The sequence below is a fragment of the Sinohyriopsis cumingii genome, chromosome 11 (genome assembly GCF_028554795.1).
Source record: "Sinohyriopsis cumingii isolate HCF-2022 chromosome 11, ASM2855479v2, whole genome shotgun sequence".
Lineage (NCBI taxonomy): Eukaryota > Metazoa > Mollusca > Bivalvia > Unionida > Unionidae > Sinohyriopsis > Sinohyriopsis cumingii.
The window spans coordinates 2,156,085-2,444,442 of NC_142971.1; the positions used below are offsets into that span (position 1 = coordinate 2,156,085).

At 37.4% G+C, this 288,358-nt stretch overlaps 4 protein-coding genes and 1 long non-coding RNA gene across 5 annotated transcripts; 2 read left to right on the forward strand and 3 right to left on the reverse strand.

Moving 5' to 3' along the window:
• Positions 1-8,392: 8,392 nt before the first annotated feature.
• Positions 8,393-64,947, reverse strand: LOC149787519 (uncharacterized). The gene is made up of 5 exons (XM_089973646.1): positions 64,220-64,947; positions 40,443-40,628; positions 10,067-10,566; positions 9,303-9,335; positions 8,393-8,771 (listed from the first exon to the last, which is right to left on the reverse strand). Exons 1-4 carry the CDS (start codon positions 64,542-64,544, stop codon positions 9,303-9,305), a joined length of 1,044 nt encoding a protein of 347 aa, XP_089829772.1. The 5' UTR covers positions 64,545-64,947; the 3' UTR covers positions 8,393-8,771.
• A 47,069-nt stretch (positions 64,948-112,016) lies between these two features.
• Positions 112,017-220,990, forward strand: LOC149787520 (uncharacterized). The gene is made up of 6 exons (XM_089973647.1): positions 112,017-112,943; positions 119,941-122,220; positions 181,582-181,750; positions 207,411-207,540; positions 214,361-214,573; positions 220,750-220,990. Exons 1-6 carry the CDS (start codon positions 112,037-112,039, stop codon positions 220,888-220,890), a joined length of 3,840 nt encoding a protein of 1,279 aa, XP_089829773.1. The 5' UTR covers positions 112,017-112,036; the 3' UTR covers positions 220,891-220,990.
• Positions 146,343-167,717, forward strand: LOC149787521 (uncharacterized). The gene is made up of 4 exons (XR_016424367.1): positions 146,343-146,751; positions 147,273-147,394; positions 158,131-158,245; positions 167,611-167,717. It is a non-coding gene; the product is annotated as an uncharacterized LOC149787521 (long non-coding RNA).
• A 28,307-nt stretch (positions 220,991-249,297) lies between the features above and the next one.
• Positions 249,298-253,857, reverse strand: LOC149787522 (uncharacterized). Its single transcript, XM_089973649.1, has 2 exons — positions 252,999-253,857; positions 249,298-251,230 (listed from the first exon to the last, which is right to left on the reverse strand). The coding sequence occupies exons 1-2, from the start codon at positions 253,387-253,389 to the stop codon at positions 250,197-250,199; spliced, it is 1,425 nt and encodes a 474-aa protein (XP_089829775.1). The 5' UTR covers positions 253,390-253,857; the 3' UTR covers positions 249,298-250,196.
• A 21,448-nt stretch (positions 253,858-275,305) lies between these two features.
• On the reverse strand, positions 275,306-286,288 carry LOC149787523 (uncharacterized). Its single transcript, XM_089973650.1, has 3 exons — positions 285,805-286,288; positions 280,992-281,176; positions 275,306-276,690 (listed from the first exon to the last, which is right to left on the reverse strand). The coding sequence occupies exons 1-3, from the start codon at positions 286,041-286,043 to the stop codon at positions 275,777-275,779; spliced, it is 1,338 nt and encodes a 445-aa protein (XP_089829776.1). The 5' UTR covers positions 286,044-286,288; the 3' UTR covers positions 275,306-275,776.
• Positions 286,289-288,358: the final 2,070 nt, after the last annotated feature.

Sequence of the window (288,358 nt, forward strand, 5' to 3'; positions counted from 1 at the left end):
AAATAATCCCCCCATGAATACCCTCTATAAAATTTACTTCAATGCCGTTTATATCTGCTCTATTAACATCATAACCATCTTCTTCTTTGCGAGAAATATGTACGACATATATTCTGAAATATTCTGATTATCATTTAAACTCACTTTCTTGGTTTCTCAACTAAGGCTGTCCCTTGGAAAACGGATTTTAAATGAATCTAGTATAAATGATCTCTTCATAATGTCTCGTACATCATTCACTTTAGTGTTCACATTATCCTTATTAGCATCTGTATTTGTAACATTATCATTAATCCTAGTGATCTCTTTTTGAAGTTCTCAAACTGATTTTAATATTTCTAGGATCGACGGTATACTCGTTTTGATTGAGATTTTAACTTTGACTATATCATTGAGCTGTGTGCGAATGTAAGCGAGCTTAGTGCTGATGACTATTGGGTTTCCAAACAATCATGTGCAACCTGAAGAAGAATCTGATATTTTCTGAGATGTATCGTAAACTTGGTTGCATAAAAATCATACCCAGGCCGTAATGTGGTTAACCTATCTCTTGTTGTTGTTAATGAAGTCCTTCTGGAAACATTACCGTCGTCCACGTGCTTCTTCGTTACAGCGTCATCGGTTAATTTCGGTTCTCCCAAGCTAGCAATTGTATTTCCAGTCATGCAAGTGAACCGAATCTTGAGCCACCTGATATAGGAACATATCTAACAATCTCTGCAATTGATATATTCGAGATTTTTATTTTTCCGTCGCCGGTAAATACCACAATATTATTGTTGATTGCACCTAAAACACGCAGGATATTATCACCCTACTTAATATTGCTTGTCTTTAATCGTCCTTGCTAACTTGAAAAATAACAACCTCCTCCGGATCAACCCCGGTGAGAGGAATAAGATTAGCAAGTTCATCTCACGTCACGTACGCGTATAGATTAGCTTCACCTGGGCTCTTACGTATAGCAGATCTCCCGTACATATCTATTAATATAAACAATTAACCTGTTTGAAACGACGTGCGGTATATTCATGCACGACTTTATGTGGCGGCAGACCATCGTCGATGGTCCATGATGACCTTGATACGGCATTACATATCGCAAGCAATTCTGGACCGCATATTGGTTAATCCGTTGTTGCATGTGTTGGTAATGTTGAATACTAGATTGGAGTGCTTCGCAAAATTCTCTCGATGGAACCAATCCATACAAATCAAAATAAACAATTCCACGTGGATCAACCGCGAATTAACCCAATGAGTACCCGGACCAGAACGTCCATCGATATTAACGATACCGGTTTAAGCACGATTTGGTTTTACCGGTAATTGATCACGTACGAAAACACCTTTGAAGTTTTGTCTGTTTAATCGCCGAGTAGCATGATGCAAATTACAATTGGACACGGGGAGTTTTAGCGAAACTCACTCAGAAATCTCAGACCATGACCATACCGCGTTCCTGATAATCTTAGACCGCGTCCCTTTTTTGGTGTTCATGCCGTATCCTGTTGATTTTTTTCAGTGCAATACCGGTAGCTTTTCCAATAGTACCAAGTGCAACTGCTTTTGCAACAGCTGGAGAATCTGATAAACTATCGCTGGTAACGCCGCTAGAAACAGAAATATGACACGGTTTTTGTTGTGTCACTGATCGCATTCGCAGAAAGATCAAGTTTCACGCCTGTTCTTGATTTCTAGGCGTCATTGTTTCGTTTGAGTTGACGTTCGGTCAACTATATTTTATTTGGGCCCTGCAACACCGCTGATTTCAGAGTTGATTTTGCCCCAGAGTTTTTCGCTGATGCCAATTGCAGCTTTTTAATCTGACCAGTTGTCATAGTAACATAGACGTGATGATATGACATTATGACATCGTGAATGTTCTAATTAACATTACATATTTTCTACGGGCACATCAATGACTCTTGTTCGTTCACCAACACCTTCAAGCGACGTTGTTTTATCTGACAATATAACAGCGATTGCTCTGCAATTAGCAATAGCACCTGGTGTAACACTAGTCCGAAAATGTAGATCAACGAAGGATTGCCTGAGTAAATATTGGTGTTCGAGCAAGAAATACTAGATCGGATACAACATTATGATCACGACAGATGAATGACATCAAGTGATGTTATACATGTGCAACTTGATTATTCTCAAAATTCAACAGCGCTTCTTCAGATGGTTCTTGGTGACTATTTATCCTCAGAGAGACTTCAGAAACTCCAAGCAGGTCAAACACCATAGGGTTTCACATCTGTGTGCCTGCTCTGGTGTTATCATGAAACGCTATAAATATGTGTCGTGGCGCTGATACACCCTGCTGTAATGCTATCTGCCATTTAAATAACCAAGCAGTGATACCGGGGACACTCTCTGTGGGCATCGTCAACCATGACAACGTTGGCTTGATGCCGTTGTCCATGAAAGAGATCAGCCGTTGTTCTTCAACGAGTGATGGCGTCATTGTTGGCATCCACGACAAAAGTTTCGTCAGTATTACTTTACCAGCATCATCAACGGGGAGCCAGATTGCATCTTCGTCGGTGGCCTTTCTGGCAATCATAATTGTGTGTTTAGCACCGAAAATAACCTTTGTTAAATTTCTGCAGAATCCAAATTTTTGAGATAGTGGAACTGGACATGAAAATTGCCTGTTATTACCCTTTAACATTGATCGCCGTGCTGAAAATCTCAGGTTGAATTCTGGATTGACGCTATGCGGTGTCGCAAAATCAGCGGCAGTTCGTGATATCGTTTAAGCTGCAGAACTAGCCTGTGCTAATTGTACCATGAGATTGTTTTGTCGGTGATGGCACTCCAGTTAATTCTTTCAACCACTCATTTGCAGGTTGATTTATTATTTTACTGACACTTTGTGGCATCAATTTGGTGCTGAGCAGTTTTACTGGAATGCTTACTTCGGTGCCAAGCAGTTTTACTGGCTGTGGTCGGACTGCTTGCGGTCTACAAACTAATCGTGCGAGTCTTTCTTTGACCGCAGAGAATGCTTTACCAGCAAGATTACCAGTGCCAATAGCACGAGCAACATAGATGGCTTACATACCTATTTGTTTTGCAATCGTAATAGCTTTTGTGGCTATCCTTCTGAATAAACATTGAACAACATCTCCGAATCCATCTTCTTAGATCATTTTATAAACCGGTAATCGTGCAGTTATCACCCTGACTCTTTCAGGTCTACGTCGGGCATTGTGTGTAATCATGTTATTTTGTTATAGCCGATCTAACTGATCACTCACTGTAATACTCGTCGGTAATTTCATCGATCAGTTTCCGATAGACGCCATTGTCCATGACGCCAACGGTAAATAAACGCTGACAAATATCGGCTGCTTCATTGATGATTTCGTGGGAATTGTTGCCTGCTTGTCTTCCACTAATCAAAATTTCTAGTCGGCGAGCGAGGATGTTCATGGGACAAAGTTTATCTTTAATCGCCGGTGATTCAGCGATCACATTACCACAGCGTTTCCTGCGAAGTCTGTTGCGAATGGCAATGCCACTTCCGGTTGCTCCTTCAGGTGGTTCATCATATGGACTTGGCTCAGCTTCTTGTTCCTTTACGCTGCTTTTTCTGTTCCTTCGTTGTTTTAGGCTTTGTTTTTAGTCTTCTTCCTCAAATTTTTCAAGGCGACGGATCTATTCTGTTTGCCCTGTTTCCCTTCTCAATTCTATTCTTCTTGCAACAGGTTCTTGTACTGCTTTTTCAATAGTTCAAAATCATTAACGTCCTTTTGATTTGCTGAATATTAGAAACGACGCGACATACATCTCTGACCCAATCGGCAGCTTTTAAAACTATGAACATATTCAGGTTTTACGAATAGTTCTCTACTGTCGTATCCAAATGCAGCAATGTAAAGTACTTGGTTTGGATCCCTGGTAGTGTCAATACCTTTCTTAGTTAATTATATAGTATCTTGATTTTAACTTTAGGTGGTGGTGGCTGAAATGGTGGTGAAGGCTGAAGACGGCCAGCAATATCAGCAGGTAATGTCTCAAGAGCTTTTTGTGTTTCCTCAGTTTCGGCAGCAATTTGTTTGGTTGGTTCTACAATTGGTTTAATTAACTGTTCTGCCCGCTCTGTAAATTACACATGAGCATACTGGCATTGTTTCAGCTGCTGTTTTACAGAATCATGGACTGGAAGATACTTCTTAATCACATCCAGTCATTGTCGAGCTAATTTCGCCGTAGGAGATTCCATAGTAAGCGCAGAGACAACTCATTATTATTGTTACAACAACGATTTAATTACAGATCACTAAGTCAGAAGATATGCAAGGGTTTACTGTTTATCCAGTAACGTAACGTATTTTTCCAAATACAATAAATTATCGGGATCTCAATCATACACTTTAGACATTGCCTTGATCACGTGGCTGTTCTAATAATAACTCGAAATTCCCACAACATAATAACGTGGTTAAATATATGAATATCTTCCTGTTCACAAATACCACCTATTTTGCCGCACCTATTTAGGAGCATTCTCTAGTATAGTGATGACAGACCTGTTTCGCTTGCCTAACTCTACCTGTTGACAACATATACGAGTACGAATTTATATATATTATTTATTTTTCGTTAGTAAAAGTATTTTTACTGATATATTCTCTGTGAAAACTGCCTGCAGGTTGTCTACTATTGTGTATAACAAGCCAGACTTGTTTCGCCTGAATAATTATACATGTGGACTACATATACTGATTATTTCTCCCCACTCGGCAATGTACGTTGTACGAATTTAGATATATTATTTATATTTTGTAAATAACACTAGTTATGTATTTTATTTCAGCTGAATATTCTACACCACGGGATAATTATAAAGTTTCTGATTGATTGTCAGCGGCAGGTATTCATGTTAGGTTTTAACAGATGTCTTTTGAGCTTGCGATAGTGTAGTGGTATTATTGTTGGAATTCCAAACCATTACTGGTATACTTCGTTGGTTCGAGCCCCGGCATCAGCATGTTGCTACGGGGTTTAACTGAAGTTATTATGAAGGGAGGCCGTAGGCAAGGCGTTCAAAAGTCAACCGTAAAACGTACTGATAGCTGACAATTTTCGCATACCCATCACCAGTCGAAACTTGTGGTAGTACGGTTTTGCACCACCTCCGGTTCGCCCGATGGTGGGTATGGAAAAAATTGTCAGAAATCAGTGTGTATCCTGTTGACCGTAGAAACGTAGCCTGCACGAAACTTATGGACAACCTTCTGAATTTTTTCCTATTTCGTTTCTTATCTAGGAATTCACCAGGTGGATGTCCATGTGACCATAAAGGGGAAACACTTCTCCCCCACCCCTTTATGGTAAAAATAGACCATAGAGGTAAAGAGCCCAAAAATAGCCAGGTATAAATATAGCCAGAAATACATTAAAGATATAGCCAGAAATGCACATGGAAAATCCAAAAGCAAAATAGGCTCCATGAAGGCAGAAATTGAAAAAGTGAGAAAACCTCATTGAAGGGCACCCTATGAAGGGATCCCATGAATGGATATAAACTAGTACAAACAAAACTATCTGGCAATGAATTGGCAACTAAACTGGCACAGACAAAAAGCTCAGCCTCTGCAGTCTGTTTTTGATTGTTTGCTAAAAATAATATAATAATTAACTATATACAATGATTAGTTACTGAAATAAAGCCTTTGCATTAATTTTACCCTCTTGCTATGTTTGCTCTTATCAAATAAAAGTATTCACAGTTTATAACACATAAAAAAGCATCACAATATGTTACATATTGTCTATGTTAATCTTCGTTGGTCATTCCAACGGCTCCATGTATTTATTTTTTGCGTCATTTTTTTCCCCATCCATATCTGGCTACCATTTGGTCGGATCACCCCCTCCTGCTGCTTTACCACATACTGTAAATTTGTATAACAGAGTCGAGTTTTTGGTAAAACAATAAGTAGCGTATTGCTAATGGTCAATTCCACTAATGACACGCTGATTCATTGATGTCTGCAATTAAAGAAAATACCAACACACCGCTAAGTCGCTTTCATTTAGTTAATGAATGCGAATAATTTGAATGAAAAGAAATCAAACGAACCTCACACTGTAAATTTGTCTAAAATAGACGAAACATTTTTTTAATACAATAAATAGCACATTGTTAATGATCAGTTCCACTAATCAAATCATGATTCATTGATGCCTACAGCACTGAGGTCTTTAAATTATATGTTATTACGTTGGATAATCGTAATCACAACAAACAGTTAAGTCTCGGAAAAAAGATGTCAGCAGGTAATGAAAAGAAAACGGTAAGCAAATCAGAAGTACCACACACTGTGCATTGGTATAAAAGAGACGAACATTTTCATTCAAGGCGCGGCACTAGGATGTGCGAGGCTCAAGGCAGCAAGCGACGAGAGGGGCCCCAAGGAAACAAATCTATTCAAACTCACCACAGTAAAAAACAAAACATTATAGCCAGCAGCACGTGGCCCAGGGCGGTAGCCTCGTTCGCCTAGCTACGATGTCGTAGCCTCAACTTGATTTGTTGTGCTTGAGGCTACCAACTGATCCCATATCATGTAATGGAGCAAAAAAATCATCACTAAAGTCAGAAAAACAAACAGTGTAGAAATCAGCTAAATAAGTATAATCATGTTGTGAAAGAAGTTTGGCTTATTTTGAATTTATTAAGCCCTTACACGATAAAAAAAATTGGCATGGTTACTCTAACCTCATCCTGTCCGCCATGACAGATAACGCGAGACTCTCGCCGTGACCCCTTTTCTACGTAAGGCTTGCCAGACCATATTTGGATATTCTACGCTATATTATTATCAATCAAGTGGCGAATAATCACTTCTTGGTGGAATTTCAAAGTTGCTGATAAACCATATTTACTTCTAATGCGCAGAAGTTCTGACCCAAACGGCGCCAAATTTTTACTACGATTTGTTTACGTTTCCAAATAAGGCGTCAATGTCCTTATATGGCACACAAACAAACGAGGCTGAGAACGGAAGTAATCATTATTTGAAATAATATGGCTGACGATCTAAACGAAAATATCGGCCAAAAAAATGTAAACGAGATTTTACAACTATTTCTACAATGATTTTCGATACTTCCGGTATTAAATAAGAGGACTACTCAATTTATTGGATTAAATGCAAGGAATATGTTTAAAGTGTTATTATTAGGCTAAAAGAGCGCCGGGCGTGAATCACACCTGGCTTGCTTCATTAACATGTATATGCTCATGTTAGTACCCTGTCCACGAGGTAGGAGTAAGGGTACTAATATTAGTACTATCTTTCGCCTTGCCATCCATTCATTCCATAGCAATTTTTATTCCAAGCTTTAATATAGGTGTTTTGTGACATTTAGATCGGATATATAATGGATAGTTAGTATAGCCTACCAAGCAACAGTCTGTTTCTCTAATCTAATGGACTTAAAATCTGCAAAGTCACCTATAGTATATATTGCACTAAATTATGGCAGTACGTAGAATAATGTATATATGACCGTTATCATCTATGTGTATTATGATCCTTTGACTTATATAACTAATTATACATTTACTACTAACATCTCTATGCCTTTTAGTCAATTCAGCTTCCAAATGTTGCCATTGAAGTTCAAAACAAGCAAAAACACCTTTCTTAAGAGGTGAACAAAATAATAATGCAATGCTTCTCTTCAGGCATTTGATCTCGATACAAGTAATTCTCTCTCTCTCTCTCTCTCTCTCTCTCTCTCTCGCATAACTGTGCATATAATAATAGTTTCAAGGGCAGGCTATTGATTTTATACTCTCTAGAATACTGAGTATGATGAATTTCCACTTATTATCTATTAATAAAATAAGAATATAAGGAGAAGCAAGTACTGTTTCGTAACGAATCAAACATGTTTCACAATTTCATCGAAGTCCGCCATCCCCCCCATCTATGATAGTAATGTTTGAATTGAATATAATTCAAAGTTAATATATATATATATATATATATATATATATATATATATATATATATATATATATATATATATATATATATATATATATATATATATATATACTAGTATTAAGCCTACTATGACTTTAGAGATTTAGAAATTGCATTTAGTTGACGACCAAGAGGAATTCTGAGGAGGGAGCAGGGGTGCTGTGAGAACGATTGGGAACGGCGTTTCCTTTCTTTTTTGCTCGTCATCGTCACACCACTCCCTGCATTTGAATAAACTTTAGAACTACACAAGTACACCAGAGTGAGGGAGAAGAGAAAATTGAAGTTCAAAGCTGCATCTTGACCTAACAGATAAGCCGTGTTTAAGAAAGTAATTATTCAAGTCTGGATACAACAAAATTAGTTCAACAAGTACGTTTCATACGAATGCGATATTATTTATTACAACAAAGATGACATAATTAGGCGTCGTTTCAATCCTATTTTAGATTCGTGGTGTATGACAGACTTTCATCAATTGATGTACGTGATTTATTCATTAAAAGTCACATACGTGCACGATACGCATACCCCCAGTGTATATATATATATATATATATATATATATATATATATATATATATATATATATATATATATATATATATATATATGGGTGGGTGGGTGGGTGTGCTCTGCACTTTATTAAAATTACAACTGGCACAGCATCACAGTGCGCATCTTAGGACAAAAAAAGGTTGTCTCCATCAATCGCTTCTTATCACGGCTGACGGCTGATGAGTCATTAATGGAGTGCTGAAATCAATAACAAGAAAGAAGAATAAACAACCAAAGTTTTTTTTCTCTCTCTCTGTCTCTCTCTCTGTCTCTCTCTCTCTCTCTCTCTCTGTTTGTTTCCATTGATACAAGAATCAGTAATGATTTTAGATATGTGCATGGCTTTAATGCAAGGTTTGAAGTTTTATGACTAGTTTATTTGTGATTTTCTCAGCTGTATGAATGAATTAAGTAAAAGCCCGTCAGAATGAATACTCTACTCCTTGCATACACAGAAAGAAATTACAGAAGTCGAACAGTTTACATTACTCCTGCTTGTTTATTTGTATCTTTATTTTCTTTTTGCTTGATTTTCTCTTGTAAGGGTATATTTACTTATAAAATACAAAATTAATTTCAAGGCATTGTGTTCTTTAATATTAGCGCTATACCAACATCAGAAATTCATTGATAATGGCTAATTAAATGCTTCGCACACACATGAGTGCATTTTATATTGGATTCTTAAACATGTGTTCATCTTCAAAATCATATTACAAAAACACCAACCTATGTTTCCTCCGATATGGTGTCATTCACCACCTGAAATAATAATAATAATAATAATAATAATAATCACAAAATCATCAACATAATAGTAATTATGTTGATGACTTTAGTGATGGTGGTATTATCCGAATTTGGTAACACCGCGCATGAACGTTTCGTACATAAAAGTTGTTATATCATCATTTCGTGAACATTGCACACACACACAAATTTAAACGCATTTATATATATATATATATATATATATATATATATATATATATATATATATATATATATATATATATATATATATGGATAGATAGATAGAAATGCTTTTTCATCATTAACTGACAAAGAAAATAAATGATATCTACGACAATCCAAAACGAAATTAATCCCGTAATGCTGTTGAAAAGCTGAGATATTTCCAAACAAATCTAAATTATTTCTAAATAAAATAAGTTATATCGCGAAATTCACAACATAATATGTTTATAATATAATATTAAATTTAAAATCAAATCAAATATCATAGTAAAACTTACCTGTCAGTGATATCAATAATCATGATAACATGTCATTTAGTCTCATAGAACCTGCATCGGTTTGGAAATGTAAAACCGATGTTCATACATTCGCATTGTGTGCCACATACTTTTCAATGCAGCACTAGAGAATATATTTTAGAAAGGTAGAACGAAATTTTCAGAATAATTGGGATATTGTGCTTCAAATAAATAACATGCAGTTTATGTTTCACATGCAGTCGAGAAAGAACTTACGTTTGATCTATACACGGGCTGAATAGTTGGTCGTAATCCATTCTGAGAATCAACCCGAGAAGCCGTGGAACTCCTCCGTCCACTGTTCATATTTAACTGAGAATTAATCCTCTCTTGGCCTACTACAATCTCAGAACTCATTTGCTGCGTTCCTGTTATTTCAGAACGTGTTTGTCGTTCTGGTATTCCAGATGCATATGACGGAGGAACCGTGGGATATCCAAGAGAAGAGTAAGATGGAGGGGGTGTTGAGTATCTCATATTAGATGGTTCTCTAAGAGGATAAATTAAGTTTGAAGAAGTCAAAGAAATTCGCGAAAGTGGTCTTCCTCTCCTAGTGCGAGTCCTTTGGGGTAAGTCGGAATAATGAATTCCTGGATACGGTTGGTTTACTACAATTTCTGGTGCAGGGAGTGGACTATGACCCCTAGCACGCCGACGACTGCGTTCCCATGGTGTTTCAGTAGTTTGGGTGTCTTCATCTTCATCAAAACGATTGGCTGAAAGATACAAATGTATAAAAGAAAATAAATTAAGTGGCATTTGTCATTTTCCGAATTGTGGTTCGAAGTGATGCATTTGCAAATAAGGCTGTAATCGTGAGTTAACCTCGATGTACCCGTTGCCGATTACCAATTGACGTACCAGCTGTAAAAGAAGTGATTTAAGATCTTGTGATAAGTCTTATTATTCCGTAAATAACCAGCTAATGGAGTTTCATGGGCCAGACTAAAAATGTCATGTCTGTATGATTTGGGAACTACATTTTGATAGTTCACTGACAACTCATCACCAGCAGGTACCGGGGGCACCGAGTGGCCGAGTGGTCTAAAGCGCTGTCCGTTACGGATCACTGCCATCTCACCTCTGTCTGCGTGGGTTCGAGTCTCGGATTCCGCCAATGTGGGTATGTGAGAAAGCTTGCCAGTAGCTTCTCGTGGGTCGGTGGTTCTTTCCGGGGTTTTCCCGGGTTCTTTCTCCACCATTAATACTGGCCGCCATGTATAGCCTATCGTGTGCTGAAAAATGGCGTTAAACCCTACAACAACAACAACAACCAGCAGGTACCTCAGGAGGTCTCCATTTTCTCATAACAATCCCATTTTTCAATGAAATAACAAACTGTTACCTCTGTGGCTTCAATGTCACTAATGGCCCTTTAAAAACAATTATGAGATCTCAGGATCTTTTTCCTGTTCGACAACAAGTGATTGTCGTTTGTCACCCTGATTAAAATAAAGGGAATGCCTAGTAAAGAAAGAGGATCACTGTGATCAATACTCTTTTATTGATCCAAACAAGAACTGAGAGTGACCTCATCAAACATATGACCAATACAAGTGTCAGCTAAATGAATACTTTCCTGATTAACATGATTCTCGTGAGCTTTCTTTGCCATAGCTCTAGTAACTGCACAAGCTGGTATAAATCAGGGAATTCTTTTTCAATATGATCGACGTTCTGATCCAAACAAGGCTTGTCAGATACAAGTGGATTAGCCACAACCTTATCTCGAGCTAGGTCATTTCCAAAATAAGAAATGAATGCCTTCGACGGGTAAAGCAGACACTATTCCGGCTGTCTGATAACAAATTTACACAATGTAGAGGAACATTAGCAAAGCTGCACTCTACTCCCTCAATAAGAACACTCTCATTAGAAGAAGACGTATCAGAAAAAGGCAAAGTATCTGATAATAAAAGACTCGGAGAAGCTCCTGTGTCCCTTAAAATTGTAATGGGGGAAGGGATTGGCCGAATCACTCATTAGTGATATAGAACCCTTCGACATGAATGGTTCATAATTCTCCATAATAAAATCAGACAAGAGTTTATTAGAACCAACAAATGTATTGCTTTAAATACAAGAATGTGACCTTGACCACTTAGAAATAAGAGCATTTGGAATAAGTCTGCCTTGATTCTGATGCTTATTTTTTAATTTGTAACAATCAGAAATAACGTGTCCTTTCTTCTTTCAATAGGTACACGTAGGAAGAGATAATGATTTTTGTTAAATCTTATCAGAAACTTGATTTCTAAAATTTGTGCCAGACTGAAATTTAGAAGGGCTCGTATTAGGCTGAAACAAAAAATTTTACCAGAAGACTGCAAAGTGGAAGACTTACTTACAAAAGAAACTTTATGAGCTAAAGAATATTCGCTAGCAATTTCTAAAGTTTCGACCTTATGCTCATCAAAATAAGTCTTAATGTCACTATGGTCGCAATCCTTGAACTGTTTAAGTAATACGAGTTGTCGTAGATTCTCGTAATCTTGATCAACTTTCTAAATTGACATTCCATTTTCTTCCTGCTCTCTTTATCTCTGCAATTCTCTGTCTTCGTTTTGCTTTTGCATTAGAATTTTGCACTTGCATTTGTTTTTCTTATTTCTGTAACTGCGTTTCTCTCTCTCTCTCTCTCTCTCTCCAATAGCATTTTCGTCTCTCTTTCCTCCCTATCTAATTGCATTGCATTTGTTTTTTCCTCTTTTTCTATCTGAAGTTGAAGCTTTCTTAACTCTAATTCCATCTTGTATTTCTATTGTAATTTCTTTACTTTTAAGTTAGAGTCTGATCCAGACCTACTAATCAAAACAAAAGCACTTTTATCCAAAACATTCTTTTCCACCAAATATTGGACCAAAATATCTTTTATTTCTTGCTTTGTTACGGAATATTTTGCCTCAGAAAGATCATATATTCTGGCAAGCTGAATCAGTTCATTTTTTCCCAAAGATTCTAACTGCTCCTAGGTAGGATTTGAAATAAAGATCTCCACTTTTAATGACAGTGTAAAAAGCCTGTTGATTTCACTAAAGATTTCTAAAATGTAAAATAATATTTTGGATTTAAAAATTCCGAACCTATGGGGAATTTAAATTTCAAAAACAAAGTTTTCTTAAATATTTTAGCAAAATTCGTATCCTTGACGAGCCCTCAATTTTCTGTTACGAGTATATGCTCTTAAAATAAGTAACAGAACAAAGTGAAGACAACAAGCTTTGTAAAATTTAATAACTAATTTATTTCCCGAGAATACAAAGTGAAAAATGAGAAAAAGGAACTGAACGTGTTGTGAATTAAATCCAAAAATAATCCAAGAACTCAAGACATAAGTGTATGTAAAGTCCTGAATGAAACTCAGTTCAAGTCCTGAAGATATCCAAAATTGAAGGCGATGACATATCTGTTACAGCCTACGAAGTACTAATGTGTCAACAGTCTCTTGTTGAATCACATAAATATTATTCCAGGTTTGAATTCAGTATAAATTCCAATGAATGTCTTTATCCAAGAATTTTGTCAGGGCACTTTTGTATTTCCAGAGAAAAAAAACACTTGAATTCAACAATTTGAAGAAAATAAAATTCAACCCAAACTGATCAAAACATAATAAAACTTAAATTTTAGATGTTAAAGCACGACTAGTAAAATCCTCACAGTCACAATATAATATAGTTCTCTGCTTGACCCCAGGTCACAAACAAGCATTCTCTAAAAACAATCATTACCTAATGGCAAATAACCTTCTATAATGATCTAATGAGCCGTGTTTACATACAACACAATAGCCTATACAATTCACTTTGTAATCTCCAAAACCCTGAACCAAATCAACATGATTACCTGAATAATAATTCGATTAATAAACTAATACATAGAGACTAATGAATCTATTATTAGTTGTTTATATAAATGAAATAAAAAATTAAACCAATTGAATCAGGTCAAGCAGAAACGAGCTCAATGCTGGACAAGGTCGAGTCCATCAAACAATGTTACATTACAATAACTTGTAATGAAATAATAATTTTAAAACTAACAGGCAAACAATTAAATAATACATATAAAACACTTCCCCTCATAAAGAAAAATAACGATTTATAGAATAAAACGTTCATTTTACTATAAGTCAAACACACTTGTGGTAATATATATAGTCTAGTTGTGTGGGAAAATTTGCTTATTTCATAATAATTCACACTACTTGCTTAAAAATGTGTTCTGGTGGAATTCGTAATTTAAAGTACTTTGGATAATGTCAAAACATGTTATATAATATTACAACTTTCCACCAATGTTGAAACAAAGAAACTACATGTCCGTGAATTTGCCATTGCGTTATGGTCAAATTATGGGTTACTTCAAAAGATAGCCTTGCCACGGTGGTGAGAAACTCTGTTTTTTGTGTATGCAATCATCAGTGATGTCACCGGTCGGCTTAGGCTTAGAGACCGAAAACCCGACATTATAATATATGAGTGATACTACCCCAAACAGTTTTCAAAGCGACCACCGGGCTACAATCAGAAGTAAGATAGTCAAATTTGGGGCGGGTTCGTCACGCAGACGGACATTATTATGTTACATTCATTGTGAACGGATCATTGCATGTCTGGACAATGGCGAGAGCAGGTCATTGGAAAGTTGGAAACACTAGACTGCGCTCCGAGTGCCTACCTTGTGCGCTCGTTACAAGAGCGGGAAGGAAGTTCTAGGAACTTCGGACGAGATTTGGAGCAAAAGCTTCTTCTGAGGTAAAATATCTTCGTTCGAATCTGTCTCACTTTCATGACTAGATGTCATAAGATTTATACATTATTATGTGCATTTAATTTAGTAGCAGTTTAATCTTATATGTACTGCTGAATTATCAAATGTCGTAAGGTAGCGTATAGCAAATTAGTAATATTCAAGATTAATGTATGTAGTTTTTAGGATAAAATCGAAGTGGATGGTGTAATCTGCCACGATGTTACATCGTGGTGTAGAACTTAATTTAATAGAATTTAATAGTGAGTGGTGTTAGGACTTGTACTTGTTTGTATTTGAATATATAGTGTGGATTATTCCAGAGTTATGTATTGTTGGCCTTGTGCACGTATAATTAGGCATTTTTATATTTGAATATATATTGTGGATTATGCAGAGTTAGGTATTGTTGGCCTTGTGCACGTATCGTTAGGAATTTTTATATCTGAATATATAGTGTGGATTATGCAGAGTTAGGTATTGTTGGTCGTGTGCACCTATCATTAGGCATTTTATATTTGTATGTATCTTTTATACTTTGTAAGATAGGAAATGCGTAGGAATATTGCTGATGCTGATAGTTTACTATATAGAGAATTAGGGTTATGCGTGTATGGACCAGAAGTCGTGATAATATTGTTGTTGTTATCGACTTTATTACCTTTATTATAAAACAAACGTGTATGAAATATTTAGAAGTCGGTTGTACGAGTTGACCTAATGATTTAATTGCCATGATGTTAATGAAAGTTCTGTGTTAATTATCCTGTGTTTGAACAAGGAGGCAAAATCGTACGTCCCTTTTAATCAGCAGGAAGCTTTCCGGGTGTGATAGGACGCCACCCGAAGGTTAGAGAGAAGGAGACGAGTAGAGCAAGTGGAATTAGGCATTTGTGTGAAGGCGCAGGGCCGGGAGATAGACAAGAGTACTGGAAGTACCGACAAGGTGGCAGGGAGACGGAAACAAGGATACCGGAAGTACCGACAAGGAGAGCCGGTAGAACGGAAACAAGAATACCGGAAGTACCCACAAAGGAATATAAAGCGGAAGTTACAGATGAGTAACTTAGAAGGGACAAGGGAAGGAAACACTCTCACCTGTAACTTCGCGTGATGAAATAACTAGCAATTTGGATAGGTCTTGCATTGGTTGGAAGCAATTCCACTGAAAAAGTATCCTGTAATTGTTGAATACCGTGATATAGTTTATTAAATTGTTATACCTGTAACCTTATTATTTTATACCGTCGGCCTTGCCGACTGGGGGCTCGGATCTATTTAACCGTTTAATTGTATATATGCGTCATTTTTATCGTAACATGCTTTATATTTTTGTCCGTAAAGTGTTTACTATACGTAATTATTACGCTTAAATGCCCCGATGTTCATTTACAAATAAGTATAATTGTTTTAGTGCAGATTTTAACTGGTCAATAATTCTTTATTGCCCGCTGATTGCAGACACTATATTCTAAAAGGTTATTAACAATGGCATAAATTGAGGTCTTATACTCTTCTCATAAGATCCCTTTTGGGTTAAGAACACTATCATTTACCTAAACTGACTGGTAATAAGTGTGATAAATATAAACTCTGTGATTTTGCCAACAAGAAACTGATTAAAACAAGAGAAACAAAAAAAAAGGCGACTTATGCCTAACGATTGGCATATCCCTTTCCTTTGAAATATATGTACGTCGTTCGGTACAGACATTAAAGTCTACTTTAATAGGAAAATTCAGCAACCAAGCACAACACGATCAATGACGACTTGTGCTTGAAATAAATAAGGATAGCTCGAAAATAGGTAACTTGGCAAAATATTATACAACACAGTGGAACAATGAGAGAGTAAAATTTTACCATGGGGTTTCAATTCGACCCCGAAAACCCTATTCAGGTGGAAACATTGGCCCTGAAAAAACCCTAATTGGCTGAACAGACTACTGATATTGAGAAACATGAATTGAGATCACTAAATGTATCAACTACTTTAAGCCAACATAATTGCTGCATACAAGTACGCATACTATAGTGTTGCGAATCTATAGTCTTAAAACAAATAACAGAAAAGAGTGAAAATCAACAAGTTTATTAAAATTCAACAAATGAATTATTTTTCACTAGGATAAAAAATTAAAATTTAAAAGGTACTTACAATATTGTGAATTAAATCCCAAATAATCATTACAATATTGTGAATTAAATCCCAAATAATCATAAAAGTTCTATCACGATTTTAACAGATTAGAGTGTTCTAAATGAATTCAAGTGTCGATCCGAATGAATTCCAATCTTGAATGTTCTGATGTACCTATAGTCTTGATGTATTACAATGGTATAGTCCAGAATATCTTCGAATGAATTCACACTAACCCCCAAATAGTGATTTAGTCCAAAATGTCAATGAGCAATTTGTAATTTCAATGCATAATATTTGTTTAAAAATTTCTCTCAAATTATATATGAGCACAACTAAACGTGATACCATAAAGACTGATATTAAAATAGGAATGAATAATCTTGGTGATCTCAAACTTATATACAAGCTGTCATCTGACTTTTGACACAACCAAATGATCTGGACTTAGATCCATGGAAATGTTCATAAAATTTGTAAACAAGTTCAGGTCTCTTCACTTAAATGTGACCGAAAGTAGTATATGGGGGCGATTCCGGGTCTATGGGACTTACCATTAAAAACATGGTCCCGGCACTATAGGGTCTATGTAAATTTAACATGGGGAAAACTAGCCCGGTACTATAGGGTCTATGTAATTTAACATGGGGAATACAGGACCGGCACTATAGGGTCTATGTACATTTAACATGGGAAAACTAGCCCGGCACTATAGGGTCAAGGGGAATTTAACATGGGGAATACAGGACCGGCACTATAGGGTCTATGTAAATTTAACATGGAGAATACAGGACCGGTACTATAGCGTCAAGGGGAATTGAACCATATTAAAATAGGGTCCCGACCTTATGGGTCTATGGAAATTGAACATGGGAAAATTTAAACAGGGAGGGTCTCTATTTTTTTTTAAAATAAAGGGGTAGCCATGAAAGTCAAGGCCTTTTCGAGGCATATGAAGGGGCCCTGAAAAGGGCCTCTGAGTTTCTTCTTCTGCTTCTATTTCCTCCATTTTTTCCACCATCCCCTTATCTTTTCCAAAATTCCTTTCTTCTTCCTCTTTTCAATTTCCGGTATCCAGTCAGGGTGGCCCATCGCTCTAAACTTCTGTTGGATTTTTATCCAGTTATTGTTCAGTCTCTCATATTCTTTCTTTTTCGTTCTATTCTCTTGTTCTCTCCTATCTTTTGCCCACCTTTCCTTGATTATCTTCACTTCTTCATCTATTATCTTTTTCATCTGTTCCTCCGCTTTCTTTAATTGTTCACTGCCCCTTTTCACAAACTTCCACTCTGACCATTTCTCTAGCTCTTCCAAATAGTATCTCACTACTTTTACCTTCTCCATAGACTCTTTCATTGTCCCCACTCTGACATACTCTGGTTGAATCAATCCTCTCAATCTCTTAACTTCTTCCTTTATCATCTCCTCTATCATCTTCCTTGCTAATTTTAGTTCATTCACATAGTCAAGACTTTTTTTTTAACTTCCATTCTCTTTCTATCCTTTCAATAGCATATTCTCCATCCATCATCCAAAAGTAAACATTTCTTAAATCATTAAACAGGCTGACACTTCCATCTTGTATCGGTTATTCCGTAGAATGGTGCGAATGACGAACTTTGTGGGTTCTTATATAAAAAGTGCGGACGTGAAGGAAAAATCCCTCTAAAGCCCAAAACTTATATTACCTAGATCATCAATTAAAACGCGCGGACGTGAAGGAAAACATCCCCTACTTTTCTCATCTCATATTATCTACTATCCACATAAGCGAAGCAGCAATAAACAATGCCAAAATATACCATCCACACACGCCAATGAGCAAAAATCAAACCCAATAATCTACTATCCACACAAAAGTACGTTAGCGCTTACAAAACCCAAACTGTACTATCCACACACGCAAGCATTAAAATCAAAGCCAAATCTACTATCCACAAAACCTACGTGAGTGATTACAAAACCCAATAATCTACTATCCACACAAACCTACTTGAGCGCTTACAAACACACAATCATATAAATAAACACATACAATCTTAACAGGAAAAGAGTGAGTGTTTATAAATACACTACTTCACATACACACATTGGCAAATGGATTACTATCTCTTTTCAAGTTTTTTGGCTAGCCCTGAAAAGGGCTGTTTGTTTTGAACTCCAGGACACCTGGCTAATGGTTGCACCTCCCCGGCCTGGCACTGCAGACACATCTAAACCTCCAATCTTTCTCCCAGTTTACTCTTTTGACTGGGAGCGCAGAGGGAGGATAATTGGCTTCAGCACCCCAATCCTCTGTCTCTGGAATATTGTAAGCCATTCTCTCTCCTATTTTCTTTTCCTCCTCTTCTTTTTTCCTTTTTTGCTCCTCTTCCTCTTTTATTCTCCCTTCTTCAACAATGGCCTCCGCGGCCAGTTCATTCAGAAGGCGCCTGGCATATTCCAGGTGCATCCGGAGTTCTAACAGTTTAGCTAGTCTTGTGTTCATTATCTTCCTGTTAACAGGTCAACTATGGGTAGCCCGACTGCGGACTAGTTTTGTATTTATACGAAAAGCGCGGACGTGAAGGAAAACATCCCCCAAGACCCAAAACTTATATTACCTAGATCATGACCAAACAACGCGCGGACCTAAAAGAAATACTCACTCACTTTTTTATACTACCCATCGCTATTCTAAAACATGTTGACAAGCCACTTAAAGAAAATACTTATACACACATTTTTTAACTAAGACAAATAATTCATGTGCTAATACACGCACTTCTATTTTTTAACTTATTATAGGCAATCGATTGTTATTTCTTTTCTAGAGGTTGGGGTAGCCCTGAAAAGGGTGTTTTTTTCGTGTGAACTTGAAGCTATGGCCATCTTTTAGGTTGCGGCCTCCTCTGACGATAGGCTTTCCCCCATGATAAGGTCTGCTTCTTCGGAAAGAGAAGAAGAACACTTTGGTGTCGATACGACAGTCGACAAAGCCTCTGTCAGGTTCAGGTTGCTGCTGCTGCTGCTGCTGCTGCTGTTGCTGCTGCTGCTGCTCTCTCTGCTTTTCTGAAGTCTGTACTTCTCTGTCCATTCTTCTTTCTCCCTGTTAATTTCTTCTCTGAAGAGCTCTTCTGTTAGGTCTTCAGTGACTTTTAACATTCTCATATTCTCTATCTCTTCTGGCTTCGGTATCAGACAGTGTGTGACCCTATGCAAATTCACGTAGGCTTCGTTTAGCTTAGCTAGTCTGGAGCACATCTTCGTAGGAGGATGAGTCGATAATGGATGGTTAGACTGGAGACTACCCCGGTTTTATTGTCAAAGCGCGGACATGAAGGAAAACATCCCTACACGGTTTTCGAGTCGGCACGTTCAATGAGTATCATGGGAGGGATAGCAAGAATTCAAAGAGCATGAATCAGGAAACCTATAGCAAAAGAAATCACAAAGAAATTTTTTTTCAAAACACATTTTATATTCAAAATCACTTAACACCAACAAGTAACTATAACATTTTAACAATAACCAAACAACATAACATCAAACATTTTTTTTCAAATCACAAACATTTTTTGTTTCAACTAACACATTATTTTGGACAGGGTTGACAACGTTGTGAATGAAATTGTGATTTCCACTGTTGGAAGTCATTAGGCCATTGATGGACACTACGTTTCCTAGCTTGAGACAAAAGATAAGCATACTGGTCACAAAACCATCGATCTACTTTCACATCGTTTCTAGAAGAAGAACTAGGATCAAAATGAGTCACTAAATGTTCTAAGGAATAGCCCAGGCTGCGATGATGCAGAAAATACACACAATATTGTCCACACACCATGGAATCTGTGCCTTGTAATTTCACATTATTGAATCGGGTGGTCTGAGCATTTCTTCTCATAAAGTCAATCATATCTTCTTCCAAAGGAGGCAATCCATACGAATCGAAATATTCCACACATCCTTCTTGAGGAAAGTAGACGGCTACCCAGTGAGTTCCTGGGAGATGACTGTCGTCCGTGTTGATCACATAAGCTTGATGGTCTTGAGGTTTGCGATGAGGGAGTTCATCTTTAGCACATACGACAGGATTCCAAGAAGCAGTGTTCAAACTGTGGTTCAAAAGGTAATAAAGTTCCCAGGTATCCATTTATTTGTGTGTTTTTTTCTTCTTCACAGGTAATGATAAGTGATCAATTCGATCCTGACCTTTTGCTTGAAAATGTCTGACAAGTAAAACGCGTTTAGCTCCGACTTCTTACTCTGGTCAAAGAGAGATTCGATGCGACGGCACTCCAGAGATGTTAATGGAGGAGGAGAATGTTTATCCAAGCCTTCATCCCACTCACTCAACACAAATTCTATCTCGATGAGACCCCAAGCTTTGTCCAGCTATTCGTCCAATTTATCTTCTTGACTTAACATCAGACATTTGTCATGTTGAATTTGACTGGGATGATCGTTGTGACATCCATAGCACTCTTCCTTGATCAATTCTTTCATTTTATCTGCCAGGACTGTAGCAAAACAGGAGACTAAATGGGCTTCTTGTTCTGGCCATCTCGACTTCATCATTATAACTTCTTCGTCTTTGTCTTGGGATTCTTCTTCCACGGTCTCCTCACATTCCATGTCTAAAGTTTCTCCACTAGGTAAAGAGGGATAACAGTCTTCCATAGCTTCTAATAGTCTAGAATGACTTCTCTTAAACTGTTGATTTCTATGGTATTGTCAAATTCTGCATACAGGAGGACGTTCACTGTGTCAGATAGAGGATTAGTAAACTGAAGTTCCACACGAATCTGGCCGGATTTTATAGGGTGGAAATGTCCCTCGTCGCTGCCTTGGCCTGGAGTGAAATCAAACGCCCACAAACCGTAGCCTCCTGTATAATCCTCGTACGATATGCCGTGACTGGTGTTGGTTCCTAACTGTCCGGTGGCTTCGTACAGGGACAAGGACGACCTCAAGTAATTCCTGTCACCAAACTTAGGCTTAAACGGTCGGGTACATAGTGTCTTGCCATCGCGACTGACTTCGATCTTGGCTACGTTGTAATGATGAAACAGGAAAGGATTTTCGTTGTGGACTCCGTTGAAGGCTGAATTCTTGACGATACCAATGATCAAACGCTTGGGCAACTGCCCTTGGAACAGATGATCTTCGATCATGGATCGCTGTCCAGCAGGAATAGTGAACGTTTATACTTTCACGCGTCGTATCGGATACTTGGCGGTCATTCTGCTCAACGTTTGACTGATGTCGTTTCCCACTTTGGGTAACACTTCCACGCGTCGCACGTAGAGCCTGGCTTCTTGGATGATGGTTTTGTACTCGTTAGCATGGGCCATCAAATGGAAAGCGGTACTGCTACGATTCAGTCTCAGGCGAATATCCACCCCGTTCAGTAAAGACTTTTCTTGTAACCACATGTCCAAATGCAAACGATCCATCCGTTCTAAACTACGTCCTTGCAGAATTTTATTTCTACGTGTGTTAAACCTCACATTGTGAGGATCGTCATCTGCTGTGAGGGCTGTATCGTTAAACGTGTTATCACTCGCTGTGTCAGGTTTCCATACCACGCAAGCATCCAGATGAGTATTCTTGGCTTCTTTTCCGTACGTCAAGAGATTTTCCAGGTAGGCAGGATACGGGTAAGTATCCATGCTGCTGCTGACCAGTTTGTTATTAGTACAAGTCCACATCGCTGAACAAGGAATGCATGAAATTTTTGACAGTAACTACTCTAGCATCGCCTCCTGGATTGGTGTTGTCCGTTTTGATTACTTTGACTTTCAAATACAGGTAACTGCTATTCAGATCGATGTAATCTTCGGGCTGACCTAAGATATCAAACTCGATGGGAGCTGAATCGGTCAAAGAGGAGACGGGATGAAATTCCACCCATTGGGATTCTTGCATGGTCATCATGGTGGGTGGCATGGCAAACAGATCCAGTTCCGATTTGGAACAAGCGCAAGACTCTCGGTGCATCATTTTTTTTATCTTTCTCAATAATCGAAAACGTCTAAGTCTCGAACGGTTTTTCTTTTCTTTGTCTTTCTAGCTTTAGACGTGTGAAGTCTGGTGAATGGGTGTTTTCTTCGTCGTCTTTTTCTGCCTTGTCCTTGCTGTGGCTTCAGGGAAGTAGTAATGCCTGACTAGGTAGCGTGTAGGGCATTTATAGGTGTTTCTCGTCGGCCTAAAAGGTCTTTACCTGTTTGCAGCAAGACATTTTTGCCTGCCCTCAAGAAAGCTTCTTTGGGGTTTTGTTTGTCGATGATGACATTTTGGAGAAATTCTTTGCCGTGTGTCAATGCCGCATCTTTCAAGGCGTGCAATCCGCGTGTCACCATTGGTTTCAACACCGAAGCAACCGAACGAAAAGCCGATTTTAACATATCTCCTAAACCGTGTCCTCGTTGTCGAGCAACCCCTCGGTACACTGGATACATGACTTACAGCTCGTTAGAGAACCGTTTTCGAAAATGGAGTTTCACCGTGACTTTACCTTTGGTGAATGAAATATTTTGTCCCAGATCTCCTTTTATAGCAATGTTGACCGTGTCCAAATACGACTTGCTGACAGGCAAATAGGATGTACAAATTCGCGGTGGACGTGATAAGTGTTTCCACCTTCCTCGTCAGCGACCGTGGCAGAATCCACTTTGAAAGGAATGACACGCAGTAACGGTACAGAGGTGTGTCCCACCACGTTATACTCCAAAAACATCGGAGTACACAAAGATCAAATTCAGTCCTTGGTTCAGTTCTACCAGGGAACGAAATAACTTGGGAAAAGAATAGTTGTCGGAAATGACTGGTAATTCGTTTTTCTTGATCATGGCCATTCTCATGTCCATGTCCCCGCCCAACATGTCAAACAATTCAGGACAAAATAAAATAGACATGATTTTACCCCCGTCAAATTTCATCAGGAAGCGACGAGCTGCTTTATGGTACTCCATGGTGACACTTATTCGGACACTTTCCAAAGCTTTCAGAAACACGACATTAAATCTGGAGGTAATGGTGCTGACCAAATGTTGACCACTAAAATAATAGCCTGAAGGAACCAACAAGTGATAGGACCACTTCTGAGTTTTGTTATCATAGGTTTTGTGATCATATTTGACGTGGGTATTCAAGTACTTTTGTATTTGCTCGTCATGAACTTCCACTGAAAAATAATTTTTATTGGGAAGGACATTGAGGACTTGGATCGGGTGAATGATTTCTACCAAAGCCACTTCCCAAAGGGCTTCGTGATCTAATTGGATGGTCTGAGGTAATTTGACCGTGTAACAGCACAACGTGTTCTTGGGAAACACCTCCATGGAACTGTCACTGGGTAAGGTTAAGTAAAATTGCTTGTTATTGCTCATAATTCCGGAGTTCTGTGGCTGTCCGAGGGGTTAATGGACATCAGAGGCGTGTCTCCGCCCAAAATGGGACTGTTGTTATTGGAGTGGTGACTGACACTGGTACTGGACACAAGGTTCCCGTTGTTCCCGTTCGAGGAGAATTTCAGGGAGGGATTGGGAAGCAGGTAACCGATGCAACTGCTTAATAAAATGGTCCACAATTGTTTGTCTTCTTGTTGCAAACTCAAATTGGCAATGGCTGCCCCGATGACACAATACACCGCAAAGATTTGGCAGAAAAAGACGATTTGCGTTTTAGGCACACGTTCTCCACACCACACCCACAAAGGTTGTTTTTGTAAATCTTGCAGAGAAGAACTGGGTGAAGGAGCGGTCGTCGTAGCTACGTCTGTGTGAAAGGGCATGATGGTCACTTCTTTTTATAGTCGATGACGTGCGAAGCGTCGATCCAAGAATCAAAACTGGGTGGATATCCTTTCCAACGTACGTTGACTTCTTTGACACGTCGTTTGACCACTTTACGGATTCTGCGTTCGAGAATGCTTTCGATGTCGTACACGTCGTCTTCTTTTCTGGTGACACGTTGTAACTCGGGTAAGTAAAACGTTCCTTTGAGCACTTCTCCGTTCATGTCTTCCAATTTATAGACGGCAGGATCACGGCCATGCACTCGTTCAGTGACACGAAACAATTCGGTGGTCCAGTTAGGTAAGTAACCTTTGTCGAAAGTGCGTTTGGTTTTGCCAATGCGTACCCAATCTCCTACGGCCAACACTCAATTTTCTCGGGGACAGCGATCAGACACCAGCACTTCGTTCTCGGGAGTCACCTCTTGCGGAGCACGTCCAATGGTTCGATGGTAAAATTGGTTGTACGCTTGCACCAGGTGCGGTAAGATGTCGATGTACTTCAGAGTGTGGTGATGCGTAAAATATTTCCACATGCGTTCTTTCAAAGTGCGTTGAAAACGTTCCGCGATGCTAGCTTTGGTTTCGGGATTCTCGGTGGTAAAAAATGAATGTTACGTTTATTTAATTCTTTTTGGAAAGCTTGGTTCAAAAATTCGGTACCTTTGTCCGTTTGCCATCGAAGAGGGTGACGACCGCTTTGTTTCAGCACCCGTTGGAGGGCTCGCACTAACTCACTGCTCGATTTGGAAGTCAAGAGCGCGACCCAGGCAAATTTGGAAAAGACGTCGATGACACAAAACAAATATTTGTAGCCACGATTGTAGCTGGCCAAATGAGAGACATCGGCTAAATCGGCTTGCCATCGATGATCGATGCCTTCCACTCGGGTGCGACTTCTGGAAAACTTGCGTCGAATGGGTTTGTGTAAAGTGTAGGTAGCTTGTTCTTGTAACCATTGTTGCACTTGCGGTAAACGGAGACTTTTCATTCGCGTTTTGGCAGCACGATACAATTTGTGAACTCCTGCGTAACCTGCAGGATGGGACGGATCGTAGTAAATGCTGACTAACACTTTTTCCATTTTTTGTTTGTTAATAAGGCACCCACTCTTGGAGGATGCTACTCTTTTTCTCTTGGGGTATTTTCTTGGATTGTAATGCTTTACGTGTGCGACCAGCGATAGGTGTCGAAGAGGACGATGTCTGAACAGGGGATATCTTTTCTTGTTTCACTTCTGTCTTCACCTTCTTTTTCTCTTCTGATGAAGAAGGGGTGCTCATCATCTTTTTAATCCATCTAATCCTGGAGGTAGGTGGTGTTGTTAACTTGCGTCCTTTTTCTGGTGGAGTTTGAAACCCTTCTTCTTCTTCTTCTCCTTTTTCTGTCTTGGTCACTGGTAGTGGTGGTGGTAGTGGTCATGGTGCTGGACTTTTCATCAAGGTCTTAAAATCTTTCAGAGTGGGAAGAGCTGTTTCGTCTAAAGCTTTCTGGTGAAAAAGTTGCAGTCGTTGCAAGAGTTGACCGTACTTTTGCGATTTTTCTGTTTCGGACAAATCTTGGCGATCCATCGAGGACTGCAATTCGTGTTGTAACTGGGACATCTCGCTCAAATGGGGATTGGGAGGTAAATGCGGGGTGCGTTGTTCTTGCCAACGATGGTATTCCATCCATCGTTTGTAAGGCACTAAAGCTAGTTTTTGTCCTTCCATGGGATGTCAGGGGTCAATTCTGAGATCTTGGGACTTCAGAGGGCCTTTTTATCTTGCTCCCACCAGTCCTCCCAACATGGTTCCCAAGACTCCTTTCAGCAATGGGGCTAGCAAGAGGGGTAAAATTCCTCCACGTTGGACCAACATCTTCTTCTTTTGTCCGGTGGGAATTTTCTTTGAACCATTTGGCGAAGAACGTGACGATGTTTGCCTAAGCATTGTTTCTGGTGTTTGGACAAAGGGATCGTGCCTTTCAACACGTTCAAACAACATTCGCACACGGTATCGATGACCTCTTTGGAGACCGTTTGAATGAGTTTTTTTCGCAGAGGTGCAGAAGCTTTGGACAGGATAGATAACATATCCCCATGTTTGACTAAACGAGGAGGCAGTCCTTTCCTTCTCTTTCCTTGGGTTTTAGAAGAGGGATTTTTTCTGAAGGGTGACATCTTTGAGTCTTCAGGAGCACCAAAAACACTGAAACCCCTACTTGGTCACAGACCTTTTTTATACTGGAACGCGTCGCCACTGATTTCTTTACGTCGTATTAGCTTGAGGACAGGCATGACACGTCGTGCAGGGGTACGCAACGGACTAAATCGAGCCAGTTCTTGCTTGGACAAATCCAGTAAACTTTGTAATATGCCCGATCTTTCTTGAACTTTTTTTTGGGAGCAGGTACTTTGTGAGCAGAGGCCACTGTCACTAAACTGGAGAGTCTTGCAACTGGGGAAGTTCTTGGTGTCATCAACGGAGAAGTTCTTGGTGTGATCAACGTCTCCAAGTACTTTTCAGTTATTGGTGTCATCAACGGAGAAGTGAATGAACCTGAGGCTACCGGAGACGCGGTCACGCGGTTTGCGAGTGTAAGGTTGCGTCATGGCCGAAGTGCCTCTCTTGCGATTAAATTTCTGTGGGCTTTTCTTTTTCTGGGGACTTTTTCTCTGCTTCTTTTTCTGGGGGCTTTTCTTTTTCCGGGGTTGTGACTGGAAAGAGGAGGGTCCCGCCACTGGAGAAGTTCTTGGAGACACGGGTCTCCTTGGGGACCTGGTCTTGCCACCGTGGCTGTTTTTCTTCTTCTTGGAGCTTCGTTTGGCTTTTTCTCTTGGGGAGAACTTTGGGAACATTAGGATCCCATCTTAAGAAAGAGCGAATGATGACCCCTCCTAGAGTACCGCTCCCTCCAGGTTTCAGAATGATTTGTTTTTTGGTTTGAGTGTCGATGCGGGGATCGGCCAGTTGGGTCAAAGCGACTTTGTTTCGATCAAAAAAGCGTTTGGTTTGATGAGGAATCTGAATGATCCCTTGGAGTAATTGACGTGCTGTCACCGTAAACCATCGTAAGACTTCTCTGAGACTAGCTTCTAAGACACGAGCCCGTATTTGTGGATTTTGTTCTCGACTGATGCCATACAAGGCACGAATGAATTTGACGGGAAGATGCGACTGAAGGGACGTCGTGTTCAAACTGTGTGAGACAGACGAAAAGTGTCTGAGGTTTTTATAGATTTTTTTGTAGGGGTTATGTCGAGGACGGAGACGTGTACAGGACAGGCCCTCCGTCTTGGCACCGATGGTGAAACAATTGGGTACGAAATCGCAAATCCTCGGGGGTAGTAGGTTTCAAATCGACGAGCAAATAAGCGTGTGGAGTTTGAGTGGCATCGTCGTACGCCTGAGTCAGCCAAGGCGTTCCTAACTGTTTCGCTAAGACTTGCACTTGCGATTTGTCTCGAGGGCTTTTAAACAAGACCACGTAATGCGCATTGAGACTGATGGTACGATGGGCTTTACTTTGTTGAAACAAATTTTGAGTGATGTAAACGACACTGGCATTACGATGATGCCCTTTGCGTGTAAAGCAAAGTTTAATTTCTTCTTCGTCTTCTCCTAACATGTCGTCGAAAATGACCAAATGGGTTTGACGGGAGTCAGAGACGATTCCGTCGTCTTCTTTAGGAATGCCTTCCACAAACACGATGGAATCGCCTTGACTTTCTCGCAAGAGGCTGTACGCCGATTGCCACTCTTTGTAACACCACACGGTGCGTTGAGGTGGTCGATCGATCAAATGATGTTTATCTTCGATCAAACGTTTGACAAATTCGGTTTTGCCTGAACCGCTAGGTCCAGCAATGAGCATGTTAAAGGGATGGCGAAGATACAAAGCCTCCCAACTGGTACGATCTAAGTGTTCGTCAATGACTTTGACAGTGGAGGAAGAGGGAGCAGAGACAGCAGAGGTAGTCATAGTGTTAGGAATGTCACTTGTGACACGAAAACAGACAAGACAAGAGTTTATATACTTTTTTCAGGACACGTTTATTGAATGTTTTAAACATGAACACGAAAGACCAAAATACAAAAAAGCCAAAGGCTTAAGTACAACGATAAAAGGCACATGAAAACCATCAACGTGGAATAGAAACAGGTTTCTGTACAACATGTTTTGGGTAATGTTCTGATCAGTTCTATAGGGGGTAAGGTCACACAAGTGTCCTCCCGAAAGGGTCTTCTCAGGAATGTCCACGACAGTTCTGTCCTGAGTGACGAGTTCTTCTTTTGGTACTGTCACTAACACAGGTTGAAAAGTGACTTTTTTCTTTGGACGTTGAAAGGAAGGATCAAAACTCTCGAGCATACTGGGCCACTTCTTGGGTCCAAGCCTCAAAACCCCTTTTTTCCAGGCACGTACATCTGTCCAATGGGGGTGTAAGTCACAAGCTACACACACATCGTCATATACGTCTTCGGTAGCTAAAAGTTGACGAATCTTTTTTTCCCGTAGAGGTCGAGAAGTATCCAGATGAAAACGCAAGGCTTTAAGCAAAAGGAGTCTTTCGTGAACATTTAAGGCTATTTGGGTGGTAAGTACTGTTCGTAAAGAGTCCACAAGGAATCGGCTGGTAAACGAAATCCCAGAAAACAAGTCACTAAAACACATACCCCTTGTCAACCCAAATTGAACGGAAACAGTTCTTGTAATAATTGATGGTAATGATCCACGGTTTGAATATGGTCATTGAGTTCCTTCCACGGAATCTGTTCAATCACATGTGATAAAAGTCGTGGCATGAATTCCTGTTTTTATACTCTCTTTGTTTCGGAAGCAATACACGTACTTTCTAGCCAGAGATCTTCGTTCTCCAGTTGGAAATTTAAATGCTCCAAATTGTAACCTACACATCAGAGTTCGATTAGAAGATTCCACGTAATAGACCTTTGTAATCCTTTAACTCGTCTTCCTCAATGCGTTGCTCTAGGTGAATCTCGAAGTAACCAAAATGATGAACATTTCGATCATTCACTAATTCAAAGTGTTGAACAAGGTCTGACGACTGGAACAATTTCTGACGAATCAGTTCTTTTATACCAATTAGGTACCAATGGTTAAACATCTGGTGACGTAACGGATGCAATTGTTCTTTACTTCTGACTTGTATTTTGACCAGTTCTCGGTAAATGCGTTCTCTCAACTCCACAGGCATGTCATGAATGTTCTCTAGCAAAGTATCCATGAATAGGTCAGTCAGTACAATTTACAATCTTTTCCTAGAGCAAAGGGAATCCACATAGTAAGTAATTTCTGACCACTGCCACTCAGGGTAACGTCCAAGAATCTCATTGAAATCTTTTGATGTAAACGGTCTAAAGCGATATAATAGGATGAATGCACACTAGACCCAGAGAAATCTAACACACTGGTTGAGCTTTTTCACTTTCCTCTTGTGAATTTCTCGACACAAAAGTTCTACAGTTACCCATTGAGATTTCACTCTGGCAAGCCCCTGCCAAACTTCCTTGTAAATCTTCTCTTGCAGTTCTTTAAGTAATGATTGAATATCATTTTTTAAATGAAGTTTAAATACTGGTCTCGGTGATGTCCAACATTTGACTCCTAGCCAGATTGGTTTCTTCTTCTTCAACGACATGGTAAGTTACTTCAATGTCTCGGCCCCACTAAGGGTAAGTAATGACAATTCGATGACCATCGAGCATGTTCTAGGTAGGCCGAATCTTGTGGTTCCCAGTGGTGAAGTGACACACCGCAACTGAAGCACTTGACTTTATCCACTTCGCCCAAGTAGAAAAATCCGGCTCTGGCTAATTCTTCGGGGGTCGTTCCTCCCAGATACTTAGGCAATTTTCCTTTGAACGATTGAAGACGATTTTCAAAGTCGCAGTATTCCGACAAACGCACAGGGAACAAATATTCGTCTTTCACAGGTTCGTTTCGATGAGGGAAGGGTGACATGGACAGGAGTTTGCTCAGGGATGGATGGCATCCGTAGGGTGGTAGACGTGAAGGTTGACATAAACATTGGCCATGAAACCCAATAAAGTGTCCACGATGACCAGGGACATCGATTTTGCATCCCTCAGGTTTGACACGCACAGCATCACTTTCCATGATAGGGGCAGTGAGAACAAAGTTCCCATGATGCTTTACGGCATCGCTAAGGTCACAACGTACAGCATCGTTCCCATCGCAAGGCTCACAATCGACTCGTCTGCAAACTCCGTTACGCAATTACAATGGTAACCGCATCGACGCTTGCAATTTCCTTCCGGACATTTTCCGTCGCAATACATGAGTCTTATCCATCCAATATTAGTCACACAAGGGGATGATAAAACTTTTTTACAATCCCCAAACTGGAACGATGTCTCTTTCAAAAGATTCATCTTGTTCGCTTAGTCTTGGTAGTCACAATGAACTATTGATCTTGCCTATGGTTCTTTTTTATACTAGTCACAATGAAGTCTCAAGCTTGCACATCGTTCCTTTTTTATGTCTTGTTTTGGAAGGTACCGTCTCTAAGGTGCCGTCATAATTGTACCGTAGTGTAATGGGTGGAAAGGCCATAGAAAGGTAAGGACAGTGCGGAGACCATCGAGCATGTTCCAGAATAGCTGAATCTTTATAGATACATAGATCCATTCGTAACTTCAGGCCACAACTGAAACACTGTACTTCGTATCCCAATCCAGTCTCAGGTCCCAAGTAGACAAATCCTGTTCTAGCTAAAACATGCGAAGTAGGTTATCCTTCCCTATCCGTGGTCCATTTTTGAAACGTTTCCAATCGATGGGCACAATCACAATAGTCAGGCAAGAAGACCGGAAAATGGTGGGGTTTGAACTTGGAGTTCTCATCGGGTTTCTCACTCGATTCTTGCTGTGGCGAAGTCATCCTTCTGGTGAGTGGCTCTCTTCTTACAACCAATGTTTTATACCAACATGTCCATACGGCAACGTAAAGTGATTGGGAAGTCGCGCTCGCTTAGGTACACGATTTGATAGACTTTCTCCAAGGGTCGACTGACGATGTGGTGAGTGGGTAAACGTTCAATCTTGTTGAGCTGATAGGTGGTCACTTTAAAGTGGTCATCTTTTCCAGAGTGTAAGGCTTCTTTCATATCGCCAAAGTTCACCACTCGAGTGGTACGATAATTCAGAGTCAATCCTTTCACTTTACACTTCGTGTGCACTTCTCCTTGTTTGTCCCCGTATTCGTAGCCGTAATTTTTAGGACCGCCACTTGCGAAACTTAGAATCTTGTCGTCGGTGTGCTCGTCTGTTCAGGCTCCTAAACGGTCTCCTTCGATGTCAGGGTGCTGTTGACTCGGGTGATCGATGTAAATGCAACTATCCGTGTCAAAGTACAGGACGCGTTCCCCTAACAGTTCTAAAGCTTCGTACAATTTTAAGCGAGCATGAGCTGTCACGTACGCCGCAATGATGACATTTCCAAAGGGATCGGCTTCTACAAAGTCCAGATCTTCTTCGTAATTGACTAAGATCAAATCCTCGCGAACGACGTCCACGTGTTTCATAAATTTGGTTTTGTCCTGAATCATCTGAAAGTAGCGGGAAGGTTCTGTCAAATACTCCGTCTTGGGTAAACACGGTCGTTGTACCATTTTTCCACACAAGCAATTTAACATCACTTTGGCAAACGATCGCCTGCCTTCGTTTTCTCGATGTGATCTAAAGTAATGCCTTCTTGTGCCCAGTATTTCTCTTTGAATTTAATTTGGTCTTCGGGAGTGTGACACCAGGAAGGATAGCCAATGGCTTCTTGCTTCAGTTTCAAAAAGGCATCCACGTGGTCTGCGAAAATGCCTTTCTGCGTGGGGTCACCCTTGTGGTATTGTTGTGTCTTGGGAAAGTGGCAAATTTCGTACACTTCTAACAGTTGGTATCCCATGTCCAGATCTTTGAACAATTCTACGCTAACCCACGTTCCCGTCAAGGCACATTCGTCCTGGGTGTGCTGACAAGGTTGATCTTGGTTGCAAGTACGGCACAAAGGAAACATCAGTTTGCCTTGACAATGGTGAGGTAAGACGGGATGGTACAAGTCGGTGGGAGACAAAACTTTGCACTTGATCAAGCCTTCGTATTGTCGAATGTTTTTCAGGTCGATGTGTTCGGTGAACAATTGTGGGTGCCCTGAAGGAAAGCGACAATATTTGCACACGTAGGGATACAGCGAAGACACGTCCAAGTATTTAATTTCTTCTCCTTTCTCTTCGTCGGCTTGGTACAGCAAACAGGTGGCATTGGTCCTTCCTCCGTACAAACTATCCCTCGGATTCAGGGGGTCCATGAACTGGTAACTTTCCACGGTGCGTTTAAATTCGGGATCGGTTTTCATCGTACTCGTGTTCCCACATTTCCACCACTTGGTATCCTTCCTGTTCTAACTTTAGGCGTCGCTGACAAGTGTCCTGGTACAAGTCTTCCATGGTTCGGTGTAAAGACTGATTTTTAGTGCCACGATCAGGATAGTAGACAGGACACCCGTGAAATAAGCAACCTTTAAACTCGTACACGATCTTGGGGTTTTCTAAGTCCCAACTATCGACCGAATACGTTCCGATGGTCTTTTCGCCCCCCCCCCGCCCCCCCGCCCCCCGTTGCGGGCATGCTGAATCCATTTGTCTTCCTTGTCGCACAAGTAATGTAACCAACGTAGGGCTTTGATCGAGTACTGACGTTTGACATATTTGGTCGTTTGAGAACTGATGACAGCCACGGTGTTTTCAGGCATGAATCGTTGTCGGTAGACTAAGGAACATGATTTGGCAATGGTGCAAACTTCTTTCAAAGGATCGACCGCTCCGTGTTCCATGAACAGTTCTCGAAATTTTCCACAGCAACTCCGTAAAATGTCCACGTCGGAACGACAATACTTTAGCATTTCTTCCTGAAAGTCGAAAGGGTCCGAGACATGGGCCCGGTACCAAGCGTAGAAAGCTTCTCGTTGTTCGGTACGCATGTTGTCAGGGTCGTAATAGTGAGCCTCAGACAAATGGGGTATAACGGCGTGCTGATTGGCTTCCGTATTGAAAAAGTGTGGGAAATAACCTTTAGCCATTTCTGTCATTCCAAACCTTTTAGGCATTCGGCTCAAAGGCATGGCCAAATAGCTCATGGAATCTTTAAACTGCACCTGTCCCACTTGCATGAAAATGATTTTGGCTCCGTTCAAAGTCACTTTAGGACGCTCCGTACCATGTTCCGTATAGTATCTGAGAAGAAACTGTCCATCGTATCCGGAGAAATTGTGAGCCATCACTGTGGCATGACGATGACAATCTCCGTAACGTTCGATGTCCTCTTGGCTCCACGTCTTGTTGATGGGGTCTAAGACCCATTGTGCGAAATCGGCTAGCGTGTTCGGTCCCCGAAAGATTTTTTCACGCCCTCCAGAAATCTTACTGCAGTGAGGGCAATGACTGAAGATTGGTTCTTGAATGCACTTTTCGCAAGCTCGATGAGCCACGCAGAAATTAGGAATGTGAATGCCAGTCTTTTGCATGCATTCAAAATAGAAAAAGATGAAATTGCCTCTCTTTTTGTGACCATCCTCTTTCTCTGGTTGGGTTTGGTATTTCTGCATGTAGCATTGATGTTCCAAGTCCACGATTTGGTGACAAATGTGACATTTTTTCTTTCCTCGACATGCATGTGTCTTGGCAGTATTGGTACGTAAGCTTTGTCCACACGAAGGGCACAATCTTAGGAGTTAACAAGCACATTTCTGCTCTGAACCTTGCGTCTTCAAATGTTGTTGGTAACAGGTAGGGCTGACAAACGTGCGCAGACAAGCATGACAATGCACTCGCTCTTGTCCTTCGTCCAGACAGGGTTGAGAGGCCAAACATCCTGAGCATTTCGATCCACAATGTTTGTGTTGTTCTCGATTTTTATAGCCATGGTCACATTTCTCACAGTAATAACTGTATCCCAGGAATGCGGTGATACTAGTAATGGTATCGAAATGTTCATCGTGATGATAAAGGTGAATGTATTTTCCATCCTTAAAATCTTGGCCTCGAAACAACAGAGGCCCGCGCACTTCTTGAGGGTGCACTTTCAAGGTGTAGCGTGGAGCTAGGATATCTTGCAATTTTTGCATCTCAGGAATGCCGCAGGATGTGTTTTTGGACAGGCCGACTTGTTGCAACAGGAGTTCTGCTTCACTTCGTTGTTTGGCTCGGTCGGATTGTCGAATGTTCTCCCAGGCTCTTTTCCATTCTGCCGTGTCGTTTTTGTCGGCATAGGTTCGTCCCACCACGATAGCCCTGGCTAAACATATCTGGTCTTGAGAATTGTGAATTTGGACGAGGCTCTTTTTGGTGCTACGAAGACCGTTCACCAATAATACCTTTTTGCGCTGTCCGGTCCCTTGAGGAGGAGAAACGTGGGTCATGTCCAGTGTGGCTTTTCCATCGTTGATGTCAAACTGGTCATTGGATTGTTGTACGTGTTGAATCTTGTCCATGACTTTGGAAGCTGTCAATTCTGCAGGGCTGCTAAACTCGATCCAAACAGGGGATTTTAAGCCGTCGTGTTGTATGGAAAGTCTCAAGCGATCGTCTTCTTTGGCTCCACATTGTCGTTTCATTGTGGTGAGCAAAGAATCCCACACTTCGGTGATGAACCCTTCTGCTTTCTCTAACGGTACTTCGGACTTGAAATCTTTAAACTTCACCGTGTATTTGTAAGCCGTGGTTCTAAATTTTCTAGAGGGACGCTTTTCGGTCTCTTGAATGGAATAGTACTTTTCAGGGTTGACTAAGGGTGGTGAACTTTGTTTAGAGGAAAACTCTATTGGTTTGGTTTCTGGTTCACTCATGTCCTCTTCAAAATCACTGGCATGAATTTGTGCCAAGACTTCAGCTCTGGTACGAGGCGATAGATCACGTTTCTGCCTCTTAATTTCTTCTTCTTTCTTCTTGAATGAATTTAATCGTTTCATCTTTATAGCAAAACGTCAAATGACTAAAATTTAAACACCATGGGTTACTTTATAGTCATGACAGACCAGCGTATATAACGGGTGTGTGTCTTGTCCTTCCACTATTCATTTCACTCTCAAACCGAGCACAACGATGGACGAGACTACACAAATCGAACTTTTCATCCGAGCTTTGCGAGGGGTCATCCGAAAATTTTCTTCAGACCAGCCGACGGACTACTCACCCTCCTATCGAGATAAAAGTCAAGATACTTGCTATATCTGTCAGAAGAAAGGGCATTGGTCTTCAGAGTGTCCAGACCGTCAAAAAAGCAAAACAGGGGCTAGAAGAGACAAAAGTCAAGATACCTGTTATTATTGTCAAGAAAAAGGACATTGGTCTCCAGATTGCCCTAAGAAACAAGAGGAGCCAGAAGAAGAGAGGGATTCTGGAGAGGAAGAAGAAGATGAAGAAAGCAGACAGGTGAAGAAAAAGAAACAGGAGAAGAAAAGAAGAAAGGAAGAAAGTGAGGACGAAGAGGAGGAAAAGACTGTGACTGTGAAGAAATTCAAAAAACAGAGAGAGTGAACAAAGAGACAGAAGAAGTTGTGAACTTTTTAAAGTGCTATGTTATGAATTGTGAATTGGATTGTAAATATTTATAAAAGAATAAATTATGTATAAAAGGTAAGTGTCTTTGGGTTTTGATTTTAAAATAAGAACCTACACTCACGCACTCATACACAGACACGTACTATAGGGGTAAAATGTTGTTTTCTTTTAGTTTGAATGGATGTTGGCAATTGAAAGACTATCTCTTTTCGAGAGATATGAGTGGCCCTGAAAAGGTCCTTTTTGGTGTATGGGTGAGTTTAAACAATCAACTTTATCTGCCTTAAGCCTTTGCCACGGCCAAGGCCTACTTCTGGACTGCGTAATGTTGATGATGATGATGATTTGGTTGAAATCACTAAGGGTGGTACGGTAGGCTTAGTCACAGGGTTGGAGTGTTTAGCTCGGGAAGGATGTATTCTCTTCGGTCGTAATAAAGAAGTCTGATACATTTGTTTCAGACTTCTTAACTCTGCTAAAATGTCTAACAGTACCGTGACCGTGTGACTTTCACACCCTTATTTCTTTGCTGCTGATGATTCTTCTTCTTCTTGCTGCTGTTGCTGTAGGAGAAAAGCTTGTTCCCCTTCCTTTTGCTGTTGTATAAATTTCTCCAATTCTTCTTTCTGTCTCTGTCTAAAATTCTCCACGTGTGGTAATGAAGGAGAAGGTGACGAAGGTTCCGGAACAAATTCTTGCGAGGTAAGAAAATCCACAAAATCCCAATTCACCTCTTCTGAAAGTAAGTCCGGGTTCCCTTGGGTTCACCCCAATTGATCGTTTTCTGAGTTTCCGTCATGTTGAAAAACTGTCGCATGGATTGACTGCGCACAGGCGCTAGCGAACCTATATAGGGAATGTGACGTCACAGACTGCTCTCTTCGGATTGGACGTCGGATGACTAAATTTTGTAACGCGTGTTTGGATTGGTCAATGAACTCAATCTGTTTCAATCCTTCCTCTCCCTATAGATAAGCGCAGTTCACTGCATTCCTTCACCTGTTCTCGACATCCCAACATGTGGACCACAGTGGAATCATCAACTCTTGTCTCTTCCATGATGTTCCGGACGGACATACCGATGTATGTCCGATCAAGTGGACTATTGTCCATAGGACAGAAACAAGCCTATGGATACGAAGGATTTACGTGGAGAGGCAAGAATGCCTAAAGAGGGTTCTCATTTACGGCCCTGAAATCAGACGTAGTTTGAGGAAAAGAAGAACATCTCAAAGATAACCTCTATGTTAACAGTTAACATAAAACCAAAGGCCCTTTTCAGGGCCCCTTCATATGCCTCGAAAAGATCTTGACTTTCATGCCTACCCCCCCTTTTTTTTAAAAAAAAAAAAAATAGAGACCCAACCCCCCCCCCCGTTTAAATTTTCCTATGTTCAATTTCCATAGACCCATAAGGTCGGGACCGTATTAAAATAGGGTCCCGACCCTGTTCAATTCCCCTTGACGCTATAGTGCCGGTCCTGTATTCTCCATGTTAAATTCCCCTTGACCCTATAGTGCCGGTGCTGTATTCCCCATGTTAAATTCCCCTTGACCCTATAGTGCCGGGCTAGTTTTCCCACGTTAAATTTACATAGACCCAATAGTGCCGGTCCTGTATTCCCCATGTTAAATTACATAGACCCTATAGTGCCGGGCTAGTTTTCCCCATGTTAAATTTACATAGACCCTATAGTGCCGGGACCATGTTTTAATGGTAAGTCCCATAGACCCGGAATCGCCCCCATATACTACTACCGAACAACCTGAAAACAAATCAGGTAGACCATAGAATTTTATTGGGAAAACCAAGGTCTTGAACTCAATCCAAGTAAATATGTTGTTGACAAATGATTAATATCTTAAAGTGTAATCTGCAGCCATTTACAAAAGTTAGCTATGCAATATGTTGTTTACAAATGACTGTTGAAATCTACAATCATGGACAAAAGTTAAACACACTATATCGATATACATCACATCACTGGGGGAAAAAAAACCGAAGAAGCTAAATGGCAGGAAAATTCACAAAACAGAAATGTTTGAATCGGATATTATGTTACTCTCGCATCTTTTGTCGTTAGGGTAGGGACAGACTCACTGAAATAGAAACACGGCATAAATTTACAGATAATATCATAAGGTAATAGCTAGAAGGCAGGAGAAGATGGAAAGAGGACTGGATGGGTGAACGCAGTGCTCCTGCTTTCCGTGGCTTTCCTGTGTAGCATTTTTAACGAGCTGTTCATTGCACAATTTTATTAATTCGCAAACGAAAACGCGCACAAAGTAGCAGGTGGCACATGCCAACGTAGACGATAAACAACTAGAATTCAAAACATTATCATCAACGGCCTTTGTCACTCTCCAATCTTTGTCAAAGGCGCGCAGTACGAATTGTACCCAGTAGATACGCTATGGCTCAACCATCATCGAAGTTAGATATGGCAATGGTAAAAATGCTATAACGCTAACAGGGTTGTTATTTCATCGAAGTTCGATATGGCAATTTTAAAATTGCTATAACGCTAACAGGGTTGTTATTTCATGGAAGTTAGATATGGCAATGGTAAAAATGTTATAACACTAACAGTGTTGTTATTTTATTAGCTTTGTAAAGATACTTGCCTTGGATTCCTTTCTTTTGGGAATTTCAACAAAATTTGGATAACCTACATCTGCATCTTGCAACTCTATTTATACTCAGTGCGTCTATAATTTATCAAACAAAATTCACTAAGATTGATCATTTATTGCTTTTATGCATTCACATTTGCGTGAAATTCATATAATAGAACTTTGTACTCTGCTTGGGAGAAAGCAGTATCAACAAAATGGGTAAATCGTAGAAGCAGTAAACAGGCATATTTGCTGCAGCCTTACCCAAATCAAAAAACTTTGTGAATTTGAAATCTTATGACCAAATGCTATAGTGCATCTGCACCCAAACCAGAAACTTTGTGAGCAAAAACCTTAAGCAGCAAAGACTATGGCGTACCAGCAATAAATAAAAACTTGAACCCAGACTGGGTTCCTTTCACCCACCCCCTTGTATAAATGAGAAGAAAAAAAATAAAGAAAAACATATTCTAAACACCCATAACTTGCGTGTCTCAATACTAACGTATTAACTCGGCATATAAGAAATAAGATGAGTGTTTTAGACTTTAATGCTTGTTGGTTGCTTGACACACACTGCATCTTCATGCTTCAGCTATGTATATCTGTATTAAATATTTAGAAGTATTTTTCACTTAGAACAGCATATGCAATTCTTTTCTGCTTGCTGTTGGACATGGCTTTTTGCTACCAACCTTTATGACCTAAACTTTGTGCTACCAAGCTTTATGGCCAAAGCCTTGTTTGTACTAAATGACGCCGCTTGTACGACCAATGTTTTCGATCATAATGTAGTCCATACATTAGCACGCTACCATTTTACAACCATTTTATGTAAGTGACTTGTTTGACTCAAATGTTTTGTTATTAATTACAGTTGCCTTAATTTAATGCCTCCATTCATTAATTGCACCCTTAGATACGATATTATCTTCACACACACACACACACACACGCGCGCACACGCACACGCACGCACGCGCGCACGTGCGCGTATTTGATGTAAATAGTAAGGTAGATGATGGGAATAGTCTCAGCTTCTTCATCATTCCTTGTAAACCAAAGTATTGAATTCATTAACTCTGTTTGCAGCTTTCATTGGAATTCAAACACTCTTGAAGACACATTGATAATGGTATGAGAATGTAGGGGTAGGTGGTTGTATGTTAAAGATATGTAGACGTTTTCATACACTTTGACGTAATTTGGAAATTTGCGAATATTGTACAGTCTAAACTTTGCTTTATTTCTCCTAAATGTTTGCAATCACGAACAATGAAATTGAATTGACTACCAAAGGTCCACGATTAATTGTTCCTCAGACACGATTATAAGATGGAGGAAGTAGCATCAAGGTAATCATACACGGTTTAGTAAGTTTGACACGAAGGAAGAGTTTTAGTTTCGCCCTTAGAATGAAAAGAGTTCTCAAGTATTTGTTATTATTGTATCATCTATGACAAAATGGATTAATTATTTACGAACAACTTACAAAATATTTATATAAAACAACAATAATACTAACTATGAACAGTAAATAAAATAAAAACTAATCAACAGCTCGTGCGATTCTATTGTTTAAATGTAGATAACAGAACCGCACGTTTCAAACCGACTGGAACTAAATGGTTTGATCATGTATGAATTTGATAAAATAAATAAATAAATAAATAAATCTGTTGTACTGTAACTGGTGCAAAGTAAGCATCTTTTCGTTTTTACTTACAAGACATTCCGATGAAAGTGACGCCCCAAATACAACTCCAAATCCAGCCAATCAAAAAGCAGACTGTCAAAAGAAGTTGAAGAAAACCAATACCGATCACTGTGAGGCACGATCCGCACTTCTCTTGAGACGTCATATCATCTGTACGGGCACAGCATAAAACACTGAATCCAGCTACGATTGTTCCTGCAAAATTATATAACTGGAGCGCTGATTCTATGTTTTGATAAAAGGCAGTAGCTACCCTCATTAATATAATAAAGTAACTAACGACTTTCACTTCCATGTAAATTACTGTTATCCTTCAGACTAAAATAGTATTACATCTCCTTCTTTCTACAGTTTAAAGAATTATTATTAATAATTACTGCTAGTAAACAATTCAGACGTCAATTTTGTTATCGAAAGTTTAAAAATGTAACATTTTATCTTATTCACAAAAGAGAAAATATTGCGACGGATAAAACGATTTAAATCAAATGCTCGTCAATTTTCTTCATATGGTCAAATTTTTGTTCCCCCAAATAAATGGGATAGTCATCCTTATGTGGACAAAATGTACATAATTGGAGTTTTAGAATATTCCAATTTATTCTTTTTAAAACACTTTTTTCTAGTTAGGACATTTATGGTAATTCAAATATCGGCATTTTTCGGTTAATTCGTTGACCTAAGCACTTCGGTTAAACTAAGCCTTGGTTGAAACTTATCCTTCAGTCGACTTAAAAAGGTATATTGTATGTAATAGCCATCCAGATAACAGCAATTCATATAACATGTCATCCTGCTAGGACAGAAAAGAGCTATGATGTTACTGGGTCATTTTACGGCGGTTATACATTATATGTAATAAAAAGTATGGGAGCTACAATGTGGGTTAACTTGTTTATAATTGTTCCCAGTTTACACCTTAATATGTGTATATGCTTGTCATATCTTTGAACCTTGGCATCTATGTAAAAACTACAAGTATGTTTGATGTTTTATACGCCAATCTTGTGTTTTTCTTATATGTCGACAAAAAATTGTTATTTTGTTATCCATAAGGCTATTGTCACGCGTAAGTTTCAGTCAATGTTTCAACAATACTACATGTACCTAAGGACTTTACTGTTGTTGTTGTTGTTGTATGATTTAACGCCATGTTTTTAGCAAACGATAGCTATACATGGCGGCCAGTATTACTGATGGATGAAGAACCCAGGAAAACCCTTGAAAGAACCACTGACCCACGAGGAACTACTCGCAAGCTTTCTCACATACCCACATTGGCTGAATCCGAAACTCGAACCCACGCAGACAGAGGTGAGATGACAGTCATCCGTAACGGAGAGCGCTTTAGACCACTCGGCTACTCCGGGCCGCGACTTTACTGTTTAACATTTTGTTCTTCTTCGGGCAAAGAAAGAAAGAAAGAAAGAAAGAAAAAAAAAGAAAGAGCGCTTTAGACCACTCGGCAACTCCGGGCCGCGACTTTATTGTTTACCATTTTGTTTTTCTTTGGGCAAAGAAAGAAAGAAAGAAAGAAAGAAAGAAAGAAAGAAAGAAAGAATGAATGAAAGAAAGAAACGTAGTGATAGTTTTTGTCATATCGTCATATGTCTAGTTGTACATTACAAGCATGACAAGTTTTATATTGCTAACAGTTATCAAATACTTTTTCAATTCTTATATTGAACACATTTATACAAATAATAGCGAATCTCAAGAAATAATAACAGAGGTATACTTTAACCATTATTTACAAATATTGTATAAAAACTCATGAATACATTACCTAATCAAAGCCAATGAATAATACATAAGTAAGACGTCTAGTCTTTATATACCTCAACGTTTGTTTGTTTAAAAAAAGCCATCGCTTTAAAAAACGAAAAGTACAAACGAGATAAAAGATGCACAGAACTTAGTTCATTCATTATTTTATAATTTCAAAACCTGATTATGCCCGGGGGAAGGGGCTAACACCTTTATCATCTGCGTGTTTGATTCTCAATGGAAGTTTTCAGTGTAAAAGACGTCCCTGCTCCTCAGTCATTTCCAGTTCCTGAACAAGTCCATTTTCAGCGAAGGGGTGAATGCACGACTACACATAAATGTACATAGAAGGAAAAACTACGTCGTCTGCTTCCGATATTTAGAATATCGAATCAAGCAAAGGAAAAGAATGACAACCACAAATTTGCCTTTCATGTGGATTTAGCAAGCGGTGTAATTTGAATTTCATGTGTGCAAAGGGGTATAACTCTAAAGTCTGAACATTATGTCAATTTACGGAATTATATGGAGTTACTGAACAGGATGAACTACGTCACTCTGTTTTTGAGGAAAATAGACTCGACCATAGTGTAGACAATAAGGCGCCGTGTTAGTATGGAAAGTCCGTTAATGCTTGTTAATTAGGGTCAGTCAAATGTGTTATTATATATTTATGAATAAAGAGGGACACTTCAGCAGCAGGGGGGGGGGCGAATCGGACATTTTGTCCAAACGTCATTTGGCTTAATTAATACTTTCTGCACTCAGCGGATCCGGTGTCGTCAGCGCCCGGTAAAAAAAAAACGACGTCGTCGTCGTTGTCATCGTCGAGGGGGCCAAATCGACAATTGTCCGGACGTCATTTGGTTTAATTAATACCTTCTGCGCGCCGATCCCAGCGTCGTCAGCGTCCGGTAAAAAAACGCGACGACCGCGTCGATGTCATCGCCCCCCCCCCCTGCTGCTATGATCTTACAAACAGAGTGATCACTAACTCCTCCTCTTGTAGATCAATTAGGTTATTTGACTGATCGGTAAGTTTAAAATTAATTCTCGTTAAAAACCGATTATGGCATCGCATATAGACCGGATTAATCGGATTCTCAACGATTAAAAATCCCGGAGGGGCTGTTGGTGAAAATGAATAAAGGATATATCCCTGTTGAGCTTGATTTGATTGATTGGTATCTACCTGGTAACTCCCTTCAATAGCATCACACACTAGATTAATTGCTATCACCGATGCGATATTTACGTTGTACGGGGCAATATGCCTACCATCATCTCCGTTATCGTGTTTGAGGATATAAGTTGATGGACTGAGAAAATCATTAAGAGACTTTCTTAGTTCTGGCGCGTTGTATCCTGGAAACCTGAAATCGGGTAAATCGGCTTCTGCGATATTATACTCGGTTAGGAATCGTTGTTTATTATCATCGCTGCTATCGGATATTGTTTTAACGATTCGTTTATTGATATATTCCATGTCTGATATAAGTTGATTTAACACCTCAACGTGTTTTCGTGTTTTTGTTTCCCGTAGCTGTTCTAGTTGTGATTGGTAAATACGATTAATCTCGGCAAACGCATCAGTGATATCATTTAAACCAACTGTGGTCGACGCGAACAATTTAGGAGTTTCCTTATACGGAAACTCCCATTGCATGGTATTCCTGTCTCGAAATATAAACTTGCTGGGTAATAACGCGCCTTTTATAATAGACCAATCAGGTCGATACCGGGGGGTAATCTCATGATACATTGCTCATTCGTGTGCAAGTCCTCGGGGATTTCATGAGGTGGATTCTCAGGCCATCCTAGTATGGTTCTTATTGAACTGTTATAAATATCAACCATGTACCCCGGTGTGCTTATTTCAATCGTCGACGATAACGTCGGTTCATGAACCGTAATAGCGATTTTTGATTCTTTTCCTGTGATCGATTTTATCCTGCGTTGAAATTCTTTATTGATTTGTTCTATTTGGTATGACCCAGTTGGTATTGTAACCTCCTTCCAGTCTGAGGTCCCATCGGGTTTATTTGTCCATGCAAAAACCAGCGAGTTATTAGGTTGTTGTCCGTTAAATGCGTCCGCTCGGATATTAGGCCAACTGTGATATATTCGCAATTTTGCCAGCGCTATTTCCTTCACTGGAACCGGTGATGGGAAGTTCACACTGAATTCGGGTTTTGTTGACGTTATCGATATCATATTTGTTTGTACCGGAGTGGTGTTCTCCGCGATCCGCTGAAGTAATTGAAACCCTTCGGGGTTCAGCGACATTATTATTATTCGTTGTTTTTAGTGTCTAATTTCAACAACCAGAGCCCATTGAAGTGGTTCCGGCTTCCAGTTGAAAATCCTCGATTTTTGACATCGCGGAGCTATACAACTGGACCATCGTGGAGAATTCAACATCGGATATGAACAAATTATCAATCGACAACGAGATCAACCCGGATAATTTCGAGTACGCGTTGGATACTATTTGATGTTTTACTGTATACTCGTCGAGTTTTTTCTGAAAACACGATGACATCTTTTTAGTGATTGCGTTGGCGACTCCAGCAATTGTTGTCATCGCGGAGATAGCGTATGGAACAGCGATCGGGGCTATCGTGGTCACCGTGGATAAAATAACACCGGTACCGGCTACTATACCCGACACCGAGTACACGACCGCGTCGATGGCGGTTATTTTTCGGCGGTATTTTTTTATTTTTGCGCGGTATTGTTCGGAAAGCGTTTTCAAGTTCGCGGAGAATTCTTTTGCGGTATCGAATCGATATTGATGTGACGTCGGTGATACCTCTGATTCAATTACCCTGGTGGTCATTTTTATTTTAAAAGAGCTAGTGTTTTTAATTAATTAGATTCGCTACAAATTCCACATACCATGTGATGTTTGCCCCGGCTAAATTTCCATCAACGGCATAAATTGTAAACTGTTCAGTTGCGTTCTTGTCTATAATTGTTGATATTGTATTGTTAAACCCGGATGAACTCGACGATAATATATTAAACTGCATCATTGAAACCAGTGTCAATCGATAAATGCCCTTAACAGTTGCGGTAATATTTACTGTATTCTGTGTAGGAGTCCAATTGAATGATCCATGCCGAATTGTGTATACTGTGTTGATGATGTTTTCATGAGGGGTTTTTATTTTTTCGAATTGCTCTGCTACTCTCGGTAGTCCGTCTTTAATCGCTTCAACATCAGTTCTGATTATTTCTATTCTCCGCAAATTCGCGTCTATATTATTCTTGTTCGCTGCAACATTAGTTTTGATTGTTTCTATTTCCCGTGTATTCTCGGTTATACCTTTTTTGTTCGCTGCAACATCAAGTTTGATTGTTCCTATTTCATATGTATGCACGTCTATACCTTTTTTGTTCGCTGCAACATCAGTTTTGATTAATCCTATTCCCCGCCAATACGCGTCTATATTTTTTTTGTTCGCTTCAATATCAGTTTTGATTGTTATTATGTCCTGTGTATGCGCGTCTACATTATTTATGATCGTTGTAACATCAGTTTTGATTGTTTCTATTTTCCGTCCATGCGAGTCTACATTATTTATGATCGTTGCAACATTAGCGCCGATTATTCCTATTTCTCGTTCATGCACGTCTACATTCCCTTTGCTCGTTGCAACATTAGTTTTGATTGTTTCTATTTCCTGTCTATACGCAGTGATATCATTTATAGTTGTTGTAATCTCATCCAGCTTGGTATTTTTTTTACCAAAGAATTTATCAAAGTTGTCATCGATCCTGTTAACATTTTTTCGTAACGTGTAAAATTGGCCCGACAGCGTTGTAAACTCCGAAATAGTAGTTTTTATCCCCGCAAGATTCGGTTCGGTTACCGTCGGGGTCCCAAAAAAACTAGCGGTAGTGAGTTGTATGTCGGCGACAGATTTTTTCACCTCGGTGACAGATTTTTTCTCCTGCGTGTCGAGTTCGATCACAAATCCATTCAACCCTATAAAACTGTCTCGGACGAATGTTATCCTATTCATCACCGCCGATATATGTTCACCCGGTTTGAGTCGTCCGTCGCTGGTATACAGCGCGATAGTGCCCTCGGCGGCATCACGCTGTCGTATTAAAACGTCATCCAGCGACACATTACTGGATTTCAATTTACCCTGGCGGTCTTGAAATACAACTATTTCACCTGGGTCAACACTGGTTAAGTTTAACGTATCAGCGATTTCATCCTCGATTAGTTTTTTTATGTCATTGGTGGCGGGCGTTTCCGTGGATCCTTTCAGCGCCGAAATAGGTCGTCCCCAAATATCAATCATCGTTATTGTAAAAAAAACAGCGTTTCTAATTAACCCGCCGGGCCTCTACGACCCCACTAGTGTATTCGTTTACAACCACATGAGGTGGTTTCCGCGATGATGAAATCGCCGCGAGTACGTTCAATACCTCACGGCCGCATATCGGTGGGTCGCTTAATCGCTGTGTTGGCAGCGTGGAATAAAAAACCCGAGCTGAACACGCCCGGATATACCGCATAAACTCTTTCGGCGGAGCTAACCCGTATGAATCAAAATAGACGATCGCACGCGGATCAATCGCGTATGCAACCCAATGAGTTCCCGCTCCGGAGGACCCATCGAGGTTAATTATGCCGGTTTCAATATTCCTTGGTGCCGCCGGTAATTGATCCCTCATAAAAACACCTCTGAAGTTTTTTATCGCTAGCGCGTTTGCGGCGTCTATTAAATCAAAATTAGACATAGGAGTTAATAAACGGTTCCCGGTAGTCTTAGACCCTTTCCCGAGTACCATGAATACGGGGTTCCCGGTAGTCTTAGACCCTTTCCGGCCACGGATAGTTTTTTTTTATAGCCTTTCCCGGTTGCCTTCTTCAATGCCATCCCCGCCGCGGTACCAACGGCTCCTAACGCCGCCGCCTTCGCCACTGCTGGTGCGGCCGCGGCAATCAATGCCGGAATCGCAGCTAACAGCGGAAATATCCCACCGGTCTTTTCCATGTTTTTAATCGCTGCGGCTGAAAAATCTATTTGAACACCCTTTTTATCCTTCATCGCCTTATTGAAATGTTTTATTTGACGCGCCGTCAACGATATCTTATGATTACCACCTGCCATCTGTGACGGCTTCAGCGTTATTGTGGTCCCGCATTGTTTAGCCGACTTTGATCGTAATTTCTTGACTTGACCATCAGTCAACTCTACACTGACGACACTATACGACATTTATTGTAAACGCGTTTGTGCTTTCAATTACATGTTTTCCACTGGTGCATCAATGATTCTCATTCGTCCACCAACACCTTCCAACAGCATTGATTTATCGCTGAGAATGACAGCAACCGCTCTGTAATTAACACCACCCGGGGCTATACGAGCTCGGAAGTGTATATCAACGACGGATTGTCTCGTTAAATCAAGATGTTCCAACGAAAAATAATAAATCGGATACAGCTTTTTAAAATCAAGTTGTGATATTTGCAAACCAGTGTCGACGTTTTGATCACGACCCATATATGACAGCAATCGATGGTACACACGTGCGATATGGTTGTCGCCGTAATTAAGCTGTATATCCTCGGATGGTTCCTGTTGTCCGTTTATTCTCAGCGAAACATCCCTGACTCCTAATTGATCAAATATCATATGGCTGCGTTCTTGATTACCCAATCGTTCCCTATTCTGTAGCGCTATGAATATATGACGCGGGGCTGAAACACCCTGTTTTGATGCCAAGTGCCATGTAAACGTATCGGCGACGTTATCCTCTTTAGCATCAGTTGTTACCGCTAGCCAACTCAACAACGATTTTCCTCCCTGTTCCATAAATGATAACAATCGTGCTTCCGTGGTAACTGATGGAGTCAGCACCGGCATCCACAATGCCATTTTAGTTAAAACGACTTTACCGGCAGCGACGCCAGCAGCACGCCATATTGCATTGTTATCATCGCCCCTTCGCGTTAGCGCGATTGTATGCTTAGCCCCATAGATAACTTTTCTGACATTTCTGCAGAATCCAAATATGTGATGGAGTGGAATCGCGCATGAAAACTGTCGGCGTGGTCTTTGCAACATCTCTACTCGTACTGCGAATCCTAGATTGTAATCATTGTTGATACTCTTTATAATATTGAAATTAGCGCCTGGTCTTGCTCTGCGGTCTGGGTTATTTGCTTCAGCCTGTGGGTCAACTGCGGTATCTCTTTCCGCCAGCACGTTAACGTACTGAAGATGATCAGCGTTATTAGTGGTGTCCTTCGCAAACATCATAGATGGGCCCGCCGATCTTGTATAATCATCCGAGTATCTCGCTAACCCAATTATCGTCGTTGCAACATCAACCTCGCGTTCTATTGATTCAATTTCTCGCCCGTCAATAAGATATCTGGTGCTCTCAAATAACGCCATGATACCGTTGTTGACGAAGCCAATTCGAACACGATCGTCATCTGCGTATGGTGCATTATCGGCAGCATTTGTCACGAGTTCTCCCTCAATTTCGATAAACGCTTCACACGGCAAAAAATATTTACTGGTATCTTGGACTTGAAGTTCAATTCGCGATCGTAGGTCAGGTTGCGCTGCATAATAAGAATAAAATTGATAATCACGGACAGAATCATCCCTGCGCACTGGGGCATCCATATCAAACGCGGGATCAGCGGTTCGCGCAAACATTTTATTATTATTCATGTCGGTGTTTTCAATTGAAATCCATCAACGTCGTTTTCGTCGTAGACCACTCCCCGCTATCGCGTTCATGAGCGCGTTGGTTGCCGCATCGGCGGATGACTGAGCCGCCAACGAGGGAGTCGTCGCCGCCAACGACTCTAGTTTTTCTTCCACGGCGTTATTTATTACTTTACTGACATTTGCAGGCATCACTGTCGTTGATGGCATCTGTTTTCTTTTTGAAAATCCCCTGGATTTCACCAACGACATTAGTTTGTCCCGCGCGGCTGAAAGCGCCTTTCCGGCAACATCTCCAATAGCGCTGATTCCCTTATCACGAATAACATCAATAGCCTTCATTCCTAATTGTTTGGCTAACGGCGCTACTTTTGGAGCCATTCTTGTAAATAACCCCGCAATGGTGCTACCGAGACCATCTCCATAGTACGCGCGGTAAACAGGCAATCGCGAGTTTACCACGTAGACGAGTACTGGTTTATCGTGGTTGTAATGTATAATCATCTTTATTATAAAAACACCGGTTTTCCAATTAGTGATTGATCCCCCCCCCCTTTCCCACCGCCGTGTGGAAAACCGGAATAAATTTTGTCAAAATTTCCTTGGGTTTTTGCCCTCGATAAAAATCCGGTTTTTTTCTGGTTTTTTCTTGATTTTTGGTCGTTTTTTGTTGCCTATAGTCGTTTTTTTTTTCGATTTTTCAGCAAAAACATCGATTTTCTCTAAATGATTTCCTGGGGTTTTTGCCCTCAAAAAATTGCCAAAAACGACCAAAAACGACAATTTTATAATTTTTTAATCATCCACTAACTCGTCTATGAGCGTTCGATACGCACTAATGTCCATGATACCGCCCGTAAATAACCGCTTGCAAATATCAGCGGCCTCATTGATTATTTCCGGAGAGTTATTTCCGGCTCGTTTTCCTCCAATTAGTACCTCTAGCCGTGATATATCACTGAGAACACTGTTAGGACAGGTAACGCCGTAGGATTCTTTACCAACAGAGTATCCTTTTCCTTTTTTTAGTTTTACCCTTTTTTCAACTTCTTTGTGGAATGCGTCGTAATCGGGATTACCACGATGTGGTAATGCATTCTCGTGTTTACTCGCTAAATACACTATTCTTGTCCAATCCTTTAACGTCTTCATATTTTTCTCGTAACCGCTATTGATATGCTCCTTATCTCGTATGCTCTTAGCAAAATTAGAGGCAGTAAAATCAACTAATTCTTCCCTGCTGCTGAAGCCTCTAATTTGATCTATTGTGCTCTTCTTGAGTACATTACGGGGTATATTCCCCCTTTTCTCTTTTTCTTCCGGTATTTCTTCCGGTATTTCTTCCGGTATTTCTTCTTCTGGTTCTCTTGCGGTAGCACCTAGTTCTTCTTAGTCGGCCATTGTAACATAAGGTTCTTGTGGGTCCATTATAGCGAGTGGTGGTGGCCTCAAAGACCTCTTCGTTTGTTCGGTCTGAGCCGCTATCTTTTCAAGTACGCCAAGCAGTGACGCCTTTTTCTTTCTTTCTTCGTCGGGAATATCCCCGTATATCGCTGTTTTTACGTCTTTGGTTGCACTCGTTATCGGAGCAAAGAGTTGTTCGCTTCCAACAGTAAAATCGGTTTGTAGTTGCTGCCGCGTTTGAAGTTGTTCTCGGACCCTGTCTCGTAACGGTATGAACTTTTTAAGCGCCGCTAGCCGCTCTCTGGCTAGCCGAGTAGTAAGTGATTTGCCTACCATTATTGCAATTGCTCCGCAATTTCTAATTTCCCGCCGAGTGTACCATCGGGGGCTACGTCTATAATCCTTCTAATGTTTTTGATCTTGCTAGAAATCTCCCGGCGTCGTTCATAAACACGTCCAAGTTTTTTCGTATTATTTCAACGGCAGTGAATAGTCCAATGAATGCATTTGCGTCATTGTGGTACAAGTTTTCATTAATCGTATGTTGTAATCGTTTTATAAAAAAGTACTCGCGGGCCAGGGTAAAACGCCCCCGTTTCGATTGTTCGTTAATAATCTCATAATCGGATAATATTTTTTCGCTGTCGAGACCATCAGATAATTCAATTCCTTGATTTTTTAATTTTGAAATCTCGGCTAATATATTATTGATGTCTTCGATATTCATTATTCTTATAAAACATCTTGTTTTTAAATATAAAAAAATTGAAAGCCCGCGCAGTGTGCTAATTCGTCAGCGCCATAGGCGCCGGTGGCCTTATTTCTGTTATATATGAAAATCGAATTCTGTGCCCAGTCTTTTTTGAGATCGCTGAATTCTGTATTCCTTTTGCAACAAATCGTACTGAGGTTATACAAATGTCGAAATATTTTCCTGCCGCATTCATGGAGTGAAATGTTTTTTCTTCGTGCGTTGATGTATCAAACGATTTTACACCCCTTGCTTGCTTTGAGCACTTACCAGTTTGGCCTTTTTTACTGTTTTCACTCTGAGAGATGGCTTGCAGATTACACAGTCTGTTATTTTGAGGGCATCCATCAATATGATCAATAACGAGACCGTCCTCGATTGGTCCGTTAAACGCTTCATATACCACCCTGTGAACAAGATAAATTTTCCCTCCAGCATTAAATATCAAATACCCCTGATTATTTTTCCATCCAACCGGCTTCTTCAGTCTACAATTTCTAACAACACCGTCGCGAGATGCCTCGTAATTAACGAGCACAGGATGCGGCTGAAATTCTTGGTCCATTTGTATAATAATACTACTTGTCTAATTCATTATTTGGTTTAATTATAAATCTTTCAACGTAGTCCTGAGGAGTTTTGATGACGAAGTCGGCGGTGGGGTCAATGACGGCGTTTTTAATTCGCTTGTCATAATAGCGTTTTAACTCTCTGTATCGCTTTCCGCCACAATTGATACACAACTGCGATTTTCCTCTTACACCGACGTGGCAAACCAAGCACGGGAGGGGGCCAAGAGAACCATTACGAACGCTTTGTAAATGATACCCGCAGAATTCACCTCTACATGATTTATTGCACGGGGTTGTCGACCCAATCATCAACCATTTGCATTTATTCATTATACTATATTCTTTCATTTAAATACTTGTTTTAATTATATGGATGAGTTCGAGAGATTAGCAGCAATTAAGCCCTGGAAAAATATTAAGTTCAATCTCGATAGAGTCCTCAAGGACGCACCAAAAGAGTTAATAAACGATAGAACCCTGTTGAGTAAAATACGCGATTGTATCAATGAATTCAAGCGTGATGGTGCATCTCATAGTTGGTCAACATTTCGAATTGATGGCGTTGTTGATGCTACCATGAACGACAACCGCGCAGCAACGATAATATCACAACTTGGCTCCAGCGAGTATTTCTTCAGAGTAAAATTCATTGTCCGGGTGGAATCAGGTAACTGGATCATACGTGATAAATTTGAACCAGTTCTCAGCGACAAGAAAACAGTCATTGTTAGCCGCGACTCCAAGCCGGGGTTGTTAACCGGAATTGACAGACCATACTATGAACGAGCGTATCCTGAAACAGCAGTTGTTTATGGAATATACCCGTTAAATAAGAAACCTGATATCGGAAAACTAGCGCCGATGAAACAGTCAAGGGGGATAAATTGTGTAGCAGAACGAATAATAGAGCATTTTACAAAGGCATGTCGAGGAAACAAACTGACTGATTTACGACGTAGCAAAATCAACCAGTGGGAGGAGACAGTGCGCGAGCGAGGAGCAACCATCAGCGACATAGCGAGATTAGAAACGTCGTTAAGATTTCCAATAACCGTTACAACGATAACCGGTGAAGTATTACACGAATCAAAGTATAAATCAAAGGGAACCCCAATTAAAATTATTGATCATAACGAACACGCGTGGACGCCCGCGATCACAGTGTTTCCACGGGATAGAACAGTAAAGTATATACCCGAAGAATTTATACAGGATAGTTTTCTCTCGGAGAGGAAACTATTTGATGCTATTGCTTGTTTGTGTAAAAACGACCCTGTATCAGTGTGGTTACTTCGCAGCGCTGAAAACGATGCGTATACCTTTGATCAGTTTGTAAGACCAAACGGTGAATTATATCGCACTGAAGCGTTTCACAATAAGATGAAAAAAACCGCCATGGAATTTGAAGAGCATGATGAACAACTGCTAACAAATTGTTTTACGATTCCATCGGTTGCGGCTCATGTTGCAGCAAAGAAAAATGCGTGGAGTCCAACGCGCAAGGAATTTCTACCGGATGTACAATCCAGTTGTTTGGAATACTATTACGGTGGACTATGGAACACTGAATACAGCCGCGACGCTATGATTTCCGTTGATATGGTTGCCTGTTATCCAGCGAGTTTTCTCGGGTATGGATCCGCCGCTGAGTATTTCAAACGATTTGGACACCCCAGACATGAAATGACTCGTGTTGCTATTAATGGACCACTGCCTGATTTTGATTTAACCGGATTCGCTCGCGTAGTATCATTTGAGTTCGCGGCAGGACTTCATCGCTGTTGCTATATTTGGATCGGTAGACACATGGCTGAAAAGAAGTGGCTGCCAATAGCGCTGCTACGGTATATGATTGATTGTAAAATGCTAGTTTCGTTGATTGTCAGTGACGCGATTATATCATACCGAGCGCAGACTGAAGTCTGGTTACCAGAACCGGAGCGTCTAGATAGCATAATTGACGAGTCCAGAAAACACATCGATGCCGACGAGGAATATATCGTCGAATGGTCCAGGAGGATATTCAACCAACGAAACCGCGAGGCAAAAGATCTCGGTAGAAGAATAATCGGTAAGTTCACACAAGGTGGAAAAAACTGCGACTACAAACGATATTGCTCACGGCTGATTATAGATGACGCAGAATATGATTTCGCAATCAAGGACGCAGTGGCGAAAAATAGATACGTGAACTGCGAAACAGCTTTCTTGTCCAATGGAACAAGGTTGGGTACAGTTGTTACCTACAGCGATGGAGACAGCCCGGCATACCCGCATTTGAGGGCGTCTATGCTGGGTTATGCTTGCATAAATTTATTCTCGATGATAAATAGATTTCCCGACACCGCGGTTAGAGTAGCCGTTGATTCATTTTATATAGACGTAAAGTATAAGGGAAACATAGCCGAGTTTACTAGTCCGGACGAGAGTTGGGGTACATGGAGAATTAAAAATGAAATACGACGCGATTATTCCCCGTCAGCAGATGTCACCGTTGAAAACAATTACCTACGCGGTGATAAATTGTCAGAATGGTCTAATGCACCACCGTGTTCTGATCTAATTTGTAGACACAAAACAGTTTATTTAAGCGGCTGTGGCGGGTCAGGAAAGACGACTCGGGCAATTGAATTATTTCGAACGCGGGCAAGTATAATCGTGCTTACACCGACCCATAGACTAGCGCGAGAGATAAAACACCGAAATGTTGACGCCGTTACTTATCACAGCTTTTTTCGATACAGCGGCGGTGAGTGGACTCCTGATCGAATGGGCGAAAAATTTATTCCTGAGGTTATCATCTGGGATGAAATATGTACTGTTTCGTTAGATGTTTTACAAATGTTTCTTGATTGGTTGTTGCTCGCGAATACAGCGGTGATCATGTGTGGCGACCATGGTCAACCACCACCATTTGTCGGCGAGGGCCCACATGATTGGTTAAAGGGTTTTGTGGACTATTATGAAGAAACCGATACTGATTACCGAGCACTTGATGAACAACTGCGCGAGGTTAAAAAATTAATCAGATTACAGCCGGATAGAATTCAGTGTGAAATAATCCGCGAGGTGATTCCGGAAACGCCGTTAAATGAATTCTGGGAAACATGGAGACCAAACGATTTGATTGTAGCGAGTAGAAAGATAGTCAGAGACACACTTCAGCGGAAGTTGTTTACGTTGCATAAGGAAAAGTTTCCAACGCGTCCAGTGCCGTTATGTTATAGACCCGCGGATACACGGCGGCAGAACATTGAAGTTGAAATTCCAGGCCGGACAGAAAAACAAATTCTCGTGCTGAATGATATTGTGCTCGTTGATATCAGCGTCGTCGAGGACGCGCTACGTGCTGATAAATCCCCGTGGACGCTAGGATACGCAACAACAATACATTCCTCGCAGGGACTAACCATCACGGACACAATTGTTTGGATGGTTGATAATCGCATCGAATGGTCGAATCTAGTCTATCTTGCAGTGTCCCGAGTACGGAGGATAAATCAGCTTCGAAGAATTGTTATTGACGGAGTCAGTGACGGAGTCATCGATGCAAGCGTCATTGATAGAAAACTCTCGGGTTACCGCCAACAGGATAAAAAAAAACAGCGGCGTTTTGATATTGATGCCGAATTAATAATTGCGTTAGGACAACAACAGAATAATCACTGCGCGAGTTGTAATTGTATAATGAGTTGGCGCTATTCGGATAAAGACGCTCGCCAATTTACCGTGGACAGGATCGATAACAGTCTCGGTCATGTCAAAAACAATGTGAGATTGACCTGTCTTGAGTGCAATAGACGCAACGGCGCTAGTTAAGACCACGCGGGGGTAATTGAGTATCGTCAGGTATCACTTGTAGTTGCTCGCGTGTAAACCCCCGCTGTGGGGCAGTTGGATCCAGTCTATAGATCGGTGGTCTACCAGTTGATCGTGTTATCGTTGATATGTTATGTGTGGTAACACTCCAGATAGGATCAGTAGCTCTTTTTTTACCGCCTTCAAGCTCTCCTGGTTCATACAGATATCTAACAGTGACATCGCCGAGAATCGGCTTGGAAACGCTATCTATTTTTGATCTTCCGGGTATATACTCGTATTTAATCGCGTCGCTGGGCTTCATGTTGATTGCTCGGGTAATCTCGTTATTTAACGCTGCAATTACGCCTGGCAACCTTTTGACCCATTCACGAGATCGTTTTTCTTGGATGAATTCCTTCGCGTATTGATATCCAAATAACCGTTCAGCAAGAGTCCGATTGAATCGTTCAACAATTGCCTGATCACGATGTAGCGCAGTATGACCTCGTCGTACCGCGACGCTATGATGTTTCAGCGTTGATAAAACAGCGCCGCGAAATTCACTACCAGGATCAACTTGTAATAGATTTGGCCAGCGCAGAGGACCTCTTCGATAAATTCTTTCAAACGCACCGGCTACTTCAGTTGCTGACTTTGTTTTTAACGGCTCCGCTTGTTTGTATCGACTCGCAACATCAACTACGGTTAGCGCGTATTTGTAACCGTTGTCATGCGGCAGAAATAGTATATCAGCCTGATGAACTTCATTAGGTACGCTGACATCAAAGCGCGAGAAGTTGATTTGTTTAGGCGGTGGTAGATAAATTTGCCATATAGCCTGTTTGGATAACCAATTAGCCGCAGTGGCCCTCGTTACTTTTGCAGCGCTTGCAAGCTTACCAATTGCGGCCTTCCCCTTCCAGTATCCTCTCGGAGAATAATAGATGGATTCCATGTTGTTATTATAAACGCTAGCGTTTTCAATTACCAGCGCGAGAAGCTCCGCTTCCAATCATTAATTTACCTTTCATAGCCGATTTTACCAACCATGAGGCCAATTTTTCTTTGAAGGATTTATCAGGAATAGCATTTAGCGCGTGAATTAATTTTACGTCCGCGATATGACGCTGTTGCAGATCGCTACTTTTGTAAGCAACATCATGAGCATGACACGCCTTATCGATAGCGTTTATTGGATACTCACCGGGTTTGGGCTGATTTTGATCATCGAGTCTGATATCTAATCGCGTTCCGGGGCCACAGTAGCTATATCCTGGGAGGTGTTTTTCTCCTGGATACTTTGCCCACGGGGTTCCGGGGAGTTTTGATAACTTGGCTGCAATATCACCTCCTCGCTTTTTTTTAAAACATCTCCGGGTCTAATAGAAATAAATCTAAATTTATTTATACCGCATTGTACACACTTACCAGTAAGCGCCGATCTGTTATTTCTTGTTGTAACGGTTGTCATATCATTTGTGCCAGTACGCACTCTACACTTTACACAATATAGATCCATAATTTATGTATAGAGACATGAATATAATTGACTTTTCAGCGACTAAAACAAGAGAACCAGTTAAGCATGTTGCAGCGTTACCAAACTCGATCCGGATGATTATCATCGGACCATCTGGATCCGGCAAGACGCAATTGTTACTCAATTTAATAATAAGATGGATGAAGTGGGATAAGTTGTATTTGGTTGCTCCTAGCGTAGATGATCAACGATGCTACGAGGTGTTGAAAGATTTCAACGAGAATGCATCAGCGATCGCTAAAAAAAATGTCATCGAGTTTATTACAGATATCAATGATGCACCAGGTATTGATGATATTGATGGCGACGTTAACAATCTAGTCGTGTACGATGATGTTATGTTAGACAATCAAAAAAACCCAGCTAGGATATTTTCCAGAGGCAGGCATAAAAACACTGACGTGATATATGTCACTCAACGATACACTCAGATTCCAAAAGTAATCAGAGACAACTGTAATATTCTTGCTGTATTCAACGGCGTTGATACACACACGCTACGAAATATTTGGCAGACATGGTGCGGCGGTGACATGGACTTTAATGGTTTTCGAAACTTTTTTAGTCATGCTCAGTCGACCCCACATGGATTTGTAACGATAAATTTACATGATCCTCGGACACGATATCGTATCGGACTTGACCAAATATTCGGTTAAATTGTAAATAGCTACTTAGCAGCAGGGGGGACGATGACATCGACGCGGTCGTCGCGCTTTTTTACCGGACGCTGACGACGCTGGGATCGGCGCGCAGAAGGTATTAATTAAACCAAATGACGTCCGGACAATTGTCGATTTGGCCCCCTCGACGATGACAACGACGACGACGTCGTTTTTTTTTACCGGGCGCTGACGACACCGGATCCGCTGAGTGCAGAAAGTATTAATTAAGCCAAATGACGTTTGGACAAAATGTCCGATTCGCCCCCCCCCCCCTGCTGCTACTTCAGGCACAATGTGTAACACCTTTTAGCATGCTATGCAGATTAAGAGTTCGTGTATATTCCTTTGTGATAAATTACAACATTAGTATCTCTTGTTCCAGCAACAATAGCTGGAATAGCTCAGTTTGCAGATATCGGACTCGTACTCCAAGGGTCGCAGGTCTGATATTAAACTAGACCAGCCCAGGCCGGCTACCATGGTGTGTCCTTGGGAGATAGTCATAGCTGCCATTTTCCAAGACATGATATAGCTAAATAATGTATTAAAACTTTCGTTAACAAACCATTTGACTATTTGTTCTATGAATTCCGCTGACACACATACGTCTTTAAGTTCTGATTTCAATCGATTGATCTATCAGAAACTGTCAATTACTAGCACGGTTTATCAGTGAAGCAATGGAGCGACGACCAATCAGACTACGAGTCAACAGACAAGAGTTACGTACTTACCCTTGTACGGTTTGTTTGCCAGAGTCCTCGCTGACTGAACTCAGAAACCTGACATTTTTGCTCATATGACCTGTATAAATTCATCATGCTATACCTTTCCTTTTTACGCAAATTTTAATGAATGTTATGTAATGAACCAACAATGCTACTAAACAGTGTATGCGAATTTTCGAACCTCTTTTTCTTTCAGTTTTAAGAAGTTCGTTTACTAAAGAGAACGCGGAGCAATTTAAGTAGCTCATTATCTTTTACCCCATCAAAAGCTAATTCTCTGGACATCGTACAGTGTCTACGCAGTAGTCACGAGAATGTGTACATTATTTGCTACTCATCAGATAATGCCGCAGATTTGAATTTAGCTTCTATGTACACAGCAAGAACTAAATTGTAATACTTTGATGAGTTGTAGATAAGCATAAGCAGTTTAATTCACGAAATTATTTGATGATTTTTAATACATGAAAGCATAACAAGTGTTAAGAAAAGACGCAATTAGATACGTTATTCCAGAGTATATTGGCAAATCAACTTTTCTAATAAGCATTGTGAACTACCTGTATATTGATATTTACATTTGAACAATATTTATTTTTTATTCTTTAATAAATATTGTAGTTACACAACCTAACAAACTATGTGAATAGTTTACACAATTCTTGGATCAGCGTCACTATTGTAGAAAATTAGCTTACCTCAGGACGTAGCAACATATTTAGGCGTACACTGAAGACGCTAACAACATATTTAGGTGTACACTGAAGACGCTAACAACATATTTAGGTCTACACCTACTACACTAATATTATGTTTAAGCGTACACTTTTTCGTGGAGTGATATACGTCGTTATCTGAATAATTGTTTAAAGGCCTAATTCTACGTGGTTGCAGCATAATAAAGTTGTCAGACGATATGTTTCCAGATGCAAATATTCATTTTACGTTCCGCCATCCGTAAGAAATTGCCTCAGATTTGATACCTAAAGCTGTCTAATGGGTTTGTCATAACTGTTTACAGATCACTGAAGCATTGTTTTTCATTATGAAAGTAAAAACCGAACTAGTAATCACTGTTTGACCTTTACGATCTTTAATTATCTCTTCTACTTGCCTAATTAGTCATGAATGACTTAACATAAATAAGAATTTTCATTGACTCTTGTGCGTCTGTATTATGATCCTGACATTTTCAAGTCTTGCTCTTACGTCCTTAATTTCATTGTGCGACATAAAATTAAACAATCAATTGTTTTGTATTGCAAACAGTGAAGAAAGCTACTCATTAAACTTGGCAATGTTACAAGAGTAACGAGATAGTCCTATATATTTAGACACTAGCAGGGCATGCTCGACTCTTAATATTATTGACTAACGTGGTTCAAATTCCAGGACAGTTGGGCAAACTAAACTTACTATGCAAAACTATAACTTTCGTATTAAGACTTACTGTGACCATGATCTCAAACCATTCGACTCCGGAACCTAAAGGTTGCGTTATTACGTTAATTGTAAGCCACACACAAAACAACGTTATTCTGCAAGACCCATTTTCTCTGAGCCACAGTGACTTTGGCCTTTGATCTGTTGATCCAATTCTTTGAGCCACATTGACTTTGGCCTTTGATCTGTTGATCCAAAAATTCAAAAGCCTCATTCATTCCTTAAGTGGAAGCCTTCTTTATCCTTTGGTCAAAGTACCTTGGTTAGAACTATAGTTATAATGCAAACAACGTTGTTCTTCATTCTTTGGTCAAAGTACCTTGGTTAGAACTATAGTCATAATGCAAACAACGTTGTTCTTCATTCTTTGGTCAAAGTACCTTGGTTAGAACTATAGTTATAATGCAAACAACGTTGTTCTTCATTCTTTGGTCAAAGTACCTTGGTTAGAACTATAGTTATAATGCAAACAACGTTGTTCTTCATTCTTTGGTCAAAGTACCTTGGTTAGAACTATAGTTATAATGCAAACAACGTTGTTCTTCATTCTTTGGTCACAGTACCTTGGTTAGAACTATAGTTATAATGCAAACAACTTTGTTCTTCATTCAGCAACAATTACATTTTTAAATAAAAACAAAACAAATCTTGCCCAACGCATAAGTCATATACATACATTTACTGAATGTAGTTGTTCGAAAACTCAAAAATAATTCTGCTTAAACCGTTTTGTTTCTTACTGTAACAGTTATCTGACCTTTTGAATTGTTTATCTTAATTTTTATAGGTTTCTTCCTTATCCCAAGAGCAAGCCACACACAACGTTTGGTCATGATATATGATGCAGAACTAATGTCACTGTGTTGATCTTTCTCAAAAACAGCGACCTTGTCATTTGATCTTTTGAACCTAAGATACGCATATTCCTTTTTATCTTAAACTCAACAAGTTTGGTTTAGATATATGATCTATTTTTAATGTTAGAATACGAAAACAATTTGTCTTCTTTCAGTCACCTTTAATTAGTTGCCCCAAATTTTATAGACTTTTTTTCTTGCCAAATGCAAGTGGGCACCATATTTAGGTTCAATCATGTGATGGATAACTAATGTTAGTGCGCGGAAGCCACTTTCTTATTCTTTTAACCACAATGACATTGATCTTTGACCCCCCCCCCCCTGCAGGCACACACACACACACACACACACATTGGTAGACTTCTTCCTTATCATAAGTTCAAGAAATCCATAGAGTTTGGTGACTGTAGAGTGTCGTGAACTCTAGTTATTGTCCTGAAACGAAATTGTAACAGACGTACGGATGGACGGAAACATCGTAAAATGATATGCATAGAAAAACACAAAAGGGTTAGCTTAAGATAAAAACTAATTCCATTTACAAGTTTCTTTCGAAGCATGAACAAAAGTCAAGACATCTACAAAAAGTATCGGGTACAATATTATAGAACACTACTTCCATTAAAATTTGAAACTAACTTTTTACAGTAAATTTAGATCCTGTATCATGAATTGATCACATTGTTAAATGAATGATATAACCATCTACTGTTTTACCCGTCATCTTAATATGATCTTGAAGTTGGATTACGAGTTTTAATTAATGTATATACAAATAGAGTGTGTATAAATGTTTATAAGGACCATATGGAAGATTAGTTGTTAATGTTAAATATGTTATCCCCATGAAATAAAGATATTATTATTATTAATGTTATTTTTAGTATTGGGGGCCCCGAGTGGCCGAGTGGTCTAAAGCGCTCTCCGTCACGGATCACTGCCATCTCACCTCTGTCTGCGTGGGTTCGAGTCTCGGGCTCGGCCAATGTGGATATGTGAGAAAGCTTGCCGGTAGCTTCTCGCGGGTCGGTGGTTCTTTCCGGGGTTTTCCCGGGTTCTTCCTCCACCATTAATACTGGCCGCCATGTATAGCCTATCTTGTGCTGAAAAATGGCGTTAAACCCTATAACAACAATATAACAACATTTTTAGTATTATTGTTATTAGTGTTGCTGTTGTTAAAACTCGCTTAAAAGTTAATAAATTAGAAGGGCAGATCTGTAGTACAATTCGAATAGGTATAGCCTGCATGGAACCTCTCTGCTAATTGTTCAAACATACGCTCCTAATATTAATCTGATTCACCCAAAGTAGCCTCGATAAAATAATTTTTTTTTATTTTCAATTTGTTGACAAAGGCTTTAACAGTGATTTGAATTTGTGAACTTGAAACGTAAATAGACTTCAGAATGAATTCCTTCTAAACTGGCTCATGTTCTAAGGAATAAATAATAATGTGTGACTGTCCAATGCAATTAATTATAAGGTACAGATCTGACAGAAGTCATTTTCAAATAAGATGTCAGTGTGTCGTGTCAATTAAACGCAAACCAGATTGTTCACTAACCATAGTGGATATTCGACAGTATAAAAAGGTGACAGAAACAGCATAGATTTCTTTATATCTTTGAAGTTAATAAAGGGACAGGTTTACAAAAGGATTCAGTTAAATTCCCACCAAGAACTAGATTTTGACGCTAATATTTTACAGGAGTCTATTCGGCTGTACGTCATCCCAAGTTTTTATTTAAGGCCGTCACTTTTTCAACATGGATGGGTTTCCCCAAACATGTTATGTATGAATCTAAAACGGTCATCTGTCTATGGTCATTGGTTGCTGTGTTTTCTTTGCTTATTGTTTGTTTGTTTGCTTTTTTATTCTCATATGTGTTTATGCGCACGTTTTTTTTCTTTTCTTTCTTCTTCTCTTCATTACATTAAGGAAGACCATATGTGATAAATCCGTGCAATCAAAATAATTCAACATATGATCTGCACACATTAGTGTTATATTACGAAAGTAATATAAAAGGCAAGGCTTTTGTGAAATGTATTCCCCTCATCTTAAATAAAGTTACCCTGGGAAAGTTCATGCAGTATGTAGAGATTAGGCCTATGGTAAAACGAGTTTTAGTGAGCAGCTCTCTCGATAATCTCACTTTTTGGGGATAATACATCGCTTTTAAAGGCTTAATTCCGAAACGGAATGGTAGGCATGAAAGTAATACCTTTTCTTACACAAAATCCACGATTGCTTAAATGGATTGACCCTTATTATACACTCGTGTCAAGCAAGGCTTGAAAATATATTACATATAGGCTGATCTCGTGAGATATGTGTTGGAGGCTAATATGTCCACACTCAGGCACGTCAATTCCGTTACGGAGTAACCATCCCCATCGGGAGCCAAGTTCGGACTGATCTGTGTTTAAGTATTCCTCCTATAATGGTGGAGTCTTAGTCTAGGTCTTAAAATTAGTCATTCGATAGTATGAAAAAGGTGACCAAACTTTGTTGAGCGAAAATTGCTTATCTCAAAAATATATACACGTTACAACTTTGGTGTTATAACATTATTTTTTGTGTTGTTTTTCTTGGTTTCAACGGCACGTTATTGGTGAGATCATGCGCAAGGAAATGAGAGCTAAGTTCCTTTCACACGGACAAACCAAGACAGTCGACTCAGTCTGACCTAGGCAGGTATCGAACCCGTGACGCCTAGATTACGATTCCGACGCTCTTCCAACTGAGATACAGTGGCTCCCCCCATAACAATGCGAGAAAGAGTGTTTAACATAGAGCCTGGTCACAGCCTGTACTAAAAGTAATGTTGTTGTTGTTGTGGGGTTTAACGCCATTTTTCAGCACAAGATAGGCTATACATGGCGGCCAGTATTAATGGTGGAGGAAAAACCCGGAAAGAACCACCGACCCACAAGAAGCTACTGGCAAGCATTCTCACATACCCACATTGGCTGAATCTGAGACTCGAACCCACGCAGACAGAGGTGAGATGGCAGTGATCCGTAACGGAGAGCGCTTTAGACCACTCGGCCACTCGGGGCCCCCCAAAAATGTAATATTGAACAAACCGTACAAGGGAGGTAACAGTAACTATGTGTATGTGTGAGACACCTTTATGCTATGATTAATATGCATATAAAGTTCGGTCTGAAAAGGTGTTTGTGTATTGAAATGAGAGTTATTGACTGTGCAGAAAGAAAGTATCGATAGACAAAGGCACAAATAGGAAAGTGGAAATACACACTTGTACTTATATCGCTCGTGTCTGGCAATGGAGACTTAGTTAAAAAGTAACACACCGAAGGGAGATCTTTCAAAAATAAAACTGATGTAAAGCATCAAGAATATAAATAATATTGCTGCTATTATTACGAGTGTATTAGCGCCACATGCAGATGCTAGAATCAGAAAATGTATCATAGGAAGCATTGAAATAAGATTAAAGCAATGCAAGCATCAGTAGAATAAATGTTCTTAAATTATTATGAAGGTATATAATTCCACAATTAAATTTATACCTACTCACCAAATCCTGGGATCAAAAAATTTAGTATGCAACATATGACGGCAAGTGGCATCGGTAAAGCCGGAACTACATATCGTTCATCTTTAGGATCGTCACTTGACGTCTGCTGTATATGCCCATTGCGTTCATGTTGGCGTCGCTGCTGTTGCTGCTGCTGCTGGTTCAGTGACCTTGGCCTAATTGAATGATGATGGTTGCCTCCACTGCCATCGTCGCGACCATGATGACGTTGCTGTTCGTGATTTCGCGACCTGTTACTTTGAAGTCTTGGATCATGGCTTTGATCTCTAGATCTATGACCGCTCGATCCTTCCGTGGATGACATGTCTTTAACGACACGGTTCCAACGTGTCTATGCCCCCTAGTAACGTATGCCTTATATTGATAACGACAATATACCCATTTTACATATTGGAGTAGGAGCGGGGAGGACTGTTCAAAACTCAAAACCCGGCAGTATTTGCAGCACGTAGATTGGAAATATCCCCCCAAAACCTAGCCTTCCATTTGGTTACAAGTAAGTTAGACACAAAGTAATCTGCCATATATGAATACCAATGGCTAAATTCATTTCCAAACAATTCATGAACTAATGAGTTGTTCCTCTCCACGACGTGGAAGCTAATTTATCCTAATATGGCGTACAACTTGTTCTAAACTTTAGCTTGCATATGAACAAACGTGAGTTGTCAGGTAAGTTAAAAGACTACCAGTGCAAAGGTGTTATCCGTAAGCGTTAAAGCCTGAAGATGAATTAGCGACATTGAAAAGAATGTCAATGCAGTTCGAACAAACATCTGTTTAAATGGTTGGTGGTTTTCTATTCATGTCGCCAAGTTTACCTGCATATCTATTTCTCTTATATATATATATATATATATATATATATAAAGCCAAGTTCGTGCATTCATTCGGAATGGAGACCAATATAGACAGGGTGTATTATTGACACGAGTCGCAGTAAAAGGAAAAAGGATGAGAAGGAGTTTCTCTCATATTAGATTAGAATGAAGACTTGTGTATAGCTCTATCTTACTGAGGGGAAGGGAAGACTCACGTTTGCGACATAAACGCAGTTTATATCGCTTTTCTTTTTCTTTTTCCTTTAAAACCCAGTCCACCACAACACTTATTTATTCTACTAATTTAGTAAATTGATCACATCGTTATTACATATGGAAGATTTGAACTCACAGTACTCTGATAAAGATTAATTTCTTTGTTTTTTAATTAGAAATATAGGTTGAATAGCACGTGATAGGACAATAAACCCAATGCATTAAATTTGGTCATGTCATAATCTCGCAAACTGTTTGCTTTAACTCGCTTTTGAGCATGTACATTGTTATCGTGCTTATTTTATATTTGATCTACAGGGGCATATGCTTGAAGAATATGTCCGTTGACATTTTCTCACATTTGGGTCATATGCTTGAAGAATATGTCCGTTGACATTTTCTCACATTTGGGCATGAGACACTGCTCTTTTTCTTACCTCCCCTCCTTTCCAATTATGCAAAAATTAACATAATAATCGAATATATGTCACGTGCTAATGAGTGAATCCAATAATATACACTTCGAGTTATGGGTCCCAATTATGAGATAAAATTAATGCTTCTGGATCATTGATTCCAAGGAAATACCTATATGACATACTTGCGTAAATACGCACATGTATATAATTCTTGTTCATATGCATTTATACAGATTTATAAATGATTGTTTTTTATTCATCTGTGCATTTCCAAATATCGTATTGATATTTATAATACTCTGATTGTCTCGTGTATAAGATTGTTTAGTCCCTTTTACTGTACAGTAATTCACGTTAACCTTTTGATATTTTTAAATTGTTTTATTTCATTAATCTCTTCTTTTATATTGTTTGTCATGAATATGTAAATAACGAACGAACACAAATGAATGAATGAATGAACGAGTCTATCACATTTGACCTTTATAAGGTACTGATTAATCGTATAGGGTATTTCATTTACGGTGTAGACAAATGCACATTTCTCTCCCAAACAGAACCAAGGCTTTACAAACAGAACGCGTCGATTTAGATTGAGAGTAACAATTTTTCTAAACCTACTGCTCCATAGGTAAGACATTTTTAGCGATTACCTGCAATATACACCTCGTTTTACTTCAGACTGTTCTTCCCCTATTTAGAAATTATAATAAAACAGAAACGTAATTTGTTTTTAAAATTATGGTTATGTATTTCTTGCATGAACTTTCTTTCTGTGTGCATCCATGTCACAAAGATACTGTCCTAAATGACTGTAAATCTAGTCTTACTTTATAAGGTTGTAAATCTTGTAATTATGTTAATGTTTTATATATATTATTTGTGCATGAATAAAAAGGGACAAGCCCTACCCTCCCTCCCCATTCATCTTAAGTGAGCAAAGCTTACTTAAAAATATTGAATTGGGGTAAAATGGTGCTAACTTCTTTCTCGAATAATCCGATAAATTCTCTGTAAGTGTTTCACACACATACAATCACATTCACAAAAAACAAATATACATCTCTATTTTTAAATTTTACACTCAGGGACGTTGTTTGGGGGAGGAGCAAGGGGTCCGGGGAGGGGATTTGTTCCCTTCCCGAATTTGCATGTGCTGTAGCCTATATACGAAAAGTAACAAGACCTTCATGTTTTGCCACCCCACCCACCCCCAATTAGGTTTTGCCCCCTTGAATCAAGTTTTGCCACCCACCCCCTGAAAAAAGTTGAAATGACGTCCCTGCTTACACTGTGTGCATGGCATGGTAGTTTTCTCCAAAAAAGGAAGGTGTGGAAGTGTAAGGATATTATCGATAGAGTGAAGAGGTGTTTACTTTATAAGATGAACCATAACGTGGTAAGCGAAGATAAAGGAATTAGTTTTGTTGACAAGGGATTTAAATTCTATTTTAAACCCCTTCTTTTACATCTCTCTGTACTTGGTCAGCGGATGAGTGGGTGATGATAACTGAAAACGCATGTAGGGTCGTTATAAGAGTTTGCTTCATTTACAAGGGAGCTTATGAAAGTGGTAAGAGTCCCTTGTCTGTAAATAACTGTGCTAGATATTAAAACTGTGCGTGCTGGATGGTATATAACTGGTCGTTCGTAGTAGATATTCGATTGGTCTATGGTAAATCACTGTGCTTGATAGGAAATAACTGATTTATGGATAATAGATAAGTGGGCTATAGATAATAGATCACTAAGTGTCGTATAGTTGATAAATGGCTGGTGTGTAGCAGAAAACTGGGTGTTTATAGTAAATAATTGGTTATTGGATAGTGTATAAATGGGTGCTGGATCGTAGATAACTGGTTTTTGGGTAGTAGATAAATGGATATTGATTTGCAAAGTTGATGAAGCTCGTAGTTTTGTTTCTAGTTAACAGGGTATGGTAGTAATGGGGATGTTATCAAGTGGGATAGAGATTTTTAACTTTATGAGGGGGATCATAGAGTGGTTAAGGAATATAAGATAATTAGTTTTGTTATCAAGCAAAGAAAAATATATCATTTCATTCAGATTGCAGGCAAACTCCCTTCCCATTTTCCCGGTCGACAAGCTCTAATTAAATTTGCCCCCAAAATAGAGCAAACATGTTACAGTCAGATCGACTCCTCAAAGCAAACGTATCTCGTAATATGGCAATTCATCTAGAGTACATTCAAAATAGAACCAATATGTTACAAAACAAGCTGATTCGGGGCTAGACTGAGTTCCCCATTACGTATAACCAACAGACCAACCCCAAAGCTCAAGATATGACGTAATAATGTATTTGCATTGAGTGCAAACCGTAGCCGTAGGCTAGACTGTTACAAAATATACCTTTCAACATGGCGGACTTATGTTCATTTCCCGATTGTCCCCATAAATTGTTGACCCTATTTAATACATGACTCCCATTTAGGGCTTAATTGACCCGCTCGACTACTGATCGGTATTGACTTTGAGGATTCTTATAATTTTTTTCTTCTAATAATCTGCTATTTATTGATGAAAAGTAATAGTTGTGGCCTATTCGCTTTCTAAACAGTTGGCAGGCTATTTCAGTTGAATAGCGAGTTCCAGATTTTGGGGAAATTCGCTAGATGAGGTCTTGTTTCATCGTATTGCCTTGTATTGCAAGACCTCGACAGTGAAGACAGGAATGGTACCTTGCGAGTTATGGAGTTTATGACAGGGGGATGGGTAATTGCAGTGGTGAAGATAATAGATCAATAATTACAGCGCGAGTTTACAACTATAATTCAATGTCAAGTGCACCAAGGAGAGCTTAAACCACGAATTCTCTATAGTTTGTCGTAAATATCATACTGCTACTTCATATGTTGGTGTGTCATTTTCATATAGTTTATACAGATTCGCTTCTGTTTTCCCTGTCGATGCAAACCTTTCAGAAACTATGATTAATATTCAGTAATTGCAAAACGTATCGATTATTTTTTTCAATCTTTTTGTTAACCAAACACTCTTTGAATTTTATGCTGGTTCCCGAAAAATAATCTTCATTTCCCGACTTGAGTAGTTTTTACAAGTTAAGTAAATCATGCATCTAGTGTGCAATCCCATAATGCCTCAATGGAAAGATCGACTTTGAAATAACGCCGGAACTTGTGAAGTTTTTACTCGTACATGCTCGTCGTATTACTTTGGTGTCTGGCACTTACAAGACTACTCAAGTTCCAATAGCATACAAGAGTATGAAGTCTCTACTGCTACAAGAACTATCATATGCTTTATTCATCATTCAAGGGTATGAAGTCTCTACTGCTACAAGAACTATCATATGCTTTATTCATCATTCAAGGGTATGAAGTCTCTACTGCTACAAGAACTATCATATGCTTCATTCATCATACAAGGGTATGAAGTCTCTACTGCTACAAGAACTATCATATGCTTTATTCATCATTCAAGGGTATGAAGTCTCTACTGCTACAAGAACTATCATATGCTTCATTCATCATACAAGGGTATGAAGTCTCTACTGCTACAAGAAATATCATATGCTTCATTCATCATACAAGGGTATGAAGTCTCTACTGCTAAAAGAACTATCATATGCTTCATTCATCATACAAGGGTATGAAGTCTCTACTGCTAAAAGAACTATCATATGCTTCATTCATGTGGTTGAAAATAGTTCTGTTATATCCGTAACAGTATTATATTCAGTCTATTCTACTACTAGCAGAAAGGCCCGTGATGAAGTAATTCCTGGAGGCCGAGTCTCTCAAAAGCATACAAAATGAGTACAGTCTAGTTTCATATAACAGGCACCCCTTTAACTTTGATCTCTTACTGCAAGCCAGCAGTATACTTTCCATCGGTTTTTTCCTGTCCTCTTACGTACCACTTCATGCAAAGGCCAACTTTTAAAATTCTGTCGTTTCTTGATTCCGAGAAGTTCCACTGAAGGGAGGCTTCGTCCAGCTAAACGTGAAATAGATCTAATTTATCGAAAACCATTCAGGATACTGTTTGTTATGATGACATATTTTTCAGACTATCTCTCCGAATTCGGCAGCACAGGTGTCTATGGTAGAAAGTATTACTCACGTGACTGCTATTGTAGCTCTTCATATAAGTATTCAGGCTCGTATCCAGGAAACGTATTGAATAAGGTCAACATCCATTCTTTCCTTATTATTCTCCTTCAACTATATCTAATTCCCGTAATCAAGCCATATTGGATAGGATAACCAAGTGAGACAGTGCAACACTGTAAGGGATTTAGCAAACGCAGGGAATGAATAGGATCATTTTGGCAGGGCCGCTTGGATTTACGCGCGGGCCCCCTTGTGAGTACGGCATTTGGAAATGAACATTTAACCATGTTTTATATCATATAGAACTTAACATTTTCCTTCCATAACTTTAAAATGACTTTCTCTCTGAAGATATATATATTTTTTTTATAGAAATTACCAACGCGCGGGGCCCCTGTGAGCGCGGAAAATCGATCCAATCGGTCTAGGCCGACCATGGCCAGGCAACCGATCCATTGGATCAGAGTTTCGACTGATGTACGTGGCTTTGTATAATTTCTGCCAGCAATATTCTAAACTCTAGGGTAAGAATTGTTTATCTCACCCTAGTGCATTAGACTGCTTATTTGTCTGTCATTTCTGTGCCGACCAGAGTGGCATTATTCATCACAAGTGGTTTGGACATCCTCTAGATTAACGGCATGATCATGTAAATTTAAATTCATTTGGCTCAGTCGTGTAGGCTTACAACCTACCCACAGGAGTGCACAGGAAGACATGAGACTGATATGATATGGCCTTTCATCATAAGAACGAATTTTAGAATCGCTGCACACTTTGGGGGCAAAACAAATATACTTTGGGCAAAATACGCCAAATGAATTGCACAGGACATTTTCTTGACCTATCATTACCTTTTCGGCTAAATTAGTGATTAGCTCACCCGTCCCAAGGAACAACCCCCGTACGCAGACTAATACTTAAAATTATGTCATTTGACGTACATAACGTAACTGTAACGTATTAATTAAGAGTTCAGAACGTTAAAACATTAATGAAAAATTAAATTTTCATCCTGGCATCGATGTTTTACAATCTTTATAACCTGGTCAATTGTTGAAAAACTTCAACCAACATGTCCTGTCTATTGAAGAGGCAGGTATAGAGGCGTGTTCTCATTGTACACGGTTAATATGACTAAAATAATTTTGAAATACGATGCACGCATGCAATATACACAAAAACAACAATAACAACAACAACAACAATCGGGGTTAGATAGTCCTTATGAATATTCCGTCGAAGGGCACAAAGGGACAGGTCATTCTGGTCGACCTATACATTTGGCCTTTGGCGATATCATTCAGTCAGTCCAATACATATAGAAGCGCTATTGATTATCTAAAGCAATTGCATCTGTGTCCTCATTATCTTCTGCACCAGCAAATGTAAAAACATATAGATTTGTAGAGTCTCGTTGCATTTCCACCATTCCTTCTTCCTAGTTTCTAGGCAGCTGTTCTAAGAATGTTTGCAAACACCTGCCCCATAGGTCTAACGTTGTACATTGACCTACATTAGTTGTACATTTTTGGTTGCGTTTTTGCGTATAGTTCAGGTAGTACTTACCCTGTATACTGTACATACTGTTTTAGCTAAATCATTAAACTTGGCGCGGTCATGCATATTGATGCGTGTTACAGCCTCATTACAAAAGTAGGTCACTATGACCGACGTGTCACATTTACCGACCTTGGTTAAATTTGGTGGTTTAAATTTATTTCTAAAGCTCTTTTCGTTCTGAATCTTGATCAAATGTAGCTGTGATGATACCACGTCTGTATAATAAAAGAAGGTCACTGTTACTTCATTTCAAATTTCACTAGCATTGCTGGTTATGTGTTTGCGTTTGACCAAATAGACTTTATGCATCCTGTCTGTATAATGTTACGCGCAGAAATTATGAAACTTGATGAAAGAATGAGTCTACATTCTAATACCAAAAAGTAGGTCAATGCGACCTATATTTCATGCTTCTTCGCTGACTCTATTTGGGCTAGAATAATTCAGTTAGATGACTGTGACATCTATATTAGTAAAAACGTTTGCAAAAACAACGGATTAATGTGATATATATTTAGCATATTACAGGGTCAAACTGCATTTTGCGTTAACTCGTGATCATATAGATTTTGTGCAGTCTGTATACATTCTCTTAAACAATAATTGATAAACCCAGGCGACGGGAGTCACGGGATGCATCCTGATAAGTACTATAATCTCACTGTTCAAGCAGTTCAGCATGGCCCGTATTTTACGCAAGATCCATTTGGCATGTTGTATGCATACTATCATACAAAAAAGGGGAAACTTCATGAGTGGGGTCATCTTTATAAGTATTACACCCTAAATGAAAAAGAGGTAATTGTGACCAATATTTCATTCTTCCGTAACTTTGTTTACCTGAGTGTTTAAGTGTCTATTTAATTGGGGTTTGTTTATATTTAAATCACGAACCTTGACAGTTGGACACATCTCTGTTAGTACTACAGATTTATTGACAAGAAGGTCACTCTGACCCATATTTTATTTCTTACTAACATATGTTAAGTATATATCCTATGCTTAGCACATTGCCACATAGAACATAGATTTGACCATGTTATCTACTTTTCTTTTATATATATATATATATATATATATATATATATATATATATATATATATATATATATATATATTCATTCATTCAGTGAAATTTTTATATAGTATTGACTTTACATTGTGTATTGTGATATATTACCTTCAAAAGGGTGGCCGTTTATTCGAGATATTAGACGAATGTACTGCATGAATTTCTTTTGAGGCTTCGTCTCTACTGGCAATTCAAGTAACTTGCTGATGCGTGAACTATGTTCCTAACAGTGGCTAGATTGGGTGTCACTCCATGGTTACTCAAAGCCTTTGACTTTCATTCTATAAAATCTGGTTCAATTAGTGGACATTGATAATAGCTTCTATAGCAGATTTTAAGAACAATTTTATAAAAAGTGTTATTCCTGTTTTTGTTTATGTTAAGCAGATTTAAGTCAAAGTAGGTAAACCAGCGGAGTAAAGCGAAACAAATTTTTTTCCCCTTTTTGTAAATAAAATAACTCAGGATATGAATATCAAAACATTGAATCAAACAAAAGGATCCAACGAAAGTAGGTACAGTTGTTGTTCTTCCTGAAAACAAGTTAACAAACATTGACGAATATTCTCGGAATATTCCTGTTTCAAATCACAAAAAGATAGTAAATTTACGAACTGTGACGGAAATCTCTTAGCCTTAAGATGAGAGTCACTTATAGAAAGAAAAGCGAGAATTTATCAGGGATTTATCAGGGACACCGCCAATATATACAACTGTTTGTAAATTGTACGCAGTGCGAAAAATGGATCAAATACAGGATTTACCAGGATTGTATTGGCAGTTCTCTAATGTGGAACACGCTTAACTTTGTTTTCTATTAGGTAGTATAGGCGACCATAGTTGAGGTCGGTGTCATGAGGACGTTCCAACCGCAGTATGTCAAGGATTGTTCCAGCCGCAGTATATCAAGGTTTGTTCCAACCGCAGAATATCAAGGTTTGTTCCAACCGCAGAATATCAAGGTTTGTTCCAACCGCAGAATATCAAAGTTCATATTCAGTTCGATAAAATCAAGATAACGAATGTGTACGAAAACAACACGGTGGTCAGGAGGTCGACATTTTTGTTTTTGAGACTGTTTTCATCTGTGAACAGTGATGATGCTTCTGATGGACCATTTCTCTTAGGATCGGACACAGTTTTGTCAGACACACCATTGATAGGGTCTGTCTTAATGTTGTCATGAACTGCACACATAGACTACAAATAGGATCGGACACAGTTTTGTCAGACACACCATTGATAGGGTCTGTCTTAATGTTGTCATGAACTGCACACATAGACTACAAATAGGATCGGACACAGTTTGTCAGACACACCATTGATAGGGTCTGTCTTAATGTTGTCATGAACTGCACACATAGACTACAAATAGGATCGGACACAGTTTTGTCAGACACACCATTGATAGGGTCTGTCTTAATGTTGTCATGAACTGCACACATAGACTACAAATAGGATCGGACACAGTTTGTCAGACACACCATTGATAGGGTCTGTCTTAATGTTGTCATGAACTGCACACATAGACTACAAATAGGATCGGACACAGTTTTGTCAGACACACCATTGATAGGGTCTGTCTTAATGTTGTCATGAACTGCACACATAGACTACAAATAGGATCGGACACAGTTTTGTCAGACACACCATTGATAGGGTCTGTCTTAATGTTGTCATGAACTGCACACATAGACTACAAATAGGATCGGACACAGTTTGTCAGACACACCACTGATAGGGTCTGTCTTAATGTTGTCATGAACTGCACACATAGACTACAAATAGGATCGGACACAGTTTTGTCAGACACACCATTGATAGGGTCTGTCTTAATGTTGTCATGAACTGCACACATAGACTACAAATAGGATCGGACACAGTTTTGTCAGACACACCATTGATAGGGTCTGTCTTAATGTTGTCATGAACTGCACACATAGACTACAAAACGTGAACTTATTTTACTCTTCAACAGGACAGTACTCGATGTGCATATATAATCACAAGATGGTGCGACAAATAACTCTAGATTGACCAGTGAAGCGAGTTTTGTATTAAAATACTTAATAAATCCCTGCATGGGAACCGTATTGAAAAGTATCATAACAGTATTGAAAAGTATCAAAACAATATTGAAAAGTATCACATCAATAAAAAAAGTAAAGCTCTGGTTGTTGAAATATTTAATAAAAAGATAAAAAAATGTAATAGTGGAATTGCTTTCCGGCAAAAAATGCCAATCAGTATTTAGATAGATTGAAAAATAAAAATAATTAAAACATAAAACAGAACCATGCACAGGAGCAATAAAATGACTCATGTTGACGCTAGTCAAAAAAGTAAAAGAAACCTTTATTTATATGAATCTATGATACGATTTCTTCTTTTTTTTTCTTTTTTTTTTGCGCGCGCGGTTTTGATATACTCCTGAACTTCCAGGGATTCCTTAACGAGAAGGTCGGGATACCGGGTCTTCAAGCACCAGGTCAACTATTAAATCAGCTCTGTAATTTGTCTAATTGACAAATCAATGACAATTAGCACATCATTTCTTTCAGAATCAACGACATCATTTCAAAATTTGAAAATTTTATTACATGTCATCTTTGGGTGTTACAAACTGTGCAAGATACGTTAAAGCAACTCAAATTTGTAGATGCAGTACAGTAAAACTGATCAAGCTGAGGACAGTCGGTTAACCTGGTTGCATTATAGTTAGACAAACTCAACATCCTATACAAAGTATATAATAAATCAAACAGAGCCCTGTTTAAGAGTGGGTAGTGGTCCATTGGAGGTTTGAATTAACAATGCTTGATTGATACCTGATTCAATGTAGGTGGGGCTTTTGTATCAATGTGTTTGAAGAAAGGGGAGTAAAAATAAAATATTTTCATTACAACGTAATAATAACAAAGCATATTGGATCAGCTGCCATACATACTCAGGATACGCAGTTACTGTTATCGGCGGGAAGAAATTGCACTTCAAAGAGCACCTTCCTCCGGAATAGTATCGTTAGATTGTTAGGTGTACACTATGTACCATGAAAAGTAGTTCGATTAACGCCAGATGAAAATCCTGATTGGTGAATAATAATAATAATAATAATAAGAAGAAGAAGAAGAAGAAGAAGAAGAAACCGACGTAGTAGCAGTATTTTGTTAATACCCTCAGAATTATTCTTTTTCTTTTGAGGGGTATTCTTCTTGCAGCAGTTCAGTTATTGTAACCGTTCAAGAAATTGTAACTTCTGGCCATTGTAGAGGCTGTCGTGTACAGGTAGTGTCAGTCTTTGACTCTCTAAATTACACTGTTTGGAGTTCGCATCAAGAATGAATCATTGTAAAAAAAAATTTCTTCTCTACCCCTACATCAGTTTTTATACGTGAGATGTGTTAGGGTTTTCGTTTTACTTTTCGTCAAATTAAAGCATGAGATAAGGCATACAATATGTGGAGGCACGTAGTGAACCGAGTTATATCACAGGGTCTTTTTCGTGTCAATACAAATCTACTTCAAAAAGCAAAATGCACTACCAAGTTTAGGATTTCCCATTTTTCTTTTGACTTTTTCTACAAGAAAAGTATGTGCATCAACGATAAGTATGCGATAGCAATTATTTTTTATTATATTGGTTTCAATGATAAAGCTTTATCGGATATGATATTTTTGTAATTTTTTTTTTAATTGCATTGTGCGTCGATTTTTTTTTCTTTCTATGCTCATTTTTATTCTCCGTTAGCCTTCATTGTCAGAATTGCTATTGAACACCTTTACACTGCATGACATCTGTGTCTAAAAATTGTATAATGTATTAGGAACTACTTAAACAAACCATGTACACTCATGAACTTGACGTGTAGATGTTAGTTTATTAGATTTGTTTGTGGATGAATTAAAGAAGTTGTTTCGCCTGTTTAAAAGTAGAGATGATAAAGTGAACTATGTGAACGAGTTTACTGAGTCACAAATTAAACTTTGAGTCATAAATTAAACTTTCAAACAAGCAAACGAATGAACGTGATATTCGCAATGTTCACAACACAAGTGAGCGAAGCAGTATTAAAAGTACCATTCTGATCATTGAAACGGTTATTTAGGAGAAATGTTCGTAACGTTTGGTAAATGGAATGGTTCAGACTATGACCAGTGCTCCCCGGGGTATATGCAACAAGCATATAAAAGCATATTGAGGCAAAGGGCATGTCTGTCAGAGACGTACGATTCTACTAGGCCTGGTCAGTAAAAACACTAAATTCGAGAATAAAATGCAACTGAAGGTTTTGGTAGGAAACTAACAGCCTCAGAGCCAATAAGCCAAGACGACGAAAATCAGGGTCGCGAGAACGTTTTGGAGGATCGCAGAGTGTCACCAGGATTTTCTTTTTGAGAGTGGGAATATTTATCAAAATGTTGAAATGGGGTCGTGGGGTTCAGAAAAACTGATTTTTATGGTCGCGGCCAGAAAAGGTTGGGAACCACTGAACTAAATAATGAAGAGGAGAATGTAGCTTTTAAGTAGTATTCGTCATATATTATTACGTTCATTTAGTCCTCTATAAATATAATTTCCCAGATTTCTAACACATGAAGTTTTAATGGAATTGAGTAATTTAATAAATTTCATCCTACTCGGACATCTCCAAAAATACGAGTTTATATACTTCTTTCTTAGCTGCAAATAACATAGGCATATCCCCATTTCATTTCAAATAATGCATTTGGAGCTTGTTAACTTAAAGTTTGTTGGGCAAGTGTGAATGAACCCCCTGTTGTAAAACAATTCCAAAAAATACAAATTTGTCAATAAATTCTAACTGTAATCTTTTATAGAAGAATAAAGAATCATCTGACATTCTTCCTCAATTGCAGAAAATCATTTTTTTTATAATTATTTTTAAGGCGCCACTTATCGCAATTATAATTATAATTATTGTTTCAAAAAACCAAATAATGGAAGAAAATTGTTAACTATATGAACTATTTGTTGTTTACAAATTTCATCAAGTAAGAATGCCAGTTAACTACACAAGATAAACTCCTAACAATAAATAAGGAAATAATTAAATGGACAAGTTACTTCATAATCAAGAAAGGGATTGAATATTTTGTAATGATGAGCAAATATTTTAATCTCACCTCCCAACCTAATTAAAATTCTAAATATCAAAATTCTTTCAGCTAAGAAGAAAACAACTTAGAACTAAGCAAAAATTGCTTTGTTTCTGTACCTTTCTGCAGCACTACTTACCAAAGTTCTTCATCTCTTTTGTTCTCACTTCAGTATAAATCTCTGTGATTCTGCATTGACCCGGTTGCTTAAATACATTAAGGTTGGCTGCCACTGATGACAAGGATCAATCTAACTGGTCAACATCGTTAATTTTGCTGGATGAATTCACTGAGACTGGCATTTGCTTTAAGGTACCCATGTTTATAATCATCAGATGACATTAGAAAAAAAAAAAAAAAAAACATTAACCCTGTGCATTTAACAGTGAACCGGCGGCTACCGCTAAAATATAATCCGATTGGTTCTGGTATAAAGGCTGCTGGCATACGTTATCCATACTTCCCAAAGATAAGAACAAGTTTTCTCTTAAATTTTCCTGCAGGCATTTGATATCAAAACAAATAACTCTCTCTCTCTCTCTCTCTCTCTCTCTCTCAGATATGAATTGTAAAATTAAATAGTCATATTTCCATGTGTAACATTTTAAATTGGAAACGAATCGAATGTAAACTCAATGATCAATAAGTTTATTAGTGCACTGTTCTTTCCTTGCAAGCTTTGTAGTGAACTATTAGATCGAACTGAAGGAAAGATTAGAATGACACAAGACGAAGTATTCTTATTATGAATGTCGAGTTATTTGCCATATCATGGAACATTAAGTGTTGATCATCATTGTGTGTTGGTTTATCAGAAAATTTTCCAGTGAAATATATAAATAGAACTAGCTCTATAAACATAAAACGTTTAACTTTCAAAATCACTAGACTTGGAGGTGATGGGACCAAATATGTTAGTCGCTTTATGGAATCGACCAGTAAAGAAAAAGGTTTGAAAATATTAGAAAAGACCATTCTAATGTGTCAAAATACAGAGTGCAGCTGTTTAGGTTAGTCGTGGTTTCGTGTTTAGACTATGTCAAATTATTCGTTAAAAACCTTTACACCTAGTTGTCGCAAGTACGAGTAATGGAAGCTGAATTAACCATATTCTCTCTCTCTCTCTCTCTCTCTCTCTCTCTCTCTCAAATCACACCGAGCTCGAGGACTAGGCTAGAACATGCACAAAATAATGCAGTGAAATTGCGACGAGTCTTACACGAAGTATTGTGTTCGCATGACTCGATATCTCTTTAATGAGCTTATTTGAACAATCTTTCTTCAAACACTGGGCGTCAGCTATGATCTGATATAATAATCTTTGCAGTGTCATTGTTTCCTGTACATACTAGTAATCAATCTTCCCTAGATAATTCATGACAATTTAAACATCCTTGTGATCCTCGTTTTATATGTTTGAATCACTTAATCCATTTTTTTAAATATTTATTTTGGTGATTCAAAAATAGCTATGCATTCATATTCGACATTGCCCTACTGTTAAAATGTTTAATTGTTTATGTTTTCACATACATTTTTAACTGACTTTTTATTGATTCTCTGGTAAGTCTAAAGCAATCTAAAACGTAGGTGGTCCTTTCACCTGTTACTTATTTTTTTTAATATTAATTTATCAACGGTGAAGTAACTACTAAATGAGACTTTTTTCTCGTCGATTTGCAATGACTTTTACTTCTTCATCTGGATGATTTGTAGCAATGTTTTGTTGAACAGATGACTGTTATAAATAGATAAGTTATGAATGATATTGTTGGATATTTATGATTCAAACTGCATTCTTTTTTGGATACAATTTGTCTTCTTCTGTGAATAATATTGGTTTAGCAAATTTTACCTCAATTCTTTATTCACCAGTTTTGCAATTTTATGGCGGGCTATGAAAACCTTTATTGTAGTTTATTCCTCTATCGGCTATTTTGTCAGAAGATTGTTTCAACGCACAAACAAAAGCTTGATGGAATGAATTCGGCTGTAGTGATTACCCAAAGTAGTGCTTAAGCGTGGGTCCGTGACACAAAGATGCTTTCAAAATCAAAATAAATAACACACTTAATTTAAACATTTGTTGTTGGTATTGTTTCATACTTTTACAGCTGAACAATTTAAAGTGTGATATATATATATATATATATATATATATATATATATATATATATATATATATATATATATATATATGAACATTTGTATTGTGCCTTGGGTTATTTCCTATCCAAATGTTGGAAATGATATTTCAAGCAGTTTTACCATCATAATTTAAATCTCTTTTGGTAATATTAAGGATACGGTTCATTGGTAAATGTTTTAGAATCCCCGCCACGAAAGAAACCTAAACTTGATTGCGAAACAACTGGAACGTTTCCTATAGTACGTTTTCTTTACAGTTAGATAGTTACAATTAAGTCCTTGAAATGCTAACAATGCAGGAGCTTCTGGGAGCATCGCTCCCTGAGCACCAACCGGAGGTTCCGTGGCGCAGACCCCTGGACTACTTGTCTCCCTCCTGCCGTGCCCACGATATTTCTGGATCAGCCGCTGTTTTTGACTTGTTCTCTTCGTGAGCCTAATTATTAAGGCTAGCTGTGCTTCCACAAAACATAATTGTCGAATTTTTCTACGTATGGCCTTTCTCAGATGTAATCAACACCGTTAAAACAGCCACATAAATAATCCGTTGTTACCACTGTTAAATATGTATTCACTCATGTTCCCTTAAAGATTGAACGAATCTCATAACTTTCTAGTCACCATTCTAGTTTAGTTCTGCCTTTGCATCCTCTCACTTTTCTCCTAATGTTAGGACTCTATGGCCATAAACAGAAAGAAGCAAAACCTACAAATTTTAACAAACTTAACAAGCAATTTAATTCTTAATGTTATAAAATGAAAATTTAAAGGCACTTACAGCAATTGGAATTGAATCCAAATTAATCCTGATAAAGCTCTATTGAAATCCTAAGAATGAAATGTTGAATACAAATTACAAAAATTATAGATATGCAAAACAGTAACTGCACAACGGATAACTGGAGTATGAAATGTTCTGATTTATCTATGCATTGGATCACCAATTATCGAAGTATTTCTCTATATATTTGTCATAGTATATTTAACAGAAAATATTTCATTAAAGCTGGATGTTATTTTACACGTATATGTATGTGACTTTCATTCGTTAACTGTTCTTCCATTTTTCGTCGCTTCCTTCTATCAATGAATTGGGGAGGGGGATGCTGCCATATCAGTCGGAATGTTGATTGCTTCAATTAATCGGTTGACTTCAACTCCCTTGATGTTCCTAGGTGGAAACCAAATGCTAGAAGCTCCACAAGTAGTGTCCTGCAGTCATTGCGAAACCCTCTCCAGAAATTAGAGGTTCGACCTAGTTTAACATGACCTGCAAATTGAAATAGTGTCACTAGGTACCAATGGCACTGATTTGATGGCAAACTCAGTTCGACTCAACCAGTCAACCCAATTATTCTGGTATACTTGACGATGAGTCGAAGAAAGTGAGCGGGAAGATTGTTCAATAATATAGACCCCCCACCAAAAAAAAAAAAAGTAGATTACTCATACCCTGCGGGTTCCCGAGACAGAATCTGGCTCTAACATATAAACATTCGGTGTAGGAAGGTTTGGTTGCTCTCGTATTCGGTGGCTCTATGTACTTGCCATGTGCAAATAGTTATGCATTTTTTTCTTCTTTTCATTTACCTGTTCCAATGTCTGTTTGTCTTTCTGCATTACTTTAACGTGTATGTGTCTATTAACAAAGACAGGAGAGTTGAAATATAAGCATTCTGTCCTCTTGTTTCAACTAATGTGTGCTTGCTTCTTATTTATATGCTTCGGTTTTATGTTTTATGTTTGGTCTCCTAGTTTTCTTTTTTTTTCTTCTTCATTTTGAATGGTTTCCTAAATGTAAGAGAAACTTTGGAAAATTATGTATGCCTCTTCTCTCCGCTTATATGAACGTTTCCTATGATTTGGTAAATTTATAATTTTACAGAGGCGCGTGCCAAAATGGAACTGCCTCACATGGGTCCCGCATTGCACGTTTCTCTGGAGAGAAAAGTACATGTATGTCTGATCGCTCTGTTTCTAAAATGTTACACAGCAAATATCCTTCCGGCTAAATCAAATCAAAATTCCCAAATGTTGCGTCTGCAGTTTGGTCATATGCTAACTATCAAAGAATCTTGTGATGTTTCATTACCAACATAGCAAATAACGACCTTGGAATATATAAAAAATATCAGCTATACAATGATTTTTTAAAAAGTGTTTTTATCTGTTCCATGCGACATTCACAGTTACATACGCAGTAACTGTTTGTTTTCTTGGTAGTATAATGGTGTGTGTGTGTGTGTGTGTGTGTGTGTGTTTTCGAAATCGAAGGTAGATATTAACCAGTTGTATTGATCATTTCGTCCTATATACCAGTAACCCATGGGTCGCGACTAAAATATGGATTGCAATGCTGTTTTCAATGGGTCGCCGATGTCAACCTTAATAATTTAACATTTCCAGCTCAAGCATTTTTTTTTTAAAGTGTTGTTGTTGTTGTTGTTGATGTTTTTAAGCATTTGATTGGTCACGATGCTAACACCGCAGAACTAATCTCGATTGCCACCAAATGAGGTTAAGAACCGTTGATATAAATGGACAAAGAAAGATAACCTTATATTTCTGTGCGAGAGTGAAAGAGAGTTCAGGGAATTTCAAAATCGATGCAGAGAATACAATGAAATGACGATCATTTACAATTGATTGTTGTTATTGTGCCGTTATATAAATGAACAACGAAGAAAAAGAAAGAAAGAAAATAACCTCACCAGCCTTTCTTACACAACGAATTTGAATCCAGAAATGTTAGTATTGTTTTCTGTATATCATCTTGATGACATTTGCAGGTATTACAATTCCAATTTTATCAATTCTGTCAAAATATGAATATCTTCCAGAAAATAAACTAATGTAATACTTCAAGGTTAATCTAGGTTACACTGTAAAAAAAAAATTGCATTAAAGTCGACTTTCTTCCTTTAGCAGATGAAATAACGATCTTTCTTAATACCAAACGACACTTGCAAATGACGAATGATGGCGGTGTGACAAAGACACTCTCGCATCATCACGTGAGTAGTCGAAAATGATGGGCGACATGTATTTTGACAGATGTTGAATATTAAAAGAAAGATGGGATGCTGCAGTATAGAAACGCATAAAGGAAATATTTGTCCTGGGTAAAAAAGAGAAATGATAAAAAAAACTGAAAGAAAGCAGAGATCATGCAATAAATCAGACTGATATCTTGTGTGATGCCAGTGATATTGTATGGTGGAGGACTCAACCAGTATTTTAGAAGAAAGCTCGGATGCTAAAGCACCCTGGATTTTTCTATCAATACCCTATTCGTCGCCCGTCCCTATTATAATTAATACATAAACCAGAAGTAGCCTTTTCAGCTGGGGGAAAACGATTTATCGGACGAGGAACTTTCTTCAGAAAAAATAGCTAAACATTACTCAATCTGACTGAAATCAGATCTTCACTGTAATTTGTAGATCTGACAGCGACCGCTTTGGGGTCATATTCTGGTAACCTATGTTATTACCATAATCTCTGATTTTATCAACCAGTCAAATGAAGTCTTGTATCTTCACAGTTGGACACTGAGTAGTGGGGATAAAGATCTCACTGGACAGTTTATCTGGTGAATTTTCATCCAACAATGACCAATTACAGAAAAATGTGAATAATTGTACACTGAAGATACAAAGAAACTAATGATTTTTGTAGAAAGTATACATGTGAGATTTTGACTGCATTAATCAAGTTAATTCCTGATGCAACTGGTGTTATTTTTTTTAATGAACCAATACTGCCACCAACCCCAAAATTTTACATTCATTTTTGACAAGAAATAGCTATTTTGAATATTTTCATGTGACAAGGCAGCTAAAAGAATCAATATGTGCCTTATGCATCAATAAAGTTTACTAGTACTATAACAAATTAGCATACTTTTAATCACCCGTCAACCATCTAGATTTTTAAATATTTACCTCTGTAGCGGACATGCACAAATACGTAAGCCAAGTCGGCAGCTCATTTGCAGCCTAAGTTACGCATCTGATCTCCAATGCTCGTCTAACTGTGACAGGCAGTCACCAACAAGCCAACCTATGTCCAAGCCTAACTCAAAGTAAATCTAAACCACATTATAGAGTTAGCTTATGTATGAATTTATAAATGCTAGGCTCGTGATAATTAGGTTCATGCCTTCTACCTTAAAAATTAGGGGAGTGTCAAAATACGAAACTATCCAGTGAGACCAAAGAGGATGAATGAGTACCGAACGATTTGATTCAATTTCAGATTTTTGAAAGCTGCTTTTCCATCGGTTAATTCAAAGCTCATCAGAACATGACCCTTAAGTGGTCGTTGTCTATTCTTCACGTAGGACAGCGGAGATCTGATTTTAATCAGACTGAATATTACTTTAACTCGTCGACTTTATCTATTGTTTCTTCCATTTCAAAACGGTTGTGTGACAGCTATAAAAATGTAACACATCTAACACTGACTTTAACGCACAAGTATTTAGAAATAATGGGACTTTCTGAAATATTGATTTCATATAAAATAAAAAGTGTAACGATACTTGTCATCGGTATTATATACATCATCAATGTCTTCAGTGAATTCAAAACTCTGACTGCATTTAAACCCTCATGAAATTGCTCAGTCGTGTTTGTGTGTGTGTGATATTTTTAACGTATCTTTAACGATTTTATTCATATCGCTACGATGTCTGCAGTGTGGCAGTTCATAGTGGTGTCTAGCTCTTGAGCATCATGCGGCACCAATGCAGCATCGTGCCCAACCCAATAAAATTATCCTGACTCTAGGCCGACCAGTCCTTACACTAACTTTTTAATGCCGAGCGCCAAGCGAGGCAGTTGCGAGTACCATTTTTATAAATCTTTGGTACGACTCGGTTCGAACCCAAGACCTCCCTTTTCCGATGCCACTTAGGTTACCGCAGAGGTCTTTCTCAGTTGTGCCTGACAATCGTCTGATAGTCTCTGCGCTAGCAAACGAGGAATTCTTAAATATCTATATTACGTTTAGCACACTGGTCGTTTTGGATCTCGTCAAAGAGTGTACGCTCTCCATTGTGTTTCCAGCCATAGGGCTGACTAGAGCTGTCTAGAGCTGTTTAGGGCTGACTGTAGCTGTTTAGGGTGGTCGGAATCTGTTTAGAGCTGTCTGGGGTTTCCAGAATATTTAGGGCTGCGTGCTGTCGGTATGTATGTATGTATGTATGTACATGTGGTGGAACCACGAATGTAGACGTAGCTAATTCAAGGGTGCTGTATGCTGTCTGTACGTGTGTATACGTACATGTGGTGGATCCGTGAAGGGTGCGAGCGGCCGATAAAAGTGTGAGCCAACCCAAGGACTCGGTGAAACTGTGCGGTTCATCAGTTGAATCGTACGACTGTACAAGGGCCAAGAAGCATATGTTTGTTCCAATTGTTGTTTCAATTGGGTACATTTTCATTTACATGAGATTATTTTGAATCTTAGTTGTATTCCAGGAGATTATGTGAATCTCACTTACAGTGCATAACATTATTTGAAACACATTTGAATACCTTGAGATTATTTGAATCTTAATCGTAGTCCATACGTGAGATTATGTGAATCTCTCTTACAGTGCATAATATTATTTGAAACGTATATGCAGTCCATGAGGTTTCTTGAATCTGTATTTCATATTGAATTCATACTTTTTTTTATTTTCAATGTGTGAATGTTTGTGTAGAGTGATTGGATCAATTGCATGTTGAGAGCGTGAGAGAATCATTGTATTTACACACCATATAGTTTTCTTTATTAATTCATTTCATAAATTTCCATCTTTCACACATTGCGTTTGTGTTATTCATTTAATCCAAAATCCACTCGGTTTCTATTCTGCAACAATGCTGTAGGTATTTTTTTTCTCAATAATTTGTATTGATGATACTCATTACAAATAACATATTCGATAATTAAACCACTGGAATATTCACAACTCGCTTCATTATCTGCACTGGGTGGTCTAGTCAACGTCAGCTATTTCATTAGAATAAAACTGGGATGTCGCTGAGTTTCGAACAAGCGACCTCTTGTTCTGCAGCTGGTACACAGAGAAAGACAAACGTGGGTGTTTATATATAAGGTAACTTTTCACGTTTTTCTCGTACGATTGACAAAGTTTGCTGTGCTATCAAGACAATCCCTATGTGGATTAACTGAACAAGAAGTTTCAGACACATATTTTAAAATCATATTCTTTGTAGCTTCTTTGACAAAACAACGACTTAATATTTTCTTTCTTCACGGTTGCGCACACTCCATTGCACTGATAATATCTTCCCAGAATTTTGCACACGAATAAATTCTGTCAAAAAACTATGCACATCAATCTGTTGAATATTTTGCCATTTATATAATATAGACCACATTAAATCTCTAAGACAACAATTCTCACACAATCTCTATGAAATATATTGTATAGTGTACCCACAAACAATAATATCTCACACATCTGTAGTGGCAATCGATACTCATAGTGGTCATAGTGGTAGGCAGCTACAGCAGTGGTGCATTTGCCCAGTATGTTAGCTTCACCTGCGGGCGCCCATGGGGAGGAAGGGGGCTCACTACGGGTGCACCCACGTCTAATGGAAGGGTAAAATCATTGGATATAGAAGGCGGTGTATTATATCAGTTACCGAGATCTAAAATGCCTACTGTGACTTTATTGTGTCTTGATAATTTGTAAATAAAAAACAAAACAAAGCATTACAAAACAAAACAAACCAATGCAAAATTTATTAAAATATGGAACTCTACTTTAAGTTTTGAACATTTCTATATCTATCTCTTTACGTTGACGCAGCCACATTTGACTATTACGCAACAGGTGATGCGTTGTCAAAGATAAAGAAAAGACGGAAGTGATAGGACAGTCGGAAGAGTAATGATAGGAAAGGCAGAAATAAGTAAAGGAATGGTAGTGTACGTTTTCTTCCCTTCATACTCAGACCAATTGGGTTTTCGTAGCGGCGATGAGATATTACACCTCGACCGGCATAGCCCTAAGAATCACTTGGTCGTACTTATAGCTGACTAGTTCATTAAAATGTGATTTTGGAAAGCTCCTGCTTGTGAGATACCAAGTCAGGAGCTTCTGGAATTATTGATGGTAATTTGTTCCATGTCCCAGTTGTACATGGGAACTGCCTTTTGACAGCCTTCAATGGCTGGTCGGCGGTCCCCCACCCCCCTTGGGACTAAAACTGAATACACTGTGTCGATTCTGATTAAATGTATAACGATGAAATGCCACCTTCTGGAGAAAGAGAGAGAGAGAGAGAGAGAGAGAGAGAGAGAGAGAGAGGGACAGAAGAATGGTATCGTAATATCGCCGTTGCTGTACAGCTCATCCAACAAAAACATACCGTTGTTAATCCACAGAGCATTAGAAAGATGCAGAACTTGTCATTTTAGAAGTAAATAAAATGTGTCACAAGCACGAATAACTTAAAAGTAGTAGTATTTGCTTATTTTGTATTGGTTAAAAAAATATTTTGCATGCATGACGCTAATTCGTATTTGAGGCTTAATATAATATTTTAGCTCCTATTAATGAATCTTTAATCCTGATCGAATTTGTCACAAATAAAATGTATTAAAATATGTATTATGAAACTATATTCGTTTAAAATAAGTTTTATGTTTCTTGCCAAAATCTTCTAAAAATCATATTTTACGATCTTTGTGACATTTTACTAAATTTATGATGAAGCTGAATGAGTTACTCCCCTTTCTGAATTTCACATACAGAAGTCAAGTTTCCACGCCCACGTGCGCGCGAAATGTAAGTTCTAGTGATGCTGGGTTTTGGTTGCAATGCATATGAAAAGACTAGTGGAACTCGTTGAGGTAATATTTAATAGTCAAGTTTACAATAAGATTGCATACTATTTATATACATAAGATGCTGCACTGCATGAACTTAACAGATATTGCTGATTATTTAACAATATTATTTTTAAATATTTGCTGGAAATATATTTGTTTTGCGCAAAGTTTCAGAGTCATGTTACTCCATATGGGCATAGAATGTCCGAATGGACATTCAGGTTCATTTCATCAAGTGACTGTCTCAAACTTAGTCCAAATTTTGAAAATTAAAGAAAAGCTTTTGCCTGAAGAAAAAGGTTAAAAAAGTACTTGAGTGACCAGAGTTCCTCGGGTACTGTAGATTTACGTGCACATTTCTGGACGAGTTTAACAAAAGGTAAAAATCTAAACAATCTGAATCTGTATTGCAGCGCGTCAGAAACGACATCTCATTCCTTGACCCATTTAAATAACGGGCCACTTTTGTAAAAGTCCATAGCGATACAGAACTTTCATCGGATTTCTTTAATGACGTTTAACAAAGGTGCAGAGCATTCAGCAATCGGGAATGAATAGGATTGGTTAATCTGTACGAGTATTTTATTTAAGAAGAGCAGTTCATATTTAGATTTTAAGATCAGTAAATGCGGCCACATGGTTATGTTGATGTACACCATGGTGTAACTGTACCCCACCTTAAGTATACTATACTGGTGGAGGACCAGTTCATGCCATGCACCTGTGATTGCCGTTATGTCATTAATATCTTGTAAACGATCGAATTTGCTTATTGTGCATACTTTTGAGAGTACCTCACAAAATGTTTGCATACTAAGTAAGAATTAGCATCCATTCATGAAATATTAGGGCAATATATGCTTATTTTAAGTTGGTAATCAACAAGGACTGATTGTTGGCCAATGTGAGATAGGGTGTTAATATCCTTGAAAAAGTCCATTCCATGCCTGAACCTTGATCTCAGGATGCTATTTACATCCATGAAGGCACACCGCCACATTTGACTTCCATGTTTTTCTCTTCAGCAAGTCATTTTCCACATTGAACATTTTTTATTGACAACCACTTTTTGTGAAGAGCTGCTTCTTGGCATGGAAGTCATCAGTGAAAGCTGATCATCTTCAGAGTTACTGCATACACTAATATTGATTTGCAACTTGTAACATTTCTATTAGAAAAAGTAACTCACTGAGTCTTGTAAATTTAGCTTATTTTGAAAATTAAGTATTAACTGTTAGGTTTTCATTGGAGAAGATTGTGAATGAAAATAATCTAAAGACTGGATTGAGTGGATTTTTGCAGACACATAGGTAATCTTTCATTTGAATAGGATTTTGAAAGTTAATTTTAATAAGGGATAAGTATAGACCTTTCACATCAGTTTTGTCCAATAGAGAGAACTAAGTGATGGCTTGAGAAATAGAAAAATATGTTTGGAGTAAAATGAGCCATCGATTATGGCTGAATGCACTGATGGACAGGAGTATCAGCCAGAGATTGAGTGTCCAGTGCAGAATGGAGTTATGCTTGTTTTATCATTGGTATTGTAGGTAGTGTCCAGTCAGAGTGGGTGATAGCAGTGATCTGAGAAATTTTAATTATCTGGCATAGTTTTATACATTCTTTTTTTTTCAATATGATACATGCATCATCCACTTGTGATTACACAATGTATTTTGGCATATGACCTCAGATTAAACAGTCATCTTTCATTATTGGAATATTGAGTACAGCAAATCTATACAAATAAAGGATATTTCCATTTCTTACATTAATACATTTATTTCATCAGATGACACAAATAATTTTATATTTTTACATAGGAAAAGAAAAGTGACTTTTTATTCTATACGTAAAATTTCCTGTTCTCACCGCCCCACCATCCTTTTCATAAGTTCACCACAGTTTCAGTTACATTTATTGGCTGATTATAGAAATATCAGTGATTTGGTCACAGTGTTGATTTAGAGTGAATAGTCTGTTGCAACACTTATCATTTTGATGTTCTGTAATGTTTTACCTTGTATGTATCTAGCCACAAAAGCAAATACTATGCAACACACGTTTTTCACATTGTTGTTGATCAAGTAATATGGAAAAAGCAAATTGTGTTGCGTTAGATATTTGAAAATAACAAATTTCAAGCCTGAGGAGAGATGCAATTTCTATTTATTGCTTATTATGCTTATTATTATGCTTTATTGCTTACTAATTTTATTAAAAACTGCTCTGTGACAATATCCTTATGTAGAAATCTAAAATTGAAGCTAATCAGTTGTGTCTTTTGTACACAGTTTAGCCAAAACAAAAGAGTTGGTCTCTGTTCATTTGCACCAATTGCACACACTAGCTGCCTGGACCAAGTTTCGTGTTTACCATTTGGTTTTTGTATCTTGGTTCTTATTAGATCTATATAAATAAATGTATTGTTTGCTTTTACCCAAAAGAGTGAAGTTTTATTGAGTATTACATGGAAACTATTTGCACGTTCAGAAAAACTTTTGATTTTCTTTTTCTTTTGTCACTGATATCTTTCAGACAGGAGCAAAGTGCTCGATATACAATTATTAGATTGTGTTGTTTATTTCACCAAATCTTTTGCATCAAAAAATGTTTAATAAGTACATCATTTGTTCTCCACCTTGTGTATGATTTAGAATTGTCAATAGTTATTAAATTAAGAATATCTTGGCAAGTATTCCTGAACAGTCTATTTCATTTTTCCTTGTGATAAGCATCACACAAAAGATACTTATAATTGTTTTTTAGAGTCTTTCAATTTGGATTTTCCTAATTTAAATAACAGTATACGTACCTCCAGGTTTTTCAAATATTTGCTCAGAAACCATCTTCGTTTACTATATTGTGCAAGTGAATCATATTTAATCCCTTTTTTCCTTTCGGTTTTGCCACCAAATGGAACCTGAAATATAATGTATTCGGTTCATGCTCTCTGTGTGGTGGAGGACTTAGAAGCAAAAAGTTTTGGAAAAATGAAGGATTTTATCAAAGTAATTTTCCAGGAAGGGATAAATTTCCTCTGCTCCACCAGCTGTTCAGATTCTTTACTTCAGCTATGTCAAATAAAAGTTAAGTTATACCATATCATGCAAATTCAAAGAGAAATCTACTCCCATTTAATATCGATTTCCCGATATATTTTTTCATTCAAAAGTTCTGTATTTCCAATCCAGATAACTTTTGATTTAAAAACATTGTTGTATAGGCCTGATGCCAAGGCAGTGTCATTTAAAAATCAGCATAGTTGTCAAGGACAAAGGAGAACCGTCAAATAATAAAAAAGCATCAACAGCATACTGCCCTAATTTGAACTCCATCTCATTATAGAAAATGCTTGCAATATTTGTGTTCATTTATAGTTCTATTGTAAGAAGTTCAGTTCCTATTATTAATAAAAATAGGGTGCTAAAGAGTCCCTGGTGACAGTCTCTCTCCAAATTAAGAAAGGCAATAAATGTCCATTACTACAAATTTTTTATTTATTGCCAAATACTCTAAACCATTGACAAGTAGATTTCCCAAAGTTAGAAGATTTCAGGGTATTTTCCAGAAAAGTCCATTCACTGAAGTCAGAGCTTTTTGAAGTTTATCAGGAGGAGAAGGCTTATTTGTTTTAATTGCAAGTAACTTTCAAACCATTTAGTTTTTAAAAGAAACATTTTGTTCCAGACTCTGTTGAAAGCCTTGCTGTAGTCGAAGAAATCGAGTCTTAACCTCCTTACCTTGGTCAAGTCTTATGACACTAGGTCTTAAATTAAGTAACATGCAAAATCAGTGTTTTAAGTAAATTCAACGATTTATTTCTTGATAAGTTACAAACTGAAAATTTATCTCAATTAATCCTACATGATCTATCAGAAGCCAAATATTATAGAATGTTCTGAATGTCTTCATGGTCCTGTTGCACCACAGTAAAGCAATGAATTCCAGTAGTCTTCACAGTCCTGTTGCACCACAATAAAGCAATGAATTCCAGTAGTCTTCACAGTTCTGTTGCACCACAATAAAGCAATGAATTTCAGTAGTCTTCACAGTCCTGTTGCACCACAGTAAAGCAATGAATTCCAGTAGTCTTCACAGTCCTGTTGCACCACAATAAAGCAATGAATTCCAGTAGTCTTCACAGTCCTGTTGCACCACAATAAAGCAATGAATTCCAGTAGTCTTCACAGTCCTGTTGCACCTCATTAAAGCAATGAATTCCAGTAGTCTTCACAGTCCTGTTGCACCATAATAAAGCAATGAATTTTAGTAGTCTTCACAGTCCTGTTGCACCACAATAAAGCAATGAATTCCAGTAGTCTTCACAGTCCTGTTGCACCACAATAAAGCAATGAATTTTAGTAGTCTTCACAGTCCTGTTGCACCACCATAAAGCAATGAATTTCAGTAGTCTTCAGTCCTGTTGCACCACCATAAAGCAATGAATTTCAGTAGTCTTCACAGTCCTGTTGCACCACAATAAGGCAATGAATTCCAGTAGTCTTCACAGTCCTGTTGCCCCACAATAAAGCAATTCAGAATGAGTTAACATTCATTTCAAAATAGTGTGTTAATCCAGAGTCAATGAACACTTAGTAGTTCCAATGATAATTCTTACTGAATTATATCAGAACACAACTGTCAATCTGATCAATGGATTCCACAAAGTAATCTTAAAATAGAACCAATAATGGTAGTTGTTTAATAAAACCCCTATTTATGCAAACTTTCATCATAGATTTCTATTAGGATGATGGCTTGACAATGGTTAAGGAACCATTCTTTTGCACATACACTATGTTTGCTAATTCCATTGATATGGAATATTGAATATGCAGCACAGTAAATACATAATTGTATGTGCAATTCTTTTCAGCCATTTAGGATGCTTTAAGTTGGGCCACATGCTTTTGATGGATTTACATTACAAACATTCTTTGTTACAGTAATATTATCAAGAGCAGGACAAGATAACTGTTATCACTATTTGAGGTAAGTTGTTTTTTTTATAGTTGACTGTTCACAAAATTAATTGAAAGCATTTGCCTTTTCTGTGTCATCACTTATAACTACGTTGATATCATTTAACATCAAAGATTTGCATTATTTATGTTTTTACCTTTCTTTCATTTCTCCAATTAGTTTTCACTATTTTTTTCAGCTTACCATGTCAGGACTTGATTAATTCCACCAGTTTATAATAATAATAATTAATAATAATAATGAGGACTTTGTATTACACCTAATCTTTAGAAGCTCAATGTACTTACCTATAACATTATTACCACCACAAAAAACACACCATGAAATTAAAAAACATGCTGAAAATATTTAAGGTAGGGAACATTATTAGGTCTTTAAGTTTTTTCTTACAGTCGAAATATGTGAGTTTTAAGAGCTCATGAATGGGATCACTTTGGCTATGTGTCAGTGGACAATTCATTTCATGTTGCTGGGCCCTGGTATTCAAAAGAACATCCATATGAACTTCATTTTTGTAGTGGGAAAAATGAGTATACGATTGTCAGAAGAGGAGTGTAAGTATCTTGCTGGTATGTACACATGGGTGAGGTCAGATAGGTATGTTGGACTAGAGTCTGTAAGTGAAACATAGCACAGAGAACAAATGTTGTGTTTGATTCTGGATCGAATGGATAGCCAAGTGTAGGGTACAGAGCAGTGAGGAGGTGTGCTGTGATCGTGGTACTCTAAGTATGATCCGAGCAGGTGTGTTTTGAACTTTCTGAAGATGAACCAGACAGAATTGAGTTACAATAGTCCAGTCTTAATAATACTAATGAACATACAAGTGTTTTAGTGGCATCAGCTGAAAGATATTTGAAAATGGAGCTGATGCGTCTCAGCTCAAGATATGCAGCCATGCATATGTTCATGACATGTTGGTGCAATGTGAGAGTACTGTCCAGAGTAACACCTAGGGTTCATACTGATTGTGTGAATTTAATGTTGGTGTTCTGATATTTATTTTTTGAGGTGAAGGATGTGAATGAGAAAGTCTTTGTGCTATGATCAGAATGGCCTCAGTTTTATCATCATTCATCGGCAGCTTGTTACATGTCATCCATGATTTCACATCAGAAATGCACCTCTCTACACCTTGGAAGGTAGCATCAACTTCAGTTGGGTGGCTAGACTTGTATATTTTGGTGTCGTCAGCGTACAAATGGTGAGACACTGGATGATGATCTATGACACTTGAGAGCGGCTGAGTGTATAGAGAACAGGTCCGAGAACATACCCCTGTGGAACACCACAACATAGATTAACTGGGCTGGAATGTATTCCATTTGCAGATACAATTTGTGTCCTGTTGACCAGGTAGGACTTGAACCACAGTAAGGCAGTATCATGAATGCCAAATACATGCTAGAGACGGTGAAGTAATACATCATGGTCTATTATGTCAAATGCTGCAGACAAATCAAGGAGAGTTAAGACTAATCTTTCCGCTATCCTACGCAGAGAGAATGTCATTAACTACTTTTAGAAGAGTAGTTTCAGTACTGTGGCAAGGGCGATATGCAGATTGTACATTGCTAAAAACAACTGTTTCAATTCAGATGAGATACAAGCTGGGATAGAACAACCTTTTCTAAGATTTTTGATATAAATTGGAGATTAGAAATTGGGCGGTAGTTCTTTAAATCATTATGGTTTGGTATTGGTTTCTTTTGCATAAGCTTTAGAATGGCATTTTTGAAAAATAATGGGAATTTCACGGATGAGAGAGAGGTATTAATAACATCAGTTAGTGAAGGCAATACTGGATCTGAGCACTCAAGCAGCAGTGATGTTGGAATTGGATCAAGTGCACATGACATTGGTGCACTCTTCATCACGATTGTACGTACGAAATCCATAGAGACAAGTTCAAATGCTGCTAATGGTTGCCGCTCAAATTCTGTATCCCAACTGTATGATGACGACGAGTCAATTGAAATTGTGGTGTCAAGCTTATCTCTAATGGTTTATACTTTGTCACGGAAGAAATTTGCAAACAGGTTTGGAAGGTCGAATAGAAAGAAGGTAGTTGGAAGTGGTGTACATTTGTTCCTTGACATTAGCTTGTTGGTAATCTCGAAGAGCTTTTTGCAGCTGGAACTTTCCATGATCTTAGTAGTGTAGTGGGCTGATTTCGCTGCATGGACTATGTTTGTGACATTCTTAGCGGCTACTTAGATTTGCTTATGAATAGTCAGTCTGGTGGAAAGCCAAAGCCTCTCAGCTTTATGGCGGTCTCTTTTAGCAGTGCGAAACTGGTCCCTAACACTGCTATACCATGGAGAACACTTTTAATAACATAATTGAGACCTCTTAATCTCATTAATAACTTTCTCTTTTTCCTATAAAGAGACCATTGCCTGGGATTTGAGTACATTTTGGTTGATATGCACAAACCGATTGTAAGCATTTACAAAGTGTAACAAATGTAATATACTGCAATAGATGAGGTCATCCCAAGCTTATCTTTCTCATAAATCGCTGATATTTATATGATCACTGATCAGCTTAGTAGAGTGAGGAGAATTTATGAAAAGGGGTGGAGGTTGGATTTTGTCCTGAAGAGCGAGTTGAATTGTCTAAACTTCAATTCTTGGTAAAGTCTGATATATATAATTAAAAAAAACATTTTCTGTCATAAATACATGAATTAATTCATCTTGTGGTTTAATTCATGCTTCCCCACTCATTACAATATCATATTTTATTTTTTGTACCACACAATGAAATATACACTCTATTAATGTATGTAAAGTAAATATCCTTGATTTATTAAACTTGCAAGCTGTTTCGAATGTATCACTGCAAGTTTTTCAGAACAATCCACAAGTTAGCCAAGGCAAAACCTTGAAGTTGGGTGTGATTTTAACAAGAAATAATGCAGGTCTACACCTGGGTTTTACAGTGATGTCAAAGCCTTTCAGGTACTTTAATCAGCTGCCCTAATTAGCTTGGGTCACTCTGTCCAATGACCACGAAGTTTTCAAAAAATAATGATTTAGCCATAATCAGCTGTCCTAATTAGCTTGGGTCACTCTGTCCAATGACCACGAAGTTTTCAAAAAATAATGATTTAGACATAATCAGCTGAATCAACAATTTTCATGTTTGAGTAGATGAGAGCTTATTTCATTTATGATGATTATATGTACATTAAGACCCAGATAAAAATAAAAACAAAACACCAATTTGTACACAAGACCTTTTTTAATGGTTATTTATTTCATTCAGTGTTGCCATCAATAGGCATATACCAAGATTTTTGTTGATCAATATTTTGTTGTATATTGTTATTTAATTAAAAAAATATTTTTGATCAGAAAAATCTGTTAAATTTCCTACTTCCAAATTTCTGCAGTTGAAAATCATTTTCTTAAACAAAAGCAGCTATATGTAACTTTCATTGGCCAACTTCAGTAGTGATTGTTTTGATGTTAAGCAACAAATAGAGACATATATTTCTCTTTTTCTACAAGAATGGGATGCACATTGGTATGGAATGTTTTAAGCAGGTTATTGCTAAAACAAGAGATTGGCATGGTACATTAGCTGCTTAGTGAATTGATAAACTATTAGGTTATGTTACAGGGGTCAAGCTAGACTACAATATTAGGGAGAAGTGTTTTATCTACCCATACATCATGCGTCAAATACACAAACTTTTCCGATTTGATGAACAAAAATTGTTGTCAGTCTGTAAATTTATGCATCTCAGTGTTGTTTCTCTGATTAACACAAAACAAAGGTTTGGTCTAAATACTTTAATGGCTAGGTCACAACTCTCCCAAACAGAGAAAACACGTGCACACCAGTTTCTTACTTAATGTAATCATAAGACACAGGGTTATAACTGAGTGTAGAGCCTGGAGTTGACCTTTTGTGACCTGTAACTGTTAGATCTTTTGTAGAAACAGGATGTTAGAACTGTACATTACCACACTGAAGAAATAGTCAGAAAATAAACGTGGTTTTAAACTGATTCTCATTAGAAACTTTTTTTTAAATTTCCGCCCTTGTCATGCAATGAAACAACAGTTTATGTTTGCTCAGTTTTGTCTTGCGTTGTTCCTAGTCCAAGTTTTCTCTGACCCTTGCCACCCCAGTTTTGATACTTGGACAGCTATGTTGGGGTGTAGGGTCAGAGTCCATTCACTATCAAAAGGTTGGAATTCGCCTACACCATTTGGTATTGGCATGGGATAGCTGCTTACTAGCAGGCCCAGCAAACTTCAACAACCTTTCATCAAGATATACCTGCATGAAAACAATAGGAATATGATTTATTTCTCAAAAATCATGAGCATAGCATTCATCATGTCTTTAATCGGCTGACAGATGAGACAAAAGTACGTCGTTGCTGAAATTTGACCCGGATCTGGCCATTTGCATTCAAGTCACATGATTATACAAATCTTGCAACCTACATGTCAGTGACATCAGAGGTCATGTAGTCACGTTTCTGACCTCTATAATTGCATTTTAATGTTACACCTTAAATAACATAATACCTAGATTTTGCTTTCTATGAATTGTATATTTTTCTGAATATATTTGCTCAATGATTTACAAAAACAGATAGTCTAATAAACTGGTACTTCCCAGACATAGTGATGTCTGCCATTATTGCCCTGTTACTGGTTCACTTACAGTTTCAAACTAATTTTATGACTAAGTAGTGTACAAGAGGCAGTTAAAATATCTAGATCACCTAATCTGATGTTAAAACACAAATTGCTATTTACATACTGTTTTAAAGCTTTGAAACAAGCTTGTATGTTTTTTCATCGAAGGATAACATGCAGATATCGGGCAGTGATAGTACCTGATAACTGCTAACTTACTCAAGAAAGGGTCCAGTGTTTACCTTTACCCTCATTTGTGCTTCAGAGACCCGAATTTTTTTATCTGACCCCCAGTTTTGATACCAAAGTTTGTTTTTAACTCAGTCTGAGCCCCAGTTTTGACACCAAGGTGATTTTTGACTCTCAGTCCTGCACCCCTAGGGATACACTGGTTGTCAATCAGCCATCAAAACACATGCCTGTAAATGTGCAAGAGTTTGTTTGTCAGCGTAATTGATATAAAAACTAGGTCTTGGTACTGATGGCTTGGTGAATACATTTTGCTACAACAGTAGAACTAACCTGGATAAGGCGAGTGGTCATCTCAGAAAAAATTGTCATTTGATGTACCTAAAAAAAAAGATCACAGGGCGAAATCATTTTCTCTTTCCTAACAGAAGAAGGCAAAGTTTACATTTTTTAGGGAACTTTGTCGTCCACTTTGCCTGGTAGCGTGTTCCCTGATGTTAGACATGTGAGTGATATCAGATACATTTATGCCTCGTGTTTTCAGACATTTAATTTTTCTGTTTCAGATTTTGATGAGATCACTGATACATTTTAATGTGACTTTGCCATGGAAGCTTATCTTGAGGTAATTTTTGTTTATGCTCAGCATGTTTACAAACCTACACACATAAGTTTTTAATGTTGAACTTCTGTAGACGACTTGCTGGTTATCAATTATTATTGAGAAAACCTTAGTGGAAGCTTGAGATAGCGATCATTGTTTGTCTGTGTGCATGTTGATACATATGCCCACACCCCAGATTAAGATCAGTGTCAAGAGATTTTGTTAATAGCTAAAATGAACAAAATGGGGGCTCTTGATTACGATAAATAAAAATTGATGCACATCTTTGTGTTATATATATATGCTTAGATTGTTTAAGCGTTTGGTCTGGTCTTTTCTCATTCAGTGCTCAAAAAATTTGATAGCCCGATGCCTGGGGCCTCTCTAATTTTAGATCAGGCTTGTCCTGTATTCTGAGTGAGGTGCCCATCAAGTTGGTCGGAAACAAATTAATTTTTCCTGAGGAAACTTGGATTGCTCTGATGAAATGTGTAAATGTATTTTCAAGATGGTGATGTACCTGCCTTAATACGACACAATCTAAATCTGATCATCACTGTCCTGCATGAATTTGAGATCAGATTGAAGCATGGTGTGTCATTCTAAAAAATATAATTTTGTACTCCCAAACCCCCTGACACGGTAGTGTTTCAAAAAACACAATTAATTTTTTGTTATCTTAATTAAAAAAATAAAAACTAATTTAAAAAAACACTTCATATATGCCTGTTACATGTTGCATGCATAAATGGTAAACAGTTATGATTGGAGCTGATCTAAAACTATCCTTCGGGCAGTTTAAATTGTAGCAATTGAAGGTACAGATGTCTGGTATAAACCGTCATCTCACGTATTACTTAATTGGCTGACAATATCTAGTGAGAAGTATTTTAAGGCTGTCGTGGGTGAGCACATTGTGTTAATTTGCATAGGTAGGATCAGGAAGTGAAACAACCCATTATAGGTAAATTGGAGATATTAGATGTGTGTACAAGAACAAAAGTTATTATTGAATGCCTCCCCGGCCAGCAGCCACCCACTTGTGAATCCCTTGGCACCGGCGAGTTTGTGATCAAAGGTACCCCTCAATAATGGCCACCCCTCTAGCATGACCAGTGGCCAGCATATTTATTTAGTATATAAATGTAAAATGTTCCCCTCGCAAACTGCCACTTTTTATTTCAAATGTGTCAAGAACCAATAATTAATTAATTCATATCGTGACGTAAGGTAAGTAATCAGATTTATCTCTACCGTCGATCCATGTCTGCCAGTGTCGGGTTTCCGTTACTGAAAGAAGTGTTGGCTAAAGTACATGTGTGTTATTTGGATTTTTAACGTAGCTTTAACAATTTTTCAGTCATATCGCTACGATGTCTGCAGTGTGGCAGTTTATAGTGATGTCTAGCACTGGTGCATCATGCCGCAGACATGTAGCATGATGTCCCACCCAGTTGCATTATCCTGACACCAGGTCAAACATTCCTAACACTAACCTCTTAATGCTGAGTGCCTAGTGAGGCAGCTGTTAGTACCATTTTTGTAAGTCTTTGGTATGACTCAGCCAGGGTTCGAACCCACGAGCTCTGCTTCCGAGGCGGATGCTTTAACCACTAGGCTGCCGGAGTGGTCTGACAAAACTGTTAAAGCGGCCATAGCACTATTGATGCACTATGTACTGTTGTTTTCATTTGTGCATCTAGAAGGGTGTGTCGCCTCCAGATTTGGCTCGAGGGGGGACACTATGTCCCCTGCACTTGGTTTCCTATGTGCAACACTGAGTAATGAAGACTCTTAATAGATTTCAGGGTCAGTCAGATTGGTTTGAGTTGAACTACTTATCCAGCTCTATTTTGATAAGACCTTGAAGGAGTTCAGTTTCATTTGATTCATTGCATTAATAACAGGAATTAACACTCAGATTTAGAAAAATGCAATTAATTCCAAACCAGGAATTTAAATGCCCAATTTATTAAATTCTTATTGAAATCTATACTGAAATAATAGCAATTAAGGTTGACCTTGAACTGACTAGACTTTCACTAAAGTCAGAAACATAGTATGAACATTCGAAGTCACGTTGGTTTACATGTTATGTATAACAAGCAGTTATGAAATACATCTCTCTGCTTGTTCATCCTTTTCTCACATGAAATGAAAATGTGCAAATTCATGCGTATTTTATAAATGTGTTGTCCCTTTGAAACATGTATAATAAATACCTGGTTGCCTGTATGTTCTTTTCTTCATCATTGTTTATTACTCTTAGTTGGCCTTCGTTTGTCAGCAGAGTCCGGAGTTTTCTGAAGATCAAATGTATTAGCACATTGGTTAGTATTTTATTGTTTTATTATTGTTTTTCTTTTTCTCAGTTAATGTTTTGTGACTTCCCCAATGAATGCTTTATTCTTCGATCAAATTCTGATGAATTATATCGGTAGGTTTGATTTAATCATTTTCTATAAATCTTGTAAAATGATTGCATGATACTGAAGCAGGTTCATTGGATCTACAAGACTTGTCATCATTGCAAGCCATGGTCAGCAATTCACTATGCTCCTTTATCACTTGTGGCTGCCTGTGCTGAGATTTCCTCAGTTTTAAACAGTACACGAACAAAAATATGTCTTTAACAACACAATGTAAGTCTTCTCAACATCAATGAAAGTATCTGTTGTATCAATTGATAAATGATTATTTGGAAGAAAAATTTCAGTGAACTTATTCAAATAGTGAAGGTCATTTGAGGTCACAATGGCAAGAAAATGTTACTAGAAGTTCAAAGCAACTGTTTAAGCTGATTTATGCATTTCTTGATAAATGAGGAAATCTCGGCACAGACAGCCATTGGTGATCAAAGAGCTTAGCAGATTGCTGTTTATGGTTTTCGACAAGACAACAGTAGATATTATACAGTAAAATATTAATTATCCAGAGGCCAATTATATGAAATATTCACTCAAATAGAGACAAGAATACAACGATAGTAAGTTCATTTTTATACCTGATTGTTACAGTGTTCGTATCTCACTGATGATAAATATTTGTCATACGAAATCCATGGTAATCTAGTATAATTATAGATGCATATCAGTCAGGTAAAAGGCATTCTTTAGTCAAAGCCTATATAATTAACTGTTCAGCATCTGTCAGTGGTGATTTGATAGGTGAGAAACAATAATTGTTGTTGTTGTTGTTGTTCTAGGGTTTAACGCCATTTTTCAGCACAAGATAGGCTATACATGGCGGCCAGTGTAACTGGTGGAGGAAGAACCCTGGAAAACCCAGGGAAGAACCACCGACCCACGAGAAGCTACTGGCAGGCTTTCCCACGTACCCACGTTAGCCGAGCCTTGGACTCGAACCCACGCAGACAGAGGTGAGATGGCAGTGATCCAGAATGGTGAGCGCTTTAGACCACTTGGCCACTCGGGGCCCCAGAAACAATAATCACTGCTGGCTTATATGAGAATAGACTTAAATGTTAGCTGTGTTTATTTTCATTATATCTTTTGTGAACTTTGACCAAAATTTCATCATTGAACAACTGATTGTCTGAACAAAATCAATGTCCCAGATGGTGCCTGATAATTTATATTTTACTGTAAATTGTTTACCCTCCTAGGAAGGAATTAAATTCGAAACTTGTGGAATGAATTATATGAAGATAATTAAAAGGGCATTGAAAATTTATTTTGTCCTTAGGGGTGGTACTAAAGTTTGGGATAGTGACTTAAGAAGGAAGAGAATATTCTGTGTGCTGTAGCTGAGAAAAAGTTACATTATATCTTGGGTTCAAACCCCGGCCGAGTAATACCAAAAACTTATAAAAATGGTACTAACTGCTGCCTTGATAGGCGCTCAGCATTAAGAGGTTAGTGTTAGGACTGCTCTGCCTGGTGCCAGGATAATGTGACTGGGTGGGACATAATGCTACGTCTACGGCATGGTGCCTCAGTGCTAGACATCACTATAAACTGCCACACTGCAGACATCATAGCGATATGACTAAAAGATGGTTAAAGCTACGTTAAAAATCCTAATCACACACACTCATTGGATGCAGCAGCAAGCCACTGCATCAAGTCAAATCAATTTGTTCAAATTTGAACACTGTTCCTACATGATTGAGACCAGGATAGCATACACAACTGGATTTGACTCATGAATAAGCAATTTTCCACTGCCGCTCCATATTGGTACATATTCATCTTATCCCTCAAATATCGGTAATGGCTTCTGTTCATAGTCATACTTCTGATGTTAAACTTAAAAGTATCCTTCTAAAGTCGGTAATGGCTTCTGTTCATAGTCATACTTCTGATGTTAAACTTAAAAGTATCCTTCTGAAGTCGGTAATGGCTTCTGTTCATAGTCATACTTCTGATGTTAAACTTAAAAGTATCCTTCTGAAGTCGGTAATGGCTTCTGTTCATAGTCATACTTCTGATGTTAAACTTAAAAGTATCCTTCTGAAGTCTGTAATGGCTTCTGTTCATAGTCATACTTCTGATGTTAAACTTAAAAGTATCCTTCTGAAGTCGGTAATGGCTTTTGTTCATAGTCATACTTCTGATGTTAAACTTAAAAGTATCCTTCTGAAGTTGGTAATGGCTTTTGTTCATAGTCATACTTTTGATGTTAAACTTAAAAGTATCCTTCTGAGGTCGGTAATGGCTTCTGTTCATAGTCATACTTCTGATGTTAAATTTAAAAGTATCCTTCTGAAGTCGGTAATGGCTTCTGTTCATAGTCATACTTCTGATACTAAACTTAAAAGTATCCTTCTGAAGTCGGTAATGGCTTCTGTTCATAGTCATACTTTTGATGTTAAACTTGCAAGTATCCTTTTGAAGTCAATTGCCTCCACTATTTTTGGCCAATGTACAATGCACCGCTGCTTGTCATACATTCCCCTGCATGTAGTCGAATACTTTAGATGGGGAGGGTGAATGTTTGGGACAGGCGATAGACACTCAGAAGAATGAAGACAAACAGCAGAAAATACACAAGTAATATTACATTTATTGACATCTAGCACACACATTCCAACATTCCCACTAGCACCACCACTGATAAATGACATAAGAGTAACAGAAATGATTAAAGTCCTGTTATTCAGCTCTCTTTGATTATACAGTTCTGTCATTGCACTACATCATGAACTCACCAAAGTAAATATTCCCCCATTGTATCCTGGTCTGAATTCCAGTGTGGCTTCATGAATTTACAGTATTATGTATGTATGTATGTATATATATATATATATATATATATATATATATATATATATATATATATATATACCACTCCCTCATTAACTTGCGAACCCGCCTATAACACTTATTTTTTAAACCCGAAAATACCCCAAAAATGTATCCCTATTTGTTTAATCTTGAAGAAAATCGCGATCGAAATTGGAAATGGAAATTTTTGTTATATCGCTTGTTTTATTGTTGAAAATGGTAGATAGTACCTGGAAATTTTAATCAACACTATGAAATATCAAATTTAAAAATAGCTCATACAATTTTTTACATTTGCTTTCTAAACGACATTTCTAGTACACCACAATTAACGATTGTATGAAAATGTCACTTACGCCGAGTGGAGGCAGTACTTTAATAGATAAATACAAATTAAATAAATATTTTATCAATTGAAATTTGTGTTCTAGTTCCATCTTTTATTTACTTTTAAGTGTATTCGACAGAAATGCAATGTGTCCTCTTGTAATTAAATGTAAAATGTGTCAATCTACCGTAACAGCTATGTCTGCGAGCGTTTCTCTGAGAACCTAATTAAGTGCCGCCCGTGTTTTGATAACTGACTTGCAGAAGTATTTGTTGTATTGTTGCACTGAATTAAAAGCTGGCCTCCTTTGTATTATCACGATAATTATGTCTTTTTAATTTAAAAAAATGGAGGTGGAATAAAAGAAAAGTTAAATGGCACAAAAATTGGACTAACATAAAATCTAGCGGCCTCAGTCGTATGTCGGGTGAACTCACTTCATTTGATCAGTCGAACACTGTAATAAACGTTAATGTGTATGTAACAGAAACTACCTTAAATTAATCGACTCGTTCATAGCTGTGATCAAAGATAACAAGGCAGCCAAGCGAAATGAATACTAAATAAATAATAGAGCTTGATTTCACAGATACGGACCATTTGTGAGCAAGTGAGTTCCAGAGAATTCTTGAACTGGGATTTAGAGATAACCTCAGGGATGATAAGAAATTATCATTATTACTTCCACTGAAATCACAACATTAACATTGTACTATTTGAACAATAAAAAATTGAGTTTCGACGTAGACGTGTCACGAAATAAATGTCATATGTTTTTGAAGAAAAAAAAGAATCTTGTTTGGTGGTGTATCAACAGTTAGTCTAGTTCCCAAATTATGGAATACCGATTTGGCAAGATACTAATAAACACCACTACGATAACCAGACTCATCAAGAACATTTGAAAGATCATTAACATTATTATTCCAACTGGTTTCAAGAACCTTCATGTGTATGCGAAAACATTTGTGTATTAGGTCATTGAATTTTTGTTGTTAATTTGTCTGGTTCCCTGCTTAGTATGGTCTAGAAGAGTTCGAAGAAGAGAGTCTACAAAGCAGGGAAGCAGATTAACTGTTGATACACCACAAAATAAGATTATTTTGATAAAAAAATCGCAACATTAATTGTGTGTAACATTTGTCTGCGTTAAACTAAATCTTTGTACTTTTCAGTTCGTAAAATATTGATGCCATGATTTCTTTGCAAGGAATAGTGAAACTTCTTCTCATCCTTGAGCATATGTCTGAGTACCAAATCAGGATTTTTCTGAAACTACAGTGATATGTTAAATTGATCAAATGAAATGAGTTCACCTGACATAACCAGGGCCGCTAGATCTTACACATGTAGGACTTGCATGTCTTTTAACATTTCTTTTATTCCACATCCTTTATTTGATACAAAAGAGGCAGTTAACATAATAGAAAGGAAGTCAGCTTTAATTTAGTGCAACAATACAACAAATACTTAAGCAAAATCAGCTATCACAACACGGTCGACACTTATTTAGGTTCTCAGAGAAACGCTCACTGACATGTCTGTTGATTGACACATTTTACTTTTAAATGCAAAAGGGTACGTTGCTTTTATGATCATTACACTTAAAGCTAAGTAAATGGTAGAAGTAAAATAGAAATTTCAGCTAAAAAGCAAACTTATTTAACTGTATTTTATTTAATAAAGAATTGCTTCCAGAAAGAGTAAGTAACATTTTCATTGATCAAGCTTTCGTTGAATATTGTTACTGTATTTTTTGTGGTATACTAAGAATGACATTTGGAAAGAAAATGTAAAACTTTTATAACTTCTTATCAGATGTTGACAATTTCATAGTGTTGATTCGTATTTCAAGCCTCTACCGTTTTCAACAATAAAACAAGTGATATTTCAGTGTTTCATTTGTAAATTCTGATTGCAATTTTCCTCAAGTTCAACAAATAGAGGTCCATTTTTTATATCTCTAGTTTTAAAATAAATGGGATCCATGCCTGTCCATGCATTATAAGTGGGTTCGTGAGTTACCAGGGCATGAATTATCGAGTGAGCATATGTGTATATGTGTGTGTGTGTATGTATGTATATATATATATATATATATATATATATATATATATATATATATATATATATACATACACACATACATACATGTCGTATATCCACAATTAAAAAATATTTTTTGTTCCAGTTCTTTGCTTCCCTGGTTATATTGCAAGTTTTCACTCCACCAGCCAAAACGTTTGGTGAGGCCCCTCCTGTGGAGTCATGCACTCAACACCTTTCTATCGCTATCTTGACTGGTTTATATTCTCAAAACACATCAATGTATGTATTACAGAATGCTTTCATGCAGCACAAGCATCTTGCTGGAACATATTTCTCTTTAAAATGGCAACCTCAGTATTGCTTAGTGAGTGTAACCTCTGTTCACTCTTTGCAACATGTTTTGCGCAAACTGTTAATTTGATGGTTTTGTGTGGCACTGTTACATGCTACTGGTTAGTTGGCCTTACATACCAAGGGAGGAAACAATCCGATAGATGTCACTAGAACAAAGCACTGAAATATATGATTACTCAACCAAGGTGCAAATAGGTTAACATATCAGAACCTTGGTTAGTGCAGATGCTATTCCATGAAGCCACATTCTCTATAAAACATCTAATTTAATCTTATCTTATATAATTTGTCATTTTTTAACCAGACAGATAAATGTCCTGAGTTTTGGAATAAATGTTCAAATTTATGTCAGAAAAATAAATTGTCTCCTGTGTCTGAAGTTTCAACGGATTCTGATTTTTAGTTTTTTTGTTGTACTGTATTATTTGCTGACAAGTCACTGTGCTCCACAAAACCCTTGTATTAGTACACATTATGGTATTCTTTTATTGCAGTTTGAATTGGCTTTTTTAAAGCAAGATATTACATTAAAAAAAGGGTTCCCGAGTGGCCGAGTGGTCTAAAGTGTTTGCAGTTATGGATCACTGCCATCTCACATCTGTCTGTGTGGGTTCGAATCTTGGATTCAGCCAATGTGGGTATGTGAGAAAGCATGCCACTAGCTTCTCATGGGTCGGTGGTTCTTTCTGGGGTTTTCCCGGGTTCTTCCTCCACCATTAATACTGGCCGCCCTATATAGCCTATCGTGTGCTGAAAAATGGTGTTAAACCCTACAACAACAACTGTAAAATTAAATGCAAATTGAACATCATTGCCTCTATTTACGAAACTACTGATCAGATGAATAAATCTGCAAAAACGATACAATAGGTAGAGCCAATCTTACATGTTGCGGTTTAAATGTTGATTATAAATGAACCAATAGAATACATTTAGGATACTTACTGAGAACTTAATACTTGCTGTAAATTAGTGACTGAAATGGTTAGGTGAGTTGTATTGAGTCGTGTATCAAAATTAAGTTATTTCTGACTTGTTTGTTAATTAGAATAAATTAATATAACCTGCTCCCCCTTCATTTGGGACATACCATCCTGTGTAAAGAAGAATATTTACACAAGGACATTGCCTTGGGTTATTTGTTGTTGCATATGGACAAATGGTTGTATGGATGAAAAAACCAGTCCTACATTCATGTTTTGTAAGCATTTCATAAGCTTTCTTAGTTTTCCAGTCAATCCTGTTTTTACTTTTCAGAATTAGCAAAGATTCATATCTCTAAGATGCCATTGCAGTTCAGGAAGCAAAGAACATTGTTCCAAAGGGGCAGTCTCCTCATCTTTAGAAAGTCTGTGAGAGAGTCATCAACCTTCAGAGATAAAGCACACCTTGCTGAGAAATCTGTCAGGTCAGGTTCTGCTTTGCAGCAGCACAGAGAACGTTCTGATGCCAGAACTCAAAGATCTGATGAACCTGACTCGTACTGTCCTTCATCTGATAGAAAGGAGATTTTCACATGCCAGAAGGATTCTATAGGAAAATCAGGTCAAGTTATGGAGGCATCTGCTCTTTCTCAGAAGAGTAAATGTGCTGATAACAGCAAGAGGCATGGGCAGAATGTAGAGTCAAGCATTTTTGTAAACATCGGTGTGGCTAAAGGAGAGGTTGAAGCTTTCGAACAGCAAAACATGGATGATAGATCGCCATGTAATCATGCCATGGTTCTACCTGCCAAGACTTGGAAACTGGGTTCAAGAGTCCCGATGCCAGCTCATCAACCATACAGAAAATCATTTTGGAGAAGAAGACCTAGACTTTCAGTCGAAACATGTTCAGCAGTCCTGACACAAACTCATCAACCATACAGAAAATCAGCCAGATTTCAGAGAAGACCCCCTAGACTTTCTGTCGAAACATGTTCAGCAGTCCTGACACAAACTCATCAACCATACAGAAAATCAGCCAGATTTCAGAGAAGACCCCCTAGACTTTCTGTCGAAACATGTTCAGCAGTCCTGACACAAACTCATCAACCATACAGAAAATCACCCAGATTTCAGAGAAGACCCCCTAGACTTTCTGTCGAACCATGCTCTATAGTCCTGACACCAGCTCATCAACCATACATAAACTCGCCCAGATTTCAGAGAAGACCCCCTAGACTTTCTGTCGAACCATGCTCTGTAGTCCTGACACCAGCTCATCAACCAAACATAAACTCGCCTAGATTTCAGAGAAGACCCCCTAGACTTTCTGGTAAAGTGTCACATTTAGATGAAAATGGGGAAAGAGAAAAATCTTTCCCCACAAAGGGATCAAGTTGGAGACATCAGTCTGCCAATTCTGAGCAGAAGACCTGCCATGGGACCAGCTATTTTCATCGCAGTTCGGATGTTTTTACAAAACGGGAGAGGCAGCAAAGTTCAAGTCATTTATATGGTTCATCCAGGATGGCCATCTCAGCCGAAGTTGATATGAACCACTGTGCTACAGTTGCTAGCAATAACTACAAGCCTATATGTAATACAGAGCTTGAAGATTGGAGTTTGGATTTGATCGATTTATCGCAGAGCAATGTGTTTAATGAGGTTAGCATGGATGGTCAGCAATGCATGACAATAAAGGAATTACGACCTGTGCCTTCTCCAGATTCAGGCAAAGGAAAGTCATTGTTAGATTCATCAAGATATCCAGCTTCTCTTGCGGAAAACTGGGATCTCGAGAGTGTTCCTGTTACCACTCCGGACAGTGTTCCTGTAATCATGAACGCTCTGGCAGGTATTCCTGTTATTATGAGATCAGGGGAGAATGCAACTACGATAGTGAAGACAAGCTCTGAGCAGAATGAGGATTCAGACAGTAACTTGGGAGGGCATGTTTTAATGACTTGTAGAGAAGAAATTGAAGCTTCAGATTTACAATGTACCCCCAAAATTGCTGTGCATGCAAACAAATGTACCCCCAAAATTGCTGTGTATGCAAACAAATGGGGTAGTGCTTATACTGAAAAGACAGCTTTGAATGATAATACTTCCTCTGTAAGAAAAAGAGAATCAAGTTTTGCACCAACTTTATTCTCGAAAGTTTCATGTATGAAACAAAAGATAAAAGATAGATTTCAAGAGTCTGAAGATTGGACTAATGAATTGATTGTAGTAGGTTCACCTCCGCAGCTTGAAAATGACATTGGGGTATGCTTGCATGATAATATCTCACAGAATAGTGACAGTTTGAAGGAATCCTTTCATTCTCCTTCATCAGAAATTCATCCAAGACTAAATGTCAAGGCGTACAAGAGAAGTAGTGTTTCATTAGTAACAGATATGGCTGTTGAGATCAAAATGATAAATGCAGTTGAAAAACTTGGAGAAGGTATTGCTTCTAAGGAAAGTAATGTGAATGAATCAAACCATTCACTTACATCTGAGCCAAAACTTGTGCATGAACTGGAACCGGAGTCCAGACATTTTAACAAACCAGAACATTCAGTAATTTCTGGATCTGAAGATCACATCCATGACCAGAAAATTTTAGCAAGTAAGTCACTGGATCCAGAATATGTCCATGGATCTTTATTTCTTAAGAATACATTGTCTGAAACAAGTCTCGTGCACAAATCTGAAGTTTTAGAAAATCCTGCATTGGAATCCGACCCTTTAAATGAAGCAGACCCAAAACCTTTAATAAACGCTTCATTAGGTCCAAAGCATGTTCATGAACTAAATCACCTGCGGAAGACATCTGTGGCAAGTCACATGCATAAACCCAAATTTCTTGTGAAAAGTATTTTAGATAGAGACACTGTTCAAGATCCAAAACTACTTCTGAATAAATCAAACGAGTCAGAATTAGTGAGCAAATCAGAATTGTTGATTACCACAGTTGAATCCTGTCCAGGCCATGAACCAAGTCTTTCATTACCAGACTCATTTGTAGACTGTAATGAAGTTGAATATACAAAAAGTGAGAAATTTGAACTTTATTCAGCATGTGCTTCAAAGCCAATTTGTGGTGTTACTTCATCAAAAAAAATTTCCACTGACAACACAGCAGTGGGACAACAATTACCTGAGAATACACCTAAAATTGTGGAGATCACATCTAAAGTTCATCAAAACCAGCTTGAGTCTGAATGCAGTATCCATTATAATTCCAATTCTGCTTCTGTTGTTGAATGCAGTGAAGAAAATTGTCGTGTTTCAACATTGACAAATAGTGAAAATGATGCAAATATGGAAAAGTTGAAATTAACAATTTGTGATGTTGTTGTAGAATCTTCAACAACATGTACCAGCTCCAAGGGTGAGATAAAAGACTTTGATGTGGATAATATCCTCCCTGAGTCAAGACTGGTGCCATCTCTGTTTCAGTCCAACTACAGAGCACATAAAAGTTTCATTTGCAGCAATGGTGTTTGTGAACTGAATAACATCAAATATTTGTATGTTGCTCCAAAGAGATCCTCAGCCTGTCATTCACAGCAGTCGTCAGGTTTGCCAGAAGATGAAGGAAACAAAATTGTTAGAGGATTTTCTACTCAAAAAGAGTTGGTGTATTACCATCCAGATCTTGACAGACAAGCCTTGAAAAACCAGATTTGTCATGAAAAAATGAACTTAAATGATAGACAGAATTTAAGCAAGACATTGAAAGGGCAGAAAGAGCTTCCTATTGACAAACATAATTGTTTAGGAGAGAAATCATCAGAATATTTTGCTGCATCCTCAGAAGAGTATGGAGATGAAGAGGAAGATAGAATTAGGCATTTTCATGGAGCTGGACTTGATGTGAGAATAATCCCGGAGAAAGATGATTCTAGGAACACCTCCACTGAGGTAATTGTAGGCAGAGGTAGAGGTTTCTATAAAGAATTTCACACAAAGCTGGGATCGGTACATATTGCTAAAACTGCTGGATGTGAAAATGTTGCCAGTCTTTCAACACTGACAAAGGAAGAGCCAAGTGTTACTGAATGCAAATTCTTAACAGGGACAAAGTTAAAAAAGAACCCTGTAGGGATAGGCTCCATTGAGAATGGTGGTCAGCTGTCTATGCTGTATAATGGAAATTTGCAGACTAAATTGGACCAGAGTGTTGGTGTTGATGCCAGCAGTGTTGTTGTAGATTTGAGCATAGCCAATACTGACTCCACTATGCATAAACCAGACAATTTGAAGACAGAGATTATAGGCATTTCTGTCAAAAGCACTGTCGTTAATGGTGTTGTTGATGTACAGACTACTGTACTGGAGGAAAAATTTGCTGCAGAAGATTCCAACTCCAGCCAGGAAGGCATTGGGAGAGAGGAAGTATCAGTACATGGTGTTCAGTTTAAAGTAGAGGATGATCTCTGTGAGTTTAGTGGAAGAGTGTGGGGCTTATCAGATGACTCATCAGTTCATGCCTCAGAGGCTGCATGCTTCAGATTGGGACCATCAGAGAATGATTATGCTCATAATGACAATGACGTTGCAACCAATCATGATGAACTGTGTGATCTACCTTATGATGAAGATTCCTGCAGTTCTGAAGATGAAGGACCACTTTCACTGAAGAATAGGAGAATATTTCGAACAACAAGTCAGGAAGATTTGACAAGCACTTCTGTGTTTCACTCATTTGCATATGAAAGAGGGAGTACAGACAGAGGACAAGGGAGCATGAAGTCATACTATGTACCACCTATCTCATCAGAAAAAAGCTATCAGAAAGATCCATCTAGTTACAGTTTTCATGACTTTGATCCAGCTGCACAAGGGCATCAGGATTTTTATCGGAGATGCCACATTCCATACTCTTTGTCTGAGTGGGAGCATTGGCAAAAAGAACAGCACAAAGCACATCAGCAGTGGCACAACACACAGAAAATGGGACAGCATCCTCATCATTTTGAAAATGGGACAAGAGTAGAGGATTTATGTAGTTCTCTAAAGCAAATGTCCTTCAAGAGTGAACTGTATTGTGAGAAATCTTCGCCAGTGGAAGAGGAATTAAAAACTTTCAAGGGACACCATTCTCAAAATTTATACATGGAGGGATCAGCAAAGTGCGTTTGTGCTGAAGATGAGATGGGGCATGCACATATAATTCCACAAGCTGGAGATCAACAACATGCCAAGACAGGTGGTTTCAGTAAGGCAGATGACGAGCTTGAACATGAAGCTTCTGCTGTAACTAGTATGAACAATTCTGATGGAACAGGCATGGAACAGGAACGGAAGGCAAGAAAGTGCACACAGCAAAATAGAAGGACACACTTGGACATTACAAGTAGTGAATCCGAAAACTTGGCTGATAATACTGCACAAAAGACTGAAATGTCTTTCAGAAATGAAAGTGGCATTGTGGAGGGTGATGAGATAGAGCCTGAGAGATATGTCAGAGTATTGGAGGCATTGGGACCATGTACCTGCTGTAGCGAATGGATGCAATACTGGTTATGGAACAATTGCAGGTTTCCAGCAGGAATACAGCCCTCATTTTGTAGTAGAAGCATTACCCCAACCACTACACCTTATTCACCACAATGCTGGAACAAAATCACTTCATCAAGATCAGATCAAGGACCATGGCCTTTTGGTTGGGAAAGATCAGATCAAGGACCATGGCCATTTGGTTGGGAAAGATCAGATCAAGGACCATGGTCATTTGGTTGGGAAAGATCAGATCAAGGACCATGGTCATTTGGTTGGGAAAGATCAGATCAAGGACCATGGCCATTTGGTTGGGAAAGATCAGATCAAGGACCATGGTCATTTGGTTGGGAAAGGTCAGATCAAGGACCATGGTCATTTGGTTGGGAAAGATCAGATCAAGGACCATGGCCATTTGGTTGGGAAAGATCAGGTCAGGAACAGTGGCCACATTATTTCAATTGGGACACTGGCTGTCAATCTTATTTGTACCATGGATATAAGCCTGCAGTAAGATCACCTGAAGAGAGAACAAATTCCTCTTATCCATACAGTTGTGGAGGTAATTGGAGTTCATTCCTGATGCAGTCAAAGGGAATATACTTTCAGTCGTTGTGTTTTTAGATTCAACAACCATTATGACTTTATATATGGTTCATGAAATGTCTTATTTTTTTCTAATTCTTTGTTAGAAGACCCTGTCCATCTGTGTGTGCATGCAACTCATCTTGCACCATTTAAGTTAAGAGTCTTTAACATCTTAACCCCTGAGTTAAAGTGGCAGGAGGTAGTAGCCTACTGCCATGCTCTGTAGCATCAAGTTCATGTATAAAGTGGGTGTTATTATAGAGTGGTAGACAGATTCAGCTTTACAATGATACCAAATAATCTGGAATTTCTAGTTGCACTACAAAATACAGAGGGAAAAACCTCATTTTTTGGACCCGATTTATTTCCTACCCAAAATTGGCCTGTGGTTGGGATCCGATTTTGTGTTAGGATTTTAGACTTTAGATCTAAGGCAAACCCATGTGAACTGCAAACAGACAGATGAATCTTTGCAAAAAGTAGGATAAGATGGGCATTTGGAATAAAGAGTGATCTTGATATAAAAATAATGGCTCCGTTTGGCAACAACAAAGAAATCCGTTTAGCAAAAATAATAAAAATAACTCCAACTTTTGCCCTTTTGCTCATGCGCGAGACAAATAGCCAATGAAAAATGATGTTTCTAACACAACTAGGCATTATGTTATTGAAAGATCACATGGGATTTACCAGGGGTTAATGTGTTAAGCTCAGGGAAAAGATTGTTGATGGTCTGTAGTTGTGTGAAATATAATCTGTTGAGGGAAATTTCTGTGGTTTGGGATACTTTGGATTTATGTACAGTATTGTAAAGGGCCTTGTACATGGTAGCCAACCCAACTGATCCGATGACATGATTAGACCCTGAACCCTTTTGGTCAAAAGTTTGGCATGCTAACCACTGAGCAACCATAATTCTTGTATTAAAGGAAGGAACAGCTTCAAATTCACCAAGTATCGAAGTAATGCTTAGGTATTCCCCAATAGATCTAGATGTCAGGCTTAATGTGCTCCCGTAATTATCATTGTGTAACAATGACCTAGCAGCAAACATCCAAAAGCCTTTTAAACACTTAATTCAGTTGTAGGGTTTTAAAGAATCCTATATTATAAAATCATTTGAGAAAAATGCAATGGCAGATTTGGGTCAATGCTGTTTGCAGTTGTATCTAACTTGTATGTGACTATATATAGTAGATCTAGATATGCAGTCACTTAATGTGGTTAATTCTGTTCGCTTGATATCATGAATAGAACACACTATGCAATGACAGATTTGGGTCAATGCTGTTTGCAGTTGTATCTGACTTGTATGTGACTGTATATGGTAGATCTAGATCTGCAGTCACTTAATATGGTTAACTCTATTGGCTTAATATCATGAATAGAACACACTATGCAATGACAGATTCAGTTTATGGTTTCATTTAGCTGACATCTTATACTCCACAGAGTTCACCATGGTTACAGTTTGTTACATACCATATATACGTTCTAATAAGTTGAGTCCAGCTGCACAGATCCAGATGTGCCATTGCATATTGTGGTTGCAAATCTGTGTCTATGCAGTTTGCTATGAGTAATAAGTAAAACAAAAACAGAAACTGATCTGCCAACACATAATGTGATGGCATACCTGGATCTGTGTTGTTTGCATTTGGACTTGTGGGTATATACAGTATAAAAACTTCTATCCAATATGTATAGCTCAAGACACTCTTCCAACATTACACCTTAATTGAACTACATGTTGCTTGAATACCAATCATGACAGAACTTAACTGACCTTCGATTTAAAACAAACTGGTCTTTTTTTACTTTGTTCAAGCTTTTTGTTTCATGCTAAGCATTCACTGACTTACAAATTAGAACTTTGGACTATAATACAAGTTTCTTATTGGTCAACAGAACATGGGGAAGGAAGAGTTTCCTAGCCAGGAATTCATTAGTCTGACCACATTGTGATTTGACTTGATGTGACCATATGATTAATATGCTGGGGACATTTGTCCACTTGAAATGTGCAAACTTCCTGCCTTGTACAATTACTGTTACTAATGGTATACAGGTTCTTTAACAAATATGGCATACATCTGACACCTTGTCGTCTAATATTGCTTCTACCATGTGACAGATCATTTGTAACTACCTACAAATCTAAGTTGTCTTAAAACCATAGCTAGTAACTGTAATATTATCAGCATTTCACACATTTAAAGTCATCATTAAAGCATGTATAACATAATATTTAATTAATAATGTAATTATATTTGTTAGATATATAATGGGTAATTTTTAACAAAATCCAGTCTGTTATATGTATAACAGGAAGAGAATAGGGCCTAACACTTAGCCTTGTGGAACCCCAGTTAAAATTGGCCTTAAAAGAACAAGTGCAATAAAAAAGGAATGTATTGATCCAGTTTAAGGATGTGCCTAGTACACCATGTTGATAGAGCCTGAAAGTTTAGCATGCCTTACATTATCAGTTAATGAAATAAGAACAGTAACCGCTTTCTATGTCTTCCACTGGATTAGCTCTTTTCTCTCAAAATCAGTGTTGAACTTCATAGAGGATTATTTGGAAGCTAAAGTGTCAAGTCTCATACTAGGTTTGTGGCAGTTTTATCTTCCATCACTTTGGATAAATTGTATTTGAATGAATGGGGTCTGTAATTATTTGGATGACTTTATCGACCATTTTGACCATCTACCTAACAATGTTTGTCCAGTATGTTTGTATTTTGACATCTTCAGGAGACTTTTGGTAAAGTGTTAGAAAATTTTGGGTGGTTTTACATTAAAGCTGCTTAACCGATCCTGTCTGTATGCGTGATGAGGCTGTACCCTACTTCCAAGCTCTGAAGCATCAAGGTCATTTAAGATACACCAACGTGGGTGGTATTAAATAAAAGCAGACAGATAAAGCTTTAAAATGATACCAAATGATCTGGAGGTTCTAGTTGCACTACAAAATACAGAAGAAAAAAAACTCATTTTTTGAACCCGGTTTTTTTTTTCCACCAAAAATTCGCTTGAGGTTGGAATGCGATTTTGTGTCCGGATTTTTGACCTTTTAGCCTCAGATCTAAGGCATAACGGTCTTAACTGCACAGAGACAGGTGATTCTTTGCAAAAAGTAGGATAAGGTGGGCATTTGGAATAAATTGTGGTCTACATACGAAAATGATGGGTCCATTAAGCAAAAAAAACCCACCAAAAAACCAAAACAACTCCAACTTTTACCCTTCTGCTCATGCGCAAGCAAAATAACCATTGAAAAAGGATGTTTCTAATACAACTAGGCTTTAGTCTCATGGAAAATCTGTTGAAAGCCGATGTATTACAATGTATTCAGAAATAGCCCCCCAAATGTCTTTCCTACACACATTTCTGGCAAAAACAACAAAAACCTCGGGCCGAATGAGTCAAGTCAGGGGTCAAGCTAGACTTGAATTTAGGGAGAAGTGACTTTTCCTTTAGGACAGGACATGGAGAAGTGGTGGAAGCAAAGCAAGATGTTAATGAAGTTAAAATGATAGGAGTAGCTAGATTACAGTATTGTAAATGTAGGTTAGTATAAAAAAAAATGCTTAACCAACTACCCTTAAACAAGAATTATTATTTTTTTACTTTATGAAACAAATGTATAAACTTGTTTTGAAACAATGCACACATCTTCATTCCATATTGTTCATCCCAATTTCTTTGTTGCCGATAAAACATTACCATAACTATTCATAGATAACAAACTGAAGCATTACAATTGGTATAATAATGAACCTTCCTTCCAACTGAATGGAAACAGCTAATATGCAAGTGCATCTATTTTTAGAAAGAGGGGTTTTCTTAAAGTAATTCTAGCTTTATAACAACAGGCCATTGATAGGATTGCAAATTTACGGTTTAATTTTATGTCTACATATGTGTATTAATGGCTAGCATTAGCTGAGCAGTATTTGTTTTGCTGCTTTTTTTTTCTCTCCGTATTTTCACAGAAATGAGTATTGTCCCATACATTTTTTACCTTCATAATTGCGTTGTTATGCCAAATCTGTAAATAAAATAATATTTAGATTTTTCTTCCTATGAATAAAATATTTTCCTTAATATATTTGCCCAAATGCTTATGAAAACTAATCTAATAGATCGGTACTACCCAGGCATGGCAATGCCTGCCATTATCTACCCCTGACATGTTCACTTAAAGTTTCAAACTGATTATATGCACATGCAGCAGTTAAAATCTTCAGATCACCAATTCTATTCTCATAACACAACTTATCATTTGCATACTATTGTCTAAGTTTCAAAACTTACTTTTGTATGTTTTTTTTAATCAAATGACCACTTGTGGAAATCTGCCATGGACAGTTGCTTTAACCAGAGACACATCTATAACATCTCTGCTATAACTTACTCCAGAAAGTGTTAATGGTCAGTCAGCTATCAAAACACATGCCTGTGAATATGCAAGGGTTTTTCAGCGCAACTGAAATTACCACCAGTTATTTGACGGCTTGATGCTTTCATTTTGACTTGAGCTAAAACACTACTGGAATTAATCGGCTGAAGTGATGGAGCATCTCAAAAGTTAGTCACTCAAAATGTACATATGAAAAAATCACAGGGTGAAGTCATTTTCGCTTTCCTAGCTGCAGAAGGCGAAGTTTTTGTTTTTTAGGCAACTGAGTCACCCACTTTGCATGGTAGCGTCACTCCTGCTTCAGTATTATAGGTTTGAAAAGCATTTGGCCATATTTAAGTCATCTTGGCACAAAGGGCTTACAGGTTAATAATTAGAATAATAATAACAACAACAACGACAACCATACTAATAGTAATAAATAAAGACTTCTCAGAGGGTGACTATTAGTTATCAGTGAGAAACTAATCGACCTCGAGGCCCTCTGTTATATGCATATAAAATACAAGCTAATAATAAACACAAACAAATATATGCACAGTGTATAAACAACTATTCAAATAAATGCTAAATTGCTGCATAAATGAAACAAGCACAGAAGGTTTGTGATATAACATGTACTTTAATAAGAACACCATTTTTTCATGATTTCATCCTTCCAATACACCTATTGTGTGAGGAAGATATGCGTGGAGTTGGAATGTTATTTCAAACAAGTGCACCAAAAATTTTGATTGCTTCTTTTTCTTGGCTTGGTTACTTTAAAATTTTGCCCTTTTAATTATCTTAGATTTTTGGGTAGATTCTTTTTCCTAGAAAATAGTGTTTAGGAAGCAGGGGCAGGTTTTGTAAACACTTGTACATATTTTGGCATTTCTCAAAAATATTCTTTCATGTATTGGTAAAACTTTGAATGTAAGCATCGCAGTTCAAATATTTTCTGTTTGCTGCTCAAGAATTATTTTACATACCCTGTCCTGGAGTCTGGAAGTTTTTATCATATTTGTAGCAGTTGTGTTCCCCGAAAGCCAAATTGATTTTCATAAGTAGATTGTGATCTTTGAAATAGTTTATAAAAGAACTGTATGTGAATTTTTAGTAATTTGGAAAGGAGTTAAAGTTGGAAAGGAGTTGAAGTTAATTACATCCTCTTTTGATCCAGCCTTATGTAGTGGCGTTACTTTGGCAGTGTTCCAAGATTGGGGAAATTGACTTGTTCTCAAACTGTTATCTACAGTATTTACAGTCTGCTTATTCCTGGTATAATTGCTGGTTGTCTTGTCATCTCTACTGTCGAGGAATGATTACATCTACAGATAGGTGTTTTTTTTTGCATTTGCAAAATACAGATACAGTATAAGTGGGATCTTGATTCACCAGATTTATACAAGTCATGCAGATTCACCTTCAGATATGACTACCATTAATGCAAAGTAGAATTACCGTTAAATGACTTCTGTTCGAAGACTACTCAACATAATTGAACCAAAATATAAACGAGAGTGTCCTGACGTGAGAGTCTTTAAGCTTTGGTATATCTGATCCATATCTGCCATAAAATGTGGCCACTTCCTTGGAATACGGGCTTACATCATGAAGCTCTGGGATGAGTTCAATAATAGCAATATCCACATGTATTACTGATCTTGTTACCATGCTTGAGGCCATTTTTCTGACATGATTTTGATCAGACTTGGAATATTTACATCATCAAGATGTTGGGTGAGCTCACTACTGAGTAAAATATGTGCATACTAATGAGGCAATCCTACGTCTGGTGGACTGCTTGTTTTAGTCCTATAAATCAACCCCCCAAATCTGTGTTGATACTGATGGATGATATGTGGGTCTGATGTGATGTGAAGGGCTGATTTATCGGCCTAAGCTTGTTACCACCGGTAGCTGTCTGTCTTATCAGATTTTGATAAACTTCAACTATATGCTTATATCATCAAGATTTTGGAAAAGTTTGATAATAAGAAAGATGCATACACACACACATTAATGAAGTCTTACCTTCCGTCACATTAGCTGAGCTTGTTACAACCCAGGAAGCCATACTTTTGATCTCAATTTTGCAGCAACTACTGATTCATGACATCAGGATCTTTCATGGTTTCAGTAATGTGTGCTATCAATGTATATTATATGTAATGGTATATTTTGCAACAGTCTTGGTGAGCTTATTTTTCTAAAGTTTTTATTAATTTTTGGTAAAAGGGCTATATCACAAAGATCTTGGATGAATTTAATTACAATAAGACACTATTGATTATGCCTTCATCTTTAGAATTTGTATCCAGATATAGTAAATAGATAAAATTAACATTTTATAAAGGTTTGGAGATATATTTCATAGATTCTATTCTTGCAGTACATATACTATATGAACCTGTTTATTGGTATGGTCAGATATCAAGTTATGTAACCAGCTGAGTCATATCAGGCCCACTTTGGTCTCTTGTGGTGCTGAAGTCCTGAGATAAACAATGTTTTCATGCTTGCTGAAAGACATGACACTTATGTTAAAACCTATTTGTTTCAGATGCATGGGCCAGCAAAGAACATATGAATCCTACAGCAGAACACCACTCCAGCAGCAGTAGAATTTCGTCAGGGCCATGGCACAACCAGGGAATGAGTTCACAAACATCTTCAAACATGGGTGTAGGTCATCCTTTGAAGAACTCATTTCCTGTCTTGGCTGCAAATTCTTTTGAAGGGCAATGGAATTATATGGAGGCGACTTCTCAAATTCCAAATATTCCTACCACTATTTCTCAGGATGTAAGGAACAAACATAATGATAAAAATTCCAGTGTACTGAATTTGCAGGGAGGGGCAAAGGATGGTTCTTCTGAACACCATTGCACAGTATCAGCTCTGAGTATAGGACAGATGCCTGATAGCAAAACTTTCAACATATCACACAGAGTAAGAGATGAATTTATTGATGCAGAGTTAGAAAATCAAGTTAAATTGAATGATAATAAACGAGTAAAAAGTCTAAATACAATAGATTCCTCATTAAATGGTATGATTTCTGCACAAGTTGTTTCCCCACATTGGTTGATGGAACAGTATACGTCTCCATCCTTTGGATCTAGGGTTGAAAATGTTAACAGAGCATGCAAGTCTTCCATTAGTTCAGAGAAGACTGATATGAAAGCCAACTATCGACCTATTAAAGGAAGGTATAGTTGTATGGCAGGTGATGTGCCCTCTCAGGATCCAGTAAAATACAGAGAAGACTTGCCCGTCTCCAAAGGTGTCATGAATGGACAAGGCCGAAGTTCTGTAGTTGAAAAAGCCGCTTCTCCTTTCCCAAACTACTACAGTCACATAAGAATGCCTTCCAGGAATATGCCTTCCTACAGACAGGATGCATATGAGGGGTTTACTATAGCAAATACCAAGGACACAGAAACTGAAAACTCTAATTCAGGCTGCAATAAAGATGGTAGAGATAAAGCTAGTGCTGTGGAAGATTCATCTTTTGAGGCTCAGTCCCAGTATAACATTTGGTCTTTTCCTCCGCCTCCTTTTCCATACAAAGCTGACTTGAGTGTTAGGGGATTGCCTCCTTCGAGTAATCCTGGGTACTGCTATCAACAGAGGACATCATCATCTATGAATGGGCAAGAAATAAAGCTTTCATCAGATACCCCTTGTTCAAGTCTTTCAGGCTTTTATCCTTCTGATATCCAAGTTTCTAAACCAAAGTCATCGTTAGAATTAAGTGGTACTTCAAATTTCGGAGATGGCACAATATTTCCACATGCACTTGGAGATACAGATGAGCAGAATGCAAAGTCTACAGGATGCTTAGCACATTTACAGACAGACAGTAGATCTGTATCAGAGACAAAAGTGACCTCAGTTCCTGTGTTAGAAAAACATCACTATCAGTCAGTTTGGGATTATAGCACAGTATCTCAAGACATCTATTGGCCTGAAGCTGGATCAGGAGAGCATGCAACACTAAAGCTGAAATCCTCTCATTCCTCAGTTATACAGCCTCATGGCAAAGTTGGAGGTTTTGAAAAAGAAGCAGAAACAACCAATAATACAGGTGAAATGCATGTTCCCAGATATATTCCACCTCACAAGAGACACTGCTCTTTGCCAAGTTCCAGCAGTGATAGCTCACCATTGAATACTGCTGGGAAAAGCCACAGATTCCCTCAGTACAGGAAATCTTCACATTCACTGTTAGCTAGAAAGACCAGCTGTTTTATAGCAGAAAGTTCTAGTATTTCCAACAGAGGGGATACTGACTCAGATGATGGTTCTGAAGTGGATGTTAGTGTTGCTTCACAGGAAAGCCTGACTATGCCATACTATGATCCAGCTAGGCCACCTCCAGTTCTCCCTCCTTTCCCAGCCAGTCCTTTTTGGAGTATGTACACATCTTCAGAGTCATCAGTTCTGGTAGGTCATGATCAGATGAAGTCCTTTTCTTCCAGGCCAGAGCCAGGCAAAACTAATTCCTCAGACTTGGAACTTGTCAATGCATCATATGGAGGAGATATAAGGAAGGAAGGTTTTAGGAACTCAAGGTTTCAGCCAAGGTCATTAATGACTGCTGAGACTGAAAGTGATAGTCCCAGTATACAGAGTGACTGGAAGACTCATTACAGTACAAGAGTGGAAGGATATGGTCAGACATACATAGACTCACACTGTCATTTGGATTTTCTGTTTAACAGATCAGGTTTCAAGGGGACTCTTACCAAGTTCAAGGAGTTGAACAAGCATGCCTTTCCAAAGACATATGAAGGATGTGTTGCTGTCTTCTGTAATCCAGCCTCATTTAATTCAGCAGGTAAGAAAGTGTATCATCTCGGTGTAATGCTTTGTTTTTTCCTCTCTCATGTTGAAGGGATGTTTGCTTAAAAAGACTTTACATTTTTGGTCTATATATTTTATAAAAGAAGTGAAAGTGGTATCTTTTTATTGATTTTGTTAGGATCTGAAATACAATACAGTACAGTGGTTTACTCTAGGTATATGATTTGCTGCTTTAGTGTAACTCTTCAGGAGGCATGTATTGGCATCAAACTTAGATTATGGCACTGTAGCAAGTGGTTCATACTATGCTCTGTTCAGTATGGATCTAATGCATTGGCATAAAGCTGAGAATGTAGACCACTTGTTGATATAGATTGTAACTTTTTGCAGTTTTGGAGTCATGCTTCAGGACTCTGTACTAATGATATTGAAGAATGGGAACTAGTCTAGAAATGGGGGGTACATAAAATAGAGTATATTTGGGCTTGGCTGGTCAGGATTGGTTGATAATGAAAGTAAGATTTAAGTAAAAAGTACCTTTCAAGAGCTTATCCTAGTTGTAACAATGTTTCATTGATGGAATTTCAGTCCATATACAGACTTGAGTTGTGATAACTCATTAGTGAAATTAGCACCTGACTTCTTTTTGGAATTCAAAACACAAGTTTTAAAGTAGTCATCCCAAAAAATGCTTTGGTTTTCTCTACAGAGAAGCTGGCATCAAGGATATATCTATATAGATAAATATAGGGTTCACTATGAACATTCAGAAATTTAAAGTTATTGAAATTTTAATATTATGATGTTTCCATGGGTTAACTATGGGAGCTGAATTAGTACAATGAGTCCTTCTTGGTCAGAGGTGCAGGATGTTGGGAATTTTTCTTTGGTTTCATGCATATCATTCCACTTGACCTGAAGCAGCAGTCAAGCTAGATTTGAATTTTAGGGACAAGTGACTTTTGGACAGAACAGTGAGAAGTGGGAGGAAAGCGAGACACACTATATATATATATATATATATATATATATATATATATATATATATATATATATATATATATATATATATACTATTATTTAAGGTGGGTCGTGGGCAGTTTTGTCGTCCTCAGACGGTTTCGTGGGCAGATAAAAGTTCGTGGGCAGATTTCCATCTGCCCACGAAGCACGTCGTCCTTTTCTGCACTCTTGCCACAAATATCAATAAAATAAATGCATATTTATGCTGCTGAATGTTAAATATTCGATAAATATTCATCTGCAAAATAAATAATTGCCTTTTTATCTATTTATTTCCATTTTTTCATTAATGAATTGAATTGAATAGCACAACTTGAGTTACCTCCCATTATGTACTAGTATATATTGCACCTTAAAAATAGATTGACCCGGAAGTAGTATGTTTCAAATTTACTGCCCATGATGACAGGGGGTCGTTACAAAGAAAATCAAGGGATGGGGTTCTAACCTGTAACAATATAATATGTTAATAGTGTTACAGGTTAGAACCCAAATCTGTTGATTTTCTTTGTAACGAGCCACTATGCCCGTGATTATTATTGTGAGAGATCAAAACTGCCCGGGAACCAGGATGTGGAGTGAATAATCTGCCAATGTCGCCAACAAGCACCATACATATATACTATTTATTTTGATATCTAAGAAGTTTTCAATAATGCTAATTAGTAACATTATAATGAGTGAGCTGTTATATGTCTTTCGAAATACCTCTATTCACTATTGCTGGTCTTGAGCCCAAACTAAGAGGATTGTGGCTGTCATTAGAAATACAAGTGATACCATTTATTTAAATCCAGGCTTAGTAAGTTCATAACTTCACTTAAGTTCATATTATATGCTGCTGCATTTTCTTCTCTCAGTCTACCATTAACAACGACAACAAAAGAAAAATGGTGTTTACTCAGAATTTGTTCCTATATTTATCAAAAAATTTGTTTTGGAACAGATATTTTGTTGGAAAAGCTGAAAGAATAAAATTGGGGGAAAATCATGATGGTATAATAATACAATTGTTTACTTATAATAAAAGAATACTGGATTTAGTGTACAACATCCTTGCAATAATTAAATGGCATTGTGAATATGCAGAACCCCAATTCTTTAATGTACATGTACTGTTTAAGGTACAAAACTGTTTTGCATACTTCATAACTTATTTCTCTAATAGTGCAAATAATAGGAGACAGAAGACATTTAGAAAGAATTAATTTGTCAAAATAAGTTAAATATCAAGATTAGTTTAATGGACGTTTGAAAATTTACTATTAAAGTAAAATTGCCTATTTTTGAGAGAAACATCCTAATAGTAATACACGTAATTTTATTTAAATTAGCAGTAATGTAGAGGATGCTGATTTATTTATGAAATATACCATAAACGTGTGTTTCATGTTCATTACTCCAAAGTAAAATACCCAAGAACCACCTCAGAAAATCAGTAATGACATATTCACGTAAAACACAAAACACAATTCTAAAAAGGTGATGGAGATGCAGTTATCAGCTGTGAGTCACATAGCTAACACATGTTGAGTAGCAGACTGGATGATTGGTATGGAACAAATTGTATTTGCCTTGTCAGAATAGTTGGTAAAGATTTTAAGAGGACTTCCTGGTTGGAAAAAAGTGAATTGGAGAAATGTATTATTTTTTTCATCGTATGTGTCCTTGTTTCACTTCATTAATAATAATGATATGACTTTTGACAAATCTTTTTGTCCGAGTGACTCAATGCTGATAAGTGTAAAAAAATGTCGAGGCTGCGACAGATGTGTCCTCTGTAGAAATGGGTGTTTATTAAACTAGGTCAAAATTAGGTAGTGTAAAAATAGGAAGTGGAACAATACACAATATGGAAAACGCTCGCTGTGGAAGACATTGGGCGGACATACAGACACATGAAGATGTATTTAATAAGATTCATACACATATTATATACTGTTGTATAGCTCTCCTTGTATGCTTCAGATTTATACTATAAACATTGAAGTGTGTGATACCGAGACAAACGGCAATGGAAGATGCACGTATCAAGGTTATGAAGATTGTTAAATTCACAAGCGATACAGAGTCAAATATACCAAAACTTTCATATTGCATTTTCTTACATTTCTACTATCACAGATCGATTTAGACTGATGCGAAACCTATCAATTTATATCAAATTTGTCAAAATCGGGGTTTATTTACTATTGTTATGAGTTATTCACCTGTATGGAAAACGATCGTATAGGAAGACATTAGGCGAAATGACAGACAAAGGAAGATATACTTAATAAGATACATACACATACTATTTACAGTTGTACGGCTTTAATTATATGCTTTAGATATATAGCAATAGCATCGAAATATGTAGTACGATCGCAAAACGGCAATGGTAGATTCACGTAGCAAGGATATGCAGATCGGTAAAGTCGCACCCGATATTCAGTAAAAAGAACAAAACCTTCTATTTTGCATTTTCACACATGTCTATTGGCACAGATCGATTTAGTATGATTAGAAACATATCAATTAAAATCAAATTTGTCATATGATATCAAATGTGTCAAAACCGTTGTTTTTGCGATTGTTATGACTTATTCGCCCATATGAAAAACTTTCGTATAGGTCGGATCTAGGCGCACGGACAGACAAATAAAGACGTGCTTATTAAGATATATACACACATTTTATATTATTGTATAGTTTTAATTCTATACTTCAGATCTCTAATATTAGCATCGAAGTATGTGCTACAATCACAAAACGGGAAGGGTGTATTAAAGTAGCAAGCATATGAAGATCGGTAAAGTCGCACCCGATATTCCGTAAAAAGTGGAACTTTTTTATTTTGTATTTTCACACACGTCTATTGGCACAAATCGATTTAGGCAGATGAGAACCTATATATTAATATGAAATTTGTCAAAAGCTGTGTTTGTTTACTATTGGTATAAATTATTCACCTATATGGAAACCGTTCGGATAGGAAGGCATCGGGTGCACAAACAGACATATGAAACCGTACTTAATAAGATACATACACATATTATTTAATGTTGTACATCTTAAATTATATGCTTCAAATCTATAGTATTAGCATCCAAGTATGTGCTACTATCGCAAAACGGGAAGGGTAGATGCACATATCAAGGATATGAAGATCGGTAAAGTCGCAAGCAATAATGAGTCATAAATACCAACTTTTTTATTATTAATTTTCTCGACTTTTTTTGGCACAGATCGATTTAAACTGATGAGGAACCTATACATTGATATTATATATGTCGAAATATATGGTTGTTTAAGATTGGTACAACTAATTTACCTATATGGAAAATCTTTGTGTTGGAAGGTATTTGGCGCACGGAAAGACAAATGAAGACGTACTTAATAATATATGTAAACATGTTATATGCTGTTGTTTAGCTTTAATTTTATGCTTGAAATCAGTAGTATTAGCATCGAAGTATGTTGTAACCCCCCTCCCCTTAGTACGCTACTGCAAGCAGACTTTGTTAAATGCTAAGAGACACTAATTGCTCGAAAATTATAATTTAAAAATATTTATGTATTTATGGACTCGTATATTATAACCTTATAATGCGCCTTCATTTTCCATCAGGTAGGTCTCCAGGTCGAGTTGTCATGAAAAACAGGAACCAGTATCGTACATTCTTTACTAAGCGACTTCTCCGATGGTGCAATGTGTCTATAGAGCGTCCGCCTCGGATGCGAGGGGTCGCGTATTCAAACCCCGGCCGAATCGTACTAAAGACATAAAAATGGTACAAGCAGCTGCCTCTTTTGGTGCCGATCATTAAGAGGTTAGTGTTCGGATTAGTCGGCCTGGTGTCAGGATAGTGTGACTGGGTGGGACAAGTTTGTCTTATGTCCGCTAAAATGCAAAAGCCTACTGAACCAAGTCGAACAGGTTACGTATTATACAACTTATTTTCGAGGTTTCAGCGCCCCCCCCCCCCTCCCCCTTAAATGCGTACATATATTATCAGTATACCTCCATGCTCAAGCCTATGCATTTGGGTTACCCCCCCCCCACCCCTCTATGCGTACATACTAAATGGACGGCCCCTAACCATTCATGAGATGGTATTGATTCAAATTTACGAGTGCGATTGTGATGTACGCATTTCCCTACACAAACACGGGATGGTATTATTCAACCGTACATGTCCACAAAACTATATATATTTATAGATATATGTATACAACCATGGTACATCAATTAGGTATCTAATTACATAATGACAGTGTAGTGGTTAGCAAATTTGAGAAATATACTTTTTTATTCAGACACCATGCCAAAAGGAAAGAACTAACTTACAGTTTACGCTGAACTAAATTAAATTTACTATTTTTGTTTCCAGCATGGTCGGAATATGTTTACATGTTTCATATTAGGAAACAATTTGCATTATGGCTAAGTATATCTAAGAAGGAAATAAGATGTTCTTACAAACTCTTATTTTGTTGGTGTATTGGTTACCTCTCAACATATGAACCATTCTTTGCCATCTCACGATTATAATCCGTATGTACTTAAGCGTTGTCTCATTTGTAGTGTTAATTTTTAAATGTATACTTTGCTTGTAAAATGATCCCACTTTATATAAATGTACAAACACCGCAATCGTGATGTGCTTACAGGAATACATTCTTCTGAGTTCTACTGAAGTCAGTTATTCAGTATAATTTGTAAAACGATATGGACTGATTGATAAAAGTGACTGTTTTCTTTACTTTGGTTTGTCGCAATATTTTTCTAACACAGTACTAATAATATACACTGGTCACACATGACGCCCCAAAGAAGCAGTTGTAGTTAATTCTTTTTTACCTGTAGTAATGGGATTTTTACAATATATGGCTGTGGCAGATGTACGTCGATTATCAGACAATGGTCGGCTTTTGCACTATTCGCTTATTTCCCTACTTCGAGTGCGGACTGATTGACCGTTAAGCAAAATCTCAATTAATCTCTGCGATTTATGTGCAACGTACGATATTGTCCCCAGTGTTTATTTAATTCCATCATCGTTTAACAAAACTTCTTTTCTTATCCTCTCTAAATCAACTTTTGTTGACCAAAGACAATACATTTTATAAGCAAGGCAGAACGCAAAATCACATTACCCATCCACGAGTACAATGAAAATATGTAAACAAAAATAGTTAATAAAATTCCAAGGTATGTATAATATTGTAATATATTTTGGAGTATGCGCATTTGTTTACCGCTCTCCATTTTAAGGATTCCTTATATACTTGCTTGAATATGGGAAGTCGGTGCTGGGATTATAGTCTTTAGACCAAAATAATTAGCCAATTACTAGGGGCAAACGTTACGGAGTGAAGTGTAAGTGAGTTTCAAGATGACATGGTTTACTTTTGGTGAATTCAGGTAAGAGCCGCATGAGTATCCCTGTCACTCAGTAGTCCCTATTCAAATCTAATTGCGTGAATTGATCGTGTGACTCCAGGTGCAGTATTTATGACTGGAGATTGGTAAATTATACAATGGAATCAACAGAAAAGGACTGTTCCGCCGTCGGCGGGCGCCATTTATTGTTGCTGTGGTGGTAAATATGTTACAAAGTTACAGGCGAAATGAAGCTAAAAATCATGATTTAAAAGGCCTAAGGTGGCGTAGTAAAAACGGTTCCCTGTATTAGGTTGTTGAGTTGTATAGTTTCACGGCGTGAAATACTGGCGGTAAGTTACGGAAAGTTAACGAAGAGAAGCTTTGCAGTTGTGACATTGACATACAATTGGGAAGTTGGGATTTGTGGTCATGTATTAATTAGAGTAACATTACTGATAGATTGGACGCGTTGGACTTTCCAGTTTGCAGAAGTAGTTGTACAGGATTCCTTTGAATCGGGGAAACCTATGACTCTTAGCGGGATTCGCGCAAGGGCTTGACATCGCTCGGTCAAGAAACCCATTTGGTTGATACAATATTTCTTGCGTGAGCATAATGCAAATGTGTATATTGGCTTGCACTGTTTGCAGCTATGATGTACGATGTTAAGATCTCAGTCGGTCAGGATATTCTTTAACAACGGTATCTTTTATCCTAACACGTCTTTCAATACGGTACCATTTACCCCTTGCAATAAAGTATATCAGTTGGAGGTTGAGGATGAACTAATCGATATTGAATTTCTCTAAGTACTGTTTGGTCAATGTTCGGATCTCATTATCTTGTTATTGCAAAAAATATATATTGGTTATAATCAATTACACCTTTAGTTTTATGATTATTTAGACATTCTATATAAATCCAGCATGGTATCAGTTAATATTTCGACGATATTGTTATATGTGACCAGCACATTTGAACATGTATGATTATAAACAGTAAAATTAGGCATTTAAACTGTAGGAAAAAAAATTCTACTGAAAAATGTTTCATCAGCATAAAAAACTAAGGCTTGTCAAATCCGAGACTAGCAATATTTTATAGTACCTATATTTGCTCTTTTCAGGCCAAGTTCTCACGTAATGGCTTGTTTTAGTAAATTGCTTGTTTTTGTGTGGGGTTTTTTTTGGTGCTCCCACACAAAATGCGCATGCGCGGAATTTATTTTCCGTTGCCATGACGTATAAAAGTTACCGGCCATGCACCAACATTTTTCTTTATACATCAGATTTGCATAACATGATTAAAAGTAGTTATACTTGAACAAAAAGAACCAAAAAAAACCTATAAAGTGTACAGAAAAAATAATTTAATTTCTCGAAATAAAAGTATACATCACTGTTACTTAGATACGATTTTCCACCTGTAGAGGACGCCAGCAGGAAATGACGTACATTTATCCCCACAAGACGAAGTACTGGGGGGGGGGGGCCGGCACCAGACAGACCCCCCACCCCACTTTTCCAAAAAATTATAGTGTTTTATGTGTATTTATTCCCCCCCCCATGTGTTGTATGTTTTATATTATGCAAAAGAATTTAGGTCAAAAAAATTTAATTCTCCTTTTTAACGGGGTATTTCTTTTAAAACCTAGTTTTATCTATAGGGTTGTTTTTCCGAATAGGTTTCCATCTTTCCATCACCTGACTTGAAATCCCTTCCCTATACTCTTGGTTGACCTTGGCTAGAGGTCGCCTATATCCCGTGTGTGCTATATATATATATGCTATAGTTTGTGTATGCTATATTTTGCTTCCATGTTGGGATAGCCTTTATTTTTTCCCAAATCTCCCCAGTAATCTTAGGACCTTATAATCGGATCAAGAAAAGGTTTATTTTTATTTATTTAATATATTTTTGAATTTTGGCTAAGTAACGGTGTATTATAATTTAATTAAGAAAAAAAAAACTTAATGTGTTCTGTGTGCAAATATATTGTGTCATTATTCACATATTGGATTTGTAAATTGAAATCCGCTGTACTCGAGTTGGAGTCCATACACTTTTTTATTTGCTTGTATTTCTCCCACCTAGAGTTAGGCCGTCTCAAATTATTTATTGGATTTCTGCCAAAATCTCTAAAAATGGTTGTTCTTCCCACACACACACACACACACACACATACACACACACAGTGGGGATTTACCGTGCAGTGCGACAGCTGCACATTTTGAGCAAATAGAATTAGAAGAGAGACTTATTAGATCCTTTGTTTTCGTGTATGTATGTAAAGTTTCCTATATGAGGTGTTTTTCCCGACTCTTTCATAGCCCCATGACGTCATTATCTCGTTCTTTTCCCATATAGTTTCTCTGTGCCGATAATTAGGATTTGTGATAGTTTACGTAATATAATTAAAGTCTATTTAATTATTTAATTTTAATTGTAATGGATAATAAAAAGAAACTGAAGCTGTTTAGGAAAATTTATAAGAATCTAAAAGGGTGGCGGCTACAGCAGATTCCAATCCGGGGTGGGGGTATGAGGGCAAGGGTTCACTTTGTGATGGTCCCCTTTAAGGGGAGATTATCCATTGCCCCATCTCCCTCCCCTTCTTTTCACCCTTTGCAGCCCCGTCCCTCCCATTCACAAATCTTCCTAGAAGTTCTTTTTTCTAATTAATTTGAAAGGATTACAAAAAAATTTGCCTATTCATTTTTTTTATGTTTATGACTTGGTCACACGCCATCATGGTTTTAGTTATGTTATCTGTTATTTTTCCTATTAAAGTTTTGTTAAAGTTGCCGTCTTGATATAAAACTTGGTTTCTTCTGTATTTTTATTTCTTGGATATCTCCATAATTAATTGTATCCTGTCTTGTTTCCTAAACTCGCACTGTGCCATCGCATGATATTTTGTGAAGTTCGCACATTTGCACATGAGATAATTTACATGTATGCATATGTCGTGTAGATATTTGAATATCAAGCTTTGTATTTTTGGAGAGCCGATGTTGGTCCAGTACCTCTAAGGTCTGTCCCAATTAACCGAGATATTTCCTCCTCTACTTTATTTTTAATTTTAGAGGTTAAATTTTCCCTTATCCAATTATATGTTTCCTTAGTTTCAATTCCCCAAAGTTCCTCATTTTCCCTATATTTACATAAAAGTTCCTTTATACTTCTAAAGGTCCTTGTTGTTTCTAGTCTTTTTACCAGTTTATTATTTTTGTAGATGTCACTTATGTTTTTCATGCTAAAACCAAACCAGTAAATGTATAAAGCTTCCTAAGGGGTTTTGGGTTGGATATTTACTTCTTTTACATTATAAATTAAATACTAGAGAGGAGGCCTAACTCGAATCGGGAGAAACACAAATAAATAAAGAAAGAAAGTGCGGACCCTGACTCGAATACAGCCTACCTCATTTTGAAAATAGACTTTAATGTGAGAAACACCACACCATAGTCAATCACATAAAACAAAAGGTTTTATTTTAATTTCAAATGGTAGTATACCGTTCATCTCGCCGGAATTCTAAATTGCAAATTAATTCAAAAGCAACTAAATTTATACCAGGACAAACAAATAAATTTGAAAAGTCCATAGAAAAATATATATTAAGACAACAGAGACAAATTTGACATAGTATTGCTGTCCCTACACACAGACTATATAGCATACACACACCATAGCATTGATACACATAGCATACACGGAACATAGAAAATTCTTGACAAAGATCACTAAAAATCAAGGATATGAAATCTGAAAATGGGAATAAGACCCATGTTTCAGACTACTACCCTTTAGAAAACACTAGGACTAATTATAAACTAAAAGTTTGATCAAAATTCCTTTTTTAAACTTTAAACAAGCACACACATCTTGGGGTATACAAGAGTACATGAAAACACTTTATTTTTTATGTGGTGGGGGTCATCTGTCTGGTGCCCACCCCCCCCCCCCATGATACTTTCGTAACTCATACCTGCGAAAGATTATCATTTGCACTCACATTGTATGTTCTTTAAAATAATGATTTTTTTTTTTTATTTGCGAGATATCGTCGTATAGTTAACCTGGATACAATATAATCTTGGTCCGTTTGCACCTTGAAACTTATCATGCGTGAATGGCAGGCGCCTTCAAGCAATCTGGTGATATTTTCGTCTCTTTTGCGATATTTTTTTTATCTGACATTAGCGATACACACACAGTAAGGATGCATACGCATGCCGGCATCCGCTACATTTACGGAGTTCGTTGATATATTTTGTTCTGTAAATTTCGCATGATGAAAAAAGAAGGAATACATTATAACAATGCAAGGTTAGTTTCTTTTATTTTATTTTCAATCAAGTGTTTGTTTATTGTACCGTGCCGGGTCGGGGTGGGATGGGGGGGGGGGGGGCACAAATTCAACACAAAATTAGTTTCTTTCTTATCTGCATGGAATAATGGAGCAAATATGATTGACGATATTGACTGGTAATAACAAGCTTTCAATTTACGCGCGCACACACGAAGACAACTTGAAAAATAGAAACAAACAATAAAATTAACTGGTAACTTCGCACTTGCTCAAGGCTTTGTAGTTACAATGGGGGGGGGGTCTGTGCTATTATCTGGTTAGGCATGACTATTTCGCAGAAATACAAACAAATCTTTTGAGATGAGCATAAAATACAATTATTTCTTTTCCTCCATACATTTACGATGCTCTCAAAGGACCCACATATTTAGGTAAAAGTATGACCGTTACCAGGCGTTACCGAGTTGAAAATATGCCGAGTAAACTTACGAATTACGCCACGTACAATGTATAAACAACACTTGGCAACTTTTAATGATAAAAGATGGTGTTTTTATTTATTTACTTATTTATTTAGTTATCAGAACTCTTTCAGAATAACAATGTAACTGCCGATTATACAGCTCGCCTCTAAGAAGATTTTCGTAGTTTCCAACTGCCATGCATAAAATAAGTTTATGCCAAAGTGATCGTGACCTACAAAATGTTGGCCATTGTCACAGGGCATAAAATTCATAAAACAATAAAGAACATTCCTTTTTGTTCTACCAAAGCAGCGGAACCATAATGAGTTGATAAAACACAAGGATATTTGTTGTTATTTTGCAAACCATTGCTAATAAAATCAGCTTCAGAAACTATTATTATTGTCCGCCCTAGAGGAAAGATTTTACAAGGTGGAAATCACTGACTGTCAGTATCCCTGGAATGACAACCAGTATGACAACTATAACTAGTTTGTGCATCAGTAAATAATCTTGAGTAGCCACTGCACCTGAAATGCGTGCAGTCCATTCATCGAATACCTCCTATTCATTCATTGTATAATACACATTTTACTTACTAAGAATACCCTATCACAGTATAAATGTTTAGTCATAAATCGGGAAAGTTTACAACTGTATATGCATATTTATTTCTATTTTAACCGTACTGTCATAAAGGTACTTCTGTGGAGGCTAGTGTGTATATGTCATGATGAAAGCTTATGTCAGTAATAGTTTTCTTTCTTTGCTCTTTACAAAAAATCAAAATAATAAGACTTTCGTTATCTTTTGTCAGATTTCATATTTTCTTGAGAATTTTTTTAAAAATGTATCTGGAAAGTAAACATAAAAAATACGATAATTTAAAAAATGAAATTTGGGTCTCCATCTAAAGAATTTATGTATTCTTAGTTACTACTCAGTAATTTTTAATTATTCATAAATGATTGTAAGATAAATTAGTTTTACAGTGTAAAAGTGCGAGTTTGCTCCATTTACAGAAGGGTTTACTTGCTATTCTCTTTGTATAATTCTCCCAGCTTTAAACTACAGATACAGAACATTACATAAGACAGCGAATTTCAGTCTTAACCTAAAGCTCGAGGCTGGAGAAGAGGTCACTAAATTACCGTTTCCATAGTTACACACTGGTCAGATAGAGCAGTCTCCCGCAGGTATCATTCCCTATAGATGAATTAGAGGCCAAGTAAACTGCCTTCATTTCATGAGCTATACTAGTGTAGTATAGATGAAATAAGTTTTAAATTGCAAAAGTTGTCTCTTTTGTAACCAAAGTGCAAATCAATAAAGAAATATAATGACATGTAAAATTACATGAACAGCAATGAAGGATCTTTTCACGAGAGTCGCAAAAGATTGAAACTATTTAACGAATTTCATAAATTTCATTTTAAATAAACTTAAATGTAAGATTATGTTATGTGTATCACATGACAGAAATGATATTCAATAAAAAGCATAAAAATAGGTTACATAATTGACTTTAAATTGCATTCGTCATTACACCTTCAATTCATATGTCGTCATGCCGGCATTTGCTGAGTTACTGGGTGTTATTAAACGTATCATATAGTTACGTATGATACTGGAAAATATCATATGGGTATATTAATCTTAAGAGGAGCAACATTGGCTCAGTGGTTAGCGTCTCAGACCTGCGACCGAAAGGATGCAGGTTCAACCCCTGCCATCGGATCAAATCCTCGACCTTCTTGGAAAATAATGAGATAACAAGTACATTCTAAAAAGACATGGAACCTATTACCTCCACTGAAACGTACGAAATGATCATCTAAATTTGCAACAAGTGATCAGGAGAAGTGCGACCTGTTGAACTCGGAAGTTTGATATGTTACACGTTTAAAAAATTATGATAAACAGTTACCGCATTTTGAAGTTAGAAATGAAACTTTTATTTCTGCCATCATTATATATAAACAAGAAATTATAGATGTAGTAACTAGTCTTGACCTAAACAAAACCGCTGGAACCAATCCAATAAGTAATAAACTTGTACAAGTATAGTTGAAGAAATGTATGTTCCATTGCAAATACATTTAAATAAATCACTCCCAGCCAGCGTGTTCCTAACACAGTGCAAGCTAGCGTATGACATACCGATGTATAAGAAAGGAGATAAAACACTACCGTCTAAATGCAGACTAATTGTTGACTTCAGCTAAATTATATACACTATTCATAAGTCCAACCTTAGAATATACTTCTGGAGTCTGGGATAATTGTTCTATTGAAGATTCGGAAAGATCAGAATAAAGGGGGGAAAATCAGATGGAAGATGCACGGATCGTTCCAGATCTATACCCATTAATTCTTCTAGATAGTCTCTTTATGCGGAAACTGCTTGGTTTGCACAACGAAGGAAAAGGAAGAGATTATGCATTATGTATTCGATTATAAATACTCAAGTACCTAACTATTTAAACGAACTTCTTCCACAAAGGAGATATGAGGCATCTAATTATCGTCTACGTTACTCTCAAAGTATCACACCAATCTCAACCAAACTTTATATTTTCACACGACCTTTTACCATATACGATTCGTCTTTAGAACTCTCTGCCTGATGATATCCGAAATCCTCCAAATCTTTCTATTTTTAAGAAACGTTTCTCTAATTTAACTAACGGGTCATCACACAAGCAGAAAGACATCTTATTGTAGGTGAGTAGTCACGTCACTTTTCAATGATAAATCTAGACTTAACCAAGAAGTGTATTGAAAGGTAGAGCGAAAGAGCTGGGATCTTTGGCATTAGGTAAGGGGCAATAGACAAAGTGTTCAACTTCTTCATTATCATAAGCACATGCACACGTGAAAGAGTTAACTAAATTCACCATGTAAAGGTCGGATTTCAGGAGACTACCTGCTTGTCTAAGTTTAGTATGTAGGATATTAAGGTGACATTTGTCAGTAGCGTAATTTTAGCGTGATGACCCGTTAGTTGAATTAGAAAAACGTTTCTTAAAAACAGAAAGATTTGGAGGATGAGAAACCTATAAACTAATATCAAATGTGTTAACATCGGTGGTTCTTTACAATTGGCATGACTTATTTGGTTATATACAAACCATCAAAAAACGGCAAGGGTAGAAGCGGGTAGCAAAGATATGAAGATCGGTAAGTCGCAAGCAATACCGAGACAAAAAAGGCAACTTTCAAGGTAGCATTTTCACACATTTATATTGACACGGGTCGTTTTAGACTAATGAGAAACCAATGACTGGATATCAAATAGGTCCAAATCTTTGTAGCTTTTTTTACGATTAACATGACATATTTAGCCTTATAGAAAACGATCATGTTGCAAGGATATAGGCGCACGGACAGAGAAATGAAGATGTACTTAATAAGATACATACACATAATTTTTTACTGTTTTATTGCTTAAGTATATGCTTCATATCACTAGTATCAGCATCGAGGTATGTGATACCATCGCAAAACAGCAATACTAGAGGCACGTAACAAGGATATGAAGATTGGTAATGGTAAAGTCGCAAAGGATACTGGGTAAAATATATAAACTTTTCTAGGTTGCATTTTCACACATTTCTGTAGGCATAGATCAATTTAGACTGATGAGAAACCTACCAAATAATACCAGATTTGTCAAAATCTGTGTGTGCTTACGATTGGTATGACTTATTCGACTCTAAGATAAACGTTCGTGTTGTAAAGATCTAGGAGCACTAACATTCAAATGATTATCATCGAATTATATGGTACCATCTCAAAGCGGCAAGGGTAGAGGCACGTAGGTAGAATATAGAATATGATGATCCGTTGATGATCCGTAATATCGCAAGCGACACCAAGTAAAAAATATCAACTTTTTTACTTGCATTTTCACACATTTATATATTTCACAGATCAATTTAGACTGATGAGAAACCTATCAATTGATATCAAATTCGTCTAAATCGCGTTTTTAAAAAATTACTAATGTTATAACTTATTTGCCTATATGGAAAACGCTCATTGAGGAAGACATTGAGCGGACATACATACACACAAAGATGTACTTTATAAGATGCATACACATATTATATATTGTTGTATAGCTTTCCTTATATGTTTGAGATCTATAATATTAAAATTGAAATATGTGGTACCGTGGCAAACTGCAATGGTAGAGGCACGTATAAGTCGCAACCGATATCGAGTCAAAAATACAAACTATTTTATTTTCATTTTCACACATTTCTGTTGGCACATATCGATTTAGACTGACGAGAAACCTAACAATTGATATCAAATTTTGCTAAATCGGTGTTTATTACTATTGTAATGACTTATTCACCTGTTTGTTAAACGATCGTATAGAAGACATTAGGAGAAAAGACAGACAAATGAAGACGTACTTAATAAGATACACACACATATTATTTACTGTTGTACAGCTTTAATTATATTCTTCAAATTTGTAGTATTAGTATCGAAATATGTGGTACAATCGCAAAACGGCAATGGTAGTTTCACGTACCAAGGATATGAAGATCGGTAATGTCGCACCCGATATTCAGTAAAAAGAACAATCTTTTTTATTTTGCATTTTCACACATGTCTATTGGCAGAGATCGACTTAGAATCATGAGAAACGTATCAATTGATATCAAACTTGTCAACATCGTTGGTTGTTTGCGATTGGTATGACTTATTCGCCTATATGGAAAATATTCGGTTAGGAAAGCACTAAACGCAAGGACGTACAAATGAAGACGTACTTCATAAGACGCATACACATTATTTACCGTTGAACAGCTTTTATTATATGTGTCAGGTTTATAGAATTAGCATCGAAAAAATGTGATACGATCGCAAAACGGGAATGGCAGATGGACATAGCAAGGATACGATGATCGGTAACGTTGCAAGCGATACTGAGTGAAAAATACCAACTTTTCTATTTTGCATTTTCACCCATTTATATTGGCACAGATCTATTTAGACTGATAAAATTTATCAACTGATATCAAACGTGTCAAAATCGTTCTTTGCGATTGGTATGACTTATTCGCCCATATGGAAAACTTTCGTATAGGTCAGATGTAGGCACACGGAAAGACAGATAAAGACGTGCTTAATAAGATACATACACATATTTTATAATTATGTACAGCTTTAATTCTATGCTTCAGATCTATAGTATTAGCATGGACGTATGTGCTACCATCGCAGAACGGGAACGGTATATGAACGTAGCAAGGATATGAAGATCAGTAAAGTCGAACCCAATATTCAGTAAAAAGTACACTTTTTTGTATTCTGCATGTTCACACATGTCTGTTGGCACAGATCGAGTTAGACAGATGAGAAACCTATATATTAATATGAAATTTGTCAAAATCGGTGTTTATTTACTATTGGTATGACTTATTCGTGTATATCGAAACCGTTCGTAGAGGAAGGCATTGGGCGCACGAACATACATTATGAAGACGTACTTAATAAGAAGATACATAAACATATTATTTACTGTTGTACAGCTTTAATTATATGCTTCAAATCTATAGTATTAGCATCCAAGTAGGTGCTACCATCCCTAAACGGGAAGGATGGAAGCATCAAGGATACGAAGATCGGTAAAGTCGCAAGCGACAATGAGTCGCAAATAGCAACTTTTTTATTATTCATTTTCACACATTTTTTTAAATTATTTTTTTTTTTTTTTTTTTTTGCACAGATCGATTTAAACTGATGAGAAACCTATAAATTGATATCATATATGTCGAAATCGGTGGTTGTTTACGATTGGTACAACTTATTTACCTATATGGAACATGTTCGTGTAGGAAGGCATTTTGGCGCACGGAAAGACAAATGAAGACGTATTTAATAAGATATATAAACATGTTATGCTGTTGTTTAGTTTTAATTTTATGCTTCAAATCAGTAGTCAGCATCGAAGTATGTTGTAAACTCCCCCTCCCCTTAGTATGCAACTGCAAGCACACTTTGTCAAATGCTAAAAGGCACTAACTTTCTTGAAAATTATAATAATCAAAAAAAATTTCGGATTCGTATATTATAACGTTATAATGCGCTTTCATTTTCCGTCAGGTGGGTCTCCAGGTCGAGTTGTTATGAACAACAGGAAACAGTATCGTACATTCTTTGCTAAGCGATCGCTCAGGTGGTGCAGTGTCTGTACAGAGCGTCCGCCTTGGATGCGAGAGGTCGCGGATTCAAACCCCTGCCGAATCACACTAAAGACATAAAAATGGTACTAGCAGCTGCCTCTTTTGGCGCCCATCATTAAGATATTGGTGTGAGGATAATGTGACTGGGTGGGACAAAATGCTGTATGTTTGTGGCATGATGCCACATTGCTAGACATCATTATAAACTGTCACAATGCAGACATGGTAGCGATATGATTGCATTTTTTTTTAAAGCTACGTTAAAAATTACACACACACACACACACACACACACACTTTGCTTAGTTATTTGCTATTTGAAGAGATGGAATATTGTTCATATTTCAACCGCTTTTTATTAATGATCATCGATGTGACCAACATATACGATAATAATACTCCCGATGATGATGATGATGGTTGTTGTTCTGATTTCTGTATTACTACTGCTCCATGGGTATATTATATATCGAACTTGAAAACAGAAGCACTACCAGCAATAAAGCAGCTTTGAAAACAAATCGCACTTAATCGATATCAATATATATTGACATCAAAATGAACGTCAAATGCTCTGTGCAACTGTATCGAAATGAACTATTACATGCTGGGTTTTTTTTCTTTTTTTTTTGGGACAGTTTTAGACCGAAAAAAGTAGTACTTCAAGGCTCTGTCTATGGTATAAATATGTTCATGTACACTTTTCCATTGTAACTTTAAGTGTATAGACTGCAAATACGATGAAGCACAAATCGAGGACGTCGAGTGTTAGCATTGGAACAATGTTACTACTTCGGTCGAGAAGGATAACGACCTATATATGTATTCCTGCCCACTACCATGTAGGATGTATCAAACTGTATATTACTCAAGCGCTCTTTGTCGAGCGTGCGGGTGTGTGTGTACAAAAACAAATGGAATATAATAACTTTAACTGAAATATATACAATTAAATTCTATATAAAAGTGATGCGGCACCTGGGAGTAAAGCAAAAATGGAAGAAACAAATTTCCGGATCGCTACTATCAACAGCAATGGGATAGACAAAGCGAAAGCAGACAAAGTAGCCAAAGAAACAAACTTTGGTGTAATAATGATACAAGAAACACACTATAGAATTAAGCCAGAGTTCGAAATTTTAGTAGAAGACAAACTTAACGCAATAAAGATATGCAACAATTTTGCAAATAATGATATTAGAGTTGGTTGCAACAATAATATTTTTAAAAAGCTGGGAAAGGTTTGAGGAGGGGGGAATTTTTTAAGGGACGGTTGCTACGTGTTAAAATGTTTAATTGGCATATTATAAATGTGTACATGCCAGCTAATAGAAATAAGAAACTAATTTTAAAGAAAACTTATACACCTACCTACAACAATATTCGATGGAAAATCTAATCATAGGGGGAGATTTCAACTGGGTAACTATAAATTAAACCAGTCTAGCAGGATTGATAAATTTTACGGAAATTTTTATGATCCATTAATATATATTAATACTGCAATAACCAACCAAAAGCTATCAGACCATTTCATGCTCACTATTGACCTAAAAATGAAAAAAATAGAAAAATGTGGGTCAGGACTATGGAAACTAAATAATAAGATTTTAAATGACAAAGAATATGTCGAAATAATAATTAAAAAAAGAAATTGAAACCGTCAAAAATGAAGAAAATATTAATATAATAATTGATTGGGATGTTTTAAAAAACAAAATAAAAGGAATAAATATTCAGTACTCAAATAGAGGGCGGAAAAACCCCAGAAAAAAAAGACAAACACGAACTCAAATTAGAACTAAGCAAAACAACAAACGACGATGGAGAAAGAAAAAAAAAAACGATTGACAGACAAAATTAAAATCGTTGAAGAAGACGAAAATCAGGGGAGAATAATAAGGGCGGGAAAATTTACAGAGATCTACAACGAGGCAAAAAACGTATATAAGCGAGAAGAATTTAGAAAAGGGGGTGATACAATTTTAAACAATATCAAAATAAACAATGTAACCCATACTGTAAAAGAAGATATCCTAAATAATATTTCCAAATATTATAAAGAACTATACACCACACACCACACAGAACATATACTTCAGCACAATCGACAGCTACTTAAAAAATGTCGACTGTGAGATGACATCAGCAGTACATAGAGACCAATGTGATGATGTCATCTCAGATGAAGAAATCACAAAAATTATATCAACACTCACAAAAGTCACCAGGGAAAGATGGACTCATCGTGGAATTCTACCAAAAGTTCCACGGTGAACTGACGCCGATCTTAAACGCTTTGTATAATAATATAGTTTTAAGTAAAAATAAAATGACTAAATCTATGAGGGAGGGAGTTATCACAATTATATACAAAGGGAAAGGGAATAGAGACGAGATTAAAAACTGGAGGCCTATATCACTTTTAAACACGGACTATAAGATTTTAAGTAGGATTTTAACAAATACAGTAAAGGGTAGGATAAACAAGATAATTAATGTAAATCAAACTTGTGGGGGAGGGATATACAAAACAATATTTTAAACATTAAAACTATAATTAACTACATAAATGAAACTGGTATGATGAGTGCTATGGTACTCTTCGACCAGGAGAAAGCTTTCGACTGATTTGAACAAAACTGTATAAAGAATGTTTTTAAAAAATTTGGTTTCGGACCCAATTTCCAAAATGGACCAAAATCCTACACACTGGGATAATTAAACGGGAAATGCACGAAAGAATTTGAAATACAACGATCAGTGATACAAGGATGTCCACTATCAATGCTAGAATACGTAATGGCAATATAAATCCTACGTCACACGATAAGAAACAACCCAGATGTGCAAGCAGGGGCGTATTAACCATTAAGCAGACTAAGCACGTGCATAGGACACCAGGGCCAAAGGGGGCACCACAAAGTTGAGAAAAGGGTGAAAAGAAAGAAAGAAAAAAGAATGAAGATTTGTAAAAAAAACTGATACAACTAGTGCAAATTGATCATGATGTTCTGTTTCTTGATCATGGTACACCCTAGGGTTATCTTCTCAGGTGTACGTGGAAAAGAGGGGCGCGCCAAGATTTGTCAGTGCTTAGGGCACCAGTGAGCCTTAATCCGCCCCTGATTATACAAGGCATACAAATACCAAACCTAAAAAATGAATTAAAAAATGCTCTAACATGCATATGATTGCAACATCTTTATAAGAGAGGGGAAATGCTATAAGCGTCGGGTTCCAAAATAAACCACAACAAGCACGAAATCTTAAAAATAGTTAACTGGAGGGGCAACCACCCTGGATTATCGCCCCCACACACACACACACACACACTTACTGAGAGACACTGTAAAGGCTCTAGGGGTTTACTTTGGTAATAAAAAAAAGAAGCTGTAGAAAATTATGAACATATTATCAATAAAATAAGAGAAAATGTGAAAATCTGGCCATGGCGCCATTACCTATCATGGAGCGGGCCCAAGTGGCCAAGACTTATTTATACTCAAATATTAACTACATAATTAAATCCATAGATATGGATAATACAATTTTAAACAAAACAGACAACGAAATAATAGATTATATATGGAATCATAAAATGCATCATGTAAAAAAAGAGACATTATATAGGGCCAAAAGTAGAGGGGGCTTGGGGTTGCCGAGCCCTCTACTACTATAATTAACTAACATAATCAATAGATTAAAAAAAAAATGCACTCAGACCCGGCTACAGCGTGAGAAGCACCGTACATCTACTGGTTCGGCTTCACCTTGAGAAACCGACCAGAGATATACAAAAATAACAAATTAATATAAAAAAATCGAAGTGCCACGCAAACATATGAGAACTAATTTTAAAATATAGAGACAAAACAGATTTATGCAAAATTTAATAAGTAAAAGTCACGCTTGGATTAGGGAGGAGGTAACCAAAAATATAAAATGTAGAGTAGAGCAGGACAACTGAGGGGGTAAATTGGACAAAAAATTGGAAAAATTGGGGAAAATAAGATCTGTCAAAACACAAAGTATAATTTTTAAATACCTGCACAACACCTGGCTAACAGGCGAAGAAACAATCAAACATCGTATGCTGAGGATAATGCCGAAATGCCCTTTATGTAAAACAGCGAACTTCACCAAACTACATACGATTGTCCAATGTGATAAATCTAAACATAATAGGATAAAGTTAATAATGAAAATTTGCAAAAAATATAAGTATAACAAAAATAACATTTTATTCATAGATTTAGACTACGAAAACAAAATCGTTCTAAAATGTATAGACTATATAGTAACTACGATGATATCCTGTGGACAGGTGATAAAGATTTTTAAATAAGATACGTGGTAAAAATAAGAATATTAACCACAACAAGAACTCAGTACGTCTTACGACGAATAGATACTTACCGTCAGGTTGATATAACGCAATTGATGTTGGAATTGGGGGAGAGAGGGGGAGGGAGGAATAGGTATTACAGACCGAAGGGTCGCGTAGCGCAATTGCGAGCTGATGCCATACCCATACCCCCTCCTCGCACCCCACAACAGCCATATTTCAAAGAAAATTTCAAATTCTATTTCAAATATTTCAAAGAAACCCATATAACTTTTTTTTTTAAAAGAGAAAAGGGAAGAAAGGAAGAAAGAAAAAAATAAAAGAATTTTGTAATTTAATTTTTTTTCTTCTTTCTCTGAAAGAAAATTCTAAAGACATATATAGGAAGGGATACAGGGAAAATATAAGGGGGAAGTAAATGGCGATGACATCATGGGGCTAAGTCACAGGGCTCAGTGAAGTGCATAGGCCCATCATGAGTCTTTGAAAACACCCAATGTAGAACATAAACAGACAAAATAAAGACACAAATACATACTGTATAACACTTAGTTTAAAACCCTACTAACTTCTCCCGCACTGCATGGTTGACCACTATAGAATAATGTGGTCTCATAAATACGTTTGGATCTTTCAATAAAGCATAATCAGATAAACTAAATAAAGGAGGCCTAACGCGACCCAGGAAAAACACATAGAGAATAAAGAAGCGTGAACCTTGGATCGAGCGTAACCTACCTATCAACATCTTTAAAGACTATTATGAGGAACGACACATATTATCACTCGAATAATAAAATAGGAAATTATTTTTTTTAAACAAAGTCTAAATAGTACACCATTCCATCGTCAAAATTAGAAAACCATAAAACAAATTAAAAGATACAATATAACATCATAAAGGAAGAAATACAACTGGGAAAGATATTTGATCTATACTTGCTGTCTCAAACATAAAGAAAATATAGCATACACACAATATAACACCATTACATATAGCAAACACTGAGACCTAGGCGACATATAGCAAAGGTTACAAAACATTTCAAGGGAATGAACTTCGAGCAAGGTGAGGGAAACCAGACTCGGACGAACAACCCTTTAGATAACACTATGGAAACATAAATACCCCATCAAAAATTCTAAAAACTAAATTTTTTATATAAAATTTTGTTTTAATAAAACGTAGAACACATCTGAGGGGGAAATACACAAATATAAAATACTTTTTATTTTTTTTGGGAAATGGGGGCATCTGTCCGTTGCCCCCCCCCCCACTCCCAAAAAAGTGTGTGTGTGTGTGTGTGTGTGTGTGTGTGTGTTATTATACCCATTACATTACTTGCAAAATATATATGGTGCTGACATTTTCGGCAAGAGGGAGACCTACCGATATTCTGCATATAATTATTTTAATGTTTTTCAGAGCGAGAGTATTGGGGCCTGATCTGTTCAATATATTTCTCAACTGATACAGCAGGTATAATCAGAGGCGTAGCGGGGTGGGGGGGGGGAAGGGGAGTACATATGTCCCCGGGCGCCAAGGTACAGGGGCGCCAAAATGAGGCTTACAACGTTACATTATAATAAGTAAACAAGGGTAATATTCAAAAATGTGATTAAACGGGGAGGGGGCTGGGGCGCCAATTTTATAGTTCGTCCCCGGGCGCAAAATATCATAGCTACGCCTCTGGGTATAATAGAGACCCCCCCCCCCCGAGTTTGCCACAGAGCGCTCGTGTAATATACGGTTTAATACAAAATACATGATTGTGGGCAGGAATATACAAAATTTGGTCGATATACATGATCGTTGGTATCTATTCAAACAAGGGCCATGAAATACATTAGCAAATTCCTACAGTATTTTAAGGCAGGCGATTACGAATTATTTAAACCACGTTTTTCATCTGTCACAGATTTTATAATCATTTTGAAGTGGCTGCTTTATCTCGAGGAAAACGAGCGGTAAGTGTTATACAAAACAAAATCTTAATAGCAATTTGATCACTTTTGCGTCATTTGACAGTAAGAATAGTAATAAATAGAGGATAATTTCTTTTCCTACGTTAGGCCTAATACCTGGTATGTTTTTTAGTGTGGTACACACACAAAAAACAACCCCAAAACAACACTAACAACATTTTAAAAAACCCACAAAAACGAGTGCCGTGCCGAAGCCACGGGCTAAAATGCTTTATTATCATTTTTATTTATTTATAGCATCAATCACAAATTGAAATATATACAGTATTAGCGTTGGAAAAGAAAGTTTTCTTTTTGTTATATTTTTTTTTCTCACCCTAGCGAAACACTTTCTGCAAATGACCTTAATAAAGAACAATAATAAATTAACCTAAACCACTTTGAATGTCGACCGTATCTTTTATTTACACGGCATCATGCGCGGAAGAAAATACCAACTGAACCGGGATTTCAGACAGCAGATGAATTGAAGTTGATTCATTGAACATCATTAGCAATTGTACAATCAAACAGATGCAACAATGAAAAGTGGAACTATGAAAAATCGAGAATGTTAGATTTGCGAAGGATTTATTCCGAATCATTGTCTGCTAATAGAGAATTCATGTCAGTTGCTGTGTCGGCTATGCCCACACAGCGCGCCGTCCAAATGTGAAGTTGCGTTTTGCTGACAGTCATAACACTGTGCCATAATTTATCTGATGGCATGTAAAGAAGCTGCTTAAATTATAGTATTTAAAAGTTTCTTCATTTTGTAAGAGCTCAAGAAATTAATTCTGGTTTGAAAGACAAGATGACGGTAAAACTCAGAAGACGTAGCTGTACAGTACCGTTGGTGTTGGAGACGTCATAATAAAGGTAACTGCGTTAACTTCGCTTTTTGTTTGGTAATTTGTTGGATATTATCTTTTGCTGATCTTCTTTGAGCTTGGAGTAAATTTTACATTCTGAACATTTTTATTTGCACTTATCTGCTTAATATGTATTGCTGGGATATCATATAGAATATGAAGTCAGTATAATGGTACTATATTACATATTTGAATGATAAAAGACTGGTAAATGATATAATGATAAACTACAAAATAAATAATTTGCCCAATATCCCAAATATGTTAATTAAAACAAACATTGAATGTAAATTCAGATATAATGAGCAGTTGTAAGAAGTAAGAAATAACATTTTATCCATTGAACCTGTTATGTGTTATCATCATCAGTTTTAAAATAAACACATGGAGACAAGTTTGCTTAAATTCTAAAATTAACACACACACACACACACACACACACACACACACACACACATATGGTATTTTAATCTAATACAGAAATGGTGACATTGATATATGCAGACCAATAGTTTTTTTCTTCTACAGATATAAATTAAAAAGCCTAATTCTGAGAGTTTCACCTACAACATTCATGATGGGAAAGGGCCACTAATTAAGAGCTGACATATGTGGAAGAAAAATACCATCCATGTTGAAAAGGGCTAGAGGTAATGTGAGAAAACATAATTTATCAATCTTATTTAACATTATTGTTGATATTTTATCTCAACTGGTCAAAAGGCTAAGTGGGTTTATGTAATGGTCCAGAGTGTGTTATTTATTTCACATCCCCTTCTGTCTTTCAACAGTAAGAAATTAGCTACTTTGGAGTCCATAGTTCTGATCAATTTGTTTATATAAAACTTGGTTTTGGGCTTAAATCAACATCTTGGATAAATCTAATAATGAGCAAAATCCAAGTATATACATGTGATCATGTATAAGATTAGTTGAGTTTTTTAACCAGCCTAAAAGCCATACTTCCACAATATAGGCTAAAATCATTAAGTTGTCCTTGAAGTTTGATGAGTGTTAACCATTAATAATAATAAGGTGATCTTTCATCTGAGTATGTTACCACCGCATGCAATATTTATACATGTAGTGCAGTTTTTACTAAACGTAGAATACATGCTTATATAAATGAGATCTAGATTGAAGAAGTGAAGATGCATACAAATACATGAGGTTATAACCACTACTGCTGATTCAAGTTTGATCATGCTTGGCCATTGGGCTTATAGAGTCAAGTTTCACAATGATGCTTATTATGAGTGTGATAAAGGTATGGTAGTGAAGTGACCTTGCACCTGATTGGCAGAGTTTCTTATGATTTGCACAACAGTGTTTATGATCCAATTTAGATCTGACTTGTTTAATTATTTGCTTGTATGTCTGAGGCTATAAGCAAAATCTATGCATATAATGTGGTGGTTCTACATCTCACTAGCCATTCTTGCTACTGCTCTTAAAACTATTTCTCATTAATTTCATCAGACTTGGTGAATAGATTTATCTCATCAAGATATAGCAAAAGAGCAATTTTGTAAAAAAAATATTCATTCATATTAAACTCAAATTCTGCATCTGATTGGTTGACCTTGCAAATACTATAAGGGCTCTATTTCTGACAAAAAGATTATTTTGATCTAATGTAGCAGAAATGCTTATATGATCAAAACATTGAACATATTTGATGACAAATAAGAAATAGTTTTTCATGCAAATTTGATAAACATTGATAAATCGGTTCATATCATTAAAAGCTTGGAAGAGTTTGATTACATGTGAGACCATCACATATTAATCATTCTTTATTTAGAGAATTATTTTTGTCAGGATTTAGTAAAATATGTAAAATCAATATGGACTGGTTTTGTTATGTACATCAACACTAGTTGTTTACTGAGTACTGAGGGAATTGGAGTAAGGCAAGGGTACATTGCAGTAGGTAACCTGGTTGACTTGATAACAGGATTTTAACACAAACATTTTTATCAGGAGTCTAGCATACTAACCATTGATTCACTGCAGATCCTGCCCCCATTAGTTACCTTTTAATACATAAAGCATTTGGGTTTTTTATGTCACAAATCCCATAGGGATTAAAATTAACATCATAGGTCTCACTGGATAGTTTCGTATTTTGACATCCCTCTAATTTTTAAGGTAGAAGGCATGAACCTAATTATCACAAGCCTAGCATTTATAAATTTACACATAAGCTAAATCTATAATGTGGTTCAGATTTACTTTGAGTTAGGCATGGAAATAGGTTGGCTTGTTGGTGACTGCCTGTCACAGTTAGATGAGCATTGGAGATCATATGCGTAACTTAGTCTGCAAATGAGCTGCCGACTTTTATTTGTGTCTGCTACAGAGGTAAATATAAAAAAATCTTGATGGTAGAGGGGTGATGAAAAGTATGCTAATTTGTTATAGTACTAGTGAACTTTATTCATGCATAAGGCACATACTGATTCTTTTAGTTGCCTTGTCACAGAAAAATATTGAAAATAGCTATTTCTAGTAAAAAATGAATGTAAAATGTACCTGCATCCTTTGACCCTACCAGAACCAAACTAAAAGCTCAAATTTGTGCAGCTGCTTTTGCTCATCACAAACATAATTGGGAGTATAACTGCTAACCCTACCCTCTAGCACACATTTCATTCATTCATTGGATTAAAGTCACGTGCACCTTTCGGTATGTGCGACTGTTTAGTTTGTACACGTTTGTGTACTTTTTGAATTTAGCGATTAACTTATACAATGCCCCCAAGCAAGCAAGCCGAAGCCCAGGTGCCCCAAAAGGTCCCGCCCAGGCTCTCATCGCTGCAACCTTCTCCATCGTTGTACTCCGTTGGTGGTCTGTTTCTGCATCCTGCATCTCCTTCCTCTCTCATTTCAGGCAGTAACCGAAGCACACCAGCAGCAGTATTATGAAATTTTCGTTGCAATCAATGCCCAGTTCCCTATATTTATTGGGCTATTCCTGTACTATCTTGCCAAACATGTGATTGTCACATACGCTTCAGATATTCCTGAGTTGTGAATTTTCCTATCTTTTGTAAGGTCTATTAAATTTTGTGTACTTTGCGTACTTGAATTTTCCGAAAATTTTTTCACATCTAGTAGGCTTTTAGTAGCCCTTTATTTTGTTTTGGAGATCTCAATTTGGTTAAGTATTTCGTACGTGTGGCTTTAAACCAATCAGTGTGTTTCAGGGCCAGTAAGTTGTTGGTCAAAAGAGGGCTTTCGTGGGTCAGAATGAAAGCCCTATGTGGTAAAATTTGTTTGTAAAAAAGAAAAAAAAAAAAGAAAAGAAAAGAAAAAAAAGGTGGGTAGGGAGTGTGTATGCTATATTTGTGTGATGGCTATTGACATTTTTGTTCGTTTTTCTGCTTTTCCCACATATCCCGACAACACACATTCACGCTCACTTTCTCATTCACACTTATAAGTAGATGTGGGGGGGGTGGCCTTATTTCTTTTGTTTGATTTCGGGAAGGCAATTCTTTTCATACTGGGGGGTGGGGGTGGTTTGATTATTTGAGGCATACTCTTTTCATTGTTTCTGCCTTCATTCCCCAAGGTCTGCAAGTGTCCTGTTCTTTCTTCTTTTACTGCCTTAGGACGTTTAACTTCATCCTGTGCCTTTTCCTGCTCTTCTTTATTTCAGCTCTTTCTGCCTTATCCCGTGTCCGTTTCTATTTTGGTCTTCTCGTCCTTTTGATACTGCCATGTTCGCCGTGAGATGTTTTCTTCGAGGGAGGTGGTTTGATTGCCTTTGTTTCCCTTCGCTTTGACCACTTGGCTATTTACCTGTTATTTTTGTTTAGCTTAGCTATTTGTGATTTATTTTAATGTATATTTTTTTTATTTTTATTTTTTTATATTTTTTTTATTTTTTTTTGATCCTGCCGTTATAATTTTTTTTGATCTAGCATGCCGTTATAATTCCGAAACAGTGATTTTGTAATATTTTGTCCTTATCTGGTTTTTATTGTTCGGGTTATGATCGGCTGTGCCAGTCTGTGAACCCACGATACCGAGCCGGCCGTCACAATTCCCAAACAGTGATTTGTAATATTTTGACTGGTCTTTGATTTACTTTTTAATATTTTTTTTTTTGTTTTTTGTTTTTTTGTTTTTTTTTTTCCTTTTTTTCTTTTTTTTTTTTTTTTTTGAACCTACGGGGCCTAGCATGCCATTATAATTCCAAAACAGTGATTTTGTAATATTCGTCCTTATCTGGTTTTTATTGTTCGGATTATGAGCGGCGGTGTCAGTCTGTGAACCCACTAGCCCGAGCCGGCCATCACAATTCCCAAACAGTGATTTGTAATATTTTGATTGGTTTTTTTCTTTTTTGGTTCGATCTTTTAGGTTTATTGGTTTTAATTTCTTTACATGGTCTCTCTTTATACCCAACCCTTCATTCGGTTTAGATTTGTCCCCTTTTGCCTATTTTGTTAATGAATGTCATGATGTTATTATAGGTCATTCCTATGTTATTGTTTTTTGCCACAAGTAACTCCGGGTATGTCCACCGTTCTCCTATTTGTTCCTGTTGAGATTTTAGTTCGGCCCTTTCCTGGTTGTATTTGGGGCATATATTTATTAAGTGTGCGATTGTTTCTGGAGTTGGGCAGTAGGGGCAGTTTTCGGTTGGTCCCCTTTTTATGTGTTTCCCTGCGCATCCTGCCAATAGTGTTTTACCTGTTCTTATTCTATTTATTATTGTTATATCGTGTGGATTTTTGAAGGTCGGACTTTCGACTTTTCTACTTACTTTTTTCATCATCGTGTGTATTAGACTGTTTGCATCCGATTTTTCCCATAGCTCTTGCCACATGTCATTGATCTTGTCCCATGTTATTGATTTCAGTGACGCTGTATGCTATATTTTGGGCTTTTGGTTCGTTTGTGGTGTTTTTTGCTTCTGCATCTGCTTTGTCATTGCCTGGGATTATGGATGTGAGAGGGTATCCATACGAATTCAACGTGTTTGTTGTTTTTTTCAATCTCTTTAAGTAGCGATCTTGCATGATTAATCATATTAGGTCTGCTCTTGGATTGGTCTGTTGCTAACGATTGTAGTACACTGTAAGAGTCGCTTAGAATGACTGCCTTAGTTGTGGGGTATGTTTTGACGTATGTTAATGCCATTAGTATTGCCATGAATTCTACCATGTATATAGCGCATTGGTCTGGGAGTCTTTTTCCAACGGCGACATCTAATTTTGGGATCACTATCCCTGCTGCAGTTTTATTTGGATTTTTGGTTTTTGATCCATCTGCGAAGATTTGCGTGTATGTCTCGTATTTGTTGTCAATGTACGTTAGTATTGATGCTCTTAGTCCTATCGGGTCATTTTGTTTTTGTCCTAGTTTACGTAAGCTAAGATCTATTTGTGGTGTGGGACAGGTCCACGGGGGGTCTGGGTAGTACCTTATTTTTTCTGGGTTGATATTTGCGATTTGAAATTTCTTTTTTAATTCTATAATTATTTTCCCACTAGGTATTTTTTTATTTTTTCCTTTTGTATCGAATGGTTTGTCGCATGCTAAGAGGGCTTGTAGCGTGAGGTGGTTGGGTTGGTGTATTGATTTCGAGTCGAGTATCGCAGCATCAGTTCCTTCCGCCTTAGGTCTAGCGGGGGTTCTCCTACTATTATTAAGATATCTTGTGTGGGGGTACCATTTAGGACGCCGGTGCATACCCTTAGCGCTTTTGATTGGACTGTGTCTAGTTTCTTTAGTAACGTGGCGTTCGCCGCTCCATATACCTGGCAACCGTAGTCCAATTTTGCTCTTATAAGTGCTCTATATAGGGTAACGAGTGTTTTTTGATCAAACCCCCAATTCACCCCTCTGAGGTTTCTGTGGAGGTTGATGTCTCGTTTGCACTTCGTTACGAGTTCTTGGATATGAGCTGCCCACGTGAGTTCGTGGTCGAATACCATACCTAGGAGTGTCGCTTGTTTTTCGAATTTGATGGGTACCCCCTTTAGGGTTAAGTTTGGAGTGGGTGGGGGGTGGCCACCTCCCGGATTGAAAACTATGCCTACTGTTTTTAGAGGTGACAATTTAAATCCCCATTTATCTGTCCAATTTCCTATATCGTTTAGTCCTTTTTGTAAGTGCTTGGTCATTTCTCTGCTGGCTGGGTTGCCAGTTTTCCATACGGCGCTGTCATCGGCGAATTGGGATAAGTCAAGGTGGTTGGGTTTTACCGCTGTTTCCAGGTCGTTTATCATTATATTAAATAAAGTTGGGCTGATTACGCTTCATTGTGGCGTGCCATTTTCCAGTTTGTATCGTTCGGAGTAGTCTTGTCCTAGTCTGACTTGTATCTTTCTATCGGTTAGGAAGTTAGCAATAAATTTGTATATATTGCCAGTTATTCCGTATGGTTTAAGTTTACTTATCAGTCCCTTAGTCCACATTAGATCATATGCTTTTTCCATGTCTAAGAAGATGGCTGTAACATATCTGGATTTTTAAAATTTTTCTCTAGATGCTAATTTGACAGCGGTTTCTAGTCTCATGAGTTGGTCTATTGTGCTTCGGTAGTTGCGAAACCCGCTCTGTGTATTAGCTAGTAGTCCTTTGCTTTCTAAATGGTATTTCAGCCTGTTGTTTACCATAGTTTCCATTATTTTACATATATTGTCTGTTAGTGATATGGGCCTGTATGATTTTATATCGCTTGAGGGTTTTCCAGGCTTAAGAATCGGGACCACTACTGCCTTTTTCCATCTTATAGGTATGGTACCGGTTTCCCATATTTTATTAATGAGGTTAAGTGCAATTGTGACAAGTTTTTTGGGTAGGTTCTTGTACATTTCATACCCCAAAGTATCCTCCCCGGGGGATGTGGTCTTTTTGCCGGCGAGGGCCTTTCTCCATTCGGCTTCTGTAAACGGAAGGTTTAGTGGGCCGTCATTATTTCCTGCTTCCTTTATGTTGTCAGAGTTGCTTTCCTCAAATTGCCTTTTATGATTTTTAAACTTATCCTCTAAGTTGGTATTGCTACACATTGGCGAAATAGTTTGCGAATAATTCTGCCTTATGTTTGTTGTTTTGTCCAGGTATGTTGGGGGTTATTGATTTAGTTTTGCCTCTCATTTTTTTAATTCTTTGCCACACCTCCTTCGATTTTGTGTTAATATCTAGTTTTGAGCAGAATTCTCTCCATGAGTTTTGTTTAGCTATCATAATAGTTTGTTTGGCAGTTTTTCCTTTTCCTTGTAGTAGTTAAAGTCCCTATTATTTTTAGTTCTTTTGAATTTGTTTAGAGCTCTTTTTTTCTCTTTAATTGCTATTTTACATTCATTATTCCACCAGGGCACCGTGGGTTTGGGTGCTACTCCTTTAGTTTTAGGAATTGTTTCTTGGGCCATTGTGTTAATGGTTTCTATTAATTTGTCATTAAAGGTGTCAATGTCCCGGTGATATATGGTTTCTGGGTCGATTGAGTCACCTATCTGTTTGAACCTAATCCAGTTGGCCTGTTCGTATTTCCATCTTGGTGTGAAGGACGCTTTATTTTGAGGTATTCTAATTTGTATTTCTATATTTATAAGGTAATGGTCACTTCCCATAGGGTCGCTTTCATCAACTTGCCAATCAGAAATGCCTGTTAATCTTGGTGTGCATAGAGATAGGTCTATTGCTGATGTGTGGCCTGTTCTGTCATCTATCCGGGTGTGCATTCCGTTGTTTAGAAAAACTAAGTTGCATTTTTTTGCCCATTTTTCTACAATTTTTCTTTTAATGTCCGTCTTTTGACTCCCCCATAGTTCATTGTGTGCATTGAAGTCCCCGCATATTACCACCCATTCTCCACAGTCTTTAATCATTTTGATTGTTTCGTCTGCACTTAAATTGCGCTGCTCATTTGTTTCATAGAGGTTAACGATTAGTACCTGCTTAGTTTGAGCGGTTATTTTGACTATCTGTATTTCGAAGTCATTGGGCGGTCTACTATCTGTTAATTTATGCATTTCTGATGTAATTCCATCTCTAACAAAGGTTGCTAACCCCTCTCCTCTTGCTGTGGGGGATCGATGCTTTAGGTATTTGGTGTTGTAGCCTATGATGTTTGGGATACGTGAGGTATCATTTAGGTGGGTTTCCTGTATGCATATAACATCTGGTTTTCTTTCCTGTTCAAGTATTTTGTTATTTAGTTGGTCAGCGTGGGCCCTAAGGCCGCGTGCATTCCATTGCCATATTTTGATTTCTGCTCTGGAATCCATCTCTAGTGCAAAAAGTCTTAATAGTTTGTTTAATTTACTGTTGTTTTCGTTTTATGCGTGTTTCCTACCAGTGAGGGTGCTACCTATTTATTTTGTTTTTGGTATCCTGATTTTTGTTTTGGCCTGCTTATAGTTTACCCCATGGGAGATCATATATTCGACTATTAGGGCTTCTCTAAGAGCCCTGGGGCATTCTGCGTGGTTTGGTTTGTGGTTACCACTACAGTTAGCGCAGTGCTGATTGGTGGCGCTACATGTTTTCCGGTCTGGGTGGTGAAGACCACATTGATTGCACCGGAATAGGTTTCCGCAACTCTTAGAGTAATGCCCCCAATTTTTGCAGTTGCCACAGAACCGTGGTTTGTTTTTGAAAGCAAAAATTTTTTTAGCCTCGAGTTTTTCGGCTATTTTGATAGTTTCTGGGGTGGCGCCCTTAAAAAAGAGTACCACTGCAGTGCTATCCTTTCCCCTTCTTGTTTTTAGGCGGATTGCTTTCTCTACTTCCTGTCCTTTACTCCTTATGTAGTCTACTATTTCATTGGTTTTATTTTGAGTTGATACGTATATGACTCCTTTGTTGTGTGTTTTTGGGGGGTTTGGGTCTATGTGTTGTTTTGTTCTGTTGTGTCTAGTGACCTGAACATTTATTTGGTCTATTCTTTCAATTTCCATATATTTGGCAATCTGTTGTTCAGTGGTGCATTTGATTATCAGCAAGTCGTCTCTAGTGCTTTTAAGCGTGAATTCTCCTTGGTGATGTTTGTTCAATTGCCATGCTATGGTTTTAAAGGCTAACTTCGTTATTTTGGAATTTACTCCCTTGACGAAGAGAGTCAGTTCAGCGGGGTGTTTCTTGTTTTGGATATTTTGCAGACTGGTCTTTTTTTCCCTGGTGTTTGTCTCTTTAGCTGACTTTGTTTCGTTGTCCATAACCGGCTTGCTGGGTCTTGTATTCTGACAGTTAGTGTGTTCCTTATTCTTTCTAACTGGTATTTGGGATTTGGTTTTCCTATTATTCTTACCTTTTGTTGAGTCGTGTGTGACTGCTTTATTTGTGGTAGGGTGAGGGCGTTCTGTTTCATCTAGTAGGTTCTCAGTTTGAGTCCCCTGGCTGCTAGTGTTTTTAACCAGCGTGGTCTGGGTTGTTTTTGTGCTTGTTGAGTATTGTTCCTCAGTTTGGGTACTCATGTCGGATGTAGTTTTGCGGTTACTCGGTAGATTGTCCACATTCTCGTTTACGCTTGGTGACAGGTAGAGTCTACTCATCGAGTCAGTTGGGGTCGAGTTGAAAATTGGCGTTAAGAACTGTATCTGTCGTTTTTCTCTTAGGGGGGATGAGACTGCTTCGGAGTAAGTTTGCCTTAGTTTATCTGCCTTTAGGTTGACCAGGCAGCTGAGATAACTATTTGATGATGTGACATTAATTTTGTTGTTATCCATCTTGAGTTTCTTTATTTGATGTAAGGTATATATGACGGGATATTTCTTTAGTTTTAATCCTGGGTTTGTTTTGATTTCTTGCAATTTATTTGAGTTTAATTCTAGCTTAAAGCTATCTGTCTTAACTATACTTTATTCTACTTAGTACTATGAAAAAGCAACAGCTGTAAGGGGATATGCAAATAGCTTTTATTCTGATTTGTGTAATTAATTATTATATTACTATTATCCAATTTAAACTTATTGAAAATTATTTTCTAGCCAAATGGTCAAAGTAAAAGGTTTTACTTACCCCGATCCAATTTTCTTTTTAAGATCTTTAGAGTTTTTAAATACAGCCTTCTAATTATACAAGTTTCATTACATTGGTCAATAATTAGTCACATGTGATGACACTTGTAACTAATCAAACCACAGCAACTGAGAGCAGACTAAGCACTGATATTTATATGGTACAGTGGCAATATACAGTCTGTCTGCCGCAACACATGAAACAAACTGGACAAATCTGAAAGCCTTGAATTTGACTTTATTTATCTGTATGGTAGAACAGAACCTGAGTTGAAAAGCTTTTAAAGAAAGACCTTGATATCAAACCTAATAATAACTGCAGGAGTTATATTATGGATAATTAACCATTCTCTCAGTTTCAAACTGGGCATTCCATCCCATGGGGTTCTAAATGTAAACCAAGTGTAACTGATATCCTAATGAACTGTAAAGACCATAGCAGCACAACAGCAGGGAACCAGGTATGTCCAGATCCAGAAATCACAGACCAGTTTCAAACTGATGATGAACCACATAAAAATTACACATCTGCTAGAACTTATGTTATGAAGATAACTTAAATTGCATTATTATTAATCCTCCTCCTCACATTCATCATAATTGAGATGCATCATATATGTTTTATTGTAAAATAGTTTATGCAACATAATTCAGTGAAGACCTTTGCTGCCAATTTACCAGTGAACCATTTGTTTCAATGAACATATTTTATGTTGTAACAAGGAGCATCATTTAAACATTATGATACACTTATCATACCTGTATATGAAATCTTAATACTAACACTTATACTTGCAATACTACTACTAATAAAAACACCTGCATTGATAATTTGATTATGTTCAATTGGACTTGTATCTAAATGATCACCAGCTGTATGAAAAGACATATTTTAATATATAGATATTGGATGGAATACTAGTTACCACAATTGAATAGTCATATGATAAATGATATATTATTTTAAACAATTTATATTTGCAGTGAAACATACTTTTACATTATTTTCACTTAAATTTCATTTATAGAGCAGTATACTCTGCATTCATTAAATTACTGAAATGGTTATAATACAACAACAAATACTGCAACTTCCAGAATCACAAAAATCAAAAGATATAAACAAAAACTTCCCTACATGTATCAACAGTTGTCACTTAATAGACAGAACTCTGAAGATTTAGAATAGGATGTTAACAAATTAGGTATTCAAGTTAAAAAGAAAAAAATACCAAGTAAGCTTACTACCAAAAAATCAAACAATAACAGTGAATTTTAGTACATTCCCAGGAAACAGAATATATGATTTTTCTTAACTTGATCTGATACATCTTAAATCTATAGAAAATGATTCATATTGTATGACTAAAATATTATGTAAACAAAAATTCCATCACTTTTTTCAGATGCAACATGCATACCCCAACCCATCCTTCTTGATCATAAAGTATACCAGCATTCCACTATAAGATGGGGAGCTGTAGTGGCTCAGTGGTTAGCTTTCTGGACCTGTGAAATAAGGTAGGTTCAAATTCTACCATCAGACCAACCTGGGTTAGCTACCATTGTGTGTCCTTGGGCAAGGCACTATACTTAAAGTGCCTTGGCACTAAATAACTTACTTGTGTTGGTTTACCATAAAAGGCCAAACCAAACACAAAAAAACAACAACTTTAAAATATGAGTTTTGTCAATACTAAGTAATTGAAAATCATACTGAAGAAATGTTTTTGTTAATACAGATTAATGGATCTAAAAAATCTCTTTCTTCTGCAGGAGTTTAAAATGTTAAATTAAAAAGGTCATGGTACACATTGCTTTGTTCGTACACATCAGGCTCCGTAACCCATATCCAACTAAAAATTTTAGTAGAGTCTGAATAAAACATTTTAATCTGGATGATAATATTCTTTCTCCATTCATATATTACACCACCAAGATTGATCCAAATAAGATTACATTTTACTATAACACTGAGGATGAGTATGCCTCTTAACAACTTACAAATGTGGAGAGAATGGAGTTAAACTGAACTTTGATTTCTTTTCAACCATAGCACAAGATGATCATTTATTATGAAAAAACCTGAATAAAGTTGGAGTTCATAACCATGACAGTCTTGATACAATATAAATTCAATATATTATTGTTGTCTTGAGGTATAGTTCTGTATATTACAATCTCACACAAGATCAGGGTATATTTTAGTACCATACAGTTAATTCGGGATTGTATTAATACCTATTCTGGTGAATGAACATTAAATAAGATTTACTATTTTGGAACCAGTTGCAATAAAGTTTACTAAACAAGAGAAAATATGACTTTACTATAATATCTAAAATGTAAAATCTGCAAACAGAATACTTGCTTGACTTTACACTTCAACTATATCATAATATTTATTTGAAATGAATTTATACAAATGGCATTAAATTTGGTTTCAGGCTGGTAATGACAATGGTAGTAGTGAATAGGGACGGTCTAGGGACTAGGGAACTTCCATGTTAAAAAGGGTATATCCACTCTGGGGACTATGTAATTTAACATGGGAGAAAAAAAAAAATATCCATTCTAGGGACAAGGGGAATTTAACATGGGAGAAAGAAAAAAAACTATTCACTCTAGGGACAAGGGAAATTGAACATGGGGAATAAATCGTGGGACTGTCTTGGGACTAGGGGAAATGGAACAGGGTCGGGACCCTATTTTAATAAGGTCCCGACCTGATGGGTCTATGAAAATGGAACAGGCGAAAATTGAAACAGGGAGGGGTCTCTATTTTTTTATTATTTTTTTAAACAAAAAAATAAAAAAAGGGGTAGGCAATTGAAAGTCAAGATCTTTTCGAGAGATAGGAATGGCCCTGAAAAGGGCCTTTGGTTTTATGTTAATATACCCTTAACATAAAGGGCATCTGTGACATCTTCTTCTTGACCTTAGGCTGTGCCTGACTGCAGGACCATAGATTAAGACTCTTTTGAGGCATCCTTGATGCTCCACATAAGATTCTTCGCATCCACAGGCTGGTGTCTGTCCTGTGGATAACTGTCCAGTTGGATCGGACATACATTGATATGTCCGTCCGGAACATCATCGAAGACACAAGTGTTGAAGATTGTACATCGGTCCACATGTTGGGGTGCTGAGTAACAGGTGAAGGAATGCAGTGAACTGTACTTATTTATAGGGGGAGGAAGGATTGAAACGGATTGAGTTTGTTGACCAATCCAAACACGCGTTACAAAATTCAGTCAGCCCACGTCCAATCCGAAGAGAGCAGTCTGTGACGTCACATAGTCTATATAGATTCGCTAGCGCCTGTGCGTAGTCAATCTAAGCGACAGTTTTTCAACATGACGGAAACTCAGAAAACGATCAGTTTGGGTGCACTGATGGTGGAGACTGCCCAAGGGAACCCAGACTTACTTTCAGAAGAGGTGAATTGGGATTTTGTGGATTTTTTTACCTTGCAAGAATTTGTTCCTGAACCTTCGTCACCTTCTCCTTCATTACTGCACATGGAAAATTTTAGACAGAGACAGAAAGAAGAATTGGAGAAATTTATACAACAGCAAAAGGAAGCGGAACAAGCTTTTCTCCTACAGCAACAGCAGCAAGAAGAAGAGGTAAGAAAAAAACAAGAAGAAGAAGACGCAGCAGCAAAGAAACAAGGGTGTCAAAATCAAACGGTCACGGTACTGTTAGACATTTTAGTTAAGAAGTCTGAAACAGATGTATCAGACTTCTTTATTACGGCCGAAGAGAATACGACCTTCCCAAGCTAAACACTCCAACCCTGTGACTACGCCTACTGCACCATCCTTAGTGATTTCAACGAAATCATCATCAACAGTACGCAGTCCAGAAGTAGGCCTTGGCCATGGCAAAGGCTTAAGACAGTTAAAGTTGATTGTTTAAACTCACCCCTTACACCAAAAAAGGCCCTTTTCAGGGCCATCCACGTCTCTCGAAAAGAGATAGGCTTTCAATTGCCAATAACTAAAAAAAAACATTTTACCCAATAGTACCTGTCTGTGTATGAGTGTGCGTGAGTGTAGGTTCTTATTTTAAAATCAAAACCCAAAGACACTTACCTTTTATAATTAATTTATTCTTTTATAAATATTTACAATTCACAATTCACAACAGAGCACTTTAAAAAGTTCATAGACTTATTCTGTCTCATTGTTCACTCTCTGTTTTTTTAATTTCTTCACCGTCATAGTCTTTTCCTCCTCTTCCTCCTCACTTTCTTCCCTTCTTTTCTTCTCCTGTTTCTTTTTCTTCACCTGTCTGTTTTCTTCCTCTTCTTCTTCCTCTTCCTCTGAAGAATCCCTCTCTTCTTCTGACTCCTCTTGTTTCTTTTTTGGGCAGTCTGGTGACCAATGTCCTTTTTCTTGACAATAATAACAGGTATCTTGACTTTTGTCTCTTCTAACCCCTTTTTTTTCTTTTTTGACGGTCTGGACACTCTGAAGACCAATGCCCTTTCTTCTGACAGATATAGCAAGTATCTTGACTTTTATCTTGAAAGGAAGGAGAGTAGTCCCTCGGCTGGTCTGAAGAGAATTTTCTAATGACCCCTCGCAAAGCTCTGATGAAACGTTCAATCTTGGTAGTCTCTTCCATTGTTGTGCTCAGTTTGAGAGTGAAATGAATAGTGAAAGGACAAGACACATACCCTTTATATACGCTGGTCTGCTATGACTATAAATTAATCCATGGTGTTTAAACTTTAGTCATTTGACTTTTTGCTATCGAGATGAAATGATCCAATTCATTTGAGAAGAAAGAAGAAGAAAGTAAGAGGCAGAAACGTGATCTATCGCCTCGTACTAGGGCTGAAGTCTTGGCACAAATTCATGCCAGTGATTTTGAAGAGGACATGAGTGAACCAGAATCCAAACCCTCTAAACAAAGTTTACCACCCTTAGTCAACCCTGAAAAGTACTATGACATTCGAGAGACGGAAAAGCGTCCCTCTAGAAAATTTAGAACTACGGCTTACAAATACACAGTGAAGTTTAAAGATTTCAAGTCTGTTAGAGAAAGCAAAAGGGTTCATCACCGACATGTGGGATTCTTTGCTCACCACACTCAAGCGACAATGTCAACCCAAAGAAGATGATCGCTTGAGACTTTCCATACAACATGACGGCTTGAAATCCCCTGTTTGGATCGAGTTTAGCAGCCCTGCAGAATTGACCACTTCCAAAGTCATGGACAAGATTCAACACGTGCAACAATCTAATGACCAGTTTGACATCACCGATGGAAAAGCCACACTGGACATGACCCACGTCTCTCCTCCTCAAGGGACCGGACAATGCAGAAAGACCTTATTGGTCAACAACCTTTGCATTACCAAAACAAGTCTTGTCCAAATTAACAATTTTCAAGACCACATGTGTTTAGCCCGAGCCATCGTGGTGGGATGAACCTATGCCGACAAGAACGACACGGTAGAATGAAAAAGAGCCTGGGAGAACATTCGAAAATCGAACCGAGCCAAACAACGAAATGAAGCAGAACTTCTGTTACAACAAGCATGCCTGTCCAAAGACACATCCTGTGGCATTCCTGAGATGCAAAAATTGCAAGATGCCCTAGCTCCACGATACACCTTGAAAGTGCACCCTCAAGAAGTGCGCGGGTCTCTGTTGTTTCGAGGGAAAGACTTTAAGGATGGAAAATACATTCACCTCTATCATCACGATGACCATTTCGATACCATTACCACTATCACTGGATTCCTGGGATACAAATATTACTGTGAGAAATGTGACTTATGATGGTTATAATAATCGAGAGCAACACAAACATTGTGGATCGAAATGCTCAGGATGTTTGGCCTCTCAACCCTGTCTGAGCGAAGGGCAAGAACCAGTGCATTGTCCTGCTTGTCTGCGCACATTTGTCAGCCCTGCCTGTTACCAACAACATCTGAAGATGCAAGGTTCACAGAAGAAATGTGCTTGTCAACTCCTGAGATTGTGCCCAATGTGTGGACAAGGTCTATGTATCAACAGTACCAAGGCACACGTATGTTCAGGAAAGAAAAAATGTCACATTTGTCACTGCATTGTGGACTTGGAACACCAATGCTACATACAAAAATACCAATCCCAACCAGAGAAAGAGGATGGTCACAAGAAGAAGAAAAGCAATTTCATCTTTTTCGATTTCGAATGCATGCAAGAGATCAGTATTCACATTCCTAATTTCTGCGTGGCTCATCGAGCGTGCGAGAAGTGATTCAAGAACCTATCTTGAGTTATTGCCCTCACTGCAGTAAGATTCCTGGAGGGCGTGAAAAAATCTTTCAAGGACCGAACACACTAGCCGATTTCACACAATGGGTCTTAGACCCCATCGACAAGACGTGGAGCCAAGAGGACATCGAACATTATTATGGAGATTGTCATTGTCATGCCACGGTGATGGCTCACAATTTCTCCGGATATGATGGACAGTTTCTTTTGAGATGTTATACGGAACGTGGCATCGAGCGTCCTAAAATCACTTTGAACGGAGCCAAAATCATTTTCATGCAAGTGGGACAAGTGCAGTTTAAAGATTCGATGAGCTACTTAGCCATGCCTTTGAGTCGAATGCCTAAAATGTTTGGAATGACAGAAATGGCTAAAGGGTACTTTCCACACTTTTTCAATACAGAAGCCAATCAACACGCCGTTCTACCCCATTTGCCTCAGGCTCACTATTACAACCCTGACAACATGCGTACCGAACGAGAAACTTTCTACGCTTGGTACCAGGCTCACGCCTCCGACCCTTTCGACTTTCAGGAAGAAATGCTAAAGTATCGTCGTTCCGACATGGACATTTTACGGCGATGCTGTGGAAAATTTCGAGAACTGTTCATGGAACACGGAGGGGTTGATCATTTAAAAGAGGCTTGCACCATTGCCAAAGCGTGTTCCTTAGTCTACCGACAACGATTCATGCTTGAAAACACTGTGGCTGTCATCAGTCCTCAAACGACCAACTATGTCAAACGTCAATACTCGGTCAAAGCCCCATGCTGGTTGCATTACTTGTGCGACAAGGAAGACAAATGGATTCAGCATGCCCGCAACGGACAGGGCGAAAGATCATCGGAATGCATTCGGTCAATGGCTGGGACTTAGAAAACCCCAAGATCATGTACGAGTTTAACGGTTGCTTATTTCACGGATGTCCCGTCTGTTACCCTGACCGCGGCACTAAAAATCAGTTCTTACAACGAACCATGGAAGACTTGTACCAGGCCATTTGTCAGCCACGCCTAAAGTTAGAACAGGAAGGATACCAAGTGGTGGAAATGTGGGAACACAAATACAATCACCGTTTGAACACCGATCCCGAGTTTAAACGCCTCATGGAAAGTTACCAGTTCATGGACCCCCTGAACCCAAGTAATAGTTTGTACGGAGGAAGGACCAATGCCACCTGTTTGCTGTACCAAGCTGACGAAGAGAAAGGAGAAGAAATCATATACTTGGACGTGTGTTCACTGTATCCCTACGTGTGCAAATATTGTTGCTTTCCTGCAGGGCACCCACAATTGTTCACCGAACACATCGACCTAAAAAACATTCGACAATACGAAGGCTTGATCAAGTGCAAAGTTTTGCCTCCCATGAACCTATACCATCCCGTCTTACCTCGCCATTGCCAAAGCAAACTTATGTTTCCTTTGTGCCGTACTTGTGCTGAAACGTGCAACCAAGATCAACCTTGTCATCACACCCAGGAAGAACGGGCCTTGACTGGGACATGGGTCAGCGTAGAATTGTTCAAAGCTCTGAACATGGGATACCAACTGTTAGAAGTGTACGAAATTTGCCACTTTCCCAAGACACAATAATTCCACAAGGGTGACCCCACGCAGAAAGGCATTTTCGCAGACTACGTGGATGCCTTTTTGAAACTGAGCAAGAAGCCAGTGGCTATCTGTCCTGGTGTCACACTCCCGAAGACCAAAAGACATTCAGAGAGAAATTCTGGGCACAAGAAGGCATTACTTCAGATCACATTGAGAAAAACGAAGGCAGGCGATCGTTTGCCAAAGTGATGTTAAATTGCTTGTGGGGTAAAATGGCACAATGACCGTGTTTACCCAAGACGGAGTATTTGACCGAACCTTCCCGCTACTTTCAGATGATTCACGACAAAGCCAAATTCATGAAACACGTGGACGTCGTTCGTGAGGATTTGATCTTGGTGAATTACGAAGAAGATCTGAACTTTGTAGAAGATGACCCCTTTGGAAATGTCATCATTGCAGCTTACATGACAGCTCATGCTCGCTTAAAATTGTACGAAGCTTTAGAACTGTTAGGGGAACGTGTCTTGTACTTTGACATGGACAGTTGCATTTATATCGATCACCCGAGTCAACAGCACCCTGACATCGAAGGAGACCGTTTAGGAGCCTGGACAGACAAGCACCCCGATGACAAGATTCTAAGTTTCGTTAGTGGTGGTCCCAAAAATTACGGCTACGAATACTGAGCCAAACAAGGAGAAGTGCACACGAAGTGTAAAGTGAAAGGACTTACTCTGAATTATCGTACCAGTCGAGTGGTCAACTTTGGCATATTGAAAGAAGCCTTGCAGTCTAGAGATAGTGACCACCTATCAACCCAACAAGATTGTACGTTTACCCACACACCACATCGTCAGTCGACCCTTGGAAAAAGTCTATCAAATCGTGTAGCAGAAGCGAGTGCGGCTTCCCACCCACTTTACTTTGCCGTATGGACATGTCGGTATAAAACATTGGTTGTAAGAGGATAGCCACCCACCAGAAGGATGACTTCGCCGCAGCAAGAATGGAGTGAGAAATCCAGTGAGAACTCCAAGTTCAAAACCTACCATTTTCCAGTCTTCTTACCTGACTATTGTGATTGTGCCCGTCGATTGGACATGTTTCAAAAATAGCCTATGGATAGGGAAGGATTACCTTCTTCGTATGTTTTAGCTAGAACAGGATTTGTCTACTTCGGACCCGAGTCAGGATTGGGATACGAAGTACAGTGTTTCGCTTGCGGACTGAAGTTACGAATGGATCTATGTATCTACAAAGATTCAGCTATTCTGGAACATACTCGATGGTCTCCGCACTGCCCTTACCTTTCAATGGCCTTTCCACCCATTAAACTACGGTACAATTATGACGGTACCTTAGAGACGGTACCTTCCAAAACTAGACGTAAACACATTGCATCCTATTTCATTGTTGTTTCTTTTCCACATAATAGCTTATTTTTTATAAAATGTTAAACTTTACTAATCTTTTTTCAAGATCACTTTAGTTTGCAAAAATACATCTTGTCATTTATTGGCATTCTACATTGAATTTTGTAAACTAGCTATAAACCTGACCTAATTACTCAACTTAACTGCTGACAGAAACAGTCTACAGTAAATGTATTTCATTTCTATAGCTCGATTGATAAACATTACATCTTTTAAAGCTGTGCACAGAATAGGCCGACATATCACGAGTCAGGAAAACATGGGGGTGGTATCCCCTGTGTCCAAAATTAATATCATTTTGAATAGAATATTCTAGTGACAATTGCCTCTTTTCAAATGGTAAGCATTGCTTTTTTTTATTTTCATCAATCTGTCAAATTCGGTATGCATTTTGCTTTAATATTTGAGATGGAAACCTTAGGTGCATAGAAATGTCAGACAGCATTGTACATCATGGATGGTGTCCAACATACTTTTATGATCATAAAACAAAATCCCATTTTTTAGTTATGGCCACTGATTTAAAAAATATTCATCCAAGCTAAATATAATAATAATAATAATGAGGACTTTGTATAGCGCCTAATCTTTAGAAGCTCTAAGCGCTTTGCAACATTAGACAACATAAAAACATACACAATGATATGATTACAAAAACAAACACCATGAAATTAGAAAACATAAAAAACATGCTGACAATATTTAAGGTAGTTAACATTATTAAGTCATTAAGTTTGTTTTTGTAGTCAGAATAAGTAGTTTTGAGAGCACTCTTGAATGGGATCACTGCGTCTTTGTGTCTAAGTTCAGTGGGCAATTCATTCCATGTTGCTGGGCCCTGGTATGCAAAAGAATGCTGTCCATGTGACTTTGTTTTCATGGTGAGAATAATGAGTATATGATTGTCGGAAGAGGAGTGTAAGTATCTTGCTTGTGTGTACACATAGGTGAGGTCGGATAGGTATGTTGGACTAGAGTCTGTCAGTGAAACGTAGCACAGAGAACTAATGTTGTGTTTGATTCTGGATCGAATGGATAGCCAGTGTTGGGTACAGAGCAGCGGGGAGGTGTGCTCTGATTGTGGTACTCTAAGTATGATCCAAGCAGCTATGTTTTGAACTTTTTGAAGTCTCTGCAGTAGATATTAAGATGAACCAGACAGAATTGAGTTACCATAGTCCAGTCTTGAAAGCAGTAATGAACACACAAGTGTTTTAGTGGCATCAACTGAAAGATATCTGAGAATGGAGCTGATGCGTCTCAGCTCAAGATACGCAGCCTTGCATATGTTCATGACATGTTGGTGCAATGTGAGAGTACTGTCCAGAGTAACACCTAGGTTTTGTACTGATTGTGTGAATTTAATGTTGGTGTTGCTGATATTTATTGTGTGAGGTAAAGGATGTGAATGAGAAAGTCTTTGATAAGTAAGTATGGCTTGATTTAAATTGTGTTTTTCATGTGACTTGCCAGAGATTTTTAAATGAATTGATAAAGTAACTTGAGACACATTTCAAAGTACATGTTTTAAAAATATTCCATTGATTATTGCTGGCATTTAGAAAAATGCAATGCATCCTTTGTTGTGAAACTTATTTTAAAACATTGTATTACTCATGCAGAAGCCTGCTTGAAAACTAATGGCAAAGCAAAGGCAAATGGAATGGAAGAGACCATATCAGAGACCCTCAAATATGCACCCAACCAACGCAGAATGATAAAAAACAAGGTAATCCAAATGACTCTTATTTCATCAATATTGGATTCAGTTTCGTCTTTTAAAGCATAGTATTTGCAAAGCGGATGCATTTCTAAACTGATAACAAAATCAGCTTATCCTATTGCCCAGGACTATCAGAGCTAGAGTCCAGCTAACTACAATATGCATATATCTTGTCTGATCGGACAAGTGCCTCCATTTGGAATTTTTATTCACATGAAATATTTGGATGAAATAAATTCATCTTTGTGCAAATTGATTGCACCATCCACTTGCCAGAAATGACAAGTAAGTGCAAAGTTATCTTGTATCATGGCTTAACGATAGTAAGGGAAGCACAAGTGCAGTGAAGAAAATTTCATACATTTTTATAATGCTGATTAACATGACTTCTGCATATGTAACTAGTGCTGAGATGATATGACTTTATTTAAGCATTACAATTTTGTTTTAATTTGCAGGTGCCTGAGCAGAAGAAGTAATAGATAAACTTTACAGTGGAGTTGGAGACTGATTCTGATTCATAATCTTAATTAAATCTAGAAAATAAACATTAAAGTCATATTAAAATATCTGTTGTATTGTTTCCTTCTTTCATTTTTCTCTTAAAAACAAATGTCTGAACCTTTAGTCTGTAAATTCAGTGGATTCCTTATCAGCCCATCTACTTTTACTTTACACCATGCTACTTTAAAAAAAAATGAATTATCCCCATTGGGGTAGGTCCCCCCAACCCCCCACCCTACTTTGTCAACTTACCTGCCACATTTAAATCTAATGGAAGGCCCTGCTGTAAAGCCTGTTAGTAAAACTACCCAACAAGAGGATTTCATACATTTGCAACTCCTAGATGGATGGTAATGTTTTCATTTTTGTAATGTAGATTTGGACATTCTTGCCACCAGTATGGAATATGTGTTTCAGAAACACAAGCAGCTTTCATCAGATTTGCATATAGGTTTTATATGTTGTGAGTATGTTGTAGGAAGTTTTTTTAAATAACATCATATGAGATGATGCCAGTGGAAATGGCAGAAAAGTGTCTGTATTGTTCACCAACTACACCTTGTTCTTACAAAATGTGGCTGTTACACATTCCCATGATGATGTCACTGACAGCCATCAGTGAGGAATGCCCCAACAAGCATAATACAAATTGCTTCCATTCTAATTGTTACAATTCCATTCTGACCACTCCGGTGTCCTAGTGGTTAGAGCGTCCGCCTCAGAAGCGGGAGGTCATGGGTTCAAACCCCAGCCAAGTCATACCAAAGACTTACAAAAATGGTATTAACAGCTACCTCGCTAGACGCTCAGCATTAAGAGGTTAGTGTTAGGACTGATCGGCCTGGTGTCAGAATAATGTGACTGGGTGCAACATCATACTACACGTTTGCAGCATGATGCCCCAGTGCTATACATCACTATAAACTGCCACACTGCAGACATCATAGCAATATGACTGAAAAATTATTCAAGCTACGTTAAAAATCCAATCACACACACACAATTCCATTCTACGATCCAGAACCAACACTAATTCCGTACTACAGTTCTTGCATTTCAATCCAATTTTGCTTTTGAAATGTAGTGCCACTCAATTCATAATGAACCCATTCATTTCAAACACTCGCAAATACTTATTATTCCTGTCTACAACTGAAAAATATCTATATAAAAAAACGTGTAACTGTGTTTTATGCAAGGGCATGGAGATGCACAAAAACTTGCACCTGAAGCTTGAATAAAACCCTGACTGTGGATAAGACTTTACCCATCGATTACCCCAGCTTGGGGATAAATTCCGACCGTGGCGATTTATTATATATCCTATGACTGCTCCAGCTTGAGGGCAAAATCCAAGCACATCCCTAAAAAGATAACAAGTATAGCGGCTCTTTACCTTCTGTAAATGCCACTTGAGCTTCCTGATGCTGTTGTATCTGCCATTTGACAGAATCACGAATGTGGATATATTTCTTAATTGCCTCTAGTTGTTGAGCTAGTTTAGCTGTATGAAATTCCTTTGTGCAGACTCACTCATTATTAATATTACAACAGTGATTTAATTACACATCACCTGTCAGCACACCGATGATAAGTCAGTTATTTTATAACACACCAACAAGCTTGCCCCTTGCACCCCCCCCCTTTTTTTTTTATTTGGGCACCTGTGGACATGAATCTGCAAGGCTCAAATTGTCATTTTTAATATAAGATCTCAACATTTTTAAGGCCTTAATTTTAAAGACATCCTTAAAACCCCCAAAAGGTTATCAACTGGATCACCAGCCTTCGTTTAGAGTAACAGCAAGTATATATATATATTTAGGTCTAAGGAAACACAATAAAAATGTTTGATTTAACAATGACATATTTGCCTCAGGTCTGTGATCCTGAAGTGAATATTAACTGTCCATTTATTTTCTTGGCTTTTCTTTACTAGGAAATTGATTATAGAGATTTCTGCAATGGTGAAGGCAATGTAAAAATTGGTTACTATAACATACTTTTTACGCCATGTTTGAAAAAATAAATCCAATGGAAAGGTTATAGTCTGAAAATCTTCATTAAATTAAGTTAATATAGGGGAAAAAACTTTAAGAGTTCATAAATATTTTTCAGTGCTGAATAAAGATATAACATAACACTTTCTGCTGTGATTTTAATAGTTTCTGAGAGCATGAAAAATTTCTAGAACTATAATGTATAAATGTTTTCAAAAGATTATATTAATATGAGGGAAAAATCTGTTATGAAATAAACTGACAAGATCTTGTATGAATTCATGTTATCTTTAAATATGATATTTGTGTGAAAATATCTGGAAGAAAAAACAAGATGGTGCCACTCACACATACAATGTGGTTGCCACAGTAGCCATATTAAGAAACTTTTTATCGCTACTTCTGAATGGATAATTGTGTCAGCGTGTCAACATGTGTACAAAATACTTATGTTGATGTCTAGCAGGTCCTGAATGAGAATTATGGTGCTGTACAGACATCCTATAAGGCCACCAATGTGGCCATCCTGAAAATCTTGGTATAACTACTTCTCCTGAATGAATCGTCATATCGGTGAAAGACTTCTTATGTCTAGTTGGACGTAAATGAAAATAGTGCCAATCTAACCTCCAATATGGCTGTTTTAATGGGCATCTGGAAAACCCCTTCCTTGCTACTTCTCCTAGATGGCTGGTCATTTTGACATTGTGCTTTCACTAGATGACCTATTTGATGTCTGGTTGGCCGTAAATGGAACTATGCATATGGTTTTGATGTCTAGTTGGTCCTAAATGTGGTTTTTGCTGCTCATAAACTTCTAATGGTATTATAGTTGGTTCCTTAATGAAACTGCTGTACAAAATTAAAAGGTCTTCTCACTTTCTGTCAAGTTGGATACAATTATCTTTACCAGCTAGGATTTCTTGATCCTCTTTTTTATACATCAACCCTTCGCATATGTAGTTAGCTAAAACAGTATTTTGAACAATTAATTGCCCTCTTGCAAATACAATCCCAATTGCATGCTTTTACCAGTGTGAGAGCTCCTTATATAAGTAGCTAAGTATTCAGTAACTGAATTTCCACATCCACATGCATCAACTCAGAATTAAAAGTTGCAAAACATATACAAATTTGAAAATCTTGAGACATGTGTCACTTTGCATGGTGGGTGTTATGATTTAAATGCAACAAGGAAATTGAATTAGGGTTAATTTCTTTAAGCTGTATTCAATCATGGGGCCCTGGATTATAGAATGGTCTAGGCATACACATCACTAATCAACTCTCTCTAGTCCAACCAATGTGTGTATATGAGAAAGCTTGCCAGTAGCGTTATGTGTGTTGATTTCTTCCAATAAATATGTTGGCTGCCATGTAAAGTCTATGATGTCCTGAAAAATGGTGTTAAGCTCCATACAAGCAAGCTAAACAATCAATGATATAATGGAACAGTAGACACCATTTTAGCTAAATATGCCAAGAATTGATTTAGAGACTTGGTTAGTGATGATGACTTAAAATTGGCAAGGGATTAAAAAGATAAAAGAAATGACCTTTCATGGCACTGTAATATAACAAATGAGGTAAAACAAAAGTTTATTGCATTTGAACCTTTTGTTTTTTCACAGTTTCAATTTAAGTCATAAGGCCCCTTATTTTGCCTTACCAAACATATAGCAAGTTATTACCTCAAGCCCTAGCACTAATAATGCCTCACAAGTAAGCAGTCTTTTATGAAGTCTCAGGTCTGAGTATATGTCTAGCAATACTTATGTCCAGTTTGTTTATAAAATTCTTTCTCACATGGTACAGTTTTCAGAGAGACACGATAAATTCAACAAGTGTGGTAATGAAGGGACAGGCATTCTTTATTTATGCACACATCCCAAAGGGACATTGCTATGTTTGAATCAACACTGAACTGAAGAATGGAGCATCAGCTGCATCAATTAAAATATTGTGGCCCACACAAAATACTGCAAGGACTATAATCAATTTATGAGTGCAATGGGCATGAATTACTGTAGCAGACTGGAGGAAGTAATCCGAATTTATTAATATCTTGAAGCTAAATATAGTAAAGTTTTCATCTATAATCTGTGGAATCATTTTTGCACACAGTTTGCAGGATTTGTCTTTGGGTCATCGTTTTTCTTTTTCTTCATCTTTCTAGCTTATGGTATCTTGATAAGTCTTATGGTGCCGTGCAACTGCACTTGATGATTACCACAGCCAGTGACATTGTATCAAATCTTCTGGGATCAGATGATTCAATGCAAATTCCACATAACCTATCACCATCCTCATGTTTGCCATCTGACTTACTAAGTTATTTTGCCTAAAAAATAATAAAAACAATCTGGTCTGATGTATTGATAGCGTTCTGAATGACCATAATATATTCTCTGTATCTATCCTAGAAAATCCTGAGTGGATTGCTGTTTGGTTTTAATAAACCAAAGTAATCCAATGAAAGGCATTTTACAGACACAAGTGTCTGTTTCCTGTATGCAGTGATTAAATGATAGTATTATGTCTTTATTTTTTTAAAACTGATGATACATATGATCACCTTCAATGTGCAATATTAGTTATGTTAATTAACGAGTGGGCAATATTTGAATTTCAAAGATAAAAGTGTATGCCATGATCACTTTAGTAGGATGATTTGTCAAGTGAGGTTATCTTTTCTGTTTGAATAAATATTGTTAACTAAACTATTTTCGCAAGTTATGACATAAGAATGATTCAAAGAAAGAAAATTCATTAAATTGAACATATAAAATGTAATACTGCAACAGAGTCTAGATGAACTATTTCTTCAGAGACACAATCCAGACTCTGTGGCAGCAAAATTATCAAATAGGACACAACTAAGAGACAATCACATTTTCAGTCACAATGGTTTGACAATTATCAATGGCTTGAATTCATTGACTGTGAAGGCAAAGTGATTTGCAGTTACTGCAAAAAAAGTTCCCAAACTGTCACAGATTTTAAATTCTACCAGTGGACTTGTAAGTGTAACTGACAAATTCAGGATTTAATCAAGCAAGTCTCATGATAGTATTATACCTAATAAAGCAAAATGTAGCACAGTATATTCATGACACTTAGGCCAGCATGTACAAAATATTCCTCAAGTTACAGTTGCTAGCACTCCACTAAGAAATGTCATTTTATAATAAATAAAAATGTAATGGAAAAAAAAATCGATAAAGTGATTGCACTCTTTAACATAGCCTACTACCTAACTCAATAATGAAAATGATTTGGTTCATTATATCTTTGTGTTTTATGGAATAAATGCATACATCTGATTGAATTTTAGGCAAGAGACTGAACTTTTGGGTTAAGTTAAAATGTATGTGGAACAAATGCATTTTCTAAAACTACTTGTATCAGTGTGCATTGTGACTTTTCTTTAAGATAACTCTAAATGGTACTGGGTATATATCATTTTCTTCAACTGCACACTGTTGTCTTCCATTTGATTTGATGACTTACAGCTATACTGTCTACACAGTAGGCCTCAACGTCAGGAAAAATTCTGTATACTTCAGTTACAGCTGAAATAAGTTTTGCATTAGTACCTGAATCAGACAAAAAAGGTTGTGTTCTGGTGTGTGAATAGAAATGGCTAAAAGTAATATAGACAAAAGCCATAAGAGTACACAAGTTACATATGAAAACCACCAATTCACTTGCATGTGTGGCATACAAGTTCAAAGATTTGCTTCATGTTTATTTCTGTACACACATTGTTCAACTCATAAGATATTTTAAGAGCTATTTCTCTATTGTATGCATAATTCATTTACAAATGTGATTAGTGGGCCACACCGAAGGCCATACTATTAGTTCACTTGGCAATATGGTAACGTCAGCTGAAAAGCATAATCATCCATTAAAAGAGCATTATGATATGAACATTAGGTATTTAGGACATATAGATTTTTCTTTTCCAAATGGAGTCCAAGTAATTATTGCCCAATCCAGGTATAATTTTGTACACAAGTAAAGAACAAAATAAGATAAATCTTCATTTATTTGCAATTGACAATACACTTCTTAATGAATATACACTTTTGCATCTATTTTGTATCACTTGAATAAACAATATTTCTTTCAGTTCATTTTAAACTTTTATTTTATATCACTTGAGTAAACAATATCTCTTTCGTTTCATTTAACACTTAGAAACAGGTTCTTCCAGTTACAATAATCAACTCTGGAAACAATAAACAAACTGGAACTTTTGACCTAATTATATTACATTTACTAGGGTTAAAACAATAAATTCCTTAACATAATAAATTAACAGTTCCAGTTAATCAAACACAAAATCACCTTTTATACAGGGTGCGAACTGTTAATATTTACAGGATAAAGCTTATAGTTTCCAAATTGATTGAAGCTTACATGTTGCAGTTGCTGGCACATATCTATTTCCAGCATGGTTTGCATACATTCCACCTTTAATAATTTTGTTACTTCCCTAACCCACCCCATTCAGTAACAAGTATCAAAAATCAGGCTCATTCTAAGGCAAAGTCTGTAACTTGTGTACCACAGTCATCAGAGAGACAAAGATGCAAAACTTTATGATGCCTGTCAAAGGAAGAAAACAGTTTGTTGTTTACCCAAGTTTTGAACCAGTTAACTTGAATTCTCAGACCATCAATTGCTACAGCCCCACTAATTACAATTGTTAGGGAATAATGAGAACTCACCTTCAGTTATCTGTGTATATATATAATTTTAATAACCAAGAATACCGGATGTCTGGGAACATTATAGCATTCAATGGTAACGTCAGAACTGAGATGAGAGAATTAAACAAGCATAGTACATGACATAATATATCCATAAACTATTGACTGGGAAAAATACTACAGAACACCATTTCTGCTGGCAGTAAGATGTTGAACCTATATGTCATAAATATCAGGTTGGACATCTAGGACCAGTAATATTCATAATGGGCAGTACCCACCCCCACCCCCCACCCCCCAAGTGAGAAGGGCCTGATTTGTAATCTAAGCCACCCAACCTATCACAGCCTTTATAGTACTTGAAACAAATATTGAGTAATAGTAAAACAACTCTGAAAGTTATTAAAACCAATTTGTTATATTTCCATAACTCTGCATAGTTAACTGTGCAAGCAGACTTAAACATATCAGTGTATGACAGTTAAATTGAGCTATAGCATCGATTAACAGAAGCTACGAATTCATCAACAAGCAGTGAACAATCATCTTCACAATAAATGTCAAACATTAGCATCCATAAGCTGTCAAGACAAGTTGTTACACTGGATATATAATCATCCATTTATTTCAAACAAGCTGTGAAAAACGAACCTCACGTCCGCTATATGTACGCTGGCCATTGCAAAGGATGCTTTAATAGATTAATGTTTATCGTCGTGTCTTGACAACCATTTTGCGCGCGCACACCGGAAAGTCATGCTATATATTTGTTACTTGTGAACGTATTCGTGGGCAGTACGCTATATATTGTTCCCGTGACCGTATTCACTGGCAGAATGCTATATGTTTGTTCTTCGTGAACGTATTTTTGGGCAGTTACTTTGTCATCTTCAACCTAAAGGTCAAAACTGCCCATGAAATATATATATCTGCCCACGAACCGAAAACATGAATAGGACTATAACATAAGTGTATATACTTATTTTCAACATATACATAATTACTATGTAAGAAATACAACCTATGTATATGTATTTTGATTTGAAATGTAAACTATATCATGTCCTTCCCGTAAACCCACTTTCGGGATGACTGCCCACAACGCACCTAAAACGTGTATATATATATATATATATATATATATATATATATCTGTGTGTGTGTGTGTATTGTTTTCATTCTCCATTTTGAATTATGTTCTCTATATATCAGTATGCATATTTGCATTTAACATTGGTTTTAAGCAGTACTTTATTTTCAAGTAGAAAATATTCTATTATAAACACATTTGGTGCATGTTTAAAAATTCATAATCATATGCAGTGTTTTTTGAACATGTGGCTTAAAAAGAAAACAATAGAAGTTATTGATTGTAATGAGTTTTAGCTGCGTAAATAGATTACATTATTATAATTGCAAATTAGTAACAATGTTTAATCAACTACCCTTAATCAACAAGTTTTGTTTTCACTTTCTAAAAGTTCACTATAAAATGGCATTTCAGATTGTATTCTTCATCCTAATTTCTGTGTTGCCAATATAACCTTACCGTAACTGTTTAAAAACAACACACTGAAGAATTGGAAGTTGGTATATGAATGAGAATGAATGAAACCTATGAATCAACACAGCCAACATGCAAGTGCACCTATTTTTAAAAAGAAGGGTTTCCTTAATGTAACCCATACATGCAAACCATTACGCTTTTGGCGTAATTATTATGCTTTTTTCACCAAATTACGCATAACTGTGTTCGGATTATGCGTTTTCAGTATATCCCTCTCCAAAAAAATTAATAATTTGTTTTCTCATCCCACAGACCGTATTCTAGAAAAGATGGCTTCTGTGTAACTATGACATAAGAGATAGCTTGTCCAAAGACTTGCATGCACTTTTCTAACAGTATTATGTTCTATTTATAGCAGTTGCCCTACTTCAAGAAATATGCTGGTTTCTACTTTCAACTTTTGACCTCGGTTTCTATTTATAGCAGCTGTATGGCTTAGTTAGGAGAGAACAGACTGGTTTTCTAACTTTTAATCTTTGCTCGTAGATTCTTTGTTCTAATTCAGAACAGAACCAGTCTGTAGGTAATTGGTGCTAAAAGTCAGGTTAGATTTATTTAGTTGATGCATGTTAGAGCAAAAATAATTTTCTAATAATTTCACAGATGGATTAGGAAAAGATGAAAAACTGATTCAGAGGTGAATACATGAATTACACAGTACAGCATTCCATTCTATGGATCTTCATGCCCTTTGCAGGCTGCGTGGAAAGGATTTTTATATTGGTCATGGTGGTAAAACAAGAAACCTTGAATTAGCTTGTTTGCTAACTTCAGGACTGAAGTAACTTCTTTTTATACAGCAGAACTAAATTGTGGCCACGAATTTTATAAATGCAGATGCGTTATCTACCGAGTTCTTAATAAAACACAGACAACCTCTAGTGGTAGAAGACTACATTGGTCCTTTGTTCAGGCAGATGTTTTGTGCTTCCAAAATTGCAGAAAATATGCATGTGCCAGAACAAAATCATCTAATATTGTTAGGTGTTTAGCAGAAGATACTTCACTTAAAATTGCAGAAGCCATTAAAATTGGGCCGTTTGGCATTGCAACAGACGTGTAGTGATTGTGACAAAAAGTTGTACCCAGTCTGTGTAAGAGACTTTGCCAACGAAAAGGGCAAAGTCAGAGAGCTTCTTTCATTAACAGATTTAACAGTAGACTCCACTGGAGAAAACATTTTATTTATTTGCTTGATAATACTTTGAATAAACTTAAGTTGGCATAATTGTATGGGGTTTTAAGCAGATACTGCATCAGTGATGACTGGAATGGAGTTGCATTCTATATTTTGAAAAATGTCTCCATCATTGTACATATCAGGATGTCTCGGTCATATGATGCACCATGTTGCAGGAAAAAGCTGCTGATAAATTAGAAGAACTCCTGAAGTATCAAGTTGGCACTCCACTCTACCTGACAATGTACTTCATACGGATAGAGTTGATTTTGTCATCTTATTTCCCAGCTAAAAGACCCAATAACTGTAAGATATAAATTTCCTCTTCTTTGTCAGGTTATGAAAGGAATATTGGGTCTTTACCATTCTAATGCTGACTGAGAGATTGTTCAGTATTGTTAATAAAAATAAAACTGAATTCAGATCCAGGCTCTGTAACCCAGCACTTAGTGCTCTACTGGTGTGCAAAACATTCATAATCTCAGCTGGTACAAAGTGTTTTGAAATGTAATATGAAAGTTGGTTGCTTTTTAAAGCTCAAAGTGTTATATACAAAAACTTGAAGCAGTAATTGATGTTACAATTCCAGAGGGATAAATAAATCATTTTGTACATATGCTCATTGAATTTTTATCATGCTATATGTGGATTACTCTTTTTGCTCAGATTACTCTTTTTGTCCACTTGGATTACACTTTTTCCTTGCCAGGGGTTGGCATGTATGGCAACCACTCACTTGATAGCTGTGTTATGACAGTCCTTTGATACGCGTATTTGGATGCCAATTTTTGATCTGGGACGCAGAACATCACTGAGGCGGGAGTCCTCCATACACCTGTAATAGGTGTGCGGCAAAATTCGAAGACTTGCCAGTCCTGCTTCAGCTGCCTGCTTTGTGGGAAAACGTGTTGATCAATTAGCTGTGCTGATATTTGCAATGACAGAATTCAGTGACTGAAAGACCCCTTGATGTACATATATGTTGCCATTTTATAAGAGTACATAAAAAAGAACATGATGCAATAGCTTGGCGGCAAGTTCGAAGGCTTTGACTGGCAGCGGGGTGGGAAAATGTACTAATATTTACAGAATCAAGACATGTTGAGACTTAAACAAAATGCCATTCATAAGTGGGTGACAAGTCGCCTAAAAATGTAAATTTTTGCCTTCTGTTAGGAAAGCGAAAACAATTTCTTTCTGTGATTATTTAAGAGGTACATTGACTATACCATATTTTTTTTAATGCCCCTTGCCTTAGCCCGGTTAGTTCTAGTGTTGTATTGAAATGTGTTCATCAAGGCATCAGTAGCTAGGCCTAGTTTTTATATCAATTATGTTGACAAACAAACTCTTGACCATTCACAAGCATTATGTTTTGATAGCTGATTGACCATTAACCCTTTTCCAAGTAAGGTAGCAACTATCCATTTCTTGCACGACAACATGATTCTGGGGTGAGTGTACACATTAGTTTCCCCAGAATCAAGTGCCTGTGGTCTGGGACGTACCAGTTTATTAGATTGTCTGTTTTCTTAAATCATCGGGCAAATATATTCAGAAAAAATATAAAAATCTTTGAAACCAAAGTCTAGGTATTATTTTATTAAATATGTAACTTTAAAATGCAAATTATGTAGGTCACAAACATATGGGACAATGCTATGTTGTGGAATTCGTAAGGTGCGCTTTAAGGTCTAAGCTGTTTTGTGACGAGAAAAAACAGCAAATCAGATACTATTTATTTGCCTAAAATTACTACAAGTACGTATACAAATAAATAAATCATAAATTTGCGATCCTGTCAATGGACTATTGTAATAAAGCTATACTATAGTAAGTGATTACGTTATGAAAACCTCTCCATCTAAAAATAGATGCACTCGCATCTGTGTTGATTCTGTAGGAAAGAAGGGACTGCAACGTTTGATGGTGGGACTCCTATTTTTACCAAAATGTGAGTCCTGGACTCCTAGTTTTAAAATCCTAGCGGGACTTCTGATAAGGTTTGATTATTTGTCTACATACTTGGTGTAATGTTAGGCATTGCTTAAAATGTATTTGCTTGACTGTTTTTTTTTTTCTCCATAATTTTTACACGAATGAGTGAACTTGGACCTTGATCTTACACTGTCTTGTGAATTCCACAACATAACGTTGTCCCATATGTTTCTGACCAACATAATTACATTTTAAAGCTAAATCTTCAATAACTTAATATTTAGACTCTGCTTTCTATGAATTATATATATTCCTGAATATATTTGCTCAGTGGTTTATGAAAAGAGACAAATCTAATAAATTGGTACTTTTGCAGACACAGCACAGTGATGTTGGCCATAATTTTCCCATGACAGGTTCACTAATGGTTCCAAAATGATTGTTATGAAGAAAGTATGTACACGCAGCAGTTAAAATATTCATGTTGCCAATTCTCTTCTAAAACACAGATTGCTATTTACATAGCTTAAGTTTCAAAGTACAAATTTGTCTGTTTGTATCATCAAAGGATAACTTCCAGAAATTGGGCAGTGATACTTCCTAACTTGCTTGGGAAAGGGTTAACGGTCAGTCTGCTATCAAAACATATGCCTGTAAATGTGCAAGAGTTTGTCGGCGTAGTTGGTATCAGGACCAACTATTTGATGGCTTGAAGCCTACATTTTACTTACCGTTGGATCGGATGTATTGGTGAGTACATATATATTGAGTACATATATATAGTATGTGAATTCATGTGATGGAGGGATAGCTGTGGAATTCAGAATCAAAGTTTTAAGTGACTTTATTCCCTTAAGTCACAAAGTCATATTGTAAACATGCTTCTACTTTACTTAATGGGAGGGTAACATCTACAGACTATAGCACCTGCAGATTAGACAGTAGGAAGTAGACTTAAGCATATACTATATTCAACATAATATCCATGTACTGTGATTTAAAAATGATTATTTTGGTAAATTTTCTGAAGTTTGAGATCATCAAAATAAGTGAACACCAATGATATCACAAGTAGTGCTGTCAGCCAGAAAGTGCATACTAGAAGAGTTAGCTCCCTTTATGTTAGGAACTGTCTATTCTAGCAGTTCATTTTCTGTCTCAGAGTGGTTGTACCCTTTACAAGTAAGGTATGTTTTTTATACTTATTTAATCAACAAAGTTAAGTGCTAACATACATAGATCTGTGTAGTTGTAGGGTTGGGAAAATCGTGATGTTCTAGGTGGATTTTAAAGCAGCAGCCTTCCTCCCATAAGCAGGGTTAGAAGTGAACCTAAAAAAAACCTAAAATTTAATTCTGACTGTAAAAACCTATTTAAAAAAATACCTGAAAAAAATTAAAAGCAACATTTTTTTTTTATTTGAAAAAGTAGATCTACCCCAATCCACAAAGAAATGCTTTTTTGAACACTGCTTTTGCACAAATTATGCAAATTAAATACATCTGTTTATATTATATCATTCATTTGATACTCTATCAAATTTGTAATAATTGTTATAATGAAGATAATCTTGTAACTACTTTTTGAATTGAACCTCAACATAATTTAGAACCCTTTTAAAAAAAATATTTAAAAAATCCTGAAATTTTAAATTTATTTTCATTTCTAAGCCAATGTGAGCCAAGTTAGGATTGTGCATTTAAAAGTGGCTTTATTTAATACAAGTATTAACAAGGAGTGGTGTGCGAATCTTGAGACATGATCAGGTATTACATCAAATATGATGCATTAAATGAAAATTACGCAAATTGTTAAATTGTTGCTTTGTTTACATTTGGATGTTTCTTCAACAATTCCTATTGGCCTACATGTAGGTGCTTATATAAAATGTTCTAAACTATGCATCCTCTATCAATGCTGTTTCATTAGTTGTTTTGTAGTAAATTTATAATTCGGTTTGTAGGTGGGCTTTGGATGGATGTTGCAGCTGAAAAAGATGTTTGGCTGGCATTTGGATGTCACCCCAAGATGGCAACAGATTTCAACCCTTGGGCTGAGCAACAGCTACAAGAGTGTGTAGAGCATCCTAAGGCAGTAGCTCTGGGAGAGATTGGGCTGGACTATTCAGGAACGTATGTTTATATTTAGTCTCTCAGCTCTTTATTCAGTCAGATAATGTGTGTGTGTGTGTGTGTGTATGTATGTATTGTCTCCGTGTGTATATATATACATGGCTCGAAATCAGTGGTAGTCCACTAGCCCGAGGCTAGCAGATTTCCTGTCGGACTAGTACCTTTCATAATGTTAATAGTCCGATGGGCTAGTAAGTTTTGGTTATCAGTAGTTGGCGTTTGTTTATGCCATTCCCTAATAAAGACTCGACTTAGCAGATGTTCTGTAGAATCAAAGCAGTGGCCATTGTAAGCAGTCATAAAATATTAGCATGAGAAGATGATGTCAATTTCTGCCTCGGAAAGGTGCGTTTCTGTAGCAAGAATCCATCTGATTTTGTGCATTTCACTTAACAGCACAAATTATGGTCCTGTCATTAACAACGGAAGTTTGGTAATTGATCCTAATTAATCTGATAACGAATTAAATGAAAAAATGATGTGGTATCACACTTTATTCACTCGACCACAGTGACAAACTACAAAGCGGTATACCACACAAAAGAACACAGCAAAAATTATTCAAAGAAATTAGTTTGCATGTTATTTTTGTTTAAGGTTCTTTTGTTGTGCTCGCTACCTGAACACTTCAACAGTCGTAAACAGGAAACTACATATTTTACATTTCCATCGAAATAATTATAAGAATTGGATCAATTTATTACGATTACGTTATTGACACATCCTTTCCATACTACTTTTTCTATGATGATAAGAATAGTTTTTATATTTTTCCCTTACAAGAATGAACAAATAATTGAATACATGTGGAGATATCCTAGCAGAATGCTGTACATTTGTTGGGAATTAAAATCTCTGAGTATTGGCATCTAAGATTTGAAAATTTTCCGCCTTATTATTAATTTCAACAATACATTGAGGTTCAATTAATTAGGAACAATTACCAAACTTATGACTTGTGATACCATAATTGGAGCTATTAAATACAATGCGCCGAGTTTCTTCCTTTGATGTGAAAACATCTTTACCAAGCTGAAACTAACACTATCTTCTGATGCTAATATTTTATAAGTGTTTACAATAACCACTGCTTTGATCATGCAGAACATCCGCTGAAGTTAAGTCTTTGTTAGGGAAAGGCCATTTAATTGTGAGAGGGGCAAAGACACGTGTTTTGAAACGTGTTTCTTGCTATGACTTTCTTATATATAGGACACTGAGTCATTCCTTTTCTTGCTTTAAATAATTCGCGTCAGCAGTGTATCCCCCAGGGGTGCAAAATTGAGGGTACAGAAAACCCCTAGGTGTCAAAACTGGGGGTCAAATAAAAAATGTGGGGGTCAAAAATGTACTGACAAATTTTCATACAACTCGTACTTTTTCAACTTGAAATAGGATATTGCAACTTGCACAACATACTCTCTCTCTCTCTCTTTCTCTAAACATACAAATACACCAACATGCACAGTTAACAAACAAATGCATTGTCCATTCAAAGAATAATTTATTAGTTCATTTTTCTTTTGAAGTCGTACTTTTAACAGTCTCCTCAACAATATTATAGCCCAACACATTACATATAAGCCAATACAAAAAGCCAAATAAATCTTTTTAACCAAATGGGAGTTAATTTGCTGCCTTTCATCAAATGTGTACTATCATAGGTTTCATTGTACTTCGTCCTAGAACACATTTATCCAGATATCAAGAAGGATACTGATTCATCTTCTTTCTAATAAGTTACACTTGAACTTTAAGATCTTTCTTTTATTGCAGTAAAAGTTAAAAACCAACAAAATCTGCAATGACCCGCTGACTTTGTAATCCAAATAACGCATTTGTGTCTGCAAGTTTACTGATTTCTTTGTTGTGAAATAATGTCTTAGGTTATAATGTGTTCTCCAGATATCTTATGGCGAACGAGGGCCTATTTTTTAAAAATTTAAAATCCTGTCACGAAAGGAATATTCACTTTTGCAGTCTTTGCAATCACGTGATCAGAAGTCACACTGGTAATCATAATGAATATTCCAGTCAAGGGAATAATTTTCTCCATTTTTCATTAAAGTTAGATCCACAGTTACTATTTTGTGTTCTGCTTCTTTCACTTTCTTCGCTAATGCTTTTTAGTGCATAATGTTTTAATCTGGAGATCACTTTCTAGTGCAACGAGCCTTGATGTTAAATATCTAGAACAGCTTGCTGAGCTCGATGGAAATCGTGAGAAGCTCGTGGGATTAGGGGAAGCTACTCCATCATAACATTGCCTATGCTAGTCTGGTTCATTGTTTTATACGTTCCCTGCATTGCGCAAGGCAGGGGGAAAAACAAAGCGGGGAACCAGTCAATGCCTATACGCGAAGTATATATGATGCCATCCATCGTCCAGTGCATTGGGTATTAAATAAATCATGATCATATTATGAAAATCCTTTGCATCAAAAAAACGCACGGTAACAAAATGTGTGCGTCAATTTTCTTCAATGTGCGTCCCTGACGCACAAATGTGCGTAAAGGGAAACACTGCGTCAGCTATACTATAACATCTCGTATTTCACAACAAGGCACAATTCCCTCCTTATAAAACTTGCAAAATGTGCCATTTTATAGAAGGTGTTCAGCCACCGGAAAGAAAAGCATACGTTGATAGAATGATGAATAATTCTTATGATAGGGAAAAGCATAATGGAAAATTTCAGAAGAAATGGACAAAAGACGGATGGCTGAACTATGACGAGGAAAGGAACATTATATGGTGTAACTGGTGTACACAATTCGCAGAAACACACAGAAAAGATTAAGTTTTGTTGTGGGTTGTTCGAACTTCAAAATTGAATCGGTAAACGTAGATGAAAGCTGTGTGACATTGTTTTGTGAACAGGACTAGTAAAGATTTGGCAGGACTAGTAAATTTTTCAATATACTAGTCCCTCAGGCTACAAAGAAATTTGTGTTAAATTCGAGCCCTGATATATATGCGTGTGTGTAGCAGCAGAGGGGCTGAACCCTATAAAATATTTTGCTTAACAGAGCCTTCTATCGAGGACATTTTAGATAGAGATATTATTTTCACAAAATAAACACTTCAAGTCAGAAAAACAACACAGAATGGGCTTTCTCTGCTGATTTGGAAGAGTTATCTCATGAAAATATCTACCCGTACAACTATTTCCTGATACAAGGGTCTATGCTGCGAAAACTTCTCGGGGATGTTCAGCCCCTCTGCTGCTCTGTGAAAGTCCCTGGCAGGGTTTGCCTGTCTAGTTAAAAATTTTATCTAACTCAACTCGATACCGTGTTCGAGGATCATGTAAATTTATTGTTACAAATCCGTGTGGTTTTGCCTGAGCATGACTAAAGAAATTTCTGAATTTATTTATGTCCATGTCGCCGCTGCACCAAGTCTGATGTATATTTCATAATGTGTGTGTGTCAACGCCGTTGAACACCGCAAGAATATTACAGTTATCTCTGATCACTTTTGGTATTTGTGTATATCGCTGTGTTACATAAATCACATCAGTGTTTTTATGTCTGCTGCGTGAAAATATCCTGGCAGGGTTTGTTTGTTTGTCCAACATCGCATCATCGTACACGACTAAATTGTTAATTCTCCCATCAATATCATCAATGCTCGGCGCTTCATCGATGTCAGTGATAAATTCAATAACATTATCATCACCGCTTATCGACGCTGCGCTCTCATTAAAATCTTTTAACACGCTGTAGCATCACTGATCATCCACAGACGGGGCTATCAAATACAACTTATCCCACGTCATCCACTTCATTATTAAATTAAGTAACAACTGCGTCTTACCCGACCCAGATGGGCCTATAATAATCATTCAAATTGAGTTTGGTAGCGCTGCGTGATGCTTGACAGGCTATCGTCGTTTTGTAGCAGAAAAGTCAGTGATCTCCATTAGATATATTATAAAATAATATGGATTTATATTGTGTGAAATGTAGAGCACGTACCCCAACCGAGGACATAACAACCACTACAACAAAAAATAATTGATCTGCGCTTACAGGCAAGTGTGAATGATGCGGCACAAGTAAGTTTAGATTTATTCCGTCAGGTTAAAAAAAAAAAGGAGGTGATATCACAACCAAGTTAGGAAAATTACCAGGAACTCCGTGGGCTAAATACCCAGGAGAAAAACATCTTCCAGGATATAATTACTGTGGTTCTGGAACCCGACTTGATATCAGACTTAATGCCCAAGATCAGCCCAATCCAGGTGAGTATCCGATAAATGCTTTCGATAGCGCATGCTGTGTCCATGATGTAGCTTACCGAAGCAAGGATTTGCAACAGCGCCATCTTGCGGATGTGAAATTAATTCACGCGTTAAATGCCATCACTGATAAATCTTTCAAGGAAAAGTTAGCATCCTGGTTAATAAAATCTGCAATGAAAGGTAAATTAGCGCTAGGTGCTGGTATATAATGGAGTCGATTTATTATTCCCCAAGCGGATACTGGAGAGGTAGCGCAGCAATTAGTAAACTCCCTGAAGCAGCAAAAGTTACACGAGTTACTGCTAAAAATTGGTTATCCAAGCAGGCAATATGGCAAATTTATCTACCGCGTCCTAAACAAATTCACTTTGCACATTTTGATGTTAGTGTGCCAAATGAAGTTCATCAGGCTGATATATTATTTCTGCCACATGATACTATTAAAATCCGAAGACGTCAAAACACATACAAGTACGCGCTAACTGTAGTTGATGTTGCAAGTAGATACAAAGATGCGGAACCGTTAGCGACTAAAACAGCATCTAAGGTTGCTTCTGCGTTTGAATGAATTTATCAACGAGGACCTCTACAATGGCCGCATTTGTTACAAGTTGATCCTGGCAAAGAATTTCAAGGTGCAGTATCATCACTGATGAAACAACATAACGTCACCATCAGACGAGGGCATACTGAAATTCACTGTGATCAGGCAATTGTTGAGCGATTTAATCAAACACTTGCTGAGCGGTTATTTGGATATCAGTATGCGAAGGAATTCATTCAGGATACGAGATCTCGTGAATGGGTTGCAAGATTACCAAGTGTGATAGCTGCGCTAAATAATGAAATAACTCGAACAACCAACATAAAACCTGCCATCGCGATCACAAAAAATATATATACCCGTGCAACGTGATTCTTCAGCGCGGCCAATACTGGGTAATGTCACTGAGAGATATTTATATGAACCAGGTGAACTTGAAGGCGGTAAAAAAAGAGCAACTGATCCTATCTGGAGTATTACCGCACATAAGATATCTAACATAACAAGATTGTCAGGCAGACCAGCAATCTACAGGTTGGATGTAACTGCTCCTCAACGTGGATTCACACGTGAGCAATTACAAGCAATTCCTGAGGACACCCAATTACCACCGCGATCACTTAACTAGCACCAAGGGTGCCTGCACCCAAGGCGCTGGCGTCTCTACTTGATTACACTCAAGGCAGGTCAGCATCACATTATCACGTGTATGACTGCGGCTGTTTATCTTTTCTGTCTACGGTGAATTACTTGGATTATTACTCGAATACTGCCATAGCATTATACAATTACAACTCGCACAGTGATTATTCTGCTGTTGTTTCAGCGCAACAACGAAGTCATCATCGAGGTCAAAATCGCGATTATTTTTTTTGTCACTCTGTTTGTAACCAGCGAGTTTTTTTTTCTTGTTATGTCACTGGCGACTGCGTCGCTGTTGTTTTCAGACTCGTCCAAGACAATTCTTCGCAGTTGAGATATTCTTCTGACTCTGGACACAGCTAAGTAAACTAAATTTGACCATTCGATGCGGTCGTCAACGATCCAGACAGTTGTGTCACTGATAGTTAGTCCTTGAGATGAATGTATCGTCATTGCGTATCCTAGCGTCCACGGGGATTTATTCATTTTTAGTGCATCTTTGACAGCATTAATATCAACTAGCACAATATCATTCAATACTAAATTCTGTTTCCTTGACTCTGTCCCTGACTCTGTTCCCGGAATATCAACATCTATATTTTTTGTAACCGCATATCAGCTGGTCTATAACATAACGGCACTGGCAGCATTGGAAACTTTTCTTGTTGTAACTGAAATAACTGCTGTTGAAGTGTGTCTCTGACTATCTTTCTACTTGCCACTATCAAATCGTCTGGTTTCCACGTTTTCCAAAAGTCGCTCATTGAAGTTTCAGGAATCATCTCGCGCATAATTTCGCATTGAATTTTATTCGGTTGTAATCTGATTAATGTTTTAAATTCCTTCAACGTTGCATCAAGTGCTCTATGATCATCAGACACTTCTTCGTAATAATCAACAAAATCCCTCAGCCAATCATGTGGAGATGGCCCAATAAAAGGTGGTGGCTGACCGTGATCGCCGCACATTATCACTGCAGTATTCGCTGTTAGCAGCCAATTCAGGAACAATTTTAATGTATCTAACGGTACCGTACATATCTCATCCCAAATTATTTTCCCAGGAATATATTTTGTTCCCATTCGATCTGACGTCCATACACCGCTGCTGTATTTGAAAAAGCTGTGATAAGTGCAAGAATTGACTCCTTGTTGTTTCATCTCCCTCGCGAGCCTGTGTGTAGGTGTTAGCACAATCATATCTGAATTTCGAAATAATTCAATCGCTCGAGTTGTCTTACCAGACCCACCCAGCCCATTCAAATAAACAGTTTTGTGTCTAGTGATTGGATCATACACAGATGGTGCGTTCGACATTTCTGATAATTCTGATTTACAATAATCATTCTTAATTGTGACATCAGCGGATTCACAATATTCATGTAACATCTCCGCTTTTATTCTCCACGAACTCCATGATTCATTGTAAAAGTCTTCGACACCCTTTGTAAAACGAGCCAGTGATTCTAAATATCTGCTACTGATATAAAATGAATCCGTTGCAACTCTAACTGCGGTGTCAGGAAATCGATTTATCATTGATAGCAAATTTATAGAAGCATAAGCTAGCATCGAAGATCTTAAATGTGTGTATTGAGGCGATTCTCCGTCGATATAACTTACAATTGTGCCCAACTTTTCCCCGTTGGACAAGTAAGCATCCTCCTGATTACAAAATATACTTCTCGCAACGGCGTCAGCAATTATTAAATCTAGTTCAGCATCGTCGATAATCAGCCGCGAGTGATGTAGTTTATGATCATATGCACCACCTTGAGTAAATTTACCGATTATTCTTCGTCCGAGATCTTTTGCTATTTTTTCACTATTACTAAGTTTGATCTTAAGAATTTTAGGGGCCTCACCGACAGTAACATCCATGGGAGTATTTGGACTCTCTCGTGCATACTTGCTAATGACATCGTCTACACTGATACGCTCCGGTGTTGGTAACCAAACTGAGGTCTGCGGTCGATATGATATGATATGATTGCTTCACTGACAGTCAACGATACCAGTATTCGGCTGTCGCGCATATATCACAATAACAGTATTGGTGCCCAGCGCTTTTCACTGAAGTGTCTGCCAAACCAAACATAACAGCACGGATGAAGTCCCGCGGCAAATTCAAACGACGTCACACGAGCAAATCCTGTCGGGTCAAAGTCGGGTAAAGGACCGTTTATAGCAACTCGTATCATCAAGTTCGTGGGATGTCCAAATCGCTTAAAATATTCGCTGCACTCGCCCATTCCGAGAAAGCTTCCCGGGTAGCAAGCAATCATATCCACGGAAATCATATCCCGGTGGTCGTATCGGGTATTCCACAGCCCGCCTTGCCCATACTCGACACAACTCAAGTGTATGTCCAAAAGAAACTTACTTCGTGTTGGTCTCCATGAATTTCTTTCTCTGGCAGCGTGGGCGGCAACACTTGGAACTGTAAAACAATTAACCAATAACTGTTCAGTGTTTTCTTTCGTATATTTCTCTGCGAGTTTTTTCATTTGTTGTTGCAACAACTCCATCCGGTATAATTCACCGTTGGGTTTTACAAATTGATCATACTCGGAATCTTCGGAACTTTTAAACAACCACATCGATACAGGGTCGGTTTTGCTTATCTGTTTGATAAAGTCAAATATGTTCCCGTCGGAAAACTCCGGGGGGTAATATTTCACAACACGATCCCGCGGAAATATCGTAACCGCGTTAGTCCAAGCGTGAGCGTTATGATCAATGATATTTATTGGAGCTCTGTTTTGATTATATTTCGATTTGTATAACACTTCCTTTGTTATCGTTGTTACGGTTATGGGAAATCTTAATGCGCGCTCTAGCTCGGCAACATTGTGGATGATTTTAAATGACGACCACACGTGAGATGCGCCATCGTTGTGGAATTCTTTTTTGGCATTCCTGATAATATCAAACAGATCAGTCAGGGCTCGTCTCCGTGAATCAGGAGTTAGTCTGTCAAGATCAAATCTTCCAGTGCCAAACGCAGACAACCTCGAAAATTCCTCCATATTATATTTAAGGCAAACATTTAAATAAGAAAATTATATATATGAATCAATGCAAGTGGCTTGGTGCATCAACTCGCTGTAATAAATCCTGCAGAGGTGAATTCTGTGGACAACATTCCCAAAGCGTCAGGCGGGGGAGTTTAGGGCCGATACCGTGTCTGCGATGTGGTATTGGGGTCAGGGGTAAAACACAGTTATGTGCGGGCTGCGGAGGAAAGCGATACGGGAACTCAAGCGATATTACAATAAAAAATCCAGCGACATATCCGAGCGCGATTATTTAAATAACTTTTCAGACAAATTATAAATTAGACAAATATAGTATTATATAAATGAGTCAAGAATTTGTCCCACATCCAACCATTGAAAATTATGAAGCATCCCGCGAGGGAATAGTTAGGCACCGTAGATTGAAAAAACCAGTTGGTGTCATTGAAAATTCTGGCTATCTAAGATTTACTGCTGGAAAGAAACGTTACTATAATCATATTTTTGTGCACGAGTGTTTCCATGGAGAGATCAAAGATGGTCTTGTGATCGATCACATCAATGGCGTCAAAACCGACAACAGTTTATCCAATTTAAGAGCTGTGACGCAAAGCGAAAATTGTAGCAATGGTAATACTGGCCGTAACAATAATAGCGCCAAGAAAGTTGTATCCATAAATTTAGGTACGAATGAAGAAAAAATATTTCAATCAATATATGCAGCTGGCAAGTATTTTGGTATTTGTAGGGCTTCAGTTCAATGTGTTGCAGAAAATATATGTAAATCAGCTCTGTCAAAAAATAAGCAAAAGATTATTTTTCATTATCACTAAAATCCTCGGATTTTCAAACGGAGATAACTCCGTTAGGTATATCTCATGCAATTAGTTTCCTCCCTTTGTGAGATGTCATTGTGGGTAAATTCCGCGTTCACAAATACAGGTATTTTTCAATTCAGAATTTGTTAACTGTCCGTTACCACTAAAGGTAAATCATTTACAGGTAACACAACTCGCAGATGGTTTTCTTTGTACAAGGAAGTAAATAACTTCCCCTTATCCTTAACATCAAGGATGATTTTATCCCTGACAAAGTCAGGAAAAAAGGCGTAATTGTCTATTTGTCTTTTTTTTCACAGTTGAAATCTTTATTTTATTACACTTGTTTGGGTTTATGGTTCATCTGTATTTTCCACATGATCATATTTAAGAAAAAAACAAATAAAACATTTTAAACAAGTCAGGCCCATCGCGTGAGCTATTTTTGAACTTCCAAGTATCAGTCGGTTTATATACGATACGATCCTATTAGAAGACGGAGTCTTCGAAGTTCAACAGCAATCCATACCGTCTCGTCATATCCGCTCATGGCAGATGCTTTTTGTGTCCATCAGGGGTTGATTTTGAGGGGATGGTATTGCCCCGCTGTTGAGTGTAGAAAATGACTCCGTTAGGATAAGTACTGTAAATACTATATGTTGTGCTGTCCTACTGTAAATAGTGTAAATACTATATGTTGTACTGTCCTACTGTAGGCTTGCTAAAATGCGGTGGCAATTTAGAAGCTTTACAGATGTAAATACTGCATGTTGTGTGTTGTCCCAGTATGAACCCGCTAGCATATCATCAGGTAGGCCAGGGGTTCACATGGGGAATGTCTCGTCGCTCGCAAACACACCCTCTGGGCCTTCTAGACTGTTATTTGACAGGTTAGGGGCTCACATGGGGGTCGTGTTTCCGCTCCTGAGTTTGGTAGGATGTCATGTGACACCCTAGACTCAAGGAGATGTGGTGTCTATTTGTTTCTTTTAAATATATAAAAATATATATAAATATGAATTACGAAAATATCAGTAATATGATTGCTGCTGTTAAAAAATTAGAAAAACAAGGATTTAATTTATCACTAAATTCTGAAACAATCATGTCTGATTTTGAATCTTTACATGAAGCTAAATGCGCAGGGCGTTATATTCTTCCTGCTCAGTATCGGTTGATGAAAAGAATTCAAAACAATTTGTATAAATCGCTGGCTACCGTAGAAGACGCACAAATAAATGAATTTGTTTCATTGTCTCGTGCAATTGAAAAGATTAGGCTGGCACTGGCGGCCGAGTATGAAATGAAGAAGATAATAAGTACCCGGGTAAGGAAGTTAAAGGATTGTATGTCCGCTGACAGCGTCAACGATGAAATCAAGGACGAAGCCAAGGAAGTAAATACCGCACCTTGATTTCATCAAGGATAAAGTCAAGGAAGTAAATACCTCAACTTGATTTACCTAAATTGAAACTGAAAAAAAAATATATCACTTTTTTTTTACTTCCTTGACGAAGTCAGGGTGATTTCATCAGTGTGATAAGTTGGTGGGGTTTAATGCAGGAGTGTGCATATTGAGAATTTGATCTCTGTCACATACAATTGAAATAATATGCTCGCGTCTGAGACTATCTAACTGTTGCTGTGTTAGTAAGAAATCTTCGTCTCCGTATTCATCAATAAGCAATCTAACGTTAATTTCTTCTTGTGTAAATGCAGCCTTGACTGCTTGCTCGAGCACTTGTTTGTCATACACAAAAACACCGGTGTGGTGGTACATATTTAAGATATAAATTTAAGATCTAAATACACGTATATATTCAAGGATTTGATGTATACTGCAATGCGCGATCACAATATGATCTTTTTTTAATACCTGAAGTTGGTTATCAGTCAGTATAAAATTGTCATTCCCGTATATATCAATGATTATTTTTTCCGGGGTAACTTTTCCGGTTCTAACAGCGCTATCAAGAAGTTCTTTATTATGTATAAAACATTTCACGCAGTGATACATTATATAATACTTGCTTGATTAATTGTCAGTAAAAAAATATTTTTTTTACTAAATTCGCATGATTTTTACTAGTAAAGTACCCTTCCGGGTTGAAAAATTAGACGATTTCTGTGATTTTTACTAGTAATTATCCCATAAATGCCGTGAATTTGTCAGTGTTGCAGAAAATATATATAAAGTAAAATATTTTTACTGTTGCACAAAAAATGAATTTCAGTCGATTTCTGTGATTTTTACTAGTAAAATACCCCTCCAAATTAGCAAATCGGACGATTTCTGTGATTTTTACTAGTAAATACCCCATAAATGCCGTGAATTTGTCAGTGTTGCAGAAAATATATATATTTTTTTATTGTTTAAAATAATTTATTGAAATATTTTTTATGTTGACAGTGACATTACTGCTATCGTCATCATCGTCAGTGCTATCATCATCAGTGACATCAGTGCTATCATCATCAGTGACATCATCATCAGTGACATCAGTGCTATCATCATCACATTTTTTCTTCAGGGACATTATTATAATATAATATTATTAATTGAAAAGGCTTGGAAGTCTTCAGGATTGAAAGTCTTAAGACTGAAAATCGTTTTACGATGAAAGTCCTTAGGATTTCACCCTGATTTTATCAGGAGACTAATATGTAGTGTTTCATTTTGCAAATCAAGAGGATTTCCACGCAGGTCTGTCAGCGCGAAATTTATTTTGGTCAGCCATGGATTATGACATCATAGATAGACCTGATTGATTGGCTCTTGCACGATTAGAAATCCAGGTGGTTCTTTTGGAGTAAATGAATAAAGAATAAATCCTTGCCGGGCTTGATTTGATACTGTCGTGTCCGTGCTGTAACTGCCATCGATGACATCACACACAAGATTGACCACGACCACTTCGGTGATGTTTACGATGCCCGGGGATACATGTCGGCCACCGCCCGAAATACTATTGTTATGTCTGAGGATAGTTGGCTCCGGTAGTGTTTGCTGGTGTCGTGTGAGTATGTCGTCGAAGGACTCATTGATAAGATCGTCGAGAGATTTTTCTAACTCAGGTGCGTTATATCCAGGAAATTTAAAATTAGGCAGAGTTGCCTCTGTTATTTTGTATGCAGCAAGAAACTTTTGTTTATCGTCGCCGTGGGATTCAATTGTTGCCTGAACCATTACCCGATTAAGTTCTTTTATTTGAAATATAATGCGATTAATTATTTTTATTTGTTCGATAATCTCATTCTGCGTTATCAGCGGGTATTCCTGAAAACTGTCGTAGTTGCGTTAGACGCCATTGATATTCTTGATTATAAATTTTAAAATATCCGATGACATCCCTTAAGGCTATACTTGCTGCGATGGATCCTCCTTGGTATCGAGACGTCCATGTTACATCATTGGCAGTGATAAAATTAATTTGGTTAGGTTTATCGGGTCCTATTGTGAATTCGCGTATGAGAGTTAAATGAGTTTCAATCGATTGCGGTCCAATGATTATATCCCAATTGTAAGATTTGGTGGTAAAATCGGATTTTTTGGGTTCACCAGGTAACGGTACCTCTCGTGGTGGACTTTCAGGCCATCCTAACACTGTAGTCTGGGGTGTTTATTTCGATCACGGATGACAGCGTTGGCTCATGAACAGTTATTTCTATTTTTGATTCCTTCCCGGTGATTCTTTTTATTCGACGTTGCAGTTCCTTGTTGATTTCTTCGATTTGATAAGACCCGGTTGATAACCCAATGACGTTCCAGTCTGGGGTGCCATCGGTGTTATTTTTATATGCAAAGACAAACGAATTATTTGCTGGCAATCCGCCAAACGATCTTGATCTGATATTGGGCCAACTGTGTTATACTCATAATTGTGCTAACGCGATCTCGCTTACTGGAATCGCAGTCGAAAAATTAATACTGAATTCTGGCTTAGTTGAGGTTGCTGTTAACAAGGATGTTCGCGCCGGGCTTGTATTTGCGACTATCTGCTTAAGTAATTCCGTCATTATTTATCTGCTGTCGTTTCAAATCGAAGTACTTTATACGTTGAGTATAATCGTTGTACATCTTTACCATCTCGGCGAATTCGGAATCTGATATTGTTGTATCGTCAAGACTGGATGATATCAGCGCTGACAATTTCGAGTAGGTGCTGGTGGCCACGCTGTTTAACTTTTCATACTCGTGCAATTTTGTTAGCGCACACGAGGATATTTTTTTCGCAATTATATTAGCAACTCCTGCAATTGTTGTTGATGTTGAAACTGTAATTGTAATCGCGATTGCAGTTGTCACTGGTGTCAGCGCTGATAATAGCACCCCAGTAGATGCAACTAACACTGACACCGAATATACTATTGTGTCTAACACGGTTACACGCCGTTTGTATTTTTTTATCTTTGTTGTACACTTGTCAATAGTATCTTTTAGCGTTGATTGCCATTCGCATACTTGATCGTATCTATATTGTTGTGCCATTTTATTATTTTACGCAGTAACCAATTTAGGCGTTTCAGCTACAAATTCCAAACACCACCAGTAAGATGTTGCGGTTAATTTCTTGTCGGCGGCTTCCAGTATAAATGTTTCTTCGGTTCCGCTATTTAATATGATAGTCACAACCCCGGAATACTTGTCGCTGGAATGTCTCCAGGGATATGTTGTGAAGATCTCAAATTTAGTGGCACTGAACACAGACAGTCTGTACACGCCAGTGACTGTTGCGGTATATTTGATGGTGTTGTTTTGTCGAGACCATGTTGCAAATCCAGATGATATCGTGTATACTATGTTGGTGATATGCCCGGCAGTAACTCCAGTGGGGACTTTAATCAAACTGGTTTTGTTAACGATCTCAGGAATCCCCGATACGATATCCTGCTGTGTTTGTTTGAGTGTGTCAATGTTGGTCTTGATATCAGAAAGCTTCATATCAACGGTGTGCGGAGTACCAAAGAATTCCTCTGCAGTCTCATTAGTTTTTCTAAAGTTTCTACGGAGATTTGTAAACGTGTTCACATGAACATCATACTCGGCCCACAACGTTGTTAGTTTACTGTCAATGGCGTCAACATGTTGTTGGTTTGCGGCATCTTCCGGCGATGTTGGATCTCTTAAAACGGTTATTTTGTTGCCGTTCATGCTGAGTTCACCTGTCATTGTATCACCGGTCTTTTTTACCGCAACTTTGTGTATATCATCTCGCAACGCAGCGATTGATATCAGCGAATCCCGGATTTTTCCGCTGTCGGTGAACACAGGGATGTTACCCGGAGTAGCTCCAATAACCCTACGAATTATTCCATGCCATTTGATATCACTAGTTTTTAGTTTTCCGTGTCGGTCTTGAAAAATAACAACCTCATCTGGGTCTATCCCGGTCAGACTTAAAAGATTATCGATTTCATCCTTGGTCGCATATTTTGATAAATCCACATCGGTGCGCTTCACTTTTCTGTTGAGAAGAGATCTTCCGTAGATATCAACCATTATTTGATAGGAAACCATTTAAATTGACCTGTGGTATACTCGTGCACAACTTTGTGAGGTGGTTTGGTTGACGCTGATATCGCATCAAGAACATTCAATACCTGTTGGCCACATATCGGAGGATCGGTCAGTGTTTGTGTTAGCAGTGTTGAGTACCACACTTACCCTGACTTTGTCCCTGATGCAGGAACGTCTTTTGTATACCGAAGAAATTCAACTGGCGGTGCTAACCCATACGAATCAAAATAGATGATTCCACGTGGATCGATCGCGTAAGCAACCCAGTGAGTTCCTGGACCATCACTGTTATCGAGATTAATAATTCCAGTTTCTGGATTATTCGGTTGTTGTGGTAGTTGATCTCGCATAAAGACGCCTCTGAAATTTTTTATATTTAATTGTTTAACAGCATCAAGCAAATCAAAATTGGACATTGGAGTGATGTCTAGAACCGTTTTGGATACCATGAGGGTGAAGTTCCTGGAAGTCTTAACCTGCGTCCCTTTTTTTTGTATCCTGAGCCCTGTGGCTTTCTTTAATGCCATTCCAGCAGCTGTTCCAACAGCCCCTAACGTGGCTGCTTTTGCGACTGCGGGAGCAGCAGCAGCTATCAGTGCTGGTATCGCGGCGAGAAGAGGAAATATACCACTGGTTTTAATCATGTCCTTGACAGCTTTTGGAGCAAAACTAAGTTGAACCCCATTTTTTGCTTGTTTTGCTTTATTGAAATGATTAAGTTGTGTTTTAGTCAGCGATAGCTTGTTTGGACCGTCAGTAATCTGATCACTTTTTAGTGTTATTGTTACCCCACATATGCTCGCATTCTTCGATTGTAATTTCTTGGCCTGACCAGGAGTCAGAGTGACATTAACGTGACTGTATGACATTTTTTATTATAAACGCGTTTGATCTAATTGTTACATATTTTCCACTGGTGCATCAACGACTCTCATTCGGCCGCCAACACCCTCAAGCAACATTGCTTTATCAGAAAGTATGACCACGATTGCTCTGTAATTAGCTATAGCTCCTACGTCTCTATTCACGGTAGCCCGAAAGTGAATATCAACGACAGACTGTCTGGTTAAATCAAGATGCTCTAACGAGAAGTAATAGATTGGATAATGAGATATAAAATCCAATTGTGATATTTGCAAACCAGTATCGATATTTAGATCACGCGCTAGATATTTAGTCAAGTGTTGATATGCACGTGCAACATGATTATTATCAAAATTTAACAGTATGTTCTCGGACGGCTCTTGATGTCCATTTATTCTCAGAGAAACGTCAGTGATACCAAGTTGATCAAATATCATATGCGAACGTGTTTCACTACCCACTCGTGCAACATCCTGAAGAGCAATAAAAATATGTCGCGGCGCGGAAACTCCCTGCTGTGATGCTATATGCCATGTGAATAAACCGTTATTGGCATTTTGAATACTATCTGTGGTTGTTGTAAGCCACGATAACAACACTTTACCGCCTTGATCCATAAAAGAAAGCAGTCGCTGTTCTTCAGTAATTGCAGGAGTCATTACCGGCATCCACAGTGATAGTTTTGTTATGTTTACCTGACCAGGGTCGCCTATAGGTCGCCATATAGCATTATTGTCGTTGGCTTTTCTAACAAGCACGACTGTATGTTTTGCTCCAAAAATTACCTTTCTGACATCTCTGCAAAATCCAAAGATGTGCGACAGCGGAATCGCACATGAAAAATTTCTACGATTACCTTTCAACATTTGTCTACATGCAGCGAAACCTAAATTATATTCTGCATTAGCACCATGAACCACCGAATTCACATCAGTGGCAGCATTATTGGTAAAGTTTTGTGGTCGTCTAATATCGTACTGATCACTGTTAGGAAAATTAGAAGTATCCTTGGCAAACATCATTGATGAACCAGATGATCTTGTATAATCATCAGAATATCTTGCTAGACCAATTATTGTTGTAGCAATATCGACATCCTTGTGAATCGATTCAATATTTTTTCCATCAATCATGTAGATAGCACTATCAAACAAGGCCATAATTCCGTTATTGACAAAGCCAATTTTAACCGCATCCCCGTATACTGTATCATCTTTTTTTATAATTTCTCCTTCTACTTCAATAAATGCTTCAGCGGGCAGAAAATATCTACTTGTATCCTGAACCTGAAGTTCAATTTGTCCTTGTTTATTTGGCTCTCGTGCGTCATAAGAATAATACTGATAATCACGCACTGATTCACTTTTAAGGACCGGTTCGTCCATGTCGAATGCTGGGTCGGATTCCCGTTTAAACATTTTATTATAAAAGTTATCGTCTAAAACGAAGACCACTTCCCGCCACCAAACTTGTGTTTATTTGTTCAGCCCCTTGATTTATCAAGGCCGTTAGTTTTTGATTTGCGGCTTCATTTATTACTTTACTAACATCCGCGGACATGTCTGTGGTGGCTGGTAATTTTACCGGCGGAGGTTTTCTACGTATCAGTCGCGCTAGTCTGTCCTTGATTGCCAAGAATGCTTTACTGGCAGCGCTACCAACAGCGCCAGTAGCTTTATCTTTAATAACGTCAATAGCTTTCATTGATAATTGTTTTGCGATCGGTATTGCTTTAGGCGCCATCCTCTTGAATAAACCCCGAACAACATCGCCTAATCCGTTTCCATAAGTCATCCTGTATACGGGTACTCGTGAATTTACAACCCTGACCATAACTGGTCTACGATGAGAATTGTGTACAATCATTTTATTTAATTGTTATTTCTCTAATCGCTGTCCGTGAGTTCATCAATAAGTTCTCGGTAGATGCTAATATCCATGATGCTGCCGCGAAATAATCGCTGACAAATATCAGCGGCTTCATTAATGATTTCCGGAGAGTTATTTCCGGCACGCCTTCCTCCGATGAGAACTTCTAACCGTGATACATCATTGATGATATTATCAGGACAAATATTTAAACCTTTTCCAGTTTTTGGTTGTACAATTCTCGGGGTTAAAACATCTTGCGGTAAACTTTCAGGAGATGTTGTTAAACTAATTATCGGCGACCTAGTTGGCTCGGATTTTTGACGACGTGGACTTTGTTCAGATGCAACCTCATATTCACCTAACGGGACTAGGTCAGTGTCTATTATCCTCCGCCGTGGTTGTTGCAAAGGTGTAGAAGGTTCCTGCTGGGGAGGTTCTAGTTGTTTTACATATTCGTTATAAACTCTTTTTACTTCATTAAGGAGATCTCTGTATTCTAAATCATTGTCTCTGGCTTGTTTTTTGTTTTCTTTTATGCGATATATCCATTTAATAAAATTATCATCGTTTATTTTTTCAAAACCGGGTTTTAAGATACTAGATTTATTAAACATACCAGTTAATATTTTTCTGGGTAATTCTTCTTTTTTAGTATTTCTAATATCTTCAACAAAACCCTCTCTAAATTTTGCAATCAGCCCAATATTTTCCTTTATTGGTTTAGACGCGAGTTCAGTACGAATTTGTCCAATACCTTCAAGTATTTCTTCACTGATGGGCGGAGGTTGAGCTGCAGCTATATCAGTTGGAAGATCTCATAAAATCTTTTTTGTTTGTTTGGTTCTTCTAGCAATTTTTTCAGTCTGCTCAGCGGTTTGTTTTAGCACTGGAAGAATACCCTTTTCATCTCCCAATAAAGCTCTTTCAGTGATCGCCGCAGCTTTTTCAGTAGCTGTTGTAACGGGTTTAAATAATTCTTCTGCACCTGTCACAAATTCAACTTGTGTTTGTTGCTGCGCTTGTAATTTTTGTCTCACCGAATCACCACAGGAAGAAATTGTTTTATTGCTTCTAGTCACTCTCAGGCTAGTCTGGCGGAATGTGCTTCTCCAATGTTGGCCATTATTGTTAGCTTGAATTTTTAATTCACAGCAGCGGAAACGGCGACGACAGGCAAACCCTGCCAGGGACTTTCACAGAGCAGCAGAGGGGCTGAACATCCCCGAGAAGTTTTCGCAGCATAGACCCTTGTATCAGGAAATAGTTGTATGGGTAGATATTTTCATGAGATAACTCTTCCAAATCAGCAGAGAAAGCCCATTCTGTGTTGTTTTTCTGACTTGAAGTGTTTATTTTGTGAAAATAATATCTCTATCTAAAATGTCCTCGATAGAAGGCTCTGTTAAGCGAAATATTTTGTAGGGTTCAGCCCCTCTTCTGCTTGTTTATATGTATATATAAATAGTTATGAATCTATGGTCACAAAGTAACAGAAAAAAAACCCAACAAGTTTTGTAAAACTTAAATAATTTAATTATCAAACTTATAACTGAAAAATGTGAGAGGAACGTACAGTATTATGAAGTTCAAATGTGTAATATCCAAAACATCTATACAAAAATGTAAGGTATTATAAAGTATGGGGTATTTTATGGAAATCATGTTATATTTATTTTAAGTTTTTGTTTTCTTTTTATCTTTGTGGCACCTTAAAATCTTGTGCCACTAAATGAAGTTATAAAAATTAATACATGTAAATAACACATGTAGATAGTTGTAAAGATATGAATGGGTTAGAATGCAAATATAATTGCAAGAGCAACAATGGATTTATTTTTTATCAACAGATAAATGGATGGGTAGAAAAAGGTTTGGTAATAGCTAGATTTTTAAATATAGACAGAGAGATGTTTTGGTAAAAGACTTTGAACTGAAAAACATTATACAACCAATAAAAGAAATCTTCATACTTTTCACCAGAGTATGTGCCTTTCCATTTCCATGTATGCTTCTTGCAATGCAGCCCAAATGAACTGTGCTCAGATCATGAGATCTGATATGGTCTTTCATGTATGTCATTCCATATTTTAAAAAATGGATTTAGTATCCCATGTTTGCTTTTAGCAGTTTTGGGATAAATTTTGCTGTGATTGCAGAATATTAGATAACATTCTGAGTCATATTCTAGCTGTTGATACTCATTAATCCATAATGATTGTTTTGTAGCAGAATTTTTTCTCTCTTTAAAACAGGTTCCTAAGAGTTGGAAACATCATCAACTTTCTTTTATTTTGCCTTGATAAAATTCATCTCGACTAGATTAACTATAATGAAAGCTAGACTGTTTGTCATGATTTATTTATACCTACATGTGAATGATTTGTGTTATATCCATTTACTAAATGATTATCATCTAGTCACCTTGAAACATAATCAAAATATTTGACAAGACAACTTTTAGATTGAGAATACTTAATATTTTTTCCAACTAATAAGTAAGATTAAGTCTTCTGTAATTATCACGTAAACAACAGATCATAAACACCACTTGTTCGTGTTAAATGTTTGGTACATTGGTCATGCTTTAAATGAAATCGTCTGGTGGGTAATTATTAGATAAAAGTGCCTTTTATTTCCAAACACACCTGTCAAGGAATTTCACAAGTTATATTATTACCACTTAACACCTACAAGTCTTACGATTGGCTTCATGCATGAAAACATCGACAAATCAGTTATTTAGAGTTGGCAAGCTCATACTCTTTCTGAGGCTAGGTTAGGTGAATCCCAGGTTCATGCATTATTATAATTAAAATAGAACTGATTAGTTCAAATATAAATATTTATTCCTTCTTTGTCAAAACTTGCTTTGAGTAGTAAATATTTACATTAGACTTACGTGACACTAAGATGGAATTTTTGACATATGATCATTGAAAGTAACTGTGGCCAGTTATGTAATAGAGGTTATGTAATAGAGGAAAATGGTAAAGATATAAGTAATGGGGCTTATATTTGTTAAGTGGCGAGATGACGGCATTAAACTATTGAAAAACATAAAAGCTTTACAATTGGAACACAGCACCTTTCTCTCCATAATTTTTTTTATAACTTGAGCTTGGTAGAGCTGAATTTGAGCTTGCCCTAGGAGTCAGGCAAATGGATTTGTGAATCCCTGTCTAATACAGGGTTTTGTCAACATTACACTTTTATAGTATAAAATATTGTGTCATATTTTGTGCTGCCTTAAAACAGGTGGTTTCTTACATGAGGTGATCTTCAGCATAGATCAAACTTTACTTTTATCGGCAAAAAAGCTTAAGTATATGCCACTGATGTTTAAAGTCATAGTTTGAAAGATTTTCTATTAAACATTTTATACATGTGCAGGTGTTATTAGACTAAAATCAAAATCCATGCAGTGTATGTATTATAGTTCCAGATCTATAGCAAGTTCACTGTTTTATAAGACTAAAATCAAAATCCATGCAGTGTATGTATTATAGTTCCAGATCTATAGCAAGTTCACTGTTTTATAAGACTAAAATCAAAATCCATGCAGTGTATGTATTATAGTTCCAGATCTATAGCAAGTTCATTGTTTTATTAGACTAAAATCAAAATCCATGCAGTGTATGTATTATAGTTCCAGATCTATAGCAAGTTCACTGTTTTATAAGACTAAAATCAAAATCCATGCAGTGTATGTATTATAGTTCCAGATCTATAGCAAGTTCATTGTTTTATTAGACTAAAATCAAAATCCATGCAGTGTATGTATTATAGTTCCAGATCTATAGCAAGTTCACTGTTTTATAAGAATAAAATCAAAATCCATGCAGTGTATGTATTATAGTTCCAGATCTATAGCAAGTTCATTGTTTTATTAGACTAAAATCAAAATCCATGCAGTGTATGTATTATAGTTCCAGATCTATAGCAAGTTCACTGTTTTATAAGAATAAAATCAAAGTCCATGCAGTGTATGTATTATAGTTCCAGATCTATAGCAAGTTCATTGTTTTATTAGACTAAAATCAAAATCCATGCAGTGTATGTATTATAGTTCCAGATCTATAGCAAGTTCATTGTTTTATTAGACTAAAATCAAAATCCATGCAGTGTATGTATTATAGTTCCAGATCTATAGCAAGTTCATTGTTTTATTAGACTAAAATCAAAATCCATGCAGTGTATGTATTATAGTTCCAGATCTATAGCAAGTTCATTGTTTTATTAGACTAAAATCAAAATCCATGCAGTGTATGTATTATAGTTCCAGATCTGTAGCAAGTTCATTGTTTTATTAGACTAAAATCAAAATCCATGCAGTGTATGTATTATAGTTCCAGATCTGTAGCAAGTTCATTGTTTTATTAGACTAAAATCAAAATCCATGCAGTGTATGTTTTATAGTTCCAGATCTATAGCAAGTTCACTGTTTTATAAGACTAAAATCAAAATCCATGCATTGTATGTATTATAGTTCCAGATCTATAGCAAGTTCATTGTTTTATTAGACTAAAATCAAAATCCATGCAGTGTATGTATTATAGTTCCAGATCTGTAGCAAGTTCACTGTTTTATAAGACTAAAATCAAAATCCATGCAGTGTATGTATTATAGTTCCAGATCTATAGCAAGTTCATTATTAACTTTTAGAACAGGCTTATTTTGTTTAAAACTAAAGTATCTCAACATAAACAAGCTTTTAATTATAGATTTTGATAATTGTGACACATTTTTGAAAAAACAAAATAATACTGCATTTTTGTAAATTATTAATTATTCAGTAATACACAAAAATTGGACTGATTATTTAAAAGGAAGGCTATTGAAAGCTGCCTTCTTTTTTTTCTGAATTAGCTACTGCATTCATTATACTCCCTCTTTTCATGACCATGTTTATATATGTAGTGTCCATTACATATACTTAGCAAGCGGGATTGTTGCCTTGGTGTGCCATTCACAAAACCCCTTAGCTCTAATTTCCCCTGCATGATACAGTGAAAGTGTCATTGAAACCAATCAACACCTTTCTCCCAGTGACATGTACGCAGAAAGGAAATAGCATACCATGTCACCCGAGTCCAAACCACAACATGTTCATACATACATCCTCATTTTCATTTCCACTCGATAACTTTACAAGAATTGAGATCCAGCCTGACAGTTTTGACATTATCAATGATTACCATAGATTTCATCTTCATCATTTATGAGCATTCATTAGGTGGACAATTGTTTGCTCTCTTCGATCCATATGTCAAGAAAGGCATCTCTGCAATATGCAAACCAAGTTTAATGCACAACCGGAAACACATACACATTTGTGGGACATAATGCTGGGAAGTGCAGCATAACCCCAAAGGCTTGGCATCATCGCTTTATATTCTGATAATTGATTTTTTTAAAAACAAATGTGCCTTAATGGAAATTTCAACACGAGATTCAAATGATCTCGGCAAACCTCACATGCAAAAAATGCAGCAAAAGCTCTCCCAGTCTGTTGCACAAATGCAAGCATCCTTGTTGACATTTCACTCAGGTTTAACCTGAATAAAATCCCACATGTAGCAGAGATCTCAGAAACACGGAATTATGCGTATTTGGATGCCCATTTTTTATCTGGGGCACAGAAAATCACTGAGGCGGGAGTCCTCCGTATGCATGTAATAGGTGTGCGACAAAATTCAAAGACTTGCCAGTCCTGCTTCAGCCACCTGCTTTGTGGGAAAAATAAGAACATGATGCAATAGCTTGGCAGCAAGTTCAAAGGCTTTGACTGGTGGCCATGTGGGAAAATGTAGATATTTAGCTTTCATTATTGTGTTCATTTCCGAATGTAATGGAATAAGCAGTGCACGTGACCTCAGAATCAAGACATGTTGAGGCTTAGACAAAATGCCATTCCTAAGTGGGTGACAAGTCACTAAAAAGTGTAAACTTTGCCTTCTTCTGTTAGGAAAGCGAAAATGACTTCACCCTGTGATTATTTAAGAGGTACATTGAGTGACTATAACAATATATCTTTAATGCCCCTCGCCTTAGCCCGGTTAGTTCTAGTGTTATAGTGAAATGTATTCATCAAGGCATCAGTAGATAGGCCTAGTTTTTATATTAATTACATTGACAAACAAACGCTTGCCCATTCACAGGCATCATGTTTTGATTTCCTGCATGCTATCCTTTGATGATAAAACATAAAGACTCGTGTTTTAAAATCATAATCGGTGATCTGGATATATATTAACTGCCTCTTATACACTATTTCGTCATAAAATTAGTTTCAAACTGTAAGTGAACCAGTAGGCCTAACGGGAAATAATGGCGGACTTTGCCAAGTCTGGAATGTAACAGTTTATTACACTGTCTGTTTTCTTAAATCATTGGGCAAATATATTCAGAAAAAATGTACAAATCATTGAAATCAAAGCCTAGGTATTATTTTATTAAAGATTTAACTTTAAAATGCAAATTATGTAGGTCACAAACGTATGGGACAGTGCTATGTTGTGGAATTCGCGAGATATGCATTAAGGTCTAAGCTGTTTTCTGACTTGACACGTATTTGCGAAAATACATGAAAAAGCAGCAAATCAGATACTGTTTATCTGCATAAAATCACTACAAGTATGTATACAAATAAATAAACCATAAATTTGCAATCCTGTCAGTGGACTGTTGTAATGAAGTTATATTATAGTTGGTGATTACATTATGAAAACCTCTCCATATAAAAATAGATGCACTCACGTCTGTGTTGATTCTGTTAGGAAAGAAATGACTGCAACTTTTGATGGTGGGACTCCTATTTTTACCAAAATGGGAGTACTTAAAATATTTCTGTACTAATATGATAATATGATAGCTCCAGTCTAGAAATGAACCCAGTGCTATACTTAAAATATTTCCTTACTAATATGATAATATGATAGCTCCACAATTGTCCATACCTAGCATCATTAGCCATATTAGTTGCATGTGACAGTAATGGTTGCAGCCATTACCCGATTTGAGTAATGCCCACAGAACTAGAAGCTGCATTAAAATATAGGGAAAATAGTAAAACTCCAGACTTTAATTTCTTAAACAGTTTTGCATAAATTTTGCTCAAATTTCAAATTTGTCTGGCTTTCAGGTAGTATGTCTCAAAACTTATTTATGGGAGGTTTAATTTAATCTGGATGGATTTAATATGGCACAATTAGAAGAACTGCAACAGGTTTGATTAACTCATTAACCCCTGGAGATTTTTGTCATACATGCAAGTAGGAAACACATTTTGAGGACTATTTCAAAATACGGGGCCCAGAGTGGTCTAAAGTGCTCTCCGTTGCGGATCACTGCCATCTCACCTCTTCTGCGTAGGTTCAAGTCTCAAATTAGACCAATGTAGGTATGTGAGAAAGCTTGCCAGTAGCTTCTTGAAGGTCGGTGGTTCTTTCCAGGGTTTTCCTGGGTTCTTCCTCCACCATTAATACTGGCCGCCATGTATAGCCTATCGTGTGCTGAAAAATGGCATTCAACCCTACAACAACAACATTTCTGAATACATACTAATACATTGATTTTCAAGAGATTGTCTATTAGCCTAATGCTATGTTGTGTTAGAAACATCGTTTTTCATTGGTTATTTTTCTCGTGCATTGAGCAGAAGGGTAAAAGTTGGAGTTCGTTTTCACCATTTTATTTTTATTTTGCTTAACATGCCCTTCATTTTCATATCGAGACCACTCTTTATTCCAAATGCCCACCTTATCCTACTTTTTGCAAAGGTTCACCTGTGTGTGCAGCTCAGACCTGTCTGCCTTAGATCTGAGGCCAAAAAGTTTAAAATCCAGGCACAAAATCGGATTCTGACCACATGCGAATTTTGGGTAGAAAAACAAGCTGGTCCAAAAAATGTGGTTTTTCCCTCTATATTTTGTAGTGCAACTAGAACATCCAGATTATTTTGTATCATTGTAGAGCTACATCTGTCTACCTTTCTGTAATACAACCCACTTTAGTGTATCATACATGACTTTGACATAACAAAGCTTGGCAGTAGGCTACTACCTCCTGATACATAAATGCGGCACCAGGGGTTAATGAGTTAAGAATGTGATTCATTAATTCCTTCTGTGTCTGTTTTAGGTTCAGGCAGCATGAGGCAGTGCAGAAGGATGTGTTCCGTCGTCAGCTAAAGATTGCCTTGGAGACGAGCAAACCTTTGGTCATCCATTGTAGAGATGCTGAAGAGGACTGTCTTAGCATTCTCAAAGAGGTTTGTTGGAATGGAGAAAATTTTTTCCAAACATTGGATTAACATAATAATTTAATTTATTGATTAATAAGTACCAGCCGTATAGAAGGGGTAGATACTGTAGCCTCTACTCGGATCCTGATGAAACTTGTATTCAATAATAGATGCCTGTATCTCATCCCTAAATATGTATTTAATTTTTATCCAGTACTGAAAGCAATCATCAAATAGCCAACAGTTTTCTTCAGCATTCTAGTACACTTAGTAGGCGCAGTTTTTAGATACATAGTTAAAAGCTCTCATCACGCCTGTTGCCAAGAAATATGTATATTAAATTGTCTATCTGCATACAACATGCTTAATAGTCCATATTTGATTTTTGTTTTGTAACATTTTTTAAATCTTGATTACCTCTGACACCTGTTTTTGTTTACATTTAAAACATTTCATTCATGATTGTGTTTAGCACTGACTGGTCAAAATCTTGTTAGAATTACCAGAGAAAAGGCAAGTTATATATTCTTTGATGATTTTCTTCACAAAAATGCAGTGTAAACAATTTGTACATTCACATAGACTGCTCCGGTGTCCTAGTGCTTTGAGTGTCTGCCTCGGATGCGGGAGGTCGTGGGTTTCAATCCCCGGCCGAGTCATACCAAAGATTTACAAAAATGGCACTAACGCTGCCACGCGCTCAGCATTAAGAGGTTAGTGTTAGGACTGGTCGGCCTGGTGTCAGGATAATGTGACTGAGTGGGACATCATGCTACATGTCTGCGGCATGATGCTGCAGTGCTAGACATCACTATAAACTGTCGCACTGCAGACGTCATAGCGATATGACTGAAAAATTGTTGTTGTTGTTCTAGGGTTTAACGCCATTTTTCAGCACAAGATAGGCTATACATGGTGGCCAGTATAACTGGTGGAGGAAGAACACTGGAATACCCAGGAAAGAACCACCGACCCACAAGAAGCTACTGGCAGGCTTTCCCACATACCCATGCTAGCCGAGCCTTGGACTTGAACCCACGCAGACAGAGGTGAGATGGCAGTGATCCGTAATGGTGAGCGCTTTAGACCACTCGGTCAATCGGGGCCAATGAAAAATTGTTAAAGTTACATTAAAAATCCAACTCACACACACACACACATTCATAATAGCCAAGTATTGATACTGTGAATAGAGAAGAATTAAAAATGTCAGTGTCAATGTCAAGAGCTGTTTTGCATATATAGCATTTGGGGAAAAGCTTACTTTTATGATATGGATAATTTGTAAAATCATATTCTTTACGATGATGGTTGATCTTAATATTTGATAAATCAGAATTCTGATGGGGGGTAATTAGTACATGATCACATATAGCATGGTTTTATTATTTAACTGATTGAGGATATAAGTTTGATACATTTATTGTCAACACTGGTTTTTTATTGGATACCAAATGGGTCTCCAGAATGGGTGGAATGGAAGAAGAAGAGTAAGACAGATTATTACAAATGAATTTTTTCCAGTGTACACTGCTGCCCCATGCCATGATTTTATCATTTATTTCATTCTTGTGGTATTACAAATTATAACTCGACATTTATCACAGCAAGTTTGTTTTCTTTTAAAACCGAGGTATTTATTTGTTAAAGACCATTATATTTAGTGGTGAATATGAAACGGTTCTTAATTTCGTTTTGGGAGAAATCCATGCCATATAAATTTTGTATTTCCCCAAGATTTTAAATTTTTCGTGAAATAACCTGGGAATAAAGGATGGTCAATTATGAATATTCAGATGTACACCACAATTTCTTTTCATAGCATGTACTTTGTATTCTCAAACCCTTGTACATCAAATAAACAAGGTCATATAGTATTGAATTTCAAATTGATATCGTAACATTTGTCTTGATTGTTATCGTAACATTTGTCTTGATTGATATTGTAACATTTGTCTTGATTGTTATCATAACATTGGTCTTGATTGATATCGTAACATTTGTCTTGATTGATATCGTAACATTTGTCTTGATTGATATCGTAACATTTGTCTTGATTGTTATCATAACATTGGTCTTGATTGATATTGTAACATTTGTCTTGATTGATATCGTAACATTTGTCTTGATTGATATCGTAACGTTTGTCTTGATTGATATCGTAACATTCGTCTTGATTGTTATCATAACATTGGTCTTGATTGATATCGTAACATTTGTCTTGATTGATATCATAACATTTGTCTTGCTTGATATCGTAACATTGATATTGTAACATTTGTCTTGATTGATATCGTAACATTTGTCTTGATTGATATTGTAACATTTGTCTTGATTGATATTGTAACATTTGTCTTGATTGATATTGTAACATTTGTCTTGATTGTTATCGTAACATTGGTCTTGATTGATATCGTAACATTTGTCTTGATTGATATCGTAACATTTGTCTTGATTGATATCGTAACATTTGTCTTGATTGATATTGTAACATTTGTCTTGATTGTTATCATAACATTGGTCTTGATTGATATCGTAACATTTATCTTGATTGTTATCATAACATTGGTCTTGATTGATATTGTAACATTTGTCTTGATTGATATCGTAACATTTGTCTTGATTGATATCGTAACATTTGTCTTTATTGATATTGTCTTTTTGCAAGCATTTAAACATGGAACCAAACCTTGAAAAGACATGTACCACTTTTTATTAATATTAAATTGAACATTTAAATGGGAAGGCAGCCAAATTTAAGGTGTTTAAAATGTGAAAATTGGTTTGCATGTGTATCTATGTGGATCCCACACTAACAAGAATGTATATACGTTTGTGGGTGTACATGCTTAAGCTAGTGTGTGTGTACACACAAACACACAGGTCAAGGGACATCTGGACTTTTAAAAAGAGGCTGTTTACTCAGAGAAAGATTTAATTTTGTCAGGCAGGTAATCAGTCTGTTCGCTTTTTTTTTATTTAAAAAAAATGGAGCAGCTACCAGTTTTGATGATCCACATGCATACATTTTTAACGAAAAAGGGAAGAAAAATTCTGGCATTTTTGTGATACTTTTTATTTGTATTTTTAGGTCCACGTGATAATGGACATAATGGGTGAACTTAGAACTAAGAACAGTTTGTTTTCATTTTTCTTTTTATTAGGGAATAGTGCAAATGAGAACATTTATGAAATTTTGATCGGTTTTAATAAATGTCATCTGTCAAAAATTAAAATATGTTTTCAATTTTGCTGACATTTAGTTTTGGACTTGGTAGATGCAGAAACATGGTAACATTTGATGTTTTTGACAACAATGTCAATGTGACTGAAAAATGCTTTCTGCACAAACTTTAGTTTATGACCATGCATGTTCACCAAGCTTGTAGATGACTTGCACATTGGGTGAGAATGAAACCGGTTGAATTTTGAGGTCAAAGGTCAGCATCGCTGTAACTTAAATAAAAAAAATGGTCTATACAGAACTTTAGTTTTCTCTACAGTGTGCATTGACAAATGTTTATGTTGGATTGCTCTAAGGTATATAAGAGGCCTGTTGATTTTGGGACAAATGGGAGAGTCATTGTGGCTCAAAAAAAATAGGTTTTGCAGCATAATTTTGTTGTAGAGCAAGTTCTGTGACCAAACATTATGTATGACTTGCACCTAGGGTAATACAGAAACCTCTAGATTCTGGGATCTGAAGCTATGAGGTCATGATCATAGTAAGTCAAGTAAGAAAATTCTGCACAGTAACTTATAATTGAAGACTGAATACATTCATCAAAGATCTAGGTCATTGAGACCCATCTGCCAGTAATCTTTACTCAACCAAGCATGGCTAATGCTTACACAGAGGACTGTTATAAACTGGGCAGTCTTCTAATGTTCTGTTCTTGGTACTATTCTTATTAGCTTATATATTTTAAAATCTTTGTAATGATGGGTTTTCTTCAACCATTGTGAAGCTAAGACAATTAATTTGGTGTAATTATTGCTCAGTTGGTTGTTGTTGTTGGTTTAATACCATTTTTCAGCACAAGATAGGCTGTACATGGTGGCCAGTATTGCTGGTGGAAAACCCTGGGAAGAACCACCGACACACGAGAAGCTACTGGCAGGCTTTCTCATGTACCAACATTAGCCGAGCCTGAGACTCGAACTCACGCAGACAAAGGTGATATGGCAGTGATCCATAACGGTGAGCACTTTATGCCATTCGGCCACTCAGAGCCCCTGCTCAATTGGGATCAAGGTCACGTGTTTTATGGCAGCACTTTGATGGTGACTCGACATGGAGGTCCTGGTCTCTTGTTGTTTTGTAACGTCACATCCAAACACCAAAGGTGAGGTAATGGGAGCAAAGTATCTTGTACTGACACACATGACGTTGGTAAACATGGTTTGGTCAGGGGAGTAATAATATGGTTGCAAGTCCAATATATTAACCACTGGTTTCTTAAGAAATATTGAAATAGCCCTCTCATAGCTTCTAAATGTGTCACAAGGTTAAAGTCATGTCATCTTAAATTTAATTCATGAAATGTTAGTATAGCACTGGTGATGTTACCAAATTCAGATATATCAATACATATTTACAAAGTAGTAATAGTTTTTCAAAGTTGCTAAACCTGCTTGCCAGTAGGAGTTTTGGTCAGCATCACAGTCTGCCATTCATTTTGCAGACTTTAAAAAAGGATAGTCAACTCTAAACTCCTGCTGTCCAACTTAGATTTAAATTACAGCCAGTGACTTGAAATTGTTACCATTAGTGTAAAAGTTAATTCTCATAAGTAAAGTGAAACTCTGCTTTAACAAGTTAGTTTGGATCCAACAAGCAGAACCATACTATATACCATACCATGTTATAAGCAAACGGGTTATTTAACTGAAAGAAATGATGCATGTTTATCGCCAAGCCACTACAATAAAGGTGGGTGGGGTTATAGGAATGGGTGCAAAACTACATGCATCATTGGCACAGTTAACATCTTAAAACCATGCATATTAAATGAGAAATAGTGAAAACAGCTTGCATATTTAATTTTTTTTACTTTATTCAGATATCCATTGGTAGATACACAGGATGAACCTGTTTATTCTATGATTATAATTAAAGTATCAATACATGTATTCACTAACCGATCTAATTGCATCCATACGAGTGATCTATATTAATTTCATCATAAATATGCAGAGAGAAGTATTAATATTTAGCCGTATTTTCATTATTTATATGAATTAAGTGCACACACAGAAAATTGCAAAAATTTCTTAAGGAAACATGAAGCACATGTATGGATCTTTGTCTGCAAGTGCAAGTCCCAAAGGTTATTGAGTGGTGTCTCAATATATTTCATACTACTGGAATTTCCTATGCTACAGTCTCAATTTTAAAATAAAAAAATATTATTGAGAACAGTATTATTCATTGGTCAGTTAATTGAGTAACGGTTGTCTGATGACACTCCCAAGCCGCATGTATGTGTTGGTGGCTTTTTTAAATGTTTTTTTATAAATCATTGCCCAATAATTTGAACACCTTTAGGTGTGAGATTGACGGTGGAGATAGCAATTACTTAAATAAAATTTATTCATGAATTTGCGTGAGAATCTTTTTTTCCCCACTTATTCACTGTTTAATGCTTGATTGTGTATGCCATTTGAATGAGCAAACATTTTGGCTTTCATTTGAGCAATGGTTGTACAGAGAATGCATTGAAGACAAACACAAAGAAGTCCTAATGGCTTTACAGCTCATGTGTCAGTAATAAGATTCACACTTATCAGCTTTTTAATGAGCTGATGTCTTTCAAAAATAAACAAGTGCAGTGATCGACTGTTGACACGAGATGAACATTCACATATAAATATCTTTAACATCTTTATTCATATCCAAAATATGCAGTGATAAGACGCTTTTTTCTTCAGTAATACAACACATCTTGTCAGATTATTTGTATCTAAATCTTGTTTATTTTGGCACAAAACTTTGCAGTACATCAAGACATTTTGTGAAATTATTTTAAATTTCTGGACCCATGTCACGGCCATGTTATATCTGGCTTTGTGTTATTATGAAGTGTGTTATCATGGCTGTTTTACTTTATTTACCATTTTAAAAGGTTAAAGGTCAAGGTCACTGGCTTTTTATATATATAACAAAACGGTTTATGTTCTGTACCATTTGCCTTGAATAATCTTATAGAATGGTTTTCATTTGAAGGGAGACACCTATTGATTTTGGGTTTAAAGGTCAAATTTCTGGGTAAGAGAGGATTACAAAAAGTAAGACAGTTTTCACAAATTTAACTCTAGTCCGATGCTACAAGTAATGACTAAACTTTGTGTTCAGCTTACATTTGAAACAAGAAAGACATGAATCTGTTTTGGGATCACTAAATTATAGATCAAAGTAACTAAGATTAAAAGATGAAAAATGGTTTCCACAAAATAACCTTAAGTAATGCAAAGCTCAAAATTGTGTAATATCATAGAGAAAATGAAAAGCTTAGCACTATGACACCCAAAAGTATAGCACATGCTGAGATGTGATTGTCAAAATGCCCACTCATACGATTAACCAGTGAAATAGTTGGTTTCATTTAATATTGCTAAGCAACATCACTTAGCAGCATTGTCTGTAATGGAGTTAAATAGATACTGTCGTTTAGCACTGAGGCATCTGACCAAAGAAAAGGATTTTACATAAAAGAAATGTCACAATACTCTTTACCAGATGGAAGGTGTATAAAGTACCATTTATGGTTTAAATGTCTCAAAATCAGTCACTTTTAACTAAAACATCACCATTTGTACAGATTGTAATTAAACTTTGCTTTTACAGATGGTGCCCTCAGATTACAAGATCCATTGTCACTGTTTCACTGGATACTATGAGAATGCCAAGCTTTGGATGGAGGCCTTCCCTAACCTGTATATAGGCTTGACTCCACTGGTGACATATCGCAATGCAATACCATCTCACAATCTTGCCAGATTTTTACCCCTCAGCAAGCTTCTTCTGGAGACAGATGCTCCCTACTTCATTCCTAGACAGGTAGATAGAAAGTGGCCAAGAAATGCTCAAGACAAGTTTTTGGCTACTACAATTTTTATCTGGCTGCTACTTTTGGTTCTTTTATCAGTTACTAACTTATTATGTAGTAAAGTTTTGTTTTCAAAGAGATGCAGGTCCTTCAATAATGAGCTTATATGCTAGATTGCTAAAATGAGATTGGGTGTCTCTTGCTTATAGTCAATCCAATTTGTATGCCCCTGCTATTATCTTATAGTCAATCCAATTTGTATGCCCCTGCCATTATCTTATAGTCAATCCAATTTGTATGCCCCTGCCATTATCTTATAGTCATGCTAATTTGTATGCCCCTGCCATTATCTTACGTACAGATCATTCAGTATAGTCTCACCCATGACCTTTTGTCCAATGCTGTCTTGCCATGTCACTTCCATCACAGATTTCATTTACATAAAATGGCTTTTTAAGGATTAAAACCAAATTTGGTATGAGGCTTTGGTTCAAGAAGGTCTAGATCAATTTGATTTTCGCCATTTTCCAGCAAAATGGAAGTGGGTTATATTTCCATCTGTATCACTTTGAACTTTGCCATGCAGGTACATGATATTGTTAGGGGACATTAGTGTCATATGGACACCTTTATAGTTTGAATCCAGAGTTTTAACAAATGTCACTTGTCATATTTCACTGTTTCATGTTTTCTACATTGTTTAAAATGCTGTTTATTTAAAAGATATGCTTTCCTGAAGGTTCTTTGGAGTACAAAATGCATATTAAATTTAAATGTTTTGTGTTAACTTAGTTTTTGTTCATCTTTGTTTTGCAGTGAAGATTAACAAAAGTAACACTGCTTCTGGGTTTTCAATTGGCTTTCATCCTGTCATTGTAATTTCAGCAAAGTTTATTTAAAAAAATGATATTAAATGAAAAGTGAATTTGTAATTTTTGTTGAGCAAAGATGACTTTATTCCATCCTTGCACAATTTTTGTTGCAATTATAGTCTTTTTGTATACAGATTATGGTCTTAGTTTTCAACTATAATGATGATGAGACATTTGCAATCAGCTTGTGAATTACGTTATTTGGTTCTTAACTGCTTAATAGAATTAGAGAATAGGGTTATAAGTCATTGCCTAAAAGGGCCAACAAACTTCAGTTATATTGCTTTCATAGATAATACTTGCATATAATTACCTGCTAAATATCAAAAACCTTTTATCTGAAACTTTTAATACTTTGTAATGCTCCATTGACTTGCAAAACATGCCTTGTTTTGGGAGGCATGCTGCTGTTGGGGCATTTTATACAAGTTGGTATGAAAGATTTCCAAGTTGGTGTGTGTGAAAGATTTCCAAATGTCCATTACTGTCTTCACCATGTTGCCTCATACTTTTGATCTGTCCAAACCAACTGAGCATAACCTTTATACAGCTTCAATTATATTTATGCCTGGACTTTGTTATGGCCTCAGACGACATGGGATCTTGTTACATCTTTAACATTTCATTATTATTACTCTGTGGTCTTATACTAAGTAACATAAATGTGTGAAACCAACAAGTTCACTACAGTGTAACAAATAATTTATTTCCCTAGAATACAAAGTGAAAATTTAAGGGAACTTACAGTATTGTGAATTAAATCCCAGATAGTCCGAAAATAGAGTTCATTGCACAGAAGCAAACCTTTGTCCTGGCACGCAAAATTCATGTAATTTATATGTTTGGAAGTTACTTATGTTGTCTCTTTTGTAGCATGATAGACGGGGTCCTATGTCAGAATGGGTCATTGGGGGTAATCTGAAGTAATTTTGTCACTCTGTATGATTTTTTCTTCTTTCAGATTATTGCTTTTTTTTTTCAACATCAAGCTTGCATCACACCTGTGCAGTACACCTTTATGACTTGTAGATTCCCAGTATGGTCTGTGTTTCTTCCAGGAAAACAATATTCTTCCAATTTCTTTCTGCTGTCCATTGTAATCAGTCCTCCCAGCCTAGTATCAGAAGCTATTACAGTTTTCTCTTTTGAAACCCATCATTTGTAACCAAAGTATTTTAAACCATTTTAGACCACTGACTTTATTAGTTGGATTTTCATTACTGAAGATATGGCTTAATACAGGGCTCTCATGTTACCAGGAAATTTGGAAAAAGTTGGGAGAAATTATAATTTTTTTCCCGACCATGAAAAGTCCTTGAATTAAGCAAATATTGTTGAAAGTCTGGAAAAACCAGGAAATTTTCTGCCACCATTAGATGCCCGAAACGATCACATAATTGAGTCGTAACTAAACAGATTGTGAGTTAAATTTATCGAGTTCTAACCAGAATATTCGGAGGGTGCAGTATGGATCATTTGGTTGCTTGCAATAAACATATATGCTGAGTCAATCCAAATGCCTAGTGGATTAGATGCGTCTGGTAGACTTTTATTTTCAAAGTCAGCTTGATATCCATATCTTTCCTTAGGTATGAAAACCGGTCTAGCATCACAAGAGGCCAACATGGTGGTGGCAAAGCGTAGCTGCTTGCCGGATTTCCTAGCAAACTTTAAATGTTGTTAGATTGAGTGATACATGCATGAAATCAATATGAAAATTACTTACTTTCTCGGACATTGTGAGGAATAAAATCGTTTTGTCTTTAATCTGCTGAAAGACAAGATAAAACTTCAGCATTGATGAAATGTGACCTGGTACTCTCGATTTGCATTGCTAGTCACATGAGTACACAAATCTAATAACCCATATTTTCAAATGTTGTAGAGAATTTAAATTAAAAAATATTAAATGAAAGTTGTATACTGGTTGTAATAAATATACAAAAATTAAAGAAACACAAAATTCTTGATATTTATATATTCCAAGAACAACTTCTGGAGTTTTGTTGTATCACATGACAACCACATTGACGTGCTCGCTGCTTGATAAATCAGACTGGCCAGATTGCTGGTTTTTACAAAAAGTATCTGACTTTCTTTTAATATAATTGAATTTCTGTACAACAACATTATAAAGGAGTTTGTTGTTGATATCACATGATATTTGGACTTCCATTGTAGTCATTTGAGATTTGTGAAGTCATGTGACTAGTAATGCAAATGGCGAGTACTGAGTCAGGTTTCATCTACGCTGTAGTTTCGTCTTGTCTGTCAGCGGATTATCTTCATATCAACTTAATGGTCTTTTCATCTTTGAATGGTGTCAGTAGTAGGGTTGTGCTGTTTTAAATATGATGGTTATATTTCCAGCATGCAGAGTACAGATGGAAATTTATCATCATTTGTATGCCATTCTCATCCTTGATAAGATATAAACATAATACTTCCAAACAGACTAGCTGATGTCAGTATTTTTACTTATCCCTTTAGGCCATTGCAGCTGCTAAATCTGGTCAGATGCAGTCGTCCTCTTGGTCACCACCACCATTTTTTAAAACTGCATGACGGTATTAAAAACATCTTACTGGTATTTCATGTCTTCACTTAAATTTGGCAGGTATTAAGGTGTTATCTTCCAGACATGATTTTTCTCTGTTTTAAAGCAGACTTCTGCTTTTCTCCTGATTTGAATCCGATTTTTCTTGATATAGTCCATTTGTTTTGTGTTCTATCATCACCGATCCGGTTTTTAAAAAACGGTCTGTTTTGTCACATTCCACAATGACCCTTGTATCGTATTTGTTCCATATATTAGTTAGCCCATGACTCTCATAAAGAGTATTCTGATTGGTCAAAAGTTTAAATTCATCCAATGAATCTTCGTGTAATGGAATCTGATGGCAATGGAAAGAAGAAGCGTGCTTGCAAAAAATGGCACCCCAAGTTGTTGAGAGAGACTATGACATGATAAGTTTAGATAAAGGTTTAAAAAACGTATGGAAATGGGAATGGCTGGAGCGAAAAGTCGACAGAAATTCAGTTGGTCAGTTTATAAGAAAACTGAACGCTTGAGGACTGGCATTTTGTGACCTCTGCTCTACATTAATCGTGGTTGGAAGAGTTTGAAACAGCACTACAAAAGAAGCTGCATATGGAAAAATTGAAGCTCAGAAGGCATCTGGAAAAAGTGCAATTAATTTCTATATGAAGAAAGATTTCTTGCATGAGAGAACACATGTAGCTGTCAGAATATGCACACTGCATGTCGCCAATACAAGCACCAGCTTGAAAGGAAAATGGCTGTCATTGAGAAGGAAAAGAAATGATTGCACATTGAGCCCAAAGAGTCAGTCATAAAGGAAGGCTAAACAAATATTTGCCAAAGTCACAGAAAGTTCTCGACTAGAATATCAACAGGCTGTGTCCATTGGAGAAAAAGACAAGTGAATGTATGGGATTATTTGCATATACATGTAGTTGATGTACTTGGGTGCTTATTTTACAGATTTGTTATGAAAAGAGAGAAGTATAATATATTTGCTGCAAAAATTGAGAAATTATTGTGACTTAATTACAATGTGAACACTGACATGCGCCTGAAATAACTTGAGCATCAATAGTATTGGAGAAAAAAATTCATGTGACAATAAATATTGTGAAATTATTCAAGTCAAGTTGAAACTTTCTGGTAAGTTTGTTAGTTTTTCAAATGATTATTTTGTTGTATATTACGATCATAAACTGCACCAGGAGCAGTTTTTTAAGATTGTAAAATCAGGGGTGCTGCCTCTCGAAATCCTGTTTGGGGAGGACTCACAAACTCTCCTTTCAGATTTTCAGCTGTTTTTTGTGGAATACCATAATCATGTCTGCATCTTGAAAACAGAAGAAATTGTGCAATTTCCTTGTTCAAGGAAAATCTTGTACAGAACAAGTCTGAATAGGGGAGTACTTTTTTATATCAGTGAAGAAGGAAATGTTAATAACTCCCACTTGCCTTCTAGGAATGAATAAGCTGACTAGAACTCATGTGGGTTGAAATCTGCTGTCATGTATGTTGATAAATGTTAGTGGCTGAACATTCTCGTGGGATGAAATAAGTAATTGGTGGTGGAAGGTGGGCTGATTTCAAACCATACAAGTTAGTCACCTTGTGTAAATTTGTAGAAGGCAAGCAGGTGTTGTCGATGTGTGTTTTGAATGAATGCACAGGCCTGTGACAGCTGATTAAAATGAAATCACAATTTAAAGAATATAAAGGAAAACCTAATAATAATTCATAACTGCTGGAGATTAAACTTGTGATTGGGAACTGTCACTATTGTTTTGAATTGATTCTTCATCTCTTGTATGGGAAAAATATTGATTCATCAGTATATCAGTTATTCCTTTCACTGCTAATTATGACATGATTATACTTTTTTCCTCTCAAGGTGTTGACAAGTATTCATTTCTCTGTGTGTGTGTGTGTGTGTATGTGTGTATATATATATATATATATATATATATATATATATAATGTTCCAGCAAATGAGGCCAAATTTGGGTGTGTATCATACATGAGTGAACACAGCTTGAAAATCGACACATTTTAATGTTTCAGATAATATCCAGACCAAATGCCGAAGCAGGACCAATCAATATAAGCATTAGAAGTTGAATCCAAAACGTAAACTGCGTAAGCTTAGATCTGCTATCACATAATGCACTGTCTGGCAGATCTTGGCATTTGCAGTTGGTTAGGACTACTCATCAAGACAGAAAGGACCCAGACCTGTCGGTACATTAGGCAAGGGCAGATCTTAGTCCTTGATGTTTGGACCCGATTTGAAATTGAGACTTTCTAGTATTTAAATTCAGAGTGATAGCATACTTAGTTTACCTCTTCAGCATGATATAACCATAATGTGCTAATGGGGTGGGGTAAAATTTGTAATGAAGGATTCTTCACAACCCTGTACTTGAATTTAGTTTTTCAAACAACAGCTTTGCCAAAATTTTGGTATGGTGAAAAGAAAGTGTTGTCATGGATTCACAAACCTATTCACCATTGATTGTTGATGATTCTGAATTTCACCCTTTAAAATGTAAATAAATGATTAGAATGAAAAATGTATAACAACACATGCTTTTATATCTTTTATTAACAAATACTTTTGCAGCACTTTCAGGTGCTGAACAATGGAGACCACCAAAATCCTTGAATATAGATTATTCAGGTTCAACTTTCAGATGAAATAATTGGTAAGAATAAAGTAATGTTAATGCAGGATATTTTATACCTTGGATGACAAATATTTTGATAATGTTTTCAGGTGCCAAAGAATGAAGTGGTGTTTTCTCACCCAGGATTTGCAGTAACAGTGGCTGAAGAGGTTGCCAGAATCAAAGAAATTCCTGTTGATATTGTGTTGAATGCAGCCCGCAAAAACACCAGGGATATGTATGGCATTTGACACATACAGGAAGATTTGAGAGATTTTTGCGTTGGAATTTATTGTAAACCTGGAAGAGAGTTCTAGTAAAAGAATTGAAATTTTACCAATTAATTAACGATTTGCACAAACAGTTGTATTGCGATGTTGCACCAAAATCCAGGTGACAAGTTGAGTCATAAAAGGCAAATTTTGGAAAGCATTTCTGCTCAGGAAAGCAGTCTCTTGGCAATTTACTGTGCAATTTAATAAGTATCATGTACACTCACTTACAAGACAACACAACTATATATAACTCCCCTCGTTTTAGCGCTGCAGAAAGCTAATTTCCCTTTGATCCTTCTATAAGTCGTTTTTTTATTTTGCCAGGTCTGATCCATCTGAAGGGGTGACTTGTCGTTAGTGAGTCAGAGTTGCACTCTGGAAAAATAAACAAGCCAAACTAGATGAACAAATAAATAGGTAGAAAAATATAAGTTCAAAACCATAAATAAATTATATTATTGAATAGAATATGTCACAAATAAATTAACAACTTATATTTTGTCACTCTTTATGTAATAAAATTTATAAAAATTCATAATGATTGATATTTATAATTCATTTATGTAATAAAAATCCATGAATTCTATAAATGGTCACATACCAGTATAAAAATAACAATTCAGTCCCAGTTAATAGAAACTTTGTGTTATGGTGTTGGTTTTAGTTTCTTCCTTTGCGGATATTTCCTAAAGCCCTTCATAGAACCTCGTCATACTTGTCAGGATTCATTATGCTGCTAAAATGATTCATTCTGTAATGCTTTATTCTGCTCCTTTTACCTTGGGGTCAAGATTCTAGTCATGGAAAATTTGCTTTAAGGTTTTTAAAGTTCCTAAATTTTTCTTTTCCCCTTTGATGGATTTTCCTGCAAAATGGGACAAATTGTGAAGCTAAGACACTTCATTTTGTGACATGCTTTATTGCCCTATGACCTTGGAGTTAAGATCAAAGCTATACAAAATATGCATTGTGGTTAAAGTGCTTTAGAAATATCTATCACCATAGTACCCATGTTCCATAAGACACTAAAGTGCACATGTGTTTAAAACATGGTAGAACAATTACACTAGGGGGAAAGAGTGATGTATGAACCAACACTTCATCACATAATTGCCTTTGCTCCATTCCGCTATCACCATTGTTCCATTTTGCTTTGGCAGATAGAGCAATCGAATGAGTGTCCATAAGAAGATTCCATACCTTACTACATCTATAATTGCTTTTATCATGTAATATGGCAGCATCTCAGTTATACAACACATAATATTCTTGTGACATTGCTGATCAATCCGCAATTGAGACTTGTAATTTGGTTTAAATTACCTGCTCTTATGTGAAAGTTCGAATTAAGAATCATAAAAGGAACTTGACTAGTTTATAGTTTTATTGATGCTTTTACATGAACGTATGACACTTCAACAATATTTATAGGTTCAATTCTGTAACATTTTATCAGAGCAGGCGTCAATTTCTACATGATTACAAATTGACCTTTTTTCTCACCACAGTCAAACTGGCTTATCCGATAAATTCCAATACTTCAATAATGAAAACCAATTTAGTGGGTGAAATTAATTGTGTCTGCTAATAACTACTTTTTCTATATGATCTCTTGTTGGAATTTTGTATTACAAAAATAGAAAAAAGTTAATCTGTTTGCTTGCCCAACAATTGCATTTTTCTGCAAGATATGTGCATATCAATATTTCTAAAGCTAAATTTTGCAGTCGTATGTATTGGTCTGTTAGACCTATAAATTTTTAAAATTATTTTGTATGTAATGCTGCTTGGAAAATAATCGCATCCTTAAATTCTTATGATCTTGACATGTTTGTGGTTTTGAAATAAAATCTTTCATATGGACAAGAGTTATCTGACAGTTGTATTTTATAGACATTTGTTTCCTTTTTATTTGCAAGTTGGATCTTTAAACATTCAGTTGTAATGTAAGCAATATTTATGCATTACAAGTTAAACACTTCAGAATTTATTAAAAATGTTTAAATGCAAGTGATTCAGATCATGTGACATTTGAAATAATTTATTCGGCTGTACAATATTTGGAGCCAAAATATTGATATATGAAAGAAGACTTGAGAATAGATCATTGCTGTACAATATTTGGAGCAACAGGTTGATGAAAGTTCAGGGCTTGATGATAGGTCATTGCTGTACAGTGTTTGGAGCAACAGGTTGATGAAAGTACAGGACTTGATGATTGGTCATTGCTGTACAGTGTTTGGAGCTATATGTTGATACATGAAAGTTATAAGACCTTACAAAATTTGATGCAATATTTGCACACCATAAAAAGTTCATTGCAGTTTTTCAAAGTGAGAACTGATTTTATGTCCAAATGTTTAAGTACAGCTTTACGGATGAGATCCATGATTTGATCTAGAAGTCTGTATCATCTCATGCTACACAACTTTATAAGAACTCCAGTTTATGAAGGTCAATATGTCCAAACCCGATTTCTTATGTTTTCTACATATTAGCTTCTGTTTAAATGATACCTGTTTTTATGGAACACGATTTTATTGTTCATCGAGTGTCATTTATACACATGTTTCTCTGTCCATAGTCATCTTTATAGAACCTACCTCAGACTTGTATAGGTAATCCCTGATTCTGACATTTAATTTTCTATGCAACTGGATACTATTGTTTTAAAACTGCAAAAAAAAAAATAAAATCATTTTTAGCTCTACTGGGCATAGACCAAACGTCTTATGGGATTGTCTGTTGTCTGTCATTTACTGGTCATAGACCAGAAGTCTTATTTGATGGCCTGTTGTCTGTCATTGCTGCTTCTCCTAAACTACTTGAAGAATTGTCATGATACTTTACACACACATTTGTCCCATGGTCTAACTGGTCCAAAACACAAAGTTTGCTGCCCAGACATATAATATGACCACCACAGCAGCCATCTTGAAAATCTTATCATTTGTCTTTCTAAATCGATGGACATATTAGCATAGGGGTTTCACTTATAGACTTCTGATGTCTAGATGGTCCAGATGACAAAGGTACCAATCTGACATCAGATATCTGCCATGGAAGTCATCTTACAAATCTTGTTGTCACTACTACTTCTAAAAGTCACATCAACATGGGGTTTTAACCAGAAGACTTTTTATGTTGACTAGTCAGTCCTAAATGAAAATGGTTCTGCTTGGACAGCAAATATGGCTACCACTGCAGTTATTTGGATAACAGTGACAAAGAAGAAAGATGGTCTTGTCATGAATTCTTGGAAATTTTGTTTAGACAGTAGAGTGTCAGTCTCATCAAGGAATTCTGTAAATTTTCAAAAACAACAGATCAAAAACTCAGTGGTGTGGCTGAAATTTTTTATATTCCCATTGTTCCAGTTTCTGAGGTCAAGGGCTAGCCATATTGGCTTTACCTTGAGCATAGCTTGTGTGATTCAAGTGATGGTTATTTGACTTTGATAACTGTGGTATGTGATATATATTTATAAGCAATAGTATGCATATGGATGTTTCAGGTGAACGAGTTTTTGGCATCAATACAGCTATGCCAAAATGGTGCGTCTACCTACGATGTTAGTACATATACAGTAACCTCTTTATTACTGTTAGTACATATACAGTAACCTCTTTATTACATGCTCCAGTTTAGGATTACCACAGCATTAGTTCCCAGATTTGTGAACATTACATTGTAATGTAAATAGTTGGATAACACCATGATATATGCAGTTGGAAGACACATGTAATAAATTGGATTATTCATGATGTAAGCAGTTGGATGACACGATTTGAGCAGTTGGATGATGCATATAAGAAGTTGTATAACATGGTGTAAGCAGTTGATTATAAATGTAAAAAAAAATTGACTTGATGTAAGAATTTGAATGCAGGGTTCCCACGCTACTGGGAAATCGGGAGCAAGTCAGGAAAAATGATAATTTTTTCCCAGCCATGAAAAGTCCTTGAATTATGCTAATATTGATGAAAGTCGGGGAAAACCCCAGGAATTTTCAGGCACCATTTGGTTACTTGCAATAAACATATGTGCTGAGTCAATCCAGATGCCCAGTGGATTAAATTCGTCTAGTAGACTAATATTTTCAAAGTCAGCACTATATCCGTATCTTTCCTTACATGAAAGGTATGAAAACCAGTCTAGCATCACAAGAGACCAAGATGGTGATGGCAAAGCGTTGTCACTTACCAGATGGCCCTTGCAAACTTTAAACATTGATAGTAAACATTGTTAGATCGAGTGATACATGAATGAAATCGATATGAAAATTACTTATTTTTCTCAGAAATTGTGAGTCTTAAAATTGTTGTCTTTAATCTGCTGAAAGACAAGAAAATACGTCATTGATGAAATGTGACCTGGTACTCGCGATTTGCATTGCTAGTCACATGAGTACACAAATCTAACAACCCACATTATCAGATGTTGTAGAGAAAAAAAATATTATATGAAAGTCGTATACTGGTTGTAATAAAAAATACAAAAACAAAAGAATACAAAAATCACCATATTTGTATATTCTGAGAACAACTTCTGGAGTTTTGTTGTCTCACATGACTATCACGTTGACATGTGCTTTCTGCTTGATAAATTAGACTGGCCAGATTGCTGGTTTTTACAAAAAGTAACTGACTTTCATTTAATATAATTGAATTTCTGTACAACAAATTATGAAGGAGTTTGTTGTTGATATCAAGTAACTGTTGGACTTAAATGTCATTTGAGATTTGTAAAGTCATGTGACTAGTAATGCAAATGGCAAGTACTGGGTCAGGTTTCATCTATGCTGTAGTTTTGTCTTGTCTGTCAGCAGATTAATGACATAGAAATTATAATACTTGCCATTTCTGAGAAAATAAATCACTTTCAACCCTTTTGAAAATGTTTTTTAAATGATGGATTTTTTACCAGATCGTCTGAAGGAGATTAGGTTGTTTGAAACATCTTGTTTGGGCTTTTATTGGCACAGATAAAATCAGGGTTAAACCCTTTTGTATACAAGACAAGATTCTAATTATTTGCTTTTTTTAAAATTATCTATGTATACTTTAATAGGAACTGTTAACTTTCTATACTTTGAAAGGAAACAAAACATAATATATGTCTTGTTCCCACTTAGCAACATAATGCAGCAAAATAAAATTTTAATTTTTATTCTGTACATTGAAATAACTTTACATGCCAGTTTATAGGAATATAATCAAACTTGTTTCGTGTGATGCATTTTGTGGTTTTGTACATGATCATCTTCTCAGACTTTTTGGAGAGCATTGAAAGAGAAACCTCTTTAGATTTAGAAAATCCAAGTTTTATAATCTAAAATGTTGTTTAATTCCATTCAGTAATGGTCATATCTGAGCCTTGAAAAAAGTAATTTCTGGAAATAACCTGGAAATTTATCTTTAGAAAAGCATGGGAACCATGTGGATGATGCATGCAAGAAGTTGGTTGACGTGATATAAACAGTTGGATGACACATTAGAAGTTTTATGACTCGTGATGTAAACAGATTACACACATTAGAAGTTGGATGACTCGTGATGTAAGCACTTTAAGTGCACATGTAAAGAGCTGGATAACATCCCAAAGTGAGCAGCTGGATGATATGTAAACAGTTGGGGGACACATTTAAGATGACATGATATAAACAGTTGGATGATAAATGTAAGAATTTGGATGACACTTGTAAGAAGTAGGATGACAACAATTTAAGCAGGTGGATGAAATATGAAAGAAGTTGGATAACATGATGATGTGAGCAGTTAGATGATTTGAAAGAAGTTGGTTTTGCATGCAGTCAGTTGGAGGACACATGTAAGAAATTGAATGACATTACAATGTAGGCAGTTGGATGATGTGTAAGAAATTGAATGACATTACAATGTAGGCAGTTGGATGATGTGTAAGAAATTGAATGACATTACGATGTAGGCAGTTGGATGATGTGTAAGAAATTGAATGACATCACAATGTAGGCAGTTGGATGATGTGTAAGAAATTGAATGACATCACAATGTAGGCAGTTGGATAATGTGTAAGAAATTGAATGACATCACAATGTAAGCAGTTGGATGATGTGTAAGAAATTGAATGACATCACAATGTAAGCAGTTGGATGATGTGTAAGAAATTGAATGACATTACAATGTAAGCAGTTGGATGATGTGTAAGAAATTGAATGACATTACAATGTAAGCAGTTGGATGATGTGTAAGAAATTGAATGACATTACAATGTAAGCAGTTGGATGATGTGTAAGAAATTGAATGACATCACAATGTAAGCAGTTGGATGATATGTAAGAAATTGAATGACATCACAATGTAGGCAGTTGGATGATGTGTAAGAAATTGAATGACATCACAATGTAGGCAGTTGGATGATGTGTAAGAAATTGAATGACATCACAATGTAAGCAGTTGGATGATGTGTAAGAAATTGGATGACATTACAGTGTATGATGTTCCATGGTACATGTCAGAAATTGGATGACATCAGTGTATGAAGTTCCATGTTACATATCAGAAATTGGATGACATCAGTGTATGAAGAAGTTTCATGGTACATGTCAGAAATTGGATGGCATTACAGTGTATGAAGTTCAGTGGTACATGTCAGAAATTGGATGACATCAGTGTATGAAGTTCCATGTTACATATCAGAAATTGGATGCCATCAGTGTATGAAGTTCCATGGTACATATCAGAAATTGGATGGCATTACAGTGTATGAAGTTCCATGGTACATGTCAGAAATTGGATGACATCAGTGTATGAAGAAGTTCCATGGTACCTGTCAGAAATTGGATGGCATTACAGTGTATGAAGTTCAGTGGTACATGTCAGAAATTGGATGACATCAGTGTATGAAGTTCCATGGTACATGTCAGAAATTGGATGACATCAGTGTATGAAGTTCCATGTTACATATCAGAAATTGGATGGCATTACAGTGTATGAAGTTCCATGGTACATGTCAGAAATTGGATGACATTATAGTGTAAGAAGTTCCATGGTACATGTTAGCAACTGGATGACATAAACAGTTTATTAAGTTCCATGGTACATGTCAGAAATTGGATGACATCAGTGTATGAAGTTCCATGTTACATATCAGAAATTGGATGGCATTACAGTGTATGAAGTTCCATGTACATGTCAGAAATTGGATGACATCAGTGTATGAAGTACATGTCAGAAATTGGATGACATCAGTGTATGAAGTTCCATGTTACATATCAGAAATTGGATGGCATTACAGTGTACGAAGTTCCATGGTACATGTCAGAAATTGGATGACATCACAGTGTATGAAGGTCCATGGTACATGTCAGAAATTGGATGACGTCACAGTGTAAGAAGTTCCATGGTACATGTCAGAAGTTTGGTGATACATATGAGCATTTGAATGATACATGCAAAAAATTAGCTGATGTGAAATGATGCTTGGGTGTTTATTTTAATGAATTGTTATGAAAAGAGAGAAGTATAATGCATTTGCTGCAAAAATTGACAAATTATTGTGACCTAATTACGATGTGAACACTGACATGCACAGTTCGATCCCTGGCCAAGTCATACCAAAAACTTACAAAATGTTCTAACAGCTGCCTCACTTGGCGCTCAGCATTAATAGGTTAGTGTTAGGACTGGTTTAAGAGTTATGGAAATCTTGAACTTCGTCCATTTCTTCCTTTGCCCCTCCTTTTTTTTTTCCTCCAACTCCACACTTATTTTGGTGACAAGGGGGAGGTCCATCTGTTAAAATCCTGGCAGCATCTCTTCATTAGGTCATTTACAGCTACACTTCACTGTTTAAGAGCATACAGTACATTGTTTCCAGCCACAATATATAGACTAGAACGTCACCATTAAAAGTATACTGATGTCATTTACAGCCACAATATATAGACTAGAACTTCACCTCTTTGAGTGTACTGTTTGTCGTTTACAGCCACAATATATGGACTAGAACTTCACCATTATATTGGACAAAACTTCACCTTTACGAGTATACTGATGTCATTTACAGCCACAATATATAGACTAGAACTTCACCTCTTTGAGTGTACTGTTTGTCGTTTACAGCCACAATATATGGACTAGAACTTCACCATTATATTGGACAAAACTTCACCTTTACGAGTATACTGATGTCATTTACAGCCACAATATATAGACTAGAACTTCAACTCTTGGAGTGTACTGTTTGTCGTTTACAGCCACAATATATGAACTAAAACTTCACCATTATGAGTGTACTGTATGTCATTTACAGCCACAATATATAGACTAGGACAGAGGTTGGCAACTTATTTTACAAAGCGTGCCACTTTTTTCTGGATTAATTACAAAATGAACGAGTGCGTGCCACCAGTAAGAGAGTAACACTTAAAATAAGAGTTTTGGCTGCCCTTCGTGTGCCACACAAAATCTCTTGCCATAGGTTGCCGACCCCTGGACTAGAACTTCGCCATTATGAATACACAATGTCATTTACAGCCACAATATATGCTGAAGAAAAACGAGGCAAATTAAGCACTGTTAAATTTGGAAATGATTTAAAGTAAATTCAGGTTATAATCGTATGATCAGGAGAATATAATTATCCTGTAATAAGACAAAATAATCTTGATTACATGATAGTTTTGACTCTAGTTGATTAAATTGCAAGTAATTATTATCAGTAAGTGATTACTAGTACATGTGATTAATTTGAAAATTACTAACTTATTACATATGTTTACTTATTATAACAATTTTTCCATTGATTGATTGGACAGGTTTAATTTCTAGTTTGAGAGTACATGTACATTCAAGATGAGAGTTTGCTTTAAAGCGTCAGTAGTGAAGCAGGATACTTTAGGGTCCATGTGACTTCTATGTTAAACTAGGGGTGTTGTACCCTGGAGTCTATGGGAATTTAACATGGGGAAATTTAACATGGGTGGGACTATAGACGGACAAGGGGAATTTAATATGTTGAATATTGCTGGGACAGTTTAGCCTCAAGGGAAATTTAACACAGACAAAACGTTTGGGACTATTTACGGACAGTGGGAATTTAACATGGACAAAACCTCAGGGGCTGTTTAGCGACAAAGGGAATTTAACATGGACAAAACCTCTGGGGCTGTTTAGCGACAAGGGGAATTTAACATGGAATGGGTTTGTATAGGGACAATAGGAATGATGACGTCACGGTACTGAACATTGGCAACAATGTCAGCCAGGTGTTATATAAAGTTATATGTCCCGCCCCATCAGACGTTATATCAAGATATATATCCCGCCCCGCCAAGCGTTATAGCTTTTCATGGCGTTATAGCGACAGGGGAAATGGAACAGGTGGGGTGACGTCACGTAACTGAGCAATGTTGTTTCAAGGGGTTGACCTCAATCGAGCCAAACAGGGACAGTGAGGGGAAAAAGCGATAACGCTTGGCAGGCCGGGTAAGTTCAGCGCTGAAACTGTACAAATAAAACAATGCTTGGCGGGGCGGGATGTAGAACTGGATAGAATGCTTGGCGGGCGTGAACAAACTTCTGCACGGGACTGATCAACAAGCACAAACATCGCCAAGCGGGACAGGACATATCACTGGATACAAATAAACAAATGCACAGACAAACAAGTGAAGGAAAACATGCCTTACAATAACTTCACATATTATCTACTGTCCACACAGAAGGAAGAAAAAAACAAAACAATATCTACTATCTGCACAGAAGGGATAAAAATAACCCAATATCTTCTATCCACACAGTTTAGGGACCAGCTTCTTTGTTAAGATATAAAACAAACACACACACACAAAGGTACGTACGTGAACGCAAACAAATACACATACAAACACAAATAAAATTACTAACGTACGCACATACAAGAACACATAAACAAACGTACAAGAAGGCATACAAGCAAACGAACACACAGCAACACAAACCTACGGGAACGCAAACAAACAAGCATACGCAAATGCATACAAACAAACATACGCGAACGCATAAAAACACATTAAAGAGATGCATGTCAAATCGCCAAAATCGATTTAAAACTAAAAATCCCTTTTTTCCCATAATGTATGTGAGTGTAGGTCCTTATTCTAAAACAGTCAAAACCAAGAGACACTAGCATTTTCTTTCGGATCTATGGTGGTACACATCACTTTTAAAAGTGTATTGGCTTCTTCTTTATCTTTTGTTCCCTCCGTTTTTTTAATATATAATTTCTTCACTGTCACAGGTCCCCCCCCCCCACTTCTTTGTTCCTTTCTTCACGTCTTCTCTTTCTGAAAGTGTCTGGGTTCTTCCTTTTAGGAGGGTACCTCTTCTTCCTGTTCTGAACCTCTCTCTGCCTCAAGCTCCTGTTGTTTCTTAGGGCAGTCTGAAGACAAATGTCCTTTCTCTTGACAGTGGTAACATGTATCTTGACTTTTGTCTCTTTTGACACCTGTCTTGCTTTTTTGACAGCCTGGACATTCTGAAGACCAATGCTTTTTCTGACAGATATAGCAAGTATCTTGACCTTTATTTGGAAAGGAGGGGGATTAGTCCCTAGGCCTGTCTGAAGAAAACCTTTGTATGACACCTCGCAAAGCTCTGATCAGAAGTTCGATCTGTGTTGGCTCTTCCATCGTTCTGGTAAGCTTGAGAGTGAAATGAATACTTGGAGGGCAGATACTGACCTTTTAAATATGCAAGACACTGGTGTGACAAGGATATAAAGGGGACCATGGCAATCAAAATGTAGTCATTTGACTTTTTTCGCTCAAGATGAAATGATCGCATCATATAGTGAAGAAAAGAGAAGAAAGTAAAAGCAGAAACGTGACTTGTCGCCTCACAAAGTAGCTCCAGTTTAGGCTCAGATTCATACGAGCGATTTGGAAGATGACGTGAGTGAGCCAGAATCCAGACCCAGAGAATCTAAACCAAACTAAAGTCCACCAACACCACCAGTAAACCATGAAAAGTACTACCACATTCAAGAGATGGACAAACGCTCTACAAAATTTAGAACTTCGGCCTACAGGTACACGGTGAAGTTTAAAGATTTCAAGTCCAACGTACCACTGGAGAATGCAGTAGAGTTCATCACCAATGTCTGGGATCCTTTGTTAACCACTCTGAAACGACAATGTAAAGCCAAAGAAGACGATTGCCGGACACTTTCCATTGATCACGACAGTCTGAAATCCCGTTTGGATCGAGTTTAGCAGGCCATCAGAATTGACACCTTCCAAAGTCATCAACAAGAGAAGCGTGGAGAACTGTTGTGTCGAGGCAACAATTTCAAAGACTGAAAATATATTCACGTCTATCGTCACGATGAACATATTGATGCCATTACCAGTACCATCGCATTCATGAGGTACGGTTATTATTGTGAAAAATGTGATTATGGCTATAGCAATAGAGAGCAATCCAAGCATTGTCGATCGCACTTTTGTGGGCCCTACCTGTTACCAACATCTCAAGACGCAAGGTTCACAGCAGAAAAGTGCTTTCCAACTCCTGAGATTGTGCCCTACTTGTGGAAAAGGCATATTTACCAATAATGCCAAGGCTCAGGTATGTTCAGGAAAGAAACGATGTCACATTTGTCACCAAATCGTGGACTTGGAACACGAATGCTACATTACCAACCCCAACAGGAAAATGACCAAAAGAAAGGGAATTTTTCGATTTCGAATGCATGCAAGAGACTGGCATTCACTTTCCTAATTTTTGCGTGGCTCATCGAGCGTGCGAGTAATGCACCCAAGAATCGATCTTTAGTCATTCCCTCACTGTAGCAAGATTCCTGACGGACGTGAAAACATCTTTCGGGGACCGTACACGTTGGCCGATTTCGCCCAATGGATCTTATCGATGAGACATGTAACCAAGAGGACATCGAACGTTACGGAGATTTTCATCGCCATGCCACGGTGATGGCTCACAATTTCTCAGGATACGATAAGCAATTTCTTCTCAGATGTTATACGGAACAGAGTACCGAACGTCCTAAGGTGACTTTGAACGGAGACTAACTAATTTTCATGCAGGTAGGACAAGTTCAGTTTAAAGACTCGATGAGTTACTTGTCCATGCCTTTGAGCCAAATGCCTGAAACGACTGGAATGACCGAAATGGCCAAAGGCTATTTCCCCACTTTTTTAATACCGAAGTCAATCAACACGCCATTCTAACCCATTTGCATGAGGCTCACTACTCTGTTCCCGACAACATGCGCACTTAACAACGAGAAGCTTTCTACGCTTGGTACCACTCTAATGCCTCGGACCCCTTCGACTTTCAAGAAGAAATGTTAAAGTATTGTTGTTCCGACGTGGACATTTTACAACGTTGCTGTGGAAAATTTCGAGAACTGTTCATGGAAGACGGAGGGATCGATCCTTTGAAACAAGCCTGCACCGTTGCCAAAACGTGTTCCTTAGTGTACCACCAACGATTAATGCCCGTAAACACAATGGCTGTCATAAACTCTCAAACGACCAACATTGTCAAACGTCAATAGTCGGTCAAAGCTCTACGTTGGTTGCATTACTTGTATGACAAGGAAGACAAATGGATCCAACACGCTCGCGACGGAGGAGGCGAAAAGACAATCAGAACGCATTCATTGGATGGCTGGGACTTAGAAAACTCTTAAGATCGTGTACGAGTTTAACGAGTGCTTATTTCACGAATGTCCCATCTGCTACCCTTAACGTAGCACTAAAAATCAGTTTTTTTAACGAACCGTGGAAGACATGTATCAAGCCACTTGTCAAAGGGTCTTGAAGGTAGAACAGCAAGGATACTAAGTGGTGAAATGTGGGAACATAGGTACCATCACCGTTTGAAGATATATCCCGAGATAAGTTGGTTGGCTCTCAGAACTGGCGGTACAGTTTGTACAGAGGATGGGCGAATGCCACCTGTTTGGTCTACAACGCCGACAAGGGGAAAGGAGAAGAAATTAGATATTTGGACGTGTGTTTGTTGTATCCTTACGTGTGAAAATAACGTCTCTTTTCCGCAGGGCACCCGCAATTGCTGACAGAACACGTCGACTTGGACAACATTCCACGATACGAAGGATTGATCAAGTGCAAAGTCTTGCCTCCCACGAACTTGTACCATCCCGTTTTACTTCACTATTGCCAGGGAAAACTTTTCCTTTGTGTCGAAACGTGCAACCAAGACCAAACTTGTCAGCACACACTGGAAGAATGCGACTTGACATGAACATGGGTCAGCGTGGAATTGTTTAAAGCTCTGGACCTGGGATAGCACCTATTAGAAGTGTACGAAATTTACCACTTTCCCAAGACAGAAGAATACCACAAAAAGAGGACGAGACTCAGAAAGGCATTTTCGCAGACTACATGAATGCCTTTTTAAAACTGAAACAACAAACTAGCGGCTATCCTTCCAAGTGTCACACTTCCGAAGACCAAAAGAAATTCAAAGAGAAATACTTGGAGCAGGAGGGCATCACCTTAGACCACATCGAGAAAAACGAAGGAAGGCTATCGTTTGCCAAATTGTTGTTGAATTGTTTGTGGGGTAAAATGGCACAACGACCATGTTTTTGCCAAGACGGAGTATTTGACAGAAACTTCCCCCTACTTCCGGATGATTCACGACAAAACCAAAGCCATGAAATACGTGAACGTCCTTCGTGAGGACTTGATCTTAGTCAATTACGAAGAACTGGACTTTGTAGAAGCCCACGAATTTGGAAATGACATCATTGAGGCCTACGTGACAGGCTATGCTCGCTTAAAATAGTACGAAGTTTTAGAACTCTTAGGAGATCGTATGCTGTATTTTGACACGAACAGTTGCATCTACATCGATCGCCGGAATCAATGTTACCCTGACATCAAAGGAGACCGTTTAGGGGCCTAGACGGACGAGCACCCCGACGACAGTATTCTAAGTTTTGCTGGTGGTGGTCCCAAAAATTATGAATACCGGGACCCACGAGGAGATGTGCACACTGAGTGTAAAGTGAAAGGATTGACTCAATTATCGCACCAGTCAAGTGGTCTTGAAAGAAGCCTTATAGTCTGGAGTGGATCAACAGTTTAAAGTGACCGCCCACCAGCCTCACAAGATTGTACGTTTAGCCACACACCAAATCATCAGCCGACCTTTGGAAAAACTGTATCAAATCGTGTACCACAAGCGAGTGTGTCTTCCCAACCACCTCACTTTACCGTACGGACATATCGGTATTGGTCAGCATACAAAAAGGAAAACGTCCAATACCTAGATATGGTTCATTGTGACTACCAGACTGTCATCGACATGGACATCCCTGAAAGACCATTCTGGGAGGGATCCTGTGTGACTGTGCCAAGTGGTGTAGAGATTGTAAGAACATTACACACTATCCCTTGGACACCATACTTTTGTTACCAAATATGTTATACAGTGACTTGTTTATATTTCACTTTGATCATTGTGATATGTATTGTATGGTTGTTATTAACCCTTCGGCTTTGATGTATTTTTGTCTTTCTTGTTCCGTTTTAATAATGTTTTGCAATAAACGTGTCCTGAAAAAAGTATAAAAACTCTTGTATATCTTGGTTTCAAAATTGACATTCCCTGCACAATTGCTGTCTCTGCTCCCTCTTCATCCATTTTCAAAGTCATAGATGAGAACTTAGATCATGCCAGTTGGAGGCATTGTATCTTCGCCATCCCTTTAACATGCTAATTGTCAGACTCAGCGGTTCACGCAAAACCGAATTCATCAAACATTTGATCGAACATAAAACTCATTTGATCGATCGTCCACCTCAACGTATCATGTGGTGTTACAAAGAGTGGCAATCGGTGTACAGTCTCCTGCGAGAAAGTCAAGGTGATTCCATCGTGTTTGTGGAAAACGTTTCTGACGAAGACGACTTGATCGTGTCTGACAACAATCAAACACATCTGGTCATCTTCGACGATATGTTAGGAAAAGACGAAGAAGAAATTAAACTGTGATTTACGTGCAAAGGGCATCATCGTAATGCCAGTGTCATTTACATCGTCAAAAATTTGTTTCAACAACGTAAAGCTCATCGCACCATCAGTCTCAATGCTCATTACGTGGTCTTACTTAAAAGTCCTAGACATAAATCGCAGGTGCAAGTCTTAGCCAAACAGGTAGGAATACCTTGGCTGACTCATGCGTACAATGATGCCACTCAACCCCTTCACGCCTATTTACACGTAGATTAAAAATTCACTATTCCCGATTATTTGCGATTTCATACCCATCTGTTTCACCACTGCTGCTAAGACGGAAGGCCTGTCGTGTACATGTCCCCATTGTCGACTTAACAAAAACATATATCAAAACCTCGGACACTTTTGGTCTGTCTCACACAATAGTCAACATGACGTCTCTTCAGTCTCATCTTCCCATCAAATTGATTCGTGCCTTGTACGACATCAGTCGCGAAACAAATCCCCAAATACCTGCTCGTGTCTTAGAAGCCAGTCTCAGAAGTCTTACGATGGTTTACGGTGACATCAGCAGGTCAATTACTGCAAGGCATCATTCACATCCCTCATCAAATCAAACGCTTTTTTTGACATAAAAAACAGCCTTGACGCAACTGGCAGATCTCCGAATCGACACTCAAACCAAGAAGGAAATTATTTTGAAACCTGGCTGTAGCGGTTCTCTAGGAGATGTCATCATTCGCTCCCTCTTAAAATGGGATCTCAATGCTTCCAAAGTCATCACCAAGAAAAGTGTCACTCCCCGACCCCAACGAACCCAGAAGAAAAAGAGCAGGGGTGTCAAGACCAGGTCACAGTCTCCGAAAAAGAAAAGTCCCCAGAGAAAGAAAAGCTCCCAGAAAAGACCCAGGGAAGCAGCTTCTACTCGCACGAGAGACACTTTGGTCAGCACGCAACCTTACATCCCCAAGACACGACCTGCAGTGACGGTGACTGCGTCTCCAGTAACCTCAGGTTCTTCCACTTGTCCGTTGATGGTGGTGCCAGGGAAGGTCAATTTATACCCGTTCCTCCCTCTTTGGTGAAACGATGGAAACCCGTGTCCCCAGGAACTTATCCTCCAGCGGTGACACCCTCCACCTCTATAGCTGCTGTGGCAGGTGCTTACAACGTACCTGTCTCCTAAATCACAGTCCGAGAGAAAGCGGGAATGTTATAGAGTCTACTGGACTTATCCAAGCAAGAACTGTCCCAATTTAGTCCGAACCCCTCCACGTCGAATGATGCCTGTCATGAAGTTGATACGACGTAGCGATAATCAGTGGCGAGGCATTCCATTATAAAAAAGACCTTGGGCAAACAATGGACATCAGTGTTTTTGTGCTCATAAACCCACAAAGATGTCACCCCCCAGAAGTCATCCCTCTTCTTACCCAAAAGGAAAGGAAAGGACTGCCTCCTCGTTTAGCCAAACATTGGGACGTGATGTCCCTCCTGTCCAAAGATCCTCCACTTATGCGAAAACAAATGATTGAAACCGCCTCTAAAGACGTCGTCGATACCGTGTGCGAATGTTGCCTGAATGTCTTGAAAGGCACTGTACCTTTGTTTCCACATCTGTAAGAATGCTTAGCCAAGCATCAACACGTTCTACGCTAAATGGTCCAAAAGAAAATACCCATTCATCAAAAGAAAAATATGTTGGTACAACGCGGAGGAATTTTGCCCATGTTGTTAGGACCCTTGCTGAAAGGATTATTGAGAACAATGCTGTAAGGACTCATTGGAGCAAGATAAAAAAGGACAAGAAGATGAAAAGGACCTTTGGGGTCCAAAGATTACGGACGTGGCCTTTAGAATCCAGTGGAAGGAAGAATGATTTTAGTGCCTTACAAACGATGAATTGAATTGCATTGTTGACAAGAACAACAGACTATGCATTTACCTCTTAATTCTCATTTGACAGAGATATCCCAGTTATAATACGAATTGCAATCGTTGATGAATTGCAGCGATTTGTCAAAAACGGAAATATTGCAACGGTACGGTTAAGTGTTACAGCGACTTCAACTCTTTCACCAGAAAGCTTTAGCCGAAACAGCTCGACCGACACTGAAAGATTTTAAGACCGTGATGAAACGTTCATCACCACCACCACCCAGTGACCAAAACAAATGCAACCACACGGATGCTAGAGGAAGAAGAGGCACGAGAAGTCTTTCAAACCCCGCCAGCAGTCCCCATCCCAAGTAAGATTTCACTGTCTTGTTGACTCCTTCCCCCACACCTCAACGAGAAGAACTTAAAGCTTGGGTTAATAGGATGATGTCCACTCCTCCTTCGACAGAAGTCAAAAATAAAGAAGGGAAACCAGAAGTGAAAAAAGAAAGCATGACCAAAGCCATCCCATTACCATTACTACCATTACTCCCCTCTACTTCTACTCCCGTGGCACGTGGGACACGTAAAGCCGTTTCCTAACCACCACCTCACCCCATCCCATGTAGCATCAGGGAAGACTGGGTGACGTATTAAAAAATGTCCTGATGGAGAAGGTGTTAGCCAGCATTTACTAATACGCATCCCATCCTGCAGGTTACGGAGGAGTAAAAAAATTGTAACGTGCTGCCAAAACCCAACTCAAAAGTGTCCGTTTACCTCAAGTGCAACTATGGTTACAAGAACAACCAACGTACTTTGAACAAAACCATTCGACGAAAGTTTGCAATGGCAAGCCGATTTAGCCGATGTCTCTCATTTGACCACCTACAATCGTGTCTATAAATATTTGTTTTATGTCATCGACATCTTTTCCAAATTTGCCTGGGTCATGCCATTAACATCCAAATCGAGCACTGAGTTAGTGCGAGCCCTAAAATTGATGCTGAAACAAAGTGGTCTTCACCCAATACGATGGCAAACCGACAAAGGCACCGAATTTCTGAACCAAGCTTTCCAAGAGGAATCAAAGACACAAGACATTCATTTTTTCACCAACGAGAATTCCGAAACCAAAGCCAGCATCGTGGAACGTTTTCAACACACCTTGAAAGAACTCACGTGGAAGTATTTTGCGCATCAGCACATTCTCAAGTACATCGACATCTTGCCTCACCTGGTCCAAGCGTACAACCAGTCTTACCACTGAAGCATCGGATGTGCCCCCCCCCACACACACACACACAAAAAGTGACACCCGACAATGAAGTGGCCGTCTTTGAGCGCCTGTTTGGTACGTCCCCGACTGGCTGTCCCCAAGAAAGGTGGAGTGTTGACGACGGGAGATTGGGTGCGCATTGGCAAAACCAAACGCACGTTACTTACCTAATTGGACCACCGAATTGCTTCGTGTCACCGGACGAGTGCGCGGTCGTCATCCTGCCGTCTATAATTGGAAGACATGAACGGAGAAGTGTTACAAGGAACGTTTTACTTGCCCGAGATGCAAAGAGTGACCAAAGAACAAGACGAAGTGTGTGACATCGAAAGCATTATCAAAAAGAAGTGGGAAACGTCGTGTCAAAGAAGTCAAAGTACGTTGGAAAGGATATCCTCCCAGTTTTGATTCATGGATCGACGCTTCGCAAGTCATCGAATATTAAAGAAAGTGATCATCATGCCCTTCAACACAGCTTCAATCTCCACAGTGACCACTCCTCCGAGTTCTTCTTTGCAAGATCTACAAAAGCAATCCTTGTGTGTGTGTGTGTCTAAAACGCAAATCGTATTTTCTACCAAATCTTTGTAATGTATCGTGTCATCGGTGCTACCATTGCCAATTTGAGTTTCCAGCAAGAGAGACAAACAATTGTGAACCATTTTACTGAGCAGTTGCATCGGTTACCTTCTCCCCAACCCTTTCCTAAAATACTTTGAACGGTAACAACGACGGCCTTAAGACCAACACGAGTCACCCTTCCAACAGTCACTACCAAAACAACCACAATAATCCTATTTTGGACAGTCCTCTGACTTCGAGTGACCTCTCGGACAGCAGAACTCTGGAATTATGAATAACCAGTTTTACGTAACTTTACCCAGTGACAGTTCCACGAATGTGTTATCCCACAATACTTTGTGCTGTTTCACGGCCAAATTGCCTCAGGCCATCCACTTGGATCGCTAAGCCCATTGGGAAGTGGCTTTGGTCGAAAGGATTCACCGTACATAAATCCTAAACCTCACCGAAAATCGAAAAGCAGTTTTGAGTTGAAATCCGGAATATACAAGTACAAGAAAACTTGGATACCAATTTTTACCAATCCAAAAAACCATCACAAACCAATTCTCCCCTGAGCATGTATGAGATGAAAATTCCTGCAGGCTATTATTTTAATTGTCAACATTTGGTGGAAACGATTGCCACTATTTTCGACACATAGTTTGGCAAATCCCCTGACCAAACAGAACAAACCTGTCACGATAAAATACCATAAAGTGGCTCATCGCCTATTGATGAAATTTACGGATGCCCAAACATTGTCTATCACTTTTAATCCTAGTTTGTTTGGCATATTTCTGTGGAAAGATGATCACCTTATCTAATGGTAATGTTTCCCCTGGCATCAGCATTTTCAACAACAGCCGATTTTTAAAGTTATTTCGTCAGCCGGTAGAATTGACGAAGGATTACATTTGGTCTTTGTGTACTCCGATGTGGTGGAGTACAACATGGTGGGACACACGTCCGCACCGTTGCTGGCAGTAATTCCTTTGAATGTGGATTCTGCCGTGACTGCTGACGAGAAAAGTGGAAACACCTATCACGTTCACCGTGAATGTTTACATCTTCTTTATTTGCTCGTCAGTAAGTCGTATTTCGACAGTGTCATCATTGGTTTAAAAGGAGATCTGGGACAAAATATTTCATTCTCCAAAGGTAAAGTCACGATGGAACTTTTCGAAAAAGTTTCTATAACGACTTGTAAGTCATGTATCCACTGTACCGAGGAGTCGCTTGACAGCGATGACATGGTTTAGGAGATATGTTGAAATCGGATTTTAGTTAGAAGCTACCTGTACCTGAAAGTCAAAGTGATCAAAACGGACGATACCACTCCGGGAACCGATGCGAGAGTGTCTCCCGTCAACAATTCATGCATACATTGTTGAGCGAAGTGGATTTGTAGTTGAATAACAAACTAGTCAGCCGCAGCATGGATACTTACCCTTACCGAGCGTACCTGGAAAATCTCTTGACGTGCGGAAAAGTGGCCAAGAACACTCATCTGGATCCTTGCGTGGTATGCATATGGCAGTTGAGTTGTACTTATAAGTGATAATATATAGGTAGTGCTCAAAATGGTTATTATTGGTGCTTGCTACACTCAGAAAAACTAGTTTTTCATTGAATATATCTTGAAAATGGCACGTGAGAATTAAATCACATGGATTAAAAATATTTTGGTACAGTGGATGCCTCCAAAATTATACATTTAATGAAGTTGATGCATAGCTTTCAAATAAAATTTCTGAAAAACTTGTAAGGTTATGCTTTAAAAAAACAACTTGTGATGACATAGTCTAATGTAATTGTTACAGCTCATTGTTTGACCATGTGTATTATGAAATGCAGTGTACCTGTATCAATAGTTTTAGTTTTTTTAATGACGTGCTATTGTGCAGTTCAACAGTTTTTTTTTTCATTTTAAAAGCTTGCCTTGCAGACCATTTGAAATTTTGTACATTTGTATAAACACAAGAGTAAATATGCAAAGCTCTCTGCAATTTATTCTCAAATGGCTGAATCTAGTCATTCCAATTCACTAAGGTTTTCATTTGTTAAAAATACCTTTTGTTGGGTTTAGAAAATACTTTTTTTCAAAATAAAATCTTTCAAGAGGTGTTTTGTATTTTATATTATTTACCCATTCACCCATGTATTTTAGCTCTTCTGGTTATAGGCCCATCATCAGATGGCCGTCTGACCATTAAGACGTTTGTTATTGCTATTCCTCCTAAACTGATTGGAGTATTGCTGTGACACGTGTCAAAATTATTCATCCCAAAGTCTAGTTGGTCATGAATGAAAATGGCCATGCTCAGCCTCCGATATGGCCACAAAGGCATCCATCTTGAAAACCTTTTTATTTTTCTTCTTTCGAGTGGATAGTCATATCAGTATAGGTTTTCCACTAAATGACTTTATATGATGTAAAGTTGGTCCTAAATGAAAACTGTGCTGATCAAACATCCGGTTTGGTAGCCATTGCAAATATCTTAAAACTCTTGGTATTGATACTCATCCTGAACAGAAAGTCACACTGACATGGGGTTTTCGCTAGAAGCCTTCTTATTGTGTCTTCTGGGTCCTTTATGGAAATGATGCCATTTGGACTTCTGATGTGACCACCACAACATCAATCTTAAAAATCTTATTGCTACTCCTCCTGAACAGAAGTCATGTTGACATGGGGTTTTCACTATAAAACTTAGTATGATATTGGGTTAGTCAGAAATGAACATTGTACCAATCTGGCATCTCATGTGGCCACCACAGCAGTCATCTGGAAAATGTTATTATTGATGCTCCTTTTTGAACAGAAAGTCATATCAGCATGGGGTTTTCGTTGGAAAAAATCTTATATTGTCTAGTTGGTCTTAATAAAAAAAATTGTCTTGATCTGATATCCAATATGGCCAGCATAGGATCCATCTTGTAAACCTTATCACTATTTCTCCTCGATGGAAAGTCGTATCAATGTTGGGTTTTCACCAGAAGTCTTTTGAAGTCTAGTTTGTACTGAATGAAAATGATACTGATTTGTTGATAGATAATGGAGATTTTCGGGAGCGCGCGTAAAAGAAGCACACTGGAGATCAATCATTCAGAGATATCCATATAAAAAAGACCAAGCATGACATGTATCATGATAGCACTACAACTTCAGAATAAAGGTTTTGTGAATCAGGCAGACTCGCTAAATAGAAAAGGATTCAAAGGACGGATCCTACGACCTAAGGGAAACAGGCCTATTTTACCGTTGTTGGAAATGACAATATGAGGGGATAAAGTGTTGGTAAAAGAACCGGAACCAATACTAAGAAAGATTAAAAAGAAGACAACAGAATTACACCTATCTGGTATACACATGGATATCCCACTAGAGGCAACGATCATAATATTTGAATAAAAACTCAAAGAAAAGGGGATGAACGCAAAAATGGGCACAATCCCTCTTACTCGCATAAAAAATAGGATAAGAATTCTCCAAATAGAAAAAAAGAGGTAGAGAAGATTAAACCAGCATTCTTCTTACGTGGTTTCTTAACCAAGTCGTGGTATAAAGGCTGCATATACCACAGGAAATGTAACAGATGTGGTAACACGGGTCGCACACCACACAACTGTCCAACAAAACAAAGAAGAGAGGAAGACAAGTTTCTGGAAAGACAAACTATCCAAACCAAAAACAACAGGATCAGCAGAAACAAAAACAACAAATACAGGGAAAACAGCATCAAGAACAACAGATTATCCAACCAGAGAAGAAACAACTTTAAAAAAGACAGAGTGAACAACAAAGGAAAATAGGTGAGACAAAATCTAACAGCAAGGAATCTAATGAAGCACCAAGCTTAACGCTTAACATTACGACAAACAAACATAAAAGAAAAAACAGGACTGCAAACGGTACAAGAATCAATCACAGAGGCCATAACAATAACAACAATAAAAGGGACAGTACCGACACTTGGAGAAGAATTAAATAAAGCACCTACAACAGCAACAATAACAATGACATCACCGCAAACGAGAAAGGAGTTAAATACAGCATCAGGAACAATAATAACAAAGACAGTATCGCAAATGATAGAAGAACCAATGCCAGCACCACGAAAAACAAAAAAACAACAAAGACGGTATCGAAACCGCTAGAAGAAAATACTCAAGCAACAAGGACAGCACCATAGATGGAAAGGAAGAAAACAGAGACCATAACATTCAATGAAAATGAAGAAAAGAAAATGGAAAGATTCAGAAAGAGAGAAAAGGAGACGTAGAAGACAAGAGGATGAAGAAATGATCAACAAGACATCTACTTGACAATGACGAATACTAGAATAAAAAAAAAGTTAAAAAATACCAATGATCAGTAAGGTGAAAAATCACATCACAGGTAAAATAACTTCAATATATATAGCAACACATCTAGCTACGTCAAAAATATAAAACTAAGCTTAGGCAACAATACAAATAGGGCAGGGGTGACTCCTGTACTTGCCTGGAAAGATCAGATAAAGGAAAGACCCCAACCATAAAAAGGCACGTTCGTTGACTCGACAATACCAAACACTGCTTTTTTAAAATAAATATTCATATTGCTGCTGATAAACATTCATACATTGTCCGATGACAACTGTAAACATGTTGAAATATTTGCAAGGTCCGAAGCTGCCACGAAAATGGCAAAAATTTGATGATGACAAGAGAAAGCATGATAGCAAATATGATCAAAGGAAGAGACTAAGAGCTTAACTTGGAAAATTAATACAAACGGCTGTAATACGACCCATGAGAGCCTCTGATGTATACCATCTGCACTGAATATTTGAGAAATTTGAACGTGTGCTGGATAATTCATGTGTAAGTCTTGTTGGAGAAATATATTTGATATTGTTTTAGGTGTTGTTAAGTATAGACATGATCAATAAATAACTATTTTGATTATCATGCGTGTTAGTGAAAAATAGCCGTAATTTCGAACCCAGGCCTTCGGATTGTTCCCGTAAAATATACTTGGGACCCAAAGAAAACATTTGTAGTCTAATAGTCACCAGTAGATACAATTTCGAATTTTCTAAAGTTTTCAGAAAAACTCTTTGAATAATCAAAGTAACCTGGCATATATTTTTTGGAAAGTGCCTCTCTGGGTATCATTTAATGTTTAAATGGAACAGCTCTTACCTAATTCACTTCATGTTTGGAATATAATACTATCACATTTTAACCTTTCCTCAGTGATGTTTCTGCACCTGATGGAGCTATGTAATCGAAGGTTATGTTGGGAACATGTTGTGGTTCGAGTTCTTACCCCCATCACTTGTATTTTCATTATTCCCATCCCATTCACTTAATGTTTGGAATACAACAGTAACACATACTCTACTCGGTACCACTGATATTCTTGAGTGAGACCGTGGTGTCAAGCATTGTATAATAGGGACGCATATTTGGGGAATGTTTTTAGTCAACACTTGTAGTTAAGAAATCCAATACACTATTCGCTTTATTTTTATAATATAATAGTATGCATTGCCCTTCTCTCAATAACAATCTTACCCATGGCTGGGGCAATGGGTAGTGGGAACACTTTTTTTCCCCAAGTACTTCCTTCACTTGTATCTTCTTTACCAATTGTTCATATATGAAATTTAACATCATGACATTCATTGCCACATCTGCCCCAGAGGAGGTCATATAGTCGAGAATTATATTCGGTGAAAGATTTGGTTCAAGTTTTAATTAACCGGTGGCTCAGTTATCCCTTAACCAATTCGCATAAATTTTTTAAAGTATAATTTCACATGCTCGCCTCACAATACCACTCCTGCGTCATAATTCTGCCATTGGACATGGTCATGAAGCCAATAATTATACACGGGACACATTTTGGTTTTCATTTAACAGCATATGGCTCAATAACCAATTCGTTTCATACTGAAATATAATATCATATACCCCACTTTCAGTACTACTAATGCCTCTGTCTTCTGCCACTGAGTTGGGATAAGATGTTGAAAATTATATTTGGGACACATTTTATTAAAAACTTTGACAGCACTAGTGGCTAAGTTATCCCTTTCCCAATTCATACTCAAATATAGTATCGCATACTCTTCTTGCAGTACTACTCGTGTCCACGTGTTCTGCTATTACGCGGGGTTATGAAGTCAAGAATTATAATCGTGAAACATTTTTGTTAATGTTAACAGCACTTTTAACTCAGTAATCCCTTACATAACACACATCATATTCGAAATATATTGTAATAAATTTGGAGTATACGCATTTGGTTATAGCCCTCCGTTTCAAGGAATTCTTAGATTTTTGTGATTACTTGTTTGATTATGTGAACTCGGTCCCGTGGAAATATTTCTATGTCCGAAATAATTAGCCAATTACTAGGAGCAAACGTCACGGAGTGGAGTGTTAGTGAGTTTCCATGATGCCATGGTTTACTGCCGCATGAGTGTCCCCGACTTCCATAGTCCCAATTAAAATCTAGTGGTGTACATTGGTTGTGTGACTCCAGGTGCAGTATTTATGATTGGAGACTGGTCAAATACACAATGGAATAAACAAGAAGGGACTGTTCCTTCGTCGGCTGGTACCATTTATGTTGCCACAGTGGCAGATGTGATGCAATTTTACAGGCGAAGTGGCCTAAGGTGGCTTAGTGAAAATAGTTTCCTGTGTTAGGGGAGAGTTGTATAGTTTTACGGCGAGAAATGCTGACGGTACGGAAAGTTGACGAAGAGAAACCATGCAGATGTGCGGTTGGCGGACAATTGGAAAGTTGTGAGATATGTGGTTTTGTATTGATTAGAGTAAAATTATTTATAGAATGGACACGTTGGGCTTTCTAATTAACAACATAAGTTGTATGGAATTCTTCGGAATTAGGGGAAACTTATGACTTCGAGTGGAATCGCGCCCGAGTTTGACATCGCTCGGTCAAGTAAAACCCTGGGATTGTTACACTATTATGATCACAGACTCTTCGGCATACAGTATCACTTCTGTCCAAGCATTCTGCTGTTGGATGAAGCAGTGGGGGGCAAAAAGTTAGACATTTTAATATAGTTTTCTTGGTTCACTTTTTTGTTGAGTTCACGTTTGCGATAAGCGAGACTTTGCGATAACTTTTCTGCCAGTGGCATCATCAACACTTACGGTTTTGGTTAAAGATTTTAATTTACATATATTTTCTAAACCGGTTGATAGATTCTTGTCATACTTTGAATCATTATGAGGCAGTCATTGCTCCCCATTAACTCATGATTAAAGTCACAGTCGGAAAGAATATGGATTAAGGTTTTGGTTAGAGTTTTCATCCAGATATATTTTCTAAACCTTTTATGGATTTTTGTCCTACATGGGATGAATCGTTACGAAACTATTATGCTTGCTCATTCTTTTGACCTTGGCATCAAGGTCATGTGTTTTACAGCAGTGCTTTGATTATGGGCTTGGAATACAGGTCATTGCTTTACTTTTTCCACAACTTCTTAGTTCACTTATTTAGTATATAATAATATCACATACTTACCTTTTCATTTCTGACCATAGCTGTGGTAGAGGGGTCTAACACTGAATTGCTGACAGTTTGTTTAAAGCTTCACGGGTTCGCAAAAGTCATTTTCAAAACAGTTTAAAACTTTTTTTATTTCACTGATATTTCTGTGCATGGAATTGGCCTAAGCTGCTGTTCAGATATATAAAAAAAGTTGGATGTCTTGTTCAAGCTTATAGTTTCTATAGTGACGGATATATTTACCATTGTTTTTTAAACCACACAACAATTTGGTCATTCGGTCTCATATGCGAGCAATCATTTATTGATTTCACTTGCAAAGGAAAAAAAAATGATTATCATCTCGTTTAAGTTGTTTCAGGTGATGGAGAATATTCCTTGAAATGGTCATGTAGCTATATTCGTGTCTGCAAACCCACTTCTAAAATCTACCCGGTGTCATTAACCTGATGTTAGGCAGTCCTGATGACTGTTTAAGAAGTTCTTCTATAAGCAGCTAATGTGTTTATCATTTGCCAATCTTTTTTCTGTAACTGGTACATGCTGGTTCATAACACAGTGATAGAGATCGAATGTATTCACCTAAACAATGAAGGATATGGATAGTGACTCATCATACTCTGTCAATGTCATTTACGTCTGAGTAGAATTTGAGAGATTGTCATAATACCACCTTCAATTCCACTTTCAGTCATAACGGATATATCGATTGTCAGAGTTATAACTGAGACCACATGTCATAAAGCTCGCATATTGAGCTGGTCCTGGGGTACTGTAATAATGTTGTTTCATGCATACAATTCTAAACTCCTAAAAATATCACACATCATTAGTGTATCTGCCATTATGTGATAGTCACAAGATCACAGAGCACGTTCAGTTTGAAGTTGTCACACAGTCCACATGCTAGTAATCATAATCTGATATATATATATATATATATATATATATATATATATATATATATATATATATATATATATAGATATATATGCTTGTGTGTGTTTGTGTGTCTGTCTGTTTTATGACGCCAAAAGGTGTAATTGGTTCAACTAACTTCTTATCTTTTACATTTTTTTTACCAGACATGTAGGGAGATGAGACATGTATGGAGATGGCATATGAATCAGACTTGTAATGGTTAAAATTGTCTGCAGATTTAATGGCTAAAATAACATTTCTTTGCCATGAACCTATTGATTATGAAATGTTTGTTGAATGAATTTTAATTTTTTATTATTATTTGGTATTATTTTGATGTTATCTTGGTTTTTTTTAATACATTTTTTTATACCTCAGTTCAATGAAATTAGATGGTTGTTGCCTTCGTGAAATCAGAAAAGATCTTGCTAGTCCAGTTCTTTTCTTGTTGTTATTAGTTGAACTGAAAGGGTAGTTGCCTTGTTTTTATTGAAGTCAGATCAGCCAGATGTCGCTGCATAATGTAGTTATCTAAAGTGTTTTTAACTTGTACCATTGACATTAATCTGGTGTCATAATAACCTCAGCTTATGACCAGTCAGCACAGTCCACTGTTACACTTTAATATTTGAATCAAAGAGAGTGCAGGTGAACCCTGTTTAATATGAAAAAGTTGTTGGCGGAGGCAAGACACTAACCACCAACCTTTCCTTCGAAAATCCAGTACTTACACCAGCTGTGCTATCCTAGTAATTGTGACACAATGTCAGGATATAATGGTTTTTCGCAACCTGTCCCTCTGTATAAAATAGTGCAATATTTAATTGCTTGGTGTGTATTGTATGTTATGATTTGTGTTGTATTTAAAACTGTGCTGGATTTAATTAATCCCCATAATATCAATTATTGCCTAACGTGGCGCACATATCCCGGACGGATATAGACACAACATTTTGGAATAATAGTCTCTGCCTTTTAATTTTCGGGTCATGTATTGACTCTCTTTACCTGGTACATGTACACGATTAAATGCATACAGAACAATCTAAAACTTGTTGGCTAGATTTTTGATATCCCAATAGTAGTATTTATTACAGTAAGGTTTCAGCAGTAACATAGTTGGCGTTATCGCGGTCTCACATTTTTTGAACCCCATTTGTCATCTTTAGTTTTGACAGTTTGGTGAGTAGTGATGTGTCAGTGTTTGTGAAAAATAAATCATGTCCCGTTGATCCCGTATTATAATATCTCATTTATTTACATGATTGACATTCAGTTTCATATAGTGGTTCATATGTCATACTCGGGACAAAGACACAAGTCGCAGAATTCATTTTGCCTTTCAGTAATCTTGACCTTTAGGAGGTAAATGTGGCTCTGGTACGCAACTCGACGTCTTCACATGCTGTCTACCTTGCCAATGTTTCGTTAAAATATATTCAGTGTTTGAAGGTTATACTCTGGCCAAAGGTAGAAGTCGGAGGATTACATTTTTCCTTGGAGTGACCTTGAATGATAGGCAGAGGGTTGATCTTGGGAACGCGACACACTATTTCGTCATGATCTATACATGAAAAAAAGTTTATTAAATATATTCAGCTATTCGAACTTTGTACTCCGGACAAGGACAAAAGTCAAAGCACATACGTACATTTTCCTTGCCCCTTGGCTTTAGGCAGGAGATGTGGCGGTATTGTACACGTCTAGACATGTTATATTCATGGGCCAAATTTCATGTGAGTCTTTCCATCCGTTATAAAGTTAAGAGATGGTTGGAAACCCCATATATGTTAAATTTTAAAAGTATAGGACCTTTCAGAAATCAAAGCAAAATGTTAATTTTCATTATGTAATAGGCTGACTGGATTTTGAAATCCTAAACCATAAAAAGCTTGATTTCTCTCCTTTAAAATTTTGTTGGAATCTTTGTTTGAAGCATTGCATGGTCCGACTGTAATTCTTGGTGTGTCTCGGTGTGGTTTGACGACGCTTTGATCTTGTCTCCTTGGCCTGCGTTGACATTGTTAGCCAAAGTGTATACTGAAAGACAACAGAAAAATCACAAGTAACTTCTCTTATTTTGAAGTATATATTTGAATCTCTACCTCTCTAAAACATGCACACGTATTCATTATTTATTAATTGTAGAGTTTCTACTCGCTCCTGGACTACGAGTGTTCCAACCTGGCACTCGACAGCGCCCAAGAAGTACCTTTTTCTCCTGCTCCAGTGTCCTCTTTTCTGCCTGAAGCTTAGCCACCTTCTCCTTCAGATTGGACACTTCTTCAGCAAGATCGTCTCTCTCCGCCTCCGTGTCAGCCAGATGCTCGCTTATCTCCTTACATTGTTGTTCCTTCTGTTCAAGGAGATCTTTCAACTCTATGATTTGCTTTTCATAAGCTTCTGTCTCCTTGTCTGCTTTTCTCTTGTTCTCTTCTAAGAATACCATGCGGTTTTGTAGGTTATTCGAAGAGTTCTTTAATTCCTTAACATCTTTCTTTAACCTCTCACTCTCTTTGTCCTTTTCTTTCATCTTACTCTCAAGACTATACAATTCCTCTTCAAACTCGGATTTCACCTTTTCCAACTCAAGTTGAAGTTCGGTTATCTCTCTTCTGAGCTGGTTTTCATCCTCTTCGCTTTTGTACTCCATCTTCGTGACCCGACTCGTTAACTCCTCAACAATGTTCTGGTGTTCCTCAAATTTCTCATGCAGAACTCCTCTATTTTCCTTATCGGTTACTATTTCTTCTCGTAACTCGGCGATATCAATCTGAAGCTGTCGCATTCTTGTTTCGTCTCTAGCAGAAAGCTGCCTCTCCATGGTTTCATTCTGGGCTTTCAAGGCGAGAACCAGTTCTGACTTTTCCCTCTCCAACCTATCTTCCTTGGCCTTCAGATCTTGTTGCATCTTACGAAGATTCTTCTCTATCTCTATCAAGTCATCTTCCTTTTTGTTCAGATTAATCTCTTTGGCTTTCACAATCTCTTCTCGCATTATCAAGATATCCTCTCTGGTTTTATCCGAAGAAAGTATTGGTTGGTTTGAATGACCGGGTTGAATTTGCGGTCCCATTTTCTCTGAAGTGCGACCGGAGTCAGGAGACGTAGCAGCTGACCATTCGCTGATTTGCAGACTCTTCCCTTGTGCGTTTTCAGGGCGTTCTGTAAACATAAAGACATTTCTATAACTGTAATTAGTTTAATCAGTCATTTAAAAAAACTAAACAGATTACAAGCGGATATCGGAGTTTACAACATTTATTAGACGTGACATCAGAATCCTTTAGCATGGCTCTGTATGTTTGACTTAGGAACAGTCATACATGATCCCTACGCGAGGTAAATACAAAGAAAATGATGGAAATCTAACACCTTTCTCCTTGGAATACCTTCAAAACATAAACGCGAAGGAAAGTATATCGCTAAACTTTATGAAAGATCTTTCATTTATATCAAATCCATATGCAATTAAGAATCTACGGATATGATATGTTAAATACTGACAGAAAATCTAAAAGAAAATCCGAAACCTACGAATGGTTTATTGTTTGAAAATAAGGTTGCAATCATGACATTTGCAAGAGATATAAAGGAAGGAGAAGGTTTGTTACCAGTCAACGAACATCGAAGAATACAGAAATCATAGCACGATCGATTATTTAACATGCACAGATAGACAGGTTGACTTAGCTCTTCTTAGTTTATGTTATTTGCGATACATGCCGTCACTATGTACAAGTAAGAGTGTTTAAGTACAAGATTGCCAGATATTTGACATACATGTTTCCTCTAGTTTACAGATTGTACTGTGGAGATTGAAGGAGGGTGGGGGCTTTCTCTCTCACGAACTTGTGACTAGGTGTGGCAGGACACTGATTTGAGGTTTCTAACAATGTTGTTGTGTTGTTTTTGGGGGTGGGAGGTTGGGGGGGGGGTCTTCTCAATTTCTTGGTCCTTGGTCTTGATTTCTAGGGGTTATTGTTGCTGTTAACGGGTCAATGCATGGAATTAATTTTGTTGGCCAACTGTCAAAAAGCACGTGGTTCGTTTAGAGTGGAATATAAATCCGTTCTCAAAACTTATCTAGTTCTGGCCCAGGTAGTTCTTTAACTGAGAGTGAAATTTGAAACTTAGGTAACAATGAAAGACAGCGCTATCAATGTCTTGACTGTTACCAAATTAAGTTATAACACAAAAGACTCTTGCACGCTTGGCTGTATATGGGTCGTTCTTTCTTGTGCAATTTAAAGGGACTGTAGCTCACGCTTCTTGATCTCGAGGCCAAGATCATCGAGCAAATTCATCTGACTAATTTAAATCAGAAATTGAAATCAAAGGTCATTAAAAATAACAAAGATAGAGGATAGTAAGGGAGTACATGGCAGAACAAATGCATTTTATATTTATATATGTGCTTTGTCATTCAACGTCCTTTACAGTGTAAAACCTCTAAAACATTAGGTGTCCAAAATATTCTCGCTATATTTTTCTTGTTATTTTGAAGTAATGACGATTATGGTTCAAAATTTCCAATTTGAAGTTGAACTTTTCTGTTCCAAATTGCTAAATCCAGGATAAAGTTAGTGCCACATGTCTTGATCACTTAAACCATCCATAAACTACAACACCCTATATTTTCGTAAAGCATAAACTACAAAAAATTTATCTTCAGTAGGCAGCATATAATATTAGCGCGTCTACTTAATTGTTCATTAGAAATTAATCACGGAGAAAGAGATTTGATGATATAGTTTTGTAAAATACTTCCACGCTTACAACAAATTACTTACAGTACGGATTACATTACGCAATATTTTTTTTTTCTTTCTTTAAAGAAGATCATGGTTTTGATGGTTAAGTGGGAAAATTAGGATGTGTGAGTCTGTAGAGAGAGAGAGAGAGAGAGAGGGTGGTGGTGTCGGGAGAGAACCTTTTTCTGCTGTCGAAGTTGGAGCTCGCGATTTCCGTGCAGATGGTACCTTTCTGTTGTCCTTCTTTATCCTGAAGCTGTCAACTGGAGAATTGGTACCGTCCATATTGATAGCAAGTTTCTGCACGAGATGTTCGTGCCCACACTCCATCAGGACTTCCAGAAACTGGTGATAGCGCTCCGTGGTGAACTTCATCACATGAGACAGATAATCCTCGGTACGCTCAGACTCTGGCACAGGTTTAGCGCGCAATCCCATCCAGTAATCCAGGGAAATTAGGCGTCTCTGGATCAGGTGATCTGCAATGTCCCGCATTACGATTGTGTTCTTCAACTCGTGCCATTTGCTGGTTAGAAGTTCATTTAGTGTTTTCTGCCATTTCAGATCCATAACTGTTTTCTTTCACTGAATGCGTTGTTCTTATTCCACGTCTATGTCCCCAACAGCGTTAATTAAATACCAGTTCAGATATGTCCTATTCAAAAATGACTCATCTTTTTCTTCGATAGTTTAACCTTGTCCACATTCACTATCAGAATTACTCTCTGTTAATGCCACATTAGGATTCCAAACTATCTTATTGTGTTTTTATTTTAGTAAAACCGTTGTCTTCTCTGAAAGCAGGTCCTCGTCTCCAAAAGTTATTTCAACCATACCTTCATATCACCAACGACGAATGTAAATTATAATTTAATATCCATTTTTAATACATGGATTTAGCGATGATGTTTCCCAACACGAATCCAAATCTCGCGAATTATATAATTGATTGACAAGGTATTGTATATCTTAGATGAATTCAGTGCTCACTTATACACCACTATGTCAGATTCATTGCTACTTTACTACTCTGTAGTAATGAAAATTTTGTTTGTGCTATCCAGGTAAAATATTTTACATGAAAGATTTGCTCTATTACGAAATCAGCAACATTTCGCGAATCTTTCGCACAAACTGTATTTTTGTTGTTCGTTTCACACATTTGAAGTAATCAAAAAACGTACCTGAAAAAATCCCTGAAATTTATCGCGAAACGATCTTAGACATTCATGTTCATTCATTTGTATTCAGAACAATACCAATATCACCTTTCAGTGATTTCACAAGTTGGCAAATTTTCCAACACGGCCAGTGACTCGATAAACGTGGCCAGTTATGTTAAACGGGACTTAACTCAAACTGACCAATAATCCATTTCTCTGTGTATTACGTCCCTTACTAATGGTAGTCTTCTTGAATGCGATCATCTATTTGCACGCGATGGCTCAGTAGTCCTGACTTGATTTGCATACTTTATGATATGGGATAGGTAGAAGTCCGCTGTGATTACAGAGACGGATGCTTACCTCATCCGTCTGTTTTGTGGTTTCATTGGAGATGACACTGCCTATGTATTTGAAGCTGTCCACAATTTTCGATTGAGTGATGTCAATGGTGATGACTGGCTGTGGCGCACTGGTACTTGGGGCTAGCTGGTCCCTTGCTGTGCTATTGGAGGTATCACACCACTATTATAACCTCTCTTTTCGCGTAATGGCGTCTGTTATGTGATGTGATTTGCATTTTTAACGTAGCTTTAACAATTTTTCAGTCATATCGCTACGATGTCTGCAGTGTGGCAGTTTATAGTGATATCTAGCACTGGGGTATCATGCCGCAGACATGTAGCATGATGTCCCACCCAGTCACATTATCCTGACACCTGGCCGACCAGTCCTAACACTAACCTCTTAATGCTGAGCGCCAAGCGAGGCAGCTGTTAGTACCGTTTTTGTAAGTCTTTGGTATGACTCGGCCGGGGATCGAACCCACGACCTCCCGCATCCGAGGCGGACGCTCTAACCACTAGGCCACCGGATAATGGCGTCTAGAAACTATCTCTTCTCAAACCCTTTATCTTAGACATGTTCTGAACCACTGTAGTAATGTCAACGATTGGATAATTATGTATCAAAAAAATGTCACTCTTAAGCTTCCAAAAATGTAATCACCGAAAAGCCATATGTGTCTTATGGACAGTATCGAAGATATATGTGGCAGTACATTCATCATCTGTGGTGCTTGTGTCATTATACATGGTAGTTATGTTAGCATATATGGTGACTGTACAATAACATGTGGTTATTATGCTTATATACACGGATGTTATGTCATTGTATATGGTGGTTATGCAATAATAGATGGTGGTTATGTTATTATATGTGGTGGTTATTACATTGTAGGTCGTGTTGTTTCTGTGATATATGTGGTGGTTATTACATTGTAGGTCGTGTTGTTTCTGTGATATATGGGGTGGTACGCTGATTATATGTAATAGTGCTTTTGTTGTGTGTGTGCTGCTTTTTTCATTATGTGTGGTGGTACTTGTGTTATTAATTTCATCATACGCTGCGGTATTTTAATTGTATGTAACGGCATTTTCATGTTCGTTTTATGTTATGTGTATATTCAGTGGATCTGATGGTAATTTCACAATACTTGGTGGGAGCTTCGTTATTATATATATATATATATATATATATATATATATATATATATATATATATATATATATATATATATATATATATATATGCTGAATGTTGTTAGTAATACGATTTATCTTCATTATGGCTGCCACATGAGCAAGGGATGTTTATTCGTGTTTGTGTGTGCATGTAAGAGAGAGAGAGTGAGAGAGAGAGAGAGACCCCGACACGGTCTTCATGATATAAGTATATAAGTATTATATATACGTTGAGTCCTCACCTAAGTATATAAGTATTATATATACGTTGAGTCCTCACCTAAGTATATAAGTATTATATATACGTTGAGTCCTCACCTAAGTATGTAAGTATTATATATACGTTGAGTCCTCACCTAGGCCACTAATTAGTTTATTTTCACTTCTCAAAAATCAGCACCATACAACCATGAGACAAAAATAGTTTAATAAACATCATGAATATCAGGCCAGTACCAAATTTGTAATTTTGCCTTCAACAACCAGGAACCTCATGATAAAAATTAAAACACTACATCATTAATTTAAAATAAATAAACATCAATATAAGAGGTTATAAACATTAGTAAATAAAGCATTATTAAATCCCCGTAACCTAGTGTATATTGTTACAATTTTATATAATTTTTACTATTAAAATTCGTAATTGGAATAATTAAATTATATACATTTTTGTATTATACATTAATAATAAAAATAAATTGATATAATTTCCTACCTCTAGCTTAAGTTTTAGGGTTTCATGAACTAAATACGTCTAGTCTAATAGATAACTTGTTTTATTATATATTTCATAAGGAACTTTTGAAATTGATCAGTGGGAGAAAAATGGCATATCTACTTTTATAGCCACAGTGTCGGTGTCATGTTTGGAAATACTTTTCCAATTTAGGAAATATATCTGTCCTTACGAGTGTTATTCCTCCCTTCCCCCCCCCCCAATGGACCGCTCCGGTTTGCTAGTGGTAAGATCGTCCGCCTCGGATGCAGGAGGTCGTGGGTTCGATCCCCGGCCGAGTCATACTAAAGACTTACAAAAAGGGTACTAACAGCTGCCTCGCTTGGCGGTCAGCATCAAAAGGTTAGAGTTAGGACTGGTTGGCCTGGTGTCAGGATAATGTGACTAGGTGGGACATTATGCTACATGTCTGCGGCATGATGCCCCAGTGCTTGACGTCACTATAAACTGCCGCACTGCAGACATCGAAGCGATATGACTGAAAAATTGTTAAAGCTACGTTAAAAATCCTAATCACACACAAACACACACACACACCTCCCCCAACACCCTCTCTCTCTCATTCAAGACGAACATATCTTAAAATGTTAAGACTGTAGACCCTATAGTATAAGGAGGCGCCATCAAAAAATGCCTTAAAACGAACGCCAAAACAACAAAATATAGGCTTCAGGTATTAACTTTTTAAATTGTTTTTCTTCATGAATTATGCGAATTATTAGTGACTGCATTTACATGACCTGTTGTTATTTGATATTCAGTGTGATTCGTACAGGAAGTCTGACATTTTCACACTACGACAGTCAGATACATTTTTAGGGAATAGGTCTCTACATATTCATGTTTAAAAACAACGGAGAAATCGGACACTGATGAGTGCTGACTGCAAACCGAAATTAAGTGACAAATCAAAATTTGAGTGCAACGCTTGTTATTGAAATAGACTGCAAACTTACCAAGGCCAAATACTTCACGTTTCAGTGCAGAAAAAAAGTTAAATAAAAAACCAAAATTCCATACGAGTAAATTTAAACTCATTAAAATACGTTTATTTAAGTATGTTATGACCGGTTTTTGATGTTTCTAACTACCCCCACCCCAACAAATAAAAAATATTAATACATAAAACGAATATTTAATATATGACAAGTCATACTGAGGCGATAATAAATAATATTTCAAGAATACATAACTATTGCAGTATTTAAAATTTTACATCCTTTATTTACACTAGCAGACCAATAAAATGCCTCACTCACTCTATCACGGATTCTAGCAAGAAAGTTTCAAATATGAAATTTCATGTTTATTAAAATATAATTGCAGTTTTGTATTAACATAGAAGATGATTTAGTTTCGAAGTAAGAAATGGGAAGATTAGTATGGATAGGTTCATTATTTTATTTGCATTTCCTTGTTTGGAAATATATTCGCCTGCCTCTCTCTCTCTCTCTCTCTCTCTCAGTATTTACGGAGATGGCTCTGTCTGTTCTTTTTTTTTTTGGGGGGGGTATAACTAGTTAAACTGTTTGCTCTTTCCAGGATTGAATACCTGAAGTGTTAAATAAATGGAGTAAAAGCATGCCAAAATATATTTAACAAGTGTCACTACAGCTTTTAACAAAATAGAAAACAAGCAAATAAGTACATGAATGAATGACAGCACAACGACTTAACAGGTACATCAACTGGAATCGAAAATGTTCGAGTTTTCATGCGCCATATTGTCGCACTTCATGCAGGGAAATGTATGATCTCCCCAGCCATCGTCATTTAAAGAAAAGAAGAAAAATAACCAGCTAAAACAAAACAAAAAATGAGCGGTTTTCTCCGATATGGATCGCGGAGCATGACTAAAGAAGGCGTCTTGATTAGTTCCAGGACTTGCTTGTGAGGATTGTGAGAATGAATGTCGTTGTTGATTTTCTGCTGATGACTCAGGTGAAGGATCATCAGTACCATTTACATTGACCACCTGTGTTTTCTCATCTGAACTTTGCTCAAGTAACTAAAGTATCGACTACCTCCCTAAGACCCGTAATTTACATAAAAATGTATCGTACGTTGATACCTTGTAAATATGATTAGATATAGACTTATTGCTTTATTATATAAGTCAGGAAACTGGTTTAATTATGCCTCTCTCTCTCTCTCTCTCTCTCTCTCTCTCTCTCTGTGGCAACTGCATTTGATACGTACTCGTAAAATTGCCTTGCATCATGAAAAACTTATTTTGTAGCTTTTTTCTTCTCATCAGCAAGGAAGCTTGCAGATGGGTATTAGCATATGAATGGGCATTAGTTTGCAAATGTTCTTATTTGCATAAATATTCTTTGCTGGTTTTGCAGGTCGTTAGCCTCCGTTTGTTATCAATAAATTGCACTATATAGTATCATATAATTACAAATAAACAATGCTTTTGATTTATTTGGTTTAAAATTACTACAAGTAATTTAAATTTGCTTGACAAAATGACATGATATAATCCATAAATGTTTCTTATGTTTTGCTCACCGTCACGTTGTAGAGAAAATTTGCTGATGCTTCTCGCTTCGTGTATATACATATCTTCTTATAGTTAATTCGTAGTTAAGTGCACCTGGGAAAATGTCAATACGTATTATGTAAGATTACGACTTTAGATAGAATCTGGACAACATAAAATGCCTGTCTGTTGTTTAACCATTACGCAACGTTCCGTTTACGGTAAATTTAAGGAATTCTACCACCAGGCCCACCAGGTAGAGACTCCTCTGTCTGTTTTGCAATCAGTCAGTGATGTCACGACCGATTTGGAAGCAGTTTCGGGCTTTGAAAAACGGAAACCCGAGATCAACAAGTAAGTGATCAATTACCCCAGAGCAGTTTTCATAGAACATATCTTATCCAATCAAAACTGAGAGATTCAAATCTAGGATGGAGTCTCAATAAGCAACGGCTCAGGTTCAGACCAAATCCATTTTTCAATCGGTGCTTGTGTGACCCTCGCCAAGGGTGGATCATAGAGAAGTTGAGAGGCATTAGACTGTATCCAAGTTCTGCGCTCGTTAAAAGGCTGAAGGAATTTGAGTGAAATTCTGAGTTTTGGAGTTGCGGACAAAGACATGTTGAGGTAACATATCTTTATTAGAAACGGAATCTTGTGTTATAGTGTATGTTTGTGTTCGTGCGAGTACTACTACCATTTTCACTTCTTTCACTCCATGCATGTTAATATATAAGTATAATTCCTTGGTGTGTAGTATGATATTCATACTGTTTTCTCTCCTTACAATTCACTGCTAGGGTGGTAGGGATTATAAAAGCGGTTAGAAGTTGGTGTTGTATTTTGTTTATAACGGTTGCTCGGGACGTTATTGAGGTAGTAGGGAGAAGGAAGTATGGCGACTTAGTTTTGTTTGCAGTTTTATTTAGTCTTTGTGTGCGCATTCGTGCGTGTGTGTGCGCGCGCGCGTGCATGTGCACAGTTCTACCCTTGAGTTATGATAATATATAAGTATGTGGGTATAGTATGTGTATATTCCCATCCTATTGTTTCCATCCACTTCACTGTTAGGATTATAGGAATTATAAGGTGGTAGAGGTGTGCTAATTTTGTTTATAGTGGGATAATAGGGACGTTATTGAGATACAGAGGAAGTTGAGGAAATTTTAGTTTTGTTTATAAAGATATAAAACTGCTATTTCATCTTCTCTTTGGGGCCCCAGGTGGCCCAGTGGTTTAAGGTGCTCACTTTTGCATATCACTGACATCTCATCTTTATTCGCATGGGTTCGTCTTGGGTTCGGCAAACGTGGGTATGTGAGAAAGCTTGGCATTAGCTTCCAGTGGGTCTGTGATTCTTCCAGGGATTTTCCTGCAATCTCTCTTCGCTAAATTTATTGGCCTCCATGTATAGCCTATCATATGCTGAAAATGGCGTTAATCCCACAACAACAACAACAACTAAAACAACAACATCTCCCCTTCATTTATATCCTACGCTGCGTTGGTGAGTCACGGTAGGTGTTGGTTAGTAGATAAGCGAGTGATGATCAGACTGTATATGTATTGGCCAGTAGGTATGGGTGTGGGCCAGTAAAAGTATTTGTTAAACCTACTGACATTTTATAACATTAGCTTTCCATTGTCGCCATACAGACTCGTTCGAGTACCTAACACAAAAACTTGTTAATTTTAACATTATGTTTTCCATTGTCACCATACAGACAGGTCATGTTAAATATATTGACCAATGCTTATTCTCGTTGTCGCCATACATACCCTACTGACGCCATATCACCCGCAAATAGAATAAAATGTATGATGCTTTGAAGACAGTCTTTGGGCCACAGTCATAAGGAACATAGCCAATAATTAGTACTGACAGCGTCACTCTGCTAAACGTTACTTCAACGATGGGCAGATCACGTCAACAGCATCATCAATCACCAATCTTCTGTCAGCAAGGAGGCAATTTATGGACAGTCCTAAGTGGAAATGAACATGACAATTGCTGATCAACCCACGCTGCCTGAAACTGTAAATCAATTGTCCTGCTGTCAAAGTGCAAAGCACCTAGAACAGATCCTATATCAGCAGAAATCTACAAATAAGGAGGCTCTCTCATGTCACAAAATACGTACTGAACTTTTCCAGTCAATGTCGTCTCAGCAAACTAAACCCCAGGAGTATAAAGATGTATATATAATTCACGAGTACATGCTGAAAAGCACCAGTGAGGAATTTCCCTTCTGTCAACAGCCCGCCTAATGCTTGCCGGAAATTCTACTGAATCGTCTTTTGTTTCACATCGATGATGGGCTCCTGCCAGAGAGTCAGCGTGGCTTCAGAAAAGGACGAGGGACAAAATATATGGTGTTTGAGGCTGTCACTTCCAAGAGAAATGTCAAGAAGAGTACTCCGACCAGACAAAGGCCTTTGAAACTTTCAGCCGTGGTTGCCCAGAGAAATTCATCAAGATTGTTCGGCAATTCTATGATGGCATGCTCGCTCGCGTCGTGGACAACAGTGAATCATCTGAACCATTCCCAGTCATCAATGTATTCAAGTAGGGTTTTGTGTTGGCTCCATCCCTTTTCAGTATGATGTTCTATGCCATGCTTACTTGTGCCTTCCATGACTATGACATTGGGATCGACATTAGATAACGGATTGACGAAAGCCTCTTCAGTTTGATGATAGTACAGGCGAAGACGAAGCTACAGGAAATGACTGTTTATGATCTCATATTTGCTGATGGTTGTTCCCTGAATATCAAATCTGAGTCTGACATGTAACACAGTTTGGACCATTTCTCTTCAGCTTGTGAAAAAAAGTCGGTCTCACAATCAAAATACAATCACGGTAAATGGTCAAAATATCGTGGTAGTGGACAAATTCGCCTATCTCTGCAGCACATTGTCACGTGCACTACACAATGATAATAAAACCAACGCAATAATTGCTAAAGCAAGTGTGAGAGACTACGTGCAAAAGTGTGGGAGCGCAGAAAGACCCATCTACAAGCAAAACTCAAGGTCAACAAAACGATTGCGTTGCCGACCATGCTGTGTGCTTGTAAAACCTGGACGGTGTATTTACGCGATGCCAGGAAACTGACTTGTTCAAATGTGTTGACTGAGGAAACTGATGAGGATAATGTCGAGAAAAGGGTCACACACACTGAAGATCTCACACGGCAGGCATGTATATGCTCTTAAAGTGTAAGTAAAAGTTAGCAAGTTTTATTTATTCATTGTGTGTGTGTTTGTGACTAAGTAGATTACCTGCAAATATAACTGCTAGATATCCGTACGAAAGACAACAAAATCAAGGGTGACAACAATGAAAATAAATGAAAATAGATTAATATGCAGCAAAAATATAAATCAGGCTCTCTCTATGTATGTATGTGTGTGTGTATGTATGTATGTATGTATGTATGTATGTATGTATGTATGTATATATATATATATAATGTGTACCAATTCATCAATAATACAGTAGTCTATACATGCTATTCAGAACATGTGCACATGTAAATTCTTCGTAAATATAATTGTTTTAATTTTTGTACATTCAAATTTAGAATCCTTGCACTGTGTTAAATGAACAGATTTTCCACGCGCATGTATGTATGTATGTATGTATGTTATATGCCACCATATTTCCTAAGTAGCGTGTGTTTGTTGTCACTTTTAAGAAGCTGTCAAAACTTTCCTTACTGTTGAAGTGCTATGAATTAACCTTTCTGCGCTCCGACGCGACTAAATGCACCTAAGTTAATAATATTTGTGCTGCACGTGCATTTTGATAAATTGAAGCGATCTTTGAATGAATGTATTGTTTTTGATTTGTTGGTGTTTTTATACAATTACACGCTTATTCTCAATGGTACTAAGATATTAATACCGTGTCTCATTTTGGACCTTTATCTGCACGTTTTAAGGAAATAAATGCGTAAGTCACTCATTCACCTTCTTACACTTCTGAGTTTTGTTTTTTTTTTTTTTTTTTTTTCCTTTTAGTGTTGTTTTAAAATTCATGGCCTTGCCTTGGACCGTTGAAAGGAAACATATACGAATACAGCTCTGCATAAGTGATATTCATAAAGTGTACAAAAACATATACGAATACAGCTCTGCCTAAGTGATATTCATAAAGTGATCAAAAACATATACGAATACAGCTCTGCCTAAGTGATATTCATAAAGTGTACAAAAACATATACGAATACAGCTCTGCCTAAGTGATATTCATAAAGTGATCAAAAACATATACGAATACAGCTCTGCCTGAGTCATATTCATAAAGTGTACAAAAACATATACGAATACAGCTCTGCCTAAGTGATATTCATAAAGTGTACAAAAATATCCCACATTTAGACTCGAAATGCACAAGAAAATGTGATTTCTAAATGGCAACATAAAGACATGAAAATGATTTTTCTAAATGGCAACATGAAGACCCACTCCATGACCTTCTTGAACCTGTAACCCATAAAATTCGATTTACTATGCATCTTTTAGAATCATACAAATAAATAGATTATATAAAATATGGAAATGTGTACCTTAAAACAATACTGCATTTTAATCCAAGTTTCCAATTTTGCAAGAAGTTGTCCCACACGTACAAAATCGTCTGCTATCCTACCTGTGTAGCGCGATCTTTACTCAAATACAGCAAGGATTCATGTATATACACCATCAAAATACAAGTTTGATATAGTTGTTGGTATGATAGATGCGATATAAAATTGGAGGATTTTGACAACGTTTGAAAATGAATTTGACACATTCTTAAATGTTCATTATATATTGAATGGGGTAGCATGGTCTGTCCAAAATTTATCTGGGTATGAAAATGATTTATTCAATAAAAGAGGCGAAGTTCGTACCGAACAACAATGAGAAATCCATATTATTTAGCAAGAGTGTTAATGTTTTGAATTTTCAAAGACAAAAAAGAAATCTCATTTACAAGGAAAATTAATTTCGTAGACGGCTTTAAATTCAAGGAACAATTTATAGAACAGCCTGCTAACATTTAAGTGATGAAACATTCACAGAATCACTGACACATTTTGAGACACTGAATCGAAATGTCTGATAAAATGCTTTCATCCATACGAATATAGATGAACGATACTTTGATCCTATGTGATAGTTATGTGGAATTTGGCAATGTCTACTTAAAATTTAAACTACATCCAGTTCAGTTTTACAGTTCATGTGGAGTAGCAGATGGCACATAGTCCAGCTGATTCTTAAACAATTTCATGTGAAATTATCCATGATAACGACCACCCAGCTGAAAACAACATATGCTACTTTGTATTTCTAAGAAATCTAATCAGTGTGCTGTTTCTGATTCGATCACACTTAATCTCGTTTATTTATTGTGCACTCAGTCTAGTTAATTTATTATGCAGACTAAAGTTAAGATTGATGCTACACAGTACAGGCTTGGTCAGGTCATGTGAAAGTGTAGAATGTAAAGGAAGTCTACTTAATACGTGTTTTGCTCATTTATCTAATGATAAAACCTTCTTTATTAAAAAACCGAGAAATGGAATATCGGAGAGAATTTGAGCAGCCTTTATATTTAGATAATGATAAGTATAGTCGACAAAGACGCCCTCAGATACAAGTGATTTATATTGCGATAAACAAAACCGTCATTGGGGTAAACAAACTTCTTGCATCAGCTGTTGCTACGGAAGCTGTTCGTGACCGATCTGAGGTGCCTGAATTAGATTTCACTAGCGTAGTGGTGAGTTCGAAGATCACGTGGCAATTATTCCACCCACATACAAACCAGGTAAAGATGCCAGAGGCGTAGCTGGGGGAGGGGGGGGGGGCAGGAGGGTACATATGTCCCCGGGCGCCAAGGTACAGGGGCTCCAAAATGAGGCTTACAACGTTACATTATAATAAGTAAACAAGGGTAATATTCAAAAATGTGATTAAACGGGGAGGGGGCTGGGGCGCCAATTTTATAGTTCGTCCCCGGGCGCAAAATATCATAGCTACGCCTCTGAAAGATGCCCAACAACTGTTAACAAATATGATTCCACGAATCACATCGGTGTTAGAAAACGTTGATCACTCTGGAGTTATAGCAGCTACTGACCTTAATGCGCATCTGGTTATGCCGCTTTGTCGTGATAAGGACAAGGATGTGGTGATAAGGACAAGGATGTGGATTTAAAATGACAGCACTGTTGATTCACAGCAGTGTTCATATAATCCTGAACCGTAGCGACACCAGTGCGATCAATGATGAAATCGACAAAAGTATTAAAAAGATTCCAGAGACACTGGAGTAATACACCAATGCAAGCTCGCGATGAAAAGATGTGACCGTGTCGAGGTATATCTCTTGCCATATCAACCGTTTCAAGGATCAATTTACATGCCAGCACCGGAGTGGTTTTCACCAAGGACCACTAGTGATAAACATGAAGAATTTTGACAAGAGATGTTTTGAATGGCACATTTTTTGTCTCTGTTATGTGCTTCTAGTGATACCCAAGACATGCCTCGAAAATACTAAGACCAGCTGGGTGAACTCAACTTTGGTAATATGGAATTTCCCATACAGGTTACTAGTGCCACACTAAATAAATTTGAAGCACTTAACACTAGAACAAAAAAGGCGTTTATCCGCTTGCACTTTCTCCACATGGACAACATGGACGAACTCATTGATTTGTTGTTGCTGAGTGGCATGTTTGGTTCGGAATTGATGCCACGCTATGTATGGAAAAAGAATCTTGCTTAGCTGCCTAACCAACACTGCAAACAAGGGTATGATAGCCACTTAATAATACAAGCAGTAGGCATGATATCAAAGTGACCGATAATGGTGATCCCCAGCAACATGGAAGAATACATGATGTATTGGATCTATTCATTACAGTTGATCGATTCCTTACAGTTGATCGATTCATTACAGCTAGTGAATTCGTCTTTGGAAAAATTAGTGAACAATCAAGCAGCGTAGAACTTCGCAATTACTCGTCGATACTATCCTAACAACATTGACCTACTAACGAGAAAAGGTGGGTATCCATACGAGTACATGAGCGACTGGAACAAGTTTGCTGAAACTCAGTTGCCACCGGTTGAGAGTTTTATTCATCACTGTAAAGTGAAGGCAATTCAGACAAAACTATGAGCACGCAAACAATCTTAGGTCCGCATTTGAAAGCAAACCTGGGTGACAATCACAATGTGTATCTACGTACTGATGAGGTGTTGTTCGTTAATGTGTTAGAGAATTTCCTGACACCGCCACTGACGAAATTTCTCACCGACGTGCTAGTATCTATTTATTGAACGCTCTCTTCGTAGCGGTATATTTGTGATGAGTCACAGATATGAGCACGCCAACAACCCAGAATGTAAATAATAATAATAATAATAATAATAATAATGAGGACTTTGTATAGTGCCTGATCTTTAGAAGCTCTGAGCGCTTTACAACATTACACAACACCTATAAGATGAAAAACATAATAATATTATTACGAAAACAAACAACATGAAATTAGAAAAACATTAAAAAATAAAAAAACATCCCGATGCCCCGAACTGTTTCACCATGTATCTCCATACCAATAACCTTTATGTTGGTCAGTGATGTACTGGATTGATCCCATACACGTTGACGTGCAAAAGCAAGTGTGCGATTACACCAGCAAAAGTGACCACGGATTCATCTTTGAAGCTGATCTAGAATACGTTAAACATTTACATGATTCACACAACTATAACCGCTGGTCCCAGAAGATTTTGTCGGTGCCTCGTTCGTGGTTGTCCCCATGTAAGTGCATGATCGTTGATGAGTCCGGACGCATATGCACGGCATGCACCAAAATAGTACCAAATCTTATGACCCAATTCAATTATGCACTACACGTGCAAAGCCTCCAGCTATATCTGCGATTGGATATACGTGTACCTGTTGCAAAAGTCTCCTTGGATCTGAGTTTGTTGGATGATCGCATAGATTGAAGATTCAGTATGAAACTATTTGCGACCACATTGTGAACAAGTTTTTTTCCGTGTCCTTAATGGGTTTCCTGTACTACGAATAGAAGACGGCTAAGACTTGCTCAACCCTGCAATGTCCTTATCAACGGCCGGGACTTTATTACGGAAAACCAAAGAATTTCTTGTCAAAATCCGGAGTGAAATTGGAAGTCGTTGTTAGAAGAAAAGCTAACACATTTGCCTCTTAAAACAACGCAAAATGTCAGACAGGACAGGAGACAAGACTGAGGTAGAAAGTTGCTCCTATTTAGTCAAAATACCAACAGATGCATTAATTCTGTTGGTTGACATCGACAAAACAGGACTGGGGCACAGTTCAGGAGGCAAAAGAGGAAAGACTTCCTCTGTCGAGGCTCGAAAGGTTGAGACTCTCCTGAAATAGCATAGTCTTACGGGTCTTATGACAATGTTCAAGATCCGACGTTTCGCATTCTCGATGGTTTGGGATATTTTCTTTCGCAGAAGTAGTAGCCCATCTTTCATTGGACCATAGAGCAAAACTTTCAATGGTGAGAATCGAATGCCACTCTATACATTATATATATGTCCGGTGATTATTCTTGAAGAGCTTAAATCTCTTACACGCACACATCGGGTTCTACACATTATAAAGCTCTCCAACGATCTGAAGATAGGTCTATATTACTGATCAGTGCTTAACAGGTAAAACATATGAGGCTGTTATCTCGATTAAGGTTTTGTGTAGCCTTTATAATTTGGTAGAGGTGCATTGGCCTTATGGAAAACGACGTGAAGGACGGTTTATTTTAATTGGATTTACATGAGCTACCCGCAATCACCTTTTACCGAGACTGGTTAGTCCCAAAGTGTAAACATGTTTATAAGCACGTGCATAAAGATCGTTGTAGTGATATATACTTTGTTTAACATATCAACGCTAATGCGATAAGTGTTTAAAAAAAGGGCATAGAATTAACCTCCTGGATGTTGAAGTTGAGTGCGCTCTACATGGTCGTTCATTACTGTCGGGTCATTTGTCTCGTTCAAATAGACTTCAATTATTCGTGAAACCTTCGCCAAACGAGGGCGTGCAAAACATAACCGACTGAGTTTTCCTTGTAATGCCAGAACGAGACTTTCCCAAACTTCTGAAAATATCTTTGACTGGCTGAAGAGATGGGGTGATGTAATACATTAATTTGGTGATGAGATTACTTTACAGTTTGTGAACATGAGCAGAGTCATTAGCTGATTGGGACACGTCTGCTGCATCAGCATCTGTTAATAGTGAAGACCAATGAATACACTTTTAAGCTTATAATACTGTTTTATCACAAAGGATCACTACATAAACTTTGAGATAGCAAAAAATGTCATCATAGTTTCGCTTCTGACCAATGCGTCTTTTGTCATAAGAGAGTTGAATAAAGCATTGGACAAGACTCTTGTATGACTCAGATATGACAGAACCATCAAAGAGTCTCGTCGAACAAGATTAGAAAAACAGAATATGTTATTATTAGCTTTCCACAATCTTGAAGGCTCAACTATGTTTAATCGTTTGTTAATTGTAGAAATAAAGAAATTTGAAAAACGTATTAAGTGGCAGAGAGCAGGGTAGGTTCATTAATCTAGTAAAAGCAAGAATATTCTTGTAAATTGTTAAGCAGGCGTGGAATTTGCTACCGACATTTGTAGTACATCATTGGTCATATCATACCGAGGTCAATGGAGAGAGGTGCCTTTCACTACGACAAAATAGCCTGGCTAGCCTGTGACGATATTGAACCCGCGACCCTTGGATTGAGAACGTGAACCTCTACCAACCGAACTCCCAAGGCTCCTGAGGAGTGCAATAAACCTTACCAGTCTTATAAAATTTACCAGACTTACAAACTTTTCTCACAGCTGATTACATGAATTTAATCATATTAAAAATCATGCGGCATAAGATCAACATAATATCAGTAGTTATATATGCTTATATGCCTTAACGTAATGTAGTTGTTGTTGTTGTTGTAGGGTTTAACGCCATTTTTCAGCACACGATAGGCTATACATGGCGGCCAGTATTAATGGTGGAGGAAGAACCCGGGAAAACCCCGGAAAGAACCACCGACCCACGAGAAGCTACTGGCAAGCTTTCTCACATACCCACATTGGCTGAATCCGAGACTCGAACCCACGCAGACAGAGGTGAGATGGCAGTGATCCGTAACGGACAGCGCTTTAGACCACTCGGCCACTCGGGGCCCCTAACGTAATGTAAGAAAGAAGTATAACATGTAACAATTTAATTGCACCGCTCTTTGATTGGCCTGACTTTAGTCAAATATATGATGGAAATGTACCCCATAAAATCAAGTATCATCACATATAAGTAGAACAGGGCTTGATCAGGTCAGGTCTTGGTGGAAGGGGAGTGGGGGGGGGGCAGTTTTCGAAAATTTTTAAGGGCTCTGACTTTTTTCGAAAAGGCACCAAAGCAAATGTCTGTGTGACTTTTTATTCAAAATGTGATAATTCCCCAAAAAGTGTGCAAGAATAAATCGATGGTCACATTTCAAGTGACAAGTGACTGTACATTTATGTGTGTATGTTTTTGTGTTCTTAGTGGGGAAGGGAGCAGGAAACCCGAATCCCCCCATCTATACCTGTAGAACAACGACACACTTCTTGAAAATACCACCATTTGTAAGACCCTCGACACCAGATATAATAAGTAAACAAATTATATCATCATTGTAAGCCCATCTCCAAACATCAGTCATATTATTGAATGATGCGCAGAACAGTCAGTAAGCTGAAAGTATTAGAAACATTAGCGTGTAATTCCAAATATTGTTATTATTTCCATTCAGTACCTCTGCTATGTGTTTCAGCAAACGGCACTAAGTCTTCAAAATTACTCATAATTCGTCTTTACAAGCGGCTATATGTTATAAAGCGATTATTCATCAATTCTGGATATCTTGAGAACTCATTAAATTTTAACTGTTCATCTTCAACATAGCACCTCTTTTTAGCCTACAACATACGACTGAATTATTTGTCATACATTTAAAGCACAGTTCCAGTCATGCCAAGACGTGTCAAAGTCAGCTGCCGTGGTATTTTGACAAAACAACTTAGATTGCCTCACCTTTAAATAGTCTTACATGTGCTGATGTGCATATATATATATATATATATATATATATATATATATATATATATATATATATATATATATATATATATGTTAGTGTGTATGTGTGTGTTAAGTGTCGAATTTTGAATAAGTATTGAACCTTAAAGTTGAATGCATTGAGAATTAAAATTTTATGACATTTAAGCAAGAAAAGTCTTTGTGAAGGCCACTTCTACCTTTCTTCTTTTCTCCCCCCCCCCCCCCATGTCAGTGTTAAACTTGAAAGGCCAGCATCTACGACTCATTGAGATTTGACCGGGGCATTGCAACGCTGTCCTGAGAAAGTAAACATTTGAGCTGCCAACCATAACCGCTTGATATGAACCCATGTCAAATAGTCATCCGGAGATTCTAGGCTGTCCAAAATCTGACGGAAGAAATTTCTATCTTGGGAAACAATTTAGGAACCGCTGCGTACGCTTGGTCAGAGTAAATTAAGGTGTACGCTTTGGAAGTAATGTGAATATAAAATGACGACCTTGGTCGAAATTCTTCAGTCCGAAAATTCCCGAAAGAGGAGAATTTTGGCACCGAGGAATCCTAAAAGGAATAGTGCTTTCCTCGTTAAAAAAGAAAAATGGGACCAGGTGGCTGTCTTGTAAGAAAAGACATGTTTTAGTGCTAAGACGCACACTTTTTGAATGAGAGCAGCATTAAGCTTTCCGGGAGAGACCAGTCCAAAGAGATAACGTGTTCAGAATAAAAGACTAGGAAGTCTAGAAAGAGATGAAGCCTTCAGAATAGGAAGACTAGAGAGTATGGGAAGACGTGTGATAAACGGGTCAAAAGAGGAAGGTGATGCAATCAGTCGTGGACATTGCGCTTTTTTCACTACTCGTTATTATGATGAAATAAATCCAAATTAGACAATGCTATTAAATTATGTTTACATAACTTAGGATGAATTGGAGTTGTCGCTATTATTTGTTATTGATTAAATTTTGTTATTTTTCTTGTCTAAGGCGTCTCGTATTACATTATTTCTTCACAATAGTGCTCAGCTCTCTGTTGGTGTTTTATGTATCCACTCACACCGGGTCATACAATCGAGAGAGAGAGAGAGAGAAAGAGAGAGAATTTATGTCGGTATCATTGGTCAACAAAAAACGAACCGGATTCATACTTATATTTAATTTAGGAATTGGTGTTTGCTGAATATTTAGACGTCAACCGTTCCGCTTCGTTGTATCTACCAGCAACATCTACGATGGTTAACACTTTCTTGTATGGTCGTGAAAGAAATAAAAGGTGAGCCTGGTGAATTTCATTGCGATTCCTCACTTCAAAACGTCCATGGGAAATCATCCTTCGGGTAATGTAAATTTGCAACAACGCTTGTTTGGCCAACCACTCTCGATCGGTCCCGTGTTTGATCTTTGTCATGCTTGCTAACTTTTCAGCGACAGCTTCACCTTTCTAATAACCGTGGGGAATGTGGCACATTATTTTTAATGCACTTTTCCCACCACTTAGTAGCATTCTAACGAAATATTAGCCTGCTTACGTCCTGTGATGATATATCTGGCATTTCTTTATCCACGTGTAAGATCTATTGCGTTCAATTCATGGATAATATATCTCATCAGCGGACGATCAAAAGTGTTATCGTGCTTCAGTCGTCACTAAGAAGCAAAATTTCCTCGGTTAATTTTAATTCCACTGTCGATGAAGTTCCTGCCATTGATTGCTCGTGGGATTAGTCTCGAAATATGCTCGCGGAAGTCACCCTTGACCCGAACAGTTTCCTCATTATTGACTTGAATGGTTGGCCAACCAAGTATTGCGCTGGCTTAATTCATTTGATGTATATAACGTACACCGACAATAATGTCTTAGGCGAGTATGCTGAACGGCGCAATAAAGCTTCCCAAGACTGGTTGAAACTTCTTCGCAGTTACAGCTACATTTGAGAACATTTGTGAACTCATTAGATTGATGTTTGCTTCGCGATAGACTGAACGGGAATGAATCACAGCGATTACACCACAGATCAAACTCACGTTTGAAAACAAGGAAAAAGCGAAATAAGTTGCGGAAACAAAAGCAGCAATGATTGGAACAGAAAGAGAATCTAGTCTGATTTTAAGGACAGTCCGAGCCATTAAACAAATGCAAATTGCGCGAACAAAGACGGTTGTGTGAACTTGTGTCCCAGCTAGAGGCGGCAGACGCATAGGCCTCTTCCATACGCAAGTCAAAGATACCACCAACGAGAATATTTAACCATCTCGGACGCAAAAAAAAAAAAAAGAAAGGGGTGTTGAATATTTGCCGCTAATTTCCTTAAAGATGACTGAAAAAAAAATTATATAAAGCTATGTTAAAGCTAGATTCATTCCAAAATTGTAGCTTTTGACATTTAATAATGGGGGGATTCACTGTTATTGAAGACAAAATAACAGAGCTGGATAAATAATAACAGCAACCGACGAAAATATTATGATACAATTACAAATGCTCCTTGCACTTGCAATGATTTCAGCATCATTTGGGCGCTTTACTACACAAATCATAGAGCATTTCATGGAACAACGATGGATAAAAGAAGGTAAGCGGTTGACAGAACAATTTTTAGGTGAATTTTAAAGAAGAAATCGTGGACGAAATGATGAGATAACCAGTAGGTGTAACCGTCAGTGTACCGATTATCTATCAGGTCGATTTATTCACCACCCGAACATTAATGCAAATCAAGTATATTTGCGTATGTCTTCTTATATTTATTCACGTATATCTTCCTGCATGTATTTGTATTTATGGCTACACTTGTGTCCAAAGATTCTCTAGTAATAGTGGCCACGCGAGTATTGATGCAAATCATGTACGTACTTGCGCCGCACCCGCGTGTGCTTGCCAGATTGTTAGACACAAGTACTGCGTAATATGATAGTAGCCGTTTCGTTGATTACTTACTGTTACTATTATTGTTTGCAGTGCGTGCGCAGCCATTTAACAACGCCAACAACAGCGTTCACTTTTTGATTACTGATTTAGGTTGAATTATTCTACCACATCAGATTTTCTACTCGCGGTGCGCCTCTGGTAAATTTCAAACATGAACATACGCAGATAATATGAAGACAAATTCATGGGGGTGGGGTAGACCTGTTTAGCCTCGATTAGTAAAATAAATGCAAAAGAGCTATTATCATACAATATGATTAAAATCCAATATCCACTGTCCTAAGTGAAGATCTGACAGAGACCGCTTAGGGGTAATATTAGGTTAACCTATGTTATTACCATAATGCTGATCTGCCCATCAGATGAAGTCTATATATTCGTGTTGTGCAGACTGCGCACTATGACTGAAGAGCATCAAACTGTCTAATAATTTGGTTCACTTCAGATATTTGAAAGCTGAAGTTATGTTGGCTAATAAAACAATGATCTCCGGACCACGACTACACAGAATCTTATAAAACAGTTCGAAAACATATTTACGACGTTCACTTTTTTCGCTGAGAATAGTCATTATTACGCAAAGAACGTGAAAGGACGCTATTGGGATGCATATCAGTTTCATTTTTACTCTCTCTCTCTCTCTCTCTCAGCAAAGTTTGAGAAATTGTCACCGTAAAATATCTGAAACATCTGAAGGTTTGATAGAGAAAAACAGTTCATTTTATGCGAAAAGGGCCTGACTTTTTACCATCCCACCCCGTTCCTTGCACCTTATTTTTTAAAGTCTGATTTGAAAGTTCTGTTCTCCTCGTCCTCCAGGCAATTTAATAATTTGCTTGGACATGGAGTAAAATACACGCGCGCGCGCGCACACACACACACACACACACACACAGAGGCACACACGTGTGTGTGTGTCCAAAGTACTTAAAATATTGGTCCCTTTTAGATGTATCTGGAGTTACGAAACTGGGACAAGTGCATTTATCAATTGCATCCCTTTCATATTTTTTTACTGTGAACATTTTAATCTGAGCAGATGTTATTTCCCTCGTTTATAAAAGTTGCAGAGGGCATGGTAATGACCAGTATTGTCAGATGTAGATGCACTTTTTTCCTAATCAGTTAACAGTTTTTTTCTTCAAAGAAATGTGATCTTTATCCTGTGATCAATGCAAACTTTGAGCTTGTCTCAAAATAAAATGTTAAATGCCAGCATTACTAAACTTGTTATAAGAGACAGACAGAGACAAATAATGACGTGGGGTATTGACAGTCCTTGAAGTTCTGAACTGAAATAGAAAATAAGGTCATTTAAGCTTACTAGTCAAATTCAAACAAGGAAGCTCAGCCAACGTACTCCTGAAGGCAAGCACTATTTCGATACCATTTTTATCCATTCGTCTTTGAATGGGCAAAATATCGAAATCATTTGGCTGGACGAAAGGGCGCAATTCAGGGCTACTGTAAATACATTTTAATTTCAGCTTTTTCCAGTCTACCGAACTTGATATGCAAGTTAAAATGTATCATCAATTGAGTCATGTATGTATATATGTACAAAAAGAGGTACTGACGAACAGACCGTGATAAATTAATTACCTTCCCATCCAACTAAGGAAGTGGATAAGTGAGTGCAATGGGTTGCACCCAGATTAGAACAGAATAATTTGAGTCGGGTAAAGAAAAAACACTTTTGCGGAAAAAAATCTTTTGCTGAAGCTATATATGCACACAGTCTGTCATCGAGAATTACAAAAATAAATTACAATTACAATTACTTACTCATCATACAAGATAGGTTTGCTATCGCAATTTGCTCAGATAATTGCGTAGAAGTCGAGTGAACCTTTTACGCGATTTTCTACGCTATTCGTCTTTTGCAAACAAAGTTTTCACACAAAACAACAACTAGACATTATGATATCGATATGAAATATATGCTTTAATAATGGTGCACGATAACATAAGCTAGAAGAGAAATATATGTTCGTATTTAATGGCAATATACGCTCAGTATCGTCTTTTTGACAAGTTAACAAAGTAAACATGGAACAATTGACTCCCATGTCAGTGCATAACATATAGGTTAAGATGTAGAAAGTACTTTTTGGTTGATAAGATTCGGTCGCAAGTACGTATTTTGCTGACTACATAAAAAATTAAAGGTAGCATTTGCTTATCAAACCATTATGTCATTTTTATGTCAAGTAAATATGCCGCAACCAATTAGTGTTTGTATATAGCGTCAAGGATTAGCAGTTACAATGAGAGATGTAGGGTTTAAAGTTGTACGTACATGAAAAGTGTTAGATAAGATTCAAATGAAGCATACTAATACTGAAGGTAACAGTGGTTTTCGTCGAACATAAATTCATTTGAATGCTGGAAATGTTATGGCAGGTAGTTAGGTTGCACTTTATATAAATGTTTCATGAAGAAAAGGAAAAAAGTAAGAGGGAACACTGTAATTCATTTATTATACACTTGACAACATGACTGAGTATCTTCCAGTTCCAATCTGTCCCCACCCAATGGTGTACAGGCAGTGGCTGGAGCAAAGTTTTCTTTTTGTTGGTTTCAACGGGAAGCTTAACACATTATTGGTTATACCATGTTTACGAAATGAGAGCTAAGTGCTTTTCCCAAGTACACGCCGAGACAGCCAACTAGGGCTGGTATGGGTGGATATCGGACATATGACCCTTGGATCACGAATCACAATGCTCTGACTTGAGTAAGAAAAGAAGGTAACTCTGTCATTTTTATCTATTCACATCCATTATGTATCAAAGAATTGCATTTTCGTACCTTAAGTGACTTTATGAAAAGCGATGGACTAAAATGAACGAATTGAAAAAAGCAGTAATTCATCTAAACGAACCACTTGCTAACATTTTCTTAATCAAAGATAAATGGGCTTGAAGAAGTTCTACTTCCGATCGTCTTCGTCTTCATCTGATGAACTTCCTCCTCCACGTTCTTCCTCCGAGCTGTCTCCAGTCCGTCGGCTTTGGATGGAAGAATGGTACCCTTTGGCATAGGGCTCAGCAGCTTCCTTCATGTATGGTGCGTATATGTATCCAGACATCGATTTGACTGGATGGGCGGGATAATATGATGCTTTATGTTGACTCTCATAATAACCGTTTGTATCGAAAGGTCTTAATCCGTCCTCTTTAGTTCCTACCTGATCTTGATGTTCACCCCCATCCCCGTCGGAGGGTCCCACATCCGGTGCCCTTGGGGTCTGGAGTCGTCCGGTTTGACCTGCACTGTACCGTGTACCGACTTCACCAGAGGTGGCACCAGCCACTTGTGTGTTCTCTATCCCAACTGTTGGCTCCGGTTTTCCAGCCTCCTCTTCCACCACTTCCTGAATCTCCCCATCAGTTTGAGATTCAGGTACGTATACCTGACTGCCACTCGTCTGACCATTGGTCATTCCATTACCTCTTGCAGGCGCAGATGCCCCCATCTCTTTCTCGGCTGACATTCCTCCCGCGTCTGTCACCTGACCTGCCGATCCAGTTGTACCCACAAGTTGTCCCTCGCTCTCAGCTTCCCCTTCTGCTTCTCCTCCTTCTCCAGCAATGTCCGAAACTGCTTCAGTTGCAGACATCTGATCCCTACCTACAGTCACTCCCGCGATTGTACTGCTTTCCTCAGCTTGCGAGTCATATGGAGTCGTTCCACCTTTTTCCTCTGGTTCAGGTGTCTCTTCTGGGGGTTGTGTATTAACAGTCAGACCTCCATGTGCAGCTTCCTGGAACCGGACTTCTGCAACCACTCTCTGCCAAGTCATTGGAAACTGGAAAAATTCGTCTACATTCACAAATCCGTCATCTGGAAGTACAAGTTCACTGAGAATGTGTTTAGTCTGACTACACCTCCACGTTTGTTTGTACTCAACCGATTTAAAAGAAGAAAAGCACAAATGAGATAAAAAGATGCACATAACATAGTAAGTTCATTCATTGATTTATAATTTCAAAAACGATTATGCCCAGGTGGGACACTAACACCTTTATCTCATACGTATATCGTGCCAATCGGAACTTTTCGGTTCGCCAGTCATTTCGAGTTCCTTGACAAGTCCATTTTCAGCGAAGGGGTGAATGTACGACTACACATGTATGTACACAGAAGAAAAATTGTATGCCGTGTGCTTCTGATATATACAATGTCGAATCAAGCAAAGGGAAAGAATGACAATTACCAATTTGCCTTTCACGTGGATTTTACAAGCGGTGCAATTTCTAAGTACACGTGTGCAAAGGATATAACTTTAAACTCTCAACATTATCGTATTTTACGGAATTTTCCGGCAGTGACCTAATAGAACGAAGTACGTCACAATGTTGTCTAAGGAAATCAACTTGCCCATAGTGTACGCAACATGGCGCCGTATTAGTATGGAAAGTTCGTTAAGCATGAAAGGCGCAAAAAATGCCAGTGTTAGGGCCGCTCTGGTCATATTCATGTTAGAAATTATAAATCAATGAATGTTTTGACTAAATTCTGTGCACTTTTTATCACATTAAATAGTTCCGTTATTGAAATTAAGAGGGTGTGTACAAACAAAGATGGAGGTATAATCAGCCTATAATTCGAAACGCTTTATCAAGCCTTTCTTAAATCATGACCATATCCAGATTGCTTCTTTTAATTTCAGTCACATTTCAGCTCTCCCTCTCGCTTTCCATAGTTTAATACAATTAAAACCTGACATATTTTACCATTACAGTGAAAAGCTACTTAATGCACGTTTTATGCTATCAAAGTATCGAGAAGCTTGCAACTGACTGTGATCCATTTGATCAATGTATACCCGATATAAACTTAGTCAACAATAACCATAAACGAGTGCTTGCAGTTGAAAATAGCTTTAATTTCCGTTTTGGAGGTTCAGTGATTAAAGTTAGAATAATATTTTACTGTAGTTTCCACTCTTATTAATTTGCAGGAATGCGAGCTAAAAGTAAAAGTCCCTTTCTGCTTCTCCTTTCTCTTCAGCAATGTGCGAGACTGAGGTTACGTGCAAACTTTATTTAATAAAATGCAATAATAATTTCTAAGAAATGCTTCAATTCATGTCCTTTTTATCTTGACTGCAAAAAATTGTGATAAAATGCTTAATGAAAGGGACTACGACTAAAATATGAAATTATGTGAGAACGTATTATGTGTGTGTGTGTGTGCGTGTGTGTGTGTGTGTGTGTGTGTGTGTGTTAATAATCCGAATCTTATCATACAGCAAGAAATGGATAGCCCACGGTGTAATTTCAGTCTACTTTGATAATAAAGAAAACAAAATTCATCGATTTATCTTATTTTTATAACTATTTATTATCTTATTAATGTGATTTTCTCACTGCCTCAAGACAGTAATTTGATGCAGCGTTGTATCTGTGGACGCTTTTACTGTCGACAGCTATCTGCCGATCTTCGAATTTTGTTCCTATTTATACCCCTCTGTGCTATGTACATTTAATTTGTATTTGTTACTTTTTTCTAGATGATTATATGCTATGTGTAATTGTATTTTAGACTTAACCTTGTCCAAATCATGTTCATTGTGTATCTGACTTGCAACCTATATTTTGGTAAAGAAATAATACATAGATAATATTTCCCTATGAGTGTGTGGGTTAAATATTAGGATCGTTATCAATAAAATTAAACGTTTATTTTGATGTTGGTCTAGAACATAGATATTCCCCATGGAAGAACATGATGAACATGATGTTTACGACATTCGTTATTATAATTGTAGTAACAGATTGTATTATAATTTTCTAGAATGAACTTTGAACTACCATCCTGCGTCTTCTTTTCTGTCTTGGTTATTTTTTTTTATATAATCTTATTTACTTAAAAAGTTATTATTTTTGCATTTGACATGTTTAGCAAAATCATTTGTATTGTAGTGATCAGATTTTGATTTGAGTGGAATTATTTAATCAGATTTTTATTCTCTGAAATAACAAGATGCTCAATAATATTTTGGACAGAAGCATTAGTTTGGAATTATAGTGAATTAAGACAAGAACATCTTGGATTACATTTTGTGATTAATCGGAAGACTGTTAGTACATAACACTTCAGGCCACTGGTGTATTAGTACATTCAAGACTACAAGCACATCAAATCATTAAGCGCTGGATCTTATTTCGAATACCACTGGAATTTAATTAAAACTTTATTCATTAGGACTGTGATAAAACTTTCAAAACTATTTGGGATTTAATTCGCAATATTGTAAGTTCTTTTTAAATTTTCATTTGCATTCTGGGCAAATATATTATTTATTAAATTTTACAAAACATGTTTTCGCTCTGTATATTGTTGACTTTAAGACCATAGAGTCGTAATATTGGGAAAATAGTCATGACATAATTCTGACCAAACATTGCTTGCCCCGGACGCCAAACAGGTCGGATTGTGCCTAAAATATACTCTTCAACCAGTGGCACAAATTGATGTTTTGTTTTTTTTTTAATTAGCATCACTTGTCGGTTTATACTCAATCAGTAGCAAATATATAAACATTTTGTATGATGTCCTTTCCGTCAAAGATCAAAGCCATTTAAGTGGCAAACAAGCCTGCTAGGCACGGGTGAAGGGTAACCAAACACAAATGATAAGCATTGAAAATGCATTGAATAGCATAAAGAGAAGAATACAATATTAAAATGTCAAAATATACCTATACTTATATCAAAGGAGGTCAGCATATACAATGAATAAGCTAAATTTAATTAAAACTCTGATACGGGACAATTTATTGTGTGGAACCGGACATGTGATCTAGCGTCGGTCATCATGGCTGCAGACATATTTTGCCGTGTCAGTTGACAAAGTCTTTAAGCTTCATGTTATTCAAATGCAGATTTGGACGGAAATTTAGGTGTGATATACATATTTCTGAGTGTGATGAATTCATATGAAGTAAGATTGTAAACGATTTTATGAGCATTTAACGGTTTGTAATATCGAATTTCAAGACAATGCAGTTGTTATTACATGACATGACACAGGTTTAAGGGTAAATCACCATATTTACATTTCCAGTAACATTGCAATGTTCCAATTCACTCTTTCTGGAGTATATAATCACTAACGTAAACAATATCTTTAATTTATGGCAAAAACCACCCTCCCTACCCATCATGATAGATTGTTAGAAGTCGAAGGTCTGGCTGACCTATATTCTGGCTTTATTTTTGTGTTTTATCTTTTTATATCAATGGTGTTTACTTCAAAAATTACTCAGTTTTATTTTTGGTGGATTTATTTATTCAAAATATTATTTGCTGGAATTACAAGGTACTCAACAATATTCTTGGACTAAGACATTAATCTGGAATTGTAGCGAATTTAGACAAGGACATTTTGGATTATATTATTGCGATACATCAAAAGACTGTAAACACATCGCCACATAACAGACCATTGGCACATTATCACGTTCGAGACTACAGACACATCAACACATTCAATATTGAAATTTATTTGAAGCATCGCTGGAATTCAATTGTAACTTCATACATTTGTACCCGTGATAGAACTTTTAAGACTATTTAGGATTTAATTCACAACACTGTAAGTTCATTTTAAATTTTCACTTTGTATTTTTCTAGGAAAATAAATGATATTTTTTATTTTAATTTTTTTATAGTTTTCACTCTTTCTCTCACTTAGTTTAAGACCATATAGTCATACAAATATATGTATATGGTAGTTTAAAAAGAAAACTGTGTCAAATTAAGAAAATTTTAAAAGTTTGTTCTGTAATGCGCACCACTGTTTTCTTTTGCAAACAATTAACAGTTTATTCAAATCAAATCAGCAGTTAACAAAATATGCTGATCAACGTCATGTAAAATACGAAATGAAGTAAACTTAGGCCAACTAATCCAAAAATGACAAATAAACGTGCTTCTTTAAAAACGAAACTAATTGCTACCTTGACTAGCTTGTCGTTTGTTGAATATGATTGGGCTTTTTATCTGCACTGTCCAGATAATAAACAAGGATCTTTCTCTCAATCCTCTAATAAAGCTGATGTAAACGCCACAATTTTCGAGCAGAAACATTATGGGATAAGCATCACAATAACCGCAGAGATCATCAAAACAACTTACTGTCGACGTCGGATATCTTGAAGGCATGGTCTGCAAATCCGGGCAAATTGGAACCAATGGCGAGTTCTGTGCTGTCTATTAGACCGTTGCCATTTTGATCGAGGAAATCAAAGTCAGCTATGGTTACCTGGGGAACCATTACTTTCTGCATGACAGGCATGTACAGTTTCAACGGTCCTGGAGGCCTTAAAATATACAATGTTATCCTGTGTAAATTATACGTGACTGAAGCATATTGGTTTTGTGCTGTCCGTCCGTCGGTCACACTTTTATTGTAAGCAAATTATTGTTATAACTATTGAGGTAAATCAGATAAACTGGGATATTTATTTACATTGAGTAGGTCCCTATGATGCGCCGTAGCGGACAAAAGCTGATCCAATCAGAACGTTGCCGTTGAAAATTTAATGTCATATGTCCAGAATTCCAATTTCATCTGTTGTATCAAAAATACTTGTCGTTAAAATTCCATTTTCTAAGTCGAGATTTTAGATTGCATCTGTTTAATTAAACCGTAGTGGCTGAAAGTTATATTTTCTATGTCGAGGCTTCAGATTGTGTCATTTGAATTACACGGCGGTGGTTGAAATTTCAACGTCGAGAATTCCTAATTTAAGTATTGGTTCAAAGAGTTTATTTTGAAAGTTCCATTTCATATGTTGAGTATTTAAATTTCATCTGTTGAATTATACAGCGCTGGTTGAAAATTATATGTCCAATGTCGAGATATTTGATTGTATCTTCTGAATTACACGGCGGTTGTAGAAATTTTAATGTCATATGTCGAGAGTTTCAGTTTAACATGTTGAATAACATTGACTGTGCTGAAAGTTCCATTTCGTATGTTGAGTTTTTAGGCCATATCTGTTGAATTACACAGCGGTGATTGGACATTTTATTGTGCTTGTCAGAATTGTCATTTTTATATGGTGAAATGATGTGTTGGTGTTAAAAGTAACATTACACAACGTCCACATTAACAGTTCAAAATAATATCGAGTATTAAAACACATCATTCGTGTATTCAATTATGAGGCACCATTACATTTCATGCATTTACAGTTTGAAAGTTACCATTCACAGGTCGAGAATTACTATGAATTTCTTCGCTAGAGGTCGCTCTAGTGAACGGACCGCGTTATTTTTAAACAAGGAGGCTGCTTCTCGTTGCTGTGAAATTCAACAGATGAAAAATAAATACTCGCCATATGAAATGGAACTTTCATCACAGTCAGTTACATACAACGTGTGAATTAGGGATTCTCGACATATGATGTTGAAATTTCAACTACCACTGTGCAATTAAAAATATACACTGTACAATGTCGACATAGGAAATAGAACTTTAAACCACCACCGTATAATTCAACATATAAAATCTAACATCTCGATCTAGAAAATGTAACTTTAAGGACACACAGTTTGATTCAACACTTGATATTGGATTTCTAGACATACGACACCGAAAATTCAACTGCAACTTTCTCATTGGATCAGCTTTTGTCCGCTACGGCGCCTGATAGGTCCCCAGACGTTTTTTGGGACTGATGAATGTGATCTTATTTTGAAGGTCGGTCACAGGGCGATATTTTGTGTGAATTGACGAACAGCAGTACCTAAGCAAGAGATTACCTATATGAGATCAGAGAGCTAAACCAAAAGTTGTACACGGATATCTTAGCTAGATTCCATGATACAGTTTGCTTTTGGTGACTTTGAATCAACTTTCTAGGTCATAGATTGAAATTCTATTAAAATATATGGACGAAGGCAATTGTAACTGAACTTGTAAGTAAGATATCTCAACAACTTTGAACCAAACTAGACCTAATTAGATACTTAGATGTCCTGAGAAGGATCCAAGACCCGATTAGAGAGGGATACATTTGTGTTTGGTGATCAAATCGTATTGTATACAAATAAAGGACATTAGGTTGTAATCAAATATAGTATGTGGAAGCCTTATAGAGGCCCAAGACAAGATCAGATTTTGTGCAAATTTACACTCAAGTTATCTAGAGGACAATGGAATAAATCCTGATCTAAATTAATAATTATATGCCTTTACATTATCCCACGATCACATCCGGTCCTGGTGACAGTGACCTATTTCTCTAAATCACAGGAATACCTATAATTTGCATTCATTTCTTTTTAACAATCTTTAATATTTTTACCATTATTTTGTCTATATTGGTCATATCCGTTTAAACTTTTATATTAATTACACCTGTTCACAAAAGACTCATTAAGTGCTTACCTCTGTGTCCTTTGCATACATATTTCGTTGTTATTAGTATCGCTTCCCTCGACACTATTATCAACAGCAAACGATGACAGAATATATCATCAGTAACGGTTTCTAAGTCATCTTACAAATAAGTGAATATCCACTCCTCTAAACAAGTTATCAATTTGTGACTTTCGAAATCTGCTTAAGGTCACCAGAACTAATATTATGTCCGTTTGAGTCCAATGATAAAAGAAGTATTCTTGTCATTTAACGACTTTCCGTTCCACCCACAAAATGTTGCCTTTTTGACCTAAAAATAACAAAGACTTTCAATATCACTCTCTAAATACAATTTTGTTTCCTCCGCCTTGCTAAATTTATATATTCTTTCTCTCAAGTACCGCATTCACCGAATGGCATTGCCATGATCAGACGGGGAAACCTGTCTTTGATTTTTTAACCAAATTCCTTCTTGTTTTTATATTGGTTCCCTTTAAACAAGGGATGTTATATTTGTCTTGCTCTTTACACTCCTCACCGTGACAATATTGTCTTTCTCAATTCGTAAGTATAGAAGGAATGACGATTTTGCGAGTTTAATCGTTATTGGGGGGGGGGGTAGGGGGGGGGTAGGGTCGTTATTAAGGTAAGACGCACCACCAAAGAACTTAGCAGTTAAGCTCTCCAACATTTCTAACACATTAGCGGTATCTGGGGTCTGAATGTGGAGTTCACTGACATCACAAAACTCTCAGTAAATGCTAATATATCTGTAAACTTCCAGATCTGAACGAAGCCTGTCACGTTTTGTAACATAATAGGCCTTAGTGTTACTGCAGAAAATCTAGCTCAAGAGATCGATGATCGACGTTAAGGTTTAAGGTTTTCTTTGCTAACCACAATATAACACTTTTAGTGAATGTTGTAAACTAATCACATCAACGTGTTTTGTAAAGCTTATCTTCCTGTCATTGAAAGAAAACATTAACTGATACGTGCAAGTTTTAATGAATTAAATCAATCAAAACTTCGCATATGCAGTTTACATGCAATGTGTCAGGCCACGTTTCTCGAGGCTGAAGAAAACCGGACCGGTTTGGTGAGGGCATGGAGGGGACATGAAATAGTTTGCAAGATAACAAGTAACTTAAAGCCAACTCTAAAACAAGACTGCCGTCTGAACACACGATTAAGCTCTGATACTGAATTAGGTCATGGTTCAAGCATAATTGCGAACTAAAGAATAACATACTCCAAAAGTGCTCTTGTAATCGTGGAGATACGTTTCGTTTTCTCCCCCACTGCCAACAAATGAGTGGCATGTGGTTCCGATTAAGAAAATATTTCTTTAAAAAAAATAATATCGCTCTGGCTTTAAAATTACATCCTATTTGCGATTCGGAAATAGCGGAACATTGTCAAACAACATGGACTCAAAATTCAAAAAGGAAACTTTCTGGAACTCTAAAGGCTCTCCAGTCTTACGCACGATTTGATCTGTAATAACAAAGCTCATGAATAATAAGTACATACATGACAACTGTCGATTTAAATGGAATTTAAAGAAAAGAAGCCCCTTAAAGTTGTTGCTACATTGCTGAACCAAAAATGAAGGAACAAAACACATACCTCTTAATTACATTTTCAAAGCTGTCATTTAATTAATAAGAAACAAACTGAGGATATATATATATATATATATATATATATATATATATATATATATATATATATATATATATATATATATTACTTTCCAATCGCAGATTTGTGAGTAAAACATCCATAGGAAATTTTAACTGCGCCAGATAATTGGCTTCGTTTGGTTTGGTGTTTTAAGGTACTTCAACACGAGTACGTTATCTAGTGTGGAGACAAATAGAGGGGACTACTTTGCCCAAAGACACCACGGTAGTCTACTTGAGCTCATCCGATGGTTGGATTCGAACCCGCACCCTTTGGTCGCGAGTCGTTCAAAAAAAAAAACAAACAACTGAGCCACTCATGAAAACGGTAAATATAAAATTATTTTGATGACTAAATATACTTTAGATTTTTCAAAATAAATCTCGATAATGTTCGGAGATCTGATATTGATTGAATTCCATCACAGTATTTAAAAATAAATCTCAGCAAAGTTAGGAAACCTAACATCGAATTCACACAGATTATGGTGATAGTATTTCCCAAAATAAAAGGACGGAATATATTTGAACAAAACTATACTGTTATATCCTGTTATCAGAACTTCGCATTTCCCACTCAAATACTAGTTCATGCTTGTAAGATGCACTTTTAGACCGGTGTTTACTCCAATATTTTAATTTTTATCCAATTATTAGTGCATTAAAGTTCATTGTTCCTGCAACAAATTGACAAAATATCACAGTTGTAAAACAATAAATGTTTATTCATTTTTATATAGCCTGTTGTAGTTCTATATGAATAATTATGTAAAAATAAATTATACAAATTAACTATTTTGTATTCTGCCTATATACTTATTTTGATATTTGAATATGTTTTCTTTTTAAACATAAGATTAAATTCTAGGGACAGAGAAACATGCTGGATACTCACGGTGGACGGAAAGGTCCCTCTCCATGGACTAGGTAAGATGGTTGTCCCTCTTGTCCAGGAGGTGGAAGTATTTCATTTTTTGTCCGCAGGGCCTCTCCTTCCCCCTCGTTTCCCAGTGCAATCTCATTTAGAGCCCCATAAGAAATTTCGTTTCCGCCACGACCATTAGTAGGAGCTGCAAGGCACGAACTCGTCAATAAAACCAACGTAAAAATGTTTCGCTGCACGTTGAGCTTCATGTTGTACGGCTAACAGAACCAAACGTTCTTGATTTCCCTCAGTTCAGGAAATATCTCTCTGAAAACACAGAAGATTTAGAATGTCTGTTATCTGAGAAATTACTTTGAGGATGAGCTATTTCAGTGCTACAGACACGAAAAACCTTGAACAAGGACTACAGTAAGCTTGCGTTTAAAGTACATATCCAGTCCTACAAAATGCACACCAGAATTTGATCAGATCTGAGCAGCGGGCTTATCTTTTCCATTAGTCAGTTTTTGGCTAAAAGTACTTTATTATGGGTTGCTGCTGGCAGCTGAATCGAATGTTTTACTGCAGTTTGTAATTTGAAACGCAATAGCCTGTTTGCATATGTTATTGCAACTTGAGGTTTGGGGTTGGGGTTGGATTAGTGTTTTACGATCTGGTTATTTATATTTAATTATGTTAAAGGATTATACATTTTCAGAGTCACCAGAAATGTTGACCCAAACATCGTGATTAATGAAGAAGTGTTAAAATTACTTATCCTAGATGTCCATTTTACCTCTATATTGACTATGTACCTCATGTATATCTATATAGACTATGTACCGTATATATCTCTATATAATAATAATAATAATAATAATGAGGACATTGTATAGCGCCTAATTTTTAGAAGCTCTAAGTGCTTTACAACATTAGACAACACCTATTAGATAACAAACATATAATAATATGATTACAAAACAAATACCATGAAATTATAAAACATTAAAAAAACATGCTGAGAATATTTAAGGTAGGAAACATTATTAGGTCTTTAAGTTTGTTCTTGCAGTCGAAATAAGCGAGTTTTTGATAGCCCTCTTGAATGTGATCACTGTGTCTTTGTGTCTAAGTTCAGTGGGCAATTCATTCCACGTTGCTGGGCCTTGGTATGCAAAAGAACGCTGTCCATATGACTTTGTTTTCATAGTGGGAATAATGAGTATACGATTGTCAGAAGAGGAGCGTAAGTATCTTGCTGGTGTGTACACATGGGTGAGGTGAGATAGGTATGTTGGACTAGAGTCCGACAGTGAAACGTAGCACAGAGAACACAGTTTGTGTTTGATTCTGGATCGAATGGATAGCCAGTGTAGGGTACAGAGCAGCGGGGAGGTGTGCTCTGATCGTGGTACTCTAAGTATGATCCGAGCAGCTGTGTTTTGAACTTTTAGAAGTTTCTGGAGCAGATATTGCGATGAACCAGACATAATTGAGTTACAATAGTCCAGTCTTGAAATTACTAATGAACACACAAGTGTTTTAGTGGCATCAACTGAAAGATATTTGCGAATTGAGCTGATGCGTCTCAGCTCAAGATATGCAGCCTTGCATATGTTCATGACATGTTGGTGCAATGTGAGAGTACTGTCCAGAGTAACACCTAGGTTTCGTATTGATTGTGTGAATTTAATGTTGGTGTTGCTTATATTTATTGTTTGAGGTAAAGGATGTGAATGAGAAAGTCTTTGTGTTGTGACCAGAATAGCCTCAGTTTTATCATCATTCATCTGCAGCTTGTTACATGTCATCCATGATTTCACATCAGAAATGCACCACTTTACACCTTGGATGGTATCGTCAACTTCAGCTGGGTGGCTAGATTTTTATATTTGGATGTCATCAGCGTACAGTTGGTAAGACACTGGATGATGATCTATGACTCTTAAGGGCGACTGAGTGTACAGAATAAAGAGAACAGGTCCAAGAACAGACCCCTGTGGAACACCACAACATAGATCAACTGGGCTGGGCTGGACTGTATTCCATTTGCAGATACAATTTGTGTCCTGTTGACCAAGCAGGACTTGAACCACATTAAGGCTGTATCATGAATGCCAAATACATGCTGGAGACGGTGAAGTAATATATCATGATCTATTGTGTCAAATGCTGCAGACCAATCAAGGAGGGTGAGGACTGTAATTTTCCTTCCTCTCTTGACCCGTGTATCACACGTCTTCCTATTCTCTCTAGCCTTCCTATTCTGAACGCTTCATGTCTGTCTGAACTTATTAGTCTTTTATTCTGAACACGTCATCTCTTTCCGGACTTACGTCTTCTGACTGTCCCGTCTCTCTCAGAAAGCTGTTTCCTTAAAGGACAAAAACTAAATCTCTATACGTATCACTTCCTATACGTACATTAAATTCCCTCACTTACATTATGTAAGAGACCCACGGTCCATATTGTAGAAACCTTGCACAAAGTCCCCTCTTCTTGCAAGAGGTTTGTGGGTTGGCGGTTTGTACCTTCTTTCAAGGTGTCCGCTTAATTTGGTTCTAGTTATCTAGAGGTTGACTGC

Excerpts from the sequence above, each read along its gene's own strand:
- LOC149787519 (XM_089973646.1), bottom strand. The coding sequence starts at position 64,544 with ATGTCATCCACGGAAGGATCGAGCGGTCATAGATCTAGAGATCAAAGC. Across the intron at positions 10,567-40,442 it reads CACTTTCATCGGAATGTCTT|CCAATCGTTTTGATGAAGAT; the intron begins GTAAGTAAAAAC and ends TGTATCTTTCAG. Across the intron at positions 9,336-10,066 it reads AGCCCGTGTATAGATCAAAC|GTGGTGAATGACACCATATC; the intron begins GTAAGTTCTTTC and ends TTATTATTTCAG.
- LOC149787520 (XM_089973647.1), top strand. The coding sequence starts at position 112,037 with ATGGGGCATGCACATATAATTCCACAAGCTGGAGATCAACAACATGCC. Across the intron at positions 181,751-207,410 it reads GGGCTGGACTATTCAGGAAC|GTTCAGGCAGCATGAGGCAG; the intron begins GTATGTTTATAT and ends TGTCTGTTTTAG. Across the intron at positions 207,541-214,360 it reads GTCTTAGCATTCTCAAAGAG|ATGGTGCCCTCAGATTACAA; the intron begins GTTTGTTGGAAT and ends TTGCTTTTACAG.
- LOC149787522 (XM_089973649.1), bottom strand. The coding sequence starts at position 253,389 with ATGGATCTGAAATGGCAGAAAACACTAAATGAACTTCTAACCAGCAAA. Across the intron at positions 251,231-252,998 it reads AACTTCGACAGCAGAAAAAG|AACGCCCTGAAAACGCACAA; the intron begins GTTCTCTCCCGA and ends TTATGTTTACAG.
- LOC149787523 (XM_089973650.1), bottom strand. The coding sequence starts at position 286,043 with ATGAAGCTCAACGTGCAGCGAAACATTTTTACGTTGGTTTTATTGACG. Across the intron at positions 281,177-285,804 it reads GAGGGACCTTTCCGTCCACC|GCCTCCAGGACCGTTGAAAC; the intron begins GTGAGTATCCAG and ends GTATATTTTAAG. Across the intron at positions 276,691-280,991 it reads CAAGATATCCGACGTCGACA|ATGACGGATTTGTGAATGTA; the intron begins GTAAGTTGTTTT and ends TTGTACTTCCAG.